The sequence below is a fragment of the Mirounga leonina genome, unplaced genomic scaffold (assembly GCF_011800145.1).
Source record: "Mirounga leonina isolate KUSES-001 unplaced genomic scaffold, KU_Mleo_1.0 Mir_174, whole genome shotgun sequence".
NCBI lineage: Eukaryota > Metazoa > Chordata > Mammalia > Carnivora > Phocidae > Mirounga > Mirounga leonina.
In genome coordinates this window covers 77265017-77514899 of record NW_023270451.1, presented here as the reverse complement: position 1 = coordinate 77514899, position 249883 = coordinate 77265017, and the positions used below count along the sequence as shown (strand labels likewise).

At 40.0% G+C, this 249883-nt stretch overlaps 3 protein-coding genes, 1 long non-coding RNA gene and 1 pseudogene across 10 annotated transcripts; 3 read left to right on the top strand and 2 right to left on the bottom strand.

Annotated features, from left to right (window-relative positions):
* The first annotated feature begins 18803 nt into the window (after window positions 1–18803).
* On the top strand, window positions 18804–198118 carry BRAF (B-Raf proto-oncogene, serine/threonine kinase). 4 transcript variants are annotated; one of them, XM_035021236.1, is made up of 21 exons: window positions 18804–19045; window positions 108440–108541; window positions 121728–121991; window positions 134264–134367; window positions 135217–135319; window positions 139507–139655; window positions 140599–140718; window positions 145254–145413; window positions 152556–152591; window positions 152923–152959; window positions 156636–156772; window positions 157017–157134; window positions 158993–159077; window positions 160409–160585; window positions 177540–177586; window positions 178398–178516; window positions 182217–182348; window positions 187375–187509; window positions 190066–190116; window positions 191060–191213; window positions 196726–196952. In XM_035021236.1, the coding sequence occupies exons 1-21, from the start codon at window positions 18914–18916 to the stop codon at window positions 196746–196748; spliced, it is 2385 nt and encodes a 794-aa protein (XP_034877127.1). In that variant the 5' UTR covers window positions 18804–18913; the 3' UTR covers window positions 196749–196952. The 4 variants fall into 4 exon arrangements, with proteins under 4 accessions (XP_034877127.1, XP_034877130.1, XP_034877128.1 ...); XM_035021239.1 differs by lacking the exons at window positions 152556–152591; window positions 190066–190116 and adding an exon at window positions 154367–154486; XM_035021237.1 differs by lacking the exon at window positions 190066–190116.
* LOC118021448 lies at window positions 55456–55626 on the top strand (annotated as a pseudogene).
* Window positions 198119–200143: 2025 nt separating the features above from the next.
* NDUFB2 (NADH:ubiquinone oxidoreductase subunit B2) lies at window positions 200144–219337 on the bottom strand. 2 transcript variants are annotated; one of them, XM_035021243.1, is made up of 5 exons: window positions 219179–219337; window positions 212814–212958; window positions 209920–210022; window positions 208209–208215; window positions 200144–200635 (listed from the first exon to the last, which is right to left on the bottom strand). In XM_035021243.1, the coding sequence occupies exons 1-3, from the start codon at window positions 219274–219276 to the stop codon at window positions 209948–209950; spliced, it is 318 nt and encodes a 105-aa protein (XP_034877134.1). In that variant the 5' UTR covers window positions 219277–219337; the 3' UTR covers window positions 200144–200635; window positions 208209–208215; window positions 209920–209947. The 2 variants fall into 2 exon arrangements, with proteins under 2 accessions (XP_034877134.1, XP_034877133.1); XM_035021242.1 differs by lacking the exon at window positions 200144–200635 and having other exon boundaries at window positions 208133–208215.
* A 38-nt stretch (window positions 219338–219375) lies between these two features.
* LOC118021162 lies at window positions 219376–237304 on the top strand. Of its 2 annotated transcripts, XR_004682125.1 has the most exons (5): window positions 219376–219626; window positions 221908–222125; window positions 232037–232467; window positions 234740–234796; window positions 236492–237304. It is a non-coding gene; the product is annotated as an uncharacterized LOC118021162 (long non-coding RNA). The 2 variants fall into 2 exon arrangements; XR_004682124.1 differs by lacking the exon at window positions 232037–232467 and having other exon boundaries at window positions 219390–219626.
* Window positions 224162–240404, bottom strand: ADCK2 (aarF domain containing kinase 2). 2 transcript variants are annotated; one of them, XM_035021240.1, is made up of 8 exons: window positions 239244–240404; window positions 237300–237446; window positions 234794–234922; window positions 233734–233829; window positions 231368–231619; window positions 229827–229955; window positions 228931–229002; window positions 224162–224597 (listed from the first exon to the last, which is right to left on the bottom strand). In XM_035021240.1, the coding sequence occupies exons 1-8, from the start codon at window positions 240174–240176 to the stop codon at window positions 224457–224459; spliced, it is 1899 nt and encodes a 632-aa protein (XP_034877131.1). In that variant the 5' UTR covers window positions 240177–240404; the 3' UTR covers window positions 224162–224456. The 2 variants fall into 2 exon arrangements, with proteins under 2 accessions (XP_034877131.1, XP_034877132.1); XM_035021241.1 differs by having other exon boundaries at window positions 228931–228984.
* Between the last annotated feature and the right edge of the window lie 9479 nt (window positions 240405–249883).

The window sequence follows — 249883 nt, the reverse complement described above, 5'->3', positions numbered from 1 at the left end:
TTTCTTTCTTTCTTTCTTTCTTTCTTTCTTTCTTTCTTTCTTTCTTTCTTTCTTTCTTTCTTTCTTTCTTTCCTTTCTTTCTTTCTTTCAACTCTATACCCAACGCGGGGCTCCATCTCATGAACCCAAGATCAAGAGTCTCATGCTCCACTGACTGAGCCAGCAAGGTGCTCCATGATTTTTATTTGTTCCTTAAGGAGCATAAAATTTCAATGTGATTTAAATTACTCCCGGCTCTATTAATGAAAAGACAGAAAAGCCACTAATTCGTTTTATGAAGTCAGCCAACTTTAACATTAAAACTTAATAAAGATAATACAAAAAGCATAATATTATAGACCAGTCTCATTTATGAGTATAGATACACATTTCCTAGCTTATGAATATAGATATATGATTCCAAACAATTACACTTAATACAGTAATGTAATCAGGTTTGGGTTTGTTTTTTTTTTTTTTTTTGAGATGGTTCAATAATAGGAGTTCTATCAATATAAACATTATATCAACAAATTTAAGGAGAAAAACTATATTGTCATGTCAATAGGCGCTGAAAAGATGTCTTATAAAATCCAGTAGCCATTTCTAATTTTAAAAATCTACATAAAATAGAAGAAAGCTCTTAATAGACTACCAAAGCCAACAGGAAATATCCTAAGTAGCAAAACACCAAAACCACTTCATTAAAATCAATAACCAGTCAGGGATCCTAGATCAGTACTGTTATTTAACAATGGCTTGGGGGCGCCTGGGTGGCTCAGTTGGTTAAGCGACTGCCTTCGGCTCAGGTCATGATCCTGGAGTCCCTGGATCGAGTCCCTCATCGGACTCCCTGCTTGGCAGGGAGTCTGCTTCTCCCTCTGACCCTCCCCCCCTCATGTGCTCGCTCTCTCCCATTCTCTCTGTCTCAAATAAATAAATAAATAAATAATCTTAAAAAAAAAAAACAACAATGGCTTGAACAGTCTAGTACATTCAGTAAGACAGGAAAAATGGTATAAATTTTAGGGGGAAAGCAGATAAAATTCAAAAGGTAAAAAAAACACTAGAATTTATAAGAGAATTTGGTAAAATGACTGAAGACAAGGTAAATATATAGGAATTAATGGCTTTTTTGTATTCTTTAATAAGCATTTAGAAAAGGGGATGAGGTGGAAATACTCCATTCGCAATAGGAGAAAAACATCTAAATCACCTAAAGATAAATTTGACAAGAAAGGCATAGAATTTAAATGAGAAAAATAATAACATGTTATTTCAGAGCATTAAACAAGCTCTGGACAAAAGGAAATGTATTGATGTTCTTGAATGAGAATATTAATATTAAAAAGTCAATTGTCCCAAAACAATGTATAAATTTAGTAAAATTCCAATTAATACTCTAATAGAGTATGGGTGCAGGTTGGAATTGGACAAAATACCTTTAAAAGTTACATAGAAAAATAAATGACTGATTATAGCAAAATAAACAGTGATGGGAGACTTAGCAGTTATTAGAACACACTGGAAAGTCACTGTTACCAAATTATTACAGAACTATAAAAGGTTAGACAAACATATCGGTGTAATGGAATAGGAATCCTCAAAGAGATCTCTGCATATATATGAAAAGTAATATGTGATAAAGGTTCAAATCATTGTGGGAAAGATGAATTTTTATTTAATAAATGGGACTAACACAAGTAGCTATGTATTTGAAAGAAAATAAATTTAATGTAAGCTCTACGCCCAGCATGGGGCTGAACTCATGACTCCAAGATCCAGAGTTGCATGCTCCATTGATTGAGACAGGCAGGCACCCTCTAAAGAAAATAAATTTAGATCTCTATCTTGTGCCAGATATAAAAAGAAATGACAAATGAATAAAATACTCAAAAATCAAACAAACAAAATCCTTAGGAGAAAGGGGCAGCTGGGTGCCTCAGATGTTAAGCATCCGACTCTTGATTTTGGCTCAGGTCATGATCTCAGAGTCATGAAATGGAGCCCCGCATGGAGCCTGCTTAAGATTCTCTTTCCCTCTGCCCCTCCCCCCACCTCCTTCTCTAATCAATCAATCCTTGGAGGAAAATATGTATTTTATCAACAGATAGGAGACACTGGAAAGCCCGAAGGTATAAAAGAAAAAAAATAGACATATATGACTCTATAAACATTTTCAACTTTTGTATGAATAAATGTGGAGGAGATACTATAATTTAAACTAACGGTAGATTCAGAGAAAATATTTATAATAAAGAGGAGACACATTCAATAACCATAATATATAACAAGCTCTTACAAACTCAGGCAAAAGAGAATAAGATACTAGTAGAAAAGTGGTAAAACAAATGAAGACATTTCACAGAAGAGAAAAATCTAATGACCAATAAACACATAAAAATATAGTAAACTCACTAGTGGTCAGGGAAATGTACTTAAAGTAACAAGAAGATATCACTTTAAATCTATTTGCCAAGAATAATGCCTGTTGTTGGCAAGAATGTGCAGAGAAGGAAAGTCTCACATATTTGTTGGTGGAAATAGGAAGCATTAGAGCCTTTTTTTTTTTTATAAACAATGGGCAGTATCTATTTAAATTACAGTTGTTTGTACCTTTTTCAAGTAATGCCACATTTGCTTTATATCCCATAGGAGTAAAAGCATCGAGGAGTTACACATAAAAGGATGTTTTCTTCAGCTTGTTCATTGTAAAAAAAAAAAAAAAAGTAGAGCTCTATTAGTTGACTTTGAGAGATTGCTAGGTATTTTTGGTACTATTGAGGGAGAAAACAAGATGCCTAATGTGGTCATTTTGCCACCAAGTAACCAATTGGTCTCCTCAATAAATAATGCCACATCTGGGGCTCACTGCTGATCTCTTAGATGACAGGTTGGCAGCAGTAGTTAGAACAGCCCTGGCAAATGGGAGGCCAGGCTGCTGGGCCTATGCATAACCTCAGCCTCTGCCACCATGGTCGCTTTGCTCATGTGCCCATTGCATCAGCCCTGGGATGTCCTATGATGTAGACTGGCTGACATCAAATGGCCTAATCATTTGGTCTCTTTGGCTGTTGAATGCCTTATCCATGGCAAGTGCTGCCTGGAGGACATGAACATTTGATATGGAGATCTGCACACTTTGTGCCAACTCTCCTGTGTCTGTTCATAAGACCCGTCCCTAGATTTCCTTGTATCCAATCTGTCAGGCTTTCCCTGATCACTGACCACTGCACAGGAATAGGCATATATTCTCATTTTGGCCCTCTTCCCCTTCCCCTCAAAGTGGGTAATCAATTGTACCACTCATAGCTCTGCCTACTGGGAAGATTTTCCCTTCCAACAATTGTTTAAGGCCATCCCTAAATGTGGACATAATGCAACTATATACATATTCAGTTTTTACTCATGTACCTAGTTGACACATTTATGAGCCAAATTTGGACTTTTCCTTCCTCCTTTAGCTGGTTTTACAGAACCTTCTCCCAAAGCACAGCCATAGGTTTGAGCGAGGAGAGGGGTACCTGTGTAATTGTGGTGGGTGACATGAGGGTCTAGGCTACCAGCTTCTGTTTTTTGGTCCTGTTCAAGCTTGATATCAAACATACCATTTTAATCTTTTGATGGACTGCTGCTGGCCCCATCTGACTTTATAACTTGGCAGGACTGACAAAGCCCTTAATGGGCATTTCTGGACTCACAGCCCCTTGGTTCTCCATGGTCAAATATTCTGTCTCCATCAGGGCCCAGTAATGTACAAGGAATGTTTCTCAAAGATGTATGATTCTCTCCTTCAGATAGCATTCTGCAGTGAAGCACTGCAGAATGGTCTGTACTGTGATTCTTCCACTGGAGTTTGCTGTCAACTTCGTACTGAACAGATTTAAATTAAACGTGACCCTTCTGCAGATTTACCTCAAAACTCAGGTATGAGTGAGAACTGCAAGAATGGAGACTAATCTAAATAATAGATAATATACTATTACCAGAATCACTCTATTCAACACTGGCTCATGGTCCTTAACCCACCTACAAGGCATTCCAAGCCCTCCTGTAAATGGCCAAATACACTTGAATCTGGAACACTACTGAGACTCCCACTGGGCCCCTGCTATAAGAGAACACAGCAATATCTGACAAGAACAGTATAAAACTAAGCAGCCAGGGGGCGCCCGGGTGGCTCAGTCGTTAAGCGTCTGCCTTCAGCTCAGGTCATGGTCCCAGGGTCCTAGAATAGAGCCCCACATGGGGCTCCCTGCTCAGCAGGAAGCCTCCTTCTCCCTCCCCCACTCCCCCTACTTGTGTTCCCCCTCTCTCTCTGTGTCTCTCTCTGTCAAATAAATAAATAAAATCTTAAAAAAAAAACAAACACAAAGCTAAGCAGCCAGGATTCCCAGAGGCTAGACCATATGAATAAAATGAAGATATATTAACTGAAAACTCAAAATCACAACGGCTTAAGTCCCTACCAGTTGATAGTTTGAACCTCAGCAACCCATGTAAAGCAGCCTGTAATTATTTCTGGGAGTCTCCAGAAGGAATGCTTCCCAGGACGAGGCAGCCACATTGCCCAATTCCAGGGGGCATGATTAATATTGTGTCCTGGGTGAATGTCACACCCTGGAGCACAACTGAGATTTATACCGAATAAAATGTGAATGGTGTCCCTGGAATAATGTAACATTGACCCTGCACCTTCCGGGTGTTCACAAGCCAATTCCCACTCGAGGTCTACTATGTTCTTCCTCTTCTGTTTCAGTTGCCCCTGGCCATTGTCCACTGTCCTTGACATTGTCTGAAGGAGAACCACTGATGCTACTATTGAGGGTGCCCTTTGCAGGTTCTCTACTACTCATGCCAAAGATGCAGCCCACTGGTAATCCCAGAGTCACTGTCTTCACCCAAACAGGCTGGGTTCTATGCAGATATGGGGAGAAAGGCCTGCTTTCTATATCCATGGCACTTTGCTTTCCAGGTGCTCAAGCCCAAGACCACACAAACACTCTCACCAAAGTGTCCCATCAGCTTCTTCTCTCCATTCATTCTTCATCTCCAGCAAGCAGCTCTCAACATTATCCCCCACAAACTAAATCTTTATTTGCCACAGAAATAAGCAACTGGTGGGTATAATTCGTCTCAATGCAAAATGCACCAACATCTCCGCATATCTTCTCCAACTGCCATCCAAAAGGACAAAGAAGCATATATCTAAATCAGAATACTTAACGTCTGTGGTTATTTTAATTGTGACTTTATATACATATGTACGTATGTAATGTTTTGAGATGAAAAAAAATGGGGTACTTACTTTATATCTAGACCCATTCTAGAAATAAAACTTCATAACTTTTAATTTTTATATCCCACAGAGAATAATTAAATAAATCATACCCAAAGATTTGTGATTAACTATATGCTGTAAACTTGCCAGTGAAATAAATCTTCAGGGAAAGAGAAAGGAAAACTGGTTTTACACCTCCCATTACTTCAAGTTTTCAACATCCAGCAAGGTCAAATTACAAGGACAAGTGTCTTGAGGAAATTATAATGGCCTTGAAGTAATTGGTCCAGTTCCACATTATTAAGAAACCTTTAATATTGTTTATTGCTCACAAACACCTTGTAACAGGCATGTCAATTCAATGAAGGGAGTAGATACCTTCAGACCCAGGAAAAATAAACTAGTTATGAAGACAGGTGATCCTCACCTTGGATGCTTCAATACTAAGCCATCGGTGCTTGAAGCAGAAGGATTTTAAATTTCTTTATTGTGTCAATTTTGCCTTTAGCTTATTCATTTTTAGCTAGAGACATCTCTAAGCACATTTCCATATAAGGTTGGGAGTTTCAGTCTGGATCTATATATTGAAAAACTTCTGAAGGTGGAGTAATATTATGAAGCTGCTGTCTGCATTATCAATCTTCTGTAACTCAGTTGCAGTAATATTCAGCATCTGGTTGAGTAGAGCCTGGCCGTCTACCACCACTATGGCTCTGCCCCTACCCACAATCTCCTGCTTACAACCTTTAAATGGCAGTTTTAGCCACATCTTCCCTTCAGTGTTTCAAAAATCTTTGGGCCTACTCTCATCCAGAACAACCCATTGCACTTATAATATGCTTGGAATGTATTAAATAATGTGAAAGATAAACATGATAAAGTGTTCAATCTTCTCATTAAAAAAACAGTTCTTGGCCCCTTAATTTCCTAACATCTAACTTTCTTTCATCGTTTTAACAACTAGTAACACTTCCTAGAGAGTGAATTACTGTCCTGTATGAAATCAGGGAAGATAAGTTTATATTCATGCAAGAAAAGGTCTTATATGAAAAGCGCTGTCTAGAGAACCATGCTAATTTTAAATAGTGTGAGAGATGCTAATATATAGATTGAAGGATCTGCATAATTAGGATATTTACCTCTCAAAGCTATCGTTACTTTAATATATACAATACATAAACTGTGATCAACATATATACTAGCAATCCAAATCAAATATATTTATAAAATTGTTAAATTAACATTTGGTTAAGCCCAACACTGAGTCGTTATAATAACAGAGCAAGAAGTAATCCTGGCAGATGCCAAAACCAGAAACCAAGATCCAGGAGGAAAAAACTAAAAAAGTAACCAAGTAATAAATAAAAGAATTTTAAAAGAGAAAAATCCAGATTTTCCTTCTGAGGAGGACACTCAATATGGAAAGGATATGAAGGTGAGAAGACATACATTTACCAATCTGTTGTTGAAAAACTTCAAAAGTAACTGGATTCAAATATTAAAAAATATTATGGGGATTAACTCAGAGATTTTTGTTACATTAGTAACAGAGAGTATGGAATTAGTATTTATCTTTTTCTTTAATTTTAAAAAAGTTTATTGAGATAAACTTAATATGCAGAAAGTTGCACATATTTAATATGTACATTTTGATGAGTTTGGACATGGGCATACACCCAGGATATGATCACTGAAAATAAGATAATAAACATATCCATCACCTTCTAAAGATTTCTTGTTGTTTTCTTGCTTTTGGGGGGGAATTAGTATTTATCTTTTTTTAATTTTTTATTTATTTATTTATTTTTAGAGAGAGTGAGAGAGGCAGAGGGAGAGAGGGATTCTTTTTTTTTTTTTTTAAAGATTTTATTTATTTATTTGAGAGAGAGAATGAGATAGAGAGCATGAGAGGGGGGAGGGTCAGAGAGAGAAGCAGACTCCCTGCTGAGCAGGGAGCCCGACGTGGGACTCGATCCCGGGACTCCAGGATCATGACCTGAGCTGAAGGCAGTCGCTTAACCAACTGAGCCACCCAGGCGCCCGGGAGAGAGGAATTCTTAAGCAGCCTCCATGCTCAGCACCTGAGTCCGACACAGGACTGGATCTCATGACCCTGAGATCATGACCTGAGCCGAAATCAAGAGTCAACGCTTAACCAACAACCGAGCCACCGAGGCGCCCCAGTATTTATTTTTGAATAAGAAAGTCAAAAGGTGGTGGCACCAACTGAAATTAAAAAAAAAAAAAAAACACGTTGAGCAGCTATTAGAGCATCAAGTGGGGAATGTAGGGCTCAGTCTAGGATTTGTGGAGTTTGCAGCGCCTATGACACATTCAGGTACAGACATGAAGTAGGAAGTTGGATACTAAAGGTTGAGTCCAGGTATCTAGACTGTGATACACATTTAGAAGTCACCATTGTAAATAAAACCTATGGAATGGGTATGAGGGTAAAAGGAGTTCTGTGAGGAAAGAAATGGGTAAAGGATGGAGTTCTCTTTCCCCAGTTAAATTGTCAATGGTGAAAACTGACCCCAAAAAGAAGCCAAGAAAGAACTGACCTTTCTTGAGAAGAACCGGGAGTGTGTGGGATCATGAAATCTAAGGCAATAGAGATTTTCAAGTTAAAGTGAACAGCTAACACTATCAAATACAGAAAGAGGAGCAACACCTCATAGTGTGAGGTAGGGAAGGAGATAAAAATGGTTAAAAAGTGCATAGAAGTTTGTATTTGGGGGGAGTTAGAAGTTAGAGAGTTCATGTCTTAAGGCCTCTATTTTCTCTGTGATGTAGGAAGCAAGATCTCACAGAAAGGTTTCTATATCTCAGAAAAAGACATAAAGCAAAACAGATTTGAAAATCAGCATTAGACACATTAAACATGAAACAATGATAGTTGTGATGTCTATAATAGTTGGGTACTATTAGATGTTTGCCAGTCTACCCAGGTGGCTCAGTCAGTTTAAGCATCCAACTCTTGATTTAGGCTCAGGTCATGATCTCAGGGTCCTGGGATCAAGCCTCATGTTGGGCTCTGTACTGGGCATGGAGCCTGCTTAGGATTTTCTCTCTCCCTTTCCCTCTGCGCCTCTCCTCTCACTCTCTTGCTCTCTCTCTGTCTCTCTCTGAAAAAAATAAATAAAAAATAACCAGTTTGCTTTAAAAAACAAAAACAAAAAAACCAAAAAACAGTCTACTGTATACAAGGCTCTCCCAGAGCAATGGTGAATGCTAAAACAAACAGACAAAAAATCTGAGACTCTCATTATTGTTCAGATTACATAAAAGCCTAGCACATTCCCTGGCACTCAGTAGGTATACAATAAGTATTTGTTGAATGAATGAAAGAAATGAAGAAGAAATGAACTATGAGACACCAAAAATATATCTTAAGAACAAGAAGTTACCAGGACAAGTGTTGCTACAAATGTTTATAATAAAAGTGTATTACAAATACATACTTAGGATAATATAACAACATTTAAGATAAGAGAAGATCCCTATTTGATATGTAGAAATACATTATAGGATCTTATTAAAACCTGAGTGAGACACAGCAAAAATTTTGTCTCATCACTCTTATTGTCTATGAATCATGACACAAAAAGTTTTAAGTCCACCATATCAGAAAATACAAAGCATTATAAAACTAGATTTATCAGGAATCAATCCAATGTAAGAAGAAGGTAAAACTTAATGTAATATATATATATATTTTTAAAGATTTTATTTATTTATTTGACAGAGAGAGACACAGCTAGAGAGGGAACACAAGCAGGGGGAGTGGGAGAGGGAGAAGCAGGCTTCCCGCGGAGCAGGGAGCCCGATGTGGGGCTCGATCCCAGGACCCTGGGATCATGACCTGAGCCAAAAGCAGATGCTTAACGACTGAGCCACCCAGGTGCCCCTAAAACTTAATGTAATATTAATAGTAGTAGATGACTAGCAAGTTTTTTTTTTTTTAAGATTTTATTTATTTATTTGAGAGAGAGAGAGAGAGAGAGCACATGAGATGGGGGGAGGGTCAGAGGGAGAAGCAGACTCCCTGCTGAGCAGGGAGCCTGATGCAGGACTCGATTCCGGGACTCCAGGATCATGACCTGAGCCGAAGGCAGTCGCCTAACCAACTGAGCCACCCAGGCGCCCGACTAGCAAGTTTTTAATTGCCTGAAAAAACATTCCTTTGGAAACTTATGACAATGTTTTATTATCATAAGTATGCACTGCTTTTATTTAATAAAAGAGAAATTTCCTCCAACATTTTTAAAAGATTTTATTTTTCTCAAAGATTTATTTATTTATTTGAGCAAGAGAGAGGGTAAGAATACGGAGGGAGGGGGAGAGGGAGAGAAAGAATCTCAAGCAGACTCCCCACTGGGTGCAGAGCCTGACACGAGGCTCGATCACATGACCCTGAGACATGACCTGAGCAGAAATCAAGAGTTGGACACTCAACGGACTGAGCCAGCCAAGTACTCCTAAAGATTTCATTTTTAAGTAATCTCTACACGTAACACGGGGCTCGAACCCACAATCCTGAGATCAAGAGCTGTATGCTCTACCAACTGAGCCAGCCAGGCATGCCCCTCCAACATTTTTTTTAAATCTCAAATATATAGGGCGCCTGGGTGCCTCAGTTGGTTAAGCGACTGCCTTCGGCTCAGGTCATGATCCTGGAGTCCCGGGATCGAGTCCTGCATCGGCCTCCCTGCTCAGCAGGGAGTCTGCTTCTCCCTCTGACCCTCCCCCCTCTCATGTGCTCTCTCTCATTCTCTCTCTCTCAAATAAATAAATAAAATCTTTTTTTTTAAATCTCAAATATATAGAAAAGTCGAAATAATACTACAAACAAATGATGATATCCTTTATCTAGATTCCCTAATTGTTAATAAATTGTTGCCTTTTCTTTATCTTTATCTCCATTTCTTTCTGAACCATTTTAAAGTAAATTGCAGATATAATGGTATTTCAGCCTTAAACACTTCACCATTCATCTTATAAAAATAAGGATATCAACACTAATTCACATTCATTTGTAATTATTATTTAACATATAGCTCACGTTTAAGTTCCCCAATTGTCCCAAAAATGTCTCTTACAGTTTATTTTCTTATCCAGGATTCAGTTAAATTTCATGTCTTGCATTTGGTTGTTAAAGCTCTTTAATCTTTTTCCTTGAATCTCTTTTAATGTAGAATAGTTCCTTTGACTTTCTGCCCTTGACTTTTTTGTTTTTCATAATATTGAATTTTTTAAAATCTTTTTTTAAAAAAGATTTTACTTACTTATTTTAGAGATGGTGGGGAGGAGAAGAGGGAGAGGGACAAGCAGGTTCCATGCCCAGCGCAGAAGCTGATGTGGGGTTTGATCCCAAGAACCCAAGATCATGACCTAAGCCAAAATCAAGAGTCAGACAACTAAATGAACTACCCAGCTGCCCCCACACTATTGAATTTTTGAAGAGTTATAGTTGTTTGTCTTATCTAATCTCCCACATTCTGGATTTGATGGTTTCCTCATGGTTACGTTCAGGTTAAATATCATTTGGCCCCAATACTACATAGCTGATGCACCACATCAGGACTTGTTATGTAATGTTGAATTATCCCATTATCTTGGCTAACGGAGGGACTGCTATTGTAAATGTACACTTCCCCTTTTATAATTAGTGAGACGTATGTGTGGTAGCATTATGAAACCACAGGACTGCCCTGATCCCCGACAGTCTTTTACTCAATAAGACTTTCAGCAACTTAATGGTCCTAACCAGGAATAATTATTACACTGGCAGTGGCAAAGTGATGATTTTTTTCTAATTCTATCATGCCCTTGCTCTGGAGTTTACCAAGGTGCATACTGTACAAGCTCAATTTATACATTTCCTGCCCCAGATCTGGCATCAGCCATTTCTCAAAGGAGCTCTTATTACTTACAGTGGAGAATGGTATTTCAAAATCAAGATCCAGGTACCAGGTATACTTATTGATACTCCTAGGCACCTCTTTTCAGTGCACAGAGCTAAGACTATATGAATCTATATCTACATCTATACCTATACATTTATATATACATAGACATACCATATATGTATAGTACACTTGTATATAAATACTTATATATGCTATAGGTAGGTATAAATGTACATACAGATATATATCATTATCTGTATTATATAAACATTCATAAGTATATATACTTATATAGTATATGTACTTTTCTAATTCTATCTTTTCTTCTCTGTATAATAACTAGCATATATTCTTCTAAAACTATACATACCCACATGTTCACAGACACATTATTTTTCTCTAAATCCTATGTTAATACAGTTACTCCAATTCAAATCCAGCATCACAGGGTTCTTCTTCAACTTCTGTTCATCAAATATTTCTAACTTTTTCCACAGTAAAAACCTTGCTTCCCAACACCATCAGATGTACTGTTGCTCTATCCACAATAAATACAAATTGTTTCAGAATTACAAAACCAATATCACTGCCAATAATAAGACTTCTAAATAAAGTTAAAGATTTATTTGTAGTACATTTTGTTCTTTGAACATATTCCAGTCAGTACTTAATCAGAAGCAAAAGTGCTAAGAAACATAAATAATAGGAGTATATTATGGAGATTTGGTCTTAGGCAACCATGGAGCTGGCTAAACAGTCTAAGTGAGGCTGGTGTTTGTGGGTCTGCTGCTGGATCCTAAAATCCTCAGCCAGATAGTCAGGAAGGAAAGACAGAGGTGAAGTGGGAGAAGCAAGGCAAAAATGTAATTGGTGAGGCTGAGCTAAAAGCTACAAGGAAGGACTGCAGTACGAGTCAGACTGTTACTACCTCGGGCTCTCATTACAGTGTCAGTGATGGGGGTCCTACAGGAGTAGCCTGTCATCACTGAGTTAAACATGCATCCCATAGAAATGGTAGCAATTATTGTCATTTCTGGCTTATGGATGAGAGCCAGCAGAGAGCTCTAAGAGTTACCCTCACAAATGCATTATCTTACAGCCTTGGTGAAGAGAGTTTGCTCTGGACTGTCTCAGGGGATATATTTTGGAGTGAGTGAGCAGGTCTTACATGATGGAAGATGATTCTGGCAAACAGTTCCAGTTTAGCTAATTTAACACGGCATAAGTTCATTATACTCTATAGTTAGAAAATGACATTCAAAAGCCACTTGAATTAATCTTTTTTTGTGTGGTTATGTTATGAATTTGATATATGATTAGGTTCATTTGGTGAGATTTTACTTTGTTCACTTATTCACATGTCCCATAAAGCAAAACTATCTTAAAAGATATACTCAGAGATGTTTCATTCTCCTCTGCCCTGTCCTTACTCATCCCTTATCAGGTGCCATTTTCATTATATACACGGTTTCCCCTTGCTTCTTGCCAAAAGGGAGCATACTGTATATAGTCTAGTGTACCATGCAATAAAAGCAAACTTAAAAAATTTTAACACTCCAAATTGTCAAATTCACAAAGAATATTTCAAAGAATTCTGTATCTTATTAACACACGGAAGGGTAGCATAAGCAAGATGTTGTAAGATGAAATAACATACTGATACAAACATCCTTTGTTAAATGTTAAAAATATAATATTTTGGGTACTTTCTGGAGTGATGAAGATGTTCTAAAACTGATTGTGATGATAGTTGCCTGACTCTATGGATACACTAAAAATCAGTGAATTGTCTATCATATGCTTTCACTCATACGGGGAATTTAAGAAATAAAACAGAGGAGCATAGGGGAAGGGAGGAAAAAATAAAACAAGATGAAACCAGAGAGGTAGACGAGCCACAAGAGACTCTTAATCATAGGGAACAAACTGAGGGTTGCTAGAGGAGAGGGGGTGGGGGGATGGGGTAACTGGGTGACGGGTATTAAGGAGGGCACGTGATGTAATGAGCACTGGGTGTTACATAAGACTGATGAATCGGGTGCCTGGGTGGCTCAGTTGGTTAAGCGACTGCCTTCAGCTCAGGTCATGATCCTGGAGTCCTGGGATCGAGTCCCGCATCAGGCTCCCTGCTTAGCAGGGAGTCTGCTTCTCCCTCTGACCCTCCCCCCTCTCATGCTCTCTCTCTGTCTCATTCTTTCTCTCTCAAATAAATAAATAAAATCTTTAAAAAAAAAAAAAGACTGATGAATCACTGAACTCTACCTCTGAAACTGATAATATATCATATGTTAATTAATTGAATTTAAATTTAAAAAAATGAAAAAAACATTAAATTGTCTACTTTTTTTTTTTAAGTAGGCTCCACCCCCAGTGTGGAGTCCAACGCAGGGCTTGAACTCACGACCCTGAGATCAAGACCCTGAGATCAAGACCTGAGCTGAGATCAAGAGTCAGGCACTTAAATGACTAAGCCACCCAGGCACCCCATGAGTTGTCTACTTTAAATCCATATGATATATGGATTATATCTCAATAAAGCTGTTATTTTAAAAATTAAAAAAATAGGGAAATACAATATCTAATACATTTCATGAATCTAAAAGCAAGGTCTTCCTTCAAGAATTAAAAAGCCTGAGAAATGTGGGTTCAGTAGACGGGATGACAACTGTGCCTAATTCACGATATGACAACAGGGGATGACAGACAGAAAACCTAGACTTGATGCGATAGCATTTTATTTAAAAAAACACACACACACAAAGGTTTTTTGTTGACTCCAAGCTTCAAAAGTACCAATAATGGGGTGGGGTTGCTTATATGAGTTTTTACTCTATTAACAAAAGCATCGGTCCTAGGTTATTGCAATCAGAGGTTCTATTCTTTGTCTGTTGGAGCAAATCTGGAACGGCGTTCAATGCAAGGAACCATATTTTTTTGTTTGTTTTTTAAAAGATTTTATTTATTTATTTGACAAAGAGAGAGAGTGAGCGAGCACAAGCAGGGGGAGCAGCAGAGGGACGAGGGACAAGCAGACTCTCTGCTGAGCAGGGAGCCAGACGCAGGGCTTGATCCCAGGACCCTGAGATCATGACCTGAGCCAAAGGCAGACACTTAACTGACTGAGCAACCCAGGTGCCCTGGGACCACGTTTTAGGAGGAAAATTGAATAGTAAAGATGAGAAAATGCTTTGAGGAAAGAACTGAAGGAAACAGAACTCCCTTCAAATATTTGAAAGCCATTACACAGAATAAAAAATAGACTTGTCCTGTGTTCCTCTAAAGGCAAAACCAACCAGAATATAGATGTCATAAAGAGGAGGGTTTCAATTCAATCTCAGGGAAAAAAGTTACCATTGAATGTAGTGTTTTAGTGAGGTCCCATCACATTTGGATAAGAGTCTGGAATTCCACTGATAAGATTCCAAGTATCAGCAGGAAGGCTACCCTGAATCAACTCCATGATTCTATTTTCTAGTCATACCTAAATAGCTTCTGAGAGTAGCCTTCTATTAATACAAGATGTGTTATTCACAATGATGACCTTGATTCATAAAGAAAACATTAAATTGTAATCAGCTATATATCTTTGAATGTGGTTGGAGCTGCAGAAGCTTCCTAGAAGCTGCTTACTTGTTTTCTAGGAGTTGACCACGTTAACGTGGATCAGACCTGACTGGGCAGGTCCAGATGATGGGTGGGACTATCCAATGTCTATTAGAATGCAAGATTCAAGATAGAACCACCAGTTGGAAATAAACTGGAAGACATATCAGCAAGGCTTTTTAGTGTCCCAGACATTAACTGGAGCAAAGACCTGAGGAATGTTCCTTACCTAGATGTGTATTCCAGCTTCCTGTGAGTACATGAATGCCTTAGGGCATAAGGGGACTGTGAACAAAATCTGTAAGAACTGCACTGATTAAACTGTCTGTAAGGAACAGCTGGGTGGCTCAGTCAGTGAAGCGTCTGCCTTCGGCTCAGGTCGTGATCCCGGGGTCCTGGGATTGATTCCTGCACTGGGCTCCTTGCTCAGCAGGGAGCCTGCTTCTCCCTCTGCCTGCTGCCCCTACTTGTGTGCTCTCTCTCTCTCCGACAAATAAATAAAATCTTTTAAAAAATAGAGGTATTAAAAAAATAAACTGTAAGATTTTAGAATGCAAGATAATACTGCTTTGATGCCCATATGATACACCATAGCACAAGAAGGAGGTGTTTTTTCTGTTTCTGTGCAGATCACAAACCGGCTTGTTCATTACATGCTCTAAGAACACGGTACCATACCTTTGGGTAGAGAGTTTCAGCAGAGCATGCTGCCTATGGTATTAGCGGGATGGGCGGGGGAGGGAGTGCCCAAGAGGAGACAGGCTGTGTTCTATGGTCAAGGCCCTGCATTTATTTTTGCATGCAGTGGTAAGATGCTAAAGAAAGAAGGTAAAGGCTTCCTCATTAGTATACTGATATATGTCTTGGTGATTCCCAGTAATAAAAAGGGGGAGGATTGGGGCGCCTGGGTGGCTCAGTCGTTAAGCGTCTGCCTTTGGCTCAGGTCATGATCCCAGGGTCCTGGGATCGAGCCCCGCATCGGGCTCCCTGCTCAGCGGGAAGCCTGCTTCTCCCTCTCCCTCTCCCCCTGCTTGTGTTCCCTCTTTCGCTGTGTCTCTCTCTGTCAAATAAATAAAATCTTTAAAAAAAAAAAAGGGGGGGGGGAGGATTTGAGTGTAGAGTCCCCTCTGGAGAAGGTGAGGGTAAGTAACTATTTCTATAATAGCTAGTTCTTTATTCTAAACACAGCCCGTCTGTAAATTAAACACAACTGTAAATTCTTTGATACTTCTTCCATTGAGAGGTAGGATCTATATGCCTTTTCCTTGAATTTGGCCTAGACTTAATGACTTACTATACCCAATAAAATGCAGTAGAAATTAAACAAAATAAAATGCAACAGAAGTGATACTGTGTGACTCTGAAGGCTAGGTCGTAAAATGCAATACAGCTTTCACCTTGCTTACAGGAACACCAGCATTTGGAGCCCTTAGCCACCTTGTAAGTCGTCTATCCTGAAGCAGTCATGCTATGAGGAAGCTCAGGCCACATGAGGAAAGAATGTTGGGTATTGTGGCTGACCACCCCAGCTGAAGTACCAGCTTCAACCATCAGGCACATGAGGCAATATGCCTCTAGATTATTCCAGTCTCCACCCATTGAGACACCTCCAGGCATCGAGCCTTCTCAGCAGAGGGTCCTAGACATCATGGAGCAGAAGCAAGTCATCTCTGCTATGCCTCGTCTGAATTCTGACTGAGAAGGTATTCATATTTTGTTAAGGGAAAAATCTATGTTTGAGCCTCACAATGATACCGTGGGGCAGGTTGGGCTGGCATTATTACGATCCTCATTTTATAGATTAAGATAACAACAACAAGCAGGGATTCAAACTTACCTTCTTTCAGATTATACAGCCAAGATGTGGCATGCTAATACTGATCTTTGTATTCCAGAGTTTATGCTTTTTCCATATTTTCCCATCTGGATCCTATAGGGGCTTTAGAATAGCCTAGGGAAATCAAATAAGATATATCCAGAATTTAAAGACAAGGTCAGAAAATGTTGAGTGAATAGAAGCTAACAAGAATCAGTATTAAATGGATGAGACCAGTCATCCTATGGAGAAATAACTATGTAAGATATGATCTACAGATTGTTGCTGATAAAGAAGACTGTAATTTAAAATGGAACCAATGAAAACAAATCTTAGAACTTTGAATGTTATGAGGAAGTGTCATAATGATGTAATTTTTTTAGGGTCTGATTTAAAAAAAATAAATAGGACTGTTAAGGAAAAAAAAATGCTGCAAGTTGTGTTTTTGATAAAATCAAGGCTAACAGGTGGCATGACTGGCTAATGGCGTTATTTTAGTCACTTTAGAAGTATGTCCTTACAGTAAAAGAAGGGTGCTTCAGACTAGTATAGCTTGATGACATTATCCCTTATGATAATTTTCATTTACTCTACTTTTGCCAAACCACTTTTTGATTTAAATTTAGTTCTTCAAGGAGACTTTTCTACTTGGAAGAAAAAGTACAACAATGCTAACAAACCTACCATGCCCACTTGATAGGCTCTATTTCCCATTTTTTATTGTAGAAGAATATTAGTATTCTGATTATTCAAGCAGCCTCACACACAATGCCTTACCTCTAGAGTACCTGGACTCATTAGTGACTCCATCAACGTGCAGACATTCTGCTTCAGGAGTCAGTAGGACATCTTTCCATCTCTTTAATCATGGTGAATACTATAAGGAGATCACTGGTGACTTCCCTCCACATGGGAAGTAAAAAGAAAATGTAGTTCACTCAAAGCTTCTCATGACTTGATGTTTAGGTTTTTTTGGTGATTAAAACTGTACACCAGGGCGCCTGGGTGGCTCAGTTGGTTAAGCGACTGCCTTCGGCTCAGGTCATGATCCTGGAGTCCCGGGATCGAGTCCCGCATCGGGCTCCCTGCTCAGCAGGGCGTCTGCTTCTCCCTCTGATCCTCTCCCATCTCATGCTCTCTCTCTCTGTCTCATTCTCTCTCTCAAATAAATAAATAAAATTAAAAAAAAAAAAAAACTGTACACCATCCGGAGCCCACAGTAACTTCCACTATGTTCTTCACTTCTATTTCTCTATTCTTTAATTTTTTCCTGAATATTCCTTTTCCTTTAAGATAAACGTATTGTAATAACGAATTGGGTTTTTTAAATTTCGTTCTGTAATTGGGCCTCACAAAGGGAATTTAACTCCCCTCTTGTTTTCACGCATATTTTGCACAGCTAACACCTTGAAATATTCTGCTCATGAAAGGCACCTAGTATTTAAAGTGTTTTGAATAGTCATCTTGAAAATAAAAATTATTAAAGTTTTGATGCTTCAGATGTCTAGAATGCCGTGCCTTGTGCAGGCCCTAGCACATGGAAAGTTTTCCATTTACATTTGACGAATGACTGGAAGACTTAAAACGTTTTATTCCTCAACGATGGGTTTAGACCTACTTTAACAGGCCAGGTCCTTCAATGAAACGGATACAAGAATCATTCTGATAATTTAGCTGCTCCTGAATATCTTTCTATCAAATTCTGCTTGAACGTTTCCACCGCGGGGTTTCAAGTCTTATTTTTATGACACAGAGACATTCGCTGTAATGGAAACAACACAAGCAGCACGGGCTTTCCCGTCTTCCTCCCTCTAGGATTTTAACTTCTCGAACAACACCCATGCTCTTCTAGTAAATCCCACAGTACAGTAGAGGTTTAGGACGGAGAAGAGAAGGAGGTAGGAAATCGGAGCCATGGAAACCGCAGAGACGAGGAAACGTGCGCGCGCGAGGGTGGGCAGGAGGGGAAGGAACCCTCCCCTGACGACGGCGCGAGGGCGCTCCTAGGATTACGTCACGCACCCTGGGTGACGTCACGGCCGTGACACGCGGGTGACGCCGTTGCCGCGGCGACTTCTAGTCGTCTCCGCCCCCTTCCCCCGCCCCCCGCCTAGCGTCCTTCCCCCAATCCCCTCAGGCTCGGCTGCGCCGGGGGCCGCGGGCCGGTTCCTGAGGTGGACCAGGCGCCCTCCTGCCGCCGGCGCCGCCCCGGCCGTCCCTCCCCGCCGCCCCCCGCCCTCCGCCTCCGCCTCCCCCCCGCCCTCCACCTCCCTTCCCCCTCCCCGCCCAGCAGCGGTCGCTCCGGCCCCGGCTCTCGGTTATAAGATGGCGGCGCTGAGCGGCGGCGGTGGCGGTGGCGCGGAGCAGGGCCAGGCTCTGTTCAACGGGGATATGGAGCCCGAGGCCGGCGCCGGCGCCGCGGCCTCTTCGGCTGCGGACCCTGCCATTCCCGAGGAGGTGAGTGCCGGCGCACCCTACACCCCTCCGGGCTCTGGGCTCGGCTGGCTGGTGTTTTCTGGGGGGAAAGAAGTGGCGGTGGCGGCTCTGGTGCCCTCAGCCACCTTCTTCTTTGGGTTCTGCGGGGTGGGAGATGGGCATCCCCCCCTTGTCCCTCTCCGTCATGCAGCTCCTCGCTACGTAAACACACACAGTGGCCCAGGGGGGTTTCCCTGACTCGCACCCCTGCTTGGGCGGTTCGGGCAGCGTTGGTTGAGCAGGCGGCTCTCAGTAGGGGGCGAGACTCAGGGTTGGTCCGAGAAGGTCACGGCTGGCTGAAGGTAGCCAGGCTCTCATCTCTTCGATGTTTTCATTATTTTGGGGTGGGGGGGTAGGGAAGGGTGGCGGCATCCAGGTGAATAGATGTAGGTTAGTAGCCAGGGCCGGGACCCCAGCCTGAGTTGCCGTTGTAATTATTACATGGTCATGGAGGTGATGGGGAGCATCGTTCCCTTCCACTCTCCCTGATGTCCCCCTTTTCAGGCCGCTGCCCTCCCCTCCACTTTTCTACTTGTTTGGAGGATTTCTCTTCACCTGTTTTACCCAGCAGATGGTTTTGATTTAATCTTTACTTTTTCGGTCTTAAATCCCACCGTTTCCGTTCTCCTTTCCATCCCGGTGTCAGCCCCCCCCCCCCCCCCCCCGTTCTTCTGTTTGTCTGTGCTCTGTCGCTGAGTGGTAACCCCCCCATCCCATTCCCATCTGCTGCTCCGCTCTTTTGCCGGTTGTCGGACCTGCCAGCCTTCTAGCCTCAGTTTATACTTAAAACCATTTTTGCGCTTCTCTTACCCTAGTTGTCTTTAGGCCCTCTGAATCGTTCTACTGCTCCCTAACACTGTTACCTAGTATCTTCACAAATCCGTCTGGACGCTTTGGAGCCCCTTCCTTACTTTCTGAATCCTGAAGCTGTCAGGATTCCATCAGGTTTCACTTGCACTACTGGCGCTTTCTGGCTAGTCTTCCATTGTGCATTCACACCTCTTTGTTTTTTCCTACCCATTTTTAAATAGATTTGATTGATTTCTTTCTGTTGTCCTCCTTTTTGTCCCAGTTTTTACCTTTCACTTTTTCCTCTTTGGCTTCTGCTTCTCTCGGCCTGTTTTTTTTTTTTTTTTTTTGCATTATTCAGCCTCTTAACACCTTGTCAAATTATTTACGTTTGGTTTTTAAGGAAAATTTATTCCATATAGTATTTGGCATTGTACTATATAAAATAATACTTTATTATACTTTGCAAATAATGAGATAATATTTAGTATAATAACTGTGCTTTGTAATTATTGATTAGATAACGTGACTTACTCCGTTGACTTTGCTCCAAGTTCTCTTTCTTTCCTACTGCTTACATTTGGTTTCCCAATTCTCAACGTCTCATTCTTTCTTCTGTCTGTGCAATGCTCCTTTTCCTGCTTCATCATCTTTACTTTGGAAATTCATCCCATATGCTTGCTCTAGTATCAGTTTGTTCACAGTAATAATTTTTTAGCCTCTTATATCACCTCCATCTGTGCCCATGATGTGTTCTATACCATCATTTGATCTAAAGTTCTCATATCTTTTCTTCTTTCTTAAATTGCACAACTTTCCACTTAATTTTTAGTTTGCATTTCTGCTCAGATCAGGTTCCTCTAACATCTGTTCATTTTCCCCAACTTCTTGGATTCTAAGGGTAGAGCTCTTTCCTTCCATTTCTTAGTTTATTCTGATTTCCTTGTCCCCAGTTACCATTCATTTGGCCTTGTTTCCTGGCTTTTGGTTCTTAACTTGCTGAAGCTTCCTCTTGTCTTCCCCACACCTCCACATTCCTTCTTATTTATAAACAGCTTTGTTCCGTTGACATGGAAATTTATTTTTAGGATACATTGTTTTTAATGGATAAATACTAGGGGTCACATCTGCTCTCTATTTTTTCCATGAATCGGATATGCCTTTGTCTTACAGGCACAGGTGCCTCTAGGCTTGCTTTACTCTGTAGTGTATGTGTGGTTTTGTTGAATTGTAACTTTGAAGACTATTACAGAGTAGAAGAATGAATAAATTAATGGGTATGGGTCATGAAATTGTAATTCTCTGATTATAACATTGTTTACATTGAGAACTTTAAGACTTAGTAGAACAGTTTGCAATGATACAGAGAAGTCTTTTGTTAAGTACAATCTCCACTATCTTATTTGAAAGGGCCAGATTGTTTGAGTTCTACCCTCTGAAGATTCTGACTCAGTAGGTGAGAGTTAGTGCCATAAGTTTCAGTATTTGGCACACTTCCTGGGCAGTTCTCATGTATCAATGCTTGAGAACCACTACACTAATGAATTTAAGTTTAAATTGCCAGTCATTGGAAAGCATATTGGTATCTTCTGAAACTACAAGGATACTCCTAACTAAATTTGATTAGAAGTGTTTCATACTGCCTCCTCCTCTCAGGTTTTAATGTTTAGTGATGAATAGTTTTCCCTCTATAATTTCTTATAGGAGCTGATAATAAAGGTATTTGCATCGGGGAGGCGGGGAATAAATGATTATAAGTGGATCTCTTTTGAATATAGATATCAGTGTTATGGATGGCAGAATAAATTCCTCCAAGAAATCATTTAAACTTTGAATTTGGTATTGTCAATTCAGTGCAAACTGATATGTACCGTGGTCTTTTCATTTAAGTGTCTTCTTTATGTGTACCTTTAATGGCCAAGTGCATGGAAAGAAATGAAAAGTTATGCGTGTGTAAAATGACACATTTTATTCTAAAGAATTCTCTTGCCCGACAGTAAAATAGTTTTTTGTTTTTGTTTTTAAACTTTCTCAGAGGGAAATTTCAGCTGCATTAAAATTTCTATCGAGGGAAAGCACATTCATTATTGAAAAATTAGAAAGCTATAAGTACAAAAAGTAAAAAAGAAAAAAATCTGTAATCTTGCCACTAGGATATAATTAGTATAAACATTTTGGTGTGTATCCAAAACTTTTTTTATGTTTGTATAATACAGTATATGTGGTTTTATAATATTTTAAAACTTAATATAGCAAAATATTTTACATTTCATTAGGTAATACTCTGATTTTTTTTAAACTAATCATTTTTCTTGGTTATTAGAGTTTTTTTACTACTCTGATTTTTTTAAACTAATCATTTTTCTTGGTTACTAGAGTTTTTTTTTACTGCTTTTTTACAACATCTTGAACATAAATGTAGATTTTAGTTTTTAAATTGTGTTGGGAAGTGAACAAATTTCATGTCCTGTATTTGTATTACTTTGTAGATGTCAAAATAGGATATTCTGGTAAATGACAGGAGCTTATTAAATATTTATGAAATAAATGTGCTTATACTTTTGGCATTAAACCTTTACTTCTGACCATTTATATTTCCCCAATGTTTCTTTCCATGACCATATGGTGTAATATGGGATAATATGACCATATGGTATAATAAATACATTTATTTTAAAAATGTTATACGAGGGTGTGATATTTATTAACTATTCTTCTGCTGTGTTTCTGCAGAAGGAGCTTCTTACAATTGCAGTACAGTTAAAATTATATTGTTTTCAAGATCTCTTATCACCAGCCTTAGTTAAGTTGTGTAATTGTAATAATGCATTGACTAAGCTGTATTCTGGGATGGGATCTTCTTTATAATGTGGTCCACTGTATTAAAACAATCTTTATGAGCCATGTGAAACCAGGTTGGATTACCTCATACTCCTAAAAGGAGGTAGTCCCGTTAGGATACTGTGTGCTTGTGTAGTTCTGGTATTGCTGTTAATACTTGTGTAGGTATTTTTGAAGGTGGACAAAACATACCTGTTAGGCAGAACTATAAAATAGCTGTTTGTCTTCAGTATTTCTAGTGGTCTCTTTGTGTACTCTTTCTCTCTCCCTCCCTCCTTTAGGCCTCCACTCCTTTTATTTAGAAAACTATCTGATATCAGTCACTTACATATGCTGGCTGTTAAAGGAATCATTTATCAGTAAATAGATAAGAAAGGAATGTTGGTACTGGATGCTCAAATCTTTGAAGGTAGTAAACCTAGGAGCAAACTTGATTTAATCTTATTTGGATAATAGATCAGAAAAATTATATTTGGATAACAGGCTAGAGAAGTTTGACTTTTCTCAGTTCCCTGTCCCTTGCTTTCCTGATAAGGATGATAGGAAGCTGTCCTAACAACTGTTAACCTATGTTCTGTGAGTGGTGGGGAAGAGAGGAAAGGAGCAGGCTACATTGTTTTTTAGCATTTTCTAAGACCTTATGCTTACCTGTTGAAGAATGAGGCAGCTGCTTAGCTTTCTTCCTTTTTCCTTTTCCACAATAATAAAGTTGTCTTCTCCTTTAGAATTGCAAAGTGCATTTTGTTTTCTTAGACACCGTGATATTAATTTAGCTGCATACTTAGTATTTTGTATCACAATCCCCTTGTTTAGGAGATGCAGTATGTTGCTATGCTTCCTATGTTTCTGCTTCAAACTGTCATTACAATAAGCCTTTATTGTCAGTAATTCTTACTGGATTTTGTCTTCCTCAGAAGTTGAATTTGGAAAAAACAACAACCACCACCAAACAACAAAAAAAAGAAGTTGAGGTTTTTTTTCTCATTCTCTATTTCACCTACATTGGTTATTCTGCGAGGTCAGGATCAGCAATAGTTAGAGAACTGAATTCAAAATAGGTGAGCCTGTTTAGGAGCTTTTCTGTTTGTAAGCAGTGCTTTTATGGTCATAATGTTATAGATAATATAAGAACCAAAAAGATACTCTCATTGTTTCATTCCTTTGTTAAATATTTGCTGGAGGCATTGACATGTTCTGGGAGGTAGTCTTTATTTTTTAGTTTCTTTTGGCTACCAACCTAATTTACTATCATACATAATTAGCATGGTAGAAGAAATTCTTAATACAGCCTACACCCTAACATTAAGCAGTTATTTTTTCAACCCTCTACCTCTGAGGTTATTTTGGTTTCCGTGTTTTCTCTTGGGCTTGAAAAACTATTAGTCTTGTTTCTTCCCATATCAAGACTATGCATATAGAGGGAAATTGATGCCCAGTAACATTACATTCCTTTCTGGGTCTTGGGAATGCCCTTGATACAGAATATAAAAATTGATCTGAACTCAATTAACTTTGTCTTCTGGAAGCTCTGTAACATCAAATGAAACATAATTTTCATTCTTGTAATGTGGCTGCAGTTACTGACAGCACTTTTGGGACAAATGTACCATAGGATGGTAGTTTTCAAATTACTGTAGAGCTCTAGGACAATTAAAAAAAAAAAAAAACTGTAAGAAATTCAGATTTTAAGTTACCCTAATACATACATAGGAGAAACAGTTTTTGTCTGTTGTGGACATTTTTTTTTTTAATCTTCACCTTTTGCAACAGTATCTGGCACATAGGTACTCAGATAATTAGTGAAAGAAATGGTGAATGGAACCCTATTAGATATAATACACTCTGTTTTTCTGTACTTTTCAGTTCTCTTTTTTTTAATGCTACTTATAAGTCAGTTTACTAGATTGACAACCAAATGGTTCCAACAGGCATTTTGAAAAATACTGTTTTGGGGGTTTCAGGGGCCTTCTTCAGAGTTTAACTGAAGGCTGTGTTTAGTCCCCCTACATCTTAACTCTTGAAGTTCTTCATTTATCTGCTTTACATGTTGGTTTCCTTGAAAAAAAGCATTTTATGGCTGTGATAATTTTAGAGCTCCTGTGTATGAAGAGAGATGTGTCCTGGCATGAATCTTCTCAATTGTAATAATCCATGTAGAAAATTTCAATGACATGTGTCTAAGACAGTGGTCAGCAAACATTTTTTGGTAAAGGTTCAAATAGTAAAATTTTAGGCACTATGGGCCTGTTTTGTCTGTCAAAACAACTCAGCAGACTCAACAGTGGCATTATAGCACAAAAGCAGCTAATAGACTGTGTAAGCAAATGAGCCTGACCCAATAAAACTTACTTATGGACACTGAAATTTGAATTTCATATAATTTTCATGTGTCGTGGAATACTCTTGATTTTTTTCAACCATTTAAAAATGTAAAACTAGTCTTGTGGTCTGTATTAAAATAGATGATGGCGCAGATTTAGTTCATGGGCCAAAGTTTTCAGACTCCTGGTCTAGGGGAGACTGAATTATATCATATTAGAGGTTCTGAAATTAAGGTGTGGGTTAGAGGTCTATAGAAAGTTCATAATTGCTTTTTGAGAACAATCAGGTTTATTCGGTCATAATTTACATATACCATAATGTACCATTTTAACTGTACAGTTTGGTGAGTTTTGACAAATGTACATGATCCTGCAACTACTGCCACAGTCAAGACACAGAACACTTCCATCATCTCAAAAAGTTCCTAGTTCCCCTGCATTCCGTCCCCTTTCCTGGTCCTCAGTTCCTGGCAGAAACTGGTCTGATCTCTAGTTTTACCTTTTCCAGAAAGTTATACAAATGAAATCATCCAGTATGGGGTGATTCATATTTGGCTTCATTCATTTAGTTTGATGTTTTTGAGATTCACCCATGCTGTATGTATCAACAATTAGTTTCTGCTTATTGTTTAGTAATATTCTATTGTCTGGATGTGTCCCAATTTATTTATACATTTACCAGTTGATGGGTAGTAGGGTCATTTTTACTTTTCAGCAATTATAATAAAGATTGCTATAAACATTTGGGTTCAGGTTTTTGTGTGGCTATTGGTTTCCATTTCTCTTGAGTAAGGACCTTAAAATGGGGTTTATGGGTTGTATGGTAAGTATATGTTTAACTTTGTAAGAAACTGCCAATCCAATTAAAAAATGGGCAGAGGACATGAACAGGCATATCTCCACGGAAGACATAGAGATGGCCAACAGACACATGAAAAGATGCTCAACATCACTCATCATCAGGGAAATGCAAATCAAAACCACAATGAGATAAATCACATCACACCTGTCAGAATGGCTAAAATAAAAAACTCAAGAAATAACAAGTGTTGACGAGGATATGGAGAAAAAGGAACCCTCATGCACTGCTTGTGGGAATGCAAACTGGTGCAGCTGCTGTTGGAAGACAGTATGGAGATTTCTCACAAAAATAAAAATAGAACTACCCTATGATCCAGTAATCACACTACTGGTATTTACCCAAAGAATACAGAAACACTAATTTGAAGAGATATATGCATCCCTGTATTCATTGCAGCATTATTTACAATAGCCAAACTATGGGAGCAGCCCAAGGGTCCATTGACTGATGAATGGATAAAGAAGTGGTGTGTGTGTATGTATGTGTATATATATTTATATGTGTGTGTATGTATGTATATGTGTGTGTGTGTGAATAGTATTCAGCCGTAAAAAAGAATGAAATCTTGCCATTTGCAACAACATGGATGGATCTAGAGAGTATAATGCTAAATGAAATAAGTCTGAGAGACAAATACCATATGATTTCACTCATGTGGAATTTAAGAAACAAAACAAATGAACAAAAGGAAAAAAAAGCCAAACCAAAAAACAGTTTTGTTTTGTTTTTTTTTTTTAAGATTGATTTATTTGTGAGAGAGAGAGGGAGAGAGCACAAGAGCAGGGTAAGGGGCAGAGGGAGAAGCAGACTGCCCTCTGAGGAGGGAGCCAGACATGGTGCTCCATCTCAGCACCTTGGGATCATGTCCTGAGCCAAAGGCAGATGCTTAACCAACTGAGCCACCCAGGCACCCCAAAAACAGACTTTTAACTTACAGACAACAAACATGGATACCAGTGCGGAGGTGGGTAGAGGGATGGGTGAAATAGGTGAAGGCGATTAAGAATACACTTACCTTGATGAGCACTGGGTAATATATGAAATTGTTGAATCACTATATTGTACATTTGAAACTAATAAAACAATGTATGTTAACTACACTGGGAAAAAAAAAAAAGCCAAACTAGTACCATTTTGTATTGTCACCCATAGTGAATGAGTGTTGCAGTTATTCTGTATCCTTGTCAGCATTTGGTATTGTCAGTCTTCTTAGTTTTAGCCATTCTAGTAGATAGGTAGTAGTTGCTCATTGTGGTTTTGATTTGTATTTTTCTAATAACTAATGTTGGACATCTGTTTATGTGCTTATTTACTATCCATGTATTTTCTTTGGTTAAGTCTCCCATTTAAATCTTTTTATTCGGTATTTATCTTCTTGTGGAGTTGTAAGAGTGCTATATTTATATTCTGGATATACCTTTATATCAGATTTATGTTTTGCACATGCCTCCAGTTGTGACTTGCCTTTTTCATTTTCCTAATTGCCTTTTGAAGAGTAGAAGTTTTATTTTTAATGAAATCCAATTTATCATTTTTTCTTTTATGTTTCCTGCTTTTTGTGTCTCCTATTCAGTAAATCTTTGTCTAACTTAAGATCATAAAATTTTCCGGATGCCTGGGTGGCTCGTTGTTAAGTGTCTGTCTTCGGCTCAGGTCATGGTCCCAGGGTCCTGGGATCAAGCCCCGCATGGGGCTCCCTGCTCCGTGGGAGGCCTGCTTCTCCCTCTCCCACTCCCCCATGCTTATGTTCCTGCTCTTGCTGTCTCTTTCTTGCTGTCAAATAAATAAATAAAAAATCTTTTTAAAAAAATCATAAAATTTTCTCCCATGTTTTTGTTCTAGAAATGTTACAGTTTTAGCTAATTACATTTAGGTCTGTGATCCATTTGGAGTTAATTTTATATATGTTGTGAGCTAGAGGCTAAAGTTCATTCTTTTTCATATGGGTATCCAGTTGTTTCATAGGTCTTGAAGAAACTTTTTTCTATCAACTTACCTTGGCACCTTTATTGAAATCAATTGATTATATATGTGAGTTTTGTACTCTCTTTTATTGACCTATATGTCTCTTCTTTGGCCAGTACCACAGTATCTTGATTACTGTAGCTTTATAGTTAATTCTTAAAATTAGGTAGATCCAATTCTTAGGATTTTTAGAACTTTAAAATTTGATTTTTTAATTTCTTTTTTTTTTTAAGATTTTATTTATTTATTTGAGAGAGAGAGAATGGGAGAGAGCACATGAGAGTGGGGAGGGTCAGAGGGAGAAGCAGACTCCCTGCCAAGCAGGGAGCCCGATGCAGGACTCGATCCTGTGACTCCAGGATCATGACCTGAGCCGAAGGCAGTCACTTAACCAACTGAGCCACCCAGGCGCCCGATTTTTTATTTTCTTATGTTAACTATACTTTTGGAAGGGAAAGGTCCATAATTTTCTTACTCTCAAAGGTGTTTTCTATTCTACCTCAAAAAAGCTTAAGATTCACTGCTGTATATAATTAGTACGCTCCTATTTCAAATTATTTGGTGGTGAGGTTCAAGAAAACCTGATATATCCAAAATTAATTTCTTTATAAGAAATGAAGGGGATGTTTCAGTAGGTTGCACAAAAAAGTCAGTCATGTCCTTTTTACCAAATTGAAAAAATAAAATATTAACTGTAATGAAGATACGTATGGGTGAAAGTGAGTATATAAAGCTCTTATTCACCAGAGAAGTCACTGAAAATGTCAGTTGGTGGAAGATACTAGTTTATACTATGTTATTCTCCATCTTCATTATAAGAGTTTTTCCATTTGAAACCTATGTCATGTTCTGTGATCTTCCAGAATTAGCACCTTTATTAATATTAGAGTCATCATTAAATTGTTTACTAAGGATAACGCATATGGTAGTTGGTCATATTTCTACCTTTTTTCACTGGGGACCATAGGATCCTTCATCTTTTTTTTTTTTTTTTTTAATTACACTGGTGATAGCTTTTTATTGCTTAGCCTAGGGGAGCCCCTACAATATAAAATATTTCTGGTCATGCTTTTCATTTAGGTATTTAAAAGCAAAAAAATCAGCAAATGTATTCATAGAGCATAAGTCTTGAATACCAGACTAGTACAGGGCTATGTGACAATTGGTAAGGTAGATACCATCTAGACTTTTGTTCATGTTATAAGGAGTGTTATTTCAATTGTATTTGATTACCTTGCAAATTTTGAAACTACACTTCCAGGGAGAGAGAAACTCAACATTTTGGCAGACCATTTTCAGCTGTTGTTCCAAAATTAGTGTGTTTAAAAAAAAAAAAAAAAAGCTTTTCCTAGGGCACCTGGGTGGCTCAGTTGGTTAAGTGTCCAACTCCTGATTTGGGCCCAGGTCATGATCTCAGGGTCCTCGGATGGAGACCCCCTTTCGGGCTCACACTCATTGGAGAGTCTGCTTCTCTTCCTCTCCCTCAGCCACCGCCCCCACCCCGGCGCTTGAGCACACTCTCAGATAAATCAATAAATCTTTAAAAATTGCTTTCCTTATTGTAAAAGATACTTTCTGTTTAAATTGAGAAATATTCTTATATTTTTCTTGTAGTAAATATATAGCCATTAAATTCATAACAAAAAATGACTTTCTGTTTTTAGGACAGCTTAAATTAATTGAAATTTTAGGATGCTTTGAACTAGTCACTTATCTTTGAGTATTTTGAAGCAGTTTAAAATACTGCTTGGGTGTGTTCCTGTATTGATGTAGGATTTTTAAACTGTCTTCTACATTACAGTATCTGGAAAATAAATTTGTTTGGTCTTATAGATGAGTTTTATTTATTTTTTGAGACAGACTGAGCGTGGTGGGGGTGGGGGCAGAGGGAGAGAGAGAGAATCTTAAGCAGTCTCCATGCCCACTGTGGAGCTGAACATAGAGTCTGACGCGCGGGGCGCACGGGGATCCTGAGTTTCAGCTTGACTGACTAAGCCACTCAAGTGCCCCTAGATGGAATTTTAAGATTAATGGGGATTAATAGCTCCAACAGTAACATTATAAATAGTTATTGGAACCTGTATGTTTTGTATTGTCAGCCTGGGTCTAATCACTTTTCCTCTGTTTTAAAGTTTATACCGTCTACTTAGAAGTCTTTGTGCAACTTAGGGGAGAAAAATGAACAATTACTAATTTAAGAGCCTTATGTAGGTATTATTTTTTAGAGTTCTTAGCATAATTTCTGGTAATGTTATATGGAGGTAATTTAATTCCCATTCATTATAAAAGCATTTTATCTTCTGTGAATACCAAACAATTATTGCTTTTATAACTTTTTTTAATATAAAAAGGTAAAGTACTATTGTTCCTAAATAGCTCAAAATTGCTTTCTTACACAATTGTATAATTGTATTTCCATGGGAATGGTGTCAAAACTTCAGATAGGGAAGAGATTACAATTCAGTGTAGTCGTTACATTCCTATTGTACAACCACTGAAAGTGTTCATTTCCCCTTAGTTTTTTCATACTTCTAACATTTGAACTATTACACCCATATCTTCTTCCTGCAGGTGTCTTCTCATATTAACATTAAGTTACACAGTCTTAAGTTTCATTATGCATGAAAATTTAGCTTAGTGTAACCTTTTGGTAACTCTATTGCAGAGGATTTTTCTGCTATTGAGTTTGACACTTAAGTTTCTATATTTTTTATGAAGGAAAGGGTGCATGGGTGGCTCAGTCAGTTAAGCCACCCACTCTTGATTTCTGCTCAGGTCATGGGATCAAGCCCTGAGTTGGCTCAGCGCGAGCCTGCTTGGGATTCTCTCTCTCCCCTTGCCCCTCCCCTACCTCGCCTGCACGTGCATTCTCTCTCAAAAAAAAAAAAAAAAAGGAAACTTTTGGTTATCGGTTATCATGGGTGGGTCTTTGAAAGAATGGTTTAAATAGTTATAGCAACTGTTCTGTGTTGATGCCATTCATTCACTGCTTGATTTTCCCTCTGCCTTCCATATGGAGTGGTATGAGAATAAAATGAGATTATGAAATGTAAAAGCCTTCACAAAATAATAGTAGTGTTATTCTTCTGTCAGTTTTCAAGACAAAAAATAAATATATTCAAATTTTACCTTTCAGAAGTCCTTATGGCATTTTTTAGAATGTTCAGTGACAGCCCATGGCTCTAGTTGTTACAAACTTTTGGTGGTTCTTAATAGAAGATTGTTGATGGACAATTTGATAGGACTGTTTGAATATTGATTGTTGATAGAACAGTTGGAATGTTGATTACATTCAGTGTTATCTTTAAACCACTACTGAGTTAAACAAAGTGCCAACATATTGATACTTTTACTAAGCATTTCATAGGAAAGAGGTATAATGTATTAATATGATAGTACAGAGACTGTGTCTCGTGACTTTATAGAAAAAATATAAGCATTAAGACTTGTGTTAGACTTTGATATTTTTAAAGCTATGATCCACCATTTTTTTTGTCATCCTAAAACTATATTGATGACTTTTTTTTTTTTTTAAGTTTTTATTTATTTGACAGAGAGACACAGCCAGAGAGGGAACACAAGCAGGGGGAGTGGGAGAGGGAGAAGCAGGCTTCCCGCGGAGCAGGGAGCCCGATGTGGGGCTTGATCCCAGGACTCTGGGGTCATGACCTGAGCCGAAGGCAGACGCTTAACGACTGAGCCACCCAGGTGCCCCGATGACTTTTGTTTTTAAGTCATTTCATAGGCCAATAGGTATTCAAGTATTCAGTAAATATTTGAGTGCCTACAATATGCCAAGTAGTACTCTAGGTGCTTAGGAGTACATTTGGAAACAAATCAAAGATCTCTACCCTTACCTAGCTTATATGCTGGTGGACGTGTGTGTATGTAGTGGGGGAGGGGCAGACAGACACACAAAAAGAAAATTATATAGTATGTTTGAAAGTAATAAGTACTATGGAAAAAGAAAAGTAGAACAGGACAAGGTTTGCAATTTAAAATAGGGAGATTAGGGTAGGGCTTTAGTTGAGAAGGTTAATATTGAGCAAAGATTTTAGAAGGTAAAGGATAAGCATTTCAGACAGAAGAACCAAATTCAAAGGTTCTGAGTCAGGAATGTGCCTTGCCTATTAGAGAAACAACAAGGAGGTCAAAGTTGCTGCAGTGGCTTAAAGAAGGGAGGCAAGTAAGTAGTAGGAGGTGAAATCTAAGAGGTGTTGGGGTAGGAGTGGGAACAGAAGCATGACCAAAGGCCTTTGACTTTTGCTTTAAGTGAAATGGGTAGCCATTCAAAGTTTGAGCAGTCAGAACGGAGTTACATGAGTTACTTTTTAACAGAAATATTCTGGTTGCTATGTAGAGAATAGACTCTAAATGGACAAGGGTAGATGTAGGGGAACCAGAGAGGAGGCTTTTGGGATTATCTAGACAGTGATTTAGACCAGATTGGAAGCAGTAGAAGTATTGAGAAGTGATCAGATTCTGGATGTTTTTAAAGTAGAGCCAACAGGATTTGTTGATAGATTGAACGTGAGGTGTGCAAGAAAGAGAGGTGTCAAGGGGGGAGGGGAGGGCACAGATTAAGAATTCAGTTTGGGGTATGTTAAGTTTGAAATATCTATTACATGTCAAAGATGTTGAGTAAGCTGTTATGAGTCTGGAGCTTGGGAGTGAGGCCTAGTGACAGAGACTCTTTGCCATATATATGTCTTACTTTCTTCTTGAGTATACACTTAGACACTTCTCCTTAGTACTTAGGTGTGGTCATATGATTAAGTTCTGGCTAATGTAATATGAGCACATGTGATATACACTAATTCTAGGTCTGGTCCATACAAACATCTTCCTTCCTGTTTTTCCCTTCTGGTTGATTGAACCATGATAATCCCTAGGGTAAGTTGGAAGCCTTATGTTGTAAATAGTAGATTGATCATTAGCCTAGGTTTCTGAATACTGCTTGGATAAAGACCACATTGCTAACCTTTCCAACAACCTATTACTATTAGATGGATAAGAAATAAGCTTTCATTGTATATGAGTCCTTATACCTTTCAAGTGTATTTGTTACAGCATTTAGCCAACCCTAAATTTGGGATTTGGATGGGATTTAAAGCTGTGATATTGATGTGGTTGTCAAGGGAATGAGCATAGATAGGAAAAAAGAGAGCCAAGTTTGGAGAAAAGAGGAGGAGCCTGAGAAGGAGCAACCAGTAAGGTAGGAAATCGAATGAAGAAAGTTTATTAATAGAGAGTGGTCAGTTGTGTATGCTGCTAAGTTAAGTAAGATACTAAGAATTCATCATTGGAGTTAATAAAGTTGAGGTATTGTGATCTAGACAAGAATAGAGCATTGAGATGAAGTTCCAAGGGAGATACTCTGAGTGATTTTAAGGGAGAATAAAAGGGGAAGTGAAGATAGTGAAGAATTTTCCTATAAAGGGGAACAGAGAAATGGGGCAATAGCAAGTGAGGGAAGTGGGGTCATGGAATTTTTTTAGTGATAAAAAAAATAAGGACATGTGATAGAAATGAATCCTTAGAGAGTAAAACATTAATGATTTCCCAGGGCGCCTGGGTGGCTCAGTTGGTTAAGCGACTGCCTTCGGCTCAGGTCATGATCCTGGAGCCCTGGGATCGAGTTCCGCATCGGGCTCCCTGCTCCCTCGATCTGCTTCTCCCTCTGACCTTACCCCTCTTGTGCTCTCTCTCAAATAAATAAAATAAAATCTTTTAAAAAAATTAATGGTTTCTGAGGAGAAAGAGAGAAGGAAGGGTGAGGGAGAGAGAAGTAATCTCTCTGAAGGGAAGAGGGAAAGGGATTTAGTGTACAAATGGAAGGATTGGCTCTCAATAGGAGCACGGATAAGGGTGAGGGAGAGAGAAGCAATCTCTCTGAAGGGAAGAGGGAAAGGAATTTAGTGTACAAGTGGAAGGATAGGCTCTCAATAGGAGCACGATACTTTATGATAATACGTGGTAAAGCAGAGTATATAGATACATATGTTGATAGGTAGGTAGATGTGATGCTGGGAGTCTGTGTGTTCTCTTCCAGTTGCTTTATTCTTTTTCAGTAAGACTGAAAGTTATCAGCTAAGAGTGAGTCTTGGGGATATGTGCATTAAGGAGAGAGGTGAAGGTCTTAAAGTTGTTTGGGAGCACATGAGAGTAAATGGACTAGGGACAAAGAATAAAATTGATAAGCAATATTAAATTATTTTACCAGTTGTCCAGACAGCATTGTGGGACTTCTGACTTTTGGGTGCAGGTCCGCAGATCAAAGTTAAATGTAACTTGCCAAGGCAATTTAAGAATTGATATGAGTCATTCTCATTTTGACTCACAGACATGGAATCATTGGGAAATAGAACATGAATTATTACTTCTTCATGAAGTACCTGCCATTTTCATGCCACAAATTTAAGCTAAATTTGGAGAGGTCTGGTTACTAATTTTCTTTTCAAAAATAATTCTTTGAATCTTTCTATATTGAAATTTTATTAAATATTTATTTTGTCTATATAGAATAGCATCCTCACTGCAGTTTAATTTTTAAACTGTACAGTGAAGCATTTGTTTTCCTGTTACTTTCTTTCAAATGCTCTCCAAGTTTGACTTGTCTTTTGCTCATGCTTTTCCTGCTGCCTGAAATACAAACTCCTTCTCCTGTCATCACCATATCCAAACCTTTCATACTTAGCTCACTTATTGCAGGAAGCCTTCCTGAACTTCTTTCCAAGGCCTAGTTAGGTGCCTCTGCTTTGTGCTTTCATAGTACCTCAAAGTGTACTTGGTATCATTTCATTTACTATAGTATAGTTTTTGTTGGTATCTGTCCATTCCCTTTAGACCAATGTCGTTCAGTCAAAATTTCTGTCATGAGAAATGTTCTGGGCTGTCTCATATGTCCACGGGTGGCTACTGTGCCCTCAGAATGTGTATAGGAGAACTGAAGAGTCGGATTTTAAAATCCGTCTGATTAATTTAAATAGTCACATGTGGCTACTGGCTACTTTGGACCCTTTTAAAGTCAAGGCTTATGTGGAATTCATATTTATTTTTCATTGCTTGGTAGTACTTACTGCTGCTTAAATTACTGTGTTCTTTCTCAGTACTCTTAGACCAAATAGTTGTCACTCACCTGGAATATGGCAATTTTCTTACCTACTTCTGTTCTTAACCATAGCTTTCCGGTTTATGCAGCAGTAAGTTCTTCAGTACTATAAAGCTAGGGTTTCTGTTGTTTTGTTTTGTTTTTCTCCTTCAGACTGAAAAACTGGGTACCTGTGAGGTTACCTCAAGGAATTTCTGAGGGTTAAGAGTAGCAAGGAAGAGACTCAGTGGGCTCGTGGAGGGTAGGGAAGCAATTTCTGCTTCAACCAAAGTAGTTCCACTTCATAAGTTACTATATTGAAATTGTGCTTGAGATTTCATATGGCAGGGGGAAAAGGCTTCTAAAAGATAACACTTTTTTAAAAAGATTTTATTTATTTATTTATTTATTTATTTATTTATTTATTTATTTAGAGAGTGTGGGCAGGGGGGTAGAATCTCAAGCAGACTCCCTGCTGAGTGTGGAGCCCGACATGGGCCTTAATCCCACGACCCATGAGATGATGACCTGAGCCAAAAATCAAGAGTTGGATGCTTAACCAACTGAGCCACCCAGGCACCCCTAAAAGATAACGCTCTTGATGGAGGAAAGAGGGCATGCACGTGTCAGTATGTGATTAAGTGCCAGAGTGGATGATGAAGAGTTCAGAAATGGAATGTTATTATAGGCTAATGAGGTCTTGATAGAAGTTAGTGTTTAACCTAGACAGGTGGAAGGAAGGAGAAAAGGTAGTGGGAATAGACTTTGCAAAGAGCTGGAGTTAGAAAACAAAAGTTAGAAACTTTTGTTTAAGGAACACGATCATCATGTTTACAGTTGAGTGACTTGTATGAAATAAAATTTGGCTACGTTAGACAAGACTGCATTGTGGAAAGTAGTTACAGACTGAAAAAAATTTTAATTTTTTAAAATATATTTTTTAATTCATGAGAGAGCACGCACAAGGTGGTGGGGGGAGGACAGAGGGAGAGGGAGAAGCAGGATCCCCGCTGAGCAGGAAGCCCAACTCGGGGCTCAATCCCAGGACCCTGAGATCATGACCTGAGCTGAAGGCAGTTGCTTAAACGACTGAGCCACCCAGGCACCTCTAGACTGAAAAAAAATTGAGCTTTATATTATATGCAGTGGGATGAAAGTGGAGGTTTTAAATAAATGATGAAAGCAGTGTTTAAGGATGATTTAATTGGTAAGGGTTTGTAGTGTGGATTCAAGATGCAAAAAGGTCAAACCACCAAAAATGTTTAGGGAAAGACTTAGCAGTAAGATGCACTATGTCACTGTTGAAGCTTGGGTTCTCTGACGGTAGATACTGAGACACTGTTTGCAGTGCATGATATTTACTAGGAATCAACACCTGTGAAAGGAAGAGGCAAGACATAGGATTGGGATGATATAGGATGAACTTGCGTTGTGATGTGTGTGGGCCTCATAAAACCTTTGCCTCTTAGTATGGACCTTTGGACTGAGGATTGCCTGTCAGAGGGGCTTGAGCCAAGTGGCTGAGCCTCTTTGCTTGGATGTGGGCTGCAGTTAAGGTGGACATTTGGAAGCTGTCTGCTGACTGCCCTCATAGCTGGGCAGCAATTTGTTCCATGAAGATGGAGCTTGGTCATGCATCTCTATGTCTTCTACAGACAATGGGTCTGCGTGTGGGTAGTTCTTCCCCAGAGGGCAGTTTTGAAATACTTGGAGGTGTTTTGGTTGTTACAAATATGGGGGAAGAGGGCAGCATTAGCCTTTAATGAGCAAGGACCAGGGGAAGTCAGCTCTCTGAGTGTTCAGGACAGTCTGCACATTTAAGAATTGTTTGAATAACCATAGGACTTAGAGTGATTTGTTGGATTTTGTAGGTGAAAAAAGTGGTAATAATGATCTGAGCTTAGAAACTAACTTTGTTTTAGGTATGAGGCATTGTTTTAATATACACGAAAAGTTGCAGGAATTTAGTTATCACATAAATTGGAGGAATATTAAAATTTTCGATCAGAACTTTATCAGGAGTTCTTCACCACTTCAGAAAATCACATAATTGGTGGCAGTGCCACTTGCACACAATTGAGTGACTCAAATACTTTTCCTCTCAGTCTACAGTTGTAACCACTATAGTTGTAGTGATTCTCTGTATAGATATGAGCATCTGATACCCTCGTTATGTTTAATAATTGCCTGCACATTTTGAAATAAATATTTTATTACTAATTTATTTCTTTCATATGATTGAAAGTACAATTAGGGTGTTACTGACTTTTAAAATTTCATGTAGGCAGGCTGTCTCAATTTAATTTTAGGATAGTTTACGGGGTGTTACAAAATAGTTGCCATAAAAAGGGGAAATTGATTTCTGTTTTCAGTAATGATGGATTGCATTATTTCAGATCAGCCCTTTTGATGAAAACAACTAAAAATCTTGGAAACATTTTTAAAAATTTTTAAAGGAATTAAGAGCTGAAGATGTAGTAGACAGCTACAAGGCCAAATTTTAGGAAAAAGGCAGGAATCTGGAGAAATAAGTAGAGGATGAAGTAGCTTTTGCTCTGAGGGCAGTTGCCAATCTATTTAGATTTGGGCTTTGGTTTTGGTATACTTCATGAGATGAAGAGGATAGAAATCAAGGCCTAGAGTTCATCCAAAGTGAGAGTCAAAGAGGAGAACGACTGTATTTTAAGATGGTATCCCAAGGACTCCATCATTAGGTTAAGGATGAAACAGAACTAAACTGTGTACCCACTCCCTTATCTAGGGGATTGTAGATTTGGAGCAGGGAGAGAAAAAGGAAATTAAGAAAAATAAATCCTTCAAGTTGTGACCACAGTTTTAGCTCTCAAACTGATAAGCAGCTTAGATTTGTCCTTCCTGGGTGGTCTAGGGACCCTCAAACCATTTATCATAGTTCTGGTTTCAAACTGGTAGTACTCACAAGGCCTGTCAGAAGGAAGGCAAATTATCTTTGGAAAAAGGCCCTACATTCTGAAGGGGATTGCCACCAATAATTTTTCAAGGGCAGTAATTAGTACACTGTCACAAGTAACCAAGCATAGTAAAAAACACACACACAGGGCGCCTGGGTGGCTCAGTTGGTTAAGCGACTGCCTTAGGCTCAGGTCATGATCCTGGAGTCCCTGGATCGAGTCCCACATCGGGCTCCCTGCTCAGCAGGGAGTCTGCTTCTCCCTCTGACCCTCTTCCCTCTCATGCTCTCTGTCTCTCATTCTCTCTCTCGCAAATAAATAAAAAATCTTAAAAAAAAAAAAATCCCCCCAAAAAAATTTTTAATAAAAAAAACCACACACACAAGTTAAAATTACATGATATATGTATGTAGAATTCTTCAAGTAATATAATTTAAGATTTGTGTAGTTTTTAAATTGAGATATAATTGACATATAACTGTGTAGTTTGCTTTATGTACATATACCTCAAAATAAGTTTTTTAAAAAGAAAAATGTAACAACATGCATGGAAATAGCACTGTGAATGAGAAACAGATCCAGAAAATTCTCAAATATCAGATGGATTTAAAACCATTGATGTTTGTTATGTTTAAAGAATAAAAGACAAATTTGAAGACAAGCAGAGAAAAAGAGACTATAACAAGTTACTTAGTAGACTTGAAAAAACCAAATAGAAAGTGCAGAAATGAAACTATGCCAGATATACCTAAGGGAAAGATTGAGCAGGTTATTCCTAACTGAAGAAGAATTAGTTACCTGGAAGATAAGACAGGAGAAACTTTCCTGACTGTACTACTGAGAGTCAAAACAATGGAAAATATTGAAGAGAGGTTGCGTGATGAGAGTGAGATCTAACATATTTAATCAAAGTTTCATAAAGAGAGGAAAGAGAGAGTGATGCAGAGGTAATATTTGAAGAGATATTTCTGGCTGAAAATTTTGTAGTTCTGATGAGAAACCAGTTGATAGACATAGGAAGCTCAATGAATTTCTAATAATATAAATAAAAAGAAATCTGCACCCAGACAAATCAGTGAAATGGCATAAACCCAAATACAAAGAGAAAAATCTTCAGCCAGAGGAAAAAAAAAGATTTCTTTCAAAGGAGGAGCTATGCACCGATAGCTGACTTCTCAACAGAAAAGTATGTATATTTTCAAAATAATTGCTAGTGTATACTTATAAATTCTGTACTTGCTTAGCAAAACTATCCCTCAAGGATGAGGTAAAAGTTTAGTTTAACAAACTCCATCAGCCCTTTCCAAAGGAAATTACGAAGGATGTACTTTAGGCAGAAAGATTGCAGATAAAGGTCTGAGGTGCGAGATGGAATGAAGTGTAAAGAGCCTATTGAAGTAAATGAAAGAAGACGTAATGGGGCAAAATACCATGTACATGGATTGATAGACTCAATATTGTATAGATATTATTCTCCAAATGAATTTATATATTTAATATAATTCCAATCAAGGCATTAGTTATTTTTTTGGTTGGTTGGTTGGTTGGTTTTGTTTTTTTGTTTTTCTTTTTGTTTTTGTTACTGTTCAGGTAGAACTTAAAAAGCTGATTCTAAAATTCTCTGGAAAATCAATAAAGGGCCAAAGCAACTGAGACATTCTTAAAGAGGACAGTATGGGAAGATTTATTTTACTAGTTATTGAGACTTACTACAAAGTATAGTAATTAAGACACTGTTGTGAGCAGTCTAGTCTAGTGATGGATGGACCAGTGGAAGAAAACAGAAGAAAATCTATAATTATAGGTTATTTGATATATGACAAATATAGGTTACTTAATATATGGCAGATATATGCTGGTAATTAGTAAGAAAAGAATGCCTTTTTCAGTAAATGGTACTGGAAAAATTAATTTGGACTTCAACTTCAAAATGATCAAAAATTCTGGGTACATTAAATGCTTCGATGTGAAATGCAAAAATATAAAGCTTTTAGAAGATAATATAAAAAGATAAAAAGAGGGCTTTTAAAAAAGATTTTAGTTTAGTTTAAATATTTTATTTTAGAGAGAGCGCATGAGCAAATGTGATTACAGGGGTTGGGGTGGGGGGACGGCAGGGGAAGAGGGAGAATCTGAAGCAGACTCCGAGCTGAGTGTGGAGCCTGACTCAGGGCTGGATCTCATAACCCTGAGATCATGACCTGAGCTGAAATCAAGAGTCAGCTGCCCAACCAACTGAACCACCCAGGCACCCCTAAGATTTTATTTTTAAGTAATCTCTACATCCAACATGGGGCTCAGACCTACAACCCTGAGATCAAGAATTGAATGCTCCACTGACTGAGCCAGCCAGGTGCCCCTATTAGAGAGCTTTTAGAGGTTTTTTTTTATTAGAAAGCTAAAAATAACAATTTTTGTTAAATTGAAGATGGCACAAATTCTAAGATTCACCATTATTTTGTATTTCTAAAATAAAATATTGCCAGTTAACCATGATATGCTATTGATTGTAAACTAAATGTACACAATTTTCACTTTTTTAATACTTTAACCTCTTGCAAGTGATGAAATACAGTGCATTTCCTGAACTCCCTTCCATCAAATGTGGATGCAGCTTAGGTTCTCTCCACTAGATGAACTCCCACAATTTGGAAGGCAAAGAGGACAGGGAAACTTGTTTTTGCTGCTGCTTTGGTTGGTTAGCAAAGTTGTGAGATTTAAATGAATAGAAGCAGTGGAGGTGCCTGGACCAAGATTCCAGTGTTTAATACCAGCTTCATGGATATGTAGAGGCAGTAATGGCAGTAGCTTTTAGAACCCTGGCTTGCAATGTATCCTTTATCTCCTCACTGGAGTGGCTATTCTGATTCTTAATCCTTCCTTTTTTTTTTTTTTAATGTACTTCCATATTTTGAATGATAACCATCTTAGTCCTTGTATTAAATGCCTTTCTGGTTGAAATATCTGATATATAGCTTTTTCTTTTCTGCATTGGGTCCTGATTAATAAATTTTTATTGGCTTAAGGAATCATTTGACATTTAATTTTTTTTTATTTTTTAAAAATTGTGGTAAAATATATTAATATTTTAACCATTTATAAGTATACAATTCAGTGGCATTAAATACATTCAAAATGTTGTTAACTATCACTATCTATATCCTCAATTTTTTCATCATCCCCAGCAAAAACTCCACCAATTAAAAAAAATATTCCACTAATTAAAAAATAATTCCTTCTTTCTTCCTTCTGCAGCCCCTGGGGTAACTTCTCTTCTATTTACTATCTTTATGGATTTGCTTATTCTAAGTACCTCATATAAGTGAAATCATACAGTATTTGTCATTCTGTATCTTATTTCATTAAGGGAAATGTTTCCAGGGTCCATCCATGTTATGGCATATATCAAAATAACTGCCAAACTGTTTTCCCACAAGTATTCCATTTACATTCCCACCACCCATCATCAGGATTCCAATTTCTCCATATCCTCACCAGCACTTGCTATTTTCCTTTTCCTTTCCTTGGATTATAGTTATCCTACTGGTCACGAATTGGTATCTCATTGTGAATTTTGTATTAACGTTATTCTTTTTTTTATTGTTATGTTAATCCCCATACATTACATCATTAGTTTTAGATGTAGTGTTCCATGATTCATTGTGCATAACACCCAGTGTTCCATGCAGAACGTGCCCTCCTCAATACCCATCACTAGGCTAACCCATCCTCCCACCCCCCTCCCCTCTAGATCCCTCAGTTTGTTTTTCAGAGTCCATCATCTCTCATGGTTCGTCTACCCCTCCGATTTCCCCCCCTTCAATCTTCCCCTCCTGCTATCTTCTTCTTCTTCTTTTTTTTTTTTCTTAACATATATTGCATTATTTGTTTCAGAGGTACAGATCTGAGATTCAACAGTCTTGCACAATTCACAGCGCTTACCAGAGCACATACCCTCCCCAGTGTCCATCACCCAGTCACCCCATCCCTCCCACCCCACCCCCCAACTCCAGCAACCCTCAGTTTGGTTCCTGAGATCAAGAATTCCTCATATCAGTGAGGTCATATGATACATGTCTTTCTCTGTTGGACTTATTTCGCTCAGCATAATACCCTCCAGTTCCATCCACGTCATTGCATATGGCAAGATCTCATTCCCTTTGATGGCTGCATAATATTCCATTGTATATATATATATACACACCACATCTTCTTTATGCATTCATCTGTCGATGGACATCTTGGCTCTTTCCACAGTTTGGCTATTGTGGACATTGCTGCTATAAACATCGGGGTGCACGTACCCTTTCGGATCCCTACTTTTGTATCTTTGGGGTAAATACCCAGTAGTGCAATTGCTGGATCATATGGTAGCTCTATTTTCAACTTTTTGAGGAACCTCCATACTCTTTTCCAGAGTGGCTGCACCAGCTTGCATTCCCACCAACAGTGTAGGAGGGTTCCCCTTTCTCTGCATCCCCACCAACATCTGTCATTTCCTGACTTGTTAATTTTAGCCATTCGGACTGGTGTGAGGTGATATCTCATTGAGGCTTTGATTTGGATTTCCCTGATGCCGAGCGATATTGAGCTCTTTTTCATGTGTCTGTTGGCCATTTGGATGTCTTCTTTGGAAAAATGTCTGTTCATGTCTTCTGCCCATTTCTTGATTGGATTCTTTGTTCTTTGGGTGTTGAGTTTGAGGAGTTCTTTATAGATTTTGGATACTAGCCCTTTATCTGATAGGTCATTTGCAAATATCTTCTCCCATTCTGTTGGTTGTCTTTTGGTTTTGTTGACTGTTTCCTTTGCTTTGCAAAAGCTTTTTATCTTGATGAAGACCCAATAGTTCATTTTTGCCCTTGCTTCCCTTGCCTTTGGCAATGTTTCTAGGAAGAAATTGCTGCGGCTGAGGTCGAAGAGGTTGCTGCCTGTGTTCTCCTTTAGGATTTGGATGGACTCCTGTCTCACATTTAGGTCTTTCAACCATTTTGAGTCTTTTTTTGTGTGTGGTGTAAGGAAATGGTCCAGTTTCATTCTTCTGCATGTGGCTATCCAATTTTCCCAACACCATTTGTTGAAGAGACTGTCTTTTTCCATTGGACATTCTTTACTGCTTTGTCAAAGATGAGTTGACCATAGAGTTGAGGGTCCATTTCTGGGCTCTCTATTCTGTTCCATTGATCTATGTGTCTGTTTTTGTGCCAGTACCATACTGTCTTGATGATGACAGCTTTGTAATAGAGCTGGAAGTCCGGAATTGTGATGCCACCAGCTTTGCTTTTCTTTTTCAACATTCCTCTGGCTCTGCGGGGTCTTTTCTGGTTCCATACAAATTTTAGGATGATTTGTTCCATTTCTTTGAAAAAAGTGGATGGTATTTTGATGGGGATTGCATTGAATGTGTAGATTGCTCTAGGTAGCATTGACATCTTCACAATATTTGTTCTTCCAATCCATGAGCATGGAACATTTTTCCATTTCTTTGTGTCTTCCTCAATTTCTTTCATGAGTATTTTATAGTTTTCTGAATACAGATCCTTTGCCTCCTTGGTTAGATTTATTCCTAGGTATCTTGTGGTTTTGGGTGCAATTGTAAATGGGATCGACTCCTTAATTTCTCTTTCTTCTGTCTTGTTGTTGGTGTATAGGAATGCCACTGACTTCTGTGCATTGATTTTATATCCTGCCACTTTACGAATTCCTATATGAGTTCTAGCGGTTTTGGGGTGGAGTCTTTGGGGTTTTCCACATAAAGTATCATATCATCTGCAAAGAGTGAGAGTTTGACTTCTATTTGCCGATTTGGATGCCTTTTATTTCTTTTTGTTGTCTGATTGCTGTGGCTAGGACTTCTAATACTATGTTGAATAGCAGTGGTGATAGTGGACATCCCTGCTGTGTTCCTGACCTTAGGGGGAAAGCTCTCAGTTTTTCCCCATTGAGAATGATATTCGCTGTAGGTTTTTCATAGATGGCTTTTATGATATTGAGGTATGTACCCTCTATCCCTATACTCTGAAGAGTTTTGATCAAGAAAGGATGCTGTACTTTGTGAAATGCTTTTTCTGCATCTATTGAGAGGATCATATGATTCTTGTTCTTTCTTTTGTTAATGTATTGTATCACGTTGATTGATTTGCGGATGTTGAACCAACCTTGCAGCCCAGGGATAAATCCCACTTGGTCGTGGTGAATAAGACTTTTAATGTACTGTTGGATCCTATTGGCTAGTATTTTGGTGAGAATTTTTGCATCCATGTTCATCAGGGATATTGGTCTGTAGTTCTCCTTTTTGATGGGGTCTTTGTCTGGTTTTGGGATCAAGGTAATGGTGGCTTCATAAAATGAGTTTGGAAGTTTTCCTTCCATTCCTATTTTTTGGAACAGTTTCAGAAGAATAGGTATTAATTCTTCTTTAAATGTTTGGTAGAATTCCCCTGGGAAGTCATCTGGCCCTGGGCTTTTGTTTGTTGGGAGATTTTTGATGACTGCTTCAGTTTCCTTAGTGGTTACAGGTCTGTTCAGGTTTTCTATTTCTTTCTGCTTCAGTTTTGGTAGTTGATGCATCTCTAGGAATGCATCCATTTCTTCCAGGTATCGAATTTGCTGGCATAGAGTTGCCATATGTTCTTATAATTGTTTGTATTTCTTTGGTGTTGGTTGTGATCTCTCCTCTTTCATTCATGATTTTGTTGATTTGGGTCATTTCTCTTTTCTTTTTGATAAGTCTGGCCAGGGGTTTATCAATCTTGCTAATTCTTTCAAAGAACCAGCTCCTAGTTTCGTTGATCTGTTCTACTGTTCTTTTAGTTTCTATTTCATTGATTTCTGCTCTGATCTTTATTATTTCTCTTCTCCTGCTGGGTTTAGGCTTTATTTGCTGTTCTTTCTCCAGCTCCTTTAGGTGTAGGGTTAGGTTGTGTACTTAAGACCTTTCTTGTTTCTTGAGAAAGGCTTGTATTGCTATATACTTTCCTCTTAGGACTGCCTTTGTTGCATCCCAAAGATTTTGAATAGCTGTGTTTTCATTTTCATTGGTTTCCATGAATTTTTTTAATTCTTCTTTAATTTCCTGGTTGACCCATTCATTCCTTAGTAGGATGCTCTTTAGCCTCCATGTATTTGAGCTCTTTCTGACTTTCCTCTTGTGATTGAGTTCTAGTTTCAAAGCATTGTGGTCTGAAAATAGGCAGGGAATGATCCCAATCTTTTGGTACCGGTTGAGACCTGATTTATGACCTAGGATGTGATCTATTCTGGAGAATGTTCCATGGGCACTAGAGAAGAGTGTGTGTTCCGTTGCTTTGGGGTGGAACGTTCTGAATATGTCTGTGAAGTCCATTTGGTCCAGTGTGTCATTTAAAGTCTTTATTTCCTTGTTGATCTTTTGCTTAGACGATCTGTCCATTTCAGTGAGGGGGATGTTAAAGTCCCCCACTATTATTGTATTGTTGTTGATGTGTTTCTTCGCTTTTGTTATTAATTGCCTTATATAATTGGCTGCTCCCATGTTAGGGCCATAGATATTTACAGTTGTTAGATCTTCTTGTTGGATAGACCCTTTAAGTAGGATATAGTGTCCTTCCTCATCTCTTATTACAGCCTTTGGCTTAAAATCTAATTTGTCTGATATAAGGATTGCCACCCCAGCTTTCTTTTGGTGTCCATTAGCATGGTAAATGGTTTTCCACCCCCTCACTTTAAATCTGGGGGTGTCTTAACCCTCCTATACTGTTGGTGGGAATGCAAGCTGGTGCAGCCACTCTGGAAAAGAGTATGGAGGTTCCTCAAAAAGTTGAAAATAGAGCTACCATATGATCCAGCAATTGCACTACTGGGTATTTACCCCAAAGATACAAAAGTAGGGATCCGAAAGGGTACGTGCACCCCGATGTTTATAGCAGCAATGTCCACAATAGCCAAACTGTGGAAAGAGCCAAGATGTCCATCGACAGATGAATGCATAAAGAAGATGTGGTGTATATATATATATACAATGGAATATTATGCAGCCATCAAAGGGAATGAGATCTTGCCATATGCAATGACGTGGATGGAACTGGAGGGTATTATGCTGAGCGAAATAAGTCCAACAGAGAAAGACATGTATCATATGACCTCACTGATATGAGGAATTCTTGATCTCAGGAACCAAACTGAGGGTTGCTGGAGTTGGGGGGTGGGGTGGGAGGGATGGGGTGACTGGGTGATGGACACTGGGGAGGGTGTGTGCTCTGGTAAGCGCTGTGAATTGTGCAAGACTGTTGAATCTCAGATCTGTACCTCTGAAACAAATAATGCAATATATGTTAAGAAAAAAAAAAAAAGAAGAAGAAGAAGATAGCAGGAGGGGAAGATTGAAGGGGGGGAAATCGGAGGGGTAGACGAACCATGAGAGATGATGGACTCTGAAAAACAAACTGAGGGATCTAGAGGGGAGGGGGGTGGGAGGATGGGTTAGCCTAGTGATGGGTATTGAGGAGGGCACGTTCTGCATGGAACACTGGGTGTTATGCACAAACAATGAATCATGGAACACTACATCTAAAACTAAAGATGGAATGTATGGGGATTAACATAACAATTCAAAAATTAAATAAATAAATCTGGGGGTGTCCTTGGGTCTAAAATGAGTCTCTTGCAGACGGCATATCGATGGGTCTTGTTTTTTAATCCAATCTGATAGCCTGTGTCTTTTGATTGGGGCATTTAGCCCATTTACATTCAGGGTAATTATTGAAAGATAGGAATTTAGTGCCATTGTATTGCCTATAAGGTGACTGTTACTGTATATTGTCTCTGTTCCTTTCTGGTCTATGTTGCTTTTAGGCTCTCTCTTTGCTTAGAGGACCCCTTTCAAGATTTCTTGTAGGGCTGGTTTCGTGTTTGCAAATTCCTTTAGTTTTTGTTTGTCCTGGAAGCTTTTTATCTTTCCTTCTATTTTCAATGACAGCCTAGCTGGATAGAGTATTCTTGGCTGCATATTTTTCTCATTTAGTGCTCTGAATATATCCTGCCAGTCCTTTCTGGCCTGCCAGGTCTCTGTGGATAAGTCTGTTGCCAATCTAATGGTTCTACCATTGTAGGTTACATATCTCTTCTCCTGAGCTGCTTTCAGGATTTTCTCTTTGTCTCTGAGACCCATAAGTTTTACTATTTAGATGTCAGGGTGTTGACCTATTTTTATTGATTTTGAGAGGGGTTCTCTGTGCCTCCTGGATTTTGATGCCTGTTTCCTTCCCCAAATTAGGGAAGTTCTCTGCTATAATTTGCTCCATTATACCTTCTGCCCCTCTCTCTCTTTCTTCTTCTTCTGGGATCTCAATTATTCTAATGTTGTTTCGTCTTATGGTATCACTTATCTCTCGAATTCTGCCCTCGTGATCCAGTAGTTAGCTCTCTTTTTCTCAGCTTCTTTATTTTCCATCATTTGGTCTTCTATATCACTGATTCTCTCTTCTGCCTCATTTATCCTAGCAGTTAGCGCCCCCATATTTGATTGCACCTCATTAATAGCCTTTTTGATTTCAACTTGGTTATATTTTAGTTCTTTTACTTCTCCAGAAAGGGTTTCTCTAATAACTTCCATGCTTTTTTCAAGCCCAGCTAGTATCTTTAAAGTGATGATTCTGAACTCTAGATCTGACATCGTACTAATGTCCGTATTGAATAGATCCCTGGCAGTTGGTACTACCTCTTGTTCTTTTTGTTGAGGTGATTTTTTCTGTCTTGTCATTTTGCCCAGAGAATAGATTAATGAGAGAACAAAATGCTAACAGGGTAACAACATTTCCAGAAAATATACTCTAAACAAATCAGAAAAGACCTGAAGCAGTGGGAAAAGAAAGGGAAAGAGAGAAAAAAGAAAAAGAAAAAGAAAAAAGGAAAAGAAAAAGATCCAAAACAAAAAAAAACAGAATGTGATCAAATATGATCAGGCTGGTATATAGATCAGTGCCACACACTAGATTTTGGGTGTATTTGGTCTGTTAGAAGAAAGTGCCTCCCAAAATTTTAAAGAAAGAAAAACTTATATATGTACAAAAATAAGGGTTGATATGATGAAGGGATGGAATATGATTGTAAAGATGGAAATTATAAAAAATTTTATAAAAGGAATTGATAAGTTGTTTGAAAAAAGAAAGAGTATTTAAAAAAAAAAGAGGGAAAAAAAAGGAGAGAATGTGATCAGGCAGGGGAGTAGAAAAAAACCATACAATAGAGATTTAGGGTATATTTTGATCTGTTAGAAGAAACTGTCTCAAAATTTTAAAGAGAGAACAACTTATATATATATGCCAAAAATACAGGTAACTACTATGAAGGGATAGAATATGACTCTAAAAATGAAAAATAAATTTTTTTTTTTAAAAAGGGATTGATAAGATGTTGGTTGAAAAAGGGAAAAAGAAAAATTAAAAAAAAAATTAACTTTGAAAGACTACAGAATCATGGTAAAAAAGCCATGAATTCTATGTGCAGTATTCCCCTAGCGCTGGAGTTCTGCTGTTCTCATTGATCGGTAAACTTGGTCTTGGCTGGCTGTTCTCGCTGATCTTCTGGGGGAGGGACCTGTTGCTGTGGTTTCCAAATGTCTTTGCTGGAGGCGGAATTGCCCCACCCTTGCCCGGTCCGGGCTAAGTAACCTGCTTGGGTTTGCTCTCCGGAGCTTTTGTTCCCTTCAAGCTTTCCGTACAGTAGTGGAGGCGGAGAGTGAAAATGGTGGCCTCCCAGTCTCCGCCCCAGAGGAGCCGTAGGAGCCGACACCTCAGGGCCCCGCTCCTCAGTGAGCCCCCAGAGAAAAGCAGTCAGTCACTCCCGTCTCCCCGGTCTCCAGCCACACTCCATGCTCACCCGGCCTGTGACCGAGCGTTTCTATCTCTGGCACTCGACCCCGGGTGGAGTCTCCAAACCCAGCAGATCCCTGCGGTGTGCTCCCACACCTCTACTCCCGGGACAGGAAGGGGAGTCTCCCTGGATCTGCCGCTTGTTGGGTCCCTGCTGGAGGAGCCGTGGCCCGACTGTGCCCCGGATCACGGTTTATGGCAACCCTGAGCTGAGAGCCCGCGCCTCGGCTCCATCTCTGCAGCCGGCTTCCCCGCTCCGATACCTGGGAGCTCTGCCGCGCTCAGGCACCCCCGGTCTTTCTGTGACCCCGAGGGTCCTGAGTCCACACTGTCCCACGAGGGTTCCACCCCCCACTTAGCCACCGGAGTGACGTCCCTCAGCGGAGCCGACTTCTAAAAGTTCCGATTTTGTGCTCCGCTGCTCTATCACTTGCCAGAAGCGGCTGATGGAGGCCCCTCCCCCGCCACCTATCCTCCCGAATATCGCCTGGGATTCACTTCTCCGCACATCCTACCTTCCAGAAAGTGGTCGCTTTTCTGTTCAGAGAGTTGTTGCTATTCTTTTCTTCGATGTCCTGTTGAGTATGTAGGTGTTCAGAATGGTTTGATCCCTATCCAGCTGAATTCCTGAGAGGAGACGAAATCCAGGTCTCCTACTCCTCTGCCATCTTGCTCCGCCCCTCCGTATTAACGTTATTCTTAGTGGAAGTTCCTCAAAAACTAAAAGAATTATCGTAGGACCCAACAGTTCCACTTCCAAGAATATATACCCATAAGAATAAAAAACAGACTTGAATAGATACTTGCATACTGATGCTCATTGCAACGTTATTTATAATAGAGAAAAGGTGGAAAGAATCCAAGTGTTTGAATAGATAAAATGTAGTATATACATAAAATGGAGTATTAGTCATAAAAAGGAAAGAAGTTCTGGGGCACCTGGCCGGCTCAGTCAGTAGGGCATGCGACTCTTGATCTCAGGGTTGTAGGTTTGAGCCCCATGTTGGGCATGGAGCCTACTTAAAATGAAAATTAAAAAATAAAAGGAAAGAAATTCTGATACATGATATAACATGGGGAAACCTTGAAAACATTATGGTAAGTGAAATAAGCCAGACACAAAAGGACAACTATTGTGTAATTACACTTACATAAAATATCTAGAATAGAGGTTACCAGGGACTGGGAGGAGGGGGATTGGGAGTTACTGCTTAATATGAGAAAGGTCAGAATTTATTGTCAAAGGAACCTAGTCTTACTTCTCACATAGTACAAAATTTCTTCTGTAGCATCTATGACAAATGATTAAGCATTCAATTGAATATCCTTAATAGTAAGGCAGTTTGTTCCTTTGTTCAATATTTTTTTTATTATTATTAAAGATTTTATTTATTAGCGCAAGTGATAGAGAATGAGTGGGGTGGAGGGGCACAGGGAGAGGGAGAAGCAGACTCCCCGCTGAGTAGGGAGCACGATGTGGAACTTGATCCCAGGACTCTGGGATCATGCTCTGAACCGAAGGCAGACAGTTAACTGACTGAGCCACCCAGGCGCCTGAAATATCTTTATTATTAATAAAGATACCTCAGCATGTGAAGCTAAAATATACTTTCTTGAATTTTTGTCTCTAGGTTCTAACATCATCCTAGTTTAGTCCTTTGGAACAGCAAAGGACAATCTGTCTCTTCCTTCTATCTCAGACCCTTACCCTCTCACTATTTGACATGCACACACACCCCCTTTAGATGTTTCCTTGACACTGGTTACTTGATGTTTGCCTTCAGATGTATCCAGGTCATTCTATCCCAAACCAAATACCTTCCCTGACTCTGATACTCTCTTGAGCTTTTGTTTTTTTCTTTCTGGTCACTGACTACCTGTCTTAGGCATTCAGACCTTTCTTCTTGAAAGTCAGTCTTCCATTTCTTACTGCACAACTGAATCTGTTCTTTCAGAGGCCACTATGCATCCTTAACAGTCAGGCTACCCTCTGAGCTGGTGTTTCCATCCTGCATTTCCAATGGTCTCTTGAGTATTTTACCTTAATGTCTCACTGACATCACAAAGACAGCAAGTCCTAAACTGAATTAGTTATCTTTCCCTTTAAATTACTTCTTCCCTTCTTGTAATATTTTCCACTTATCGTAATTTATACTTGAAACCCCAGAGCATCTTTCATTTTGCCTGTCTCCTTACTTTTCTGTTGCAGAGCCCTCATGATTGGGATTCCTGCTCCTACAGGTAGCTCATCCCTTCCTGCATATAAGATTACAGCTAGAGGGGCGCCTGGGTGGCTCAGTCATTAAGCGTCTGCCTTTGGCTCTGTCAAGCCCCGCAGCGGGCTCTCTGCTTGGCGGGGAGCCTGCTTCTCCCTCTCCCACTCCCCCTGCTTGTGTTCCCTCTCTCGCTGTGTCTCTGTCTGTCAAATAAATTATAAAAAAAAAAGATTACAGCTAGAAAGCACCATCTGTGAACCACAAAATGGGTCCTCACCAAACACCAAATCTGTTGGCACCCTGATCTTAGACTTCCCAGTCTCCAGAACTGTGACAAATAAATTTCTTTTGTTTGTAAGCTACCCAGTTCATGGTATTATTTTTTATAACAGCCCAAATGAATGAAGACCGCTGCTTTTCTTACTGAGGCTTATGAGACTCTGACCTCCAGGTCAGTAAGGACTATCAATCACTCAGTATTCCTGATGCCCATTACGTCATGTGACACTAATAGTAGGCTTTTTTTTTTTTTAAGTTTTTTTTTCTTTTTCTATTGATTTTATTTTATTTTATTTTTAAGATTTTATTTATTTATTTGGCAGAGAGAGACACAGCGAGAGAGGGAACACAAGCAGGGGGAGTGGGAGAGGGAGAAGCAGGCTCCCACTGAGCGGGCAGCCCAATGTGGGGCTCGATCCCAGGACCCTGGGATCATGACCTGAGCCGAAGGCAGACCCTTAATGACTGAGCCACCCAGGCACCCCTAATATTAGGCTTTTATAAAATATGTGTCAAGAGGGTGATTTACTGGGCACCTGGGTGGCTCAGTTGGTTGGGCGACTGCCTTCGGCTCGGGTCATGATCCTGGAGTCCCAGGATCAAGTCCTGCATCGGGCTCCCTGCTCGGCGGGGAGTCTGCTTCTCCCTGTGACCCTCCCCCCTCTCATGTACTCGCTCTCTCTCATTCTCTCTCTCTCAAATAAATAAATAAAATCTTTAAAAAAAAAAAGGGTGATTTACTTTTAGAATTAGATGATAATGCATGTAAGCATTCAGTGTAGTATTGTGCCCAACACATAGAAGCTACTCAATAAATGGTGGTCCTTTTCCTTATCAGACAGTTGGTACTTTACTGTCATTGAGAACATTTATTCATTTGCTTGAAGTTTAAAAATAAATCTTGAGCTCCTTTGTGCTGGTTGTGTGGTAGGTGCTGTGATACAGAAATGATCATCTCTGTCCTCAAGGAGGTTACAATCTAGTGGTAGGAGCAAATAAATCAAGAATTAAGGACATTGTACTGTGTGTGTGTGCCCCTGGTACAGAGAAATCACAGAAGAGGAGCACGTAATTCAAAATGAGCTTAAGGGATGGAGGTCAGAAAGATTTCCCAGGAAAGGAGATACTTAAAGTGAACTTTAAATATTTAAGATGTACAAGCCTTTATAAAAAAAGGTAATTACACTTTATTTACATACAGGAAGACCTAAATAAATGAAGGTACAAATTGTATACTAAGAATGAATTGAAAGACTAAGTATGGTAAAAATGTCAGTTTTTTGCAAATTGATCAGTAGATGTATTGAAATCCAAATGCCTTTAGGTTTTTCTTTGGAGCTCGACAACTTGATTAACAGTTTGTATGGAAGTAAAAAGAGGCGAGAATTGAAGAATTATTAAAGAACAGTAAGATTAAGACTTCCTTAATCCATTTTTCCAGTCAACAAATTTGAATGCTTGCTACATGTGAGGCACTGCTGGGCCCTGGTTATTACCTTAGTGAACAGGAGACATGACTCTTAACCCAAAGATCCATTTCTAGTGATAGCTAAGATTTTTAATATACCACTTCGTAAAATATCAGATGAGTGCCAGGACTACCAACAGACTTATCACTGTAATTTTATTACCTGATTTTTATATTTAAAATTTTTCCTGATTATGGGGTGCCTGGGTGGCTCAGTCAGTTAAATGTCGGACTCTTGATCTCAGGGTTGTGAGTTCAAGCCTCACATTAGGCTCCACACTGGGCATGGAGCCTACTTAAAAAAAAAAAATTACCAGTTGTGTATGTTTTTTCTTTATACTCTTTTATTAGTTTTAATTTCTTTTAACAGTAGGAAGCTTAGAAGTAGGCAGGTTTTACTTTAAATAGATCCTTAAGAATGTCAATTGGATTACAGCTTCCAAAGGGAGGGAGGATCTGCTTCTGAATGATGCCTTGAGCAATTATGCGACCTTGGGGAGCAAATGAGGGAGGGTGACTTTGAGGGTCCCACAGGCCTGGGTTTTGAGGCCTAGCCTGTGTGTCAGGTGTCTGAGGAGCCTACAGAAAGAAAAGGGAAGATGAATAACAAAATGACAGGTGAATCAAAATAGAGATTGCTAATGAATTTTATATGCTTATGTGGAGGTAGGTGGGTGAATACGAGCTGGTGAATTAGTTGGGAAAGGATATACTTGTTTGGAACACTTGCTTACTGTATTAAATGAATTTGAACTCCCTCTTACTGTGCATAAAAATCAATTCCTAGTAGATTGAAGGTTAAATACAAAAAGACCACCTCAGAAGGCTTTTAAAAAATATTTATTTTATTTTTTAAAAAAGATTATTCATTCCTTAGAGAGACAGGGAGTAGCAGAGGGAGAGGGAGACAAGTAGACTCGCCGCGGAGCAGGGAGCCCAACAGGGAACTTGATCCCAGGACCCCGAGATCATGACCTGAGCTGAAACCAAGAGTCGGATGCTTAACTGACTGATGACTAAGCCACCCAGGTGCCCCTGAAAAGCTTTTTTTTTTTTTTTAAGGAGCATACTTTTATAAGCTCAAAGCAGGAAAGGGTTTCTTTCTTTCTTTCTTTTTTTTTTTTTAAAGATTTTATTTATTTGACAGAGATAGCGAGAGCAGGAACACAAGCAGGGGGAGTGGGAGAGGGAGAAGCAGGCCTCCCGCCCAGCAGGAAGCCCAATGCGGGGCTTGATCCCAGGACTCTGGGATCATGACCTGAGCCGAAGGCAGACACCCAACGACTGAGCCACCCAGGCACCCCAGGAAAGGGTTTCTTAAGACTGAAAACACCAGGGGCGCCTGGGTGGCTCAATTGGTTGAACATCCGACTCTTGGTTTCAACTCAGGTCATGATCTTGGGGTCCTGGGATTGAGCCCCATGTTGGGCTCCGCACTCAGTGGGGAGTCTGCTATCTCTCCTTCTCCTGCTCCCTACCCCCCCACACACACATACACTCTCTCTCTCTCTCTCTCTCTCTCAGATCTTTAAAAAAACCTGAAAACCATAAAAATTGATAAATTTGACTACATTGAAAATAGAAACTTCTATTTATTAAGACCCTCTTACTAAGAGGCTGAAAAGATCAAGGTACAGAATAGAAGATATTTGTAACATACAGGTATTAATTACCTATGGCTGTGTAATAAGTTATCCCAAAATTTAGCAGCTGAAAACAGTAAACATTTATCTTACAGTTTCTGTGGGTCAGGAATCTGAGAGCAGCTTAGCTGGGTGGTTCTGGCTTATGGTGTCTCAAGAGGCTGAAGTCAGGGTGTCAGTCACCTAGGTCTGTAGTTGTCTCAAGACTGGACTGAGGGAGAATCTTCTTCTGTGCTTCCTTATGTGGTTGTGGCAGGGGTTTCAGAAGATCCACATCCAAATTCATTCACATGGTCACCTCACAGAGTGGCAGCTGGGTTTTTCTAGAGTGAAAGATCCAAAGAGAGTGAGAGAGACTTCCCAGCATGGAGGCCACAAATAACTTAATCTTGTTACCTATCACAACATAGAATGAGTGGACAAGTGGTATGAAGTATATACCTAAAGAAGTATGAATCACTAAGACAAAGACATAATACCAAATAGAAAAAAGGGCAAAAAACCGGAGCAGGCATTTGAATTAAAAAAAAAATTTAAACGACTAATAAGCATATGCAAAGATCATTAATCTCATCAACACTTAGGAAAATAGAAATTAAGACCATGGGAGACCATTTTATACACATTAAATTGGCAGAAATGAAACATTTGAACAGTATCAAGCATTGGTGAGGATATGGAGCAGGGGGAGCTCTTCCACCGCTGGTGGGAGTATAAATTAGAAGAACCACTTTGGAACATAATAGGATGTTGTACAACTAGCAACACCACTCCTGGGTATTTAACCTAGACCAGTGGTGGTCAGACTTGAGTGCGCATCAAAATCCCCTGGAGGGATTGTTAAAACAGACTGCTGGGCCCCACCCCCAAGGTTTCTGATTCAGTAGGAACGGGGTGGAGCCTGATAATTCCCAGGTGATGCTGGTGCTACTGGTCCAGGAATCATAGTTTGAGAATCAGCCATTGCCCTAGAGAAAATCTGTGACTATGTGGACTAGGAGGCATGTAGATACGACTCTTCATAGCAGCATTATTCATTTTAACTCCAAAATACAAAGAAAAAAATTCAAATGTCCATCAGCAGTGGATTATGTAAGTAAATCATGGTGTATTCACTCATGGAATAAAAATTTGGTTCATCACTTCTTGGCCTTTTGGCTAAGATCAAGTGTAGTATTCTTATTAGTTTAATAAAAACTTAGTTCAAATACAGCAGGAAAAAACAGCTCCTTCACCAGTGTGTATGAGCCCACAAATATAATATTAGTCAAACATTAGAAGTCACAAAAATTTAAATGCAGCATGCTTCTATTTATAAAAAGTTCAAAGACATGGAATTAACTGTTGTTCAGGAATGCAAATATAGGTACAGAATTACAAGGAAAATCAAGAGAATAATTATCACAAAAGTGAAGAGTAATAGTGATTACCCCAGGAATGGCAGACAGTGGATGAGAAGGGACATGTGGGAAGCTTTTAAGGTACTGGCAGTGCTGTTTCTTAACTTTACAGTCATTCTTTAAACTGTGGATACGTTTTATAAACTCTTCTCTACATAATTATATAATAAAATTTATATTTTAATGTAAATATGTTTTATAGATGAAGAAACTGACACTTGGGAGTTAAGTACTTTGTCCAACATTACAGAGCTAGTAAGTGTCAGAGCTGATTCTGATTTTAAAGCTTGTGCTCTAAACTATTATGCTGTACCATATATTTTCACAAGGGCCCAAAGAATTAGATATTGTAATTCCCATTTTGTAGATGAAACAGTGGGTTTAGAAAAGTTATGCAACTTGGCTAGGGGTACATTGCTTAAGTGGAAGATCTGGGATTTGGACCCAGGCACTGTGATTACAGAGGACATGCTCTTAACCACCATGCTGTTGGAGCCTCCTCACTTACTGTTGTATCACGTACAGTTACTCGTGTCAGTTTGTTAACCACAATTGACAGCTCATGTTGTTTTCTTTATACTTTTGGCACCTTGACTGGTTTCCTACTGATGGTTTTCAATCTGGATTATTATCTTGAATCAATTTAATACCCTGGGTTGTGCTTGTCCTAGAGAATAAAACCTTTCTTTCTTTCTTTTTTAAGATGTTATTTATTTGAGAGAGAGCAAGCGTGCACGAGCAGAGGGGAGAGGGAGAAGCAGACTCCCCGCCAAGCAGGGAGCTTGATGTGGGACTCGATCCCAGGATTCTGGGATCATGACCTGAGCCAAAGGCAGATGCTTAACCGACTGAGCTACCCAGGCGCCCGAGAATAAAACATTTCTTTACCAGATTCTTTTAGCTAGGAATTTAAATTAGAATTTTGATAAACTCTACTTATGTCAATGTACTGATATCTCTTTATTAGCTTTCGGTGTTTGAATCTTCAGACTTTAAAATTTTTTGTATTATCAGTAAAATTCATTACCCCCACTACATGTTTGTCTTATAAATCAGGTGTGTTCTGTACAAAATAAATTTTTAAAAACTAAGCTAAAAGTGAAAGGAATTTTGATGGTTTTGTTTATCTCTAATATCTCAGGCCATTACACCCTTATGGCAAGGTTCATCATTAATGATAGTGGATACGAATCTGTATTTTGAATAATCTGGGTAATTTTTTAAAACTGGCTAGTTTCTTGTCAGATCTGATTAGGTCAGGATTTCTCAAACTGGGCACTGTTGACATTTTGGCCTGGATAATTCTGGGCTTGGGGAGATGTCCTTTGCATTATAGGATGTTAAGCAGCATCCCTGGCCTCTCCCTACTAGGTGCCAATATCACCCTCTCCTCAATTCTAACAATCAGAGTATCTTCAGACACTGCCAAGAGTCAGCCCTGGTTGAGAACTACTGGATCAGATCATTGTTTTAATCCTGTATTGTGGCTGCCAAACAGCTTGTACTAGGAGCACACAACATGTCAGCTTTGCCTTTTTCTCTAGCAGCAGTAGTGTTAGGTTCAGTAGGAGGTTTGAGATTTTTTGGTACGAGTTGCTTTCAAGCCTCATGTCTATTTCATAAGGTTTACTTTAGTTAAAACTAGATAATAACCATACATTTACTTAACTCAGTATTTAAGCTGTAGCGTGTCACAGTAAGACAAATGTGCAAAGAAGAATGAGAACACCACTACCATCAAGCGTTCTGCCGTGTGGAATGGCAAGTCTTCCACATACCTCTTAACTGTATCTGACATATCTATCTATTAACCCTAAGTGAGGGTGGTTCTGTAAATATTAAATATGAAAATCTGAATTTTTCTTAATTTTCTTGATGAATACATTACTAAATAATGTCTGCCTACAACCCTAATAAAGAGTCTCCTGTGTGCCCTCATAGGTGTAAACCATGCATTTGGCCATCACATTGTAAATTACTATTCATTTTCCATCATTTCAACTATAGTATTCAAAAGGGGAGAATAGTGTAAGTTCTCTTAATTGACTTACACTTAACCAACTCATCAGGTTAACTGATAGTTCCCGTTTAAAAAAAGTATTTGCTGTCAGATTAAGTATGGGTTATTGTTAAAGGAAGATCCCTTGCCCTACATCAAGGATTGGAGAATGACTGTTCATTTTACAGTTTTAAGTAAAATAAGATGTTTAAGATTCTATCATTGCTTATGATTCTCTGATTTAACAAATCTGTTCAGTTAACCAACCACCAGACTTTATTACATTGAATAAATGGGTTTCTTTTGTACCCACTTCAGTATTACAATTTTGGTAATTTACTTTGTGAAGTTGGAATTATAGTTTCTCTACTTTTCTGGTCATCTAAACTCATAGCTATATTATATGAAAAGTTTTGAAACTTTCTCTTATGGAATGGCCATTTACTGTCTCAGAACAACCTTAGCTTCCTCCTTGCTATTACAGGATTATTGTGAGGATATTAAATCTATCAACAGTAGTTCACACTCTCATTACTTCTTGCCTATAATTGTGGCATGTTTTTAATGGTACTCTCTGCCTCCAGTGCCTCTCTGGCTTGTTAGTTAACCTAAACATTGTTGCCAGAGTAAACATCTAAACTATATGTCTAATCAGATCAAAAGCATTTATAACAATAAAAACAGCAATTTTTTAAAAAATTATATGTGCTGGCTTAGATGTGGTCTCTATAATCAGGAGACATCCATTAAACAAATTATATAAAAAAAAATACATACACACACACACAAATTCTGAATTGTGATTATGTGCCCAAAGGAAAAAATACCAGGTACTATGGAGTTTAATGTGCATCCAGTATAGACTGGGGGAGAGTGATCGGGATAGGCCTCTCTGAGGAAGTGAGATCTAAAGATCTCTTCTATCTGGAAAAGCTGTGCTTGTTTGGAAAGTGCTTGGTAGAATTTTCCAAGAAGAAAAAGTAGCTTATGTAAAGGCTTTCCTACTGGAAGGTCAGTGTTGTTGAGTTTATTGAGTAAGGGATGGGAAGAATAGTGCCTGATAAGGCAGGAGGTAGGTATTGTGGCATCATTTAGGATCTTGTAATCTGTGCTAAGAAGTTAAGATTTTATTTTGAGTCACTGGGGAGCCATTAAAAGGTTTAAGCAGGGAAAGTGATGTGATCAGATTTGTGTTTTAGGGATTTCACTCTGACTATGGAGAATGAATGAAAGAGGAATGGGAAAAGGGCAAAAGAAATGGGGAGACCAGTTAAGATGCCTTTGTAAGTAGGGGCGCCTGGATGGCTCAGTTGGTTAAGTGTCCGACTCTTGATTTAGGCTTAGGTCATGATCTTGGGGTCATGGGATTGAGCCCTGAGTCTGGCTCTGCGCTTGATGTGGAGTCTGCTTGTCCCTCTCCCTCTGCTCCCCTCCCCGGCCCACCCCCAGCTTTCTCTCTCTCTCAAATAAATAAATAAAATCTTTTTTTTTTTTTAAAGATTTTATTACTTATTTATTTATTTGAGAGAGAGAGAATGAGAGAGAGCACATGAGAGGGGGGAGGGTCAGAGGGAGAAGCAGACTCCCTGCCGAGCAGGGAGCCCGATGCGGGACTCGATCCCGGGACTCCAGGATCATGACCTGAGCCGAAGGCAGTCGCTTAACCGACTGAGCCACCCAGGCGCCCAAAATCTTTTTTTTTTTAAAGATGGCTTTATAAGTAGTAGTCCAGGGAGAAAGGATAATAGTTTAGAGTAATGACAGTAAACAAAATAACACACAAAATTATGATCTCATAAAACCATTACAATAGCCTTGTGAAGTATGAGCAGAATAAGATTTGGAATAAACATATCCAAGCCCATCTAGTAAATAGTGGTATAAGGAATTTAAACCATGGATGTTGACCATTTGGCTTTTGTCTCTAAAACAAAAGCCAGGGGTGCTGGGTGGCTTAGTTGTTAAGTGTCTGCCTTCAGTTCAGGTCATGATCCCAGGGTCCTGGGATGGAGCTCCGCATCGGGCTCCCTGCTCTTGGGAAGCCTGCTTCTCCCTCTCCCACTCCCCCTGCTTGTGTTCCCTCTCTTGCTGTGTCTTTCTCTGTCAAATAAATAAATAAATAAAATCTTAAAAAAAATAAAAGCCAAATTTCATTGAAGATTTTTCAGCTTACCTTTATTACCTTTATCTCCTCCCAAACCATACTATTACAAGACTTATTAAGAACATAACTTGTACCTAGATGCCACTGATGATTGTTTACTGTGGCTGGAATACTCTTACACCCACCCACACCCACCTACCTTTAACAAAATTCTATCCTTTAGGATCCAAGTCAAATAGGAAGTCTTCCAAATTTGCTTCCAGACACATATTGTCCATTTACCCTCTTTTAACCACAGTAGTTTCTTTATATTATTTTAGTATGATAATTCAGTAGATATTTTTGTTGTTGTCGTTGTTATTAATGAAAGACAGAAAGCATGAGAGGGGGGAGGGTCAGAGGGAGAAGCAGACTCCCCGCTGAGCAGGGAGCCCGATGTGGGACTCCATCCCGGGACTCCAGGATCGTGACCTGAGCCGAAGGCAGTCGCTTAACCAACTGAGCCACCCAGGCGCCCCGATTCAGTAGATATATTTGTGACGACTGTGTGTTGGGCAAAATGTGTAGACATCGTGGACATATTCATGTACAAAAACAGTCACTATGGAACCTGTAGTCTAGAGATAACATAGACCTTGAACATAATCTGTGCACACAAATGTAATTATAAATTTTTGAAAGGTGCTATGAAGGAATAGTAAAGGATGCTCTGAAGGACTTTTTTTTTTTTTTTTAAGATTTTATTTATTTCTTTGACAGAGACAGCGAGAGAGGAAACACAAGCAGGGAGGAGTGGGAGAGGGAGAAGCAGGCTTCCCGCTGAGCAGGGAGCCCAATTTGGGGCTCAATCCTAGGACTCTGAGATCATGACCCGAGCTGAAGGCAGACGCTTAACGATTGAGCCATCCAGGCACCCCTCAAAACTATTTTCATAATACTAAGACACTGTTTGCCTTTTCACTCTCATTCTCTCATGAGGATCCAGTGATAAAATGTGTGATAGTGCAACAGACTGAATGCAGAAGATAAGAGAATCCAGATGTCTTCTGTTAGCACAGATATTAATGATACTATAAAAAATATAAGAAATAGGACTTTCCCTTTTCATTATTTTGTTGTTTTGGAAAATGTAGTTATTTTTTTCATAAAAAATAGATCAGTTGAGTTAATGGGTTTGTGTGTAATTTTTAAATGAATTAAAAGTAAAAATTTCTTGGGGTGCCTGGGTGGTTTAGTCGGTTAAGTGTCTGCATTCGGCTCAGGTCATGATCCCAGGGTCCTGGGTTCGAGCCCCTCATCGGGCTCCCTGCTCAGCGGAGAGCCTGCTTCTCCCTCTCCCTCTGCCTGCTGCTCTTCCTACTTGTGCTCTTTCTCTCTCTCTCTGTCAAATAAATAAAATCTTTAAAAAATAAAATAAATAAAAATTTCTGGTTATAATTTTTAATATGGTAAACATTGAAAGCTATAACCTACATGAATAAAAGCTCTGAAAGTCCTCCATAATTTTTAAGATTATAGAGGGATTCTGAAACCAGGAAGTTTAAGAAGGAGCTCCTGGCTGGCTCGGTGGGTAGAGCATGCAACTTGATCTTGTAGTTGAAGGTTCAAGCCCCATGTTGGTTGTAGATGTTACTGAAAAATAAAATCTTGGAAGGAAGAAAGGAAGGCAGACAGGCAGAAAGAAAGGCAGAGAGAGAGAAAGAAAAGAAAGGGAAAAAAACCCGAAAAACTAGGAAGTTTAAGAACTTCTATAATAGGGAGCTGACTTAAATTGAGGTCTTCTAGAGAAGTAAAAGATAGCTTATGTCCCTTTTAAACTGTTATCTAAAAAGTAGATTCTGATTATCTCCATGTCTCCAAAGCCTATAGTTCTTTGCATATAATGGATATGTTGGTTAAATCCTGTTTTATTGTCAAGGTCTACTGTAGATGGTCATTGAATTTGTGATTTGTTTGAAGCCTTTATTGAAGATACCATCTTTATTTCTTATTACTGTGCAAGATGGATCTGGATTCCAATCCCTCTTGGTGTGAATTTGGGCAAGTTACTTAACCTTAATGAACCTTACCACTCATTTATATAATGGAATACATACTATCTTACTGTGTTGTAATGATTAAATGAGCCAGTGTATATCTATAACCTGACAGGCACAGAACATGCAATAAAATGGCTATCTTTTTATTTTACATACACAACATATTTTGGATTAGTTCTAGTTAGTAGGCAAAGAGGTCTGTGGATAAATCAGTATGTAATTAAGTAATCACCATTCGAATATATGTAACAGTTTATCAGGAAGGGAGAAAGCCCAAATAATCCATTGTGTGGTTATTCATCTTTAGAAAAAGGAACTGAAACAAAATGTGGGCTTAGAATTGTTTATTTATTTATTTATTTTTTTATTTTTTAAAGATTTTATTTATTTACTTGAGACAGAGAGAATGCGAGACAGAGAGCATGAGAGGGAGGAGGGTCAGAGGGAGAAGCAGACTCCCCGCTGAGCAGGGAGCCCGATGCGGGACTCGATCCTGGGACTCCAGGATCATGACCTGAGCCGAAGGCAGTCGCTTAACCAACTGAGCCACCCAGGCGCCCCTTAGAATTGTTTAAATAAAAATAACTCCGGTACATTATAAGGATAGGGACAAAGTTTTATGTGTCTGGCGCTCCCAACAATGCCTCACATTTACTGAGTATTTAAACAATGTTAAATAGCTAGAAATACCTAAAAACATTTTTAGAAGCCTTGAAAAAATGTGTACCATAGTTTAAACGTCAGGTCTTAAAATATCTCATACATGGCTAACTGGAGAAGTAAATAAAGGAACCTGGAGGAAAAACAGAATTGCCTTGGGGGGATAAAATGGTATCATAAGATGTGACTAAACAGGATCTCATAAGATGGTACAGAAGGGCATCTTGTGGTGGATTCCAAATGTAGTGGTTAAAATCTTAACTATATTAAAGGTAGACTCCTTAAGATCACAGTGCAGAATGTTTGCCAAGGATGGCAAGGAAATAGGAAGATAAAGTGACTGATTTGCTTTGCTTTTCATAGCATAGAGCTATAGGAAAATTATCCTTTATGTGTTCTCTTTTGAAGCAGGTGGTTCAGTTGTGCTTAAAAGAAAGAAAAAAACAGTATGGTGACAGGTGGTAGCTACACTTGTGAACATAGCATGATGTATAAACTTGTCAAATTGCTATGTTGCATACCTGCAACTAATGTAATATTGTGTGTCAACTATACTCAAAAAAATTAAGGAAAAATAATACTGTTATTCCTTATTTGAGATAAAAATCAACAAAGTTGACCAAAGACGCAACACAGAGGTTTGTGTCTAGAACTTGCTTATATTTTAAATAGAAAGGGCTGTAGACATTCTGTTCTTTTTACAGCAAGTAGAATGTTTTACAGGACTTGCATGTGTAATTATCTCATTTCTTTCTTGTTTGAATATTTTTATCAATTTAAGGTTTATTTGAGTTTTCATAGATTATTAAGGTGTATTACCTCCACAGCTGTGATCTTTGAACTTGAGATGTCCTTTGTTTTAAGAGCAAACGAAAAGTATGTTGCTATTTACATTTGCTATTTAAGTGGATGCTTCTATTATGCAATCAGTACCAGCAGTTGGTTGTTAATTGAAGATGGTTAAAGTGGAAAGATTTTTAAGGAAATTAAGATATAAATATCATATTTTAATTTAAAACATAAAAACATGATTTTAACCACTACATTTGGAATCCACCACCTATATTTTGATATAGGGCCAAAGCCTTTTGTTTGATTAAAATGCTCTGAGTGGAGTTCCATGTGTTTTTGCATGTGTCAACCATACTTAAAATGCATTATCCACAATTTCCTGTTTGCTTTTTACTTTAATCATCTGTGAGTTCAGTGAACAAATCATTGGAGATTCTAGGGGAGAGATGATGGTCACTTGGACTAAGGTGATAGCAGGACAAGTGGTAAGTAATCTGATAAAGAATATATTTCAAACATGGAGACAGGAGAATTTTCTCTGGAACTAATTCCCAAATATATAAATTTCAGAGACAAACTAAAAAAAACCACGGCTAAGAACCGAATTTCTGTTCTACAAGATCAAGTAAGATCTTTTTTCTTCATATCCAGGATCCAGTCTTCTAGTGAGTTTCATCAGCACTACCTTTGAAATATATCTGGAACCGCTGTACCACTTCTCACTACTTCCATAGCCACCACCTTAGTCTTAGCTACTTTCATCTACCCAGTTACTGCAATAACCTTCTAAATGGTTTTGCCGCCTTACATTCTCTACTCTACATAGCAATGGGAGTGATCATTTAAGATATAATCTATGTTACTTTGCTTAGAAAACCACACTTAAGGGGAGCCTGGGTGGCTTGGTCAAGTTGGTTAGGCATCTGCCTTCAGCTCAGGTCATGATCCCAGGGTCCTGGGGTCCAGTCGAGTCAGCCTGCTTCTCCCTCTCCGTCTGCTCTGTCCCCCCGCCCACCCCTCATGCTCTCTCTTAAATAAATAAAATCTTTAAAAAAAAGAAAAGAAAACCACATTCATTTAAAATGGAATCTAGACTTTTTAACTATGATTTTTCAAGGTTTTTATAATCTGGCCCCTGCCAGCCTCTATCACTTTATCTTCTTTTTTTTTTTTTTTAAGATTTTATTTATTTATTTGAGAGAGAGAATGAGATAGAGAGAGCATGAGACAGGGGAGGGCCAGAGGGAGAAGCAGACTCCCTGCCGAGCAGGGAGCCCGATGTGGGGCTCGATCCTGGGACTCCAGGATCATGACCTGAGCCGAAGGCAGTCGCTTAACCAACTGAGCCACCCAGGCGCCCCTATTACTTTATCTTCTAAACTAGTGATTCTCAAAATGTGGAGATAGCCAGAGGCCCCCAAGGCTCTTTCCAGGGATCCATAGGGATATAAAAAATACCAAGATGTTATTAATATAAAATATACCAAGATGTTATTTAATTTTTAGTTGGATTTTCATGAGTGTGAAATGGAGTTTTCAGTTGTTCGTTGAGGTGTGGTTATTGCTACAGATTCCTGCAGAAACATAGTAGAGTCCAGCTATCTTCTATTAAGCTAGTCATTAAAAAGAATTGTAAAGATGTAAAACAGTGTCATTTGGGGCGCCTGCGTGGTTCAGTCAATAAGCGTCTGCCTTCGGCTCAGGTCATGATCCCAGGGTCCTGGGATCGAGCCCCGCATCGGGCTCTCTGCTCGGTGGGAAGCCTGCTTCTCCCTCTCCCACTCCACCTGCTAGTGTTCCCTCTCTTGCTGTGTCTCTCTGTCAAATAAATAAAATCTTTGGGGGGGGGGGGGGGGAAAGCATCATTCTTCTCACTAAATTTTTTTTTGTTTTGGACAATGTACTTAAAAATGTTATATAGTGGATTTCTTATTAAATTAATAGTTTGACAATTTCTCAGTCTTACTTTCTAGTATGGCAACTATCAATAGATATAGCCCACATAACCGAAAGCTTTTAGAGATCCTCAGTAATTTTTAAGAGTGTAAAGTGATCCCAAGACCAAGAAGTTTGAGAACTGTTGTTTTGCACTATGCATTTTCTTAACACCAGCTACATTGGCTTTCCTGTTTTTTTGGGATCTCCAAGACACACTTCTAACCTAGGGCTTTTCTCAGTAGTTGCTATTTTTTTCTCTGCCTGAGGGGTATTCTCTCAAGCTTCCTCAGGTCATTCTCCTATCTGTTCAAATGTCATCACCTCTGATAAGACCTTTCTTGACCACAAATTGCTCTTTCTAAAAGAGCCTCTCCTCTATTCTCTCTCCCTTACCTAGATTGAATTTTCTTCAAAGCACTTATCACTGTTGGAAATTGTTATGTTTGTTTTCCCGCTTGTCTGTTCCGCTACCTGAATGTATACTCTGTGCAGGCAGGGATTTTGTTTACTGCTATGTGGCTAGAGCCTAGAATAGTCTTGGGTACATAAGTGATTAATCAGTATTTGACAATGAAAAAGGAAAAATACACAGAAATGGAATTCATGAGTAAAAATATGAGTGACTTAGAATATATACTCAGGAAATCTAATATATGAATTGAGGGATTTTTAGAATGAAAAAAGCAGAGAAATAAAAAACAATAGAAGACTGTATCTCTGAGCTGAAGAAAGAATAACAAGCAAAAGTTACATTTCCTGATGAGATTCCTGAATATCAGGGATACAGATGATCAGAAGCTTGTAGACAGAAGAGAAGGGAAAGATAAGTCAACATTGGCATTTCTCTCTATGGAGAGAAAAAAGTGCATTTAAGAATCCCATACCCATGGGGCGCCTGGGTGGCTCAGTCAGTTATTAAGCGGCTGCCTTCAGCTCGGGTCATGATCCTGGGGTCCTGGGATCGAGTCCCGCATCGGGCTCCTGCTCGGCGGAGAGCCTCCTTCTCCCTCTCCCTCTGCCTACCACTCTGCTTACTTATGCTCTCTCTCTGTCAAAAAAATAAATCTTAAAAAAAAAAAAATAATCCCATACCTAGCCAAGATATTTTCAGACATGAAAGGAGCCAATATAGATATATATCCCATGTACACTATCTGTACACTAAGGAGATGTAATTAAATAAACTGGAAATCATCTGTAGAAAACTGATCCCATATACTGTAACATTAACTTTTTAGAGATTTAAGAAACATTCTTTTAATTCTAAATACGTGATTCTGAAAGTGAGGTGCCCACAACCAGCAGCATCAGCATTACCTGGAACCCTATTAAAAAATGCAGGCTCTATTGAAGACTTACTGAATCAGAAACTCTGGACATGAGGCTCTACAGTCTCTCTCTCTCTCTCTCTATATATATATTTTTTTAAAGATTTTGTTTATTTGACAGAGAGATACAGCGAGAGAGGGAACACAAGCAGGGGGAGTGGGAGAGGGAGAAGCAGGCTTCCCGCGGAGCAGGGAGCCCGATGCGGGGCTCGATCCCAGGACCCTGGGATCAGGACCCGAGCCGAAGGCAGACGCTTAACGACTGAGCCACCCAGGCGCCCCTACAATCTATATTTTAACATGCTGTTTTAGTGATTCTGTGCATGGTAAACTTTGAGGACCATTGTTAATTCTAGATCCAACTTAAATAATAAACACAAGCATTTTGGTAATTCTGTATGTTCTATTCTAAGGTTTTGACATATATTAATTTAGTCCCTTCCCTAACTACCTTGTGAAGTAGGTACTTTCATCATTCCCATTCTGTAGTTGAGGAGACAAATTAGGAAATTGCTCAAGAATTCACAACTGGTTAGTGGTGAAATAAGATTTAATCCAAAGTATTAGGACCACAAAGCCCATGCTCTTAGCCACTAGGAAGTTCTAGTGCTTTTCTCAATTTGGAGGATGGAGCAGAACTAAGCAAGTTAGGAAATCCAAGAAGTATAAAGGAAAAGATTGACACACTTGAATATATAAAAATTCAGGATTTTTGTTAGATAATAGTGTGCACATAAAAGGAAAAGATGTGATAGACAATGGAAAAAACTGACACTTGGGTGTCTGCATGGCTCAGTTGGTTAAGCGTCTGCCTTCAGCTCAGGTCATGATATCAGGGTCCTGGGATTGAGTCTCAAATCAGGCTCCCTGCTCAGCGAGGAGTCTGCTTCTCCCTCTGCTTTTCCCCCGTGCTCATGATCTCTCTCTCTCTCCCCCAATCTCACTCACTCTCTCAAAGAGATAAAATCTGTAAAAAAACAAACAAAAAAACCCTGACACTTAACAAAGGATTAACAGCCCTAATATACAGAGAGCTCTCACAAATTGATAAGAAAATGACACTGCATTAAGAGTGGACAAAAGATATAAACCTATAATTCATATGTGCAAGACTGTTGAATCTCAGATCTGTACCTCTGAAGCAAATAATGCGATATATGTTAAGAAAAAAAAAAAAAGAAGAAGAAGGTAGCGGGAGGGGAAGAATGAAGCGGGGGAAATCGGAGGGGTAGACGAACCATGAGAGACGATGGACTCTGAAAAACAAACAGGGTTCTAGAGGGGAGGGGGGTGGGAGGATGGGTTAGCCTGGTGGTGGGTATTGAGGAGGGCACGTTCTGCATGGAGCACTGGGTGTTATGCACAAACAATGAATCATGGAACACTTCATCTAAAACTAATGATGTAATGTATGGGGATTAACATAAGAATAAAAATAAAACAAAAACCTATAATTCATAAAACAACACATGCAGATTCATAATGTCTGAGTAGATAATCTCATTAGTAGAGAAGGAAGTTGGTTGTTTGTTTTTTTTTTAAGATTTTATTTATTTGACAGAGAGCACAAGCAGGGGGAGCAGCAGGGAGAGGGAGAAGCAGGCTCCCCGTGGAGCAGGGACCCCGATTTGGGGCTCGATCCCAGGACCCTGGGATCATGACTTGAGCTGAAGGCAGACACTTAACCAACTGAGCTGCCCAGGTGCCCCAGGAAGTTAGTATTAACAGCAAGATTATGTTTTGTCCATTGGTATAGTAGCAAAAAATAAATAAAAAATAATAATAACATCACTTCTTAGCTGGACTATAGGAAAATCAGCAACCTATCAGCACCTGTTTGGACATGATGAGACTGAGTTGCTGATAGGATTGAGATACAGGTACTGACTAAGGATTGAGAATTTCTAGGGATGCTCAATGGTTGGCTCAGTTGGTTATGCATCCAACTGTTGATCTCAGCTCAGGTCTTCATCTCAGGGTGGGGAGTTCAAGCCCCGCATGCTGGGTATGAAGCCTACTTTAAAAAAAAATTAATGAAAAAGAAAGGATTGATTATTTGTGAAGCCTTTTGCAAAAGTATATGTTAATGTTTATTACAAGTTTTAAAATTTGTGTGTTTGTGTCCATCTTTTAATCCAGCAATTGCCCTTTAGGGAATCTATCCCGCAAAAATAAAAGTCCTGGTAGGGGGCCTGGGTGGCTCTGCGTTAAGCGTCTGCCTTCCGCCCAGGTCATGATCCAAGGTTTCTGGGATCGAGCCCCGCATCAGGCTCCCTGCTCCACGGGGAGCCTGCTTCTCCCTCTCCCACTCCCCCTGCTTGTGTTCCCTCTCTCGCTGTGTCTCTCTCTGTCAAATAAATAAATAAAATCTTAAAAAACCTGTTAATAGAGTGACTACACTGATTCATTATGGCTTTAAATTTATATATAATTTCAAAAATTTGTAACTAGTTTTTATTGAAAATTGCCAAAAAGTTTTAAAAAGTACAAAAGCATATACAATGAAGGGTAACTTTTTAAAAAAATTATTATTCTTTTTCTTTTTTTAAAGATTTTATTTATTTGTCAGGGAGAGGGGGAGAGAGAGAGAGCGAGCACAAGCAGGAGGGGAGTAGCAGGCAGAGGGAGAAGCAGGCTCCCCGCCAAGCAAGGAGCTCGATGTGGGACATGATCCCAGGACCCTGAGATCATGACCTGAACCAAAAGCAGATGCTTAACAACTGAGCCACCCAGGCGACCCAAGGAAGGGTAACTTTAACTTCCATTCTGACAAAGCTCTAGTCTTACTTCTCATATGTATCCACTGTCAGTTTTTGTGTATTATTCCTGAGTTTGTTCATAGAAGCCCGCTGTTGGTGGACTTTAGAATGACTGATTAAAAGTCATTTTTATGACTTTTTATTAAAAGTCATTTTTATGACTTATCAGTCATTTTTATGACTTTTTATCAGTCATTTTAAAGTGTGTGATAGTAGAGTTTAAGGTAATTTGCTCACAGAGTTGTCATGTTGATGACACTGTCTTCCATTTTATTTCTCTATAGCTATATTTAATGTCCATTATGTAAATTGGGACTGGCAATAATCAAAAATAAGCAGAAAAGTGAATCTGGCCATTTGAGCTGTTTGGTTCTTTTGCTGTCGACTTTTAAAATTGTATAAATTTTTGCTGTATTGATTATGTAAATTGTATTGGCTATAGTCTTTACATTGGAAAAAAATAAAGAACGTTTAATCAGTACCCAGAATATTTTTCACCTGGGGAACCTTTTGAATTTAACTTTTAATATATTTTTTAAATATTTTATTTATTTGACAAGAGAGTATAAGCAGGGGGAGCAACAGAGGGAGAGGGAGAAGGAGGCTCCCCACTGAGCAGGGACCCCAACCTGGAGCTCAATCGCAGGACCCTGGGATCATGACCCAAGCTGAAGGCAAACGCTTAACCAACTGAGATACCCAGGCACCCCAAATTTAACTTTAAATAATAACTAAATAGTAGAAAAAGCAAAAATTCCACTTTCCTTTCAGTAATTTGAATTATTAGGGAAATTGACGCTTGTCCTCTTTTGTGAGGTAGTAACAGAAAATTGTTGGACATTTTTCAGGCCACTAATGTTGTGCCATCTCAATCTATTCATTCATCTGTTGATTCTCTGTCTCTCTTTTCTGTGTTATTGTGTGTATGTGTGATAGGAAGTATCTGAATACAGGTATTTTATTAACTCCATTAGTTAAAAGGGGGATTTAAGTCTGAGTTTGAGTGCAAAACTGCCTGAGTGTGTGTGTCAGTTGTTTACTAAAGTTAGGGAACTCCAGCCACTTGGCATCTCCAGACCGTGGAGGAAGATAAAATGGCACCTGTTATCCTTCATCCCTTTAAGGAAAGGGATATAAAACCTTAGGCCCTGGTATTTCTATTGGATACATGTTTTACAACCTTTTAGTTTCTTTACAGGCTTACTACCTAGGGTTTCCAAGTTTTCTTGAGTCGATTTTGGCAACTTAGATTTTCATGTAAATGCCTATTTCAACTAAATTTTCAGTTATTGGAGTTGTTTGTAATACTGTCCTCCATATCGTTCATCTTTATCTGTGTGTTTTTTTTACCTTTTTGATTCTTTATTTCCTTGTTGAAATTTTCAGGGGATTGATCAATATTAATTTCTTCAAAGAATTAATCCTTAGTTTAACTTAATGTACTTAATTTTTTTAAAGGTTATTTATTTATTTATTTGAGAGAGAGTGAGAGCATGTGCACGCACACAAGTCGGGGGAGGGCATAGGGAGAGAATCCCCAAACAGACTCCCCACTGATTACAGAGCCCAACCTGGGGCTTGATCTCGTGACCCATGAAATCATGACCTGAGCCGAAACCAAGAGTTGGACACTCAACCAACTGAGACACCCTAGCACCCATTAAATGCACTTATTCATTTGCTCCTTCATTAATTTTAGCTATTAAAATTTATTTTCTTTTTACTCGAGGTTTTTTGTTGTAATTATTGTTCTATCTTACATCAAACAATGTATTTTCAGATCTGTTTTTTCCTCTGATAAGTGCATTTGAATCTATTGATTTTCTCTTTTAGGTATTGTTTTGGCTGCATTGATACGTAGTGTTTTATTGTCAGTGGTTTCTGAATATTGTACTTTCATTTGTGGATTTTTTTCTTTAATTCAGGATTTATTTGGAAGTTGAATTTTTAAAAAGCTTCCAGTGGCTGGATTCATAGTTTATTGATTGATTGATTTTTACTTTTTAGCTATTTTATTCTTAATTTACAGTTTGGCTATCTTAAGTTAGAAAAGAAGGGTTATAAATAAATATATTTTGGCACTGCTGAGATTTTCTAAATGTTCTGATAGTTTTATAAATACTGATCCTTAGCTTTCTCCCCTCCCCCATTCTAAGATTAATTTGAAATATAATTCACATATCATAAAATTTGTCCTTTTAAAGTGTACAAGTCAGTAGATTTTAGTTTACTCAGAGTTGTGTAACCATCACCACTAATTCTGAAAAATGATTATTACTCCAAAAAGAAACCCTATTCCCATTAGCTGTCACTTCCCATTCTCTCTCTTCCTCCATCCCCTGACATCCACCAATCTTTCTGTCTGTAGATTTGCCTATTCTAGATATTTCATATAAAAGGAATCATACAATATGTGTTCTTTAATGTGTTCATTTACTTAATATTTTCAAAGTTCATCTATATTGTCGCATGGTCAGTCCTTCATTCCTTTTTTTGCAAATTGAGGTGAAATTCACATAAAATAAGTGCTTTAAAGTGAAAAATTCAGTGGCATTTAGTACATTCACAGTGTTGTGCAACCACCACTTCTGTCTAGTTCAGAATACATTCATCACTTTAAAAATAAAACCCTGTACCACTAAGTAATCTCCCTCCATTTTTCCCTCCCCTAACCCCTTAAAATCACCAATTTGCTTTCTGTTACTATGGATTTATCTATTCTTAAATTTTATACAAATGGAATAATAAAACATAACAACCTTTAGTGTCTGTTGTCTTTCACATTGTCCATGTATACCACAGTCTGTTTATCCATTCATCCATTGATGGGTGTTTGGGGTTACTTGTAACTTTTGACTATTGTGAATAGTGCTGCTATGAATATTGATGTACAAGTATTTGGGTACCTGTTTTCAGTTCTTCTGGGTATATACCTGGGAGTGTAATTGCTGGGTCATTTGGTAATTCTGTGTTGTTTTTTGTTGTTTTGAGGAACCAGCAAACTTGGTACAGCAGCTGCATCATTTTCCATTCTCACCAGCAATGCATGAGGGTTCTAGTTTCTTCATATTCTCCCTAGCACTTGTTATTTTCTCTGTGTGTGTGTGTGTTCAAATAATAGCCATCCTAGTAAGTGGGAAATAACACATTGTGATTTTGATTTGCATTTCCCTAATGACTAATGATTTTGAGCATCTTTTTATGTGCTTATGGGCTTTTTTCTATGTCTTTGAAGAAATGTCTGTTAGAGTCCTTCCCCATTTTTTAATTGGGTAGTCTTTGTTGAGTTTTAACAGTTCTTTATATCTTCTGGGTACCAGACCTTTATCAGATACAGGATTTGCAAACATTTTCTTCCCTTTTATAGGTGGTCTTTTTACTTTCTTGATAATGTCCTTTGCACAGATGTTTTTGATTTTGTTGAAATCCAGTTTTTTTCCTTTGTTTGTACTTTTGGTGTCATAACGAATAATCCATTGTCGAATCCAAAGTCATTAAGATTTACTTTGTTTTCTTCTGAGTTTATAGTTTTAGCTCTTATGTTTAGGTCATTTATACATTTTAAGTTAATTTGTATATATGGTGTGAGATGGGAGGAATTTACAGTATAAATTTCCTACTGAGGACTGGTTTTGCTGTATCCCATAAGTTTTGATACATTGTGTTTTCATTTTCATTTCTCTGAAAGTATTTTCTAATATCCCTTGTGATTTCTTCTTTGACTTTGCATCTATATTCAAAAGGGATACTGGTGTGTGGTTTTCTTTTTTTGTATGGTCTTTCACGATGGTATAAGGGCAATGCTGGCTCCATAAAGTGAGTTGGCAAGTGTTCCCTCCTATTCTGTTTTTGGAGGACATTGTGTAGAATTAGTCTAATTTCTTATTTCTTTAAACATTTTGTAGAACTTGTCACTGAAATCATTTGGATCTAGAGATTTCTTTTAAAGAAGGTTTTTAAAATAATCTGTTTCCTTGATGGTTTTAGGAAATTGAGATGACCTCTTCCACATTGTAGGAGATTGTGTGTGTGTGTGTGTGTTTGTGTTTGTGTGTGTGTGTGTGTGGTTTTTGAGGAATTGGTTCATTTCTTCTGTTTTTGAATTTATGTACATTTTGAGTTTTTCATAATATTCTCTTATTATCAACCTCTAAATGTCTTTGAGGGTCTGTAGTTTATTCTTCTTTCATTATTTTTTTTTTAAAGATTTTATTTATTTATTTGAGAGAGAGAATGAGACAGAGAGAGAGAGCATGAGAGGGGGGAGGATCAGAGGGAGAAGCAGACTCCCTGCTGAGCAGGGAGTTCGATGCGGGACTCAATCCTGGGACTCCAGGATCATGACCTGAGCCGAAGGCAGTCGCTTAACCAACTGAGCCACCCAGGCGCCCCTCTTCTTTCATTATTAATGTTGGTAATTTGTGTCTTCTCTTTTTACTTTTTCTTTCTCACTAGAGATGTATAAATTTTATTGATGCTTCCGAAGAACTAGCTTTGGTTTGTTAAAAAAACAAGATTCAACTGAGTAATTTTTAAAGATTTGATTAGCTTTATTCAACAATTCATGAATTGGGCAGCATCACATCTAAGAGATAGAAAGGAGCTACAAAGAGCTCTGCAAGAGGGAAGACTTTTATAGGCAGAAGGAGGTAGGACAAGGAAGTTATTCTAGCAAAGAGCTGATTTCTTTCAAGCAAGGTCACCATTCTTTTGTGGGGGGTGGGGTGCAAGGACAGCATGGGTCTATCGGGCAAATTACTGACTAGGTATTCCAGGCTGACTGGTTAAGGTTACATTTGTGGGGGAGACCGAAACTGCATCTATATCAGGTATTAAGTCTTGGATGGTGATGTGGGCTTAGCACAAGTGACTCCACTTTGAGCTGGTTGTCTTTTTTATTTTTTTAATTAATTTATTTGAGAGAGAGAGAGCAAGAGAAGACAAGCAGGGGGGAGCAGCAGGGGGAGTGGCAGAGGAGAGGGAGAAGCAGGCTATCATGACCCTAGCCGAAGGCAGATGTTAACTGACTTGAGCCACACAGGTGCCCCCTATTGTTTTTTTTAACAGTTTAATTTTTTAAATGTATTTTCCCCTCTGTTTACAATTCAATTGATTTCTCCTCTTTATTATCTGTCCTACTTTCTTTGGGTTTATTTTGCTTTTTCTCTAGTTTCTTAAGATGAATTTGAGACCATTTTTCTTTTCTGATACAATGATATAAATTTAATGGCATAACGTCCCCTTTAAGTACTACTTTAGCTGCATTCTACAAATTCAATATGTTGTATTTTCATTTTTACTTTTTATAATTGCTGGATTATTTGCTAGTGTATTAATGATTTTTGCATCTTTGCCTATGAAGGATAATGGCCTGTGGTTTGGGGGCTTCCTTTTTGACCCAAGGATTATTAAGAAGTGAGTTTTAGGGGCACCTGGGTGGCTCAGGCGTTAAGCATCTGCCTTTGGCTCAGGTCATGATCCCAGGGTCCTGGGATTGAGCCCCACATTGGGCTCGCTGCTCAGTGGGAAGCCTCCTTCTCCCTTTCCCACTCCCCCTGCTTGTGTTCCCTCTCTCGCTGTGTGTCTCTGTCAAATAAATAAAGTCTTTAAAAAAAAAAAAGTGAGTTGTTTAATTTCCAAGTGTTTGGAGGTTTTTCAGTTATCTTTGTTTCTAGTTTAATTCTTTTATGGTCAGAGAACATAGTTTGTGTTCTTTTAAACTTGTCAAGGTTTTATGATTTAGGATATGATCTATCTTTGTGAATGTTCTATGTGCATTTTACAAGAATTTGTATCCTGTTTTAAGTAGAGTGTTATGTAAATATAATTTGATCCTGTGGATTGAAGGTGTTCATTTCTTCTACATCCTCCTAGTCTTTCTGCTAGTTCTGTTACTGAAAAAGGAGTGTTGAAGTCATCGAGTATAATTGTGAATTTGTTTTCATGTTTTGTGAGTTTCTATTACATGTTTTTTAAAGCTCTGTTAGTAGGTGCACAGTAGAATACTTGTGTCTTCTTAGTGAATTGACCCTTTCATCATTGTGTAATGTCACTTTTTCTCCCTCTTTTTTTCCTTGAAGTCTACTTTATCTGATATTAACATAGTAAGTAAAGCTTTTTTTTAAATTAGTTTGCATGATAGATATTTTTCCATCCTTTTATGCTATCCATGTCATTATATTTAAAGTGAGTTTTTTGTAGACACCATATAGTTGGGTATTTTTTCATCTCTTCTGACAATCTTTATCTCTTAATTTGTATCTATAGACCATTTACATTTAATGTAATTATTAATATGTTTGGATTTAGATTTACCAGTTTAGTAATTTGTTTTATGTTAGTTTTCTCTGTTTTTCATTATTCTCTTTCTCCTTTCCTGCCTTCTTTTGGGTTATTTGTACATTGTTTAGTATTCCACTTTAAAATTCCGTAGTGTGGAAATCCTGTGTCTGTATATAGTTTCTTTAGTGATTGCTTGTGAGATTATAATATACATACTAAAGTCTTCACTATCTGCTTAGAATAAATGTTTTATCTCCTTAAGTGTATTATTGGAAATGTTACCACTATATAGGTGTTTTTGTCTTCCTGCCCCCCTTTTGTTATTGTTGACTTGGATGTTACATTTCTCTTCATACAAAGCCCCACTAGGCAATGTTATACATTTTCTTTTCAACTATTATACATATTTAAAGAATGTAAGAGGAGGGGATTAATGTATTTACCATTTCTGTTAGTAATTCTTATAGAGCAGGTCTGTTGACAACAAATTCTCTTAGTTTTCATTTATCTGAGAATATCTTTGTTTTACTTAATTGTTGTAAGATATTTTCACTGGATAGAGAATTCTAGGTTGTCAGTTCTTTTCTTTCAGCCCTTGAAAATGTGCTACTTTCTTTTTGTCTTCATAGTTTCTGATGAGAAATCTGTAGTCATCTGAAATGTTGTTCCCTTATAGTTTGTGGGTAATTTTTATCTATCTGCTTGCAAGATAATTTGTCTTTAGTTTTCAACATTTAATGATGTATATGTGTTTATTTCTGTGTATTTATCCATTTTGGGATTCAGTGACCTTTCTGAATCTTAAGTTTTACGTGTTTTGTCAAATTTGGGAAGGTTTCAACAGTTATTTCTTCAAAAATTTTTTAAGATTTATTTATTTATTTTAGAGATACAGCATGCAAGAGAGTGGAGGGAGGGGCAGAGGAAGAGGGAGAGGGAGAGAGAGAATCTCAGGCAAACTCCCTGCTGAGCACAGAGCCTGACGTGGGGCTCAGTCTCATGGCCCATGAGATCATGACCTGAGCCGAAATCACAAGTTGGATGCTTGATTGACTGAGCCCCCCAGGCACCCCTCTAATATATTTTAATGTTCACTTTCCTCTCCTTTTGGAGTTCAGTGATACAACTTAGATCTTATTGTTGACCCATAGAACCCTGAAGTTCTATTTTTTTTTTTTTAATTTCAATTCCTCCCCTGCTGTTAAAATTGGATAATTTCTATTGATCTGTCTTCATGTTAACTGACTCTTCTGTCTTCATTCTGCTATGGAGTACATCCATTGAGTTTTAAAATTTGTATTATTTAAATTTTCAGTTGCAAAGTTTCTGTCCTTCTGTCTTCACTGTGCTGAGACTCTAGTTTTTCATTGGTTTCAAGAGTATTTCTTAAAAAGATTTTAATTTGTGAATAATCTCTACGCCCAACGTGGGGCTCAAATTTACAATCCTGAGATCATGAGTCACATGCCCTAGTGACTGAGGCAGCCAGGTGCCCCAAAAGTATTTTTGATCACTTACTGAAGCATATTTATTATAGCTGTTTTAAAGTTTTTGTCAGATAACTTGAACATTTGGGTCATCTTGGAGTTAGTATCATTTGGTTGTCTTTTTCCATGCGAGTTGGGGATTTTCCTGGTTCTTTGTATTTTGAATAATTTTGAATTGTTTCCTGGACATTTTGAATATTATGTTAAGAGAATCTGACTAGGAAATGACAGTCATACGGTTCACACTGAGGCATAGAAATACTCTTTGTAGTTTTCTTTTTTTATTTTTTGTTTTCTTTTGTTCAGGAAAGCAAAAATTTAGAGCAGGCTAGTTGGAATACAGGCTAAAAAGCCTTTTTTTCTAGTTACCTGAGTCAGAAGGATGAACTCATTAGAGATTTGGAAGTAAAGAGAGCTACCTGTAAGGATTTATGATGTTAAGATTTCCTGGAACCTTGGATCTGTGCAAATTCTTCAGGTAGGGCCTTATAGTTTTAAGAAAAGTTAAGAAGTTTCAGAAATAAACTAAAATTAATAACATTAATGAGACCGTACAGAACGCTTTTTTCTTTAAAGTTTTACCATATTTTAAAATACAGTTTTGAATGGTATTTTTGAAATCTGTTTTTGTTTTAAATTTTCTTAAAAGTTAAAATAAGGATGTACATCTCCGTATTATACCTCAGGGAGAAGAGCATATTGTTTTTTTTAGTATATGTGCTGCTGAAGCGAGCACAAGGCATATTGTTTTCTGGTTATCACAATAGATTTCTTTAGGTATGGAGAGGAAAGAATTATTACCTTTTAAAAAGATTTATTTAGGGGCGCCTGGGTGGCTCGGATGGTTGACCGTCTGCCTTCGGCTCAGGTCATGATCCCAAGGTCCTGGGATCGAGCCCCACATCGGGCTTCTGGCTCAGCGGGGAGCCTGCTTCTCCCTCTGCCTCTCTCCCTGCTCATGCTCTCTCTCTCTCTGTGTGTCTCAAATGAATAAATAAAATTTAAAAAAAAAGATTTATTTAGGGGTGCCTGGGTGGCTCAATCATTAAGTGTCTGCCTTCAGCTCAGGTCATGATCTCAGGGTCCTGGGTTTGAGCCCCACATTGGGCTCCCTGCTTGACAGGAAGCCTGCTTCTCCCTCTCCCACTCCCCCGCTTGTGTTCCCTCTCTTGCTGTGTCTCTGTCAAATAAAATCTTTAAAAAAAAAAGATTTATTTATTTTAGAGAGAGAGAGAGTCGGGGGTGGGGAGGAGCAAAGAAAAAGAGAATCTCAAGCAGACTCCTTGCTGAGCTCAGAGCCTGACACAGGGCTCAATCTCACAACCCTGAGCTGAAATCAAGAGTTGGTTGCTTAACTGACTGAGCCACCCAGGTGCCCCTAGAGGCATTTTTTAATTGAAGGACATTATCTTAAAAGTTTACGGTGAATCACTATATTGTACACCTGAAACTAATATTACATTGTATTTTAACTAACTGGAATTTAAATAAATTTTTAAAAAAGTTTATGGTACTCAGAGAAGGCTGGGAAGATGTAAGAGTAAGAGGACCCTAGGCTCATTCCACTGATAACAACAAGATAACACTCACATCAGCATAAATAACCCAGAAAATGACCTGAAGGTGGTAGAATCAACTCCACAACTAAAGGGAGAGAAGAGGCCACAGTGAAGAGGACAGAAGGTGGAGATGCAGTGGGAAGCTAAACGGACTGTGGCCATCCATGGAGGCAGGGAGCCAACAGCTAAGAGAATGGGGGGAAGCAGAATATCATATTGGGGAGACTGCGTGGGGAAGACAAATCCCCATAACTTGGTGTTGAAAGCAAGAGGCCGAATTTCATGAATTGATACAATTAGCAGGAGTTAAAGCCTGGAATGTTAAAACTCAGCGGGCTTTGTGGCTCTGGGAGAGCTTGGAGGGTGAAAGGATGCTGAGTCCCTGCCCTTAAAGAGGTAGGACAAATAGCCCACAGAGTTATAGTGTAGAAGCAATAGTTTGAAAAACATCTGGGATATACTGGGAGGGGAGAGTACTTTACTCATTTCAGAGTGTGTCCCTGAGGGGCAGTGATGGTTAAGGGACCTCTCCAGGAACAAAGGAGCTGGCAGGTGCCATCTCTCTCCCCTGCCCCCCAGCATAAACATACAACCACCTGTGTGAACCAGTGCTGTTCCCAACATTCACTTTCTAACCTGCTTACACCAGGCCCCATTCCCCATGCTTGAGTGGATCTGCCTTTCCAGTCATGCTTACCTCAGCCCACTTAACCTCAGTCCTGGCACTGTCAGTCCCCTCCCCCAGAAGAACAGTGCAAACCTTGCCAACACCATGTCTCCTGATTCACAAGCTTTGCAGAGCCTCAGTCTTGGTAGGCAGTGGTGGCAGGCCCTGCAGAAACTATAGGTGCACGTTGTTATAAATGCATCCTCACCCACTTTGCTTATCTGCCCAGGCCAGCCCCTGCTCCCGGTGGGGGTGGCAGCTGTGGTAGATCTCATTTTGCAAGCAGACCAGCACACACCTTGTTAAAACTGTACACCACCTCACCTGGGGATTAAATACTACCCATAACAGGCAAAGAGAACCTCTGTAGATGACTGGACTGAAGGAAAAAAGTGACCAGGACGGAAGAACAGGGCATGGGCAACACACATGGACACACCCCCTGAAGTGCAAGTTTCTGGTGAGCAGGGGACATTGCACTGAAGGGCACTACAGGACCTCTTCTTCATAAGGCCATTACTTTCAAGCACCTGAGATGAAACGACTTCTAACGCACAAAAACAGACACACAGAGTGTTAGACAAAGTAAGGAGCCAGAGGAATATGTCCCAAAAGAAAGAATAGGACAAAATCACAGCAAAAGAGATAAACCAAATGGTTATAAGTACTATACCTGATAGAGAAGTAATGATCATAATGATACTGAATGGACTTGAGAAAAGAATGGAGGACATGAGTGAGACCTTTAACAAAGAGATAAAAAAGAACCAGTCGGGTGCCTGGGTGGCTTAGTTGGTTAAGCCTCTGTCTTCAGTTCAGGTCATGGTCCCAGAGTCCTGGGATGAAGCCCCACATCAGGCTCTCCACTCAGTAGGGAGCCGGCTACTCCCTCTCCCACTGCTCTTCCTCCCCGCTTGTGCTCACTCTCTCACTCTGTTTCTCTCTCTCTCAAATGAATAAATAAAATTTAAAAAAAAAATCAGAGATAAAGAACACAGTAAGTGAATAAAAAATAAACTGGATGGAATATATAGCAAGCTAGAGGAAACAGAAGCAAATTAACAATCTAGAAGTCAGTGTAATGGAAACTAATCAAGCTGAGCAGGTGAGAGGAAAAAAATAACACAAAATGAGAATAGACTCAGGGAACTAAGTGACTCCATCAGTCATAATAATATTCACATTATAGGGATCCCAGAAGAAGAGAGATGGGGCGGGGGGCAGAAAATTTACTTGAAGAAATAATAGCTGAAAACTGCTCTAATCTGACTCAGGAGGCACAGAGATTCCCCCAACAAAGTCAACCCAAGGAGGGTTGATAAAGTGATAAAGAAAATTTTGAAAGCAGCAAAAGAAGACTGCTACATACATGGGAAACCTTATAAGGCTACAGGTAGACTTTTCAGCTGAAACTTTGCAGGCCCGAAGGCAGTGGCATGATATATTCAAAATGTTGAAAGGAAAAATTAAAAAAAAAAAAGCCAGGAATACTCTATCCAGCAAGGCTGTCATTTAGAACAGAAGGAAAGATGGGAGTTTCTCAGACAGCAAAAGCTAAAGGAGTTCATGACCACTTAACCAGCCCTACAAGAAATGAGAAAAGGGACTCTTTGAGTGGAAAGGAAAGACCATAAGCAAGTATAAGAAAAGTAGGAAACACAAAAGCAGTAAAAATAAGTATATCTGTAAAAAAAATAAATAAAAAATCAGTCAAGGGATTCACAAAATAAAAGGATGTAAAATAAGACACCATATACCTAAAAGGTGGTTGGGGGGGAGGAGTAAAGAATGGGTTCAAACTTAAGTGAACATCAATTTAACATAGACTTATATGCAGAAGATGTATATATGTAATTATGTATGAAGATGTATATATATATATTGTTTATATATAACCCTAATGGTAACCACAAATCAAAAACACAAATCAAAAACCAGTAATAGATATGCAAAAAATAAAGAGAAAGGAATCCAAAGATATCACTATGGAAAGCCAGCAAACCATGAAAGAGAGCAAAAGAAGAAAGGATTAGAGAAGAACTGTAAAAACAACCACAAAACAAGTATAAAAATGGTAATAAATACATACCTATCAATTATTACTTTTTTGAATATATATATTTTTAAAGATTTATTCATCTGTCTTAGTGCACACAAGTGTGCATGGGGTGGGGCAGAGGGAGAGGAAAAGAATCCCCAAGCAGATCCCCTGCTGAGCATGGAGGCCCACCCAGGGCCCAATCCCAGGACCCCGAGATCATGACCCAAGCCAAAATCAAGAATCAGGCACTCAACCGACTGAGCCACCCAGGCACCCTTATCGGTAATTACTTTGTAAATGGACTAAAGCCTCCAATCAAAAGATACAGGGTGATGGAATGGATAAAAAAACAAGACCTGTCTATATGCTGCCTACAAGACACTCATTTCAGACCTAAAGACACATACAGATTGAGGGGGTGGAGAAACATTTATCATATAAATGGATGCCAAAGAAAGCCAGGGTGGCCATACTTATATTTGGACAAAATAGACATTAAAACAAGGTCAAAGAAGGTTACTACGTAATAATAAAGGGGATAATCTAACAAGATAGAACAATTGTAAATATTTATGCACCCAACATGAGAGCACCCAAATACATAGAGCAGCTAATAACAAACATAAAGGAAGTAATCGATAGTAATACAATAATAGTAGGAGACTTTTATATCCCTTACATCAGTGGACACGTCATCCAAATAGAAAATGAACAAGAAAATGGAGGCTTTGAATGACACACTGGACCAGATGGGTTTAACAGACATATACAGAACATTCCATCCTAAAACAGCAGAATACACATTCTTTTCAAGGAAACACAGAATATTAGGCAACAAAACAAGTTTCAACAAATTAAAAAGGACTGAAGTCATCATGCATCTTTTCTGACCACAATGCTGTGTAAGTAGAAATCAACCACAAGAAACAAATTCTGGAAAGACCATAAATACATGGAGGTCAAATAAGATACTACTAAACAATGAATGGATCAACCAAAAAATCAAAGAAATAAAAAATTATATGGAGAAAAATGAAAACAGGACAGTCCAAAATCTTTGGGATGAAGCAAAAGGCGTTCTAGGGGGAAGTTTATAGCAATACAGGCCTACCTCAAGAAGCTTGAAAAAGAACGAACAAAACCAAAAACCAGCAGAAGAAAGGAAATAATAAAAATGAGAGCAGAAATAAGTGTTACAGAAACTAAGAAACAGAACAGATCAATGAAATCAGGAGCTGGTTCATTGAAATGATCAGCAAAATTGATAAACCTCTAGCCAGATTCATTAATAAGAAAGAACTCAAAGTCACAAATGAAAGAGAAGAAAAAATAACTGACACCACAGAAATACAATGGATCGTAAGAGAGTATTATGAAAAATTAGATAGCAACAGATTTGACAACCTAGAAGAAATAGGTAAATTCCTAGAAACGTAACCTACCAAAACTGAAGCAGGAAGAAATAGAAAATTTGAACGAAACAAATTTTTCTGCAAAAACAGAACAGCAATGAAATTGAATCAGTAATTGAAAAACCAAACATATAATGAAGAATTGATACCTTTTCTTCTCAAACTTTCCCAAAAAATAGAAGAGGAAGGAAAATTTCCAAATTCCTTCAGTGAGGCCAGCATTACCCTGATACCAAAACCAGTTCAAGATACCACAAAAAAGGTGAACTACAGGCTGATATCTCTGGTGAACACAGATGCAAAAATCCTCAACAAAACATTGGCAAACTGAATCCAACAATACAATGAAAAAATCATTCACCACCTATCAAGTAGGATGTATTTCCGGGATGCACATGTGGTTCAGTATTTGCAAATCAGCCAATGTGATACATCAACAAGAGACAGGATGAAAACCATATGATCATTTCAATAGATATAGAAAAAGCATTTGACAAAGTACAACATCCATTCATGATAAAAACCTCAATAAAGTAGGCTTATAAGGAACACACCTCAACATAATAAAGGCCACATGTGGAAAAACTCATATTTAAGATCATACTAGGGGGAGGGGGTGGCATGAATTGAGCTTTTCCCCTGAGGTCAGGAACAAGACAAGTATGTCCACCCTCACCACTTTTATTCAAATAGTACTGGAAGTCCTAGCCACAATACACACGAAGAAGAAATAAAAAGAATCCAGATAAGTAAGGAAGAAGTGAAACTTTCACTATTTGCAGATGACATGATATTATACATAGGAAACCATAAAGACTCCACCAAAAGACAACTAGAACTGATAAATGAATTCAGTAAGGTTGCATAATACAAAATCAATACACACAAATCCATTCCATTTCTACACACAAATAATGAAATAGCAGAAAGAGAAATTAAGAAAATCACATTTATAATTGCACCAAAAATAATAAAATTCCTGGGAATAAACTTAACTAAGGAGATTTAGACCTGTACTCTGAAAAGTATACAACATTGATGAAAGAAGCTGAAGAGAAACAAATGAAAAGATACCCCATGCTCATGGATTGGAAGAACAGTGTTAAAATGTCCACACTACCAAAGCAATCTACAGATTGAATGCAATCCCTATCAAAATACCAGGAGCATTTTTCACGGAACTATAACAAATAATTTTAAAATTCGTATGGAACTACAGAAGACCCCAAATAGCCAAAGCAGTCGAAAAAGAATGACAAAATCGAAGATATCATAATCTCAGATTTCAAGATATACTACCAGGCTCTGTTAATCAAAACAGTATGGTACTGGCACAAAAGTAGAGACATAGATCAGCGGAACAGAATAGAGCCCAGAAATAAACCCATGATTAAATGGTCAATTAACCTTTGACAAAAGAGACAAAAATATGCAATGGGGAAAAGATAGTCTCTTCAACAAATGGTGTGGGGAAAACTGGACAGCTACATGCAAAGGAATGAAACTGGGCCACTTTCTTTCACCATACACAAACTCAACATCAATCAAAGATGTAAATGTGAAACCTGAAGCCATAAAAATCCTGAAAAAAGAGCACAGGCAGTAATTTCCTTGATGTCAGCCATAGCAGCGTTTTTCTAGATATGTCTCCTGAAGGAAGGGAAACAAAAGCAAAAATAAACTATTGAAACTATATCAAAATAAAAAGCTCTGCACAACAAAGGAAACAATCATCAAAACTAAAAGACAGCTTATTGAATGGGAGAAGGTATTTGCAAATGACATTAGCTAACAGTTTAGTATCCAAAATATATAATTTATACAAGTCAACAGCAAAAAAATAATCCAATTTAAAAAATGGGTAGAAGACATGCAGATGGCCAACAGACACATGAAAGGATGGTCAACATCACTCATCATCAGGGAAATACAAATCAAAACCACAATGAGATATCACCTCACACCTGTCAGAATGGCTAAAATCAAAAACACAAGAAATGTGTTGTCAAGGATCTAGAGAAAAAGGAACCATCATACACCACTGGAGGGAATGCAAACTGGTACAGCCGCTGTGGAAAACAGAATGGAGGTTCCTCAAAATTTTAAAACAAGAATTACCAGGTGATCCAGTAATTCCAGTACTGGGTATTTACTCAAAGAATATAAAAACACTTATGTGAAAAGATATTTGCATCCCTTTGTTTATTGCAGCATTATTTACAGTAGCCAAATTATGGAAGCAGCCCGAGTGGCCAGTGATAGATGAATGGGTAAAGAAGAAGTGGGGTGTGTGTATATGTACATACACTGGAATATTAGTCATAAAAAGGAATGAATTCTTGCCATTTGCAACAACATGGATAAATCTAGATGGCATAATGCTAAGTGAAATATTTAAGTCAGTCAGAGAAAGACAAATACCATATGATTTCACTCATATGTGGAATTTTAAAAAAACAAACAAAAGAAAAAAAGACAAACCAAAAAACAGACTTCTCTATAGGAAACAACCTGAAGGTTACCAGAGGGGAATTGGGTGGGGGAATGGGTGAAATAGATGAAGGGGATTCATCATACACTCATCATGATGAGCACTGAGTAATTTATAGAGTTGTGGAATCACTATGTTGTACACCTGAAACTCATATAGTATTGTATGTTAACTATACTGGAATTAAGGGGTAAAGGCTATTAAATGTGGATGGTGTTTGGTAGATGTAATATATTTCCTTATTCAATGGCATCTAGTAATCATTCTGCTTAAGTCCAAGTGTCAGGTTATCTTTCTATAGTTTTCTTATATATATTTCTAGATAAATCAGTCTTCTATGGTAGTCATTTGTGCTTCTTACCCATATCCAGTTTTCCTATTTTGATCACACAGAAGGCCATGTGACTAGTTCAGTTCAATGTGTTATGAACAACAATGTCTTGTGTCACCTCATGTCTTATGTCTAATTGCCAGTGTTAGTTCCGCCAGAGCTTTCCCCCACCCACCTTCTGTCCAGCCTGGTGATTGGCACTGTTCAAAATGGTGGCTGCTCTTTCAGCTTGAATCCCTGAATGACTGTAGTAATCAGATAAAATAATCAGGGCTTCCCTGCCTCTCTGAAATGGACAGATAGTGTGAATGAGAAATAAACCTTTTTTGTTTGAAGCTATAGATATTGGGGATTCCTTAACACACAGCATAATGTAGCCTATCCTGGCTAGTACACCTTCTCTGGAAACTGCTCATTTGATAGAACTGGGCCTTTAAACATTTAATGATGATATCAATACTTAATGGTTGTGTTTTGTTTTGTTTTTTAAGATTTTTAAAATATTATTCATTTGAGACACAGAGATACAGAGAGCATGAGCAGGGGGAGAGGCAGAGGGAGAGGGAGAAGCAGGCTCCCCATTGAGCCAGGAGCCAGACGTGGGGCTGAATCCCAGGACCCTGGGATCATGACCTGAGATGAAGGCAGACGCTTAACCATCTGAGCCACCTAGGCACCCCAGTGGTTGTGTTTTTAATTATGTCTTAAGCAGTCTGCATAGTGCTTTATAAATATCTCACTAAATTTTTGCAATTCTCCTATGAGGGAAGAGCTATTATGAGGTAGGATCTTACCCTATGGTCTGTCTTCATTTTATGGTTTTAAATATCATCTCTCATTTTTCACTGAATCAGAGATACAGTTGATTTTAAGATACACTGTTGTTTTATGTACCACCAAAAAATAGTCAATTAAACTTTTTCAGTGCTTATTTTCACTTTTTAGACTTATCTGCTGCTCCACCCACATCAAATTTATGCTCAGCCATCTCTTATTTTGTGCCTTTCTGCGTACATAATAACTTTTGTTTCAATGGAGAAACATAATCTTTCTGGATGTATTTTACAGTGGCAGTTAATGTCAACATACGTAATAGCAACAATGCTCATAAGTTAGTTTACTGACAACAGTCTGAATAGAGTTCATCAAGTTATACATGTGCAGGCAGTGAGAACTACATCATGCTCACCATCTGGACAACAGCAATTTTAAGATGTCATCAGTTGTAAGATGCATTCTGGTTTCTGTTATAATGTAAAAGAAAAATTGTCTTTTAGAATGGGTGAAAAACATGTTACTTCTCAACTTCCAGATTTATATCTCCAGCCCTGACCTCTTAATTTAATTCCAGATATAGATATCTAGCTCTTATTTAAGTTCTCCACTCCGATTGTTTAATAAGCCTCTCAAGATGTTTAAAATAAAATTTTTAACTCCTTATGCTGTGTCCCCCCGTCCCACCTCTAGTCTTCCTTCTGCAGTATTTTCGATTTGGTGCTCTTACGTCTATTGGCTTACATAGATTAAAAACTGTAGAGTCAGGGGTGCCTGGGTGGCTCAGTCGTTAAGCCTCTGCCTGCCTTCGGCTCAGGTCATGATCCCAGGGTCCTGGGATCAAGCCCCACATCGGGCTCCCTGCTCAGCGGGAAGCCTGCTTCTCCCTCTCCCACTCCCCCTGCTTGTGTTCCCTCTCTCGCTGTGTCTCTCTCTGTCAAATAAATAAATAAAATCTTTAAAAAAAAAAAACAAAGAAAACCTGTAGAGTCAAAGATGACTCCCTCTATCATACCCTGCATTCATTTCATCAGCAAACCTATTGACTCTATCTTTATAATATATCCAGGCTATGATGCATCTTACCACCTCTGCCTGTATCAGTTTGATAAAAGGCACCATTTTCTTTCATTTGGCAGTCATTTCCCATCTGGTTTCTTGGCATCAACTCTTGCTCCCACTATGGTTTATTTTCAATATAGCAGCTACTTTAAAAAATCTGAATGATCACAACTTCCTTTAAAAAAAAAATCTTTATTGAGATAAGCGTTCACATAACCTACAAATCGCCCATTTAAAGTGTACAATTCAGTGGCTTTTCCTATGTTCACAGAGTTGTGCAACAACCATCACCAAAATCAGTTTTAGAATATTTTCATCACTCCAAGAAAGAAACCCCATACCCTGTAGCCATCATCACTCAATCTCTGCCTCAGTCCCAGGCAATCACTAATTTCTGTCTCTGTGATTTCCCTAATGTGGACATTTCATGTAAATGGAATCAGTATGTGGTCCTTTGTTATTGTATTCACTAAGTACATTTTCAAGATTTGTTCATGTTATAGCATGTATCAGTATTTTATTTCTTTTTATTGCCAAGTAATATTCTAGTGAATGGATATATACCACATTTTATTTATTCATTAGTTGAATGATTGGGGTTGTTTCCCCTTTTTGGTTAATTGCGCATAATGCATCTGTGAAGATTCATGTACAAGTTTTTGTATGTTGTTCTATTGCATGTTGTTGTGCTGTTCTTCTAACACAGTGTTATTAATTATTTATGGTATAACAAACCACCCCAAAGCTTAGTGCTTCGGACAACAACTATGAGTCTGTGAACAGGCCACGGGCTGAACTAACCTTGGCTAGGCTCTCTTATGTTTCTGTGACCAAACTGGTGGTTTAAGTAGGCTAGCTGGTCTAGGATGGCCTTGAATGGCACAACTTGGTTCTAGGAAGCTAGCCCATACATATTTCATAACAAGGCACAGCTATATGAGCAAGCAAGTTCAATGGTGTAGGAAAGCAAGAATAAGTTTTTTTTTTTTTAAGATTTTATTTATTTATTTGAGAGAGAGAGAATGAGAGAGAGCACATGAGAGTGGGGAGGGTCAGAGGGAGAAGCAGACTCCCTGCCGAGCAGGGAGCCCGATGCGGGACTCGATCCTGGGACTCCAGGATCATGACCTGAGCCGAAGGCAGTCGCTTAACCAACTGAACCACCCAGGCGCCCCAGCAAGAATAAGTTTGTGTTTGCATTTTAAGCTTCTGCTTGGGTCATGTTTCCTAATATTCTCTTGCCTAAAACGAGTCACTTGAAGAAGCCTGGGGTTTGAGTGGAAAGGGATTACAAGTTATTGAACAGAAGGTATGCCTACAGGGAAGCCATTAATTGGGGTCGTGAATGCAGTCAGCCTGTCACCAATCCGTTCCTCTCCTGTCTTAATGCCTTGCATTTGTTTTCCGTCTGGTTTTCTTTTTATATACCTGCATGGTGAGTTTGCTCCCTCACTCCCTCAGGTTTCCATTCATATATTATCTTATCAGTGAGTCCTTAAACTCTGACTGCTTTATAGAATTAATAGCCACCCCCCTCCTTCCTGCTTTCCAGCTAGATTTTTCTTTATAACTTTTTATCACCATCTGACATATTATGTTTGTTTTGTGCTTATCTTTGCTCAACTACAATGTCAAGGATTTTGGTTTAATTACCCGATGATGGAATTTTTCTTCTAGTAGTCCACATCCCCCTTTATCCATGGGGGATACGTTCCAAGACCCCCAGTGGATGCCTGAAACTGGACAATACTGAACCCTATATATACTTTGTTTTTTCCTGAACATACATACCTCTGATAAAGTTTAATTTATAAATTAGGTGTAGGAAGAGATTAACAACATAACATAATAAAATAATGCAATTATAACAATATACTATGATAAAAATTATGTGTTGTCTCTCTCTCTCACACACACAGTATCTTGTACTGTACTTATCCTTGTGACTGTGTGAGATGATAAATGCCTACATGGTGAGATGAAGTGAGGGGAATGACATGGGCACTATGATGTAGCGTTAGGCCACTAATGACCTTCTGACAATCTATCAGAAGGATGATTAGCTCTTTGCAGACTGTGGTGGACTACAGGTAGCTGAAACTGGAAAGTGCCACAGCAGATCAAGGGAGCTACTGTCTTTCTCATAGACACACGGGCCATGTAGTCTATCATAATTGTTCTACCACTTATTAGCTGTCTGACCTGGACCAGGTTTATTTTTTCACCTGTTTCCTCTTCTTTAAAGTAAGGATAATAATAGTTCCAAACTCCTTGAGTTATTGGGAGGAGTTGAACCAGTTTAATATATACAAAGTGTGTTAACAGGGCCTGGTACAAAGTAAGCACTAGAAAAGCACAATTCTGGCATAATATTCCTATCACCCACTTGTTATTAGAGTACATGGCATAGGGAAAATGGAATTAGAAGCTGGCGAGATCTTTTAATATTTTTTTTAAGATTTTATTTATTTATTTGAGAGAGAGAATGAGATAGAGAGAGCATGAGAGGGGGGAGGGTCAGAGGGAGAAGCAGACTCCCTGCTGAGCAGGGAGCCCGATGCGGGACTCGATCCCGGGACTCCAGGATCATGAGCTGAGCCAAAGGCAGTCGCTTAACCAATTGAGCCACCCAGGCACCCCGAAGCTGGCGAGATCTTATACTGAGGGAGAAATTATAAGATTGTTGAAAACTCGACAGTGTATGTTTTGGGGAAGGGGAAAAGCCCATAAAGCAAAGGAAATAGGTGATGTTTTTTGTAACATCATATCCTGAAAACATTCACATACCACCAAGTGCTCTTCACAAAATATTGTTCATTATTTCAGGATTTACTAAAAAATACCTAAAATTAGTGAACATATTTTTTAACTCTGTCTCTTTTGAAAGTCATATAAGCATCATTGTCGAGACATCAGAGAGAATGCCTTGGACTCACACTTGGTGCATTAGGACTGAATTCTGTCACGGAGCTTCATTTGAGAAAGATGGAAAATACTTTGACTAAGGTGGCTCCTACTTCTCTGACCTGTAAACTACCTGCTTCATGCTAGTGTTCTTAGGTGCTGGGAATGAAATAGTGATCAATGTGGTATAGATCTTAACTTCACTGAGCTTACAGTCCTAATAGGCCATTATGCCCTAGTTATTTACTTATGTTTTCCCACACATCTTTTATTTTAGAATTGTAAGGCTCAGTGCTCTGGAATGGTGTTCCAGGGTTTTGGAAAACTGAGAGTGACTTGTTTTTAAAGTTAAATAAATTTAGTGCATGATCTTACGGACAGTTTAAAAAAGTTTTGGGGGGGGCCACCTGGCTGGCTCAGTCAGTGGAGCATGCAGCTCTTGATCTCAGGATTGTGACTTCAAGCCCCAAATTGGGTGTAGAGACTACTTAAAAATAAAATCTTTCAAAAAATAATAATAATAAAATAGCTCATTTTTGGTGCTGTTTTGTTTTTCCAGGATCCCTGAAACTATAAGGTCTACCTGCTATTAATTAGCCAGAAAAAAAAACAAAAAAACAATCTTTCTCCCTTTATTCCATTTTGGATAATTTTAGATTAATTTCCAAGTTTAACTGAAAAGTCATGATATTTTCTGCTTATTGATTTCATGAATACTACTTCCCTCTTTGTATTTCTCACTCTCTACATGCCCAAAGTTATTGTGGAACTATGATCAATAAACTCTTAAATCCTCAACCTCTTTTTTATTTTTATTTTTTAAAGATTCTATTTATTTATTTGAGAGATAGCAAGAGAGAGCATGAGCAGGGAGGAGAGGGCTCTAGCCCAGGACCCTCAGATCGTGACTTGAGCCACCCAGGCACCCCTCCACCTCTTTTTTAATCTTAAGAAGATTCCAGACAGCTGTCTGGCCCCTGACTCTAGCACTTCTTCAGCCTTCTTAAGTGAAACTGTCTTTTCACAACCCACCAACTTTAAGACCAGGGAATGACTATAACAATTACAAATATCCTTGACTCTCTCGCCTTTCATTTTACGGGCCTAACAAAATACCAACTGTGTACTGTCTCCCTGCCTACACTCAGGCAGTTGAATGTACCACTTTAAATTTATGCCACAAACCTCAGTAGGCCTTTACCTGTCTGCTGCTGGTAGTGCTGCTGCTGCTGCTTCACTTTCCCTGTTAAGACTTCACTTCCACTCATTGCAAACTTGTCAACTCCCACTCTCGTCTGCGGACTTCACCGCGAACTTTATTGAGAGGTTAGATGCAGCTCTCATCTCAGCACCAGATCTGCAGACCTCTCTGCTTTGGGCTGGGTGTTCTCTGTCTTCCTTTCACTTGTTATCAGAGACCTTCCCTGCCAGTCTAATTCCTCTTCTTGTGACTCAGGTTCCATCTCTTCTTACTGTCTCTGGGGCTTCTTTCCTGCAGTTAGCATCTCTCTTCCACATCATCAGTTTCTCCCTCTGTTGGATTTTCCTTTTAGCCCACAAACATGCTGTGTTATTTCCCAGCGCTGTTCTTTCTGCAAATGTGTGTAAATGTGATGACCAGATATATAAAATTCCATCCTTCTTAGTGTCTTCTATTATTCTTGTTCCAGTTTTTATCCAATAAATCTTCTCTGAATAGTTTTTCTCCTACCTCAGTGTCCATTTCTTCTCAACCATTTTTGTGGTGTCTATTTTTTTTTTTTTACTAGTCCTCTAAATATTGATGGGCCTTGTGGTTGAGTCTTTGCCTATAACTCCCTTGGAAATCTGCTTATTAGTGTGCTGTGACACCTAAATGTATCTCCTGCTTCATCTCTCCTCTGGCCCCTGTTTATAGCATGGCCAGCTTGCCTCCTTGATAATTTCATTGACCTCTCCTGTTGGTGACATAATGCTTGCTAACTCTTCTCTTGATTTCCCCACTTCAGTAAATGGCATCATTGTCCATCCTGTTGCTTATATCAGAATTTTGGCTCTTGACTCTTATTTTTCTCTCCCACCCCTTCCCCATGTCTAATCTATTAGTAAGTCTTATTTTCTCTACTTCTAAAATATATCCCAAATTCACCAGTTTTTCTCCATCTCCACTGCTTCCACCTTAGTCCAAGCAATCATCTCTTGCTTAGCCTACAACCATAGTCTCAACTGGAATTCTTTGCATCCACTCTTGCCTCCCTATAATCCATTCTTCACTGGAGTGATATTCAGAGGCATTATAATATTTACTGCTCTGGATTTACATTATCTAGAATTAAATCCTGACTGTTGTTCACTAGCAAAATACTTAATACCTCTGTGCCACAATATTCTCATCTAGAAAACGGGATGATAATTGTCAGTAATAATAAGATAGCAGTCAGATTATGTCACACACACACACACACACACCTGGTTTTGAGAGTTTGGGTTCTCAATGCACTTAGAGTAAAATCCAAACTACTTACCGTGGATTTCAGGACTTCTTCATAATCTGGCTTCTTGCTTAATTTTTCTGACCTCTTTCTTGTTTTCATGTGCCTCTTGCTTACCGTACTTACTGTACTAAAACCACACTTGCTGTCTTTGAACCCTTTACTCTGAAACATGACTTTTGATGGGGTGTTTTCCTTTCTTTTTTTTTTTTTTATTAGACCAGTTTATTCCCGTTCTTGTTTTGTGTGTTTTGTTTTATGTAAAGATAGTGCCATTTTCAAAAATTAGTTGATGTTTTTTCATGTGGTGACTTACCTTTTTAAAGGCTAGAACCAGGGACCTACTATGTTTTTCCAGTTTTGTGTGAGATTTGTAAAATTCCTGGAGGTGGACTTGCTAAGTCAAATGATAGGAATGTTTTCAGACCCATGATTCCTATTGAAGTAAGTTTTTGAGATTTTACATGTCCAGAAAGATTTTCATTTACCCTTATACTTGATTGGTAGTTTGCCTGTATGTAAAATTCCAGAGTCAGAATCATTTACTTTTTATTTTTAAAATTTTTTATTGACATATAGTTGACACACAATGTTACGTTAGTTTCAGGTGTACAACATAGTGATTCAACAACTCTGTGTTACATTTGCTCACCACAGGTATAGCTACCATCTGTCAACATACAGTGCTGTTCCAGTACCATTGACTGTATGCCCTATGCTGTACCTTTTATCCCCGTGACTTATTCCATAACTGGAAGCCCATACCTCCTACTCCTCTTTACCAATTTTGCCCACCACCCACCCCCACCCCTCTGACAACCGTCAGTTCTCTGTATTTATGGGTCTGTTTCTGCTTTTTCCTTTGTTCATTTGTTTAGTTTTTAGATTCTACATATAAGTGAAATCATGGTATTTGTCTTTCTCTGACTTATTTCACTTAGCGTAACACCCTCTAGGTATTTAGAACTCATGTTAAATGAATTTTGAACCTCCCAGATATGCTCTTAACATATCAACTTTTTACTTGTATTATCCATCTCTGTTTTTTGTTTTGTTTTGCTCTATTTCTCTGGAATTTTCTTTACCTTTATTTTTTCTTTATATTACAGATTGCTGCCATGGTCTTTACCAATGCTCATTCTGTTATTTACACTTTCTAAAATGTTAACAATATTTCCACTTTCTCCTTGCCTAGTCATTCTGTTTGTTCATTGTGATCTTTCTCTTTCCTTCTGTTGGATTTTCCTGGTCTTGTGATTCTTTTCTTTTCTCTCTCTCTCTCTTTTTTTTAAAGACAGAGATTGACTTAATTAATTAATTGATTGATTGATTGATTTAAAGTAGGCTTCATGCCCAACATGGGGCTTGAACTCAGGACCCTGAGATCAAGAGTCACATGCTCTGCTGACTGAGCCAGCCAGGTGCCCTTCTTTTTTTTATTGAGATGTAATGGACATATTATATCGGTTTTAGGTATACAATATGATTTGCTATTTGTATATATTGAGAAATCATCACCACAGTAAATCTAGTTAATGTCTGTCACCATACATGGTCACAGTTTTTTTTCTTGTGATGAGAACTCTTAAGATTTAATCTCTTAGCGATTTTCAAATATGTAATACAATATTAACTGTAGTCAACATGCTGTTCATATCTGGTGATTCTTGACCGTCTATTCATATTCATGAATAAAGGACTAAGCTGATTAGAGAGTTTTGCAGTTATATAGGTCTAGACTTTTCTAAATGGGAAGTCTGACTGTGAGTTCTCTTTAAGTTTTGTGTATTCATTGGTTGTTTTTTTTTCTAGAGCACAGGGATTGGAGTTGGCAGGTTTAGGGCTACCCCCTAATTATAAATATAAGGACAGCTTTTAGTATGGAAGGAGCTAACCAACTCACCACCTCAATTTCCTTCTTCATTCTCTCCTTCCTTCCTTTTTCAAGCATATAAGAAGTGTATAGAGTATAATAATATTGATTATCCATGTACCTGTAACCCAATTTTGTTGAATTAAGTCTTTTATCATATTTACTTCAGATTTTCTAAACAAAAATTACAGACACAGATAAAGCACCTTATAGACCATCAGAAGTAATCAGAGCTTATCCTTTGATCCTATTCCCTGCCCTCTTCATCTTCAGAGGTACCCATTATCCTGAATTTAGTGTTTATCATACCCGTGCATGCTTCTAAATTTTAAATTCAGTTTAGTTAAGGGGCACCTGGGTGGTTCAGTTGGTTGAGCATCCGACTTTTGATTTCAGCTCGGGTCATGATCTTGGGATTGTGGGATCAGGCCCCACATCTGGCTCTGTGCTCAGCACGGTATCTGTTTGTGCCTCTCCCTGCTCCACCTCCCCACCCCACCCCACCCCTGCTCACGCTCTCTCTCTCTCGAATAAATAAATAAAACCTGTAAGTAAATAAATAAATTCATTCAATTTAGTTAACGTATAGTGTTTTATTAGTTTCGGGGTAGAATTTAATGATTCATCAGTTGCGTATAATAGCCAGTGCTCATCACATCAAGCACCTTCCTTAATGCCCATCACCCAATTACCCCATTTCCCACCCACCTCCCCTGACTTGTAAATTTTTGCCATGGGTGTATATCCATAAACAATATTAACTGCATATTTTAAAGCTGTATGTATCTTGGAACTTGATTTTTTTCATTCAGTGTTGTGTTTTTGAGATGTATCCATGTTGATATATTTAGCTCTAGTTCCTCATTTTGATTTATATATAGTATTCCATTTTACATTTTTTCTTTTGCTCATTTTTCTCTTAGGGAGTATTTTCTAGTATTTTGCTGTTATAAACGTTACTGCAATGAATACTTCTTGTACATATGTTAATATTATAATAGATGATAGCATAATGCCTATCTTCAGCTTAATGGGATATTTCCAGTTTACTCTCATGCATTTATATTATATCCACATGTAGAATAGAGAAGCACCTATTGCTGTATATGGTTAGACCTAAATTTTTTGCCAGTCTCATGGGTGTGAAATGATTTCTTTCTTTCTTTTTTTTTTTTTTTAAAGATTTTATTTATTTATTTGAGAGAGAGAGAATGAGAGACAGAGAGCATGAGAGGGAGGAGGGTCAGAGGGAGAAGCAGACTCCCTGCCGAGCAGGGAGCCCAATGCGGGACTCGATCCCGGGACTCCAGGATCATGACCTGAGCTGAAGGCAGTCGCTTAACCAACTGAGCCACCCAGGCGCCCTGATTTCTTATTTTAATTTGCGTTTCTTTGATTACTAATAAGGTCATTTTTTTTTTAATTTATTTGAGAGAGAGAGCATGAGCAGGAGGAGGAGCAGAGGGAGAGGGAGAAGCAGACTCCCCACTGAGCAGGGAGCCTGACATGGGGCAGTCGCTTAACTGACTGAGCCATCCAGGGGCCCCAGTGAGGTCATTCATTTTATCATGTGTCTGTTGGATAGTCTGAATTCTCTTTAGTTCAACTACCTATTCATAAATCCTTTGCCCATTTTTCTTTTGGATTATTTGACATTTTCCATAAGGATAGCCAGTTACCCCAGCATTATTTATTATATGGTCCATGATACATGGATAGTCTTACTGTATATATGGTACAGTGTTACTCTCATTATTTAAAATAGTTAAAAGGCTATCATTTTACAGTGCTTTCATAAGAATTTTAGAATCAGTTTCCCAAATTCCAAGAGGGAAAAAAAAATCTCAGTATTTTGTTTATTGTCTTGCACTGAATTAATTTGGGGAAAATTGAGATTATTATGATATTGAGTCTTCACACTAAAAAGCATTTATGTTAGTCTTTGTCATATGAAGGTTTGGGGCATGTACATACACACATGCATCACATGGCATAAATGTGAAGTAAGATTTAGTGGGAAACAGTAAGTGCCAGAGCACACACACTCCCCTGAGCTCTATTATCTTCACATAGATGTGTACTTAGAGTAGACATAACTAGAATATGCCAGGGAAAGGGCTCCTCAGTAATTGGAACTTTGAGGTTGATGAAATGGCCTTATTAGAAAGGGGAGCTCTTTGTCTCTTTCATCAGTCTTTTCTTACACTGAGTAAACTCATACCTGCTGAGTCAGCTTGTTGATAGGCTACTGAGAGGAAGCAATTAACCTGCGGAGTCCTCTGAGTTTCTCTTCTCAATCTTCTTTTACACATTTGCATATTATTTTCCTGTTCCCTCCACAAAGGTCTTGCAAATCTTTTATTACATTTATTCCTAGGGGCTCCAGGCTGGCTCAGTTGGTGGAGCATGTGACTCTTGATCTTGGGGTTGTGAGTTTGAGCCCCACATTGGGTGTAGAGATTACTTAAAAATAATCTTTTTTAAAAAAAGGATTTGGGGCGCCTGGGTGGCTCAGTTGGTTACGTGTCTGCCTTCAGCTCAGGTCATGATCCCGGAGTCCTGTGATCGAGTCCCGCATCGGGCTCCTTGCTCAGCAGGGAGCCTGCTTCTCCCCTGCCTGCTATTCCCCCTGCTTGTGCTTGCTCTCTGTCTCTCTCTCTCACTTTCTCTGTGTCAAATAAATAAAATCTTAAAGGATTTATCCCTAGATTCTTTATGGTTTTTGTTGTTATTGTGAAGGGCATGTTTTTATTTGCTTGTTTGTTTAGATAAATAATTTATTTAAATTTATAAGTAAATAAATATTTATTTAAAAGAAGAAGGTGGGGAAAGGGAGAGGAAGAATGAGACTCTTAAGCAGGCTCCACGCTTAGTGCAGAGCCCAACGCAGGGCTAGATCTCACAACCCTGAGATCATGACCTGGGCCGAAATCAAGAGTCAGACACCTAACCAGCTCAGCCACTCAGGCACCCCGAAGGGCATCCTTTTTTATTTGGGTCTGGCTGATGCACTGGAATACTGTATAACGTTTGTATCCTTGATCTTATATCCAGCCACCTTGCTAAACTAACTCTTACATTAGTCTTTATAGATACTAGTTATTAGCCCTAATGGTTTCTAGGTTCTCTTTAGTTTTTCTATGGATAGCATGTTTCCTACAAATAAATTTTTATCTCTACTCTTGCAATTTTTATGTCCCTTTTCATATCTTCTTTCCACACTATTAACTATAACTTCCTCTATATAATACAGTGATAACAGGTACCTTTGTCTTACGCCTGATCTTTCACTGTGATATTTTGCTGCAGGTTTCTTCCTTTTTTTTTTTTTTTTTTTTTTTTACATATAACATTTGTTTCAGGGGTACAGGTCTGTGATTCATCAGTCTTACACAGTTCACAGTGCTCACCATAGTACTTACCCTCCCCGATGTCCATCACTCAGCCACCCCATCCCTCCCACCCCCTCCACTCCAGCAACCCTCAGTTTGTTTCCTGAGATTAAGAGTCTCTTATGGTTTGTCTCCCTCTCTGGTTTCATCTTGTTTCATTTTTTCCTCCCTTCCCCTAAGATCCTCTGTCTTGTTTCTCAAATTCCTCATATCAGTGAGATCATATGATACTTGTCTTTCTCTGATTGACTTATTTCGCTTAGCATAATACCCTCTAGTTCCATCCACGTTGTTGCGAATGGCAAGGTTTCATTTTTTTTTTTAAGATTTATTTATTTATTTATTAGAGAGAGAGCATGAGAGGGGGGGAGGGTCAGAGGGAGAAGCAGACTCCCCGTCGAGCAGGGAGCCCGATGCGGGACTCAATCCCGGGACTCCAGGATCATGACCTGAGCCGAAGGCAGTCACTTAACCAACTGAGCCACCCAAGCACCCAAGGTTTCACTTTTTTGATGGCTGCATAATATTCCATTGTATATATATATACCACATCTTCTTTATCCATTCGTCTGTTGATGGACATCTAGGCTCTTTCCAGAATTTGGCTATTGTGGACATTGCTCCTATAAACATTGGTGTGCATGTGCCCCTTCAGATCACCAAATTTGTATCTTTGGGGTAAATACCCAGTAGTGCAATTGCTGGGTCATAGGGTTTGCTGCAGGTTTCTTATAGATACACTGTATTAAGTTAAAAGATCCCTATTTCTAATATTTCAAGATTTTTAAAATAAGTGAATATTGAACTTTTCAAAATATATTCAAATTTTGTTACTGATGCCTAAATTAATTGCATCATGATAAAGGAATATGGTTTGTCTAATAATACTTTTCTGTAGTTATGAAACATGTTTTGTGGCCTGGAATGTAGCCGGTATATAGAGGTAAAAAGGAAGAATAACAAAACTTGATCAGTTCCATAGAAGTCAGAAAATCAAGAAAAAGCAGTGTAAGTGAAAAACACACAATAAAATGGTAGAAATAAATCAGTTTTAAGAAATAAATCAAATTTACGAAAATGTAAGTGAACCAAATTGTCTAATTAAAACACCAATAAATATGTTTAAAACAAAACAAGCTAGCAAAAAGAACTGTGCATAATTCATTTACAGTAGACACACAGTGGTTGAAAGTAAAAAGATGAAGGGCGCTTAGGTGGCTCATTTGGTTAAGTGTCTCACTCTTGATCTCGGCTCAGGTCTTGATCTCAGTGTTGTGAGTTCAAGCCCCATGTTGGGCTTCATGCTACGCATGGAGCCTACGTAATTAAAAAAATAATAATAATAAGGTAAAAAGATGAGAAAGGATATATCAGGCAAGTAGTGGTAGAATGCTAGTGTAGGTAGGTTTGTATCATAAAACAGACTTTAAGAGAAAAAGCATTGTTGGGAAGAATTAAAGGAAAAAGAAAAAGTTTGGAGAAAAACTCAAACCTACAGAAAAGTGGAAATAACAGTACAATGAACACTTACATAGATATTACCTATACTACCTAGCTTCAACAGTTATTAATATTTTGCTAGATTTATAGGTCCTGGAAAATTATTTTACCTGTCTAAAATACATTTAGAGAGATTAACAATTCCATAATTGCATGAAGTCCATGTTTAAATTTACATAGTTATCCTAAGAATGTCTTTTATGACTATCCTCCATCGCTGAACTAAGATCTCCTTTTTGTGCATGCATTGAATTAGTTGTTGTCTTTTAGTAGTTGTTATCTTAGAGTCTTCAACTGGCCACCCGCCATTTTGTTTCCCATGACATGATTTGTTATACTTGTCCTGCAGTGTCCCACATTTTGGATTTCTCTGGTTGTCATGGCTTTGACTTTCAAAGAGAAAGGTAAATGTCTTAATGAATGTCCCATATTTTCTCTTTTCCGGATTATTTCATTGTGGTGTCTTTAGCATATTTTTTTATCCTGGATATTTCTTCTAAATTAGAAGTTAAGTATAAAAGTTTGATTTGATTCTATATAAATGTTTTGCAGGTATACTTCATGGGTGATAGATAATGTGTCATTTATGTTGCATCACATTAAGAGGCACTTGTCGGATTGTCCCTCTATTAATGATTCAAAGCCACATCTCCTTGTAAAGGTGTGTGTTTCCCTTTGTCTTTAATCTGCAGAAATGCTTTGACACTATATGAGTATTCCTGTTCTTTATTAGCTTTTCATCTAATGGCTTTAGCCTCCCATGATCCTTTCCTGAATCAGTGATTTTATATTAGCTGGCATTTTTTTTTTTTTTATAAAGAGAGCTTCCCACATCAAATGGGAATAGTAGAATTTTTCCCCCAAAAAGGCAAGATAAATACATAATTCTTTTCCAGTAATGTTTAGTTTTCTAAAGATATAATAGTCACCTACAGTGGTGGCAAACATCGCCCAAAACACACTTCTTACTTTTATGGACTAGTGAGTTTTTATTTTATGTATGCAATCTGTTGTAGTTATAGTTTTTACTCTTTTTGCTGATAATCTTCCAAATTTGGCCAGTAGGAGTTCCTTTAAGCTGACTCCTGTGTTGTTTTGACATCTGTCTGGCACATGAAGATGTTCCAGGATCCCTCTTCTTGAATAATAGGTGGGTCTTAGAATGCTTTAGTGCTGGCCGTTTTCCCCTAATAGTTGTTATCATTGTTTTTGTTGTTTTATATAGCTTATGCTTATTTAGATTTACTCTTGTGTTTATTAAGGTTCCCCATTTATATTAGTTTCCTGTGGTTGCTGTATCAAATGACCACAAACCTGGTATTTTATAATACCACAGCTGTATTCTCTTAATAATTCTGAAGGTCTGAGGTCCAAAGTGGGTTTCACTGGGCCAAAATCAAGGTGTCAGAAGACTGTTCTCCCTCCGGAGCACATATCCCTGCCTTTTCCAGCTTCTAGAACTGCATTCCTTGGATTCCTTGATTCATGGTCCCTTCTTTCAACTTCAGGGCCAGCAGTGTAGCATCTTCAGATCTCTCTGGTTTATCTTCATGTTACCTTATCCTCTGTAACAAAATCTCCCTCCAATTCCATTTTATAAGGATGCTTGTAGTAACATTTATGGCCCATCCAAGATAATCTACCCTAACTCAAGATACTTAATTGCAAAAAAAAAGAAGAAAGAAAGAAACTTAATTACATCTGCAAAATTCTTTTTGTCATATATAAGGTAACATAGGTTCTGGGGTTTAGAATGTAGATATTTTGGGGGCTGTTGATCAGTCTAACATGCCCATACCATTCTTCTACATTATTCTGGGTTCAGTTTCCCTTTTCTAGATTGTCAGCTGTTTTCATTTGTATCTTGAAGTCATTTCACTATCCTCTGGCTTCTTTTACTATTAAGAAATACGCCTCGGTGGCTCAGTTGTTAAGCGTCTGCCTTCGGTTCAGGTCATGATCCTAGGGTCCTGGGATCGAGCCCCATATTGGGCTCTCAGCGGGAAGCCTGCTTCTCCCTCTCCCACTCCCCCTGCTTGTGTTCTCTCTCTCACTGTGTCTCTCTCTGTCAAATAAATAAAACAAATAATCAAGTCAAAAAATGGGCAGAAGACATGAACAGACACTTCTCCAAAGAAGACATACAAATGGCTAACAGACACATGAAAAAATGTTCATCATCATTAGCCATCAAGGAAATTCAAATCAAAACCACATTGAGATACCACCTTACACCAGTTAGAATGGAAAAATTGACAAGGCAAGAAACAACAAATGTTGGAGAGGTTGTGGAGAAAGGGGAACCCTCTTACACTGTTGGTGGGAATGCAAGTTGGTACAGCCACTTTGGAAAACAGTAGGGAGCTGCCTCAAAAAATTAAAAAAATAGAGGCTACCCTATGACCCAGTGGTTGCACTCCTGGGTATTTACCCCAAAGACACAGATGTAGTGAAAAGAAGGGCCATATGCACCCCAATGTTCATAGCAGCAATGTCTGCAGTAGCCAAACTGTGGAAAGAGCTGAGATGCCCTTCAGCAAATGAATGGATAAAGAAGATGTGGTCCATATATACAATGGAGTATTACTCAACCATCAGACAGGATGAATACCCAACTTTTACATCAACATGGATGGGACGGGAGGAGATTATGCTAAGTGAAATAAGTCAAGCAGAGAAAGTCAATTATCATATGGTTTCACTTATTTGTGAAACATAAGGAATAGCATGGAGGACATTAGGAGAAGGAAGGGAAAAATGAAGGGGGGGAAATCGGAGGGGGAGACGAACCATGAGAGACTATGGACTCTGAGAAACAAACGAGGGTTTTAGAGGGGAGGGAGGGGTAAGGGGATGGGTTAGCCTGGTGATAGGTATTAAGGAGGGCACGTCCTGCATGGAGCACTGGGTGTTATATGAAAACAATGAATCGTGGATCTCTACATCAAAAACTAATGATGTACTGGGGCGCCTGGGTGGCTCAGATGGTTAAGCGTCTGCCTTCGGCTCAGGTCATGATCCCAGGGTCCTGGGATCGAGTCCCGCATCAGGTTCCCTGCTCAGCGGGGAGCCTGCTTCTCCCTCTGCCTCTGCCTCTCTCTCTCTCTCTCTCTCTCTGACTCTCATGAATAAATAAATAAAACCTTTAAAAAAAAAAAACTAATGATGTACTGTATGGTGACTAACATAACATAATAAAATTTTTAAAAAAAGAAATATGCTATCTAATTTATTTTTCTTTTCTCTCTGGTTGACTTTTTTTTTTTTTTTAAGATTTTATTTATCCATTTCACAGAGAGAGACACAGAGAGAGAGGGAACACAAGCAGGGGGAGTGGGAGAAGGAGAAGCAGGCTTCCTGCTGAGCAAGGAGCCCAATGCGGGGCTCGATCCCAAGACCCTGGGACCATGACCTGAGCTGAAGGCAGATGTCTAACGACTGAGCCACCCAGGTGCCCCTCTCTCTGGTTGACTTTAAGAACTTTTATGCACTTTGACTTCAACCTGTATGGTTGTGGATTTAGTTTTATCTGCCATGGCCAGGACACAGGGCTCATTGTGCTACTCTTGAGTAATTTTATTTTCAATTGTTTTGGAAAATTACAGCCATCCTTTCTTCAAATATCTCTCCCATTGTCTGTTTAGCTTCTGGATTTACTAATTCCATTCTTTGTCTTTCCTATTTCCATTCATTTTTCTCTGCCTTTTGGCTAATTTTCTCTGAATCCTCTTCTAGTTCTTTAATTCTTTCTTCAGCTCTAATCTTTTTACTTCAGCTGAAATTTTATTTTAATAACTATATGATTAAAATTTCAGTCTTTATCATTTCCTCATGCTTTCTTTTTATATGTGCTGTCTTTAAGCTTGGAGATATTCTAGAATTATCTCAATAGAAACTCCCTTTTGTATTTTGGTCTGTGATTTATTAGTTTTGATTTCTTTCCCAAGCTGCTGGTGTATTTGTTTTTTTTTATTTTAGAGGAATTATTTAGAATCTTTTTCACTGAGTGATGGTCTAGGCTTCTTGCTTACAGTACCATAATTCTTGTAGCAGTTCTTCTGAAACTTTAGGACCATGTCTCTCTTTTTGAATTATTTATTTAAAATTTTTTATCTTTGGTAATAGTCATTTTTTTTTGGCATCTATAATCTGTAATTTTCTCCTTCGACCTGTTAAGGTATGACTTTACTGGATTCCTGATGAATGACTAGCATTAATTTGAAAGAAAGAGCAAGAGGGAGAGTTGGGGGAAGGGAGAGGGAGAGGGAAAACAGTTTTTCTATACAGAGTGCCTGGGTGGCTCAGTCGGTTACGGTCTGACTCTTTTTTTTTTTTTTTAATTTTTTAAATTTTATTATGTTATGTTAGTCACCATATAATACATCATTAGTTTTTGATGTGGTGAAATGTCCGACTCTTGATTTCAGCTCAGGTCATGATCTCAGGGTTGTGAGATCGAGCCCCACCGTCAGGCTCCATGCTGAGTGTGGAGCCTGCTTAAGATTCTCTCTCCTCCTCTCCCTCTGCCCCAGCCTCCCTCTGCCCCTCTCTCTCCCTCTGCCTCTCCCTCACTCTCTCCCTCTCTTTAAAAAAAAAAATTTTTTTTCTATCCTCACAGGTTGGATTATTGTGGTTTTCTTTTTCTTTTTGTATTATCTATGTCAAGTTTGGACATCTAGATTTTGCTAGTTTCATAAAATGAATTTGGAAGATTTTTCTTTTTTATATGCTGTCATCTAATAATTGTTATTATATTTTCTTTAAAGGTTTGATTGAAACCAATCATATAATAATCTGGACTTGATGCCTTTTTATTGGGAGGAAGGAAGCCGGTAGCTGTAGTTTTTTGTACCATTGTTTCCCGTAGTTCCTTCCCTAGTAGTTTGTCTGAATTTATATTTTAACATAGGCATCTTCTGAGGTAGGCTCTTAAAAAAATATTTTTAGGGGGAGAGAACTTTGCCATTTGTAAAGTCACTAGAAATGATCACTTGTTTACTAAAATTACCTGGTTTTAATTGCTTTGGTCCACTGAAGAGATCGAAACAGGACAGGAAATCTAGTACCCTTCTTGAATTTTTTTGCTTTTGTTTTTAATTCTTTCATTTCCCTTTTAGGATTGTTGAAAAAGATTTTCTTCATCTTTTCTAAGAAGACATGTTAAGGCCAAAACTATCTCCTTTTAGTTTTACAATATCCTATTCTACTTTTAAAAAAAGCAACAAAACTATTTTTGGAGACAGCACATGGGCGCTCACACGCATGCACAGCAAGGGGTCGGGGGCAGAGGGAGAAAAAGAATCCCAAGTAGGACCCGCCCACCCCACCCCCCTGCCACACTGAGCACAGAGCCGGTTGTACGGCTCTATCTCAGGACCCTGAGATCATGACTTGAGCCAAAATCAAGAGTCAGATGCTTAACCGACTGAGCCACCTAGGCGCCCCTTTATCCTGTTTTTTTTTTTTTTTTAAGATTTTATTTATTTATATGAGAGAGAGAGAATGAGATAGAGAGAGCATGAGAGGGAGGAGGGTCAGAGGGAGAAGCAGACTCCCTGCTGAGCAGGGAGCCCGATGCGGGACTCGATCCCAGGACTCCAGGATCATGACCTGAGCCAAAGGCAGTCGCTCAACCAACTGAGCCACCCAGGCGCCCCCTTTATCCTGTTTTTTAATATATTTCTATTTTATAAGTATCATCAAAGTTCTTTCTCTTACTCTTCTGGGGAAATCTGAAAGAATTTTTTGCCCCAGACTCATCTTTAATTTCAAAGAGGGCTTGTGGTGATTTTTCTTCATTTTTTGGGTATAAAATTACTTTTGTTTGGGGAGATAAGAAATCTTATTTCTGGACATTCGTGGTCTGGCCCTGCCCTACATTACCAAACCAATCATTTTCTACTGCCCAGCAAAAAATTTTTAATCAGTTTTAATCAGCTCCATTCCCTCATTTTCCTCATACTCATTTTCCTTTGCTAATCCAATTTTTTTTTCCTTTCTCTCTCCCATCCCTTGGGGGAGTGGTTCTTTACCCTTACTGCACATGATTTTACTATGGAGCTTTAAAAAAGGGGGAGTTGCTGTGGGTTATAAAGTCTTCAATTTGCTGGACTGGAAAGAATCACTGAACTAGGATCAGTTTTTTTCTCTCTTACCCTATTCTAAAGACAGCTTGAATCTTAACTTCAGCACTGATTGAATACCTGTTTATGACTACGACTCAAGATTTAAGTGATGAAGAGACAAAAGAAGAATAGAACATCTTTCTGATCTCAAAGCAGCTAGTAGATATGAAAAACATAATCAATTTTAGGATATCAAAATTCTTATTATAAAGCTGTTCTGCCTGGGTGGTCAATGAACTCATCATAGAAGGAGGTTATCATTTTCTCTGGGACTGTGGGAAAAATAAATTTTGGGAGGGTTGTGGAGTAGATCATATGTTAGTCTTTGAACGAGATGTCTATTTGTTTTCTTAGTAGAGATGTTCAGTAGGCATTTGAACAAAAAGAGTCTGGAGTTGAGAGGACAGAGCTGGATTTAAAAATTTGGGCTTCATCAGTCCATATTTGGCATATAAAGCCATAAGTTTGGATAAGATCACCTGGGGAGTTAGTATAGCTAGAGAAAAGAAGACATCCAATGCTTTTGGAGGGTTATGAGAAATTATCCATGGAGTCATAAAGGAAAATGTTGCAATATCTGACCATAGAAAGAAAAGGAAACTTTTGTCATTGCTTCTCAAAGTTTAATATAAATCATTTTGTTAAAGCTCGGTAGGTCTGAGATGGGGCCTGAGATTCTGCTACTCTAACATCCTTCCAGGAGATTATGCTGTTGCTGGTCTATAGACCACACCTTGAGTAGCAAGACTTTGTATGACAAATGAGACATAAAATGAAAAACAAGAAAAGACTGCAACATTTGGAGGAGGATAAGGATTAGTATATAAAATATCTAGAACAAAGGGTATCTATACATCAACAAGAAAAAAATAGAATAAAAAATGTGGATAGGGAATTTTTCAAAAAAATGTAAATGTCCAATGAACATGAAAAATGTTCCGTTTTCTGGGAAATAGAAATTGAAACAACAAAAGATCACCTTTTCCCCTTCAAATTGGCAAAAGTTTCAAAGTTTGATAATACCCAGTGTTGATGGGATACCCTCTTAATGGGAGTATGACTTAGTACTTTTTCCTTTTGGAAGGCCATTTGACACATTTATTAAATTTTTTAATGCACATAATTTTCAATTCAGGAATCCTGTGCCTTGATATCTAAAAGGGAAACTTGTACCTTTGCCCAGAAAGGCAGCTCAGAACTATTCATTGAAGCATTGTTTGAAGTTGAGAAAAATGGAATAATCTACATGCCCTCTAATAAGGGAATTTATTAAGTGAACTGATGGTCCTGAAACCCCCTTGTTCATCTATCTATTCCCTCTTGTACATTTTTTAATTATCTCACATTTTTAAATTACAGCAGTAGTTTAAAAGGCCATAATTTCTAGTGTGTATTGTATTTATGCTGTTCATCTTTGGTTTAGATCATGCAACTCATAGAGTATCTAGCATATAGTGTAATTTGCAAAGCACGTTCTCTAACCAGATAAATTGGACTCGGTCTTAATCAGGGGGAAAAAACTGACTTACGTATCTTAAACATGTAATATGTGCCTGTACTATAGACCACTTGACTTCTAATTCTAGGCTGGCTGGATGGCTAAATGGATGAGGCTTAGAACCCTGCCAAGAATTTGTTTCTTTGATAAAGGCCTGATTTTAATTGCTTTCCGCTTCCCCCCCCCAACACACACACCTTGCTTTCTCTCAAGGGATTTTTACCACTTCTTTGTTAGGTACTTTGGAGTTTGCACATCTCAGAATAGTGCACCTTAGTAGGGTCTGAGATGGATAAGAATTTTGCCTTTCTTGAAGAGAGTGGAGAATTACAATGTGGTGATTTTAAAGGGAGAGGAAAAAAGAACTAGTTCTCAAACCATTCAGTTAGAAAGAGTACATATAGACATCGAAGATCTGGAAATTGTTTCTCCTAAAATCATCCATGTCCACCCACTGTTAGGTTGCTGTTGAAGTTTGAAGACCATTAAGAGAAGCAGTGTCAAAATACTACGAAATGAATGTATCTGTACTTAACCATTTTAAAGAAGTAAAATATGTATATCTTGACATGGAAAGAATTTTGAGGCATGCTGTTCAGTGAATGACAAAGCAAGTGTTAAAAATATATTTTATATATAATACTTACATGTTTTTGTATATTTTGTATGTGTATGTATTATGATATTTACTTGAATTAAAAGGAGATGTGGAAGGATGCATAACAAACTGTAAATAACACTTAACATTTTTGGCAAGGGGTCCAGGAATGTGGGGAAGGTGAAAAAGAGATTTTCATTATTTATTCTGAATATTTATCTATTACTTGAGTCTTTTACAGTTGAGAGTTTATTGTATGACTAGTGTAGAAAAGAGTTTTAAGATGTTTAATAAATGGGGGCGCCTGGGTGGCTCAGTTGGTTAAGCTACTGCCTTCGGCTCAGGTCATGATCCTGGAGTCCCTGGATCGAGTCCCGCATCGGGCTCCCTGCTTGGCAGGGAGTCTGCTTCTCCCTCTCCCGCTCCCCCCTCTTGTGCTCTCTCTCTCTCTCACTCTCTCTCTCAAATAAATAAATTAAAAAAAAATCTTAAAAAAGATGTTTAATAAATGGGAAAAATTGCTATATTAAACAGGTCTCTAAGCCCTAAATTTCAAGGAATGCTGGCAGTTGCTGCAATATTTTAATAAAAATATTCTAATTCATTTTATTTATATTCTTTTAAAATATTTTTCAGGTGTGGAATATCAAACAAATGATTAAGTTGACACAGGAACATATAGAAGCCCTATTGGACAAATTTGGTGGGGAGCATAATCCACCATCAATATATCTGGAGGTAAGCTACTGAGTATCATATCTGTTGTAATTTTGAAAATAAAAGCATGAACTTATCACAAGCATTTGTACTGGTAATATTGTTTCTCTTAGGAGATGAGATGAGAAAGGGGAAGGTGAATTACCTTTGTCTTTCTTATACTTCTTAATCTTGTTTCACTTGTTACAGTAATATGCAGTATTTTGTAATTTGGAAAAATGTCAAAACTAAAGGAGAAGTCATGTATAAACTTAAAAATATACCTTGGTGGAAAACTTATTTAAAAGGGTGGGGGGGGGGGGCTGGGTGGCTCAGTCGTTAAGCGTCTGCCTTTGGCTCAGGTCATGATCCCAGCGTCCTGGGATCAAGCCCCTGCATCGGGCTCCCTGCTTGGTGGGAGGCCTGCTTCTCCCTCTTCCACCCCCTCTGCTTGTATTCCCTCTCTCACTGTGTCTCTCTCTGTCAATAAATAAATAAATCTTTTTAAAAAATAATAATAAAGGGCGCCTGGGTGGCTCAGTCGTTAAGCGTCTGCCTCCAGCTCAGGTCATGATCCCAGGGTCCTGGGATCGAGCCCCACATCAGGCTCCCTGCTCCGCGGGAAGCCTGTTTCTCCCTCTCCCACTCCCCCTGCTTGTGTTCCCTCTCTCGCTGTGTCTCTCTCTGTCAAATAAATAAAATCTTTAAAAATAATAATAATAATAATAAAAATAAAAAAATAGAGAAAGCATTCGGTTGTAGAGGTTGGGAAACTAGTTACCGTATTAGGAAATGGGGCGAATTTTATAAAATATCTTTTTTCCTGGTAAAATATCTTTTTTCCAGAACAAATCCCCCCAAATTGGTTTTTGCTTTCTTAATAGGTAAAATATATAATATTTAAATAGCTCAAAATTGCTTAGCTTTACTGTTTAATAGTGCCTTTAGGCTTTTGTATCAAGCTTTGAGCATCACTGTAAATTTATAGAGTAGTCATTGTTCTTAATCCTGTGAGGTAGTAGTTACTATTATAATCACAGATAAGCTTTCTTGGCATCAGTTTCCTTCTGTAAGTCACTTGGGTTCCATGACGGGCATGCTGTCAGGGAATCCAGGTAGTCGGGCTTCACAGCCCACACTGCTCACCACCACTCATACTGCCTGTCTCTGTAAAAGCTGGCTCCAGCTGTAATCACTAGTCATACAGGAATATAACCCTAAATTACAAATGATCAGGTTACCATTTGCCTTCAAATGCCAGAGATTTTTAGGCATGGATTGATAGACTCCTAAACTAAATTTCCAATTTAATAATCTAATTGCTTTTAAAGGGCACGTTAAATCTTACAAGTTAAGTTTGCATTTCTAAAATAAATTTGGAAGTTTGGAAAGAACCCTAATAAACTGTTGTCTTCTTCACATGGCTTACCCCAGAGCACACTGCCAGATATCAGTACTAGGACTAGAATTCATACCTCTGAAGACTGATTAGTGTACTTTCTAATATTCCATGCTGATTTACTTTTATGTCTGAGGAGGACAAGAACAGGAGTCATAAGGAGGCAGAGTTCTGGTGAAAATAGTAATTCTTGGGGTGCCTGGGTGGCTCAGTTGTTAAGTGTCTGCCTTCGGCTCAGGTCATGATCCCAGTGTCCTGGGATCAAGCCCTGCATCGGGTTCCCTGCTCAGCGGGAAGCCTGCTTCTCCCTTTCCCACTCCCCCTGCTTGTGTTCCCTCTCTCACTATGTCTCTCTCTATCAAATAAATAAATAAAACCTTAAAAAAAAAAAAAAGAGGGGCACCTGGGTGGCTCAGTCATTAGGCGTCTGCCTTCGGCTCAGGTCATGATCCCAAGGGTCCTGGGATAGAGCCCCGCATCGGGCTCCCTGCTCAGTGGGAAGCCTGTTTCTCCCTCTCCCACTCCCCCTGCTTGTGTTCCCTTGCTCGCTATGTCTCTTTCTGCCAAATAAATAAATAAAATCTTAAAAAAAAAGAGAGAGAGAAAAGAAAATAGTAATTCTTTGTTAATTAGAACTAGACAACTTAAGCAACAGTTTTTCTGCCAGCCACTTCTATGTCTTGGGAGACTTTCCCCCATGCTTAGTTGTAATACATTTACATCAATAACCGTGTTTGAGTATAGCAGGGATTTGCTGCCTCCTCCACACTCACACTCTTCAGGCTTTTTAATGTTCAAATTACATCTAACTAGGATAATATACAGGAGACCATACCTCATAGATTATATCTTTAGCATGTAGATCCACATTCTCAAGGACAAACACTACACAATTTCTCTGTAGAAAGCCCTGTAATATCGTGGTTAAGGTGAACCTTGGAGTCACACAGGCCCTGTGTTTGAATCTTAGCTGTGTCTTAGTTTCTGCAGATAGGTTACCTAACCTTCCTATTACCTCACCTCATTGGTAAAATGGGAGTACTATCACACATGAAGTAATTGAAGGTTTCATTAAGTTTATAATTATGAAATAGCATCATTCTTGACACATATTGAGTGCTCCATAAATTTTTGAATTAGAGACAATAAACATGGAACTTACACCACTTGATATACTATGAAGAGGAGCCTGCCTGGCAATGACAATATTTTTCCCTGGGGAAGGTTGGCGAGGCCCAGGGAAAAGACCTTTGGGTACTGATACGTGAAGGCCCTTCAATGAAAAATCTAGTCTCTTAGTTATCCACTGAGACCCACCATTCTGGTTTCTTTATGAACTTGACTACTCAAATAAATGGTACTATACAGTATTTGTCCTTTTGTGACTAGCGTATTTCATTTAGCATAATGTCTTCAAGGTCTATCTGTGTTGTAGCATGGGTTAAAGTTTCTTTGCTAATTAAGGCTAAATAATATTGTACATATTGTTTATCCGTTCATCTATCAATGGATACCATCAGTGATTGGTCGTTTTTACTTTTTTGTTATCATGAGTAATGCTGATTTTACTCCTTTTGACTATATACCCAGAAGTGGAATTACTGAATCATGTGGTAATTCTGTGTTTAATTTTTTAAAGAATTGCCGTACTGTTTTCCACAGCAGCTGCCTTTTTCATTCCTGTTAGCAATACACAGGAGCTCCCATTACTCCACATCCTTGCCAACACTTTCTCTTTCCGTCTGTGTGTGTGTGTGTGTGTAATGGCCATCCTAATGAGTGTGAAGTGGTATCTTGTGGTTTTGATTTGTATTTCCCTGATGACTAATGATGTTGAGCATCTTTTCATGTGCTTATTGGCCATTCGTGTTTCTTCTGTGGAGAAATGTCTATTTAAGTCTCACCCATTTTTTAATTGGGTCGTTTATTTTGTTGTTGAGTTGTAGGAGTTATTTATATATTCTGAGTATCAGTCCTAATTAGATACACGATTTGCAAATATTTTCTTCTAATCCACAGGTTCCCTTTTCACTCTGTTTATTATGTTTTGTGCAGAAGTCTTTTTTTTTATTTTGATAACGTCTAACTTACCTATTTTTCCTCTTATTGACTGTGCCTTTGGTGTCATATCCAAGAAATCATTACCAGATCCAGTGTCATGAAGCTTTTTTTCTGTTGTCTTCTAAGATACATAATTACAGCTTTAGCCCTTTTGTTGAGGTCTTTGATCCATTTTGAGTTAATTTTTCTGTATGGTATAAGGTAAGAGTTCAGCTTCAATCTTCTGCATGTGTATATCCAGTTTTCCCAGCCCCATTTGTTGAGAAGACTGTCCTTTCTATAGAAGGACAGTAGAGAAGACTGTCTTTGTATAGAAAGTTTGACATGTGCCCTTGTCAAAAATCATTTGACCATGTATGTGAGAATTAATTTCTGGGCTCTTTTTTCTTTTCCACCGGTATTTATGTCCAACATTATGCCATTTTATACTATACCTATTTGATTACTGTAGCTTTGTAGTAAGTTTTGAAATCAGGAATTGTGAGACCTTCAGCTTTGTTCTCCTTTTCAGGATTGTTTTGGCTATTCAGTATCCTTTGAGATTTCATAAGAACTTCAGGGTAGATTTTTCTGTTTCTGAAACACGTTGGGATTTTGATAGGGATTACATTGAATTCATAGATTGCTTGGGTAGTATTGACATCTTAAAAGCTCTTAAGTCTTAAATATAAATGGATAGCTAAGAATAAGCAGATATTGGAAGAAAGCTTATAACAGGAAAGATAATAGCAAAAATGGCCAAAAGAAACTCAGAAACAGTGCAGCGAAGATGAAAACCTGAAAATAACTATAATTAACATCAGAGATAAGATAGTCTGTTCTTGTTTCATGGCTGTTCTAAAACAAAAGTCTTAATGGAGCACAAGAAAGAGCTCTTGGTATTAAAATAATTAAAATAGTATAAAAGTTAAGCAGAAAATGTAAATGTATGTGTATATGTATGGCTCTGTGCATATAAATAAATGTTATAAAGTTAAGGAAATCTCTAGAAAGCAGAATAAAAACATAGATGGAAAATATTAGAGGAAAGATGAGGAAAAATTAGAGAATAAATCTAGGAGATCTATAAAAATTACAAATGCTTTTAGCTATAGAAAAACAAAAAACAATCACAAGTTGCCCAAACAAATAGGAGTTTTATTTTCCCCTCCTATAACAAGAAGCATGGAGGTAAATTATTTTAACATTGGTTCTACAGCTCAAAGTTACCAGATGCTGGGGTGGATCTCTACAGTCCTTTTGGCTTTTCGGTCATGACTGCAACAGATCTGTGTGGTCTCATAGGACACCTCAAAACAGGACGCCAGGATCACAGAGGCTCTCTTGTGTACTGAGCTCTTTCAAGGAAGAAATTATTCCCTCCAAATCCCCTACAAGTCTTTTCCTTTACATCTCATCGAGTGGGATGGGATCACATACATCCCTACACCAGGACTGTGTTTACATTTCTTGAAATAAGAGGCTAAAAAGTGAAGTTTTTCCATTGTTCACAATTTGGCTTCAGATTGGTTTGAGACTGACAAGTAGGAGTTAGGCTGGTTATTTCAATCCATACCATTTCAACACAGGAAATAATGTTTCCTATATGTTTGATGTTTCCACGGGAAACATCTTTACCTATCCCTGCATCTCTTCCTTGTAGCAGAACAGAGTGAATTCGGTTATATCACCATCAGAAATCCTCTTTTCTTTTTTCCTTGTACTAATTTATTTTAAAACTTTTAAGTTGTTTTAGATTTTCTCTTATTGACATGAATAATAAAAATTCTGTTGATTCCCTTGATGATAACTATAGTGAAATGAGCTGTAGTACTCTAAAGAATTTCAAATTTGTCTTTTTAATCTTTGATCCCCTTTTTAAATCATCATCCAGAGGAAGAAAAGATAAGTTATTTCCCAGAATTTTTTCTTTTTCTCCCAATTTTTCTCTCTTCACTCATCCAACAAATTATTTGAATGCCTTCTGTGTATAAGATATAATGCTAGATGCTCTTCTAGTAGTAGATTCTTCTTTTTGGACCTGATATATATTGGATTCCTGAAGTGAAGGAATGGTGTTTCTGGAATTACCCTACTTATCTAGTGTTACACACTGAGTCCTAGCTACCACAGAATTTACATATGTGCTAGGGTTCCCTGCAGACAGATGGATGATAACTGTAGGAGCTCCTAACATTTATTGAGTTGCTATGTACCAGACACTTGCTATGTACCAGACACTGTTCCAGGCATATAGTAGATCATTTAATCCTCAACCTACCCTATGAATTATACTTCCTATTCTCATTTTCATTTTATAAAGATGAAGAAACTCAGGCACAGAGAAGTTTAATAACATGGTTAAGGCTACACAATTAGTAAATGGTATAGTCAAACTTTGAATCTAGACATTCTGAATTCAGATTCTGCTCTTAACTGCTATATCATTATTATGATGCTGCCTTTTTGATCTTTAGTCTGTGTAGAATCCAGGATAATGCAGAGAAATTTTGTTAAAACAAATTAAAATACTGGAAGCAAGGTGCTTCCTGTGGAATGCAGAGCAGTTCATTAAATACCATTTTTGGGTAGTCTGCAAGATTTCATTGTGTCTTGTAAGATGAAGTTTAGTAAGAATAAATTTAATGAACTAATGATAAAAAAAAATTCAGGGTGCCTAGGTGGCTCAGTTGGGTAAGCATCTTCTGCTCTGGTCATGATCCCGGGGCCCTGGGATTGAGTCCCAGGTCCAGCGCCCTGCTCAGCAGAGTCTCCTTCTCCCTCTGCCTGTGCTCGCTCGCTCTCTCTCAAATAAAATCTTTAAAAGAATAATTTTATTTCACTGCTTTTTCCCATTTGTTTAAAGTAGATCCGTAGTTTTCCTTCCATTCTTAATTGAGAAATGATTCACATACTGTAAGATTCACTTTTTTATTTTTTTATTTATTTATTTTTATTTATTTGAAAGAGAGAGAGAGAGAAACAGCATGAGAGGGAAGAGGGTCAGAGGGAGAAGCAGGCTCCCCGCTGAGCCGGGAGCCCAATGTGGGACTCTATCCCAGGACCCTGGGATCATGACCTGAGCCAAAAGCAGTCACTTAACCAACTGAGCCACTCAGGCGCCCCAAGATTCACTTTTTTATTTTAAAGTGTACCACTCAGTGGTTTTTTAGTATATGCACAGAGTTGTCAATCATCATCAATTCCATCACTAATTCCAAAATACTAGAAAAAGAAACCCTTTACCCATTAGCAGTCATTCCCTTCAGCCCCTGGCAACCACTGATCTGCTTTGTATTTCTATAGATTTGCCTTTTTGGATAATTCATGTAATGGGATCATACGTGATGTGGCATTTTGTGATAGGCTGCTTTCACTTAGCATAATGTTTTCAAAATTCATCCATGCTGTAGCATGTAGCATTCAGTGTAGCATTCATTCCTTTTTATTCCATCATATGGATATACAGATTTTGTTTATCCATTTATCAGTTTTGGACATTTGGGTTTCTTTTTGGCTGTCATGAATAAAGGTATTATGAACATTCATATATAAGTTTTTGTGTAACATATGTTTTCAGTTGTCTTGGCTATATGCCTAGGGATGGAATTGCTGTGTCCTGTGGTAACTCGATGTTTTAACTCTTTGAGGAACTACCAGACTATTCCAAGGTGGCTGCTTCATTTTACATTCCCACCAGAAGTGTATGAGTGTTTAACTTTCTCCACATCAGTACCAACACTTATTTTCTGTTTCATTTTTTTAAATTGTTTGTTTTTTGAATAGTCATGCTAGTAGTTGTGAATCGGTGTCCCATTGTGGTTTTGGTTTGCAGTTCCCTGATAACTAAAGATGTTAAGCATCTTTTTTTTTTTTTTTTTAAGATTTTATTTGCCAGAGAGAGAGAGCGAGAGAATGAGAGCAAGAGAGACAGCGCAAGCAGGGGGAGCAGCAGGTAGCGGGAGAAGCAGACTTCCTCCTGAGCAGGGAGCCTGATGTGGGACTTGATCCCAGGACCCTGGGATCATGACCTGAGCCAAAGGCAGACGCTTAACCAACTGAGCCACCCAGCCATCCCTTTAAGCATCTTTTTCATGTGCTTGTTAGCTATTTCTGTATCTTCTTGGGAAAAATATCAATTCATATTTTTTGCCCATTTTTTAAACTGGGTTATTGTTGAGTTGTGAGAGTTCTTTGTATATTCTGGATAATAGAACTTTATCAGATATGATTTGTAAATATTTTCTTCTATTCTGTGGGATTTATTTTTCATTCTTTTGGTAGTATCTCTTGAAGTACAAAAGTTTTAATTTTGAGAAGTGTAGTTTGTCTATTTTTTCTTTGGTGGTTGTGCTTTTAGTGTATCATATCAAATTATTGCCTGATCTGGCGTCATGATGATTTACTCCTGTGTTTTCTTCTAAGAGCTTGGTAGTTTTAGCTGTTAATTTTAGGTGTATGGTTGATCCATTTTGAGTTAATTTTTGAATATAATGTTAGGTGGTAGTCCGACTTTATTCTTCTGCATGTAGATATTCAGTGGTACCAGCACCGTTGTCGAAAATCAGTTAGCCATAAATGTAAGGCTTTGTTTCTGGACTCTCATTTCTACTGTGTTGTTCTATGCATGTATCCTTATCCCAATATACATGTCTTGATTACTGTAGCTTTATTGTGACTTTTGAAATGAAGAAATTAAATCCTCCGACTTTGTTCTTTTTCAAGATTATTTTGGGTGTTCTGAGTACCTTGCACTTACATAAGAATTTTAAGATCAGCTTGCCCATTTCTGCAGAAAAGCCACTGGGATTTTGATAAAGATTGCAGTGAATCTATAGATCAGTTTGGGGGAATATTGTTATCTTAATGATATTAAGTATTCTTGTATTCTTTTATTTATTTATTATTATTTATTATAATAATAATTATTATTATTTTAGAGAGAGAGCAGGAGCAGGTTTGGGCATGAGGGATAGAGAGGGAGAGAGAATCTTAAGTAGTCTCCACACTGAGCATGGAGCCCAACACAGGACTCAGTCTCACAACCCTGAGATCATGACCTGAGCCGAAATCAGGAGTCTGACGCTTAACCCTCTGAGCCACCTAGATGCCCCTGTACTCTTTTATTTAATTCAAAAACATCTGACATGATCTCTGCCTTCAACTAGCTTATAATTTAGTAGAGTCATCTTAAAAACTCAGCTAAGTAATATAGTGATAACAGTAATAAACATAACAATTACTAGTACTACTTATTACTAATAAGATTATTTATTGGGCTTTTGCTATATGGTAGTCTCTGTAATAACTTATTTGTATTATCTCATTTAATCCTCACAAAATTTTTTCATAAATAAGAAATAGTCATAAAAAGAAGAAAGTGATAATACTCTAAAGGAGGTGAAGACAAAGAATACCCCTTGGGTTTTATCAAGCAGAGTTTTGAATTGGACTTTGAAAAATAAGTAGGATTTTTTTTTTTTTAAGATTTACTGTTTATTTGAGAGAGAGCTTGCAAGAGAGTGAGAGTCGGGGGAGGGGCAGAGGGAGAGAATCAGCAAGTAGGCTCTCCTCTGAGCACGGAGCCTGACATGGAGCTCAATCCCAAGAGCCATGAGATCATGACCTGAGCTGAAACCAGGAGTCTTGACACTTAACTGACTGAGCCACCCAGGCGCCTTGAAAAATAAGTAGGATTTTGATGAGAAAGAACAGGGTTTTGGGAAAGCTGCATCCTGAAAAAGTATCTAGATCTGCAACATCTTGAAGAACCACAAGAATTTTGTTGATCGCAGTGGTGGTGGCTGAGATGTGCATTTATGTGGGAAGACGTGTTCACATTTGCTGGGTAAGGAAACAGAGGAAAAGGTTGGAAGATACAAGAGAAAATGGGGATTACAGTGTACCAGGGCCTGAGGCCCTAAACACTCAGTGCCAACACTAAATTGAGAACAGAAGAGGGGTGGGGAAAGGTGTGGAGAATTGCTTAGACAAAGAGAAGAAGAGGAAGCTTTTATTTGATGGCTTTGATCTTTAGTGTAAATTTGAAGTTAATGCTTTTTTCTGAGTGAATTAAACATTCAGGGATGAAGGTGAGGAACCAAAGAAGTATGGAAAAGGTTGGAGTAAGTATTGTGAAAAACGTAATATGATGATATTAAAAATAAGTAAAATTTTTCAGGTAGTAGTGTGAAGGACTTACTTCCATGAATTGATGATGGAACTAATTGGCTTTGTCTTACTACTACCTTCTTCAGCAGTGTGTAGTAACCTGAGAGAAAGAATGGAATAATTAAATGGTAGGATTTACTCAATATTTGTATTTGACGAACAAGTTGATAAAGGAATAAGAATTAGCCAGAGAATCAGAGATGTTACTAGTGGCATTACTGAAATGGTGAGCCACGGGCGCCTGGGTGGCTCAGTTGGTTAAGCGACTGCCCTCAGCTCGGGTCATGATCCTGGAGTCCGGGGATCGAGTCCCGCATCGGGCTCCCTGCTCAGCAGGGAGTCTGCTTCTCCCTCTGACCCTCACCCCTCTCATGCTCTCTCTCTCATTCTCTCTCTCAAATAAATAAATAAAATCTTAAAAAAAAAAAAAAGAAATGGTGAGCCACAAAGTAGGGGAATTAAGACAGTGAAGGCCCAAATCTAAGAAACTTGAAGGGATTAATGTTGCTCATGAACGGGTTAATGTAGTGAGATGGAAACCTAAGAAGGTGTGCTCAGGGACAAGGGAAGTTACAATTTGAGATCTTGTCATCATTTGAAACTAGTGGCTCTGAAAGGTAGAGTGAAGATACCTTTAGAGATAAGAGATTTAGAGAACTTCAAGACAGGAGTGTTAAAAGAGTAATCCACACTGAATGCAGCAAGAATAATGGGAAGAAATGAGCCAAGCCTGGTACAAGTGCCTTGATAGATTTCAGCTGGAGGATGGAGGGAGGTGGAATAAGTAACTGCTTTGTACTTAAGGAAAGGAAGAGCTGTTGATTTTAAATGCAGTGAAATAGTTTGTAATCCACAATAGAGGGAACAGTAAGTATCCTTTCAAAAATTAAGACTAACATTTTGATAAATAACATTTTGAGAGTTTATTTTTTACATGCATTACTTTTCCTAAGGCTAATTTTGTGTAGTAAATGTACTTGTCCAGATGATAGTAAATACGATTTGATCTATGCAGGAGGTAATTTTTTCTCTTAGACTGCATGTATATGTTCTTCCCAGGGTAGGAATTGTGTCCATCTTTATTTTTGTAGTTTGAGGTCCAAACAGTGCGAGGCACATATATGTTCACTATATATTAGTTGACTTTTGGGGGTTTTTTTGGTTTTTTTTTGAGAGGGAGAGAGCATGAGTGTGGGGGGAGGGGGCAAAGGGAGAGGGAAGGAGAATCCTGAGTGGAAATCCTTGACCTGAGCAGAAATCCAGAGTGGACACTTAACTGACTGAGCTACCCAGGTGCTCCTTAATTGATTGATTTTAAATTAGGCTTAAAAAGTGGATCATATTGAAAGAGATGCCCTTAAGTAATTAGATCTTGGAACTGAAAACTAAATCAAAATACAGCTTAGAAAAATTTGAATTGATTTGGTTATAATGCCCCAAAATGCTGTGAAACATTTCTGGAATCTAGTTCCAGTAGGCTAAAGGAGAGGGCATTTTGATACTTTAGGCCCTTAACCTCAGTGGCTCAGTTTAGTATTATTCCTCCTTTTTTCTTCAAAATTACATTTTAAGGTCTAGCATAGCAAGTGCAGTGGTCTTTTTTTTTTTTATAAAGATTTTATTTATTTATTTGACAGAGAAAGACACAGCGAGAGAGGGAACACAAACGGGGAGTGGGAGAGAAGCAGACTCCCCACCGAGCAGGGAGCCCGATGCGGGACTCCATCCCGGGACTCCAGGATCATGACCTGAGCCGAAGGCAGTTGCTTAACCAACTGAGCCACCCACCCAGGCGCCCTGCAGTGGTCTTTATTGAAATAAAATTTCTCCTTCATTCCCATCTACCTTTGATAATTCTCCCTTGCTTGTGGAATGAAGTTCAGGCTTCATAGCATGGTATATACACCCTCTACAAGCTGGTCCCTCACCCACTTTTCCAGTCTTATTATTTGCTTCCCTGTATTGCTGTTTTGCATTTAAATACCGCAAGCATATATTGATCCCTTGCTATGTCCCAGATATTAAATAGCATTCAGCTATACTCGTCTGTAGTTTTCCCTCTATGCCTTGAAATTCCCTACCTCTTTTTTATTTTTAAGATTTTATTTGTTTGAAGGCAGAAGGTGGGGGGAGAGGAGCAGAGGGAGAGGAACCAGCAGACTACGCGCTGAGTATGGAGCCTGACACCTCTTTATTTTATGGCAGAATTTCTCCTGTACACAGTACTCTCTTCTCCCCACTTAACTCCATCTATCTAAATGCTAACATTTTAAGGCCCTTTCCCTTCTCATTCTCACCTTGTATCAGAAATATTCTTTGTTTATTTCTCATGTACAGCATTTAAACAAATGAAAATACATCCACCTACTTCTCTGTAGCCCAGTAATAAACTCTTTGAGAGATAGGAAATGCCATTTTAAAATCTATGATTCTCCCTTGTAGCCTTTTATAAATGTTTGTAGCTACTGCATCTATGTATGGTGATGGACAGAAATTGTGTCCTATGGTGTGGGGGAGAGTGATTACCACTGCCTTAAAGAACCATAGACATATATATTCCAATTCATTCCATCTCTTTACTTTCAGTATTACTCTGTTTGCAAAATTCTTTTTTTTTTTTTTTTTAAGATTTTATGTATTTATGTCATGGAAGAGAGAGAGACAGCGAGAGAGGGAACACAAGAAGGGGGAGTGGAAGAGGGAGAAGCAGGCTTCCTGCCAAGCAGGGAGCCCGATGCAGGGCTCGATCCCAGGACCCTGGGATCATGACCTGAGCCGAAGGCAGACGCTTAACAACTGAGCCACCCAGGCGCCCCTGTTTTTAAAATTGTTGTTACTTTTAGAATATGTGATACCTTATGTGGTCATTTGACTTTATAGCTTTAGTCAAATGAAACTTGTAGAAAGAAACCATGATGGATAATGGCCCCAGAATTTCTTGACTGCAGGTTGTAAACCACCTTTTCAGATAAAATTTTATTCTCTAAACAGTATTTGATGGGATCATCAGAGACCCATAGTGAGGAGAATAAAGTATTTTAACTAATAGCTATTTCAGAAAGAAGCTGGCAGTTATACATCTTTTAAGTAATGGTGAGATCTGACACTATACCTGAGTCTTATTTTTTGACAAATCTCTTTTAAGACCTCATCTCCTTTTCAACCTCTCTTTCTGTTCTTTGGATGGGAGAAAGGTATGATACTTTATATGCCTACAAGTTTTCTGGAAAAAAATAAATTTTTAATAGAGATTGTACTTACCCTTGATGTAGTATATAGTATTTTATTTTATGTTAGATATGTGGTTTGGAAGGTAAATTGCAATATGACCAGAACATTCTAAATACTGTATTTTTAAATTAACATTCATGGCTATTCTAGACATTTATGTTTTTGTCAGTTTCTCAATGCAATGTAGTATCTTATCACAAAAGATTTATCAATTTAAAAGTATAAGTATTAATTTACAGTTACTTTTAGCATTTATTTTGTAACTTCTAACTTAAAACCCTATTAGCTAGATTATAAAGACATTATAACCAGACTTAAATTTCTTATTTCCTTTTGTTACTGCCAGGAAAAAATCCAGCTTCAACATAAGTCTGCTTTATTTTATAGGCCTATGAAGAATACACCAGCAAGCTAGATGCCCTCCAACAGCGAGAACAACAGTTATTGGAATCCCTGGGGAATGGAACTGATTTTTCTGTTTCTAGCTCTGCATCAACGGACACCGTTACATCTTCTTCCTCTTCCAGCCTTTCAGTGCTACCTTCATCTCTTTCAGTTTTTCAAAATCCCACAGATGTATCACGGAGCAATCCCAAGTCACCACAAAAACCTATCGTTAGAGTCTTCCTGCCCAATAAACAGAGGACAGTGGTGAGTCAACTTTTAATGTCATCGTTGCTTTTTCTTTGTGTTTTTCAGAAATAGTAGTTGTTGAAACTGAAATATGTTACCACTCCATAATCCATGGTCATGCAAATGGAAGCATCCATTTCAAACAGGAGTGAAAAAGACATAATTATTTGGTGCCACTGTCTGTGTTTCTTTCTTTTTTTTTTTTTTAAAGATTTTATGTATTTATTTGACAGGGAGAGACACAGCGAGAGAGGGAACACAAGCAGGGGGAGTGGGAGAGGGAGAAGCAGGCTTCCCGTAGAGCAGGGAGCCCGATGCGGGGCTCCATCCCAGGACCCCGGGACCATGACCCAAGCCTGAAGGCAGACGCTTAACGACTGAGCCACCCAGGCGCCCCACTGTCTGTGTTTCTTAACTGGAACAAATTGTATTGTGTTTAGTGTCCGATTTAACATTTTAACCTATCTACCAAACTTGAACCACACTCAAGTCTAAGTACGAGTTTAGAATCAAAAAGAATTTCAAGACTTGAGCTTGTTTGTTGTTTAACATGTCAGGTCAGCTTTGTTCTTTGCCCCTGAGAAATCCCTATTTGGACTTATTATCAAACGTTGGATTTTTAGTGTGCTTGATATTTTTTCTCTGTCTACATAACTTTTGTTGATGGTAAGTATTACCAGTGGAACAGACTACTCTGTAAGTAATATTTAAAGCAGGGAAATCACAATTTTATGGGTGGTCTATAATCCTTGAGTGCAACAAGTACTATCATTGGATTTAATAATAATGCACCTATATACATCACTACTTTTTTTTTTTTTTTTTTTTTAAAGATTTTATTTATTTGCGAGAGAGAGAATGAGAGACAGAGAGCATGAGAGGGAGGAGGGTCAGAGGGAGAAGCAGACTCCCTGCTAAGCAGGGAGCCTGATGCGGGACTCGATCCCGGGCCTCCGGGATCATGACCTGAGCCGAAGGCAGTTGCTTAACCAACTGAGCCACCAGGCGCCCCACATCACTACTTTTTAAAAATGTATATGGTTATTTTTGAAATTAATAAAAAACCTTTTCATTTACAAATACAAGTGAAATCAAAGTAGTTTTAATTTTTTTTCCCTTACACAGCATTAGTAGTAATTCTGGATTTTCATGGAAAAAAGTGCTATAGTGGCCTCCAGAGAGGTCAGTTTGTCACCTTGTGCAACAAAGGGATGCGAGTGTCAGTGTATGGGGATGCAAGAGTAGGCCTTCGGCCAGTGTCACAAAGGGTAGTTGGAACTCAGATCCTCACGTAAAGCTGAGCCTTTGAAGGGTTTTACCTTCAGCAAAAGGGTAAACTAGAAGAAAATCTACCTACTCAGCATACATAAATAACAATGAAACTTGCTTGTCTTCACCAGCAGTCCAGATAAAGGTTAAAGTTTCCCTTGAATTCTTAATTATAGGCCTGTCCTCATCATGGTGTGGGCTTCATATTTATACTTACGGGCACTGTCCAGGAACTTTAAACCCAACAACTGGTCCTGGAGAGGTAATAGCAGTCAGGCACTAGGCAGAAGCAAATGCAAAGTCTCTTTGGCCTATCTAGAGCTCATGGAACCCACGTAGATAATGCCCACTGATAAGCTCAAAATCCCATGTTATAAAATACACAAGGAAAGAGCTTATCAGTGCATTAGAAGACTTAAGAACAACAGGACTCCTAAGAAGGAACCAAACAGAACTTCTAGGTGGTCCTAAAATTTTAAACTCAGTGGATGACTGTTATCATCTATGAAGTATTCTAGCTAAAGACAGTTCTGCTGTTAAGCTTCTGAACCTTCCATTTTACAAGAAACACAGGGGATAAAGGAAAAAGTTAAGTGCCATGAAGAAACAAACAGGTTCAGAATTTGGACATTCTATAAGACAGATGGCCTGGACTCAATGTCACAGAGGACAAAAAAGATTGGAGATTATTCTACACTAAATAAGACTAAAGAGATGTAAACAAATGCAGTGTGTGATCCTAGCTTGGGACTAGGGTGGGGAAGAGCTATAAAAGGCATTTTGTGATGGGAAATAGTGAATATTGATTAAATATATTATTATGGAATTATTAATTTTCCTAGTCTGATATCAGGCATGTAATTATGTAGGGGAATGTCTTTATTCTTAGGAAATATATTTTTCGGTGTTTAGGTATAAATTGTCATGACACCTACAACTTTTTCCATCCTCTTTTTTGAAGTAAAACTTAGAGTAAAGTATACAAATCTCAACTGTATAGCTGAGTGACCTTCTACATATGTAACTGCCACAGAAATCAAGATATTGAACATTTCTAGTGCTTGAGAAAGGTTCTCCCATGCCCACTCCAAAACAGTAATCACCTTCAAGAGTAACCACTATTATGACTCCTTTCTCAATCAATCAATTTGGAACTTCATTTCAAATGGTAAGATGGAAAACAAAATGTTAGAGAAAATAAATATGAAAAAAAATTTAGAATCTAAGTAGAGAGAATTTGGATGTTAATTGTATCATTCCTTCTAATTTTCTGTGAGTGAAATTTTTCTTAATAGAGTTGGAAAAATTCAAAGAACTTAGACCAAAGAAAAATAGAAAGTTCAAAAGAAATAGTTGCCACTAGGGAAAAAAAACTAACGAATATAAATTGATACTGATTTGAGGAAGTAGCAAGGTAACTTTAAATAAAATCTCAGTATGTCAAATAATTACATCATATTACAGAAGAAATATCGAAATGCTAAATAAAAATTAGAATATTTTAGGGGCGCCTGGGTGGCTCAGTCGGCTAAGCGGCTGCCTTCGGCTCAGGTCACGATCCCAGGGTCCTGGGATCGAGCCCCGCATCGGGCTCCCTGCTCAGCGGGAAGCCTGCTTCTCCCTCTCCCTCTGCCTGCCACTCTGCCTACTTGTGCTGTCTCTCTTATCTCTCTGTCAAATAAATAAATAAAATCTTTAAAAAAAAAAAAATTAAAATATTTTAAAAAACTAAGTGGATGAGGTAAAAAGTAGATTAAAGGGAGAATTAGTAAACTAAAGAAGGAACGAGAGTAAAAAAAAAATTAAAAAACTGTAATAGAGAGGATAAGAGATATGAAAGATGGAGTGAACAGTTTCATTATATGCCTCAGAGGAGTTCCAGAAAGTGAGAATAGAAATAAAAGAGTAGAGCAAAATTCAAAGAAATGATGGCTATCATTTGTGAAAGACATAAATCTAAATAGATTTGGGAAACAAAGGCCCTAAATGATGTAAATAATTTTCAATATAATTATTAGATACAGCAAAATGAAAGGATAGTATTTTAAAACCATTCAGGGAAAAAATTATCTTTAAAAAATTCTCAATTATATTATCAAAAAATTTTCATTGTAGCAGCTGTAGAAGCCAGAAGACAATAGACTAGTATACTCAGAATGCTGAGAAATGCCTGTAAGTTGCTTAGATAAAGTATGAGTTGAAAGTACAATAAAGGCCTTTCCGGATGAGAATTTACCTTTCTGAGGCTCTGCTGGAAGGAACTACCCAAAAATTAATTTAGAAAGAAAGTTGAATACAGAGGAAGGAATGAAAAGTAACATATTCATGAATTAGACTTCACTGAAATTAAAAACTTACGCTCTTCAAAAGACAGTGTTAAGAGAATAAAAAGACAAACCACAGATTAGTCTTTGCAAAACATACACCTGATTAAAGACATGTATCCAGAGCATACAAAGAGCTCTTAGAACTTAATAATAGGAAAGCAAATTACTCAAAAAATAAGCAAAAGATTTGAACAGATACTTCACCAAAGAAGATATGTAGATAGTAGATAAATACACTAGAAGATGCTCAACATCATTAGTCACTGGGGAAATGCAAAATAAAGGCACAAGGATAACACCATATACCTACTAGAATGGCTAAAATGAAAGAGAGGCCGTACCAACTATTTGCGAGAATGTGGAATAACTGGAATTTTCATTCATTGCTGGTGGGACTGTATAATGGTCCAGCCACTTTGTAAAACAATTTGGTAGTTTATCTAATACAGTTCCTTTTTTAAAAATATTTTATTTATTTATTTGACAGAGAAAGAGAGCACACAGAAGCAGGGGGAGCGGGAGAGGGAGAAGCAGGCTCCCCGCTGAGCAGGGAGTCCGATGTGGGACTCAATCCCAGGACCCTGGGATCATGACCTGAGCCAAAAGCAGACACTTAACCGACTGAGCCACCTAGGCACCCTGCAGTTCCTTTTAAAATCCCAACAGCGCTTTTTGCAGAAATAGAAAAATCCATTCTGAACTTAATGTGGAGGCTTAAGGAAAAGAGAAAAGTTGGAGGTCTCACACTTCCTGATCTCAGAACTACTACAAACCTACAGAATGGCATAGACATAGAGACGTATAGATCAGTGAAATAAAGAGTCCAGAAATAAATTCTTATGTATATGGTCAAGGGATCTTTGACAAGGGTACCACAGAAAGGACAGTCTCTTCAACAAATGATGCTGGGAAACCTGGATGTGCACATGCAAAACAATGAAGTTGGACCCTTACCTTACATTATATGCAAAGTTCTCTCAAAATGGATCAAAGACATAAATGTAAGAGCTGAAACTATAAAACCCTTAGAATAAAACATAGAGGAAGAGCCTCACAACGCTGGATTTGGCAGTAGTTTCTTAGATATGACACCAAAAACACAGGCAACATACATAAAAATAGAGAAATAGGACTATATGATAATTAGAAACTATGTGAATCAAAGAACACAATCGGGATGCCTGGGTGGCTCAGTCAGTTAAGCGTCTGCCTCCGGCTGAGGTCATGATCCCAGGGTCCTGGAATTGAGTCCTTCATCGGGCTCCTTGCTCATTGGGGAGCCTGCTTCTCCCTCTGCTTGCTCTGCCTGCCACTCCCCCTGCTTGTGGTCTCTCTCTCTCGGACATAAATTAAAAAAAAAAAAAAAAACACAAGCATCTGAGTGAAAAGACAACTTGTAGAATGGGAGGAAATATTTCCAAGTCATATCTGTGATAAAGGGCTAATATTCAGAACGTATTTTTATTTATTTTTAAAGATTTTATTTATTTTTTGACAGAGACAGTGAGAGAGGGAACACAAGCAGGGGGACTGGGAGAGGGAGAAGCAGGCTTCCTGCCAAACAGGGAGCCGGTTGTGGGGCTCGATCCCAGGACCCTGGGATCATGACCTGAGGTGAAAGCGGACGCTTAACGACTGAGCCACCCAGGTGCCCCTAGAACATATTTTTAAAAACTCATACAACTCAATTAAAAAACAAAACAAAACAAAAAAAACCCTAAACAACCCGATTAAGAAAAGGGGAGAGGACTTGAATAGATATTTCTCCAAAGAAGATACACAGATGGCTAACAAACACATGAAAAGATTCTCAACAGTAATCATTAGAAATATGTAAATCAAAGCAACATGAGCTACCACCTCACACCCATTAGAATAGCTACTATCAAGAAAGAAAGGGAGGGAAGAAAAGAAAAAGAAGGAAAGAGGAAAGAATGAATAGCACATTGGCAAGGATGTAGAGAAATTGGAACCCTTGTGCATTGCTAGTGGGAATATAAAATGGTGTGACTACTATGGAAAACAGTATTATGGTTCCTCAAAAAACTAAGAATAGAATTATCATATTTATCCTGCAATTCTGCTTCTGAATATATACCCAAATGAATTGGAAGGGTTTCAAAGAGATTACTTATATACCATATTTATAGCATCATTATTCATAATAACCAAAAATGTGTGATCAACCCAAGTGTCCATCAACAGATGCATGAAGAAACAAAATGTGATATATGCATACAATGAAATATTCAACTCTAAAAAGGAAATTCTGGTACATTGTACAGCATCGATGACTCTTGAGTCAGTCACAAAAAGACAAATACTGTATTATTCCACTTATTTGAGTTACCTAGAGTAGTCAAATTCATAGAAACAGAAAATAGGATAGTGGTTGCAAGGTGTGCGGGTGGGGGAGAATGGGGAGTTGTTCTTTAATGGTTATAGAGTTTCAGTTTTTCAAAATGAAGAGTCAAGGCCATTGGTTACACAACAATGTGAATGTACTTAACATAGCTAACTGTATACTTAAAAATGGTTAAATGTTAAATTTTATGTTATATGTATTTCACCACAATCTTAAAAAAAAGTTTGGCAATTTCGTAAAAAGTTAAACATACACCTAGTATATGATCCAGCCATTCTACTTCTGGGTATTTACCCAAGAGAAAATAAAGCATATGTCCATACAAAGATTTGTACAGATTTGTTCTTAGCCCCAAATGTTCATCAACAGATGGTTAAGCGAGTTGTGGTATACCCATAAAATGGAATACCATGTGGTACACAGGAATACACTACTGATAGACACAACATAGATAAATCTCAAAATAATCATGCTAAGTGAAAGTAGCCAGACAAAAATGAATATGTATTTTATACTTTTATAAAATTCTAGAAAATGCAAACTGTTCTATAGTGACAGTGTTAGATCAGTATTTGCCTGGGCCTGGGGCAGGAGGGAGGAATTACACAGGAGCGCAAAGAAACTTTGAGAAGGTGTAATGGGTACATTAGATGATTTCATGGATATATACATAATGTCAAATTGTATCAGACAATATACTTTTTTTTTTTAAAGATTTTATTTATTTATTTATTTGAGAAAGAGAGAGAGAGAGAAACAGCATGAGAGGGGAGAGGGTCAGAGGGAGAAGCAGGCTCCCCGCCGAGCCAGGAGCCCGATGTGGGACTCGATCCCAGGACTCCGGGACCATGACCTGAGCCGAAGGCAGTCGCTTAACCAACTGAGCCACCCAGGCACCCTCAGACAATATACTTAATGTAGTTTATTTTAGGTCAGCTATACCTCAAATATCTTTTTTTAAAAAAGGAATGAAGAAGGGCACCTAGCTGGCTCAGTTGGAAGAACATGTGACTCTTGATCTCAAGGTCATGAGTTCGAGCCTCATGTTGGATGTAGAGATTACTTAAATAAATAAAACTTAAAAAAAAAAAATGAAGAGCTGTTAGTAACCAAAAGAAAATTGGTAGGGCTATCTAAGTATTATATGAAATAGACCTTTAAAGAGAGAAAGAAGTGTTAAGGATGAGGAGGGTCATGCTCTGGCAGGAGAAAAAGACTAACCTTTTACCTTATACTTAAATTTTTTTTTCACAGAGCTGTTTCATGCAGAGCTGTTTCTTATGTTTAAAATTATTGTTTAGAATGGTTGTATCCAACTTATTTAGCTATTTTTCATGATGGATAGTTAATACTGTAATATACATTTAAATATCTGTGTCCTGAAACACTGTGGGAATATTTTTATGTTAAATACCTAGAAATAATTATTGAATAAGGTATGCATTAGTATACCCTCTCAATAGTGTATGAGACTTACTTTTACCATGAGACCTTGGCCAACACTGAATGTTAAAATTTAGAAGATATTATTGATCTAATAAAATTTAAAGTATTTTAAGCCTGAGATACCCACATTCATGTATACTTTTCAATACATAAATCATCCAACAAAAGGTTAACAAAGAAATTAACAAAAGGCTAACAAAGAAAGTATTAGACTAACCCAATTACCCTGAAACACAGCTTGTCCTAAGCCTGGCTTTTGGAATTCATAATTTAAAAGAATTTTTTTATAGACTAAGACTTGATTCACATATTATACAATTGATTCATTCAAAGGGTGCAATCCAGTGATTTTTAGTCTATTCATAGAGTCACACAAATGTCATCTCAATCAATTTAAGAACTTTTTCAGCACTCCAGGGGCGCCTGGGTAGCTCAGTTGTTAAAGCTTCTGCCTTCAGTTCAGGTCATGATCGTGGGGTCCTGGGATCGAGCCCCACATCAGGCTCCCTGCTCAGTGGGAAGCCTGCTTCTCCCTCTCCCACTCCCCCTGCTTGTGTTCCCTCTCTCGCTGTCTCTCTCTGTCAAATAAATAAATAAAATCTTAAAAAAAAAAATAAAAGAACTTTTTCAGCACTCCAAAAAAGAAATCCTATATGCATCAGAAGTCACTTACCATTTCTCCCCAGTCTTCCCAGCCCTAGGCAACAAGTTACTTCCTTTTATCTCTATAGATTTGCCTATTCCAGCATTCCATGTAAATGGAATTGTGGAATGTGTGGTCTTTTGTGACTGGCTTCTTTTACTTAGCATGTTTTCAGTGTTCATCCATGTTATAGTGTGATTCAGTCCTTCATGCCTTTTTATGGTCAAATGATACCCTATTGTTTGTATATACTCCATTTTATTTATCCATCCTGAGTGGTGTTTCCACTTTTTGGCTATTGTGAATAATGCTGCTATGAACATTCATGTACAAGTTTTTGTGTGGACATATGTTTTCATTTTTGTTTGGTATATGTCTATAGTAATCTTTTGAGGAACAGCCAGAATGTATTCCAAAACAGCTGTAGCATTTTGCTTTCTTAGCAGTACTGTATAAGGGTTTTTAGTTTCTCCATCCCCTCACCAGCATGTTTACGATCTTTTTTATTACAGCCGTTCTAGTGTGTGTGAAGTGGTGTCTCATTGTGGTTCTGATTTGTATTTCCCTGATGGCTAATGATATTAAGCATCTTTTCATGTGCTTATTGGCTTTCTGTATCTTTTTTGGAGAAAGAAATTTCTTTTATAAATAGTTTTACATGGCATGCAGAGACAAAATACGATAGGTCTGAAATAAGAATAATTATAAGAGCTGATGAGCAATGCTCTAATAATAGAAATTGGATAAAAAAGAGAAAATAGCCAGGATTATTTCTTCTAGAGATAGCAAAAAGTACACATTCTAAGACTATATATATTTTAGAAGGAGAAAGAGAAGTGGAGATTATAGGAATAAAACTGAATGCGTTTCAGGTTTGAAAAGAGAAATATAGAAGACAAGTAAGCCTGAGGTTAGAAAGTGAAAGTAAAGTAGACTAAATGAGAGGATTATAATACAGTAATATGATAGTAGCTAGCTATTAGAAGTTTTCTTTTATCACTGTAAACCAGTACTTAACAAAAAACCATGCTTATCATTTTTCTTTTTTAAAGATTTTATTTATTTGACAGAGAGAGACACAGCGAGAGAGGGAACACAAGCAGGGGGAGTGAGAGAGGGAGAAGCAGGCTTCCCGCAGAGCAGGGAGCCCGATGCGGGGCTCGATCCCAGAACCCCGGGACCATGACCTGAGCCGAAGGCAGACGCTTAACGACTGAGCCACCCAGGTGCCCCAAAACCATGCTTATCATTTTTCAAAGCAAGGTATTTAAAATTTGGTAACTTTGGTCACCAATTTAGCATTTAGAAAAGAATGTTCATAAGGTTTTTAAAATATTTTTATTTAGAAAATATATTTATATGGAAAAGTATAATGGACGGTATATTAAAATCTGTGTTTAGTCACCTCCAATGAACAAATAGGAGTGTTTGTTATATTTCCTTCATACTGCACACACATACGCAAATGTGGTTCCCTTTACCAGTCCCATTCCCCTCATAAACATCCACGTCCCACTGTGTTTCCCAAGAAGCAGCCATTCGATAAATGTGGGCTACGTTAATTCTTATACTTTACTAAATATATATCTATAAGTATTTTTAAAGTTTATAGTAGTATGATACTAGGGATGCCTGGGTGGCTCAGTTGGTCAAGCATCTGCCTTCAGCTCAGGTCATGATCCCGGGGTCCTGGGATCGAGCCCTGCGTTGGGCTCCCTGCTCAGCGGGAAGCCTACCTCTCCCTCTCTCATTCCCCCTGCTTGTGTTCCTGCTCTCATTGTGTCTGTCTCTGTCAAATAAATAAATAAAATCTTCAAAAAAAAAAAAAAAAGGAAAGAAAAGAAAAAGAAATGGGGCATCCATATTGGTAAGGAAGAAGTTCAACTGTCTATTTGCAGATGACATGATACTATACATAGAAAACCCTGAAGACTCCACCAAAAAAAATCTATCAGAAGTAATAAATGAATTCAGTAAAGTTGCAAGGTACAAAATTAATACCCAGAAGTCAGTAGCATTTCCATATGCTGGTAATGAGGTAGCAGAAGGAGAAATTAAAAAAAACAATTCCATTTACAGTTACACCAAAAAGAATAAAATACCTAGGAATAAACTTAACCAGAGGTGAAAGACCCATACTTCGAAAACTATAAACCATTGATGAAAGAAATTAAAGATGACACAAACAAATGGAAAGATATTCCATGCTTATAGATTAGAAAGATTAATATTAAGATGTTCATACTACCCAAAGCAATCTACAGATTGAATGCAATCCCTATCAAAATACCAACAACATTTTTCACAGAACTAGAACAAATAATCCTAAAGTTTGTATGGAACCACAGAAGATCCCTAAATAGCTAAAGGAATCTTGAGAAAGAACAACAAAGCTGGAAATACCACAATTCTAGAATTCAAGATATACTACAAAGCTGTAGTCATCATACCAAGTATGTGCTACTGGCACAAAAATAGACACAGATCAATGGAACAGAATAGAGGCCCAGAAATAAACCCATGATTATATGGTCAATTAACCTATGACAAAGGATGCAAGAATAAACAATGGGAAAAGTCAGTCTCTTTAATAAATGGTGTTGGGAAACCTGGACAGCTATATGCAAAAGAATGAAACTGAACTACTTATACCGTATACAAAAATAAACTCAAAATGGATTAAAGACCTAAATGTAAGACCTGAAACCATAAAACTCCTAGAAGAAAACATAGACAGTAATCTGTTTGATATCAGCAATGTTTTTCTAGATGTGTCTCCTTAAGCAAGGGAAATAAAAGCAAAAATAAATTATGGGGACTACACCAAAGTAAAAAGCTCTTGCACAGCGAAGGAAACCATCAACAAAAGAACAAGGTGACCTACTAAATGAGAGAAGATATTTGCAAATGATATATCTGATAAGGGGTTAATATTCAAAATATGTAAAGAACATACAACTCAACACCAAAAATTCCAAATAATCTGATTAAAAAATAGAGGACCTGAACAGATATTTTTCCTAAGAAGACCTATAGATGGCCAACAGACACAGGAAAAGATGCTTACCATCACTAATCATCAGAGAAACGCAAATCAAAACCACAATGAGGGGGTGCCTGGCAGGCTCAGTCAGTAGAGTATGCGACCCTTCATCTTGGGGTTATAAGTTCGAGCCCCATGTTGGGTGTAGAGATTACTTAAAATCTTTAAAAAAAAAACAAACCAATGAGATAATACCTTAAACCTGTCAGAATCACTAAAATCGAAAAGAAATGTTAGGACGGAGAATGCAGAGAAAAAAAACTATCATATGCTGTTGATGAAAATGTAAATTGGCACAGCCACTGAAAAACAGTATGGAGGTTCCTCAGAAAAATAATAAAAATAGAAATACAAACAAAAAACAGAAGCAGAGAACAAAGTGATGGCTGCCAGAGGGGACAATAGAGGGATAGGCAAAACGGATGAAGGGAAGTAGGAGATACAGGCTTCCAGTTACGGAATTAGTAAGTCATGGGGATGAAAGGCATAGGGAATATAGTCAATGATACTATAATGTTGTATGGTGACAGATAGTAGCTACACTTGTGAGCATAGCATTATGTATAGAGAAGTTGAATCACTATGTTGTACACCTGAAACTGATACAATGTGTGTCAACTATATTCAAATTAAAAAAAAAATTTTTTTTAATTGCTTTTGCTTTAAATGTTGACATTTCTCAGTGATGGGTATATAGGAATCTGTTATTTTTCTGTTCTCTTTTTATATGTTAAAATATTTCATAATTTTAATAAAAAGCAAAGTCAGTTTTGCTTTAAGTTGATGAATAATAGATGCTTGAGTCATAATTTTCCTTTAATAGCAACTTAGCTTGGGCGCCTGGGTGGCTCAGTCGTTAAGCATCTGCCTTCGGCTCAGGTCATGATCCCAGGGTCCTGGGATCAAGTCCCACATCGGGCTCCCTGCTCAGCGGGAAGCCTGCTTCTCCCTCTCCTGCTCCCCCTGCTTGTGTTCCTGCTCTCGCTATGTCTCTCTCTGTCAAATAAATAAATAAATAAAATCTTAAAAAAAAAAAAATAGCAACTTAGCTTTACAAATGATGTTGTATCTGACATACTAATCCATATGACATTTTAAAGGTATTATAAAGGTAAAGTATTGAGCTTTTTAAAATGATGTAGAAAAAATATATAATTTATTCCCTGTACCTCATATCATATATCTATGGTATCATAGGTACCTGCAAGATGTGGAGTTACAGTCCGAGACAGTCTAAAGAAAGCTCTGATGATGAGAGGTCTAATCCCAGAGTGCTGTGCTGTTTACAGAATTCAGGATGGGTATGGTTTGTATGTGATGTGAAATTTTGTTTAAAAAGGAAAAAAATCCCTCAGACATAAAACTTTTGGGTTTTCTGCAGCAGCTTTACCCAAACCCAGGGTGTTGAAATTTAACTTTAGAAAAAAATATTAAGTTAGCCTAAAGAAAACTTGCAGGCCTTTTGAGGAGTTAACATTAGATACTTTGTGTGATGATAGTGTTTGTTACTCTGATCAAATGATTTTATTTGGAGTTTGAGATTCTTATAATTTTTGTGAACCATTTAAAATGTGGCTTATTTGAACAATGGATTCTTCCCTATTCCCCTATTTTTAATATAAACTCATAGTTTCACAAAAGGCTTATCAAAATTAACATTTTGTATTAAACTATTTTTCTTTCAGAAAAGTATCTAAAATTGTGCCAAGAACCCCCCCAAATTTTGAATCCTGTTTTTAAAAAAAAAAATACCCTTTCTGGGGCATGTTGTCCCTTGAGTGCTTTTTTTTTTTTTTTTTTTTTTGAATGGATAGATAAATCCGTACCTGGTTGGTTTTTTTTTTGTTTGTTTGTTTTGAGGGGGGACCCTAGGAACAATCAATTTTCTGCTGTTGTAGGTCTTTTCTGGAGCTGGCTTGAAGAAAAGAGTACATCTCTTTACCCTGCTGTTTGTCCAAGAGTGATACATTTATTTGGGGTAAACTTAAAAATTAATTTATTGCCATTTAAATTTCTAACGATGGAAAACCAGGGAGCCAAACCTCCCTCACCATTACTAGCCCCTCAATAACCAATTTTCATATCTTCAGCATGAGGTATAAAGATTCTTAGGTATGATAACCAAGAAAGGCTGTGTCTACACTTTTCAGAGAGAAGAAACCGATTGGCTGGGACACTGATATTTCCTGGCTCACCGGAGAGGAACTGCATGTAGAAGTGTTGGAAAATGTTCCGCTTACCACACACAACTTTGTATGTACTTTTACATTTTTTCCAAACGTCAAAAGCATTCAGGTTCTTGCACATGAATTTTTATTTAGGGAATATGAAATATAGATGCATAATTTTGGGATTGATATTTTACCTAAGTTGAAAATCAGTTCTGTTCTTTAAGAAGTTTGTATTTAAACTAAAGAGTTTTATTTTCTTTTTAATTTGAAAAAGCAATAAATGTCTTTCATTAAAAGGAACTGAAAAGAAAATCTGAATGGTACAAAAGTATATCATGTGAGAAAAGGAAAATACCTAGTAGGGTAAACACTTACTAATTATTGTATGGTCTTCCAAACTCTTTCTGCTTATACAACCGTGTGCTTATTATACCTTGGGAGCCCAAAGTTCTCTCCATTCTTTTTCTTCTCCCTTCCCTTCCGTTAATTTCCATTTCTTTCCTAAAACTAAAAATGGAGTCCTGTTCTGTGTGATAGTCTTCATCCTTAAAAAAAAAAAATGGATGTCTTTCCACATCAGTACACCTAGTGTTATGTTTATAGTGATTGCATAATAGTCTATAAGAATATAAATTCAGTATATTTATAGTTAACCATCCTCTATTAATAGACATTTAAGTTTTTTAATCTGTTTTGTACAGGGCTAAACAATCTTTTTGCATACATCTTGATATACTTGCGTTAATGTTTCTGAAGGATGAGTTAGTGGAAGTGGAATAGCTCTCCTTGAGGACCTCTCCCTTCATCTGGTTTTTGCATTTGCTGGAACCTAGCCTAAGCTAAGTGTCACCAGCATGATACCTGGAACGTGGGGCATCTCCACCTTAGAGATGAGAATATAGTGCCCAGAGCTTGAGAACCTACCCTCTAAAAGGGTAAGGCAGAAGCCAGGAGTAGAATGATCTATAAGGCAGGAATGCATTTCTTACTTTCTATTATATATGGAATTTTGACCATAGTTTATATTTTCTAGATGGATAGTTAGTTACTGCTACCCTTTCGGCGTCAAGTGCTTTCCCATGTGCTTTGATGATCAGTACAGCTGAACTCCTAAAGCAGACGAATAATGAGCTGATTTCCTTGGGGATTTGTGCTTTCAGGGCTCCATTAGTGGTGAATAATGGTGAATAATTTGTGCTTCAGTAAGGCATCTTTTCAATGAGTGTTGTCGATCAGATTTACTATGTAGCAAATAGTTTTGTAATGAAGACCTAGCAAGTTCATTACTATTGATTTTTTTTTTAATTTATAGAATTTCAAGTGGAAAAATCTGAAGATAATTTTAAGTTTTTAGGAATCCAAAAACAGTAGAGGTTACAGTTCATGAAGATTACTACTCTTTTTCCTAATTATTTTTCTTGGCTAGAAAGTAGTTAGGAGGTAAGAAGACCTAAATTGTTAACCATAAAATGGTGTTAAAGTGGTGCCTCAGGAAGATCGTTGTCACAAGGGGATAATGGAAACAAGCTGCAGCCTAGTTCCAGAGTATGGAAATCCTCACAACACAATTGGAGACCTGCCAGTAAATATCTATTAAGAACTTCCCATTTGCCAACACTGTGTCTGATCTGGGACTATAACAATGAATAAGAAAAAACAATATCCCTGCCTTAGAGTAGAGAGACAGATGTTTTGATAAGAGAATTTCATAAACGCTCTTAATTACTGTGTATGTATAAAGTACAGTAGATGCACAGAGTAGAGACTCCTAACCTAGCCTTTGAGGAGTCAGGAAGGTTTCCCAAAGGAAGAACTCTCTAAGCTAAGGCCTAATGGATGAGGGAATAGCAGATGGAGTGAAGGGAAGAGTACTCTCAACAGAGCAAACAGGGAGAGAGCATGGAATTTTTCAGTTTTGAGAGAAGTTCAGGGGGAATGGTATAAAGTTGGAGAGGGGTTGTTACAGTATAGCAAGAGTTATGGGTAGAGTAAGAAGAATCCTGCTCCTAGGAGTCCTTGTAAGGCATGTTAAAGATTTACACTTCTCTTTAAAATAATTGGAAATTGATTGTGAGCAGGGGAGACATGATTGGATTTGTGTTTCAGAACAATTGCTCTGAGTGCCATGTAGAGGCAAGAGTAAAAGCACACATTCTACTTGAGAAAGGGAGAGAATTTCTCTCTGCTTCTCTGCTCAGTTTTGCTGGCAACTCAAGCAATGCTGCTTATGCCTCCCAGTTTCTTAGTCCGTTATAAAAGCAGTTCTTTGGTATTTGCCTACATTCCAGGAGTCCCTGGGAACTGGCAGGGTGGAGGCGGCAGGAGAGGTAGGAAAACAAGAAAATGTACCTTCCTGTACTCACTTTTATTGACAAAGGTATACTCCCAGATCCAATTATATGTCACCATTTATACTCAAATGCATTCCCACATTTGCTTCTTCTGATTTCCACTCCTCTGTGCTTTCCTCTGTCCTCCCGTACTGCCATGTTTGGTTTTCTCCTTTACATACACAAACAGCCTGGTACACATAGTTTTCAAATACAAGTCAGTAGCAGGAAGAAAGACTGTAAGCGAGTAGATTAATGAAAAGAGAAATTAGAACTTCGTGAAATTCAACAGATTATTAGGTGAGTGAGAAATGGAGAGGATAGGAGAGGATCAGATGACTATAAAATGCTGATTCCTGTGAACATGTTTTGTATATTTCTGTGCTCTATTTTCTGAAATCCTGCAAGAAATATGAAAAACGCTTGCTTTGGCAAATATTCGCCACATAAATGTTAAAGGTTTTCTAATTTCTTGTATATCCAGAGACAAACTGAAAAGTAACAAAGCTAAAAACGAGCAGTTGCCTTTTATATCCCCTAGAAAGTGATACATAAGACAAAAAGGTGAAGAAAACAAGAGCCACTCCTTAAAATTACCCGAATGTTCTCAAAAAGCCTAGAATGCCTGATGTGCTAAGATATCATTTTGATGAGACATTATTTTTAAATAACTGTATCCTGTTAAATGCATGTTTATTGGAAAAAGTTTGGTAAACTGTGGGTATTGAAATCAATTTAATGGATCATGAAAGACATTTCCATATAGTAGAAAGTCCTAATGTACATTATATATAGTCAGGGTAAATACTATTATCTGAATATAGGTATGTCCTGGGTCATAATGTAAAATGTAGTTCTTACTATTGTTAGTGATGAAAACTATCTGAGAAACAGGTGAATTGAGAATACACACAGCAAAGACAAAGGACGAAATAGAGTCAGCCATGCTCTCACCACTCTGAAATAGCCACTGTTAACATTTTGGTATTTCTCTTATGTTTTCTGCTCATTCTGTACCCAAAACAGATACTCTAAAAATAATTTCTGGCTTCAGTAGTTATCAAGGTAGAGCCTCCCTAATGTAATTCTTTTTATGTGACCTCTGTGTAGATCATTTGCCTTCTGACATGGAGTTCTTCCATGTTGCCTTTTTAGTTTCCTGGAGAGGAATGTTCACAAATTTAGGTGTTCTAATCCTCTAACAAACTGATAATTGGTTAGAAGTGGTTCTTACTGTCTTTTAGGTAATTTTCCTGTCCCTTAGCCTAGTTAATTTCTGTTTTAAAGCTCTTTGGGTGATTATCTCCCCATTACTAAATAGTAACTTTAAGCCATAGTTCCTTGCTTTATCAACTTCGGCCACTATTTACTGATTCCAAAGGGAATTAGCTCATTTGTAGCATTACAATCTTCTTCCTTCTTCCCCTCCTTCAGTGTGATTTTTTTGGATTTTTTGTTGGTTGGTTTGTTTTGGGGGCAGGTTCCTCTATTGGATACCTTTGTAACTTTAAGTAATATAAATATACCATTGTTTCTTGTTCTGTCAACACCAGTAAGCATCTCTTAACTCCTTTCTTTGTACAGTTACTAAAGTGTGCCCTTACCCTTCCTTTCACCCCTGTTCCCTCCTTCTACTTATCATCTCTATTTTTACTTTCATGGAGTCAAGCTTGAAAATAGTTTCCAGTCTTTTACTCACTTTCCATCTTCTTGACTTCTGAGTTTTTTTATTGTATATTGGGTGGGAGATAAATACATATAGTCCATCTATTGTCTTGAACCCCCCGGGTTTCCATTTTAGTATCTTCGTGTGTAAGACGGTTCTCAGGATATGAACATATTAAAGATTTGTTATTTTAAGCAAGAGAGTAAATAAGTTGATATCTAAGAAGATTCTTGCAAGTTTTTGAAATTCTCTGTGATGTTTTTTACTTTGCAGGTACGGAAAACCTTTTTCACCTTAGCATTTTGTGACTTTTGTCGAAAGCTGCTTTTCCAGGGTTTTCGCTGTCAAACATGTGGTTATAAATTTCACCAGCGTTGTAGTACAGAGGTTCCACTGATGTGTGTTAATTATGACCAACTTGAGTAAGTAATCAAAAAAATCTCTTTTCTATCTACATTTTATTTTTCCTAATGTGAAACTAGTGTATCTTAGAGTCTGGGAATTTTCTGTCCGGTAGAGTTACGGGAACTTAGAAAAGGCTGGCTAGAGAATACTGTATAGTATAGGCAGTACTGCTCTCCCAAATGGTCATTCTGACTCAGCTGTACATTCTATCTATGTCTTATATCCTCTCTTAGTTAGTAAAAGATCCCTTGCCCATAGACATCATTTTTAGATGGTTTTTGGGAGGAGAGTGGGTGTGATTTCAATTAAGTTAACCATTATATTTTTGGATCACAGATCAGGGGTTCTGGTTCTGTCACTATTTTGTAAATTATATATATTCTCTCTCTCTTTCTCTCTCTGTCTCTTTCTCTCTCCTTCAACCTCCCCTGCCCAGTTTATTTAAAAGTAAGATATAAAATCTTTATACCCGGTGTTTCTCTTTCTAAAATTTCTATTTGCTTTATGCCAGAGTTTCTGTAATAGATTAGACTGAGTCTATTGTAGTCTCTCTTGTTGTTGCTGCTGCTCCTGCTGTTAAGGTCTTTTTACTTTTCTCAATCACTTGAGCAAAGAGAATCCAATCTATAAAGTGTATTATGATGGAATCTAACTGAGACAGTAGCTACATTTTCTTCTAATTCTTTAACCATAAAGCATGATTTTTCCCCTCTAATATGTAGAAATGTGCTGTATAGAGCAATTAGCTTTAGATTATAAGCTTGCCTTTCAAAGTACAATGCAATTTTTTTAAAATAAGCTTTTAGGCAAAAATACAACTAATTGAATTTAACAATCATTTCTGAAAGTGGAATTTGATCTCATATTTCTGTTAACTCTGTAATGTATTCTGGTATATGAAGCTTCTGGGGTTTGCACAAGTTAGGTTTGCTTTGTTTTGTTTTTGTTTTTGCCTCACAGTTTGCTGTTTGTCTCCAAGTTCTTTGAACACCACCCAATACCACAGGAGGAGGCCTCCATAGCAGAGACTGCCCTTACGTCTGGATCATCCCCTTCCGCTCCCCCCTCCGATTCTGCTGGGTATGATTTGACTCCTGCTGTTCAATGGCAGTGCTATTTGAGCTGGTTTCTTTTGGATCTTTTGGTTAATTATAAACCTTTCCAACTACTTGGATTGTTAAATTAAGGATTTTTCTTCAGGTAACTTATTTTATCACATAAGGCAAATTCATACATGCATTTGGTAAGATACGTGGGATTAAAACTGACATAGACTGTTTCAGGACCAGTCTTGAAAAAAATCAAGTAACAGATCATTTAGAGTCCCTGCCTTGTGCTCATCACTTTATTAGGTAATATTCAAATATAGAAGTGTATGATTCCCATTTAGAAAAGTAGCATTGACCAATGAGACAATGGCAAACAATTTAAAAATAGTATGTAATTATAGTCTACGGTTTCTCAGACGATATGATATTTTAAACGATGCAAGGACATAAATATGATCATATTTACCATAGACAGGAGAATAGTGATAGTAGTCAAAAACATTTAATGAAGAAATGCTATTTAAATTGGACCTTCAAGAATTCTAGAATCTGAATGAATCCAGGGAATAAAAAGCATGGTGTGGTGGGTTGGCAGGGGAGAAATAGCATAAACAAAGGGAATGGGGTGGTAGATTTGAGAGAGAGTGAACACAGGCTAATCTAAATAGAGAAGTATCACATATAAGACCAGATTATAAAGAGTGTTGGAATTCAAGCTGGAATTTAGACTTAACGGAAAAGGGGAAAAAGTAAAGGTTTTTCAACAGAGGACTAACCTGGTGAAAATTTAAAGAAAGAAGCACTTAGCAGTGATACACAGATAGATCAACGGACAAATGTTGTGGTTGAAGAAGGCCAACTCAGATGCTGTTCATAATGAAGACAGAGGCAATAAAGACTTGAACTGGGGTGGTAGCATTGTGGAGAAGGGATGGATATGTATAAAGTGTAAAGAAAAATATTAATAGTATTATTAGTTTTCGAGGATAAAGGTGAAACTGACTTTAAAGATGATATAAATGCATCACATACTCAAGCTTCACAATGGGAAAAAAAAATGATGAGTAACAGATATTAGTGTTTTGGAGAATTTCTTACACAGATCTGTGTACTCTTTCCCTTTTGGATTTGAGGCAGAATAAATTATGCCAAACCTAATAAATTAAAGCCAACCTTTCTAAAGGTCTCATAGGCTAGAAAATTTAGCAGAAGACTTATATTAAGGACTGGATGTTTTTATCTACTTTGGAACACTAGAAAATGCAACCATTAATTTTTTTTTTTTTTTGCCAGGTTATAACAATTACCTGCTCTGGTGGAGTCCTGTTATTCCTGTTATCTCTATTGTTAGTTTTATGTACCTGGGTCTTTCTTAGAGCAAAGTGTTGTTATTGTTTGTTTTGATTTTTAATTAATCTTTTGGTTATGGCATTTACTCCTGGCAGGTTCTATAGACCATCATGCTTTTCTAATGGCAGGTCCCAGTTCTCTGAGCAGAGTTACAGAACACCACAATGAAATTAGCATGGTCTTTCTGAAGGTTCATAATGGCAGTTACCTTCCACTGAAAGGGTGCTGTCTTAAAACTGAGAAACAACCACAAAACTTGAGAAACCATTTGCCTATGCCATGAGTATTTTATTTATAACTAAACTGAAGTACATTCTGGTCTTGAGCAAATGATAAGAAAGGTGTTCAAACTTTTGCTTTCCTGATGCTTTTAGGTCACAAGCGTCTATATGTGCCTGTGAAAACATAGAAGCCAGTCCTGTTCTGTACTGCTCTTCCTTTGCGTTTTGTTAACAGTTCTTATATTAGCACTGTAGTGCTCATGAAACGCTTATAATAATGGATGTAACCAAGACATACTGGAGAAGTGATAACATTGGCCAGTTTGTACTTCCTTTTCTGCTTTTTAAAAATGCTATGGGATGTATGAATGTCTGAAAAGTCAGCATTTTAAAATTTGCATATTGCTGAACAGGAGTAGTCACTTTGCTTCAGAACTTTTAATATTCTTAAAAAACTTTTAATGTTCTAGATTGAAAATGAGATCTAAACTAATGTAATTTGCTGAAGGGTGTTAGAGGTGAAATTCTTTTTCTTTTTAATCTAATACTGCTTTAAAGAGGTTTGCAGCAAGATAGGTAGAGGTATCAGGAGAAGCCAGTTTGCTGACTCCCAACATACTTCACAGGGTATAAATCACCTTGATCCAGGTAAAAACATCCCAGTATAGAAACTGAATTTTATTAGTCCCCAGAAATGATGAGAGTTATTACAGATATACTGGTGTACAGTGACCAGAATTAGAAAAGACTGAATCAGAATTCCAGGTGAATTCACTTCCCTGAGAAATATAGCTATTGTATAGACCAAAGTTCTTGTGTTGGATGGACCAGTACTCAGTCCACTTTTAGAAGATACTTATGAGAAAAAAAAAAAAAATCTTAGAAGATATTTATGAGAAACCAAATTATAATCCAAAGATTGCTTTTGTTAAACACGGGATTAGGACATGACTGAGAAGTTTAATGATACCAGGACATAATTACTTGAAGTTTTCTCCAAAGTTATAAACTTGCTGTCAAGGCTAGGTAAATTGACTTTATGGACCAACGTATGCCTTCTGCTGGGTGGTGTTAGATACCAACTGCCAAATACAGTCTTTCTGATTTTGTGTAATACACAGGATATCTTCACTTTCTTTTATATCCATTCTTTAGGTAATAAAGTCTATCATATTAAATCCAGGTTTTTGTTTTTCCTACTTCTGGACCAATGCCCCTTGAATATATGTTCTGCCTTGTTATAAACTACACGTTGCAGTCATGGTGTTAATTCAGTAACTTTCAGAAATGACTTGCTGTCACTTATGCCTACACCAGACCAATTATATTGATTAGACTCCCTACACAACTGTAGTTAATTCAGGCTCTTCCCACTTTTAAGTCCTAACTTAAATTATGCTATTGACTTGAGACTTTAAATCAGCCTATGGTTTTTTAAAAGTAGGTGCATTTTCCAAAACTTTTTAAAAAAAACAGTTTTGTCATTTTTACATTCTGTTACCTGTTCCCCAAATCCCTTAGCAAAAGGCATATATTGGCTGCCAAAGGCAAAAGTAAAGATAGCTCTGTCACAAACTAAAAATTTCTCAATAATTAATAGAATAAAAAGGACAAGTGGAGCATGGTAATTTTTCTAAAGGCCAGATCCATCAGTTTTAGCCTGTAATTCTCCTTGGGTGATACTTATTTTTTAAAGTACATAATATTTTATTATTTTTATTTCAGTTCTAAGTGGACTCCATTAATATGAACAGATAAGCTCAAAATGTCTTTCCCTACCCTTAAGAGCATGCTTCAGAGGGTCAAACTATAAACTGGTGTGGTTCAGATTTTAACATGCTTTATTCAGAACCTTTAAAAAAAAAAACAAAAACAAACTTTTTGTCACTATTTGGCTTCTTTGGCCCTTCAAACCCCTGTCTACTCCTTTTGTACTATATTTTCTTCCCATTCCTTTCTAAACCCTGTCCCCTCACAAAATGTCTTTGTATTCCTCCACATTGTCTTTCTGGCTATGTCTTACTAACTACTAAATAATGCAGATTATTACAGAGTTTGCATAAAATGGGGTGGAATGATAACCAGTCTCTGTAGAGAGGCTGTTAGCACTGTGTCATTCTTTGGTCTTGGCGGAGCTCACTGAGACAACCATACCTCCACTATCATATGATACTCCCTTCCCAGTTCCCTTGGATATCCTTTCTGAGGGACCTAAACTCCTCACTGATGTTTACAATCTATTCGCAAAACTTTAGTGTGCTCTGTGAGTGCCAGGTTCATTTCAGGGCAGTGAGAGATCTACAGTATGAAAATAGATCATTCTGTCACCTATTTTGATGATCTCATAAAAAAGCAGCTTTTAAAAAGATTTGCTTTAATGCTTAACATATGATTCCCTTTTGTTGCTCAATTATTGGACATGATAAAAAATTTAAAATATGAGAGAACACTATAAGGGGTCATCTTTTGGATTTGCAAATTGTCTTTTGCTATTATTCAAGATTTTAATTCAATGCTATGTAAAGCAACAGATATATCTTTCAGGCCCTGAAATCCACAGGTGTATTTTCCAAAATATTCATAATTTCCTAATACTTTCCATAAAAATCTCATTTTAGTAACTTTGGCTATCAAGAAATGACAAAGGTAGAAAAAAATAGCAGATATTATTCAGTCAGTCTCTAGTATCTAGAAATTTTTGTGTAACTTTAGGGAGTTTCTTCAGCTGACTATAACCACAGGTAATTTCTAGCCATTTATAGATTTCCCTGGAGTTTTTTGGATAAGAGTCATTTACCATTGATAGTCCCTGGAGGGTCTGCTTGAGCAAAAGCAGCTTTGTCGGTATTGGCTGTAGGCATGTGTTAGTTTTTTAAACAATTACTGCTGGGTTTTTAATGCTTTACAAGGAAATCTTTATATCATCCATTTTTTTATGTTATTATGTCTATAAAGTTGCTCTGAATCTTATCTTTCAATGACTTGATTTTTCCAGGCCCCAAATTCTCACCAGTCCGTCTCCTTCAAAATCCATTCCAATTCCACAGCCTTTCCGACCAGCAGATGAAGATCATCGAAATCAATTTGGACAACGAGACCGGTCCTCATCAGCTCCAAATGTGCATATAAACACAATAGAACCTGTCAATATTGATGTAAGTAATCCAGCATTGTTAGAACTAAAAAAAATCGAGTGTATTTCTTTATTTTTGTGCTAAAATGCTTATAATATAGATCAGAAATGCACGTCAGTTATTATTAGTGGTAGACTTTTCTTCAATTACTGATCAGAAAAGCCTTGTCATCTTCTCTGATGGTATTAAATACTTAACTGGTGCCAAATTATGGAGTTGTTCTGATTTTTTTCCTTACGACATTGTTTCTGCAGAAGTCTTATCTTCATTTGTTTAACAGATAATCCCTTGGCCATTTTATGGTAAAGAAAATAGAAATACAACTACAGATTTTCTGTTTAGATCAATTTGAAATCTTTATCTAAATTTCTAAAAGTACAACTTTGAGTTAAATAACTGTTAAGAACTAATCATTACTTTATGTACAAGACATTCAAAACTACCTTTTACCTTCCTTATTTTTTTGACTGTAACATTGTATTCCATCTCTCTATATATCATGAATTTTTGCACATTCTTTTTTTGTAAAGTTTTTCCCTAAGTTCTTATTCATTTTTAAAAAATGTATCTTCTCTTGTGTAATCATCATATACTGTAATCCCATATCTTCAATTATTTTAGCCACCCTCTAGCTGGTCACTCTTGATGTTTTTACTTTTCCGGTTTATCTTGCGCACTGTAACTTAATTATATACCTTAGTGATGCTTCTTCAATTAGATCTTCTTGGCAGCAGAAACCATTCCTAATATTAGTTCACTTGGCACCTATCTTAGAACTAAATACATAATTGGTCATCAAAAAATACTTGTTTCAGTAAAAGGGTTAGAAGATGAAACAGGAAATTTTCCATATTATAGACCAGGGATCAACAAATGTTTTCTTAAAGGGCCAGATAGTAAATATTTTAGGCTTATGGGTCATATGATCTCTAATGACAACTGTTGAACTTTGTCATTGTAGTGTGAAAGCATCCAGATATAATACATTATAAACAAATGGGTGTGGCTTTATTTCCATAAAACTTTATTTACAGAATAATTCAGTAATTGAGTAACAGAAGAGAATAAGGTGCTCTTGCTACCTGAGCTGTGGTGGGCTGGGGATCCCGATCTTAGAATTAGGTGTCACTTCTCCCAGAATTTGTGCTTTCATATAAAGAATATAGGTTATCCTTGGGGCGCCTGGGTGGCTCAGTTGTTAAGCGTCTGCCTTCAGCTCACGGGTCCTGGGTCCTGAGATCGAGCCCTGCATCAGGCTCCCTGCTCCACAGGAAGTCTGCTTCTCCCTCTCCCGCTCTCCCTGCTTGTGTTCCCTCTCTCGCTGTGTCTCTCTCTGTCAAATAAATAAAATCTTTAAAAAAAAAAAAATATATATATATATATAGGTTATCCTTAATCTCTGTAATAAGCAACAAAACAGAAAACCCACCAAGCTTGTTTGCCTTGGGGAAAGTAATTATATTTAAAAAGGAAGTTAAAAATTAATAAATAATAAAAATAAAAAAGAAGTTAAAACTGTTTCCCCAAGTAAACAGGGTACTAGAATTAGTGAGGTGGTTACTTGTATGTTAGAAGATAGGAATTGTTCTTATTTTACAGGCATTCCTTATGTGAGTCCTCAGAGTTATAAGGTTGAGTAGAGAAGCAAAAATTGTCCTAACAGGAAAATATTCACTTATTAACAGACTACTTTAATATTAGTACCCACACAAACATTCCTCCCCATCTAATACCAGTTTGCATTCCAATCCCCTTACATCATTATCCAACATTTCAATGAAAACATAATACAAATTGATTGCAAATCTGGCAAAAAAAAAAAAAGGAAAGATTTTAAGGCTTTTATGAAGACCGTGAAAAAGGACTTTGGAGAACTACTGAAATTACAAAAAGCCATTGAGAAATAAGGAATACAGTAGAATTAAATTAGTCCAGTTAATAATAGAAAAGAAACATAAAGATGACAATATAATAGGTTCTTCAAATGAAAATAATTTAAGTATCAAAGGATTGATAGAGGCCCTTGAGGGAATTGATGAAGCCCTCTAAAATTTTTATAAAGATTTATTTATTTATTTATTTTAGAGAAAGAGAGAGAGCATGAGCAGGTGAAGGGGCAGAGGCAGAGGGAGAGAACCCTCAAGCAGATTGCCCCGCTGAGCGCAGAGCCCAACATAGGGAGGGCTCCATCTCAGGACCCTGTGATCATAACCTGAGCCAAAACCAAGAGTCAGCTGTTTAATTGACTGAGTCACCCAGATGCCCCTACAATTTTTATAAATGATTATGCCTGTGATCTAAAAGATGAATATGAAATTGAGGATTTCAGTTTGTTCTATCAAAACTTTTATATTGACCAAAAAAAAAAAAAACTTGATTTCTATGTTCTAAGAATTAGCATATTGAAATTATAACTTAAAATTTATTGGGGCACCTGCGTGGCTCAGTCAGTTTGGTGGCCAACTCTTGATTTCAGCTCAGGTCATGATCTCAGTGTCCTGGGATCAAGCCCTACATCGTATCAGGCTCAGCGTGGAGTCTGCTTCAGGATTCTCTCCCTCTTCTTTCCCCCCACCCCCCCCAAATAAATAAATACATCTTAAAAAAACAACATTTATGGGGCGCCTGGGTGGCTCAGTCGTTAAGTGTCTGCCTTTGGTTCAGGTCATGATCCCAGGTCCTGGGATCGGGCCCCGCATCGGGCTCCCTGCTCAGCGGGAAGCCTGCTTCTCCCTCTCCCACTCCCCCTGCTTGTGTTCCCTCTCTCACTATGTCTCTCTCTGTCAAATAAATAAATAAAATCTTGAAAAAAAATTTTTGTTAAATGTAAAAGAAAAACTTTATTATAAATTTTAATTTCATTTTTCAAGATAAATTTCTAAATTCTGGACTCTGTTCCCACTTTTTACTTTGAAATTTTTTCTCTATTTTTATTGGATTCATTTTAAGTGGCCTTTTACTAATATCAATTTTCCTCAACTAATAAGGTCTTCCTTTATCTAGCTAGACCTGAATACAAAGGAAGAAAAAAGTAGGAGAGGGAAATATGGGAATAATGAGATTGTGAAATAAGAAATTAAATCTTGTAAGTTAGGTCTATTCGCATTATGTTCAAAATTGTAGCCATTTTTCAATACTAACATCCTTTTAGACTGTTTCCCTCTAGACTTTTTTACACCTCTATCATCTGTTTCCTTGTTCCACAACTTTCATTGACTTCGCACTGATTTTAAGATAATAATATTTTCATTCAATTTCCGTCATTTCATTCAGCTCCAGTCATTATTTATCATTTATTATTCTAGTAAACAAGGTTGTTTTGATTTGTTTTTGACATACTTGGCAATATTGGCTCTGGGATAGGCACTATGACAGAACTGGGAATTAAGGATGAATTAGAACACGGCCTTTGACCTCAAAGAGATCAGAGTCTAATGGATGAATCAGACATATAAATAAATAGACATTAAAAATATATAGTGGTAGTTTATAGAAGAGGGTAATAAACTCTACATTATTGTATATAGGAATATTTAACAGAGAAAGGATAACATTTAATCCACATTGTAAAAGGTGAATGCATAGGAGTTGATTTAAGGACACTCAGTGGGGGTTTTAAGAAGAAAGGACATTTGTTAAGGAAATAGTATGTGCAAAAGTATGGAAGTACCTTTGCATGGGATGTAATTAATAGTTGATATTGTAGGAGTTTAGGACTCGGGAGAAGGGTAGGGAATGGTAGAAGACAAAACTAGGTAGGTAGAGTCCATACTGAAAGGCATTGTGTCTTACTTTAAGGTCTCTGTAGGAGTTGGTAGTAGAGAGTTTGAAAAATTTTGAGTGGGAGAGAAAATGCTCAGCTCTGTATTCTGGAAGAATCTTGAATTCATGAGAGATTTGTAGGCAAGACTGTTAGGAATGATATTGAAAATGCCTACTGTTGGGCGCCTGGGTGGCTCAGTTGGTTAGGCGACTGCCTTCGGCTCACGTCATGATCCTGGAGTCCCGGGATCGAGTCCCGCATCGGGCTCCCTGCTCGGCAGGGAGTCTGCTTCTCCCTCTGACCCTCCTCCCTCTCATGCTCTCTGTCTCTCATTCTCTCTGTCTCAAATAAATAAAGAAAATCTTTAAAAAAAAAAAAAAAAGAAAATGCCTACTGTTTATGAATGCTTACCCTATGGCAAGTACTGTACTAAGAGCTTTACATAAATTTTCTCACTCTGTCCCCATAAACACTCTTGGGTTAAGTACTATTTTTATTCTTATTTTACTGTTGAGAAAATTAGATTTGGGGAGGTTAAGAAACTTCCCAAGATCTCATCACTGATAAATGATTGAAATGGGGTATAAAACCTGCTTTTTCCTGCTTATGCTTAACCACTCTTCTGTAAAGTAGTAGAAGAAAGGGTTGAAAGAGATGAGAGGTAGAAGATAATGCCCACATTTCTCTGGCTTGGGTGAATAGACCGTATTCATTCCATTCATTAGGATAGGAAATACCAAAGGAAGAACAGGACTTGTAGAAATGAAAATGGTAACTATTATTTTGAACATTTTGACATTAAGATGTCTGAGGGACTTTACTGGTTTAGAAGTCCAGTAGCAGGGGCGCCTGGGTGGCTCAGTCATTAAGCGTCTACTTTCGGCTCAGGTCATGATCCCAGGGTCCTGGGATCGAGCCCCGCATCGGGCTCCCTGCTCAGCGGGAAGCCTGCTTCTCCCTCCCCCACTCCCCCTACTGTGTTCCCTCTCTCACTGTCTCTCTCTCTCTGTCACATAAACAAATAAAACCTTAAAAAAAAAAAACCAGTAGCAGTTAAATATAAGGACCTTGAGTAGAGATACAGATTTTGGAGTAATTAGCATATTTGTCAGTTAAAACCATGAGTGTAAATGTATTACTCAAAGAGTATATGTAGAATATAGGGTAGAATGTAGGGTAGAATATGCAGCCCCATTGAATATTATTAACATTTGAGGTCCAGGCAGAGACTGTCGTTTTGTGTCTCTTTTGTGGACTGCTCTTCCTAAGTCTAACTTCAGATAAGTAAGAGAAAGTAGTGTTGCAGAAGCCAAAGGGACTTCAAGAATGCTGAAGTAGTTGATGTCAGTTGCCAATGAGACGCAAATGTGATAAGGACTGAAAATGACTATTGGACTGTCATTTTGTCATTTTGACTTCATTGAGAACTGTTTTAGAGGGTTGGTGGAGGACAGCAAGGCAGGTGAAGATGTGAGTTTTGAGAAGCTTGGCTGTAAAGGAACAGGGGCTATAGATTAAAGCAGGGTTGAGGGACAGTTGTTTTTAATGTGAGAGTCTTACGCATATTTGTAACTTGAGGGAAAGAAGCAAGTGAAGAGAGAGTTGAAAATAACAAAATAGGGAATAATTGATACAGTAAAATTCCTATGATGTGGAAACCAAGTTCCTCAGAGGCTATGAGGAATTAAAGATGGACATAGCTAGAGCTCTGCAGCTCTTTACAGGCTGTATGATCGTGGGCAAATGACTTAACCTTGAAGCTAGAAGTGTCTGCCTCTTACAGTGGATTGAAAATTCTTATTGTGCCTTGCACATAGTAAGAATTCAGAAATTATAGCTAACATTACTGTGCAAATATTCGTAAATATAAGGGCAGAACAGAATGTTCTCTGATGGCTTCTGTTTTCTCTATCATGCTAAAGGGAAAAAATAATAAGTAAGAAAGGAACTACAGGACATGAGAAAGAGTTTGAAATAGCCAGTATTGGAATAATAGAACATCCTCTTTAACCTAGAACAAATAAAAAGGTTGTTAAGTTGCTTTAAGAACAGATTGAAAAGTAGAAGTTTATGGTGCAGTAAGAGTGGAAAAAGGCAAAATTGGCTGATCCCTGGTTATGGGGAGTCACAAGGCTGGTGCAGCAAAAAGGAAAGGGATGTGGCCTTTCTGCCTTTGTCTTGTTCTTTCTGTCCAGCAGGTCCTCTGCTTCCCACGCCCCTACATTTCTCTCTATCCCTCAGACCCCAACTCATAGCTCATCTCTTGAAATACTTCACCAGTGATCAGGTCTTATAGTTACTTATTCTTTGAACTTGTGTAGCACTAAGAATCTTTTCACCTGGGGCACCTGGGTGGGTCAGTCGGTTAAGCGTCTGCCTTGGGCTCAGGTCATGATCCCAGGGTCCTGGGATCTAGTCCGGTGTCGGGCTCCCCGCTGTGCGGGAAGCCTGCTTCTCCCTCTCCCTCTGCCTACCACTCCCCCCTGCTTGTACTCTCTCTCTGCCAAATAAATAAATAAAATCTTAAAAAAAAAAAAAAAGAATCTTTTCACCCATACTGTTTATTTGGCGGTTAACTAAGCATCTTTGGCACCTCTTTTGTTTTCTTAAGCTATTATTCTTATATTATTTAATTTCCATGTTTGTATGTCTTTCTTCCACTTAGATTACAAGCTCTCAAGAGCACAGAAAGTTAGTGACACCACCAGGATTTTATATTTATTGGTAGCCACACAACCCCTAATACCTAGCACCTTGTTTGCCAGATATATAAGTATTTGTTGGTTATTCTGTAGAAGATGTTGAAGGCTTTATATAATACATTGAACATGATAGAAATGCATCTGTGGAATTTACTCTAGGTCTTAACCTATAAACAAAAAGCTGCCTGTTTGCAAAGAGCCTTCAAGCCTGTTTAGAGACATTTGGGGCCATTCAATCCCTCATATTTAAGTTAAACTGGGTAAAAAACTAAGTTCTACCTATGAAGGTCCAAATTGCATTGCATTGCCAGTAGACTTGTCCCTCCCCATCCCCAATATTATCTGTTGTAAAAAGCTATGTTTTAATCATAAGGACAGATTTTAACAAAACCCTTGTTTGAGCCATTTTGATTTTTTCCCTTCTCATGTTTCCTTATACATCTGTATTTTTATAATTGTAATCAATGTACATTTAATTTTATTTTTTATCATTATAAACATGTTTCACAATATAAGCTTCATAATTATTTCAGTAGCTGCATAATACTTATTAAATTGATGCACCATAATTTACTCAACCCAAATGTTAGTATGTCTATAATAGGGAAATAATTATTTCTGATTTTTTTAGTATGATGGATAATGCTGCACTGGACATCCTTGTGCATATCATTTTTTCTTCTGAATTATTTCCTTAGGAAAAATTCCCAGAAGTGGAATTACAGGATCAAAGGGTATGAACATTTTATGGCTCTTAACATGTGCCGGTAGAATTTTTTTTTAAGAAGTGACACAGCCATTGGTTTTGAATGGCCTGAAATGGATTTCAGCATTTGATCAGGACTAATAATCCCTTCAGTATAGGGTTAGGTTGGAAGTGCTTCCAAATGTTTATTTTATCATGTTGACCAGCTAATTTCATATTCTTTCTGTTTTGTGAAGTCATTATTAAGATAGGTATTATTTTGAATTTACCTTTCTGTTAATGGTTAGTGAAAAGTTGAGTGTTGTTATTACTTTCTTACCATATGCTTTGAATAAATATCCATTACTGTTTATTTGTAGGACTTGATTAGAGACCAAGGGTTTCGTAGTGACGGAGGTAAGTAGTGATTTCCATTAAAAAAACAAAAAAACTCAGAGAAAAATGCAACTGCTTTGCTGCTTGTCTCCTTTATATTTGCTTCTTTCATTAAACACAGACACAGAGAAAAATGTGTAGAGAAAGCCCCAAATATTTTTTGCTTTTCTTTATTATTTATCATTTATATCTAATAAAATTTTAACTGATTTATAAGATGAGTAGAGAAAAAGAGAGAACATAAAAGGGAGTCTTAAATGTACTATCCACAATTTTAAAATCATCAAAGAGAGAGCCTCAACTATTTTACCCACTTTACTGATTTCTAACCATCTCCAAAACTCAAGACGCTAAATTTCCTTTGGGAGCCTCCACTAATACCACTAATTGTTAACAGTTGAGCTTAGAATCAGTTAAAACTTGATTTTCCTAAATCATTCTTAGGAAGAATCCCTTAGATTGCCTGTCACAACTTCTCAGTTTGTTAGAATTGTCAGCCTCTTCTCTTCAGCTTTCTAGAAGGATTTGGAATGCACATTGTATAGAATAGACCCTAATAGAAATCATATTGTCCTCTTATTAGTCCAGTGAATAAAGTAAGTAAATGAGAAATTGAGTTGAGATTCTTTATAGAATTTTCATCAGATATTCACTCTAGCACTCTGTGAAAATTGGGGACATAAAACATTGCTTAAGAAAGTACTTTTAAAGTAAGATTTTACCCCTATATGTTTTCCCAAAAATGGTATTTGAAACTATCTTGAAGATTTCTTCCAGGTGGCCCTCCATGCTTGCTTTTTCAGCTGTCTTCTGTCTAATAAGGAAGACCTGCAGAACCTGTTTATCTTGTTGAGAGTCAGTCTCTTCACTGTGACCTGCTTTATCTTCAAAATATCTAAGCCCAGACTTAAAGATATTTTATATTGAACAAACATTGTATAAACCATCTTTTGTTATGTTTCTGTATACCTGTGAACCTGCCACAATGATAACCCTGCCTTATATACTGGATTTAGTGTTCACTTTAGCCTGTAGTTTAAAAAGTTGTGGTTTTTTTCCATTTGTTATTCCGTGAACCCGCCAATTAATGTTGCTGCCAGTTTGACTTTCATATGTCTTAATAACAGTGGCTTTTGATAATTTTGCCCAGTACATCCAGCATTTAAATGTTGCCATCATGTTAGCATCACAGAGTTGACTTAGTCATAAAAACTGCCTGCCTAGTACCAAAAATCAAATGGCATTTCTTGTCCTATGAGTCACTTTATAAAAAGTCATTGGGATTTTATGAAAACAAGCAGAATTTTTTAGACATCCAGAATTATTTTATGAAGCAGGCTTCAGCTCATTTATTCCCATGACTTCTTTCATTTCTTCTGTGTGTCTGTCTTCCTGTGTTTGCCTGCCCCTCTCTTTCTCTTCTAACAGCCCCTTTGAACCAGCTGATGCGCTGTCTTCGGAAATGCCAATCCCGGACTCCCAGTCCCCTCCTACATTCTGTCCCCAGTGAAATAGTGTTTGATTTTGAGCCTGGCCCAGTGTTCAGAGGTAGTTGGGCTCTTCTTTCTTGTTTTCACCCAAAGCAAACTAAATATAAACTACAGATTCTGTTTGTGCCTCACCCTCACAGCGTGTGTTTGTAAGTGTGAGAGTTTTCAGTACTAAATTTCTGCTTGGCCTGGCTGGAATGCTCTGAATGTGCTTCTCACACATACTCACTACCACAAGCTTTCTGTATGCTGTCGTAAATTTTTAAAAGCAAGAAAATTCTGAGCTGAGATGTCCATCTTGTTTTTTGTTATATTACTTACTTTTTGGCCTTGATAACTTCTTAAACTCAGTGGGTGGCAATAAATAATGTATGTTGGGGCGGGAGTGTCCTTCAGTCTGAATTACTTTTATTTTAATCTATTTAATCAGTAGCCTTTATGACTATTAATATTTGTTATCAATTTGTGTGGTTTTTAAAAAAGTAAAAATGGAAATCCCAGTTACGAGATTTTGCTAGACTTTTGGCTTTATTTTTTTGTAATAGCAGGGTTCTTTTTTTAAATGTAGGACATGTACATCTTATATCAAAGGTAGGGAGCATTAAAAAAGGTCTGTAATATATTTGGGATATTTTAGCATACTTTAGAAAATTTGAGGGTTGACACTCTCACTTATGCCCTAATATGAGGGGGAAAGCTAACAGTATAATTTCACTCTTCCATTTCATCTTGCCTTTAATTAGTAGTTAAACTGATTTTCAAAGATTTAAGTCAAAATTCAGACAAGTATCTTGCTATAGATATTTTTAAAGAATTACATTTACTGGCTTTTGCTAGTGTCTGTTATTTATTCTGAATGTAGTGGTGGTGTTTCAGATTTTTGCTCTCTCAGCCCAACTGTTTCTCATAAAATCCATAGAATGGGCTAGAAGTCCTACAGTGCTGAGTAGTGTGACTGAAATAAGTAGTACAGTGCCATCCTCAGTAGATCAGGATTATGAGGCCTGAGCAAGCAGTTAAGGCTTTAGGATGTTGAAAGTTATCAATGGAAATGGATTATGCTGTAGTTAAAGACATTGCAGATGCCATTTTCTCTTAGAAAATTGCATGTTAGATCATGGAAATTCTACATGATGACATGTGTGATGCAGTGATGATAAAATTCTATAGTTTTAACATTGAAATATAGTCATTGGTATCCTTACTCTTTGAAAGATAGTGACACCTGCCTATCCCCAAATAATAATCTTCTTTAAAAAAAAAAAAAAAAAGATTCTCTGGAGATCTTTTTGTTCTGTATATGCAAATATTATTGGACATCTCAGTTCTACTTAGCTATACTCAGGCCCTACTAAGAGTCATTGGCCTGAATCCCTCTAAACCAGGTAGATAAACTTGGGATTTTTGCTTAGTCAGCATTTGGGAAAGGATGTGGCCCTGCCAACTGAGTCTACTTACAGTGTACCCATTGGGCTCACTTGGTTGATAGGATATTTCCATTTGTAGTAAATTGGCCAAGAGGCCATACCACTTACTTTGCTCTGACTCTGTATGGGTAGCGATTTTTCAGAAAATCTTGAGAAACCTGCTTGGCTTTGTTTACATTAACTTTGTTATACAGGTAACAAATAATCTTTGTTTAGTAGAATAGGAATCCAGGAACCAATGAACTGACCAATATTTCTAACTATTTAAGAGTTAAATAGTATAGGATTTTTAAAGTTTTAGTGGCTAAATGATAGAGCCAGATATTCTTAACATTAAGGCCATTATTATAATATATTTCCTTTTGGGAGTTTCCATCTGTTTTTATATTGATTGGCTGCTGAGGTAACATAGTTAACAAGGGTGTTTTTAAATTGATTTTACTTCTTTTTATCAAAGAAACAAAAACTTCAGAGTATTGTTTCAGTATTGATCTCTACTTTAGAAGGATTATTTTTCTTCTGCACTCTGTACCAATAAGCAGAGTTTGTATCTGTAATCAGATGTTTTAAAAGTCATTAAATTGGCCAGAAAACTAAAAGAAATTATAGTGCAAATCACCAAATGAGACTTTTTCTTGGCCTGTCATTTCCAAAAGGTGTATATTTAAAGATACGCTGCATTTTTAAAAGAAGTCTAAATCTCTCCCCACCCTCTGCCCCCAATAAATTAATATACTTGATCCTCCTTTAATAGATATATTTTTCATTTCACTAACTTAGGATCAACCACAGGTTTGTCTGCCACCCCCCCTGCTTCATTGCCTGGCTCACTCACTAATGTAAAAGCATTACAGAAATCTCCAGGACCTCAGCGGGAAAGGAAATCATCTTCATCCTCAGAAGATAGGAATCGAATGGTGAGAATATATGATATCTTTTTTCCTCTAAGTTCTTTTGTTTTACAAGTCATAGCTAAATGTAATGTCACCTTTTAGATGGTATGATATATAGTGGTGTATGATACATCAGTATGTGACACAGAATTCCCTTAATGAAATAAATATAAGAGCTGGTAGTTTTTTGCTTAAAGCATTCCCACACACTGATTTTTGCTCTCTTTTTTGTTTGCTTTGGCATGACTTTTGCACAAATTTTACCAAGAAAACCCTTGGTAGACGGGATTCAAGTGATGATTGGGAGATTCCTGATGGGCAGATCACAGTGGGACAGAGAATTGGATCTGGGTCATTTGGGACAGTCTACAAGGGAAAGTGGCATGGTATGTATGTAATACAGTGACACACAAATTAAAACAGGACATGTTTAACAACTTCTAGAGAAAAATGTCAAAGGGAATATTTACTGTTTGCATCGTTAAGCTATTTTGATCAGATTCAAGAACCCACCAAAGGGTTTCTAACAAAAATTATGGGAAATAAAAACTGGATTCATAGCAACCAGGACTCTTACTATTAGAGTAATAATGTTTAAAGATAATTTCCTCCTAGAGGGAGAGCGTATATACCCCGAGATTTTTTTTTTCTTTTAGAAGTCTTTTTGCTGATTTTCTTTGTATTATAAACCACAAGTAAACATTGAAAGTGTACCTCCCAAAGGAGGAAATAGCCAATAAACATATTAAAATGTTTAGCCTCATTAGTAATCAAAGAATTGCAAAATCAAAACCTAGAAATCATTATGTGCTTCTTAAGTGGACAGATTTTTTTTTTTAATTGACCATGTTGATAACTGTGATTGTAACACTGCTTGTAGAAAAATAAATTGTTACAAATTTTCTGGAGGGCACTTTGTCAATATGTATATTGAGCTAACAATTCCATTTGTAGAACTACAACTAATTGGACAGAAACAAACAGATGTGTGTGCAAGGATATTCATTAGAGACTTAATGGAAACTGAAAAATAAACTTACCTGTTCATTAATAGAGGACAGGATAAATTGATAATCTCCATGTATGATTCTATAGACATGAAAGAGTGTGATAGATCTATATTTGTTGATACAGAAAGCTGTCCGTAGTATATTGAATTTTACAAAGCAGCATGTGTAATACTTCATATTATGATACTACCTAGAAATAAATATATAACAAAATTAAAAATGACCATCAATATTTTAGTATATATCTTTTTAGGTTATCTTTTCATATGTATTCATAAATATTCACATTGCATACATATAAAAGCCTAATAGGATGTTTATCAGTATGTTAACAATGATCATATCTGAGTGACAGATTATAAGTGATTTTATGTTCTCAAAATGTTTTTTACTATATTACTTTGATAATCAGGAAAAATCAATAATTACATCAAAGTATAATATATCTGCAAAAAAGTGCAATTATTATTGTGTGTGGTTGTAGGTCATTCTCTGTGTAGTATTCATTGTGTGACTATACCATGATTTCTTTTTCGATCTCTACTGTATGATGAGCATTTGAATCATTTCCAGTTTGGGGCTATTATGAATACTGCTGCTGTGAATATTCTTAGTACATGTTTGGTGAACATATGTTCCATTTTGCTGGGTATATACCTAAGAAAGAATTGTGGGACCACTGGCTATACATATGTTCAGTTTTAGTAGATGCTACCAGAAGTCTTTCAAGTTGTTGTACCACAGTGTGTAAGAGTTCTACCTGTTTCACATGAAATTGTGTTTTTTTAAGTTACAATTTAAATAATTTTCCTAAGCAAAAGAAGGTGATCCGTGGATTTGAAAAACATGTTAAGTACTCTGATAAGGAAATTTTGCAGTTTTCTCTTTTAGCCAAGCTTCACTGGGCCTGTCATTGGTAGTTTCAACATTCAGTTAATAAAAGCATCTAGTTTAATATTGTTAAATAACCAGGAAAATACTGTGGGTACTTAATTGGTTAAACTAAATTTCCAGGGGAAAAACAACATTGGCTATTTTTTTGGATTGATATTTTGAAATACTAATATAGGAGTATCATTGTTCACTTAGTTTTTATCCTTAGAACATTTATATGCAGTTTAATAATGATATGGATTTAAGGTCATGGTAATTAGTGAAAATACCCAACAGTTTTTTTTATATTTTTTAAGTTTAAAAAATTGGAATGACATTTGGAATAACAATTCTTTTTTAGGTGATGTGGCAGTGAAAATGTTGAATGTGACAGCACCCACACCTCAGCAGTTACAGGCCTTCAAAAATGAAGTAGGAGTACTCAGGTGAGCATGTGTGAATTACTGTTTTCCAGAGAAGTTATCTTCATCTTCTGTTTTCCAGTGACAGCTGCTGGTGGCTTTACAGTTTTACTAAAAGTGGATAAAATGGAGCTTGTCTGAGTATATTTTGTCTTTAACTATATTCTTCAAGTGGTGTACAATATTATGTGGTATAACTGATGGAAAAATTAATCCTAGAGTGAATTAATAGAAATACAGTATTCTGATCATGGGAAATCGTATCACCACTTAGCAAAATAATACTCTCAAAATTCTAAACTTACCAGAACATGTTTAAAGATTGTATCAAGCCCTGGAACTTGAGGAACATTAACAAACTAGAGTATATCCAGGCAAGGACAACTTAGACGAGGAGTATTCTGGTACTATAACTTTTAGGGGAAAAACAGTCAACAAAACAGGATATTTGGGTCCATTGAAGGCCATTATGTTCAAGAGGATACAAACTTACTCTGTTTTATTCCAGAGAGCAGAACAGGAAAGCCAGTGGTGGAAGTTGTAGGGAAATGATTTTTTCTCAACCTCGAAGAACTTTGTAAGACTAGAACCACTTAAGGGGCGCCTGGGTGGCTCAGTTGGTTAAGCGACTGCCTTCGGCTCAGGTCATGATCCTGGAGTCCCGGGATCGAGTCCCGCATCGGGCTCCCTGCTCGGCAGGGAGTCTGCTTCTCCCTCTCCCACTCCTCCTGCTTGTGTTCCCTCTCTCGCTGTGTCTTTCTCTGTCAAATAAATAAATAAAATCTTAAAAAAAAAAAAAAAAAAGAACCACTTAAGAAACAAAAAAAAAGGGAGTGGGGGAAATAAGCTACAATCTCAGTGATGAACTTCACATAATTGAAGGTAATTAAGCAACCTCCAGTTGCCCATCTGTGAGGTATATTAAAATTTAAGACCTTTCTGAAAGGGGTAGGATATTAGACTAGACAGTTCCTACAGTCATTTCTAAATTTATCCTTCTGTTGTCTTTTTTCTTTTAAGATTTATTTATTTATTTTAGAGAGAGCATGCGCACATGTGAGTGGGAGGAAGGGCAGAGGGAAAGAATCTCAGGCAGACTCCCGCTGAGCGACTAGCCCACTGAGCATAGAGCAGGAGGCGGAGCTCCCTCTCACCACCCTGAGATCATGACCTGAGCCAAAACCAAGAGTCGAATGCTTAACCGACTGAGCTACCCAGGCGCCCCTCCACTGTCTTTTTAAAAATACTTTTTTCTAACAATATCTTACTGATAATTAGTCTGCTTTGGCCCACTTGTTAAAGATTTGCTGAAGTTTATCAAACTTTACTACTTACTGACATTTTTCCTTTTATAGGAAAACTCGACATGTGAATATCCTACTCTTCATGGGCTATTCAACAAAGCCCCAACTAGCTATTGTTACCCAGTGGTGTGAGGGCTCCAGCTTATATCACCATCTCCACATCATCGAGACCAAATTCGAGATGATCAAGCTTATAGATATTGCACGGCAGACTGCGCAGGGCATGGAGTAAGTTCCATTCTGTTAAATCTCTTGTAAAATATTTTTGAAGACCACTGATGGTATTTTAAAGGTTTTAGCTAATACTCTTTTGGGTTGCTTTTTAAATTACTGTCTAGTAACAAATGGACTTTTAACTAATGGCTAACAATATGATACTAAGAAATAAAATAGTATCTCTCTAGTACAGTCTTCAAGAACGTGTATCAAGTATTTGATAGCAAATACCTGACGGCAAATTTATGTTTAGCATGCAGTCATTTGTCAGTGAAGGTTCAGAAAACAAAACAGGCCAAAAAACAACAACAACAACAACAAAAACCAAAAAAACCCCTACTGAGAAGTCATTAACAGTTACTGAAGTGTACAAAATGATTGTTAAGTTATCCTTTCAAATTATTTTCTCCATGTACCCATATTTATTATTACAAAATGGTCATCTGAGTGAAATAAAGTTAAATGAAAATCTGCATTTTGATCCTTTTTGAGGATTTTAAGCTGAGTTGTTCATATCCATTGCATTTTGCTATGTAATTTAAAAGATCAAAGGTTATTTGAATACAATTTATCATCAGTCAAAATGGGAGTTAAAATCAGTCAACTGGGAGAATAAATTTTGCATGCAACTCTTAAGTACAAATGAAGAGATAAATCAAAAGATAAAACTTAATAAATTTTGAAAGCACTTAGATGAAAAATTTTAAATGAGTAAAATACAAGTTTGGAAGCTCTGCGGGTAGTTTAAAAATATGTATGTGTCTTAAATTTACATTTTATAGTATACAAATGGCTTCCACATGCATAGGTCATTATGTCATTTAATCTTTATAATGCTTTTATAAAGTACATATTTTTATTTGCTTTTACAGATAAGGAAACTCAGGCTTTTAAATGACTGTCTAAGGCTGCACATTTAATAAGCAGCAGCAAAGGTGTTTAACTCAGAATCTGACTCCCAAGCCATTATACTTTCCCCATATTCACTATGCTTTTACATTTTAAAATTAGAATAAAAGGATAAAAGTGTATCTATGTACTGACATATAGAGCTCTCTGACTCAAGATCACTTAGAGCAAGTAAGCATAGGACCAGGACTCAAAATCAGATCTGGCTCTTACATCTTCCCATTGAACTGTCACCCTCTCTGTCTCCAAACTGGGCAATATATCTGTAATTTAGAGTGTTTACAAGCCTGTGTTCAACCAAAATGCTTATTGCAGCAAATGATTACCTCTTCAGTAACAGTCCCACTTATCCACTAGACTTAAAACAATCTCAGCCTTTCATATAAGGTAGAATCTGAATCTCTTCAAATCTGAAAGGTATGTTAAACTCTTGTAGAGAGTAAACCATGGCAAAAATAGTAAACGTTGATAGAAAAAAAAGCTTATTCTGCTCCCATCCCACCAGTCTCTTCGTTGTTTCTTCAGCAAGCCAAGCCTGCTCCCTCTTTATAGCTTTTGTACTTGCTATTTTTCTCTTTGGGATACTTAGTCCACAGATATCCATAGAGCTTCTCTCTTATGTCTCTATTCAAATGTCACCTTTTAAAAGAAGACTTCTCGGGCGCCTAGGTGGCTCAGTTGGTTACATGTCTGCCTTCTGCTCAGGTCATGATCCCGGGGTCCTGGGATCAAGTCCTGCGTCGGGCTCCCTGCTCAGCAAGGAGTCTATTTTTCCCTCTGCTCCTACCCCTGCTCATGCTCTATCAAATAATTAAATAAAATCTTATAAAATAAAGAAAGAAATACCAAGGAAAGGGAAAATAGTCAAAGAGTAATAAAAGAATAACAAAGGGGAAAGGCTTTTGCTATAAACAGAGGCAACGAAGAACAGTATTAGAAATTGTGATGGGGTAGTGAAGTGCCAGTATTGATAAAGACAAGAAGTAACCATAGAGAGAACATTATCAAAATGGAGTAGTTCTGTAGTCTGGGGAATAGTGAAGAGGCAATATGTTCCCATTGCTTTACAGTCTGAGTTCTGTAAGCATAACCTTGACATCTGTGTACTCTGAAATACTTGGCTTACATTTTCAGGTAACTAACTATATAACAAGTGTACCTGGTTATGAATGCAGATCATCCTATCAGTTTATCCTAGATTTAATAACTAAAAAAGTATTAGTCATAAATTTTAAGCCTTCTAGCAAGAGTTGTTTTATTATCAGCTTTAACCAAAGAAGATACAGTTCCTATTTTTCCTGTTCTTTTTTTTTTCCTTTTTCCTTTCTGCTCTTAATAAGACAATAACACGCAGCTGGTTTAATATACTGACACATCTTTAGTTTCCAAAGGCTTTGGCAGATGTGGGTTTTCAGTTAAGGTGACAGATTTTTGCTGTCTCTTGAAACTCCACTAAAACTATAATCAAGGAATTTTTTTAAGCATGAACTTATAAGGATGGAGACAACAGAGAGGAAGGAAACAAAAACAACATTTTGAAAGCCAGAAAGTAAATGGAGAAGTGGCAATGGACTTAATACACCTAAAAAAGCTAAATCCCTAGTTGGCAATGGGGAAATGAAAACCAGCCTGATTTATACCACGGATTCCTGAAAAGTCTCAGGAATCGGCAGTGCCAGGTATCTTCAGAAGAGGGAAGGCACGTAAGTGAGAAAGCATATCTGATCATCTCTGAATCCTGTCTCCTGCTCTGTGTCACTGGGTGACTGCCTCATCCCTTCCCTGGCAGTAGACTTTTATTCTCTGGAGAGAGGAAAACCAGTTATGTCTGGACTGGGGACATGGACATAGATATTTTACCAGAAACAGGGGGACTGAGTGACTACTTCCTGAAGGATGAATGGAGAGTTTCCCAGCACTCTCTTTTCAGTGATTACCAGAATGCTGGCAGTCAAACCTTCCCCTTTAGGCAGGAGATTGGGAGAGTCTTCTCTGAAGAAACTTACCAGCCAAGGGGGAAAAACCCAGAGGTAGCGACATCAGAGATTCCACCTAGATCACTGTACAGGAAAGTTCAAAAACAAGAAGCCCTCTTTACACTCAAACCTTTCAGTTTGTTGCACCTTCACTTAGTCTGGATAAGACATTATCTCTGGATCATCGAACATCAAGTGTTAAAGTTTCGGATGCCAGTGACAGAGACCAAAACAAATGGGAGTTTAAAAGGCAACTAGCAAGGCGCTTGGGTGACTCAGTTGGTTTTAAGTGTCTGCCTTCAGCTCAGGGTCCTGGAATAGAGCCCCACATCGGGCTCTCTGCTCAGTGGGGAGTCTGCTTCTCTCTCTCCTCTCTCTGTCCCTCTGCTCCCCACTTCTCATGCTCTCTCTCCCTCAAATAAATATATAAAATCTTCAAAAAATAAATGAAAAGGCAACTAGGAATAAACAAACACAATACAAGGAGCAGAGATGTCCCTCTCCCCCAAAACCCTATTGGTTTCCTCAGAGATGAAAGAAGAGTTTTTATTCATAAAGCAAGAACAGATGGTTTATAAGGAACATTCGGATAATAACAACAATAGCAACAATGTTAAAATGTTGATACTATAGTCCACTGCAAATTATATGCTTTGCAGTTATTTAAACTTTTAAATGTCTGATCCCTCCTTCCCTGTCCTCCACCATCATTTCACAAAGGACAGAGCAGGGACGCCTGGGTGGCTCAGTCGGTTAAGATCTACCTTCAGCTCAGGTCATGATCCCAGGGTCCTGGTATCAAGCCCTGCATTGGGCTCCCTGCTCAGCGGGGAGCACTTCTCCTTCCACCCCTCCCTCCTACTTGTAGCTCTCTCTCTCTCTCTCTCACTGTCTCTCAGATAAATAAATAAAATATTTAAAACAAAACAAAACAAAGGACAGAGCAAGCTAGATGTAGCTGATAAGTCCATAGACTATTTAAATAGCTGCCTAATAATGTACTTTTTTGCAAAGCCCTCATTCAAAATAGTCTGCCCCCTGAATGTTTTCCACATGTTGTTGATCTTTTCTGACTCCTTTCTAAAATGTATTTTGAAGTCAGAGGGTATAAGCAGAATAAGAGCATACTAACTCATTCATTGTATGAGGTGCTGGGGTTACAGTCATTCATAGTTTAAAACCTTCAGTGATTAAGAAAGTCGAATCATTGGGAGTTTTAAATGTGTCGCCTTTATTGGATTACAGAATATAAGCAGATGGGTGACATTTTTTCTTTGTGGTTTTTTCTTCTTTTCTCAGTGAAGGATCATTTCTGATTCCTAGATTTCCCTGTAGAGAGCAGAGCTGTTCTCAGGGTATGATAATGAGAGTCACACTCTTTAGGAATCAGGGTCAATATAGTATGCTTATCATCTTCTCACCTGACAGTCATTGTTTCAGCCCAAAGACCAAGGTATTTTAAGAATATTGTTACTAAAAAAAACTTTCAAGAATGGTCAATTTGTCATGCCATTTCTTTGCAGGACTTTTAATTTTAGTATAATATTTATGGTATAATTTTTAATTTAGCTCTGTCAGAAAATTTACTAAATGTTAAATCAAGACAAAGTTGTGGTCTGCTGTTATACACACAAAAGTGTTATATTCTGAAGAAAGATAATAAATTATTTGGGGATAAATCCTCACTATTTTTTTAAATAATGAAGAGTATGCCTTCCTTACTTAAATATAAACTTAATTGAAAGAAAGATAGAAGGATAGATTAAAGCTGAAAAGATGGTGAACGTGTATTAATGATTGAAAACAATTCCAGTTGATTAAGGAATGATATATAGTAAACATGATTTTCCAGTGGATAAGAATAACAGAAAAGAGGATACTGATAATCAGAAAAATACAAACTAAAACAAAGAAGTAATATTTTTACCCACTGGCGGGGCGCCTGGGTGGCTCAGTTGGTTAAGCGACTGCTTTCAGCTCAGGTCATGATCCTGGAGTCCCGGGATCGAGTCCCGCATCGGGCTCCCTGCTCGGCAGGGGGCCTGCTTCTCCCTCTCCCACTCCCCATTTGTGTTCCCTCTCTCGCTGTGTCTTTCTCTGTCAAATAAATAAAATAAAATCTTTAAATATATATATATATTTTTACCCAGTGGCATTGGCAAAATGCTTAAATTCTGACAAAACCACGTGTTGGTGAAGATTGGGGGAATTGCTTACTGGCACACACCTGAGGCAGCAGCCATACTGGGGGCGTATCAGAAGTATCTGTTAAAATAGAAAATCCCTGACCTACCCCCAAGAAACACCAGCTTTTGTTTTAAAAAGATGTGTATAGGAAGAGATGTATCACAGGAAAATATGTAATGGTGAAAAATTGGAAACACATATGTCCATCAGAGGACTTGGATAAATAAAATACTGCAGAAAAGAATTACATATGTGTATCAGTATCAGCTTTAAAATAGAGTGTCGGGCGCCTGGGTGGCTCAGTCGGTGGAGCGACTGCCTTCGGCTCAGGTCATGATCCCAGGGTCCTGGGATCGAGTCCCACATCGGGCTCCCTGCTCTGCGGGGAGCCTGCTTCTCCCTCTCCCACTCCCCCTGCTTGTGTTCCCTCTCTCACTGTGTCTCTCTCTGTCAAATAAATAAATAAAATCTTAAAAAAAAATAAAAAATAAAATAGAGTGTCAAGTGCAAAGAGAAGCTAAAGCATGAGACAACTTAAAATTTCAAAAACAAAACATTTTATATATATATAAAATTTTTTTAGGAATGGTATATATATGTATGCAAAAGTATTAAAATAAGGATTAGGAGACACATACCAAATTGGGTAGTAGTTGTCTGCAAGAATGACAGAAGGGGTCAGGATGGGGACAGCTATCAAGAAGAGAAGGGCTTTAACTTTACCAAAACATTCTGATTGTTTCTATCTTTTAATTAAAAGAAGACTCCACAGGGGCGTCTGGGTGGCTTAGTCCTTAAGTGTCTGCCTTCAGCTCAGGTCATGATCCCAGGGTCCTGGGATCGAGCCCCACATTGGGCTCCCTGCTCGGCGGGAAGCCTGCTTCTCCCTCTCCCTCTGCCCCTGCTTGTGTTCCCTCTCTCGCTGTGTCTCTCTCTGTCAAATAAATAAAATCTTTAAAAAAAAAAAAAGAAAGACTCCACAGGTGTGTTTTACTTTCATAAGTTTTTTATAAGTATAAACTTTGAAAAAAGGCCAAGGTGTAAAAATTTTAACAGGATTATGGTGAGAAATATGAGTGATTGGTACAGTTTTTCTTAATTTCAAAATAAGTTATTATAGGGATACAGAGTCACTGTAGAACACTCAGAAAATATTATCTTTACTGCTCAGTAAGTATGTTGTGACCCCACCTCTGCTACATACTAGTAACTTACTCTCTCCCTCTGTTTTTTATACCAGCTGTGTTCTGTGATTTTTTATATATGTGGTATTGAATTTAGCAGGTACTTAACTATGTGCCAGACATTATTCTGTGTACTTTATGTATACTACCTCATGTAATCCTCAGCAGCCCTGTGAGGTACATCCTATTATTATCTCCATTTATTTATGAAGAAACTAGGGTTTAGAAAGATCTTGTAACAGTTTGGCTCCAGGATATACTCTTTTACACCTTGCTGCTTCTCCATTTTAGTCAATCCTTTCAACACCTCAAGTGGGCCTTTAATGTAATACAGCAACCATACTTTTTTTTTTAAGATGGTTTATTCTTCCTCTCTCCTAGACGATGTCCTACCTTCTCTATCTTCAAACCTTCAACACCTCTCCTCCAAGAACAGTCAGCTGGTGACCTTGCTTGCCATTTCATTGAGAAAATCAGCATCACGTACCACATCTGCCTACCCACCTATATTCATGCTCTGTTTTTCTGGCTTATTAGTAAGAGTGAAAGCCATCCCTTGCATTTAGTGTGCTAGATCCCCATCCTCTTTCCCTTACTCACTGACATCTTTTGAGTAAATCTCCCCTATTCATCTTCAGCTTTTCCTTTTCTACTGGATTTTCTCCTATTTAAAAAATCTTTCTTGGCGTGCCTGGCTGGTTCAGTTGGAAGTGCATGCAACTCTTGATCTCAGGGTCGTGAGTTCAAGCCTCATGTTAGATGTAGAGATTATTTAAATAAATGAATAAAAACTTTTAAAACACAAAACAAAAAATGTTTCTTATAATGCACATTTAGGAGAATGTTAACAACTGTTGAATCTAGGTGGAGAGCACAGGGCGATTATTGTACTGTTCTTTTTAGTCTTTACACTTAAAAATTTCATAATAAAAAAGTTGTGGAGGGGGGCACCTGGGTGGCTCAGTTGGTTAAGTGACTGCCTTCGGCTCAGGTCATGATCCTGGAGTCCCGCATCGGGCTCCCTGCTCGGCAGGGAGTCTGCTTCTCCCTCTGACCCTCCTCCCTCTCATGCTCTCTCTCATTCTCTCTCAAATAAATAAATAAAATCTTAAAAAAAAAAAAAGTTGTGGAGGCCCCTTCCTTGATTCCATTTCCCACTCAAGCTATCACCTCATTCTTTTCTTGACAGTAAAACTTTTCAGAAGAGTTGTTGATATTCACTCTGTAATTTCTCTTCTCCCCTTTTATCTTGGCCCCCACTTCAGTCAGGCTTTTGCCCTGATACTCCACCAAAATACCTCGTAGTAGATGCAGTGGTTAGATTCACAGTCCTCCATCTGTTTGTGCTGCTGTTGATCACACCCTTCTCCAGTGAAACCCATCTTTAAGCCTTAGCTACTCAGAACCTGGTCTGAGTAGCATCTGTACCACCTGGGAGCCTTTTAGGTGCCACCCAGATCTACTGAATTGGAGACTATATTTTAACAAAATCCCTAAGTGGTTTGTATGCATGTCAGAATTTGAAAAGCACTGCTTTAAAGTGTGTTCTCCTGGTTTTCCTTCTACTCACTGCTCCTTTTCAGCTAGTTCTTCCTCAACTCTTCACCCTCTCTAAATACTGGAACGAACCCTCTAGGAATCTCCATTCCCTTGGTGATCTCATCCAATTTCATGGCTTGAAACACCATTTAATTACCATTTATATGCCAGTCTCCAGCCACTTCATTTCCTCTGAACTCCAAACTGTCATATCCAACTGTATCCTCCACATCTCTTGATTGTCTAATGAATATCTCAAATTCAGTATGTCTCCCACTGAGGACCTGACCTTTTTCCTCAAGCCTACTCTTCTGCATTCCTTTCATCTCAGTAACTGGCAACTCTGTTCTGTCAGCTGCTTATGTCTACATAGTGTAGTTATTTTGACTCCTCCTCTCTTTTTCTCACACCATACAACCAAACTATTATAAACTCCTGTTCACTCTGTCTTTTTTTTTTTTTAAGATTTTTTATTTATTTACTTGACAGGGAGAGAGGGGGCACGAGCGAGCAGGGGGAGCAACAGGGAGAGGGAGAAGCGGGTTCCCCATTGAGTGGAGAGCCTGACATGGGGTTTGATCCTTGGGATCATAACCTGAGCCAAAGGCAAACGCTTAACCAATTGAGCCAACCAGGCGCCCCTCAATCTGTCTTTTAAAGTATATCTAGAATCTTACAAGTTCTCCTCACCTATTCTGCTATTCATCCTGATGGAAGCCACCATTATCTCTTGCCTGGATTAGTGCCCTGCTTCCTCCTTTACCCACCTTCAGTTTATTCTCAACACAGCACCCAGAATGGTTTTTTTGGGACTTAGCTCAGATTATGTTGCTCCTCTCCCCTTCCACTGTCTCACATTTCACTCAGAAAGAAAGTCAAAGTCCTTACAATAGTACTTCCTCAAAGTAACCACCACCACAACCCTCCTTGCTTTCTTATTACCTCTCTCAATTCATTTACTTCTCTTTGCCCTTTTGCAATTATTAGAATATGGGCCCTGCCTTAGGGTCTTGTCTTTGCTAGTTCCTTTGCCTCCTCTCCCTCCTCTCCTTACAGTCTTTAATCCAAAGGTCCCTTGAAAAGAGACCATCCCTGCCCTAAAATTACAACCCCCTGCAAGTCAACATTTCCTGTCCCCCACTTACAGAATACTATATATTCTACTGATAAATCTCTTTTCTTTTCTGTCTTCTGTACTAAAATGTAAGCACCTTGGGGTGAGGATTTTCTGCTTTATCTCCAAGGCTTAGAACAGTTGTAGCTTAGTACACAGGGGGCTTTCACTAAACATGTGATAAAAGAAAGAACCCCTTCAAGATCATTATTACCTCCCTTTTTTAAGTTAGGAATCTAAAGCTAAAAGGGATTATGTAATGTACCCAAGGTCATATGGCTAGTAAGTGATGTAGTTGGAATTCGAACCCAAGTCTTGTGTGCTCAAAACCTATGCCCTTTCCACTACGCCACTCTGGTTAGGTCATTTAAGTACTTCTTGGCTCTGGTTTTCCCGTCAACATAAGTAGAATTATTGCCTTTTTGCTTGCCTCACAAAGAAACATGAAGGTTATGAAACTCAGTGATGCAGAAATACCCTGAAAACTTTAAAATGCTGTGTATGTGTACATGAGGGTGGTAGATACTGTTTTCTTTTAGAAGTTTCATAGTTTTTCGGGCCCCTGGGTGGCTCAGTGAGTTAATCGTCTGCCTTCGGCTCAGGTCCTGATCTCAGGGTCCTGGGATCAAGGCCCACATCGGGCTCCCTGCTCAGCGGGGGGCCTGCTTCTCCCTCTGCCTGACACTCCCCCTGCTTGTGCTCCCTCTCTCTCTCTGTCAAATAAATAAATTTTAAAAATCTTTAAAAAAAAAATTTCATAGTTTTTGCTTTTAGTTTTAGGTCTTAAGTCCACTTCAGATTGGTTTTTGTGTTTGGTATGAGGTAAGGATTGAAGATTTTTTTCCCCATATGGATATCCCAGCAGTATTTGTTGAAATGACTATCCTTTCCTCCATTGAGCTACCTTGCTCTTATAAATAAATAAATATTATGCTTCTGATTTTGGACTTGTGAATGTTTGAGAATGAATTTTTACAAAGAGTAACATGGGGTTTTTGGGGGGGCTTTTTTAAGGATTTTACTTATTTGAGCAAGCAAGCAAGAGCAAAGGAGAGAGAGAGAGCACAAGCAGGGGGAGAGGCAGAGGGAGAGGGAGAAGCAGACTTCCCACTGAACAGGGAGCCCAATGCCGGAATCGATTCCAGGACCCTGGGATCATGACCTGGGGCAAAGGCAGACGCTTAACCGACTGAGCCACCCAGGTACCCAACATGGTTTTGATATTGCATGTTTATAATACCTTCTCTTTTATTTTTGTTTTTTAGGCCAAAAACTTTAGAAGGTCTTATTTTCCAAAGGGGGATTATGTCCTCTCTAATGTAGGTCCCACCTCGGAAACAAAAAAGACATAGATAGAAACATCATATTCATCAATTAGGAGGTTCAATATGTTAAGATGTTATCCTTCCCAAATTGATCTGTAGACACATTGTGATTCCAATCAAAATCTTAGCAGGCTTTTTTGTAGAAATTGGCCAGTTGATTATAAAATCTATATGGAAATGCAGTGGCTAGAATAGTCAAGACAATTTTGAAAAAAATTGAAGGACTTCTCATGTTAGATTTCAAAACTTTGTATAAAGCCACTGTAATCAAGACCATGTGATACTGGCATAAGAATAGACATATAAATCAAAAAACAAAATAGCCTACAAATATATCCATAGGTCTATGGTCAGTTGTTTTGGGGGGAAGGGAGGGTCAGTTGATTTTTTTTTTTTTTTTTAAGATACCAAGACACAATTCGTGTGGAAAAGACAGTCCTTTCAGCAAATATTACTAGAAGAACTGGACATCCATATAGAATAAATAAACCATTTGCCCTTACTGGACACAAGACATTAGTATTAACTTGAAATGGATCAAAGACTAAAAGCTGAAAATCTAAAACTTCTAGAAGAAACATAGGAGAAAACTTTGTAGCCTAAAGAAAGGCAAAGATTTCTTAAGACACAAAAAGTAAGGATCATATGAGAAAATATTCATAAATTGGACTTCATCAAAATGTAAAACTTGCCTTTTGAAAGACACACTGTTTTTTTAAAAAATGAGAAGACAAGCCACAGATTTGAAGAAAATGTTTGCAAGATACATTATCTGATTAAAAGACTTGTATCTGAACCATATAAGAACTCTTATAACTCAGTAATAAGAAAAACTACCAGGCGCGCTTGGGTGGCTCAGTCGTTAAGTGTCTGCCTTCGGCTCAGGTCGTGATCCCAGGGTCCTGGGATCAAGCCCCACATCGGGCTCCCTGCTCCGCGGGAAGCCTGCTTCTCCCTCTCCCACTCCCCCTGCTTGGGTTCCCTCTCTCACTGTGTCTCTCTCTGTCAAATAAATAAATAAAATCTTTAAAAACAAAAAACTACCAAACAAGAAAATGGACAGAAGATTGGAGTACTTTATTAAAAAGGCATAAGAATGGCAAATGAACACATGCAAAGATGTTCACCATCATTAGACATTAGGGAAAAGCAAATTAAAACTACAAGACACCACTGCACACTCACTAGAATGCTTATAATCAAAACCATCTATACCGAGTATTGGCAAGGATGCAGAGCAACCAGAACTCTTACACACTGTTGGTAAGGATCTTAAATGGGACAACCACTTTGGCAGTTTCTTTTAAAGTTAAAATTGCCACATGAGCAATTCTAATCTTACTTATTTACCCGAAAGTGAAAACATAAGTCATCAACAGAGACTTGTACTTGAATGTTGGTAGTATCTTACTCAAAATTGCCAAAAATGAGGAACAACCCAAATGTCCAGCGGGTCAATGGTTAAATTGTGGTGTATCCATACCCCACAATACCTCATGCAGCCAGTGTTTGAATCTTAGAATCATTGTGCTGATCAAAAGAAGCCTGGATTTTGTTTATATGAAATTCTAGAAAAGACAAGACTAATCTCTAGTACCAGAAATCATTATCTGTGGTTACCTGAACCGAGGAGGGTTTCATTGCAGAAATACATGAAGAAAGTTTGGGGGGTGATGGATATTCTTCATGTTGATCGTGGCTGGTCATTACACAAGTATATATTTGTCAAAACTCAAACTGTATGTAAAATTGGGTGCATTTTGTGTTGTATACAAGTTGTACCTCATAAATTTGGTTTTTTAGAAGTAAAAGAAACTGAAAAATCTAAAAATAGAATTTAGGCCACTTTGGATCACAACTAGAAAAATGTGTGAACTTCAGTTCTTAGGGATTTTAACTATTCTAAATGATTATTGACTACAGAGGAGTAGCAGAATGTCATTCCCTTCAATCTTGCTCCCATTCCACATTGTGATTTTGAGGGGAGTAGAGGGCATCAAAGTACAAGGGAAACTATAATTGAAACTGCTTGGATCAAATATCATCTTGTCACCACCATCATGCATATCAGTCCAGTTGGCTGCTACATTCTCTGTAGGCGTCTGAGGGGAGATTGAACTTGCTGTGTGAAGTCTGGTGAACTTTGTGAAATCATGTAGTATTAGTGAAAGAGGACTGAAATGCTAATGTCTCTGTGGACCAGTTATTTGGTTTTAGAAACAGTTGAAAATACAAGAAAATAACAGTAAACTTAAGTGGGGCTGTTGTAAATAGACTAGACTGATAAGCCAGGCAAATACTATGGCAAATGTAGCCATAGTATTTGAATTATAGCAAGGCATTTGAGTGATATTTCTCAGGATAATGTTGAGGAAAAGATCGAGAGATGCAACATGCATGGAGAATTCATCTAGGTTCATAACTGTATATTGATCATACCTGAAGCTACTAAGCTAGAAGGAGATTTTTGTTTCATTTCTCTCTTGAATATGACTGGCACATTTACCGATAACTTAGATGAGGGCTTTGTTAGCACACTGGTCTTTTAAAACTTATTTTTTAGTGAGAACTAAAATTTTAATAAGCTGAAATTATAGGCCATGTCTATGAAATATGACATCTTATCCAACTCCAAAAAAAGAGAGAGAGACATACAGATATAGGATGGGGAAACTTTTGTTGGAGCAATGCAAGAACAACTCTGTAGGCTTGTAACTGAATGTAATTTTAATAGAAGTCAATACAGTGACTGTGGCTGCCATAATAATCAGAGTAATGGCTGATAAAATTTTTTTTTAACCCACCATAAGGAAGATGAAGATGAATTTTATTTTTGTTTTCGTTTTTAGATTCCACATATAAGTGTGATCATATGGTATTTGTATTTCTCTGACTTACTTCATTACACATAATGCTTTCGGGGTCCATACATGTTGTTGCAGGTAGCAGGATATCCTTTTTTGTAGCTGCCTAATACTCGTGTGTGTGAGTGACATTTTCTTTCTTCATTCATGGGCACTATTGTTTCCATGTCTTTGCTATTGTGAATAACGCTGCAATAAACATGAGGATGCAGCAGTCTCTTTAAGATCGTGATTTAAATTCTTTTGGATATAGGGCGCCTGGGTGGCTCAGTTGGTTAAGCGCCTGCCTTCGGCTCAGGTCATGATCCTGGAGTCCCGGGATCGAGTCCCGCATTGGGCTCCCTGCTCAGCGGGGAGTCTGCTCCTCCCTCTGACCCTCCCCCCTCTCATGTGCTCTCTCTCTCATTCTCTCTCTCTCAAATAAATAAATAAATAAAATCTTTTTTAAAAAAATTCTTTTGGATATATACCCAGAAGTGGGATTGCTGGATCATATGATAATCCTGTTTTTAATTTTTTGAGGAATTGCACACTGTTTTCCATAGTGGCTGCACCAATGTTATGTTCTCTTCATCAGTGCACAGGAGTTCCCATTTTTGTACATTCTTGCCAACACTTGGCTATTTCTTGTCTTTTTGATAATAGCCATGCTAACAGGTGTGAGGCGATATCTCATTGTGGTTTTGATTTGCATTTCTCTGATGAGTATTGATGCTGGACACCTTTTGGCCATCTGTATGTGTTCTTTGGAAGAATGTCTGTTTTTTAATCAGATTGGGTTTTTTGCTAGTGAGTTGTACAAGTTCTTTATATTTTTTGGATATACCCTTATTAGATATATGACTTGCAAATATTTTCTCCCATTTGGTGTAGGTTGCCTTTTCATTTTGGTGGTTTGTGTCCTTTGCTATGCAGAAGCTTTTTAGTTTGATGTAGTCCCACTTGTTTATTTTTGCTTTTGTTGCCTTTGCTTTTGGTATCAAATCCAAAAAAAAAAAAAAAATCATTACCCAGACCATTGTCAAAGAGCTTGCTACCTAAGTTTCTTTTTCTAGGAGTTTCATGGTTTTAGGTTCAAGGAGAAAATTAAGATGAGAGTCACTCTAGTTTATGTTGATCAGATCAAATCTAGAGTATTGTATTTACTCTTGGGGCATCAGATTAAGCTATAAAAAAGAATGTTAAAAAGCTGAATCTTGGATAATAACTTGAAAGAAGTAGAAAGAACAGATTTTACTAGATGATTGCCCAGCTTTCAGATTAAATGATTCTGTAGGTGGATACTTTTTTTCAAGGAAAGAAACTCCTAAGAGAAGCCTATCAAGAGGATATGTGTTCATTTGGTTTATAGCATGTTTTTCCTTTCCTGCTGCTTTTATAAACCTGTAAGGTTCTCTTTAACATCTTAGAAAAGTTGAGAAGGGGCTCCACTTTAATTGCCCTAAATAATGGATACACTTCTGTATCATCTGTAGTAAAGTTAATTTCTTCTTGTTCCCTTCCCTACCCTCAACCAGTTATGTGTCTTTTGGCAGCTTTCATTATAACTGATTGGTGCTTAGAAAATTTTTTAGTGTCAACCTATATAGAATTATATAGGGTAGTAATTACTCTGGAACATTATATCATGTAGAGATACGGGGTATGATAACTCATTCCATTTTTCCATCTGGGGAATTTGAGTACCTTTTCTTTCTAACCATCCATTATATAGACCTGGATTTCTGCTGCTTCACGGCTTTTGTTGCAGAGATGTTACAGAAAGAGAATTGTTAATTGAAATAAAAGTTAGAAAAGTAGTTTGTAAACAATAAAGGATTACACAGGGATATGGTGGTGCTATTTCAAGTTGCAGCTACATACAACTTTAACTTATAGTAGATGTATGCTGTCCAGCTTCTACTAAGGTTGTATCCCTAGCTCAGTAATGGTATTCATATCTTGCTAATTATCTAGTACTTTCCTGGTCAGAAATTTTTTCTCCTCAACCCTCTAGTTAATTGCTATCTACCTTATTCTTGCTATATTTCTTTGAATCAGATTTGTTGAAAAGATTGACACCATCAAGAACACCTTTATCTTCCCTTATAACTTCATCATGCCTCCATATATTCATGTCTGCCACCCATTTATTGCTGTTTTTAATTTCAAAGGAGACAGGATCTCTTTTCAAAGACCAACACCTGTTCCGTGCACTGAATACCAGATCTCTGACCAAAGCACCGAGCTCTGCCACCGGATACCATGACCATTTGTTCCCCCTTTCTTTCTGATGGAGACAGGGTCTCCCCATCTTGAAAAAGCTTGTGATTGAGGCCCCTGTTTCTCCATCTGTACCATTCTGTGTCACTGCAGAACTTTTTAAGCAAACAAGTCCTATAACTAACATCACATTTTCTTCCAACCTCAGAGAGACCATGTGATGTAGTGGGGCAAGACTGGGCTTCAGATGTCATGACAACAAGAGAATCTTAGAGTGTGGAAAATGCTGTGGAAGAAATAAACAGTGATGTAAGAAAGTAATTGGAGGAGAAGGGATTCCTTTGTATCAATAGTCATTTGAAATGAAAATTTTATCTGAGAAGAAAGTTTCAAAATCTTGATCTCTGGGAGAATGAGGAAGTTTACATGAAGATGAGAAAGTATAAATAAAGCTTAATTATTATGAATCTTCGATTTTTAAGTGTTTTACATAATTTTGGTTATATACCATTTGGTATATAAATGTCATTTAAAGCAAAATTTATTTCCTAATGGTCATTGTCAAATTTTAGATGTTTCATATATCTGTTCCTTCCAGTATTAAATGAAGAAAAATAACTTTGACTAGGTTGTTATATGCATTTCACTGTAGTTGATTCAACAGACATGTTGAATACTTACCATATGCCAGGCACTGTGCTAGGCACTGGAGATTAAACAGAAATAAACTAAGCATAGCTCTTACCCTCAGTGAACTCAACTAAAGCAGTTTTTAGAGGTAACATAGATAATTTAAACTTAATTATTGACTTTAAGGTAGATTCACTGTGGACATTATGTAGCAAGTTTGCTCCTCACTATTTTTGTTTACTTGTTTTGGAAATTTATTTCATTCTGCATTATTTAATTTTCTCTTATAATACACTATTTTAAACTAATCAACAACAGGATTATTTACTGTGACCATTATTAACTAATTGTAAGACTAATTAAATGATTAACATGCGTGTTAAAGCTCCTTCATATTTTTAAGAAGTTAAGAATGTATAATACTGCCTTTAAAATTACCAATCAAATTTTCATACTCTAGTGGAGTTTACATTCTGAAAAGAAAGTGAACCATAGGCATAGGAAAAAAAAATACATGAATCAAGCTGTTAGAGTAATTACGATATAACTCAACAGTGAACGATCACTTTCAGTTGAGTTAATCATGGCAAAGCTTCATTCAGGAGTTAGAATGTGTGTTCAGTCTTAAAGGATAGGTATGAATAGGTGGAGAATAGAATGAAAGCTCATTTGGGGTTGGGTTTGGCAGGGGAGCATTGATTACAGAGGTGGGATTAAATATCAAGGTATATTTAAAGGACATGGATAAATAGGCTTGCTGGAGTGAAAGGTTTGTATCGGTAAATAGTAAAAGATAAAGCAAAGTCTTTTAATAGAATACAAGATTTGGGCTGTACCATAATAGTAATATGTTCCTATAATCCTAAATTCATTTACAGTTTAAGATTTTTTATGTAAAGGGGTTATCACAATGTACAGTTTGCAATTGTATCGTGATTTTGAATAAGTCTTTATTTACACCCCTAAATATGTTCTATAGATTTTGAGGCCAGAGTCTTTACCCCTACTCAGGTTAAAATGATGTTTTGTTTTTCAGTTACTTACACGCCAAGTCAATCATCCACAGAGACCTCAAGAGTAATAGTATCCTTCCTGAAATTTGTCTGCGAAGTTTGAAAACATCCTGACTTTTTCTTCAGCATTTTGTCTTCACATTATGTAAAAACAGTTTTCATGCTAAGTTCAATATAATGTAAAGCGAATTAATGAACGGGTTTGCATGAGAGCATAGTAAAGCAGGGTACTACAGCATGCTTTTGGTGTCTGAACATTTGAGCGTTACAAAAAAAAATCTACCAAGTCTTTCTAATAGTAGGACTCTTATGATTGCGTGCTTACATTCTGTCAGCACCATAAAATGGATAGCTATCTACTCATTTCTTTCAGTGCTCTGAGGCTGCTCTGCAGTAGTTGAGATGTAACTGAAGGTTCTAACTTAGTAACAATGAGGTGAGAAAAACATAATGTTTCTTCTTCTTCCATAAACCCAGATCAAGACCCTGTCTGCCAACCAACTTCATTCCAATGAAGAATCTTTGTAGCTTTCCCAGCAGGGCCAAAAGCATATCTGGGTCTATATTACTAAAATCTAGTGGGCAAGTTTCAGGGTTTCCCATAACATAGGTAGGAAAGCATCTCACCTCATCCTACCACATTTCAAGCCCCAAAAATCTTAAAAGCAGGCCACATAGGCCAAATAGAACCATATTTTTAAAAACATATTCATTAAGAGGAAATATGAAGTACTGTACTTTTTAAAGGAATATCAATTTTACCAAAAAAAGAAAATCATATTACAGAATTCTAGAAATTAGATCTCTTACCTAAATTTTTATAATGCTTTCTTTGCTAGAAAAATGAGATCTATTGTTTTCCTTTACTTACTACACCTCAGATATTTTTCTTCATGAAGACCTCACAGTAAAAATAGGTGATTTTGGTCTAGCCACAGTGAAATCTCGATGGAGTGGGTCCCATCAGTTTGAACAGTTGTCTGGATCCATTTTGTGGATGGTAAGAATTGAGGCTGTTTCTCCATTAATTAAATTTTTGGACCCTGAGATGTTGCTGAATTACTAAAAAATCTTTGAAGGTTTCAACTGTAGTATTTTCATAATTCCCAGTATTCACAAAAATCAACGTTGATCTTATTTTTTATGTAAATAGATTTTGATTTTTTTCTTTATCTTTAAAAAGAGTATTATGAAACCAGTTTCAGTATATTTCAAACAAAAAATATGTATTTTATAAACACTGTTTAAATTTTATGCTGAATTGTCTCTTTAAAATATTTTGTGTTCAGAATGTTCTGTGTACCCTGTTTCCAAAAGAAAAAACAAGTGTGCAATTTCAGCAGGTATGATCTGCAGCAATTATTAAGGTTTTACTAAGAGAACTCCTTTTAAGAGAGAGGCTGCTTCACAATATTATTTAAGCCTAAATTGGAAAGTTACTTCCTTTAGACTAGAAAGAACCTATAATTATGGGGCAGCTGGGAGAGGAAAGATAAAAAAAAAAAAAAGAATTTTAACACCATCAGCCATGTGCAGCCCTGCATAGCTTTTTCTTGCTTTTTCTTTATCCTATTTCTGCTTTGTGGAAAAGAAGGGAATGAAAACTTCTGTGCAATTACTTTCAGCAGGCTGTGAAAAGGGCAGGTATACGAAGCATCCTCTAAGCTAACAGTTCTCAAAAGGGGCCCTAAGAGACCCTCTTGGAGGTTCCAAAGGTCATCCCCATATGAGACCAGATGTTTCTTCATATTCTTCAACCAGAATGACATATCACAATAGATCGAATGCAGAAGCAAATATGTGACCATAACTGGCTGCTCTTAAACCAGTCAAAGAGAATTGCAGTACTGTTCTTCTCACTGAACCTTTTTTGGTTTTGAAAATATACTTTTCATTAAAAATGGGTGATCTATGTTAACATCTAAAGATGGCTGTTGTTTTATTATTTATGAAATTACTAAATATTTTAACAGTTTCCCAGTTATGTTTAAATATGATAAATACCCATAAATATAATCCACATAAAAGTTCCTTGGGGTCCTCAGTAATTTTCAAAACTAAAAGAGTCCTGAGACCAAAAAGTTTGAGAACCGCTGCTCTCAGCTGAATACGGAATGTCCCCAAACTCAGTGCAATTTGAAACTTTAAATAATTGAATCTGGAAACAGAGACGCTGTGAGAGCTCTTGCAGCCATGTCTGCATAAATTCACTGCATCTGTGGCAGTCTCCAAAAGGGGAATTCCAAGATAGACATCTGAATTAGTCAAGTAAACATAAGGTTAAATTCAGCTGTGATTTCTTGTAATAATAACTGGAGTGTAACACCCAGTACTCATCACATCACGTGCCCTTCGTAATACCCATCACCCAATTTGATGAATCATTGAACATTGTATCAGAAACCAATGATGTACTATACCTTGGCTAATTGAACTTAAATTAAAAAAAAATAACTGGAGTGAAGGCAAGTGACAAGGTGGAAGGGGCACATTGGACTTAGATTTGTACTCTAGTGTTCTACTTGACTCTCAGCCTGCACTTTTCTTAACCTCCTCCACGTCTCTCCATCTTTAATATTGGTTGGACTAGTGGATTTCTAATGCCTTTTTTGTTTCTAAGATTCAGTAATTAGAGCTAGCTAGGTTTGTTTCTTTAATATATTTTAATTGTTTTAATCATTTTATAAACAAGAGGCTAATTAATCATTGTAATCTGGATCTCATGCACATTTAAGCACACATCTTGTTACAAGATAGCAGTGTATCCTAGGAAGGGCCAGGCTGGCAGACACTAAGTACTGAAATTGTAAAACCTAAAATTAAAAAGAAACAATTGATACATGTTTTAAAGGTGTGTTTATTTTAACTAGTGTGGGAGAAAGGCTCAGTTAAGTCTCCGGGTTTTTCCTTTTTCAAAAACCTTAGTTTATACAGTTAGCAGATTATTATACATAAAGTTTTATATTTTCTTCTAATTTATTTTTTGTTGATACCTAGGTAGATTGGTTCATCCTTTATTCCATCAAGCTGAGCTTTAATACAAGAGATTAGCCAGTAGTACCCTTAACTGTTGAATAAATCCTTTTGGGTTGATACTGCCTTCAAAAACAAATATGGAGCATCCATAGACTAGTAAAGAAGAGTTTGGTCAGAACTAAAGTTATGTAATTCTCTGAATTCTTGTCAACCTTGTTCTATTTATCTTAGAGGGGAAAGAAATCTTTATGAAAATTTTTACAAATTAAATCACTAAATTAATTGAGGATCAATGATGCATTTCTTGTAAATAGGTGACATACAGCTTTTCATCAAGCCATATACCAATAACAGTAGAAGTAAAACTAAATTTTAAAAAGACGTTTAGTTCTTTTTATTTATTAAATTTTTTTATTACTCTGTTCCTCTCAAAATTGTGTTCTGGCTTTTAAAATTATGCCTGGATCATAACCAGCCTCTCAGTATTCTAACTTGTTCATCACATCACAGTTGTATGTGGTTTATTTTGTACTGTATTACTAAAACCAGTCAGCAATAAAATGTTTGACAAAAGCAAGTAAACAAAAATCTTCTCCTTCACCGCCCCCCCCCCACACACACACCATCCTTCATCAGGATCTCCCACACATTTTCTGTCAGTGGTTCTCAACCTTGGTTGGACATTAAAATCATCTGGGGAGCTGTAAAAATCAGCAATGCTTGGATCCCATCCCCAGATTCTGTTGTTATATTATTGGGCTGGAATGTAGTCTGGACATTGAGATGTTAATGAGTACACAGGTGATTGTGATTTGCAGGTGAGGCTGAGTGCCATGGCCTGCCTTGTGAGAGTCTGACCAGTGACCACTAGTCCCACGCCCTCCAGCCATTTATGCAGTTAGTTCAGGTTTACATATCTAAGTAATGCTTTCACAGAGCTTTTACTTACACTCTGCAATTTCTCTAGTGAAACATTCTTCCAAATGAAACAATACAGAAAAATGCAAGGTGAAGAACTCTTTTAAGTTTATATTTAGCCGACCATTTATTGTATTTCATGAACACAGCCAATAAGAAATTAAGTGGTAGAATACAGTGAGTAAAATGTATAAAAATGTAGCAAATATGGTTTGGTCTATATCTTTGTCCAAGAAGCAAGAGGCCAAGATTCTTTATACTGTCTTCTAAATCAACCTCCTCTCTCTCGCTTTTGTTAATAAAGCATCCATGGCATGTTGATAATGCTTTTGGGAGCAGGGAAGGGATTTGAGTTTGTCAGTCTTGAAGGTGCCCTGAGACGCAAACCATTGTACCAATGGGAAAACTTAAATTCTGAGGCATTTAGCGTAGTGGTTGTGCTACTCCCAAACATGTTAGGACCACAGATCTGGTATTTCTTTACTGAATCAGGAATGGGAAACGGTAACTGATTCTTGATAGGGCTAGTCCTGGGACAGATTCAAATAGCAATGACAGCATTTTGTGCAGAAAGAAGTTGGTTGATAAAATTATAAAGTCTTAGTAATACTGCCTCTTTCAGAGCTTACTGAGCATTTTTTTCCTTAATCAGTTTTATTTCTTTGCCCATTAATAAGAGAACTGATTGCATGTTAGAGGGATTATTTAATAACAAAAGCATTGTTCTGGGAATTGCAATAATTTGCTTTTCAGTCTTTTTAGTTGAAGAATAAACAAGAATATTTTTTGTGTGTGTGTTCTAACAGGCACCAGAAGTGATCCGAATGCAAGATAAAAACCCATATAGCTTTCAGTCAGATGTCTATGCATTTGGGATTGTTCTATATGAATTGATGACCGGACAGTTACCTTATTCAAACATCAACAACAGGGACCAGGTAAATATTTACGGTCTCTTGGGGTTTATTTTACTATTTGTATAAAGACTCCAGTTTGCTGTAGAAGTGTTGAGTCCTGAGTAGGCATAAAGGTTGGATATATGTTGATCTTTGTTACCAGTTTTGGAAACCTTTGGAGGACTCTTGGCAGTGATAGCAACATGTAAGGCCTTCCTTGAAACGTCAGTGCCAAGTGTGGTCCCGAAGTGCAGTTCCTGATGTTCTGACTAGACACTAGAGCTGCCACAGTAGAGATCGCCCACACCTCTTGACCACACAAACCAGAAGAAAGAGCTCTGCTGCCGTGGCATCTGGGCTTTGTGCCTTCTATTCTGTCACAGCTTGTGCTGAGCAGGCACTCAGCTATGCGCTTCTTTATGTCCAACTCTTTTAAATTATTAAGGTTTCTCCTTTTTTAATTTTTAAAACTAGGTAAATGGAAAGACTGGTATCATGCTTTCATTTTTCTATAGTGAGTCTAATAGGAGGGAATTTTTTTTACCTCTTTCTTCCTAAGTTCCTGTTCTCTGTCCTTTCCCAAAGTCCCTAACAGAACCTCATGCAGCTCTTTGCCTTTTCTGTCCCAGCCACATTCAATTCACACTGACCAAGAAAAAGGAATTGTCTTTACTGACATTATTACATTGTATACCTCAGGATTTAAAAAGTGTGTGTGTGTGTGTGTGTGTGGAGAGAGAGAGATTGCAGCAATTCCACAGTTAATATATTAGAAAACGATGATCGACCATATAAACTGTGGTTAAATAATATTTATATTTTTTTGCTGTAGTTACCTGGGTAATTTGTTTAAAAATGGAGATGCTGGAGTGCCTGGGTGGCTCAGCCTTTTAAGCATCTGACTCTTGATTTAGGCTCAGGTCATGATCTCAGGATCATGAGATCAAGCCCCACTTCGGGCTCCATGCTGAGCATGGAATGTGCTTGGGATTCTCTCTCTTCCTCTTCATTTGCCGCCCCCCCCCCCGCCCCCTCACATGCATGCACACACACTCTCTCTCTCTCTCTCCCCCTCTCTCAAAAAAATAAATAAATAAAAATGGAGATAACTGGAGCAGATTCTAATTCCATGGAGTAGGAGCCAAGCACTTACATTTAATAAGTTTCCCAGGTGACTTTGATTTATACCAAAGTTGAGAATCACCAATCCAAAGAAAAAAAAAGTGTGAATGTTTTATGTTTTATCATAACCTCTTAATCTAATGAAATGGTGGTGTGTTTTTTTTAATAAAAATGAGAAATTGGACTAAAGAATTCCTTGTAGTTATAAAGATCAGATTCGTTCCTAAAGCACATCTCTTAGCTCCTCAGGGGATGGCCATACCTATGTTACTTTGCAGAATAGCTTATCTTTTGTTTTCTTACTCTAGTGCTGAAGTCTGAGAAATTGCTGTCATTTTCCCCCTCTTTATCCTTCTGTTTCACTCTCTAACCACACTATTCTTCCCTCTTCCGTGCAGCTTTTCTGCGTTGGGATTAATAACGCACTCATTTGAGCTGGGTATATTGACGCTCTGTCTTCTTTCTTTTCTTGGAGCAGAAGTGCTGTGTCATCTTAGAAGAAAATAACACACAACTTTTGTCTTATTTTAAGTATATCTCAATTACTATTACTGTATAATAAACCACCCAAAATGTAGTGGCTGAAGCAAATTCTGAAGCTGCAGTTTGGGCTGCTGTCAGTAAGGAAGGTTTATTTCTGCGTCACATGGTATAGCCTAGGGTGCATTCATTGGGTGTTAAAGGATCCACTTCCAAAATGACTCATTCACACATCCTACAAGGTGTGGTGCTAACTGTCCACTGGAAGCTTGGTCAGGGCCAAGAGCTGGGGGCCTCAGTTCTTCTCCACATGGGCCTTTCTGTGGGGACTTCTTCATAGAAAGCATGGACTTGGTTACAGCCTCGTGGCGGGCTTCTTTTTTTTTGTTTTTCTCCCGATGGCTGGGTTCTAAGCATAATACCTCAAGAGACAAGAGATAGGAAATGATAAGTACCAGTGTCTTATCAACACACAAATTATTTTAATAAAAATTTTTCAAAACTATGTGCAAAGCACTGTGGGATATAGAGGGATACAAAGATGAATGAAACACAGGCCTTGCTGTTAGTGGAGTTTTACCAATCTCTTGAGGCAGTGCAGGGGGTGATGAGCAGACACTGCTCCAGTAACACACAGAGGAGTAAATGAAGGGGCGGAGATGCCGGGAGGGCTGAATGTGGATTGTAATGAAAGGAACCAGTCAGTCCCCAAATTTCAAATTGAACTACTGATTTTACCGCGTCTGTGCCACTTAAATCTTCTATACATGTATTATCCGGGTTAAATCTTCCCTTTAAGTTTAAATAATTGCAAAGAATGTGATTTCCTTTGTATTATATTAACATTTCAAAATAAAGCTATTATAGCCTTCTTTTCAGTGTATCCAGTGAAATCTAAAAGCCATTCTGACTTATACCTACCATCACTTGTTTAAAAAATAGATTCATTAATTTTTGGAACTTTTTCTCTTTGAAGAAACATTTTTAACATATTTTATGCTTTCGAGGCTTTTACTGATCACTCAAGTTACATCTCTGCAACAAAAAATATGTATTTAAATTTAGAATTTAGAAAGTTTATAAGCTCTGCCCTGTCTGTAACAGGGGATCTCTTACTGGCTCTCTCCACCTAGCCTCTAGTCTGTGCATGTTGGACCTGTTCCCTCTAAGATCAAAACCCCTTTCTCTTTACAGAGTCCCAAGACTCCTAAAGTCTGTCTCTGTCTATTCTCAAAAGAGCCGAAAATTTAAAAAGTAAGAAATCAGAAAAAGTATACATCTCTGCACCCAAGGAAAACAAGCCTTTTTACTTTATTAAACAGAAAAAAAGATTCTACTTTAGAATCTTTCCTGTGACTTCAGTCTTTGTTAATTTTTAAAATTCTGAATTATACTGTTGTTAATAATTATTAATATATAACTGATGAAAATGTAAGTGTTGATATATAGAGACATAGAAGGTAAAATTTTATTGGAAATGTGTGTCTTCATGAACAACATATGGCTTTTCTTTTCAGTTCATTCATGTTTATGGATAAATAGGCTTTTGCTAAAATGAGGTAGGATAGCATCAGTTCCTTTCCTTCTTTTATTTTTAAAGCAGTAAGCACTGAGAACTATTGTTCAAGTAGATAGAAAGATGGGAAAAATCAGGCGTTTGTTGTACCCAGATGCACAGGTCAGTGGTCCCCCAGACCATACTCAGATTCAGCCATTTAGTAAGTCTCAGAACTCCCTCCAGGTTGTTAGTATTTAGAGTTACCATTTATCACAACAGCTGAGTGAAGAGGCACATAGGGCAGAATCCAGGAGAGTTCCACATGTGGAGGTCCCAGGTGTCTCCTCCCAGTGTAACTGTGGACAGCACTGAATTCTCCTGGCAGCCGTGTGTGACAGTGTGTAGAGTACTGCCAACCAATTCACTCGAATCCAGAGTTATCACCGGGGCTTGGGTTAAGTCAATATGGTTGACCACCTCTGTGGCTGACCTTACTTAGTTTTAGCTGATGCTACCTGACTCAACATCCCTTCTATAAATCACTTTGATAGCATGGACTATCTGTCATAGCCCAAGGCTCCCAGGTAAACAAAAGGACTCTTATCAGGCAGGACATGTCAGAGGTTTAGGGATTACCTCCCACGAGCCAAAGGCAAAGGCCAGCCCTCTCTCTGGGCAAGATTGATTCTTTACCATACATATATCATTCAGTTATTTGAACTCATTTCTAGAATATACCAAAAATGACATAATAACTTGTCAGTAAGTTTTACAATTAGCTGACAATTCAGTTAATTTTGCTGAAAGCAAAGAATTGGAAACCAGCTGTCTTGCGAAGGGATTTGCTACCCATTCATTAGAGCCTAGTTATATACCAGTATCTGGAAGTGTCCCATTGTTACCCCAGCAGTTTTACACCTTGGAGCAATGTGTACTATAGTTAAATTTCATGTGGGTAGTAAGGGGTGTGCTTTTTATAAAGTAGGAGAAGGGCAGTTCTGACAGGGGCAATGGGAAAGGAGGATAAGCTTTACACCTCCACTTCAGTGGAGCTCGGGCAAATCAGCTTATATAGTTTAACAAAAGTTACTACAGCACCAAACAGGAAATAATAGAAAGTTAGGATATCAGACTTGACTCTCCCTACAGTTTGTAAGCTCTGCCCTATCTATAACAGGGGATCTCTTACTGGCTCTCTCCACCTAGCCTCTAGTCTGTGCATGTTGGACCTGTTCCCTCTTAAGATCAAAACCCCTTTCTCTTTACAGAGTCCCGAGACTCCTAAAGTCTGTCTCTGTCCATTCTAAAAAGAGCCAAAAATTTAAAAATTAAGAAATCAGAAAAAGTATACATCTCTACACTCAGGGAAGACAAGCCTTTTTACTTTATTAAACAGAAAATTTAATTCCCAAGTGGTTTATCTTCTTTTTTTTTTTTTTTAGAGGAGGCTCTGATTCTCAGACCTACATAACTAAATGCCCCATTTCTTCCATTCCCTCAACAAACGAATTTAAAATGCAGATGCCAAAACAACTGCTAAAAGGTGAACTTTTTTGGTTCCTGCTACATATATATATATATATATAAAGGACTTAGTGTGATGCCCAACAAGTACTCAATAAATTCCTTTTTTAAGTGGAAAAAGAGGCACAATCCAATGTGTGTCTCATGATTACCCTGGCAGTGGGAAATGGATTGCATAAGGAGAGACTGGAAGCCTGGGGAGCAATTAGGAGACCTTTACAATAGTCCACAGGTCCTGAAGATTTCAGCTTACAGCCCAATTAAGTGTTGGTTCCCCACGATATGATGTATAGGAATCAGAATACTAGCATTGTGTTTTTAACTTTATTGAAGTACAGTGTACATGCAGAAAAGTGCACATAAATGCACAGCTTGTTGAATTTTCAATGTTTATGTATTTTTCAATTTATCATACAAGGTTGTATGATTTTTTTCTCTCCCCAGATAATTTTTATGGTGGGACGAGGATATCTTTCTCCAGATCTCAGTAAGGTACGGAGTAACTGTCCAAAAGCCATGAAGAGATTGATGGCAGAGTGCCTAAAAAAGAAAAGAGATGAGAGGCCACTCTTTCCCCAAGTAAGCAGCAGCTTTATATGTTACTTAAGAGGACAGACTAATACTCAGATGCAGATTTTTAAATAGTTTCTAGAGGACACAGTTTGTATTTTGTGGATTTGGATTCCATGTGATTATGTGCAGGCATCTGATAAGTAATGACATAAAGATGATTATATAAAGGTTGAATGGTGGGATATCTAAAAACTCGGAATCCCAGTACAGAATATTCAGAAAGACTTCGCTTTTGTCTAGCAGTTCTCAAACTTTTTGGTCTCACAACCCTTTTACACACTCAAAAATTATTGAAGACCCCCAAAGAGCTTTTGTTTATGTAAGTAATAATTGCCATTTTAGAAATGAAAACTAAGTTTTAAAAAGTTTATTTAAACATAATAAAATCATTACATGTTAATGTTTATATGAAAAAGAACTGTATTTTCCCAGACAATAGAATTAGTGAAAAGAATGGCATTGTTTTATCTTTTTTCAAATCTCTGCAAAAAGAAGACATCTGGATTCTCTGCGTTCATTATGTTGCAATATTTTACATCACTTAGCCTCTGAAAACTCCACTTACACTTGTAAAATAATGACAGTAAAAAAGGCAGATAATACCTTAGTGTTATTATGAAAATAGTTTTTCCACAGACTACATTTTGAGAATTGCTGCCTTAATTCTTCCTGGTGGTAAAACAAATTCCAAGCTTCCCTTTAATACTGGGTCTTTTGGAGGAGCATTTCCACCTGGGGCAAAAAGAAAAGGCACCTGTTGGCACTATCTGCCTTTCTCTGATTCTTGGAAAATTACCATTGCTTTTTATCTTTTCATAGTATAAGGCTGAAACCTTTAAGTTAATCTTTTGTAAGCCTCAGGAACTGAACTAAGTACCTGAACAAGCTTAGAAAGTTTAGATTCTGTAGATATTGTAATATAAATTCAGTTTTTTTATGATGCTCAGGAAGTTCCGGATAGCCCTATATAAATGGATCTTGATAAATCAGTATAGTTTTCAGGTGGGAAGGGCTGACTCCCATAATTACTCAGCTACCATAATTACTGAGCTGGTCTTTTGTGAACCTTATTATGCTTTTGAATACCCACTCCTAGCTGGATCTCTTAGAAGTCACTGTTACAGGAATGAGTGGATCTTTTGTTCATATCTAAAGAATTAAAAATAGAATTTAGAATTTTAACAAGTCTCTAGGGCTCTCTCAGGGTGGGTAGATACTTGTTTTACATATTGGAATTCTAAGTTAACTATTTCTCTGAGGAAGAGTAATTTTTTTTAACCCAGAAAACCACTGGCTTGAGACTATCAAAGTAAAAAGACCAGTGTTGTTGGCCAATATCACCAGGACCCTACACCACATTCTCTTTTCATGGTCCAGGTACTAGAGTTTCCTGTTTAACATGCTTGGTGTACATTAATAATGGAAATTATATTCCTAGACCCACTTTTTTTTTTTTTAAGATTTTACTTTTTTAAGTAATCTCTACACACAACGTGGGGCTCAGACTTACAACCCCAAGATAAGAGTTGCATGCTCTACAACTGAGCCATCCAGGTGCCCCTGTAGGCCCACTTTTTAAGTGCTTTAAAGGGGAAAAATGTTCGTATTTCTAAATATAAGTAACATTTTATTCTTTGCATGGTATCAGAAAATGAAATGCATATCTGAATTTTTCAGATGATTGAAGGCTACCCCTTTTAAGTATTATTTTTAACTTTTCATTATAAGATCTCTTTTCACACTATATACAAACACAAATTTCAGATTTATATGTAAAAAACAAAACTAAAAAATAGGAAGTCATTTTTGTAACCTTGAGGTATCAGGAAAGACTTCCCTAATAGGCAAGAGGCAAAATCCAGAAGTAATAAAGGAAAAGATAGCAAGTCTGACTACATTAGAAGTCTTTAAACTTCTATGTAATAAAAGTAATATTGTAAGGTAAAATAATTGTAGCATGTATAACAAAGTATAAATATTGGTATTATCCAAAGGTCTCCTACAAACCAATAAGTAAAAAAAAAAAAATCAATAGAAAATGAGCAAAGGATATGGAGCTGGTGATTCACAAAGAAATACAAATGGTGAATGAATTTAGGATGTTAAAAGTTCTGTGATAGTAAAATGCAGAGTAACAGTGAAATACTTTTTGATTTTCTCAGATTGGCAATATCTAGCATTGGGAACAGTGTTGGGAAGTAAGGAAGAGCCCTCCTTATAAATTTTTTAACAGTGTTGTTGGGAATGTAAATTGGTTTGGCCTTTTGAAAGGACTTGGTAGAATTCATAAACTTAAAATATATATACTTTTGCTCTGGTAATTCCACTCCTAAAAATGTATGCTGCAGAACCTGCTTCCACAAGTGCTCAGATATATACAAAAATGCTTACCATAATAGAAAAAATTAAAGACATAAAGATCAGGGTAGCTGTCTAGATAGCATGGATGTTAGTGAGGGGAAAGAAAAGCAATGCAGAAAAATATGTGTAGTATGATACCACTTTAAATGGTGATGAGGGTGGGGATGGGCTCTGTTTTCATATGTGCATGTTTATGCATAGGAAAGGTCCAGAAGAAAGTATAGACTCTTTAACAGTGGTTACCCCTGGAAGGTAGGACTTATACTTTTTCTGTATTATTTGAATTTTTATTTGTGTGTTATGCTTGTAATTTAAAATGTTTTGTAACATTGCTTCTTTGCCTTATACTAATCATACAGATTACAGTTTAACTTTTTAAAAAAGTTTTGGTAGCTCAGAAAAATAATAATAGTAATGGCTGCTGAAGTTTTATTGAGTACTTACTATATGCCAGGCATCGTGCCAAGCCTTTTCCACGTATGTCTCATGATTATGAATATCCATTATCATACTGTCTGCCTTCAAGAGTCATAACCCGTTTCTCTGTACCTTAAACTATGCGGAGTTTCTACGTTCTGTGTATTGGTGTCTATCTGTAGTTTGCCTGTCTTCTCCACTCTTGGATTGTCACCTGTCACTTCTCACTCCTGTGCTACTAGCAGCCTGGGTCATTGGGGTCCTACTTTTAATTATGTATGTGGAAGGCATTTCCCATTACTAAGTTTCTTAAGGAATGAGTTGCTCTGATGATTCTGTTTGTGAAGTCATCTAGTGCTTTACTGATTGACACTCCATCTTCTTCCCAAAAGGGACTGTGGTCTGTGAGAAATAGGCATATGATTGGTTTAAATTTTTTTATTATTTACTGTTCCAAGCCTGGCAAATGATCTCAAATGTAAATAAAAGCTAACTGTAGGTTACTTTCCCCATTCATTTCACAGAAATTAAAACTATAGGAGTAAAAAATAAATAAGTAAATAAAAATAAAGCTATAGGAGTTTGGTCATTTTCTTTTTTTTGTAAGGAAAAAATAATCAGTTTATTCGGTATTTTTTTCAGACATTTAGGATAATACCAAAAACAGTGTAAGATTTCACGTGCTTTCTTGTAAAGTATGATGGGGATTTTAAAGATTAACACCACCTAGATTTTCATTCTACTTTCTTTTTTCTTTTTTTTTTTCTTCTTTTTTTAGATTCTCGCCTCTATTGAGCTGCTGGCCCGCTCATTGCCAAAAATTCACCGCAGTGCATCAGAACCCTCCTTGAATCGGGCTGGCTTCCAAACAGAGGATTTTAGTCTATATGCTTGTGCTTCTCCAAAAACACCCATCCAGGCAGGGGGATATGGTGCGTTTCCTGTCCACTGAAAGAAGTTAAATGAATGCGCCAGTACAGGGGAGTAGGGACCAAGGAAATGAAAATATAGTTTGCTTATATATTTGCTCAATTGAATAAGATCTTTTTTTAAAAAGATGAACCAAAGAATGTGCAGGTTTTTAAAGACTAGATATAATTATTTCCCAATCTAAAGTGTAAACTTAGCATTGGATTTTCAATATCCAAGCGTTTTATAAAATGCACAGACATTGCTAAACTTTGCAGTGCCTCTTCCAGAGGCTTTACTTCCTGTTCCAGATTTGTTTACTGGCTTATTCTAATTATTAAACTTCAGTTAAACTTTTCTCATGCACCTTTTGTTATTAGCTATCACATGTCCATTAGGGATTCCCACGAACAGCACCACTCCTGCGCATGGATTTGCAGGTGGAAGGTGACAGTAGATTAGCCTGTGTTAGGCAAGTTAATCCAAACAGATCTAATTTAAGAAGTCACTAGAGTTGGATAAGTTTTTTTTTTTCTTAATATTTTTTTCTGTAACTATTTTTTATTACAATTTGGAAAATATGGATGTCCTTTATTCCCTCAAAGCAATAGATTGAATTTCTTTTTATTAACTATGGGTGCAGGTAACCAAAGATATTGCTGAGGAGTGACATGTTTGACATGAGTAATGTGGTTGAACTTTGGATTTTTACTGGGCAAATATTAAAAATTGGAGTTCCTTTTAAATAATACTTCCCCACACGTAGAAATTGAATTTCCTTACAAATGCATTATTTCCTCCTCCCCTAAAAAAGCTTCACAGAATTCTGTGAGAAGTTTGGGGTTTGTTTGTTTGTTTAGATATTTTAGTTGCCAAACAACCAGGTAATGGACTTCTTAAAAATTATTACTTTAGATTATACTTACCTCTCATGACGCCTGTTTTAACAATCACTTTATGCATGTGTCATAAAATTTCTGTGCTCCTTATATTCTTTGCCCAGCAAGGTTCTTATTATGAGTGAAGGCCAGTCTTTTTTTTTTTTTTTCGTAGTCCACGGTATGAAATATTTGTTAGTGCTTTCTAATACTTAAATTTTCTTGTGTAGAAAATGACTGTACTGTGGCAGTCAGTATATTCTTACTGTGAGCCAAAATCTTACTCGGAACCAAAAATGAAAGAAGCAGTATCACTGTCATCTTATCAAAGAAATTACCATCTCTACTTCAGAGTCAGTAGCAAAAGCCAGCCTCTTAAATACATTTTCATTTGTTCAGTTTGGAACTGTGATGATTTTTAAATATAACTGACAGTTTGGGGTTATTCAGGCACACAGACAACATCTGTGTAAATACCATACTTTGAAGCCAATAAAGAAGAAAATTGGGAAGACTTTAATGATGATTTAGTTTTTAAGTGCCACAAGTAAATTTTTAAAATACTTTATTAATTTGAACGGATGAGATTTCATCCAGGAAAACTTCTCAGTAGGAAGCATTGCATACCTTTTGCCCCCCTCATCTGGGTAGTTTGAAATAAGTAATACCATTCATGTTGTTCAAAATTGATTCATGCCTTTCAATTAGGCAAGAGTAATGGAAAAGATACCTCTCTCCTGTTTTCAAAAATAAGAATGAGAAAGGCATGAAAGAATGGAACATGTTGGAAAACATTAAAGTGTAGGATTTCTAAATCCTCTAGTGATATTAAAGATATGATTATTAGTAATTACTGAATAGGGTCTTGTTTATCACAAACTGAACAGCAAACATGTAGCTAACAAAGTTTTTGCATTGGTCTGTGGAATGCCGAAAGGCTTGGGGCATTTTAAGGCACAAGAGTCAAAGGATCTTTTTATTGATATAGCTCTTTCTATAGTTCCCCAGCGTACTTGTTTCACTCCTATTGTCCTTTCTTTGCTCACTCCTCTTTTCACACCCCCCAACAACTCCCCACACTGACCACTGCCCAGCCTCCAACTATCTGCATTTGACTCCTTTCAATCTCTTTTGCCAGAGGGCATTGCTGAGCACTGAGAACTGCTCAGAAACTCCTTTATGCCCTCTCACATGTTCCCTTGTACCTCCAAAGGGTCACCTAGTAGTTTTCTTGCCAAACTGAGCCCACTGGAAGTGTTGGTGGAAGAACAGGAACAGTCTGGTAGGGCGAGGTGTTTAGGTGGCACGGATGCAGACAAGTAGGAAGCAGTAGAATGACATATGGTAGTGTAGTCTCCCTTTCTGTGGTTGGTTTTGTACTTCATTTTAGATATATTCTCCAAATAAAGAAAAACATCATTTTTCTAACCATACGTAGAGTTAACCTCTCTAACTAGGTAATTGAAACAGAAGGACGTTCATGCTCTTGTGACTGACTGCTTTTACTCCTAAAACGTCAGCCCCCAGATATTTTTATTAAAGTTGATCTCCTTTTTCAGCAGGCACCCTTTTTGTAAAATTTGTTTTACATTTTAGAAGTTTTACTGGTCAATGATGAGGACTACGATTTTTCTTCTTGATTTTAAGTAGTTTAGGGATCACAGCATTTAATCAAATGCTTTAGGTTATTTTCAGATATTAAATATTGTCCTAGCCATTGACATACTAAAGCATTAGTTAAATTTTCCTCTTTAAATAGTGACTGTTTAACACACCAGTGTAAATGGCCTCTGTCTCAAGTGAGTCCTTCAATTTAAGGAAATGAGCTGCTTTTTTTCTTTTTAATATTATGAAATGGGTACTTCATGACTAAAACATTTTGTCAGTTACAGTCTTATTAGATTGAGAATTATTAAGCATTTCTAGAGCACTTTTTATTTTACTCAATTTTTCATCTCTCCTGTGATAATTTCTCTTAAGAATTTAAGAAGTCCAGTGTGTCTGTGCCAGAATGTTTATCATACTTTTGAAACTTCCTGAAAGGTCACCACAAAGAAAGAATGAGACTTACTCTGGTTTCAGGTGACTGCCCCCCCACATCTAAAACAGTGATTGATTTCTGGCAAATCGATTTTTCATAGCATATTTTATCTTTAAGAAGATTGTTATATGTGTAACAGCCACTGATATACATTCAATTCGGGAATAAAAGATAATAATTATGTAGTATCTTAAAACTAGTTAATAAAATCCTTAGCTTTCAAATAAACAAATCTTGATATTTGAGGTATCTAAAATCACAGGGCCTTCCCAAATGTTCTCTACCTTAATCTTAAATAAAGTCAAATGGAAAATAGAACTTAGATTATTCTCAACCTGAAAAAAAAAAAGCTTCATTTTTGGCCTCTGATTTTTCAGGCAATAATTAAGTTAATATACTGAGATTTTCAAAGTCACATAGTATTCTGGATATTTCACTTCAAATAATTCTTACCTCAAATAAAATAGGATAGGAGGTGGGATAATAGATAATTTCCAGATATACAAGAAGGAATATGCTTTTTTCCCCAAAAGCAGATCCATTGCCTATTACCCCCATCTTTCCTTGAATTTCTCCATCATGATTTCAGGGACATATATAGAAAGAGTTTAATTTTATTGATCTGTAAACTCTTGAATTCTTTTTGTCTTTTTTTATTCCTGGACCTGAAGTCTGTTTATGGAATAAGAACTGCATTCCATTAGAAAGAGTAGACAATGGTAGGATGATCTTCAGGGTTGGCTTTATTGGTGTCTGATTTAGAGTTTCTTGGTAAGAGTTTGTACTTTGGGAGGTTGTTTTGTGGGGTTTTGTTTTTTAAGGCTAACATTTAAGTTTGTAGAGTAGAAACTACAACAAAGTGGAGTGTCTAATTATAACTAATGGGAAACATCTGAAGATTTTTTAAAGTTGTTTTTTAATGTGGTATATAAGATTTGACAGAGTTTTATCACTTTTGATATTCTCATTTAATAGATTAAAGTCTAGCCATTTTTTAAAATAAAGATTTCTAAGTAAATCCTATTTTCACACTGACTTCCTTTAATGAGATTTAGATTCTGCAAGATACAGTGACTACTAATTAGAATGTTGAAAATTGCTTTAAAGAAATGTATTAAAATACTGGAAAAAATAGCAACCTTCAAACCATAATGTACTCAAACCATAAGCAAAGGTAGTGTAAATGTTTATAGATTTCTAGAGGCTATTAACATAATAGCCCTCTGTGGTTATGTTCTTCATGTTTGGCTCTCCGAGGTCTTAGTAATGTGGCTATTTTTTTTCATCAATGCCATACTCCCTTCACAGACTTTTTAACTTTAAATATGAGGTGATAATTCTTTTACCCTTCCTTGATCTTTTGACTCACAATACCATGATTACTTGCTTGGTAGAAGGAATCCTTAGAAAGAGATGGTATCACTATCTGCAGTCCAATTAGTAATAATATTCAGAATGGGAAAACAAACTGGTAATTATTGAAAATTATTTAGGGGTGTGTTCATTGTTAAGACAAACCACCCCTGAACTTGTATTTTAACGGTGCCATTTTCTAGCTGTGAGATACCAAATTACTTCACCATTCTAAACCCCCAGCTTGCTCCTCCATAAATTAAGAGAAGTAATAGCACCTGCATTATAGTTATTATGAGGCTTAGATGCAAATGTACGTCAAGCATTCAGTGAGGCACCTGGCCTATAACAGGTACTCAGATAGTCACTAATAATTATCAGCCTGCGATCTGGGGGTTCAGTCAGCTAGTCCTTAGCAATCTGTTGTTTGTTGGTACATACCAGTGTCCTCTGGTAGTCAGCTGGACTCTACTGGCAGAGAGTGGACAGGTCACTCCTAGATGAAAGAGTGTGTTCATGTCAGTGACTGCTTGGACCTGCATCACAGGCTCTTATTACGGAAAACGGATGTTAAGGCCAGCTACATTCTGATAGTTGTCGGTTACTAACTAACCCCCAGAAATCAGCTAGAATGTATGTAAGAAGAAAAACCGGCCTCTAGTCACAAGTAGAAGCTGTGAACAAAATGCTGGGTGAAACATAATGGCACGAAGCCCTCAAATTCAGGAAAGTTCAGCGACATGTGCCCCCATGTAATTGGTGGTTTGAAAGGGGAAATGAACTAGAAAATAGTCTAGATTTTCTTTCCTTCAGTCAAATGCGTAATGTGGACAAATCATTTGACCTCCTAATTTTATCTTTTGCAAATGGGGGATATAATTCCTGCTTCTTCCTTTCTAATAGTGGTATTATAATAATGGAAATGAGTTGATAACTGGGGGTAAAGTATTCAACAAATCAACCTATTTTACAATCTGTTTTTGAGAAATTTTGTTCATTGGAATGGTTTTCAGCATAGCATGTAAAACCCAACTGGGAAATTACCTGCAGACTCGATATTTAATTGATAGAACTGAAGCATATTCTACATATTATAAATTATTTTATGTGTTTCAGCCATTTTTGCTTTTAAATTCGTGATGATGTCGCTAGATTTGTAATAATAGTGAGTCACCTTTCAGTGAGGTTTCAGTGAGGTTTTTCTAGGTCTCTAGGTTATTTGAGATAACTTTTTTAAAATTAGCTCTTGTTCTCCCTCTACAGGAGAATTTGCAGCCTTCAAGTAGCCACACCATCATGGCAACATCTACTCTTATTTCTTAAGTCTTGTGTTCGTACAATTTGTTAACATCAAAACACAGTTCTGTTCCTCAAATCTTTTTTTAAAGATACAGAATTTTCAATGCATAAGCTGGTGTGGAACAGAATGGAATTTCCCATCCAACAAAAGAGGGAAGAATGTTTTAGGAACCAGAATTCTCTGCTGCCAGTGTTTCTTCTTCAACACAAATACCACGTGCATACAAGTCTGCCCACTCCCAGGAAGGAAGAGGAGAGAGCCTGAGTTCTGACTTTTTGATGGTCAGGCATGATGGAAAGAACCTGCTGCTACAGCTTGGGAGATTGGCTGTGGAGAGCCTGCCAGTCAGCTCTGCCCTTCTAACCACCAGAGCAGTGTGTGGCTGGTCACCTGACGGGGCAGCTGCAGTCGCCAAGCATCGTTCTCTTTCCTGTTCTGGGATTTTGTCGTGGAGCTCTTTCCCCTAGTCACCACCAGTTCATTTCTGAGGGATGGAACAAAAATGCAGCATGGCCTTTCTGTGTGGTGCATGTCCAGTCTTTGATAAATTTTTATCAGGTGAAGCTCTTTTATTTAAATGGAGAATGAGAGGCGAGGAGGAGATACGTTTTGGTGTAGGGGAAAAGGGAATGCTGCATCTTTTTCCTGACCTACTGGGTTTCTGGCCTTGTTTCCCTGCTCACTGAGGGTGTCTGCCTAACCAAGCAGCTGGAAAGTGCTGGCACACATTGCCTTCTTCTCTCACTGGGTCCAGCAATGAAGACAAGTGTTGGGGATTTTTTTTTTTTTTTTTTTCCCTCCACAATGTAGCAAGTTCTCAGGAAAATACAGTTGATATCTTCCTCCTAAGCTCTTCCAGTCATCAAGTACTTATATCGCTACTTTGTCCAGGGCACAAAATGCCATGGCAGTATCTAATTAAAAGCCTACAAAACTGCTTGATACCAGTTTTGAATGTGTGAGACATTTATGTAATTTAAATGTAAGGTACAAGTTTTAATTTCTGAGTTTCTTCTATTATATTTTTATTAAAAAGAAAATAATTTTCAGATTTAATTGAATTGGAATAAAATAATACTTCCCACCAGAATTATATATCCTGGAAAATTGTATTTTTGTTATATAAACAACTTTTAAAGAAAGGTAATTATCCTTTTCTCTACCTAAATATGGGGAGTCTTAGCATAATGACAGATATTTATAATTTTTAAATTAATGGTACTTGCTGGATCCACACTAACATCTTTACTAATATCTCATGTTTTCCTCCAACTTACTCCTACACTACATCCTCCATCCTCTTTCCAGTCTTTTATCTAGAATATGCAACCTAAAATAAAAATGGTGGTGTCTCCATTCATTCTCCTCCTTCCTTTTTTCCCAAGCCTGGTCTTCAAAAGGTTGGGTAATTTGGCAGCTGAGTTCCCCAAGTAGAGAATAGAGCAATTTTAGGTGTATTGGGACAGAGGGAGGGTGTGTGAAGCCTAACATCAGTTGTTTCTGTAGAAAGAGATGCTGTGGTATTGGAAACATCATTCTTTATCTTTGCGTAAGTGGAAAATAGAACCCAGTCGTAGCTTCCTTTGGCCTTTACTAAAGGGTGGCATAAATTGCAGTAGTAATAAAGAAAGTGACTCTGGATGTATTAGTGACAAATATCTCCCTTATCATGAGTCTTAGAATCTCTTGCCAGGATTTAGGAATGTAAATCAAATCAAATGTACTTAGCCCAACCAAGCTTTGTAGCCAAGGACCTTAAAGAAATTAGACAGGACCCATAAAATAAATCAGGGAATTAGAAGTTGTTATTTTAAAATTTCAAATTGTAACTGATCCCACTATCTTCCAGCCTATTAAGCTCACTGCCATTCCATGCTTTTTACTAAAATACCTGTATTCAGAGGAAGGCCTACATGAGAGGTACAGACCTGTGAAAGGTGTCCTAGTAAAATGGAAAATATCCTGAAGTTATTAATGAGTTTGAAAAGCAGTGTATTCTTAAGTCCCACGTGAGCAGGGCAGTTTCTTACAAAAGTCAGAAATTGCGAAGATTGGTGCTGATTTGAAGAGCGTCTTGTGCGTATTTTTCTTTTTAAATGTGTCCCCAGACATGCTTTTAAAACTGGTTGCTTTCCCTTCACCAAGATCGGAGAGAGCTCGGTTTGAACAAGAGGCATGTCCCGTGGAGCCGTTGGAGCCTGCCGTTGGGTTGGCAGCTCGGCTGCAGGGCAGCCCCGGGGGCCAGGAGCCCCGCAAGCACGGGCCCTAGTGATGGAGGAAGCTTAGCGCTGGAAGGCCGGCACTTCTCTTCTTCCATCCTCTTTAGAATAGGTTGCTGTCTCACTTGAAAAGGGGGAGCAGACTTGGTCTCAGGTGAAGCTGTGCCCAGTCAGAAGCCAGGCTCAGGGTATTCTTGAGAGATTTTTATAGAGCCCTTAAAAAATAAAATTCTATTATTTCTCATCCCTTTTTTCCATCAAGTAGTTTTTTCTCTAGTTTACAAATGACATTGTAAAGGGGTTTCCTCTTATGTTTTGGTGTTTAGACTACAGAGAGACTTGTTGAGCTCCTAAGAAGATACAAGGAAGAAGTCCTTGTTTGTGCAAAGCACTTTATGAATAATTTGTATAGACAGTGCGTGGCTGCTTCGCGGACTAGCCTGTCAGGTTGTAGTTACCTGTCTTTTCCTTAAAGTGGCTGCAGTGCCTTCTGTAGCGTATTTTATCTTGGGTAAGAAGAGGCGAAGCCTTCTGAAAAATCTGAGAGCAGACATAAAAGATTGTTTCAAAATATGCAGTATTCCTGATGGGACTTTTTGTCATCAAACTAGAGTTTAGGGTCTAGTACTTTTGCCACTGAAATGACATTGACCAAAAGTAGTTTATAAAAGGGATTTGGGAGTAGAAAATCCAACGTGATCATTTGTACTTATATGCACCTTAAAAGAAGATTCTGTCTAGCTGTCAAATTCTGGTTCCTGAACATCCAGTCCCTGATTGCACTTATGATCTTGTAGGATATACTGGGGCATCCTAGAAGATAAAACGCCGTGTAACACGTACATGTTCTATTTATGTTGGTATTGGAAGAGAAAGAGCATTACATAGTTACAAAGAGGTAATCAAGACTTCAGCACTGTCCGCTGGAAACTCTGTAAATACTTGCTAGGTTCTCCTTTGGTGCGGTCCCAGCTCGCTCAGCACGCGGTGTTCTCCTGCAGTCAGCAGCCGGTGCTCGAACTGCTGCCCAAGCTCCCAGGACCTCACCTGCCCCCCTGCGCGCCCGCTCCCCAGCCTTGTGCTGACCCCAGCCGGCTTTAGTTGGAAGCACATTGCAGGGTTCAGGTGACCCCCTTCGAAAAACTACCTCCTCAGAATGAGGTAATGAATATTTATTTATTTTAAGATATGAAAAGTCCGGAGCTCTAGAACATGAAGATGACTTAAGATTTTAACTTTGACGTGTACTTGTATTTGAGCACTCTCATTTTGTCCTAAAGGGCATTATGCATTTCAGCAGTAGGACTTTTCTGAAAAATGTAGCTCCAGGTTTCTAAATGTTGTTGCAAGTGGTGCCAGCATCTGTTTCAGGGTACGTTTCAGAATCTCCACCTTTAGGCAGTTGCATGAAATTAAGCAGTTATGGTAACAGTTCACTAACAGTGATACAGTTTTAATTTTCAATAGGTTTAGCAAGACCATACGTCTTCCTGATGAGTTAACCACAGCTCCATCACATGCACAGATCCTCCGATCAAGAGACTGCCCAGCTAGGACGGTAGAATGATTCCACACGATTCTCTTCTTTGTCCAAGTTGGCATTGTTAGCGCTAGAAAATCAGCACCTTGGGACTAGCAGATTCCAACCATTAGGCTATTAAAAAAAAAAAAAAAGTAACCAGACACGGAAAGTTTACTATGAGTATAAACAGTAAATAGCTTACAGGTCGTACATTGACATGGTGTAGGTTGAGGCTCTAGAAAAATACCTTGACAATTTGCCAAATGATCTTTACTGTGCCTTCACGATGCAATAAAAAAAAAAAAAGCTTAAATTTTAGCAGAAATCAGTGATTTGCAAAGAGAAGCCACTCTGGTCCAACTCAGCTGTGTTAATATTTTTTAGAGTGCAATTTAGACTGCAAAGACAAATGCACTAAAGGGTTTATAGCCAAAATCACATTTAAAAAGAGAACACACACAGGTAAATTTTCAGTGAACAAAATTATTTTTTTAAAGCACATAATCCCTAGTAGAGTCAGATATATTTATCACATAGAGCAACTAGGTTGAAAATTATAGTTCAGTGACATTTCTAGAGAATCTTTTTCTACTCCAATAGGTTCTTCAAAGCATGGAACTTTTTTATACAACAGAAATGTTTGACAGACATTTTAAGGAATTGCTGTGGTTCGGGGGTCAGAAGTACTATGTGCTGGGCAGCAAACACTTGTCAAGAGTGAGAAGGAGGAAGCTAATGTAGAGGACAGAATTTGATTTTGTCAGTTTCCAGAGTACGGCCACAAACCTCAACAGTGATTTTCCAGAGTCTAAAATGTAAACTTGCCTCCCAGGATGTGTTTGCAAATTCAGTGGGACTGTCCTGCTAATTAATGCTGTTCAGGGTGCTCTGGGGACCAGATGGGGTCTCTGGGGCCCCCTTTACGAGGGGGCATTGGAATAGTTAATGACGTGGCCGGCGGCTGCGAACTGGACACACTCCATGGTGTGCTTTTTCTGTCTTGTTGCATTTCTTGCCGCCCTGAGGAAAGGCGGCATACGGTCTTCAGCAAGCTCTCTAGGTGTTTTTCGGAGTTGTCTTGCTGATGCCCATAGGTCGTTGAGCACCAAGGAGTGCAGTCGCATCTCTGCCTGAGTTTTATATTGGCCAGAGGAGAATGAAGTGGCCAGTGAATTGCTAGCTATGGTAAAATTGAAAATACTGGTAAGATTTTTGTTTTATCAGCACACTCGAGAGTAAGTTTTGTTGTTTTCAGAGAACTTATTTTTACTTCTGGTCGGGCAAAGACATTGAAATTGGAATTTAGTCCTAAATTTTGCCATTGGTGGAAAAGGTAATTAATGGTTTCTATCGGGATTTTTAAGGTAGAGGAGGACAGAATCGTTAAGTCTTAAAATCTTAAAGTAAGGGAACAGTGCTTTAACATGCATAGGGATGGTTTGTCAGAGTGATTAAATAGATCTTTTATTTCAACACCCACAACTCAAGCTGTTAATTTTTTAATCCTTTTTTTTTTACCCTTTGACCCCCCTCTACCCAACTGTTAGTTTTATTAATTACTAAATTAGTTTTATTAAAATGTTTAATTTTATTAAAATATATAATTTTATTTAACGTAATTCTGTTTTGACTAATTACAGTGCTATAACCAGTTGTGCATGAGGACATAGCCAGTGTATCTGGTGTGTGCGTGTGTGTGTGTGTGTCTGTGTGTGTGATGAGTTTGTTTTTTAAGAGTTCTGTAGATTGAAGTACTCTTGGCAAACAACTGAAATCTGTTTATTCGTGTTAGTATCAAACAAAAGATTTGTGCGAGCCATCTGCCACTCTCAGGCAGGCTGAGCACCTTGTCCCGCACTCCTGAGCAGCTCGCTCCCGTCACGGTCTGTAGGGAATTGGGCAGGAAGTCGGCTGAAGAGATGCAGCAGGGGAAGGGCTCCGTTTACAGGGGTGGGGATGGGGGGTTGTAAGTCGCTTAGTAGCAGTTTCGTGTTGAAAATTATTCTGTGTTGCATTTGTGTGTTAAACCCACATGTATCTCAGTGGAAGAAACTTCAGATAGCATAAGCAACAGAGCTCAGAGAGTAGGCACAAATGTAGAGAAAGTGGACCAAAATGGGAGGTGGGAGGGTGTGGGAGTAAGTCTGGGGCTAGGGAAAAAGTGATGGGACCGTGGGAAATAAACTATAATTACCTGAAATAAAATGTAAGAGTGCAATAAGTGTGCTTTTTCTTCTAAGCTGTGAACAGTTTTTTCAAAAAAACATTCCTTCCTAATACATTTGTGTATGTTCCATAGCTGATTAAAACCAGCTATGTAAACATATAATGCCTTTTTATTCATGTTAATTACCAACATAAGTGGCTAACCTTTATGTCTTATTTATCTTCGTGTCGTATTAGTTTACATACAGGAGTGTGCTTGCGTGCGTGCGTGTCTGTGTGTGTCTGGGTGTATGCTCTACCCTTGCCCTCCTTCATTTGGAAACGCATTCATTGGGTCCTCTGTTCTTCCTTTGGCCATGCTACAGGTTGTGGTCTTCATTTGGCCTTCATGGTATTGCCTGATTTAAAGGACTCTATCACAGTGGTATGTTTTTGTGGTGATCTCATTTGTTGGCTGTACCCTCTGACCCTTTCCTCACTCAGCGGTTGCCTTCTTAGGGGCGCACAGCTGATCAGGGGATTGAATCTGACCGTTCCTCAACATATGTCCCCTTTGAATCCTAGGTCAGTCTTTAGGATTGCTCTTTAGTTTAAACCAAGAAAAAGGAAAACACCCCCCTTTTCATTTTACTTCTTGGTTTGAGGACAATTCTTTTATAAGGGAGAGGAAAGGGAAATCCTTCGTGTTTTAACTGCAGTGAATTAATGGCTCCTGGTTTCCCACTCCAGACCTAAAGGCGATTCACATACACATTCCTCTCTCTCTTGCTGCCAAAGGTTTGGGTTTAGTTCACTTCAGTTCCACTCAAGCATTGAAAAGGTTCTCATGGAGTCTGGGGTGTGCCCAGAGAAAAAAAATGGGGACTTTTAAATTGTCCACAGACCTCTTTATACCTGCTTTGCAAAAATTACAATGGAGTAACTATTTTTAAAGCTTATTTTTCAATTCATAAAAAAAGACATTTATTTTCAGTCAAATGGATGATGTCTCCCTGTTGTCCCTTAATCCTCAATGTTTGCTTGAATTTTTTTTTTTTTTTTTAATTCTTCCCCATACCCACTTCTTGATACTTTGGTTCTTTCCTGCTCAGGTCCCTTCATTTGTACTTTGGAGTTTTTCTCATGTAAATTTGTACAATGGAAAATATTGTTCAGTTTGGATAGAAAGCATGGAGAATTTAAAAAAAAAAATAGCTGAAATTCAGATTGAAGAGATTTATTTCTGTGTAAAGTTATTTAAAAACTCTGTATTATATAAAAGGCAAAAAGTTCTATGTACTTGATGTGAATATGCGAATACTGCTATAATAAAGATTGACTGCATGGAGAAGTCTTTATCAAGATTCTTTTTCTAGCACTATCACATTTGACAACGGAAGTAGGGTGCTGACAGTTCCTCCAGGCAATGCAGAGACTGAGAAATGTGCCTTTTGTTTCCCGTCAGTTACTGCTGGGTAGGTAGAAGTTATTCGTATGAAAAATATTTGTAAAGTAAGTTGTCAGGATGAATGCCTGCTACATGGTACCAGCTGCACTCCTGTGGTGGGGCCAGCCTTCTGTCCAGTGTTGGTGATGCCCCTCAATACTTTGTGACACTCTGACCTGACTGATCCCCTGCAGTGCTCAGTTGAAGTGGGTGCAGTAATTGAGTCATTAGAGTTAAGAGTCTCATCTGGAGAAGTTCCCCTTAAAAGTGTATCTTTCAATTTTTTTTTTGGACACAATTTCCAATACATTTTCTGTGGGAACACAGAATGTACACAAAGACATATATATTTGAAACTGTGCATTGTGTTTTATACTGTTTTTTAAAAATACTGGCCACCCCAGTGAGTCGATTTTGTGCATATGATTTCATGACCTCAAGTTTGAAAGACCCCTAAAATAACTTCTAGCTATGTCAGATAACTGGGCAGTTTCCAGAAGAGAAGTAAACCATTTTAAAACTTCACTTGGAAACCTTACTGTCCCAGAACTATAGGAAGGAACAGAAAAGTGTTCAGGATGGCACATTATTTGAGGCATCTGGTTTCTGGCCTTCATGCCCCTTCCAACTAATCATAAAATTCTGTAGAGACAAGTATTTCCTCTGAACTCTACCTTTCTCATCTAAAAAATGTAATTCTGTAGTACAAACATTATAGAAGCTTTTTTTTTTTTTTTGAGAAACTCATTTTTAAAGAACCTTCATACATGATTACAACAGAGTGATTGGGGCCTTATTTTTTAAGAATGTATTATTCTACAAGAGGTTTTCTTTAAAATTTAGACCAGAACATAAACGCTTTCGTTACTGTGATAATATTCTAGCACCCTACCTACTACCCTACTAGTCGAAATTTTATCAGGGGCTGTGATCCTTGGACCTGCTGTCTCGGTTATATAGTTCTCCCGGAGCCTGAATTCTTTTTTTTTTTAGATTTTATTTATTTATTCATTAGAGACAGAGAGAGAGGCAGAGGGAGAAGCAGGCTCCCAAGGAGCAGGGAGCCCGATGCAGGACTCGATCCCAGGACCCTGGGATCATGACCTGAGCCGAAGGCAGACGCTTAACCATTTGAGCCACCCAGGCACCCCAGAGCCTGAATTTTTTAAGCATTGTGCCAGTTCTTCAGACTGCAGGTTGAGTTCCATTAGTGGACAGTAAAATCAGTCTCGATCAACCATCTTGTACGTAGACCAGAATAAGAGAAAGTATCAGTGTGTATCACAGGTAAGTACTGTTTCACAAAACTGGATTATATACATACACACTCACACAGGCATGTACTCTAGGTCACAATGTAAAATTACTTGTGAGTAGGTCATGATCAAAAGGTTTACATATGCTGTACTGACTCTCAGATAATCTGACTCGGCCTAGAGCCAGCCAGCCACTCAGGATCTGAACCTCAGCCCTACCTGTATGACCTTCGACAAGTCACCTGGCTATAGCTCAGTGTCCTCATCTATAAAATGGAAAGAATGTGCACTTAATACATTAGAATTAACACATGCTAAGTTTTTACCACAGTGCCTGGACCACAGTAAGCCCTGAGTTTCCTCTATTCAACTATATATAACCATCAGTCAAATGTACTTAACATCTCTTTGGGGCTCGCTCTCACTTTATTTTCCCATAAGCTGTACAGCTGACCCTTGAACTTGGGTTTGAACTGTGCTGGTCCACTTATACATGATTGTTTTTGATAAATACAGTATAGTCCTATAAGTTATTTTCTGTTCCTCAGGATTTTAATTTTTTTCTCTAGCTTTAAGAATACAGTATGTAGGGCGCCTAGGTGGCTCAGTTGGTTAAGTGACTGCCTTCGGCTCGGGTCATGATCCTGGAGTCCCGGGATCGAGTCCCGCATCGGGCTCCCTGCTCGGCGGGGAGTCTGCTTCTCCCTCTGACCCTCCCCCCTCTCATGTGCTCTCTCTCATTCTCTCTCTCTCAAATAAATAAATAAATAAAATCTTTAAAAAAAGAATACAATATGTAATACACGTAACATACAAAACATGTTAATTGCCTGTTTTATGTTCTCAATAAGGCTTCCAGTCAACAGTAGGCTATTAGGTTTTGGGGGAGCCAAAAGTGATACCCGGGCTTGCGACTGCTCAGGGTTGGTGCCCCAACCCCTGGGTGCTTTGAGTCAAACGTGACAGGGTGGAGGTTGTTACTCAGAGAGAAGGCTGGGGACAACTTCTGCATCAGCTAAGATTGGTTTCACAGCCCAGGTATGAAAAGGAGGATCCAGTATGTGGAGGCCGCTGAGTTTAGAAGACTGCTGTTTTTAAAGTTACCTTTAGTTCCAATCAAGCAACTCTGAATGATTTCTAAGGAAAAGAGCTAATGGGATGATATTCCTTGAGTTCACAGTTACAGTGAGTACCCAGGAATAAAACACTTTGTTGGCTGGAGGGAGACAACAAAAATTTGACCCAAAAGGTACAGAACAGAGATGGCCTTTTAAACAGCTTCCATATTTTGAGCTCAGCGGAGACTGCTTGCCTCTTACCCACGTGAGTAAACAAAACCAAGAGAAGTGTCTCTAGCACCGCTGCGTCAGGCCCAGGAGCTGGCAGTGGGGAGGGTGGAACTGGGCCCCTGGCTTCCACTTCGCTGCCATTGTGTCCACTCTGACAACCGAGAACCAAACCAGAGTGGGAACTCAAGGATGACCCCGTTCAGAGCCTGCCAGAGGCTTCTCACTGCACTTGACATAAAACCTAAACCTGCGACCATGACCTAAGCTTCATCTAGTCCCCATCTCCTCTCCTGCTGGAACCCCACTGGACTTTGTGTTCCTGAAACAGTGACCTTGGTCCCATCCCAGACCTTGGTTCTTGCTGTCCCTTGTCCCCAGAGCACGCTCCCGTTAGACTCCCGCACAACTGGCTCCTCCTCCTCGTTTAGGTTCCACCCCCCAAAGACCAGTACCCACCTATCTCTAGCACATGACCCCATGTGCTTTCCTTCAGAGCACTTAGTAAGTCTGATATAATCAATCTGTGTCTGTCTTCCCTTACTAAAATCCAGATCCCTTAAGAACTGAATCATCTGGGGCTCCTGGGTGGCTCGGTCAATGAAGTGTTTGACTTCAGCTCAGGTCATGATCCCAGGGTCCTGGGATCGAGCCCCGCATCGGGCTTCCTGCTCCGTGGGAGGCCTGCTTCTCCCCCTCCCACTCCCCCTACTCGTGTTCCCTCTCTCTCGGTCTCTGTCAAATATATAAATAAAATATTAAAAAAAAAAAAAAACTGAATCATCTGTCTTATTCAGCACTGTATTCCCAACACTTCAGTGGTCAAGAGCCTAAATTAAAAATATGAACAGTTAAGCTGCTGGGCAAGTCATTAAGCCACTCTATACAGATTCTTATCTGTGGATAAAAGAAAATTCTGTCCTACCTACTCAGAATTGCGACACTACAGAAAGTTCCAAAGTACAAACACATTTTAGAAAAAGTGGAACAGCCTATTTCACCCACACCTCCCATTCCTCCAGCCCTAAGAAATCCCAGTTAGACATGTGTCTTGGGTCCACAAATGGCCACTCAGCACAACGCCCAGCCCACAAGAGATCCACAAATACACAAGCACTGGACTGCACGGACCTCTAACCTCCGTGAATCAGGGCGAGATGGCGCCAGCAGTAGAGAGACAGCAAGAGTTTTCGCACTGTCAACATACGTGTGACTAAAATATTCCCTAGGAGGAAGGCAGTCTGGCACTGCAGGTAAGTGCAGGGTCAGACCCAATGTCGCCCCTCATCCATGTGTGACCCACAGGCAAAGTCACTTCATCGGCTTCAGCCTCAATCACTTCACTGGTAAGTGGAGCTAATGTCTGTCTCCACCCCGGGATAACCCCGAGAACCCACTGAAAGGGCCTGTACCCAATTAGGACAGCAGCCGGGGGCACAGGAAATAATCCATAAAGAGTGGCTGTCGTTATCAGAAACATCCAAAACTCAGTTCCTTACTATTGACCGAAACACTTTAATTTTACAACTTCCATGTACAATATGAAGTCCGTAACTGCTCGAAATTCTCACCTGGCTCCTGCAGGGAAACAAAAGTAGAAAGCTTTAAGTACTTTTATTTTCAATCATTCAAATTCATAATTTTGGTTCATTCCATTATTCAAGCATTCACAGAACACGGATTATGGGAGTAGTCTTCTAGAGAAGCAAAGGCACCTTACTTTCTCAGAGTTTAGAGCCTCCTCTTTAAAATAAAATATTAACGACCATGTGTGAGAATACTGGGAAATCACAGGAAGAGGAGAGGTTAGTGCCGGCAGACGTATTACACAGGGAAGCAGGGTCCTGGCAGGGCCTGGGGCCTCTGACTGACCCACAGTAAATGCAGAGACACGGAACAGATTGTAACACAGCTTTGCTGCCTGCCCTTCGGTGGCATTTTTTCCCATCCCCCTGGCTCCCTAAAGACCCCAAAACTGCTGTCCATGTTAATAAGCTACTTCTAATTAAAATTAGAGTAACAATACCAACAATATGATGTAATAGGAACACTTTTTCCTTAATGCTTCCTAGCCTTTAAAACAGTTCCCAAAAATAAATAAATAAAACAATTCCCAAGGCATTTTGAGTGATGGCAATTATTTATGTGCAATGATTAATTTAAAAACACTGCATGAGAATGTCTTGACTCCGGGGGCACCTGGGTGGCTCAGTTGGTTAAGCAACTGCCTTCGGCTCAGGTCATGATCCTGGAGTCCCGGGATTGAGTCCCGCATCGGGCTCCCTGCGGCGGGGAGTCTGCTTCTCCCTCTGACCCTCCCCCCTCTCATGTGCTCGCTCTCTCGCATTCTCTCTGTCTCAAATAAATAAAATCTAAAAAAAAAAAAAAGAATGTCTTGACTCCGAGGGGTTTGTGGGAAAAGAGACTCCCTTTTCTAGTACCTACTCCTAGTACCTTCCTTTTGAAAGAAGAAAAACTGATTCCTAATTTGGAAAAATGAAAGGGCCATAACCTTTTAGTGTTTAGGGTTAATTTCCACACAATTCCATATCCTAACATTCCCATATGCTGGAACTTTCCATTTAGACACTCAGGGTGGAGGGCACCTGGGTGGCTCAGTCGGTTAAGTGCCTGCCTTCAGCTCAGGTCATGATCTCAGGGTCCTGGGATCAAGTCCCGCATTCGGCTCCCTGCTCAGCGGGGAGCCTGGAGCTCCGTCTGTCCCTCCCCCTACTTGTGATCTCTCTCTCTCAAATAAATAAAATTTTTAGAAAAGGAATAAATTTTTTTTTTTAAAGTCTTTGATCAACAGATGGCTAAACAGGACCCTAAATTGTAAGACAACTCAGGAAAAGAAAATTTTTTAAAAGAAATAGTGAAAAGGAAGATGAGACCAAAAGAAGGGGGTGGGAGGAAGACAGCAAATACAAAAATACTAAAGGCAAAATTAGACATGATATAGTTAATTGTCATCCATGCTTTTAGAAAATGTACCACCTTTGGGCACCTGGGTGGCTCAGTTGGTTAAGCAACTGCCTTCGGCTCAGGTCATGATCCTGGAGTCCCGGGATCGAGTCCCGCATCGGGCTCCCTGCTCGGCGGGGAGTCCGCTTCTCCCTCTGACCCTCCCCCCTCTCATGCTCTCTCTCTATCTCATTCTCTCTCAAATAAATAAATAAAATCTTCAAAAAAAAAAAGAAAATGTACCACCTTCAAGACCATCATAAAGTCAAACATTTTAATCGACACAAGATAAACTTTAAAAAGGAATTTGGGGCATACCTGCTTGCAAAGAGTTTATTGTACACTTTCAGTCTTCATCATCAGGAAGGATACCTAGTTCTTCATCCGTCCACTGGGAAGGATCTGGATATGGAAAGTGACCCTGGTGACAACCATTAAAAAAAAAGTAAATATTCCATATAATGAATTAAAAAAAAATATATATATATATACACACACACACACATATATATATATATGGTAAGGCTGTCACATACACAGACAGCCCTTGACAAGTCACAGGAACAAATTCTACTACTTTAACTATTTGACTGTCCAACTGTTCTTCAATTTGCTCAGTATGGGCTGTGGCCTGAATTTTAAAAGACCCATTCTGGAGCCACCAGGCTGAGCCAGCATTTCAGTATGTGTTTGTGATGGAGGAAGGCAGACAACAGACTTCAAAGACAGCCCACATCTCGACAACGTGTTGAAGCCCTGGTAAAACAGAATGTCTCAAAATGACCTGTCATTGCTGCCGACCCAGGAGAGATCTGGCAGCCTCAGTGGGCTCGTGCATCTTCAGTCCTGATCCAGAACGTATCTGGAGGCATCCTCGTCTCAGGCCAAGCAGCCACATATCCTCCTGACAGCTGACCTACGATGAGGTAGGGGTGACTGTGCTGCCAATTCACAGACACTAAGCAGCTCTCTACTGCATGGCAAGGGCACAGAGAAGTTCTAAGAGAAATGATGCGTCTAAGACGTGCACATTGAAGATTTTTTTCCTATCCTATCCGGATCAGCAAGCGCAGATTTCAATGGCTTAAAAGCTTAACTTCCTAGAGAACAGGGTCTGTGTAAAAGTCATAAAAGCTTAGTCAAGGCTAATGACACGTTAGAAAGTTACCACTAGCTAACTTCTCACCTTAAGACAAATTAACCCACATCTCTCCCACCCCAATCTGGCTGCCCTGGGCCTCTAGACAGACTAGATGACATTCAGCATTTAAAGAATTTTTTTTCAGTCCTCTGTATTTTTTTTTAAATTTTATTTTATTATGTTAGGTTAATCACCATACATTACATCATTAGTTTTTGTTTTTGTTTTTGTTTTTGTTTTTGTTTTTTAAAGATTTTTTATTTATTTATCAGAGAGAATGGGAGACAGAGAGCATGAGAGGGGGAGGATCAGAGGGAGAAGCAGACTCCCCGCCGAGCAGGGAGTCCGATGCAGGACTCGATCCCGGGACTCCAGGATCATGACCTGAGCCGAAGGCAGTCGCCCAACCAACTGAGCCACCCAGGCGCCCCACATCATTAGTTTTTGATGTAGTGGTCCATGATTGTTTGCGTATAACACCCAGTGCTCCATACAATACGTGCCCTCTTTAATACCCATCACCAGGCTAACCCATCCCCCCACCCCCTCCCCATTTCTCAGAGTCCATAGTCTCTCATAGTTCATTTCCCCCTCCGATTCCCCACCTTCTTTTTTCCCTTCCTACTATCTTTTTTTTTTTTTAACATATAATGTATGATTTGTTTCAGAGGTACAGTTCTGTGATTCATCAGTCTTACACAATTCACAGCACTCACCATAGCACATACCCTCCCCAATGTCTACCACCCAGCCACCCCATCCCTCCCACCCCCCACCATTCCAGCAACCCTCAGTTTGTTTCCTGAGATTAAGAATTCCTCATATCAGTGAGATCATATGATACATGTCTGATTGACTTATTTCACTCAGCATAATACCCTCCACTTCCATCCACGTCATTGCAAATGGCAAGATTTCATTCCTTTTGATGGCTGCATAATATTCCATTGTATATATGCACCACATCCTCTTTATCCATTCATCTGTTAATGGACATCTTGGCTCTTTCCATAGTTTGGCTATTGTGGAGATTGCTGCTATAAACATCGGGGTGCATGTACCCCTTTGGATCACTACATTTATATCTTTGGGGTAAATACCCAGTAGTGTAATTGCTGGGTCATAGGGTACCTCTATTTTCAACTTTTTGAGGAACCTCCATACTGTTGTCCAGAGTGGCTGCACCAGCTTGCATTCCCACCAACACTGTAGGAGGGTTCCCCTTTCTCTGCATCCCTGCCAACATCTGTCGTTTCCTGACTTGTTAACTTTAGCCATTCTGACTGGTGTGAGGTGCATTTATTTATTTATTTATTTATTTATTTTTAAGATTTTATTTATTTGACACAGAGAAAGCACAAGCAGGGGGAGCTGCAGGCAGAGGGAGAGAGAGATGCAGACGCCCTGCTGAGCAGGGAGCCTGATGCGGGGCTCGAACCCAGGACTCTGGGATCATGACCTGAGCCGAAGGCAGACGCTTAACCATCTGAGCCACCCAGGCACCCCTGTGAGGTGCATTTAAAGAAATTTAAGTGTGGGGCACCTGGGTGGCTCAGTTGGTTAAGCAACTGCCTTCGGCTCAGGTCATGATCCTGGAGTCCCTGGATCAAGTCCCGCATAGGGCTCCCTGTTCGGCAGGGAGTCTGCTTCTCCCTCTGACCATAACCCCTCTCATGTGCTCCCTCTCATTCTCTCTCTCTAATAAATAAATAAAATCTTAAAAAAAAAGAAATTTAAGTGTGAAACTTAACCCACCAATGAACCCCTGGTTCAGAAAGTAAAACAATTTGTTTCTAGTCTTCCTTCCAAATATGGCAACCTAACAGAAGCCATAAGAGATGGACTACCTACATACGCATCTGTGATAGGAAAGGTCAGAGATAATGTATTCCATTAAATAACAGGATTCCTGCATGTACACAAAGACAACATGGTAAAGGGATATACCCAGATAGAAAAATGGTCTACAAACAGGAAGGAGGGAAAAAAAAAAAAGCTATTAATATATTAGTAATAATCTAATTAGTTATAATATTTTATTAATATATTAGAATTCATCTCCTGCACTTACCAGCACAGCATCTGAGTCATGCCAAAAACGCCAGAGAATCCAGAACCACATGGTCCCACTGAAAATCTCGGCCTGGATCACCTGGGACTTGGTCAGCTGGGGAAACTGTCTATACCGTGGCTCGATATGCACACTGCTACCAGCACTACAAGACAGAACAAGATGTCATGCAACTCGGTACCTCTTCTAAGTTTGAAGTCACCCAAAACTTTTGAGCTCCAGCTAGAAACTAAATCTAACGTTTCTCATCTCCTCCACGAAGTACAGGATGACAGAGCTCCCTAATCCCTCAAAACTCCTTTTTCATAAGCTTGCTTTTAAACTTGTTTGGCAGCAAAAACTGGCCTGCAAGGATGAAGACGATTATTTCCCTTTAGTGAATATTCATGGATTTTACAGCAGAAATGGTGCCACTGGCCCCAAAGTTTCAGTTAAGGGATGTGAACCTGCAGTAGTTGGGCACTTAGCTTAGCTCGGAAAACAAATCAGGAAGTTAATCTTGTTCTGTTTAGCCATATCTATTTCAAAGGCAAATTATGTCCTCTGCTCTATTATAGTCTTTCCTAATATAAAGAACACTACGTGGGAAGGAGAACTCAGCAAATCTTTAATTTTTTTTTAGCGATCTCTACACCCAATGTGGGGCTCAAACTCATGACCCTGAGATCAAGAGTCGCATGCTCTAACTGCACCAGCAAATCCTTTTGAATAAGCTAATAGTCCTGAACAAAGCAAAGAGCCTTAAAGAGTAAATAGGAACGGGGCGCCTGGGTGGCTCAGTCGTTAAGTTTCTGCCTTTGGCTCAGGTCATGATCCCAGGGTCCTGGGATGGAGCCCTGCATCAAGCTCCCTGCTCGGCGGGAAGCCTGCTTCTCCTTCTCCCACTCCCCCTGCTTGTGTTCCCTCTCTCACTGTCTCTCTCTCTCTGCCAAATAAATAATAAAATCTTTAAAAAAAAAAAAAAAAAGAGTAAATAGGAACTTTTTTTTTTCCATTTAGATTCTGTTGACAAATTGTGGGACACAATCCATGAGGTCTGCATTTTATTCAGTTAGATTATAATTAGTTATTGATTGAATCTAACTTAATATAATTTGTACTTAATGGCATTACTGTCAAGTTCTATTTAGCAGCTATACATATTCTACTATACAAAAATAAAGAATTTAGAGAATTTCCACAGAAAATGTATTCACAAATTTAAGAACAGCTTGTAAAACAATGTGCTCTTTTGTGCAGCAAAAACTACCAAAACTGCACTAACATTTCTTCAAAATGCACTGTAGATCTGTGAACATGAAGACATCTATGGTCCCTGATACGTATTACCTCCTCCCCTTTTTATTAGCCTGTCCCGCTCTTAAAGGTTATGAACAGTTATCATTTACTGAGTGTCTGCCATGTGCCGTACACCACACGAAGCATTTTACACGCATTATCGTTTATTTTCATAACCCTAGGAGACAGATCCTATGGTTCTTAGTGTTTACAAATGAAAACATCAGGGTATTATTTGGAGGCAAAGCCTAAGCTCTTATGTATTGCCTAGCCTATAAACAAACAATATTAATAATTTTCTCATTTTATGAACCAAAGACAGTTCTTAATTAGAATTCCCATCAGCACGATACCACAGTGAAGTGATAGTTTCATTTTTATGTAAATATTTATTCAATATATTAACACTTTTCTTTGGAAGGCTCTACATAAAATATTGATAATTAGCTATGGATGATATGAGATGGCTTTTATTTTTGCATATGTATGTATGTGGAGGGTTTTGTATGGGTTTTTTTTTAAGTTTTTATTTAAATTCGTTAGTTACAATATAGTGTAATATTAATTTCAGGTGTACAATACAGTGATTCAACACTTCCTTACAACTGGTGCTAATCACAGCAAGTGCACTCCTTAATTCCCATCACCTGTTTTACCCATTCTCCCACCACCTCCCCTCTGGTAACCACCAGTATGTTCTCTGTAGTTAAGAGTCTGTTTCTTCATTTGCCTCTTTTTTTCCCCCTTTGCTCATTTATTTTCTTAAATTCCACATATGAGTGAAATCATATGTTTTTCTCTGACTTATTTTGTTTAGCATAATACTGTCTGACTCCATGTGGTTGTAAATGGCAAATTCTTTTTTTATGGTTGAGTAATATGTATCTTTTTTAAAAATAGTGACCTCATATTACTTTTAAGATTTATTTATTTGAGTGAGCAAGCATGCGGGGGTGGGGGGGGCGGGCAGAGGGACAAGCGGACTCCCTGCTAAGTGGAGAGCCCGATGTCGGACTCGATCCCACTACCCTGAGATCATGACCTGAGCCAAAGTCAGGCACTTAACTGACTGAGCCACCCAGATGCCCCTGACCACATATTACTTTTATTTTTTTTTTTAAGATTTTATTTATTTATTTGAGAGAGAGAGAGAGAGGGATCACAAGTAGGCAGAGTGGCAGGCAGTGGGAGAGGGAGAAGCAGGCCCCCTGCCGAGCAGAGAGCCCGATGCGGGGCTATATGGAGGGCCCTGGGATGATCATGACCTGAGCCAAAGGCAGACACTTAACATACTGAGCCACCCAGGCGCCTCTACCACATATTACTTTTAAAAGACTCCCTCAAGCATCATTGCTTTACAACCTGAAGAATATAACACACTATTTCTGTAATGCCATCATATGCCAATTCTATTTAACAGTCTTCAGGATCTATCTGTGCATATAAATACTGTATTATACAAACAAACCATGGGGATGGGAATTCAATATACTGTAACAACAGGCTTCCTCTTTGATAGGTTTTAGATACAATCTAGTTATAAGGGCCCATCAGTTAAATGCATTAAAATAATATTTGAGGGCGCCTGGGTGGCTCAGTTGGTTAAGCGACTGCCTTCGGCTCAGGTCATGATCCTGGAGTCCCGGGATCGAGTCCCGCATCGGGCTCCCTGCTCGGCAGGGAGTCTGCTTCTCCCTCTGACCCTCCCCCTCTCGTGCTCTCTCTCATTCTCTCTCTCAAATAAATAAATAAAATCTTTTAAAAAATAATATTTGAGAATTATACTTCAAACCCACTACCAAGAACTCCACATCTCATTATTGCTAGAGTGACATGCTATTTTAACTATTCCTTGAAACAAGTGGGTCACTGGGACACCTAGCTGGCTCAGTTGGTAGAGCACGCGACTCTTGATCTCAGGGTTTTGAGTTCCAGCCCCATGCTGGGTGGACAGATTACTTTAAAAAGAAAAAAAAAAAAAAAAAGAGGGGTGCCTGGGTGGCTCAGTAGGTTAAGCAAATGACTCTTGATTTTGACTCAGGTCATCGTCTCAGAATCATGGGATCAAGCACCGGGTCGGGCTCTACACTCAGCACAGAATCCACTTGAGATTCTCTCTCTCTTCCTCTGCCCCTCCCCCTGCTCACGCTCTCTCTCTAAAGAAATATAATCGAAAGAAAGAGAAAGAAAGTGGGCCACTGACTGCAAGATGGAAATCTCTTTTTTTTTTTTTATTTTTAGAAGGGGGGGCAGAGAGAGAGAATTTTTTTTTTTTAAGATTTTATTTATTTTAGAGAAAGATAAAAAGTGCACAAGAGGGGGAGGGGGAGAGAGAACCCCAAGCAGACTCCCTGCTGAGTGTGGAGCAGTGTGTAATTAAGAGCAAGGAAAAAGAAACTCATTATAAAGAACAAAGAGGTTTAAAAACAGCAAAAACAATTTCTAGAAATAAGAAAATGTAACTGAGGTTAGGAGCATGAGAAAAGTTGACATATGCCCAATTCCTGTTCCATAAGGAGAAAACAGAATGGGGAAGAAACAGTATCCCAAGAAATAATGGCTATTCCAACCCAGGATTTTTAAGTGTCAAGTTTAAAAACAAAAATGCATCATAACTCTGTGAAAGTTAAATTTTAAAACATAAACCAGATCATATCAAAAAATATGTGATAAAAAGGGGTGCCTGGCTGCCTCAGTCAGAAGAGCATGTGACTCTTGATCTCCGGGTCATGGGTTCAAGCCCCACATTGGCTATAGAGATTACTAAAAATAAATAAATAAATAAACTTTAAAAAATAGTGAAACCAGATCATATTTTCCTGCTTCAGTCTCAAATGGCTTCCCATTAAAATAAAATCCCTACAGGGCTGTCACTAACCTGCCTCCACCCCTCCCCTGACCTCACCTCTACCTCTCCCCTTTGCTCAGCCCATTCCAGCCTCACTGGCTTGCTTGTCCATCATCAGCACTCAGAGCCTCAACACTTGCAGTCTCCTTGTCAGAGGCTCCTTCTGGCATCTTTGCTTGGCTGACTTATCACTCAGGTCCTATTCAAATCACTATCAGGCCTGCATTGCCACATCATCCTAAGTACAATATCCCATCCACCCCCATCCCAGGCACTCTCTAGATTAATCCCCTGCTTTATTTCTTCATGTCACTTAACAGTACCTAAACATGTTCTCTTCTACCTGTGTCCTCTCCAGGATGGAAGCTCCCTTATCTTTCTTGTATTCTGCTCTATCCCTACAACCTAGAAAGGACCCTGGCACCTGGAAGATGCTCCATACCTATCCACTTAATTATCACACAACTGTGTGTGATAATAATAAGGTGTGTTACATAAGTAACAACACCTCAGTGAAGAGAAGCACTCCCCAGTTTTCCCATGCAGGGTCAAGGGCTATGGCTGGTGGCTTTCCATCACTGTCCTTGTTTAGGTCATGCAGGCCTTTTCCTTCTTTCCACCCCACATCTGTCCCAGCTCCACAGCCTTAAGAGACATGTGACTTTTTTTTTTTTTAAGATTTTATTTATTTATTCGAGAGAGAGAGAATGAGAGACAGAGAGCACGAGAGGGGAGAGGGAAGAGGGCAGAGGGAGAAGCAGACCCCCTGCTGAGCAGGGAGCCCGATGTGGGACTCGATCCCGGGACTCCAGGATCATGACCCGAGCCGAAGGCAGTCGCCTAACCAACTGAGCCACCCAAGCGCCCAAGAGACATGTGACTTTAAGCAAGTCACTCCTTTAACGTTCCTGAGTCTCAGTTCCCCAACAACAGTTAAACAATACTGGTAAGGTCCTTACTAGGCAGCAGCAGCTGTCCTAAAATGCTTCACAGAATTCTTATTCACTCAGTTCCCTGGAAATTGACATTATCCCCATCATTCGGGTGAGAAAACGGAGGCAGTTAGAAATCAAGAAACCTTTCCAAGGCCAAACAGCTAGAGTGTGGCAGAGGTGAAATTTGAATTGAGGCGGTTTGGGGCCAGGATCCTGCTTTTAACCACGACCCTGCACTGCCTCTTGGAAAAATGCAGATGATGATCTAAGGGGCCTGGAACATCACCCGTAAAAATCCAATGTTCTATTTTCCATCCTGCCCTTACTGAATCTCTCCGCACTACCAATTTGTTTTTGGCAGGTGCCTTCCCTTGGCAGCCCAGCACTATGCTCTCCAGCCGAATTTCTGGGCTACTTCACAGGTGACTCTTCTTTTGCTCGCTCTCAATTCTGGTGTTGCAAGAGTAAACCCTAATACAAACTATGGGATTTGGGTGACAATGTGTCAATCAATTCTACACTCTCGTGGAGAACGCTGATAATTGGGGAGGCAATGCACTTGTGAGGCAGGAAGGTTATGGGAAATCTCTGTACCTTCCGCTCAGTTTTGCTGTGAACCTAAAACTGCTTTAAAAAATAGTATCTAGGTGGGGCGCCTGGGTGGCTCAGTCATTAAGCGTCTGCCTTCAGCTCAGGTCATGATCCCAGGGTCCTGGGATCGAGCCCCGCATCGGGCTCCCTGCTTCGCAGGAAGCCTGCTTCTCCCTCTTCTACTCCCCCTGCTTGTGTTCCCTCTCTCACTGTATCTCTCTCTGTCAAATAAATAAATAAAATCTTTAAAATAAAAAAATATAGTATCTAGGTCTCCCGCGGCGCCTCAGCGCTACTCCTTGCCTCGGAAACATACGGGACAAGTTCTTCCCTCCTGCTCTCGCTTCCAGATTAGCTCCAGCCTGCCTCCACGATTAACTGAATTTCCCGAGGGCAGGCCTCCCCTGGGGCCGGAGTGACCCGATACACAGTTTAAAACCCGCCCAGCGGGGGCGCCAGGGTGGCTCAGTCGTTAAGCGTCTGCCTTCGGCTCAGGTCATAAAAACCTGCCAAGAAACCTCCCTGAGCCCACGGCCCCCGCTCTCCCGGCCCCGGCGCCGCGGAGACGGACTCCAAGTCCCAGCATGCCTCGGGGCGGAGGTCGCTGCGGGAACCCGGTCCACCCCAGGCGCCCGGCGTCAAGGTGAGGGCGTCCCGAAGACCGGCGTTTTCCGTTAGAAGCAGGCGAGGCCCCTCCCCCAGCCAACACTCACTGACGAACTCCGCTGCCTCCCGCCGCCCGCGAGCCGGGGCCTCTGAACCACTGGCCTCCAACGCGAACAAAAGACAGCAGCCGCGTCAAAGCCGACATGCCAGCGCGCGTCCGGACAGCACTTCTCAGGCCCCACCGCCTCCTACGTCACTTCCCCCGGCGCCCCGCCTCGTGACGTCACGGCGTCGGCCCGCCCACCTCCCAGAAGGTGACTTACGCGGGCAGGGAAGCGGTGTTCGGGCCGCCGGGCGTCGGGCTCGGCTTCAGGAACCTGTGTTTGTACGCGTGTGCTGAGAAACCAACGCTGAGTCTGCTGTCGCTCCCCCGACTGCTGATCTTGATGGTGTTTTCCCACGTCCTCCCCTCTTCTACCTGCTGCTGCTGAGTTAACAGCCTTCCGGACCCTTTTAGGCCGCCTGACCCACTCTGAACCAGAGGACCTTCCCCAAGTTAGTCTTTAATTTTAAAGTTTTTGTTTTTGTTTTTAATTAGAGAGAGAGACCGCGAGAGAGGGAACCCAAGCAGGGGGAGTGCGAGAGGGAGAAGCAGGCTTCCCGCGGAGCAGGGAGCCCGATGCGGGGCTCGATCCCAAGACCCTGGGATCATGACCTGAGCCGAACGCAGAAGCTTAAGGACTGAGCCACCCAGGCGCCCCCCAAAGCTAGTCTTTTGTACTCTCCTCTCCTGCAAGAGGCTCCCAACGGTTTCTTTAAGGTCTTCATTGTTTTACTGTTGTTCTGCAAACTTGGTTACCGACCGGCAGCCAATGGTTCCCAAATACCAGTACGTGGGCTCATGGCATCACGTTCATCTAAGGAGCCCGACCTCAGATACTCTTCAGTCTGAACTAGGGCCAAGGAATCTGCATTTTAGCGTGGCCTCCAGTTTCCGCAGTGCTCTAATACCCTGATCCAGGGCCAAGCCCTGATTCTTGGCTTTTATCTCTTAATACTGCCTTCTATTAAATCCTGGATGGACTCTCAGCTTCTCTGGACACCCACCCCACATCAGTCCTGCAAATTCTTAGGGTCTTATATATGGGTTATAGCTTTCCTAAAAAGTTCCAGGTTTGATTAAATTATATGAAGTTAGCCTGCCAGCCTCACACCTTGGAGATTTCAATTTGAAATGGATCAAATGATCCTTCAGCTAAACACTGAAAACTTCACACTCATGCATGAAAAATGGGATACTTATGGACAGAAATGTAGACTTAAATGTAGGGATTTGAATGCCTTAACTATAACTGACATCTGTCTTTCTGTGCCAAGATGTGGGTCTCCATGTGCCCTGTAACGGGAAACCTCTCTCCCTGGAGTTACACTCAGGTAAAGCTTATGATTTACTGAGCTGCCCTGTGGCATTCTGAACAGCCTATTAATTACCCCTCTGGCCCTGTAGGACTCTCCCCTGTTGTCCTGCCCTCCTAACTTCTAAGTTGGTATATAAATTAGAGGAGAGAATCCACTATCTTCTGGATGAAAGTTGACTTTCTAGTTGATACACTAGTGTGGCTTTCTCTGAGCTACCATTCACCACTTACCCTTTCTAGTTACATGTACAAGCCACTAAGATATGAAGTTCATGATTTGGGAAGACAGGGCTTTCCATCCTTCCTTGGGAGCTCACTGCCCAAGCTACACAACTTCCCCGATCCCAGCAAAGAATGAATTTATGATGTCAAGGCCAAGAAAAAAAGAAAAAGAAAAAAAAAAAAAAGCACAGCTTAAACCAAAAAAGGGCCAAAATATCTAAAGTTCAAACCTCAGCACTGCCAGTTAATAGTTCTTTGAATTTGGACAAGTCACTCTACGTCTCTGAGTATCAGTGGCCCCATCTGAGTGGGAGTCATTTAAGAGAGTACCTGGCCCACAGCACACACTCAGGAAATGTTTATGCTTTGTTATTCCTTCCCTTCCTTGTACCAAAACCTATTCAGGTGTATTAAAATCCATCCACCTTCCCCATCTTTCTTGCTGAATTACAAAAGAAAACTTTTAACTTCAGTGCTTGCCTGTATTTAAAGCAATATTGTTTTATAGACCACTTGTGGGGTCTTTAGCTTTAATGTCTTGCATTACAAATTCTGATTTTTTTACTGTAGAAAGTATAGGGTCTCCATCAGTAAACTATTTTGACTATGTAGCAGTGATGCATGTTTGTTCTGCAGACATGCTTTAAGAACTCCCAGAGCAAATATCCCTTACTACTTTTTGTAGATTGCATGATGGCAGTGAGGGGTTGGGGTGGCTTCTTTTGGGTTCTCAGATGAGCGCCCCATTTGAGAGGATGCATTTTAGAAGGTGAGAGGAAGGATGCCAAGCCCTGACACTGAGCTCTCAGCTGCTACATGATGAATCAAATTCCCAGCCAAGTGTTAACAAACTGACAACTGCTAACAAAAGACAGACTCTAAATCACCTAACATAGAGCATCTAACCCCAAATCAAGGACCTATTCCACGGGGGTGCCTGGGTGGCTCAGTCGGTAAAGCGTCTGCCTTCGGCTCAGGTCATGATCCCAGGGTCCTGGGATCGAGCCCTGCATCAAGCCCCACATCAACCCTGCATCGGGCTCCCTGCTCAGCCAAGGAAGTAGCCATAGCCTTTTCTCCTTAAGAAGATGACTTTACAGATCAAGTTTTGCCGTTTTAAGATGCGTAATTTAAAACTCAGCAAATTACCCATACTAAAGCATATCTGTTGCCCATTTCTCTCCTCTTCAATACAGCCTGTGTTCATTTTCTGTTGCTGCTGTAAAATTTCCTGAGGAACTGAGGCCCTTGGTCCAACAGTCCATGAGAAACCGAATTGTGCCAACCACCATTTGAATGAGCTTGGCATCAGACCCACACCTGGGGAGCCTCAAGATGCCCACAGCCCATGCAAAACCCTGAGCAGGGGACCTGGGAAGCAGCACCCAGATTTCTGACTTGCAGACACTGTGAGGTACTAAGTTTTATCATTTTCAAGCTACTAAGTTTTGGATAGTTTGTATGCACTGATAGATAACTACCTAATACGTACCACTATGGTGTGATTAAACCAACGGGCTTTTAGTTAAAGCTCAGTAGTGCTGGTGTGGGCTCAGGACGGCACCTGCTCTGTGTCTGTATGCCTATCACCTCAGTGTCTGTGCACTTGACACATCCGCCCTGTGTCTGGCCAGGGTGTCCATGAGGGGGCTAATTGGTGCCACTGCCCTCTCCCAGCTACCGTGAGCCACGCCAGCCCCTCACTGCCTGACTAGACTGCCCTCCCCTCACGACTTGGCAAGTAAAAATAACATCTCCAGCTCTCTGAAAAAAACTGCCCCAAATGAACCTCTCTGTCTGCCTAAACCTTAGTTGCTTCCCAAAAGACAGAAAGGAGGAACTTTATTCTTGAGGAAAGAATGGAAGAATGGAGTCCTGTGGTCAGAGCAGAACTTCCAGAGAGCAGGAGAGCTTGACTTTCCACTCACTGTCTAAAGCAGTGGACTCCAAAGCAAGCAAGAGAACCCACTGGGATGTGGGAGAAAATGCTATTTTTTATTTAAAAAAAAAAAAAAAAAGGAAGGAAAGAAACTAGGGGCGCCTGGGTGGCTCAGTCGGTTAAGCAACTGCCTTCAGCTCAGGTCATGATCTCAGGGTCCTGGGATCGAGCCCCGCATCGGGCTCCCCGCTCAGCGGGGAGCCTGCTTCTCCCTCTCCCTCTACCCCTCCCGCTTCCTCTCTCTCACCCTCTCTCAAAATAAACAAACAGGTACGTGCCTTTGGGCATAAATATTGCCTTATAAATAATGAGGTTTGTTTTAAGTTGTGTGAGCAGGGTTGGGTTTGTTTTAAAATAATGTAATCAGCCGCCTTGAAAAATGTATGCAGTCCCGAAAGTCTTTTAAGCAAAAGCTGAAATTTAAAAACTAAAGTAACATCACTGGATCCGTTACCTATTGTGCAGCTCTGGGCACACCTGCTAAGAGACAGCTCACTAATTTTGCTGAAACCCATTACTGTAATCAAGTGGGAAGCAGTAATTGTCATCAGCCGGCTTGTGAAGAAATTTAAGCTTAAAAAAAGAAAGAGGGCGCCTGGGTGGCTCAGTTGGTTGAGCGACCGCCTTCGGCTCAGGTCATGATCCTGGAGTCCCGGGATCGAGTCCCGCGTCGGGCTCCCTGCTCGGCGGGGGGTCTGCTTCTCCCTCTGACCCTCCCCCCTCGTGTGCTCTCTCTCTCTCTCTCTAATAAATAAATAAAATCTTAAAAAAAAAAAAAGAAAGAAAGAAACTAAGCTTTACGAATCTCTACTCTACCGGCTGACCCTGGGAGCCTCTTAGTCCACATGGGCCAGCCACAGCTGTGAGAGAACTGACCATGAGTGGACCCAGTGCAGAGAGGTAGGCAGCGGCCGCCTTAATCCCTTGCTGGGGTACCACTGGGAAGCTACTGCAGATTTCAAGCCCTGCTTAAGAGGATGTACTGATTATTTTATCTCTATGTTAGTATTAGCCAAAACTGACTCCGGACAAATGGAAAAGGGGCTGAACATTACCCAGAGAAACTGCAGTCTGAACACTAACATGTGGACACAGGGGAACTTGAAGAAAATGGCAGAGCCGATTCTGCTCCTGTCCCTAGTATGTCAGCCACATTAATCATTTTACCTTGTAATAAAATCGAGCAGGAGATCATCAAAAAATATTTAAAATTATCAAGAAGATCATTTGGAATACAGCAAACTTTGCCCCCGGTACATATACTGTGCCTCCCAGAGATTTGCTAGTGGTGGTCACACCTGTATAAAACCTATGAATAAGTGATACCTGTGCACATATATATGTATATATATATATTTCACCAGTAGGATGCGTAATCAGAAACACTGGGAAGCCATGGGCCTACAGGATTCTGTGACCTTTTCCAACCTAAATCCCAGAGTCATGGAATACCCAGCAGGACCCACCTGATCAGGAAGGAGAGAGGGTTAAAAGGAGAAGAGACAAAAACGGGAAAACAAAATAACTAAGTTTATTTGTCCTCCTCCACAGAACATTTTCCCTGAAATAGTCTCCAAGACACCAGGCCCAGCTTCCACGACTGAATGGCTAGGGCTCTTCCCTCCTTTCATTTCCCCAAATAACCCAAAGCTTTTAAAACAGACCCCTGAAACCAAGTCAGAATGAAAAATATTGGTATGCCTTCCATGCATCCCAATTTTAAAATGTTCAAGCTGCCACAGGAGAGGCGGTCGGGAGTGGCCTTTGGGTCTCAGACGAAGGCCCACTGCATGCCCACTGCTGCAGTCAGCAGGAGGACGCTGGTCCTTTCAGAAGGAAGGGCTTTGCTGCCTCCAGGATGTCCAGTTTGGGGTCCAGTGAACGGCCAAGCCCCTCCAACACCATGATGGCGAACACGATGGAGGCAAAGTTGCTCTCTAGTTTTACCTGAAACAGAAAAACATGGGTTCTTTCCAAAGCCCATTGATCTAGGGACAGTATCCTGGGTAACCATGTGATTGTCCACTCCAGGCCTGCTGGGATTTCTACCATCTACCTAACACTCTTTCCCCTACCCCTCATTCTCCCCACCATCTCATCTACTCACCCAACCTCCCATCTACTAGAAATATTAAGGGGAAATCTGGGGGATGCAGCATGTACTTCTCTAGGGGGTGTGTGTGTGTGTGTGTATGTGTTTGAATGACTTGAAAATAAAAAATGAATATTTCATAGCTATACCAGAAACTATAAATCTACATGAGGGTCATTCTTCAAGATCTGCAGTAGCCTTTTTGAGACCACGCACAAGTGGCTTTGCTCAAACACAGAAGAGCTTCTCCCCCACCCTTTTATTTTAAAATTTTATTTATTTATTTGAGAGAGAGAGCGAGAGAGAAGCAGGCTCCCCACTGAGCAGGGAGCCCGATGTGGGGCTCAATCCCAGGACCCCAGGATCATGACCTGAGCTGAAGGCAGATGCTTATCGACTGAGCCACCCAGGCGCCCCAACTTCTTCCCCTTTGGAGCCAGGTTAATAGTAATAGCAATTTAAGTGAATCACTCAACTAATTCTCAAAAGTACTATCATTATCCCCGTTCTATAGAAAGAAAGCTCAAGCACAGGCTGGTTAAGTGACTTGCTCAAGCCACTGCATGAGGGAGAGGAGAGCCAAGATTTAAACCTAGAAGAATAAGAATCTGTTTCTCAAATGGACTGAAGGTCGGAAAACTGCAGGTGGACACAGGGGGAAATAATCTCTGTTGAAAGGAAAGGGTATCTGTCTCCGTTCAGGCCTGAAAGGTTGTCTCGGGAGTCAGATGGTGCTTTAACACCACGGGCAAGGCTTTCATTCTTAAGCTGAGTGGTGAGTTCCTCAGTGTTTGCTGTATTCTTTTTATCTCTGTGTTTCTGGCCAATATCTTATTAAAAAATTAAGTGCCGGGCACCTGGGTGGCTCAGTTGGTTAAGCAACTGCCTTCGGCTCAGGTCATGATCCTGGAGTCCCTGGATCGAGTCCCGCATCGGGCTCCCTGCTCAGCGGGGAGTCTGCTTCTCCCTCTGACCCTCCCCCCTCTCATGTACTCTCTCTTATTCTCGCTCTCTCAAATGAATAAATAAATCTTTAAAAAAATAAATAAATAAATAAAATAAAAATAAAAAATTAAGTGCCGCATGGGGGCGCCTGGGTGGCTCAGTCGTTGAGCATCTGCCTTCGGCTCAGGTCATGATCCAAGGGTCCTGGGATCAAGCCCCACATCGGGCTCCCTGCTCAGCGGGAAGCCTGCTTCTCCCTCTCCCTCTACCCCTCTCCCCTGCTTGTGTTCCCTCTCTTGCTGTGTCTCTCTCTGTCAAATAAATAAATATTAGAAAAAAAAAATTAAGTGCCGCATGAATAGACATTTCTCCAAAGAAGACATTCAAATGGCCAACAAGCATATGAATAGATGCTGAACATCACTAATCATTTGAGAAATGCTATCAAAATCACAATGAGATACCACCTCCCACCCCTTAGGATGACCATTATCAAAAAAACAGAATAACAAGTGTTGGTGAGGATGTGGAAAACCGGATCCTTTGTATATTGATGGCGGGAATGTAAAATCATGTGTGGAAAAGCGGTATAGAGCTTCCTCAAAAACTACAAAAATACCTTATGATCTTGCAGTCCCACTTCTGGGTAAATGTACAAAAGAACTGAAAGCAGGACCTCAAAGAAATACTTGCACATCCATGTTCACTGCAGCATTATTCATAATAGCCAAGAGGTGGAACTAGCCCAAATGTCTCCGGATGGATGAACGAATAAAAAAATATGAGATATATATATATATATATATAATGGAATATTCTTTAGTCTTGAAAAAGAATTCTGTGACATGCTACAATATGTATGAGCCTCGAGAGCATCATGGTGAGTGAAATAAGCCAGTCACAAAAGGCCAAATACTGTACAACTCCATTTATACGAGATAACTAAAGTCACCCAAATCATGGAAACAGAAAGTGGACCGGTGGTTGCCAGGGGTCGAGAGGAGGGAGAAATTAATCGGGAGTTGTTCAATGGATATAGTTTCCATTTTGCAAGTTGAGAAACTTCTAGAGATTCGCCACGCAACAATGTAAATATGGTTGACGCTGCTGAACTATGCACTGGAAATGGTTAGGGTGAATTTTATATATGTATTTTTAACCATAAGTAAACATTTTTAAGTTTTTTTAAAAAAATGAAATGCCTAGGGAAGTACCTAGAATGCAGTACTTGTACTAGACATTCTCTGCTCTTCCATCCTGGGAACAGCAATGTCAACAGCAAACCTTTAGGGAGCTTCTGCCCATGGTGTCCCCCACTGTGTATCAGGAAGGCCATGTCCAGACTTAGAGCACAGGAGGCAGGAGGACAAAGCAGTAAGAGTCGGGGCTCTGTGGTCAGACTGCCGGCACCCGGGTCCTGAACCTGCCATAGGGGCCACGTGGCCGTGGGTTTGTTGCCGGGGCTCCTGGCATAGGTGGTGCCTTGATGAATGTGGAGGGGTTTAAGTGGGATACTGACAAATACGACACAGCTAAATCAGGCACCCCAGGGTGCTGAGAGGGGGCTCAGCATACAGCGCCGTGACTCGGCCAGTCCTCCCGGCAGCCCTGCGGGCTCGGAGAGGCTCATGCAGGTCAGAGCTGGGGAGTGCAAGCTGAGGCTACGCGCTCCACACTGGGTGCAACTGAACTCCCAGGAGTGTGTGTTCATTCCTGTTTCTCTCCAGCCCCACTCCCTAGCAATGATTAAAGCTTTTCCCAATCCCACGGTGATATTTAAGTCGTTTTTAAAACAGAACTTGTCAAAAGTTTTGGAAAGCATAAAGCTTTTCACCAAAACCCCACCAACAAGGCCAACTCTAGAGGCGGAGATGGGTGCAGACCATGGCTCTGGCATGCACAGTCGGTGGGGCGTGGGGAGTCACCTGACCTTTCAGTGCCCATCTCTTCGTGCAGATAATATGGCAGAGATCACACCTGTCCATGGGGATTATCCTGAGGTTGTTTGGTTTTTTTTTTTAAGATTTTATTTATTTATTCGAGAGAGAGAGAATGAGAGACAGAGAGCACGAGAGGGAAGAGGGCAGAGGGAGAAGCAGACCCCCTGCTGAGCAGAGAGCCCGATGTGGGACTCGATCCTGGGACTCCAGGATCATGACCCGAGCCGAAGGCAGTCGCCTAACCAACTGAGCCACCCAAGCGCCCTATCCTGAGGTTTGAATGAGAGACTGGATGAAAAGCACCCAGCACGACCGAGTCCAGGTGGCAGGCATCCCACATGTGCTCGCTGCACCTGTCACCCCATGACTCCATGGCATACTTAGGGGACCCTTAGTCTGCGTGTCAGTTTGGTTCCGAGCACCCAGCCGCTGCAGAGCAACTGGGGAGCCGCAGAGAGAGCGCGGTACTGAGAGACCTGGTTGTGGGTCAAGTCTTGGCTCCGCCCACGAGGCCCAGGGAGGCGAGCGGACCACCCTGCCTCCCTCCTGCCTTCTGTAAAGTGAAGGTGCTCGGCCAGACAACCTTCTCTCAGTCGTGTGTTACGATCCTTGTCAGGTAGCTGCCTTTCCCATGCAGTGTTTGATTATCAGACTGCAGAACCTCAAGAGAAACAATGGGAAAGGCCGTCTTCAGAGGAGAACCTGCCCTGCCCTCGACGCGTGACACCCTTGGCGGGTGGCTTGGTTCTGAAAAGTGGCCCAAGACCACCCTCCATCACACGGAGACAGAGCCCGAGGCAAAGGCCAAGGTGAAGAACCGTGAGGCTGCCGCCCTCCAAGGGGCTGGGCCAGGACAGCCCCGCTGGGGCCTCCAAACACACCAGGACAAGAGGCACCTCCTCTTGGGCCGCCCCTGACCCCAGGAAAAAACTACGTATGACTTACATTAAGACTAAGCATCAGTAACATGAACTGAAGAGAGAAAAGGTATGAAGAGCCTGAGTTAGACAGTTTTTGCATTTGTATAGACCTATTCCTCCAGCTAGGGATCACAAGTACTTAGACTGCTAGACTGACAGTACCCAGACTAACTGTGGCGAGGAAAAGACCCCGCCACAACCGTGTCAGGAAACGGAAACGGCACCCTTCACACAAACGGACTGGTACGGAAAATGTTTGCATAACTGAGATGTCCTGTAGGAGAAGTCCCTCTCAGCGCCCTGAGGCCACCCGCCCGCTTCCCCAGACCCCTCCCCACCAGCCTGACCAGAGCGCGGGGGCTCGGCTCCACCGGTGGCCTTACCTTGTGAGTCATCAGTAACTTAAAGACATTCGACAGGAGGCTGGAAACTTGAAGCTGGAAAACAGGATAAAACTGACTGCAGAGTCCCCTCCACCGCTCCTCTCCCTTCCAGGCCCCGTCCCTCCCTGTCCTCCCACCCACACCCGCTCACACCCACACTAGCAACCACCGCCCCCCCCAACACACACACCAGCTGTCGGACAAATTCCAGAAAGGACCACACACGCACCAGCACAGCCCCCATTGCACTAGTGAGTTCAAAGACCCCTGCCGGAGTCGAGCCTCGAGGCCCGTCTACCCCATCACTCCCATCACTCCCATCACTCCCAGCACACACAGAATCACATCTGAATCCATGAGATCCGCAGGGCTGGGGTGCCAGGCGCCGATCCTCACTACCTGGGGGCCACTCCTTGCTCTGACTCGCTCCTGCTAGTGTAGACCATGCACTCATGCACTCGGTGAGAAAACAGTCAAGTTTGCTAGAACTGTGTCTAAAACACAGAGTGGGCTTTGGTTCAGGTGTAAATAAAGGACACGAACGTTAGGTATGTCCTTTGGCTGCTCAAGGGCCTTAGTCCTCCCTCCCTCCCTGCTCAGCTGAGCTCCTGATCCCGGGAAGCAGCAGAATGGCTACACCCGGGACAGGGAGGGGTTACGGCACTATAAATGCCACCAGGTCACCGAGCCACTCCTGAAAGCCAGGGACTCCAGTGACCTGCCTCACACCCGGAAGATGCGGGCAGAGGACAGGTTTGCTCTTTATCTGCCTTAAAACTCAACCCTATTCAACCCCCAACTCCCCATAAAGAGGGTCTCCCTTCGACCTTTGCTCCATCCAAGGGCCAGGGCGGTAAACGCCCCACAGCCTCCACCCCCCCGAGTGGCCTACTCACCTTTTCCAGGGTGATGGTGTCCTTCCTGGCCTGGGTCACCAGTGTGGCCATCTCAGCCTTGAACCCCTCCACGTCCCTGCACTCGCTGGCCCGGGCGTGATGCAGGATGAGCTCAGCCACTCTCTGGCCCTACAAGACGTGAAAGAAAGGAACTTGGTAGAGTCAAGAGACCATAAAACTAGACGCTCTGCCTCATATCCTAGTTGCTTCCACCCAAGGTTTCAACCATCCTGCCTTTGACCACCCATCCTTTTTTAATCTCACCCCCCTCCAGAATAGCTGGTAACCGACAGAGACCTTGAAAGGGGTGGCAGCTCCCCTGGGCTAGCGCAGCCAGGGCCAGGGGCTGTGTTCATCTCCTTCACCTTCAACGGCCACGCGGGGCACGTGGCAAAGCCAGTGTCCTGCCACTCACGCTCCACGAGGCCCTGCTGACCAAGCAGCCCGTCCCCAGAGTCACCAGGACCTGCCTCTGGACTCGACCGGCCACACTCGCCTTGTGGGCTCTCTTCCTGGCCGAGGAGCATTCCCTCCTCACGCCTGGCCCAGCCTCTGTGCTCCAGCCTCCCACCTCCTCCTCTGCCCTGGGCGCCCTCGGACCAGAGCCTCCGGGCCCCCTGAACACCCTAGTGGTCACTCCCAGAGCCTTTCGCCTCCCCCAGCGCCGCCCCGGGAGCTGAGCTCCTCCTCTCTGGCTGTGACCTTCCTTCACCCCAACCTGTGCAGGGGAACGTCCCCCCCCGCCACCTGCCACTGCACCTGTGTTTAACCTTGACTCAGGGGACACTTTTAACTGTCTCAGGCTCAAGCCTTTGGTTTGTCCCCTCAGAAGGCTCCCAAAGAAGCAGGGGCTCCCCTGAATTTTTGCCTTTATTAACAAACAAACAAACAAACAAAACAACAAAAACAAAACAGTTCTCTCTTTGCCAGGGTCTTTCCTGCCGGAAAATTCCACACCAGTCGGTCAGAGGGTTTCTTCATTGTCACTCTTGACTCAGTAGACGTTGTGCTGAATCCCTTTCCGTAAATAATAATTCTCAGCCACCGGAGCCCCTCGCAGCCACAGGGTCAGGAGTCAAAAACCACTCCAGACCCAGGGGATCTTCCCGGCCTTGGGGGCTAAGTCTGTGTTGGGGCTTCTCACCGGCCTGCCGTCTGTGGCAAGTGGCACAGGCCAGGCCAGCTGTGACTCCGACCAGAAGCCGGTGTTCCCAGCACCCACCCACCCGCAGGCCTGCCAAGGCGGGGAGAGAAGCTGCGGGCGGGTGGCAGCATTCAGGGTAGAGCCCTTTCCTCCCCTGGTCCCAAACCGCGAGCTGCTCAGAACGGGTGTGACACGTGGGCCTCAGCACATTCTGACTGAAGCCCCCTGGGCTGGCTTCCTTTCCCCTCCCCCTCTCCCTGCCAGGCCCTCCCCCACCGCTGCACTCCGGCCGTCGGCAGCACCCGTGGCAAACGGAGGCGTCTACAACACTGACGAGGGCCGAGGGGCCCCACAGGTCGAGATGGTCCCCAGCTCCCGCAGGCCCAGGGGGTCTCACCTGCCCCATCGCCACAGCCGTGAACACGGCCCGGAAGTTGCTCAGGTCGGCGGCCCGCAGCTCCGCCACGATGCCGGCGTCCAGCAGCACCAGGCGCAGCGCGCGGCGGGCGGGCGGCGCGGCCCCCACCAGCGCGTCGCGCACCTCCACCCGCTGCGGCTGTGCCTCTGGACTCCCGGGAAGACCGTCGGCACCCTGCACCAGGATGTTCCCGGGGTGGAGATCCGCATGGACGAAGTTGTCCACGAATATCTGGAAGCAGATCAGCGCCACTCAAGGCAGAGTCACCCCTCGCCGCCCCATCACCACCAGGCCATGTGCAAAAAAGCTTCCAAGGTGACAGGGAGTGCCCAGGGACTGAGTACACGGCAGAGAGGTGCACGTCTCATAAAGGCTCACTGCTTATGTCATGCATTCAGAATCTGTACTGGCATAGGCCAGGCTGACATTATTAAGAGAAAAATTATTTCTGGTTAAGCGTCTGCCTTCGGCTCAGGTCATGGTCGCAGGGTCCTGGGATCAAGCCCCACATCGGGCTCCCCCTGCTCGGCGGGGAGCCTCCTTCTCCCTCTCCCTGCGCCTGCCACTCTCCCTTCTTGTGCTCTCTCTCTCTCTGTCAAATAAATAAAAATAAATAAATAGTCTTTTTAAAAATTTTTCATAAATCAGACCTGCCCTCCATTACCTCCATCTGACCATCACAGTGAAGTCTGACCGTGATACCGACAACCATCCCAGCACACAGAATCGGGTGGGCCGGGGGAAGTGGCTTTGAACCTACTAAGCAGGAAAGAAAGCCCCAGGGACTACGATGGACGGAAGTCAGGTGTGACTTCGTGGGGCAGGAGTGTGCGTCCTGTGAAAGGTCGTCTCTGTGGTCAGAAACCACCCGCAGTAATTCTGAAGGGGAAGGAGAGCCCGAGGACGGTGCAGAGAGCTGCGGGGACAGAGGCTCTCCGGGACTCCTCCTACCGCAGCCCCAGGCCACAGAGAGACCCCCCCGGGTGCGGGTTCTGGCTCTGAAGGTGGCAAGAGGCTGCTTCCCTGGTGAAACTACTGAGAACTAGAGAAGCCAGGGCTGGCACAGCTGCCAGATGTGGGTACGAAAGGCTCGCTGACCCGACCCCAGGGCCGAACCTCTTGGCGCATGGCTGTCAGCTTAGCCCCCCAGCTTTCGCCCCCGTCCTCCGTCCTGCAAGCAGGGGCCCGTCATGATCTCCCATCTTCTGGCTCCGCTTGGTGCTGCTTCTCCCCTAGCTGCTCCCACTGCAGCTTGCCCTCCGGTCCAGGGGCCCCTCGGAGCCCTGGGGCCTGGTTCCCCACTGAACTCCCACAGCACCGACTGAGTGGACACCCAGCTCTCCCCACACAATCCCGCTGCTCCAGGAGCCCCTTGGGTGGGGGCTGCTGACTTTCCACTTGAGGCTAGAGGTGGAGGCAGGGCCTGCTCCAAGCTCCTGTTCCCGCCCCTGCCCCACTTTGGCCACCAGCCTCGTTCCCCACGGCTCACGTCAGTCACGTGGGTTCTGTCCTCCCACTTTGGCCACACACCTGGTTCCTTCTTACCCAGATCCTGCACCCTCCAGGCCTGGACGCTCATCCTCTTTCCTGCCAACAACGTGCCATCCATCCCTCGACCACAGTCTTCCGTGCTGGCTACCAGGAAGAGCTCAGGCCCTACACTTCCGTACCTTCTTCCTTCACTCCTCCACGTGAGCTGCTATGAATGCCTGAAAGCTGACATGGCTGAGTGCTCACTATGTCCCTTTACGAGCGTCCTTTTCATCGTCAGGCTGTCCCCTCGTAGGTGACACCTAGACTTTACATCTCAGCTCAGATGGCGCCACTTCCTGAATAAATCCCGAGGCCGGGACGGGCCCCTCCTAAATGACCCTGTGGTACCTGTGTATCATTTATTTGTGGCCTGTCTTCCCAGAGAACGGTAGTTCCATGAACATTGTAATCATGTCTGTTTCGCTCACTGCTGTAAATCTAGCACTTAATTCAGTGCCTGGCACAGAATACGTGCTCAATAAACACTGCCGAATGAATGAATGAAGTGCCATTGAACATACAATATCTTTGGCTGTTTGTCTAAACTATAGGCAACGTGGGCAGGGCCTGGGTCTGGCTCCCTGCTCTTCCCACAGCACCTGGCACGGTGACAGCATGCGTGCCCCCAAGACTGTGCTTAACAAAAAGGCACAGAATGAAGGGGCTACTTCCGGAGCAGACTCTCACCATGGTGGCTTGCTGCTTTGCTCACCCCCTCGCCCATGGCAGCCGACCGGTGTCTCCACCATCTCCCCACACGCAACTCGACCACCTGCGGGCCCAGAGTACCCTCTCCAAGCCCACGAGCTCACCATCTTCAGGAGCATGTTGATCCCCAGCCGTGCAATCTTCTTCTTCAAGTCAGTGGGAATCCCCGCCTGCTGGTAGCTGGACACCGGCACGCTCTCCTTTAAGGAAGGTCAGGAAAGAGAGAGCTTTACCCTGGACAGCCCGCCCAGTGCCCTGCTCTTCATCCCCACGGGACACATCGGCGCTACCTTCCCATCCCAACTCTTCCCAAAGAGTTTTCCCTTCCTTACAATCCCTCTGAATCTGTCACCCACAAGTTAATTTTAACCTGTTTGCTCTTCCCTTCTGTAACACTTCTCAAAAGAAAACAAGTCCCATAGGCTTATTATGGAGGAAACCCGTGACTCTGCCACCCACAGATAAGAGATGTTGTAATGTCGCGAGAGAAGACAGGAGCAGGCCTCAGGAGAGCCAACAGGGACATGAGTGAGCTCTGTGACCTCGAGCAGGAAAGGAAGGGGAGAAAGGGAAGAAAGGGGAAAGTAAACATTTCATATAGGTTAGTTATTTGTCCATTGAGACAAGTGCCCATTGAGATCGATCTTGTTATTCCTCAGTAGCAAAGAGAAGAACTAAAGCCCAGAGAGTTTAAGTAACTTGCTCAAGGTCACACAGCCAGTAACAGTGGGTCTTTCATGTCACTTCCCTGGGTCTCACGTTACCATTTTTACAAAGGAGGCCGGACCAGGCAACAGCTAAGGCCAATGATGTGACACCAACGCTTCCTGAGCACTTTTTCTTTGCAAACTCTGTGCTGAAGGCATTTTGCATTCAACGTGTCACTGACTCCTGGGACAAGCCTACGAGGCAGGGACAGGCGCCCACTGTTACACAGGAGGAAAATGAAGTCACCAGCAAATAAAATGGAAAGATTTTCAAGTCCAGAAAAGTCTGGGGCCACGTCCAGGCTCCCAGCCACCTCCCTACGCTGCCTCCCCGCCCCGTATCCGAACTCCCCTCAGCTTTACAGACAGTAATCACATGCTCTCTTGGCTTTTGTCTTTTCAGCGGAGGTGGCCCAGCCGTGAGCGAAAGGCACAGCCCCAGGAAGCTCTCACTTACCTCGTACGTCTCCACCAAGACATCCCTGGTGACAAAGGGACGCAGAGGGGTGGGGAATTTGACAGAATTCACATTCAGGAAGTTGCACTGGAAGTGTTCTAGATTCCGAGCTTCATAACGCAGGTCGATCTAGAGGGACATGGAGAGAAGGGATGAGGGGTGACCTGGGCACCGGGATGGCAGCATCTGCAGCACCACAGAGCTAGCCAGTCCCCACATCCACCAGCCTGCCCCCCCGCCTTCCTGCAGAACGCCCCAGGAGACTCGGCAGGGGCGGTTTTGCCTCCACGAACTTCTGGAAGCTACAGCGGCAGGCAGCCCTGCAGCACCTGGGCTTGGCTGCCTCCCCGCCATTCCCTCTCCGCTCACCCCCTTCACTCCAGCCCATGCAGCCCTTCCCCATGTCCCAGGGGTTTGTCTCCACTGGTTTCCAGCAGCCCGCTCCCCTCCGCCCACTGCACTGACCCTGCTCCCTACACTCCCCAAGGCTTCCGCGTGCCCGACTCAAGGGACCGCTCCCATCTTTATCCTAACGAGCTCTCGGGGCGCCCGGTACTGGTGCCGTTGAGGACCCCCTTCTTCCTGAACAGCCCATCTCCTGGCACCTGCTGTTTACTTCCCCCCCATGATCCTCCCCCAGCCTCCAACTGCCCCGTCTGGGTCTGGTCTCCCGGCCGTTCCTCCTCTGTATGCCCCACACGTGCTGACGCTCTCTCGGCTGCTGCCCTTCACCAGCCTGTGCCCCCCTCTCCGTCGCCTCCATCCTCAGCTGGCACCTCCTCGTGACAAGACCACGGTCTCCTGGCCAGACCCCGGTCAGACCCCACTACCAGCTCCGCACTTCTCTTCAAGTGGTAGCCCCTTAAACTCCGTGTCTAAAGAGAACTTACATGCCCCCGCCCCCCTGACTGCACATCACTTCTTCTCTCTTGGCCTCCACACAGTGGGCTGCAGTCTCAGCACGCTCAGCTCCGCCCCACTGCACCTTGGCTCCCAAGCTGACTCGCAACCAGTCACTGGAATCCTAACAGAGGCACCTGAGTGGGGCTCTCTGACTCCCGTCGTCCCTCTCTCTAATCCATCTGCTGGTGCCCCCCCCCCCCGCTACCCGCAGGATGAAGTCTAAATTCTTGAGGATGACATCCAAGGTGGCTCTCTCTTCAGATCCATCTCTTGTGCCTCCCACTTCCTCTCTGGCCCAGAATTTAGCTTCCCCCAGTCTGTATGGTGCTGAACATCCCAGCCTACCTGAGCCTCTCCCTCTCTCCTTTGCCTTCCTTATTCCCTCTGACGGGAATGTTCTTCCCCCATTTGGTCCAACTGTAAACACCCCTCACCTTCCAAGACTCAGCCTGAGCCTGGGGAGCCTTGACCCTCAGGACAGAATGATCACTTCCTCTCTGGGCCCCAGCTGAACCCAACTGAACCTGTAGAGACTTCTACAGGAGTCTCTGAGATCATGCTCTATTTGCAAATATTTACGGGTCTGTCCGTAAAATATTTACTCTGCCTACTATACCTTCCTTGTGGATGAGAAAATCTCACTCATCACCCCCATGCTGTCTATCAGATTCTAGAAGGGGAACCAAAGCTCACATGGGTGGTAGGACTGAGAGTAATGTGGAGATGGCTGTGGGAATAGAAGCTATTTTCTCGCTTTTAATCTTCTTTTATTATCAAAACTACATTACTCCATAGCACACAGCACGGCTTTCTAAACATTAAAATGCATTCCTGGGACTTAAAACCTTCCATCGGAGGACATGAATGAGGACGTAGCACATTGCTTCTGGAAGACTGCCAACTTCTGCACTCTCCAGCGGGGAGCCAGGACGGTTGCCTACTTGAAGCCCGGACCGCCCCCAAAGTGTGTGCACCAAGCCTCGCTACTTAAACAAGGATTCCAAGGGTCCTGAACAGGGAGGAGGGCCTGGAAACAAAGCAAAGGCACAGTGGCGACTTCACTAATTCTTCTCACCCGGGAGTTCCGCGGCTGCCTGCGGGCACAGGTAATAATGCTGAAGGCCCCTCCACAATCCTGCACTTCCCTGCAGGCAGTAAGGAAGGTAGCTTCCCAGCACGCTCACAGTTACACTGGGCTGTGGCATTTAAGCTCTGGCCTCTGGACTAAGAAGTCCCCAGATCTCTTACGGGATCCTCCATGGCCTCCTCCCCATTCCGCACTGACCCGAGATGACGTGGGTTGAAGATGACCGTGCCCAACTTGGGAGGAAACTGGGTCCCTGAATCACTATGGAGTAGAGCTCCCTCTCCCTCCTTCAGTTCACCGGCATGGAACTTTGACAGAAGCAAGAAATCACCTTGTAGCATTCGGCCTCTGAGATCTGGGCGTTCCTTGTTACGTCAGTTAGCATTACCTACCCGACCACCGCACCATACTGGCCGTGACACACTGGGAAGTCACGCATCCATTCAGCATTTGCTAAACAGCTGATGGCAAGAACTATGTGAGATGCAATTTGCAACTGAGGGAAGGAGACTTCACCTGATGGACCATGAGCTTCTCAAATTCCTCCACGATCTCAGGCAAGCTAAGCCACTTGATTCCCGGCAAAAGTGCAAGGACTCGGCTGCCCATCTTCATCAGCAGCAAGTCCATCTGCACCTGAGACAGCAAGCCAGGGTGCAGCACCTGCCAGGAAGAGGAACAGTGAGGCAGGGAGGGGTCAGGAGGGCACGTTCACCCAGATGGGACGGGGCCCCAGCATCAGGGAGCCAAGCCAGCTTCTCATCAGAGCGGAACGTATGTGGTCCCAACACCCAGGACCCTCCTCTCCCTCGCTCCCGCGTGCCTTCCATCAGATACCAGGGCCAGCTCCTCTGCGCTGCACTTAGCTTTGCCGGGAAGAACGGGTGGGCTTTTCCTTCCAGATACATCAAGTTTAGGTCAATGGCTCCCAAACATTAGTGTGCATCGAAGTCACTGTGGAGTACCCGGTGTAGATGGGGACAGCCGGGCCTCCACCAAGACCTACTGCATCACCGACTCTGGGCATGGGGCCAGGAATCTGCATTTTACTGAGCACACCAGGTACTGAGTCCAAAGCCTGAGTCAGAGAAGGATGTAGAGTCACAGAACCCCAGCAAGGTTCACAGAGGTGGGATGGAAAGAGTCTGCTTTCAAATGCCTATTGGTTCCGCAACTCATTCCCAGTCTGAAACTGGCCAAGCTACTCAACCTCTCAGCCTCCTGTTCCTCTTTTTTAAAACATGGAGATAGGAGGGGCGCCTGGGTGGCTCAGTTGGTTAAGCGACTGCCTTCGGCTCAGGTCATGATCCTGGAGTCCCGGGATCGAGTCCCGCATCGGGCTCCCTGCTCAGCAGGGAGTCTGCTTCTCCCTCTGACCCTCCACCCTCTCATGCTCTATCTCATTCCCTCTCTCAAATAAATAAATAAAATCTTTAAAAAAAAAAAAAAACATGGAGATAGGGGACACCTGGGTGGCTCAGTCGGTTAAGCATCTGCCTTCGGCTCAGGTCATGATCCCGGGATCCTGGGATCGAGTCCCACATCGGGCTCCCTGCTCAACGGGGAGTCTCCTCCCTCCGCCTCTGCCCCTCCCCCCTGTTCGTGCTCTCTTGCTTACTCTCTCTCTCTCAAATAAATAAATAAAATCTAAAAACAAAACATGGAGATAACAGTCCTTACCGCTTCCCCCCCCACATGAAGTCCTTTCAGGAACAAAGCAGAGATATAAATAGAGATGTAAGTTAAGCAAATGCCTCCCTCAAAGGCAGCTTGTACAGACTAAATAATGCGTCCACCATGACTGGCACCGTCCACTCCTTGTGTCTTCCACAGAGCAGAGGGTGTTTTGGTCCAGTGTTCCCCAAACGTGCCTGCTCACGGGAATCACTGGCAGCATTTATAAAAAGCCAGGCCTCAGGCCTTGGAAAGTATGATTGGAAAGTATGGGTCTGAACAGAGGGTTGTTTCCAAGGAGGTGTAAGAGAGCATCAAGGGTACCTGCTGCTGGGGTCTGCCAGATCCCTGGGATCATGCTGAATGGGGACAGAAAAGTGTGGAGACAAAAATGATGGAGCCCAGGCAGGGGTGACTAGAAATGAAGAGAGAAGGAAGCCACTTCCGTAAAAATGAGTACCGCCATCTTGGGCTCACCACAGACTGTCCCTGACTTATCCTGGCCCCAGAGGAGTGGGTCAGCTGGGGGGTGGTTCCCCCACCCACAGAGGCAGCGGACCCCAAACCCTCTTCATTTCCTTTATCAGACTCTTCACACAACCACTCCCTCGAACCCAGAAATCCAGCGTGCTCAGCACAGGCACACAGACAAAGGTCAAGCTAATAAAAATAAGTGGAAGGCAATGTGGGGCGATTTGCAAATGGGGGTTCCTGACCTGGGACAGTTCTGTGGAGTCGGTGAAATTTTAGACAGGAAGGACCAGCCGAAGACATCCGAGCACTTACTTTCACTGCCACGGGGATGAGATGATCTGGCTCAGGTTGGTGGACAGGTGCTGAAGACTGAGACACGACTGCATTTGGTCCAACCGGGTCAGCTTTAGGGAGAAGCAGCCTTTCTAGAAATGACTGGTCAGCAAGACTTCCTTGAAACCCCCACCCCTTCCCCGGGGGGCCAGAGAGCTCTCCCAGCCTCCCGACTGGCCCAGCTTCTGAAGAAAGCTGCAGGCGGGAGGCCTTAGCAAGTCTCTGGACGCTGTCATGCTCCAGGAAGGTGGGATTGGCACGCGCTTTGTACACTTGGGCCACACAGCCTGAACCCACAGGTTCCTTCTTCTCAAAGCAGAGGACCCTCCCCCAGTCTTCCCCAAATGCCTGGCGCAGGAAGTGTTCGGTGTGAGCCCAAGGGTGGGGGGTCACCCGGACATGCAGCTTGGAGAACTGGGCGCAGAAAGCCTCTGAGAAGAGATCGCGCCGGGTGCTGGCCCACTGGCCCAGTTTGATGTTTGTTGGGCCTGAGGTCTCCGTGGCTTTCAGAAGCAGGTAGAGCCAGAGGCTGGAGACGCTGGGAGCCAGGTAGGTGAGGGGGTAGAAGAGAAGGAGGGGGAAGAATTTCATCAAGAGAGCCCCAGCCCGGAGCCAGATACGGAGGTGCAGAAAGAGGCATCCTAGCCGCCCCTCTTGGGAGACTCTCTCCAGAGGCCCATTTTCAGCTAGGTCACTCCAGCCGGCTCTTCGCGGGCACACACTCTCAGGAGCCCCCTCACCAGTGTCCCCATAGGCTGAGACAAGTTTGGGTAAAGTACCAAGCAGAAGCCAACAGAGTCTGACATTACGAGAGCATCCAGATGATCTCAAAAGGCCGAGTTCTCTTCTGAGCTCAAAACCCCTTAGGTGCGACAAGCAGACCCTGACGGAGAAGCGCCAGGGGGTCACCATCCTCTCCCAGAGGTCCCCGGCCTAGGCTGCCTGCCCCGGGCTTAAAGGGCACCCATCTAACTTCACGCTTTAGGCAAGGCTGACACGAGTCCAGGGCCACAGCTGAGTATCCCACTTAAGCGTGGGGTACCAGCGAGATCCCGCGCCGCTCAGACCCCGCGTGCAGGCTAAGCGCGGGCAGGCTCCGCGCAGCCCGGCCCCTCGGTCCCCGCTCCACACCCCACTCCCTCCCGGTACCTCGCCTAAACCTAAGGCCTGAGGCCGGCTGCGCCTTCGGGGGGCTTTCAGAACTGCACCGACTGTGAGAACCGGAGCGGCCAAGCCAGACGCCCGGCCAGGCCCAGAGCCGGGACGCGACCTGCACGAGGTGGCCGCGCGGGCGGAGCCAGAGTCTGGCGGCCGCGGCGTCACCCCACACCAGCTCGCTGGCGGGGCACCCGCCGAGGGCCAGAGCGCGGAGGGGCTGGGCGGGGGTGGGGGTGGAGGTCGGCGCGGAGGGCCCGGGTGCCGAGAGCCGCGGGTGGCGGAGGCAAGGGAGGTGCGGGGGAAGAAGGAAGGCACACCCGGGACAAAGGGTTGAGAGCCGCGGCGTGGAGGAGGGGCAGTGCGGCCCGCCGGAGACGCAGGCACCGGGTGCCCGGGTCGGGAAGAGCCAGGGGCCGGGAGGTGAGGGGTGCAGAGGTTCAAAGACGAGGGCCCGAGGATCCGGACGCCGACAGCGGGAAGGGTGTGCGGAAGGCCGGCGATCGGGATGGAGAGCGTGGGGAGAGAGGGGCGGGGAGGGCTGGGGATCACGGTGAGGAGGGCGGGGGAGAGGGGTGCGGAGGGCCGGAGTCCGGCCGCCCAGTGCCGTGGAGGGCGCGCCGAGGGCCGGGGATCGACGCCGAGGACTCGGCCCCCGCGTCTTCCGGGAGCGCCCCGCCCGCCCGCTCGGGCTCCGCCCCTTAAAGCGGAAGCGGCGCGGACACCCTCGGAGGCTAGCCTGGCCCTCGGGTCCTGGATTCCATAAACAGGTTTAATGCAAAATGCAAAGGCAACTTCTGTGCCCTCCCCTTCCTCCGTGCCTCTCAGTCTCCACCGACATCTTTGTAGCTTTCCTTACAAAAGGCATGGAAACGCTGAGACGCGCAGTGAATTGAAAGCCCGTTCTGCACACAGGTTGGGTTCTCAGCTAAGCAGAATGTGAGGAGAGGCAGGGAGAGGTTATCCTTGGACGGAGAGTTCCAGGCAGCATTGATTTGGGGAATGTGTTTGGACCTTGAGGAGTGGCTCCGGAAAGACCACGCTTATTCATTCAACCAACACTTTTTGATCCCAATACGTATTTCTTAAGCAGAATCTAATATTATCAAGGCTCCATAATATGTATTAAAACTAGATATCATGCTAGGCCCCGGGACATGGAGACACACGGAGACACACATCCTGCCCTTACAAGATGATCATTCATGAGGGAGACCCCGCAGGGGAACACATAATGTGCGATTTCAATGTGGCAAGAGCATGAAAGAAATGAAGAATTGGGAGAACCCCAAGGATGGCAGCTACTTTGGAGAGGAAGGTGTTCAGACATGTAAAGAATAAAGTCCTCAAGAGGAAGGAGTTGAGTGTGAGAATTTGGGAGCGGGGGTTGTTGGTTTGATTTAACCTTGAAGAACCAAAGAAGGTCATATGGCTCTAAACAGCGAGGGGGAGAGAAACAGAGGTGATGGTGAGGGTGGTAGGGGCTGTAGCCCCGTGTCAGAGGTGGTGATGGTCGTGGTGCTGGGTTAGAGGTGCAACTTCTCAAGGATCTATAGTTGCCCAAGCAGGTGAAGTTGAGGGATTCCTGGGGTCCATGTGACTGTCAATGAGGAGAATGATGTCATCCATATTCAGGCACATGGGCAGCAAAATCACACCGTTCTATCAAATATGAACCCTAACTCAGAATTTGTAAGGGCAGCCTTTAAAAATCACAGATGTGGGGCTCCTGGGTGGCTCAGTCGGTTAAGCGTCTGCCTTCAGCTCGGGTCATGGTCCCGGGGTCCTGGGATCGAGCCCCACATCGGGCTCCCTGCTGGGCGGGAAGCCTGCTTCTCCCTCTCCCACTCCCCCTGCTCGTGTTCCCTCTCTCGCTGTGTCTCTCTCTGTCAAATAAATAAATAAATTCTTAAAAAAAAAAAAAATCGCAGATGTTGATTTGCAGTCAAGCTGCTTCTCACATGGGTCATTTTATGTAATCTGGTTCAGGATTAGTAACAGCACAAATGTATTTGGGATGGTTAATGACTTAAGAGACTAAATACACAAACGGACACTGGCCAGTATATGACAGTAGAACTCAGACCCTCAGCCTCTGCAGCCACCGGCCCCGGACAATCAGGACTTGGTCAATGACTGCCAACTTCTCTAATTTTCGTCCCCCACTTCCATCCCAGGACCAACCAGAGAAAGCCAAATATCTTCTCCAAATCGATCACAGAGGATGCTCAGGCCTCCAGCTGCCTTGTGCCAACAACCGACAATTAGGGCACACCTGAAGCCTTTTTTTTTCCTCTATAAACCTAGCATTTGAGTCTTCGTGGGTATTTGAGTCTCTGCCACATGCAAGTGACGGTGGCTGACTTCCCTGCTATAGAAATCTCTGAATAAATAGCCTCTGTTTGTCCTCATTTGGGTGGACCCCGTTTTTTTCCCATAGAAATTTTCTTCACAGCTAAGCCAGCTAACTATTAACAGTTTCCAGTTCTTGGAGATGTTCCTGCTGTTGCTGTTGACCCTGGTACCACTAAGTGGCACCATTCGCTCGTGAAGTGCACCGAAGCTTCCTCCGCGTTCCCGGACCCCACCGAAAAGAATCGGGTGGGCGTGGAAAGAGAATGGCAAAGGCCCACCTGGCTGTGCTTATCTTTTCACAGGACCCAAATGACTGTGATTTTAGCATTTCCCTTGTAACATGGTTACACAGCAGATGGGATGCAGGGCAAGTACTTGTTCAAGACTCCCGGGGAAGAGGGTAGAGATGGGCAATGGGCTCGGCAAACAATTGTTGTCGACCTCAGCACGTTTCCCATTTGGGGCAGGATAATTCTTTGTTGTGTGTGGTGGGGGGAGGGGGGCGGCGAGAGGGAGGGGAAGCTGAACTGTGCTTTGTGGGATGTTTAGCAGCATCTCTGGCCTCTACCCACGTGATGCCAGAAACCGCCCCCCCCCCCACCACCTTTTCCAGACTATGACTTTAAAATACATCTTCCAACGTTGCCAGATGTCTCCTGGGGAACAAAGTTGCCCCTAGAGGAAAACCACAGGGCTTAGCTCCTGTGGGGGACAGTTCTCTGTTGAGACCCTTTCAGCAGTTCCCCCCTCAACACACACACACACACACACACACACACACACTCGTTTTCTTCAGAACAGGGTATCAGGGAAGGGAAGCCCCTGAGCAGGCCTGCTGCAGCCCCGGATGCCTGAGGATCCCTGTGGGGAAGATGAGACCCAGCTTCCCCCTCCACTCCCACCCCAAACCTAGGGGATTGTTAGACAAATAAAAGTTCCAGGACTGACTCCCCCCAGGTCCCACTTGGTACACCTGGCCTGCAATCAGCTCCCAAGAGAATGGGACCCTGGCATGAAAATTCTGGCCCTGGGCCACCCACCTACAGCTGCTCCTCAAACCCGTAGAGTAGGACTACCCGAAACAGCGCTGGAGAAGGAGGACACTGAGGGAGGAGGCTGCCACAGGCTCGCCCACCTCCCTCCGCACGTGTGGCAGCGATTCTCACAGCCCTCCCTCGCGTGGGCTCCCTGGCCGCCTTCCCGCTTCCTCCTTTCTTTCTCCTTAGTGGGGTTGTCATGGGAATTTGTCCTCCCCCGGGTCCCACCTTCTGGCTTGCTAGGGTTGCTCCAGCACGCCCCAGGGGCAGGTGCTGTCCTTGTGCAAATGCCCAGTGGTGGGGGCAGGTCCCCTCCCTCCTCGATGAGGGGCTTGGCTGTGCCCAACCGAGAGGCCCCTTCCCGCTCTGCTCTGCTGCTCCCCGGCCTTCTACGTCTCTGCTCGCAAGTCGGCCACGTGAACACAGTGGCTCCCGCCCGTGGTCCTAGTGGCTGAGCAGCAGGGTTTGTCCTGGGTTAGACTGCTGGGCCCTTCCGGGCTCTGGCCCTCAGTCGCAGTGGCCTTGGGCAAGGCACCTACCTCTTTTGGGCTGTTTCTTCACTGATAAAAGAGGCTGACACTAGAACCTGCCTCCTAGGTGATCTCCGCAAAGCCTTAGCTTTAGCTGGCACACAACCAGCCATACAGGAAAAAGCAGAAAGGGTGAGAACTGGCAGCTGCTATTTTTTGCCTATTTGAGAAGGCAGGGAGCTGGGGACGGCCTGAGAGCCAACTGCCCTGATCTCCCCAGACACCTGAGACCCACGAAAGGGAGTAGCCAAGCCCAGGCCACACTGCTATCTAGGCTGGTCAGATGTCACCTGGCTCGCCTTTAAGACAGTATTTTTTATTCTGCTCTAAGTTGATCTGAGAGATACAGGAAGTGGATCAGATATTAGGGCCCCCCAGAAGCATGTTCCTTCAAGGTGTGGCCTCTAAGAGGCAGTCCAGTTATTTGGAGGCCTGAAGGCTGAGATCAGAGCTGGGGGGACATTAGCAAGGGGGGGATGAGCTGGCGGGTTTTGAGTCTATGCGTGCAGCTCGCAGCTCATAATGTTGTGTGATGAAAATGTTTGGAGGGATTCTCCTTCTCCCACACCTCCCTCAGGTTTGAGGAGGTTGTCTAGCTGGCTGGGAAGTAGGTCAGGAAAGCTCTGAGAAGCAAGCTGTGAGAGTCTTACGTCCTCAGGCCAGTCTAGAGCTGGTCCAACTGTCCTAGCGTGTTCTGCAATCACAGCGAACAGGAAGATCTACAGCTGCTCAGACGCAGAAATCTGTGACTCAAAAAAAAGAGAATCTAAATCACCACACTCTGTTCCCTTCCTTCATGTTCAACTGGGTCTCCCAAAAGGAACAGAAAAGAATATAAGTAGAGGGTATTTGGCATGGCAGCCTGACATTTGAGAGGGCCTAATGGTGAACGCTGCAGAATGTCCATGACTTTGTTCTCTGCTTTCGGTCATAAACACACCAATCCTTGTAAAGCTATGAATGCCTTAATTCTTTGTTGGGGAAAAAAATGACCCTCCAAAGCCAGGGGCATAGAAGCGCAACAGATGGTTCTTAGGCAAAATTCTGTTATTGTGTTACTTGCCAATTCAGTGATTCTTTGAGATTTCCAGTGGTACCCTGACAAATGTCGCTTACTCCACAGCGCCCCCAATGGGCCCCCACAGCTGCCCATCTTCAGCCCCAGTGTGGGAGGTAGAAGGCCCCAGAGCACCCAGAGAGAGGAAGAGAGGGTACAAACAGATCTCAGCCAAAGACCCGCCCTTCACAGCAGGAGAGGATGAAGGAGCCTGGGGCCCTCAGTCTGGGCCCTGCTCACCCCTTCCCCTGGGTGGCCTCCGCGGCCCCTCACACCCACCCCCTCCCTTTCCACACCTCCTGGATGACATTTGATTGGGACCAAGAACAAACCAAACCTGGGTTTGAGATTTGGGTGGGATGGTTGGCTTGGTTTTGTTTCCTCAGAGGGAGGCAGATGAGGGTTGTGGTGGATGGGAAGGAACTCGTATCCAGCTGTCTCTAGGCAGGAGAAAATGGGCCAAAGATGGGATTGCAATGGAATGAGAAGGGAAGGAGGGAAAGGGCTGCCTAAGGAGGACAAGAGCAGGGGAGCCCTGCTGCTGGTGAGCTCACATCAGCCACTGGAGTGACGTGGAAGAGCTTTCCCAAGAGCATTTCAAGGTGAGGCTGTGGATTTTTCCCTGCCCCTAAAATAAGTTCCTTCCTTGCTCGGCCGCATCCAGTTGTCACAGGCCTGCGCAAAAGTGAATGACTGCTCTCCCCACACCAGCTCTCTGCATAAAAGAATAGGAACAACACCCAAACCTCTTGTCTGTTCTCTGCTGAGTGTATACCTTTCCACTATGAGCTGGCAGGCAGGTGGCCGTGACCCAGAAGAGGGCTTGCTGTGACGTGAGGGCTGAGAAGGAAAGGGTCCCAGTGACCCAAGCAGGGGTCACCCAGTCTCTAAGGAGGGGTGTCAGAAATTCCTGGAGGAACTGCACCACCTCTGCCTTCCAGAGGGGAAAGCATAACCACAACGTGGGTTGAACGCTGATCCAGAAACCCCCGTCCAGAGTGGCTGGCACTGGGCAGAACCCCGGCTCTCAGGCAAAGCTGGTGTAAAAAAGAACATGGCTTGAGCCAGATGGGCCTAGGCTAGTGCGACCTCAATTAAAGCACATAACCTCTTGGAACTTCGTTTTCCCACCCATAAAATATTAGGGCTGATAGTTAATTGCTCACAAGTGTGGGGAGGATTATGCGACATGACATATGTGAAGTTGCTGGAATGAAAGACTCTCGGTAAATGTTTAGCATCCAAAGGGAATTTGAATGGAAATGAAACAATTTGGGGGAGAGGAGTTGGTCAAAGGCTCCTTTTCAGGCTCTCTCCCCATCTTAATCAGGCTAGCCTCCTTCATCGGCCCTCGGTTCTCCTTCACCTGGTTTATAGGTGAGATGAAGCAGGCTCTGTGCCTGATACGAGAGGAGGAAAACGGCCTGCTCCCATCTGCTGAATTCTGAACACCTCTGTTCTCTTGCAACGAGAGAGAGAGATTAGGAACATAACAAACAGGAGGTAACTGAGAGTGCCCCCAATCTCCCAGGCCCAGGACTACCCCCTTTGCTTGCTGACCTGCTTTAATCACCACAACGGGATAAAGTCGGTTATAACTGTTCCTAATTCCACCTTACAGTTGGAGACCCTGAGACTTAGAGGCAAAGCCACCTGCCCCAGAGCCCGCACTCCTCAACAGGATGCTGAAGGAAGGGGAGGGAGGGGTAGGAGAGGTTCCGCAGTTCTCCATGGTTGTTCTAGGTGGAAAAAGCAGATTCAAGATCAAGTCGGGGCACCTGGGTGGCTCAGTCGATTAAACATCTGCCTTCGGCTCAGGTCATGATCCCAGGGTCCTGGGATTGAGTCCCGCATCAGGCTCCCTGCTTAGCAGGGAGCCTGCTTCTCCCTCTCCCTGCCGTTTCCCCTGCTTATGCTCTCGCTGATAAATAGATAGATAGATAGATAGATAGATAGATAGATAGATAGATAAAATATATATTAAAAAAAAAACTAAGAAAAATCAACTCTGCCTCCCTCCTCCCTTCTGCACCTTTCCTGACTTGAGGCCAGGCAGTATCTCCTACCCTAGGCCTCATTTTCCCACATGGAGAGAAGCTGAGGACCGACCAGGAGGGCTGGGGGCACGGTTGGAGCAGTGTCATGACCTGGGAGGAGTGGGACCACGGAGAGGGTCTTCCAGGCTCCAGTGTACCGCCCCCACCTTGGACGGCTACCCCAGCCTCTGGAGCTGGAGAACCAGGGTTTGGGACAGACCAGAGCTCCAGGGAGCCAGCAGAGACAGGGCCATACAGGAAAGGAGGGACCCTGCCATGGCAACAGAGCCATTGAATGGCTCAGGGACAGGAGCAGCCATGGGGTTGGGGGCTGTGACAGGCAGGCAGGGAAGGAAACTTGCAAAGCACAGGCCCCAGCCTCACTCATCAGAGTCTGGCCCCATGAGCTGAGGCAGGGAATTTTTCTAAAACAAGTTAGTGTCTAGAACTCAAAGATGACGGCGCAGATGGAGTGGCAGCCACTACTGAGGAGCTCCCCAGCCTCCTCTCTGGTTTGTCCACCTGACATGTGCCTGGCAATCTGGAAGCCACAACATCGAAGGTGGCCGGCCTGCTGCGTGCCCTGGCTCGGGGGAGGTAGCCAGCTGGGCTCCCAGTTGTTCCCCACTTGCCATTTGCTCTACTTTGCCAGTTTGCCTCATGACACCCCAGAACCCCGGGACTAATTAACCCTAAAGAAGCCAAGTTTTTGATCTTTTTTTTAGAAAGTGAAAATGTATTAAATGATGCTTCAACAAACAAAACAATAATTTAAATGCTTATAATTTGGGGGCACCTGGGTGGCTCGGTGGGTTGAACGTCTGTCTGTCTCTTGATTTGGGTTCAGGTACTGATCTCAGGGTCGTGGGATCAAGCTCGGCAACCGGCTCCAAACTCAGCGCAGAGTCTGCTCCAGACTCTCTCTCTCTCTCTCCCTCTGCCCCTCCCCCCACTTGCCCACTCTCTATCTCCCTCTAAAATAAATAAATAAAATCTTTAAAGATCTTTATTTATTTGACAAAGAGAGAGCAGAGAGAGAGCATGAGTGGGGGTGAGGAGTAGAGGGAGAGGGATAAGCAGACTCCCCGCTGATCCCAGGACCATGAGATCATGACCTAAGCCAAAAAGGCAGATGCTCAACCGACTGAGCCACCCAGGTGCCCCCATAAATAAAATCTTTAAAAATTAATAAATAAGTGCTTATACTTTTTTTTAAAAGTGCTAGTACCTTGCAAATTTTTATTCTGAAAGTTTACTGAGCTTAGTTGAAATGGGTATGGCATGATGGAGTTTAGGAAGCTATAACAAGCTCTAGAAAAGCTTCGAAGATCTCACAGAATGAGCAAAACCCTCAGCTAAGAAGGAGACAGTTTTTTCCTGTGCCTTTGCTATCTAAATCAGTCCCTCAAATCTTGGGCCCCCAGTTTACAGGGACAGCCAAGGCAGTATCTGATGTTCCCCCTGTTCCGCAATCCTTTCTTTCCTTCTCTCTCCTGCACACCCCTTTCGTGGATTTATAGGCTAAGCCTCTATCTCCCCTCTCCCCCTTGCCTGAGCTTTAGACCCTTCCTTCTAGGGGCCCCTGCGCTAAAGACAAGAGTGACTTTCCTCTGGTATAGAGATGAGCCTGGAGGCTTCCCCCCAGACCCATAAATCACCACTGTCAGCTCCATCTCCCTTTCATCAGGGAACTCCTCGGCTCAAACACCTTGCGTGGCCCCCCATTGTCCTCAGCATAAAAAGCCCACAACACTTGCGCGTGTGCTTCTTATGTGGCAGTCCTAACTCCTGCGATCTGTGTTCCTTGACTGTTTGTCCTACGTGAGTGGGGGCAGCGGGCCCTATAAAGCCATTGCCCCTCTGGGAATCTTTTCCTGACTCCCCTCCCGGCGCGGCTCGGGAACCCATGCGCCCCGCGCTCGCGGCCCCCGGGCTTTCATTGCCTGGACCCTGGTTGTCGGAGCCGCAGCCGGAACGCAAGCTGCAAGGGGCAGGGGTGGCGGCTGCCTCGTTGTCTGGGGTGTCGCGGCCCCCGGCGCCGCGCCTGAGCCCTAGTAGGTGCCCCATGAACGCGCTAGGCGACCGGAGCGAACGGAGGTGGGGGTGCAGGGACTGTCGCCGCCCCTTCCGTGCCCGCGTCTGAGGGTCCGAGCCGCCGCCGAGCGCGGCGCGCCGACAGCTGCCCGGCGGAGATGCAGAACGCCCGGCGCTGGGTCTCCAGCAAAGAAAGGGTTAAGCCTCCAGAAACAGCCCCCCCCCCACCCCCAAAGGCGAGGGGAAGAGTCCGGCAGAAGGTGCTGTTTACCGGAGCCGCTCGAGTCCGCGCGGCCCTGGGAGAGGCGTTGCCGTGGCAACGGGCCGGGCGCCCGCCAGCTGCGGATGAGCTCACTGGAGCGGCGGCGGCGGCGGCGGCGGCGGGCGGCGGGCGGGGGGCGGGGGGCGGCGGCGG

What these genes read in the sequence shown, in the direction of transcription:
- BRAF (XM_035021239.1), top strand. Translation starts at nt 18,914, where the DNA reads ATGGCGGCGCTGAGCGGCGGCGGTGGCGGTGGCGCGGAGCAGGGCCAG. An exon ending in CGCTTACCACACACAACTTT is followed by an intron (nt 135,320 to 139,506) that starts GTATGTACTTTT and finishes TTTACTTTGCAG; the next exon opens with GTACGGAAAACCTTTTTCAC. An exon ending in AGGGTTTCGTAGTGACGGAG is followed by an intron (nt 152,960 to 154,366) that starts GTAAGTAGTGAT and finishes CTCTTCTAACAG; the next exon opens with CCCCTTTGAACCAGCTGATG.
- NDUFB2 (XM_035021243.1), bottom strand. Translation starts at nt 219,276, where the DNA reads ATGTCGGCTTTGACGCGGCTGCTGTCTTTTGTTCGCGTTGGAGGCCAG. An exon ending in GGAGGCAGCGGAGTTCGTCA is followed by an intron (nt 212,959 to 219,178) that starts GTGAGTGTTGGC and finishes TCTGTCTTGTAG; the next exon opens with TGCTGGTAGCAGTGTGCATA. An exon ending in ATGACTCAGATGCTGTGCTG is followed by an intron (nt 210,023 to 212,813) that starts GTAAGTGCAGGA and finishes GGTTGTCACCAG; the next exon opens with GGTCACTTTCCATATCCAGA.
- ADCK2 (XM_035021240.1), bottom strand. Translation starts at nt 240,176, where the DNA reads ATGGTGACCCCCTGGCGCTTCTCCGTCAGGGTCTGCTTGTCGCACCTA. An exon ending in TCTTGGTGGAGACGTACGAG is followed by an intron (nt 233,830 to 234,793) that starts GTAAGTGAGAGC and finishes CCTTCCTTAAAG; the next exon opens with GAGAGCGTGCCGGTGTCCAG. An exon ending in AGTTACTGATGACTCACAAG is followed by an intron (nt 224,598 to 228,930) that starts GTAAGGCCACCG and finishes TTTCTGTTTCAG; the next exon opens with GTAAAACTAGAGAGCAACTT.